Source organism: Heptranchias perlo, chromosome 1 (assembly GCF_035084215.1).
Source record: "Heptranchias perlo isolate sHepPer1 chromosome 1, sHepPer1.hap1, whole genome shotgun sequence".
NCBI classification, from domain to species: domain Eukaryota; kingdom Metazoa; phylum Chordata; class Chondrichthyes; order Hexanchiformes; family Hexanchidae; genus Heptranchias; species Heptranchias perlo.
The window spans coordinates 101,541,114-101,771,896 of record NC_090325.1 but is presented as its reverse complement, the minus strand read 5'-3'; the positions used below and the strand labels follow the sequence as shown (position 1 = coordinate 101,771,896).

General features: G+C 42.9%; 2 protein-coding genes across 5 annotated transcripts; one reads left to right on the top strand and one right to left on the bottom strand.

The window, feature by feature from the left end:
* Window positions 1-27,799: 27,799 nt before the first annotated feature.
* On the bottom strand, window positions 27,800-35,539 carry cckar (cholecystokinin A receptor). Its single transcript, XM_067972313.1, has 5 exons — window positions 35,410-35,539; window positions 35,064-35,315; window positions 30,172-30,433; window positions 29,947-30,074; window positions 27,800-28,320 (listed from the first exon to the last, which is right to left on the bottom strand). Exons 1-5 carry the CDS (start codon window positions 35,537-35,539, stop codon window positions 27,800-27,802), a joined length of 1,293 nt encoding a protein of 430 aa, XP_067828414.1.
* Window positions 35,540-89,665: 54,126 nt separating this feature from the next.
* tbc1d19 (TBC1 domain family, member 19) lies at window positions 89,666-222,469 on the top strand. 4 transcript variants are annotated; one of them, XR_010963675.1, is made up of 22 exons: window positions 89,666-89,854; window positions 101,296-101,368; window positions 104,386-104,431; window positions 116,384-116,459; window positions 120,566-120,640; window positions 120,768-120,831; window positions 122,727-122,773; window positions 127,597-127,707; window positions 135,104-135,176; window positions 139,272-139,310; window positions 147,896-148,008; window positions 169,924-169,998; window positions 175,178-175,240; window positions 198,595-198,679; window positions 199,074-199,118; window positions 199,497-199,529; window positions 208,367-208,476; window positions 216,715-216,806; window positions 218,601-218,716; window positions 219,490-219,560; window positions 220,099-220,210; window positions 222,105-222,469. XR_010963675.1 is itself a non-coding variant. In XM_067989055.1 (21 exons), exons 1-21 carry the CDS (start codon window positions 89,750-89,752, stop codon window positions 222,177-222,179), a joined length of 1,587 nt encoding a protein of 528 aa, XP_067845156.1. In that variant the 5' UTR covers window positions 89,666-89,749; the 3' UTR covers window positions 222,180-222,469. The 4 variants fall into 4 exon arrangements, 3 of the variants coding, with proteins under 3 accessions (XP_067845156.1, XP_067845169.1, XP_067845178.1); XM_067989055.1 differs by lacking the exon at window positions 220,099-220,210; XM_067989068.1 differs by lacking the exons at window positions 175,178-175,240; window positions 220,099-220,210.
* Window positions 222,470-230,783: the final 8,314 nt, after the last annotated feature.

Sequence of the window (230,783 nt, the reverse complement as noted above, 5' to 3'; positions counted from 1 at the left end):
ACTACTGTTTTGATACTATGTGATTCTTGGTTTCATGGGCTTGGTAATTTTGGAAATCAAATTGCTTGGGTTTTTACCACTTCTACTAGAGAATTTTGATCCTGAAATGGTAAGTTTACTTTATTGGTATTTGCTTTTTTTTAATATTCGTTCATGGGATGTGGGCATCGCTGGCAAGGCCAGCATTTATTGCCCATCCCTAATTGCCTTTGAGAAGGTGGTGAGCCGCCTTCTTGAACCACTGCAGTCCGTGTGGTGAAGGTTCTCCCACAGTGCTGTTAGGAAGTGAGTTCCAGGATTTTGACCCAGCGACTATGAAGGAACGGCGATATATTTCCAAGTCGGGATGGTGTGTGACTTGGAAGGGAACGTGCAGGTGGTGTTCCCATGTGCCTGCTGCCCTTGTCCTTCTCGGTGGTGGAGGTCGCGGGTTTAAGAGGTGCTGTCGAAGAAGCCTTGGTGAGTTGCTGCAGTGCATCCTGTGGATGGTGTACACTGCAGCCATGGTGTGCCGGTGGTGAAGGGAGTGAATGTTTAGGGTGGTGGATGGGGTGCCAATCAAGCGGGCTGTTTTGTCCTGGATGGTGTCGAGCTTAATGAGTGTTGGAGCTGCACTCATCCAGGCAAGCGGAGAGTATTCCATCGCACTCCTAACTTGTGCCTTGTAGATGGTGGAAAGGCTTTGGTGAGTAAGGAGGTGAGTCACTGTATTTGACCTGTGCGCAGGAACTGGAACTGCACTAATCCTTGGAAGTGTCCATGCAAGAGAGTGTTCAGTATTTGTGTTTGGGTATATCAAAAAATACAGCACCATATGCTGAAACATACCCGTAACCTGTTTTTCCAATGGGACATGCTTTCTAGCTAATCCTGAGATCAGTCCAGCTAGAGACATCTGATGTCAAATGGTTTACAATGTAAAAATGTTTAACTTTTAATCATGTTCTGGTTACAATTTTTTTTAACGTTACTATCATCTGGTCCAAAATGTCAGGTGGTAGGTGTGCTCCATTCCTCATCACATCTGTCAGTGCCAGAAACTTACCTCAGCTGAGTAGTCCTTTTTCACTTTGACAGTGTGATCTATGTTTGGGGTTGGAAATGAGGTGGTTGTAAAGTATTGTACTTCCTGGCTGCTCAAAATAGGACAGTGGTGATGTGAAGTTCGTCATCCAGGCCATCATGAACCCACCAATGCCCCCTTCCAAATCATCTTTATTTTTTGTTCATTCTTGGAATGTGGGTGTCACTGGCAAGGCTGTCATTTATTGTCCATCCTTAGTTGCCCTGAGAAGGCATTCACACCTGACATCACTTCTGCTTTTGATCTGTCTCACAATTTTGGATTTAGCACTAAACATATTTTAATATTCTCTGGATGTGGGTGTCACTAGCAAGGCCAGCATTTATTGCCTATCCCTAGTTCCCCTGAGAAGGTGGTGGTGGGCTTTCTAATACAACTACTGCACAGTTTGGCACAACTAAATGGCTTGCTAAGTCACTTCAGAGGACAGTTAAGAGTCAACCATGTTGGTGTGGGACTGGAGTCACATAGGCCAGACTGGGTAAGGACGGCAGGTTTTCTTCCCTAAAGGGCATTGACAATCCGACAGCTGCATGATCATTTTTACCAATACCACCTTTTTATTTCCAGAAACTGAATTTGAAATTACCATGGTGTGATTTGAACTCAAATTATCTGGATTACTAGTCCAGGCCTCTGGATTACTAGTCCGGTAACATAACCACTACACTACCGTACCCTAGTGTAATTGTCAGCACTATTGATATACAACAGTCCCACAATGTACTAATACACTAACCTTCCATAAAAATTGTATGCAAGAAGAAGCTTCATAAAACACTGGTTTCATTCATTGTATGATTTTTTAAAAACCGGACACAATAGTGTCATTTCCATTATTAAGGTAAACATTTGGGCATTTAAAACTTGCTTTACTTTCCCAACGGTTAATGTTGAGCCCTGGGTAGATTTTGTAAAATGTTCATTGGAATTTTTGAAAAGTGTATGTAGGTGCACACACTTTGTTGCCAAAAAAGTCTGATTGTTGCACTTTCACACACAGTTAGGTAGAAATGCCCTATAGAGTCTGTTAGGGATTGCCTGTCTTTTAACAGAATTCATCTATTTCTTGTGAGAGGGAGATCCATCCCTTTCCCCTCCCCACCACACAAAGTCTAGGTGAGAAAGGAAATTAATTGCACTTCTGACGGAAGGTCTTTGACTTGAAACGTTAACTCTGTTTCTTTCTCCACAGATGCTGCCAGACTTGCTGAGCTTCTCCAGCATTTTCTGTTTTTATTATTTAAGTACGTGAGGTGGTTAGAAACCAGCACTCCTTACTGCATTGTATTCACCAATATTTTGTGCTACTTGATTAGGTCTTTTTTGTGAACATTTGCCGACGACACCAAATTGGGGGGTGTAGTTAATACAAAAGAAGACTGCGTCAAAATGCATGAGGACATTAATAAACTAGCAGAATGTGTGTGTAATTGGCAAATGAATTTCAATATAGATAAGTGTGATGCGGTGCATTTTGGAAGGAAGACTAAGGAGGCCACATATTGCTTGAATAATAAAAGTTTAAACGGGGAAAGGAGTAAAGAGATCTACGGGTACAGATACACATCACTAAAAGTAGCAACACAGGTTAATACGGTCATTTTTTTTAAAAAGGCAAATCAAGCATTAGGGTCCATTGCTTTTCAATTCTATCGCTCTGGAAAAGAAGTTATTTTAAACTTATATAGAACCTTGATTAGATCACACTTGGAGTATTGTACACCATTCTTGTCTCCATATTATAAAAAGGATAGAGGCATTGGAGAAGAATATGGGGCATTGGTGAAGGTGCAAAAAAGATTCACACGGGTGATGCCAGAACTGAGGATATCCGTATCAGGAAAGGCTGAACAGGCTGAAAAGAAAAGGCTGAGGGGTGACATGATAGAGGCCTTTAAGATTATGAAAGTGCTCGATAGGGTAGACGTAGCAAAAATATTTCCACGTTTAGAGGTTTTATATATAATAGTTGCTGATAAATCCAATAGGGGATTCATGAGAAACTTCTTGCCTCAAATAGGGGCAGAAATGTGGTACGTGCTACCACAAGGAGTAATTGAGGCAAATAGTACAGATGCATTTAAGGGAATAGAAGGGTATGCTGATAGGGTTAGATGAAGTAGGGAGGGAGGAGGCTCGTGTGGAGCATAAATGCTGGCATTGACCATTTGGGCCAAATGGCCTGTTTCTGTGCTGTAGTTGCGATGTAACATTGCTAAATATTTAGAACTACAAAAATGGAACAAAAATATAGAAAATTCTCAAGTTGCATTTTGGGAATAAAAATTTTAGTAAGTTTTTTAAAATTCTGATACAGAAATATAATTGATATTGACTTGAACATACCTACAATCCTGACCAACATCTTTCTCATGGGCCTCTCAGGAATGCTGCATATCGTTGTGGGCAGTTACCAAATGGAGGCCAGGGCCTTTGTCACAGAAAGGGCAACAGAAACCCACCTGGGCATAGTTTCATTAAATAGAACAAGTTAAAAGGATCCTTTCATTTCTATATATGCAAGCTGGAATAACAGCCTTCAAATAGAATACCTTTGCCTTTTGCTAGATGACAATAAAAGGAAAAGTACTGAATCCAATTTCAGTCATGACCCTACACCTAGGTAGGCTGTAAATGCAGTCTGAGGAGGCACAAGACTGCTAAAGGTGACTGCTGCAGAGGCAGTTGGCTGCAAATAATACAAAGACCAATGATGAGTAATTTCCTGATTTCAGGCCATGCCTTTGTTACTCTGGACTTGCCTATTCCAATGATCTCCTGGCTGGCATTCTACCTTCCATAAACTTGAGCTCATCCAAAACTCTGCTGCCAGTGTTCTAACTCTCACCAAATTCTGTTCACCCATCACCCCTGTGCTTGCTGACCTCCATTGGCTCTTGGTCCAGCAATGCCTTGATTTTTTAAAATCCTCATCCTTGTTTTCAAATCTCTTGCCCCTTCCTATCGATGTAACCTTCTACAATCCCCTGAGATCTCTGTGCTCCTCCAATTCTGGCCTCTTGCGTATCCCTGATTTTAATCACTACACTGGTGGCTGTGCCTTCAGCTGCCTAGGCTCTAAGCTCCTGAATTGCCTCCCTGAACCTCTCCGCTTCTCTACATCTCCTCCTTCAAGACGGTCCTTAAAATCTACCTCTTTGAGCAAGCTTTTGGTCACCTGTCCTAACATCTCCTTATGTGGCTTGGTGTCAAATTTTGTTTGGTAATGTGTTTTAGGGCGCTTTACTAGGTTAAAGGAACTACATAGTGGTAGCATAGTGGTTATGTTACTAGGCCTGGACTAGTAATCCAGAGACATGAGTTCAAATCCCACCATGGCAGCTGGGGAATTTAAATTCAGTTTATTAAATAAAATTTGGAATAAAAAAAGCTAGTATCAATAATGCTGACTGTGAAACTACTGTTTTGTCATAAAAACCCATCTGGTTCACTAATACCCTTTAGGGAAAGAAACCTGCTGCCCTTACCCGGTCTGGCCTATATGTGACTCTAGACCCACAGTAATGTGGTTGATTTTTAACTGCCCTCTGAAATAGCTTATCAAGCCACTCAGTTGTACAAATGCGGTTCAAGAAGGCGGCTCAGCACCACCTTCTCAAGGGCAACTGGGGATGGGCAGTAAATGCTGGCCTTGCCAGCGCCCCCCACATCCCATGAATGAATTAAAAAGAAATTCTCCCAAATGTTTATTTTCATTCTGGACTACAGCAAGAATTTAGTAGGTTTACAAACTTGACTGCACACAAAAGGAAAGTACCATATTTAATGGTTGGAGAATGACTTGGCACGGTTTTTGTTACATTAGGCATATAAATTTGGGAAATTTATTACAGCCCAGTTTAGGATGCCTGACTTAAGAACGGCAAGATCATGGATGAGGACAGCCATTCCAGACATCTTAGTTTGTCCATCCAGGAAGAACCTAAAGACCCACCATTGCAGCAGCTAATTGGTTCTTAATTGAATCCAGAATTTTTTGCCTCCAATTCTCCAGCCAGGAGTCCATTCCATATATTGATCGTTTTTGTGTGTGTTTACCAGCATAGACCTTTCTTGTCTAAATGAGTATTATGTTCACCAAACCTTAGTTGTTTTATTGAAACCTTGATTTTTTTTTTCCCCCCTACATTACAACAGTGATTATATTTCAAAAGTACTTATTTGGCTATAAAGCACTTTGGGACATGCCCCTCTACTTCTGTTTTCTGTTCTTGTCCATGACATTTTGACAATCAAAAAGGCTAATGGAATGCTGGCCTTTTTATTTAGAGGACTAGAATAAAAGGGGGTTGGAGTTATGGCTACTGCTATACAAAGGCCTGATTAGACCACACCTGGAGTACTGTGTTCAGTTCTGGGCACCGCACTTTAGGAAGGATATATTGGCCTTGGAGGAAGTGCAATGTAGATTTACTAGAATGATACCAGGACTTCAAGGGTTAAATTATGAGAGATTACACAAACTAGGGTTGTATTTCCTGGAATTTAGAAGATTAAGGGGTGATTTGATTGAAGTTTTCAAGATATTAAGGGGAACTGATCGTTTCTATCTACCTATTTCTGCTGGTTGGGGAGTCTAGGACTAGGACTTTCAGGAGCGAAGTTAGGAAATACATCTACACACAGAGGGTGGCAGAAGTTTGGAACTCTCTTCTGCAAATGGCAGTTGATGCTAGCTCAATTGTTAATTTTACATCTGAGATTGATAGATTTTTGTTAACCAAAGGTATTAAGGGGGCTAAGGCGGGTGTATGGAGTTAGGTCACAGATCAGTCATGATCTCATTGAATGGTGGAACAGGCTTGAGGGACTGAATGGCCTACTCCTGTTCCTATGTTCCTATTGCTGAAGTCAGGAAAGGTGCTATATAAATGCAAGTTTTTTTCTTGAGCTTCAAATCTAGCACTGAGTTAAGATTTTGTTGGGCTTTGTTTGCAGACATCTTGGTTATGCAATCATGCCTAATCAATGGTTCACAATTCCAATAATTTTTCTTAATGAAATTATATCTGTACAGTATAGTGGCTTTATTTTACAGAACCGCTTTAACCTGTAGAATCATCCCATTTGTATTGGAGTAGATTTCAGAATGTCAGTTACAACACAAGAACAATCGCGCATGCACAGTTTCTAAGTTATCACATTTTCAATTTCCTGGTCACAAACCTATCCATTGAGACCAGCAATGCTTTTAAAAAAACACTTTGCTAGCCTGTGTAGCTCGGCTTGTACTTAGCCTAAAAAGGCTGACCTTTGGCTGCACACGGTGGAGAGGTTAGCATTCAAATTTCAAGTTGGAAAACCACCTTGATACATGCCTCTGGAGGCACTAACACTTTTTCACTTGTATAATGGCATGCCGCCGAGGCTTGTTATAATAGTTTCACCCAAGTTGCACAGACATTTCAGTGTTAATATGAAGAAACCTGTTATGAAGTTAGTTTTGCCAGAATTCTAAAACATCTCTTTATAGTCCCATTCCACCTGGACCCCTCCCTCTGGCTTCTTGCGTTCTCTTGATCTTTTCATTGAGAGTAGTAGAGAAATTGAGATGGACGCTGTCACGCCGGCAGTTCTCACTCACTCTAACCTACCTCCCTCTAAACTTGCAGCACTTTGTTCTCTCCGGTCATAAGAAATAGGAGCAACAGTGGACCATATGGCCTCTTGAGCCTGCTCCGCCATTCAGTAAGATCATGGCTGATCTTCAACCTCAACTCCACTTTGCTGCCTAATCCGGATATCTCTTGATTCCCTTAGAGTACTCCAACTCCCTTGCAATAAAGGCCAACATACCATTTGCCTTTGGTGCTTGTACCTGCATATTAACTTTGTGTTTCGTGTATAAAGACTTCCAAATCCCTCTGAACACCAACATATAATAGTTTCTCACCTTTTTAAAAAAAATTCTGTTTTTCTATTCCTACCAAAACCTCACATTTCCCCACATTATAGTCCATCTGCCACCTTCTTGCCCACTCACTTAACCTGGCTATCTCCGTTTACAAGCTCTTTGTATCCTCCTCAGAGCTTACTTTCTTCGGCAGTCCACTCCGGGAGGGTGGGTTCTGCAGTGGCTGAATAGTCCAATCCTGGAGCCACAGACACTGCCACAGGTGGGGCAGGTAGTGTTTAATAAGACGGGGTGGGTGAGACGCTCTGGATTCTGCGCGCTCTTTCCGCTGCTTACGCTTGGCCTCCACATGCTCCACTCGGTGACGCTCGAGGTAATTGGCGCCTTCGCGGATGCTTCTTCAGTTTGGGCGTTCTAGGATAAGTGATTCCCACGTGTTGGTGGGAATGTTGCATTTTTTTTAGGGAGACTTTGAGAGTGTCCTTATAGCGTTTCCTCTGCCCTCCTAGTGATCGCCTGCCATGCGGAGCTCTGAGTAGAGCACTTGTTTAGGGAATCTTGTGTCGGGCATGCGGACAATGTGGCCTGCCCATCGCAGCTGGTTGAGTGTGACCAGTGCCTCAATACTGGGGATGTTAGCCTGGGAGAGAACGCTCACGTTGGTATGCCTATCCTGCCAGTGGATTTGCAGGATTTCGCAGAGGCAACGTTGGTGATATCTCTCTAGGGATTTGAGGTGTTTGCTGTACATTGTCCATGTTTCTGATGTGTACAGGAGGGCGGGGACCACAGCTACACTGGCACATTGGAGTCAATGTTGAATTTCATCGCCGATGTCTGCTCACGCCGAGAGGAGGCTCCCGAGGTACGGAAAATGATCCACGCTGTCCAGAGGCTCACCGTGGATCTTGATGGTCGGGGGCAGTGTTGTGTGGCAGGAGCAGGCTGGTAGAGAACCTTTGTTTTCCAGATGTTTAGCCTGAGGCTCATACACTTCAATGAATGCGTCGACGATGGTTTGTGACTCAGCCTCTGAGTGTCTGCGTCGTCTGCGTACTGCAGCTCGATGACAGAAGTTGGGGTGGTCTTGGTTCTGGCCTGGAGGCGTCGAAGGTTGAACAGTTTCCCGCTTGTCCTGTAGGTTAGCTCCACTCCGGCAGTGAGCTTCATGGTGATGGGGTGGAGTGTTGCAGCGAGGAAGATGGAAAAGAGTGTTGGTGCGATGACGCAGCCCTGCTTGACCTCAGTTTGCACTCGTATTGGGTCTGTGGTGGATCCGTTGGTGAGGATCACGGCTTGCATGTCATTGTGGAGCAGGCAGAGAATGGTGACTAATTGCTGCGGGCACCACTTTCCCACCTACCTTTGTATTGTCAGCAAACTTGGATACATTACACTCAGTCTAAATCATTAATATAGATTGTAAATAGCTGAGGCCCAAGCACTGATCCTTGCGGCATCCCACTAGTTACAACCTGCCAACCTGAAAATGACCCATTAATTCCTACTCTCTGTTTTCTGTCCGTTAACCAATCCTCTATCAATGCTGATATATTATCCCCAACCCCATGAGCCCTTGTGTAACAACCTTTTATGTGGCACCTTATCGATGCCTTTTGAACATCCAAATATACTACGTCTACTGGTTCTCCTTTATCTACCCTGCTAGTTATAGCCTCAAAAAACTCTAATAGATTTGTCAAACACAATTTCTCTTTCGTAAAACCAATCATATTATGATTTTCGAAGTGCGATGTTTAACACGTCCTTTCTCCCTCATTTCTTGAATTACATTCTTGTGTTCCAGTTGATTGCAAGGTAGCAAATGTAACTGTTCTGGAATCTAGGGAATTTTGGAAGATCACAACCAATGTTTCCACTGTCTCTGCAGCCACCTCTTTTAGAACCCTAGGATGTAGGCCATCAGGTCCAGAGGATTTGTTGGCTTTTAGTACCATTAATTTCTCCAGTACTTTTCCTTTACTCATTAATTACTTTAAGTTCCTCACTATCATTAGACCCTTGGTTCCCCTCTATTTCTGGTATGTTTTTTATGTCTTCTGTGAAGACAGATTATAAAATAATTGTTTAATGTCACTGCCATTTCCTAATTCCCCATTATAATTTCTCCTGTCTCAGCCTCTAAGGGACCCACATTTACTTTTGCTACTCTTTCTTTTTATATACTTATAGAAGCTCTTACAATATGTTTCTATATTTCTTGCTAGTTTTCTCCCTCCATCAATTTTTTGGTCATCCTTTGCTGGTTTCTAAAACTCTTTTAACCTAATACTATCCTTAACTTCTTTAGTTAGCCACAGGTGGATCACATTTCCCGTGGAGTTTTTATTCCTCAATGGAATGTATATTCACTGAGAATTATGAAATATTTCTTTAAATGTTTGCCATTGCTTATCTACCGTCACATCTTTTAATCTAATTTCCCAATCTACCTTAGCCACCACCCCCCCCCCCCCAAGCCAATATCTATGTAATTGGCTTAAGACTCTAGTTTCGAACTTAAGTATGTCACACTTGAACTCAATGTGAAATTCATCATATTATGATCACTCTTCCTCAGAGGATCCCTTACTATGAAATTACTAATTAACCTCATTACACAAGCCAAGATCGAAAACCAACCCTGACCTTGTCATTAAACCTGCTGATGAGGGTGGCACTGTTGTTTGGTGAACAGACCTGTACCTTGCAGAGGCTGAAGGCCAACTCTCTGACACCTCCTCCTACCTCCCTCTCGCCCATGATCCCACCGCCGAACATCAAGCCATAGTTTCCCAGACCGTCACTGACCTCATCTCCTTTGGAGATCATCACCCCCCACCAATGATCTCCAACCTCAGCCCTCTGAACCCGCACAGCCTGCTTCTGCCTCCTTCCCAAGATCCACAAACAGGACGGCCCCGGTAGACCCATCGTTTCATCCTGTTCTTGACCCACGGAACTTATTTCTTCATATCTTTTCTTTTCTCTCCTTGTCCAGTCTCTTCCAACCTACATCCGCGACTCTGCCAATGCCCTTTGCCTCTTCAACAGTTTCCAGTTTCCTGGCCCTAACCATCTCCTTTTCACCATGGACGTCCAGTCCCTCTACACCTCCATCCCCCACCAGGACAGTTTGCGGGCCCTCTGCTTCTTCCTTGAACGGAGGTCCAACCAGTCCCCATCCACCACCACTCTCCTCCGCCTGGCTGAACTTGTTTTTATGTTGAACAACTTCTCCTTTGACTCCACTCACTTCATCCAAATAAAAGGTGTCGTTATGGGAACCCGTATAGGTCCTAGTTGTACCAGCCTTTTGTGGCTTATGTGGGTCATTCTTTGTTCCAGTTCTACTCAGGTCCCTTCCCTCACCTCTTTTTCCAGTACATTGACTGTATCAGTGCCGTTTCCTGCTGTCGTCCTGAACTGGAAGATTTCATTAGTTTTGCTTCCAATTTCCACCCTTCCCTTGCCTTCACATGATCCATCTCCGCCTCTTCCCTTCAACTTCTCTATCTCCATTTCTGGTGATAGGCTGTCATCTAATGTCTATTATAAGCCCACCGACTCCCACAGCTACCTTGATTATACTTCAACCCACCCCACTTCCTGTAAGAACTCTCTTCCCTTCTCGCAGTTTCTCCGTCTCCATCGTATCTGTTCTGACGATGCCACCTTCCACACCAGTGCTTCCGATATGTCTTCCTTTTTCCTCAAGCGAGGATTCCCCTCCACTATAGTTGACGGGTCTCAACCATGGCCGTCCCATTTCCCGTACTTCTGCCCTCACCCCTTTCCCTCCCTCCCAGAACCATGATAGGATCCCCCTGGTTGTCACCTTCCACCCTACCAGTCTCCACATTCAACGTATCATCCTCTACCATTTCTGCCACCTCCAGCATGATCCCACCACCAAACACATCTTCCTCTCCCCTCCCCTTTCAGCATTCCGAAGGGACTGCTCCCTCCATGATACCTTGGTCCACTCTTCCATCACCCCCAATACCCGCCCTCCTCCACACGGCACCTTCCCGTGTGAGCGCAGGAGGTGCAATACTTGCCCCTTCACCTCCCCCCTTCCCACCGTCCAGGGCCCCAAACATTCCTTCCAGGTGAAAGTGATTTACTTGTACTTTCAATTTAGTATACTGTATTCGCTGCTCACGATGCGGTCTCCTCTACATTGGGGAGACCAGATGCAGATAGGGTTATTGCTTTGCTGAATGCTTCTGTTCAGTCCGCAAGCATGACCCCGACCTGCTGGTCGCTTGCCATTTTAATTCTTCGTCCCACTCCCACTCTGACCTCTCTGTCCTCGGACTCTTACACTGTTCCAATGAAGCTCAACGGAAGCTCGAGGAACAGCACCTCATCTTTCAATTAGGCACTGTACAACCTTCTGGACTCAACATTGATTTCAATAATTTCAGATTATAACCGCTGCTCCCATTTTTTCGGACAGCAGGTGCTGGTAATAGTTCTGCTGTTGCCATTTACAGCTACTCTGGACCGATGTTTTGTTTCTTAACTTGTCCCATTACCACCATACTTGCCTTGCACCATCATCCCTTTCGTCATTTAATCACTCCTGCCCTCCACCCTATCAAAGACCTTTCCTTTTGTCCTTTCCTCCCATCTCCTTCCTTCCCCCCCCCCCCCCGCCCCCGCATTTCCCTGACTCTGTACTTGCTTAAAACCTGTTAAATCTTTAACTTCTTCCAGTTCTGATGAAAGGTCATTGACCTGAAAAGTTACTTTCTCCACAGATGCTGCCTCACTTGGAGTATTTCCACCATTTTCTGTTTTTATTTCCAATTTCCAGCATCCGCAGTATTTCGCTTTCTATTGATGTGGGTGGTTTTCACTTGCAGCAGGAAAATGATGGCAGCCAAAATATCTGCTCTTTACCAACTGCCCCATGCATTCTGTGCACCAGTATTGCAGAATTTTACTGAGTACCTACACTATAATTTCTCCATAACTTAATTTGTTTTTTGTTACAAAAGACATACTCCATATGTAGTGAGCATTTTTTCAATACTTTTATTCTTCCTCCATTTCCCAAAGTCTTAGATAATTACAAGGAACTACACTGGCTCGGTAAGTGATGGTAAATCTATTGCAGTGATGGTACGGATAGAAGTAGGTGGCAGCGAAAGTGAACTTGCATTTCGCAATTTGCGAAGATGGTGACTTCTCCAAGTTTGTCCTTTTATTGATTCTATAGTGGTAAGTGGAAGCTGAACTATGCATTTGTTTAGCTGCTATTTGCTAATACAATTGGGTTAGAACTACTATAGTAGGGCTAGCTATCACATTCTAGAACAGTAAATATACTATTTGGACAAATGTCATTAAAATCTTATTTTGTAACTTTATTCTAATAATTGAATGAGAATAAACATACTTCTTGATATTTGATGTGGTCTGTCAGGAATGTTGCTGGGCAGTTGCTTTTTATAAGAAGTAATGGTTCTGCACTAATTCAGTAACCAAAATAAACCTTTTTTTCCATAAAGCAAGTGGAAATTAATTTTTTGTTGGACATTGGTTTCTGCATATTTCAAATAGGATGAATGAAAAGTAGTTCTACATAGCATATAAAATTTAATGGGTATTTTTCCGTTAATGTTGAAATGACACTGCAAAGCAATTTGTGCACACAGACTGTAGTGCACAGAGCATAGTGTTTGACACATCTCAGACTTGAGCAAGATGTGTCAACTCGAATACTGCTCATTTTGAAAACTAAATCGAAATGGGGAAAATATTTGTGTGTGAAACCAAATGAGTCACAAGCAACAGACATTGTACAGTAAAAACAAAACTAGAAGAGAAAGAAATGGAATCTTAATCTGGGGCCATATTATATGGTTTGACATCTTTACATTTGCTTAAACTTGTCAATCCAGTATCCTTATAAAGAAAAAACAAACAACTTCCTTTCAGTAAACCAAAGCCTTCTGCAATGAGCAAACATTGTTATTGGTTACATTCAAATCAAATGCTAAGTCATGCGTCAGTTCACTTTCTCTCCACCACCCACCCACCCCCCCCCCCCCTACCAATTTGCTACCCAACCACTAGCAAAGTTGTTTCATGACTATAATGTATATGGAATAGAATTGTTTTCTATCTAATGCTGACTAGAGTTTTTATAAACCTTTCATTTTAGGAAGGACTCCCTAAAGAAAAGCAGAACAAGCATGTTAACAATCACTCTAGATTATTAAAACAAACACACAAACCTTGTAAAGTAGCCATGATGTGGAGATGCTGGTGATGGACTGGGGTTGACAATTGTAAATAATTTTACAACACCAAGTTATAGTTCAGCAATTTTATTTTAAATTCACAAGCTTTCGGAGGCTTCCTCCTTCCTCAGGTGAATGTTGTGGAAATGAAATCCTCGAAATGAAATCTCATTTATAAATCACAGAACAATGCTTGGTGATTACAGACAGTCTTTTCAACTGCCCGTTGCCAAGGCAATCAGTGTGCAGACAGACAGGTGTTACCTACAAGGTCTCCGAATATACAAATCACCAAAAAAAAACAGAGATAGAGAGGTAGAAACATAGAAAAGACAGCAACTGACCCGTTATATTAAAAACAGATAACATTTGTTCGCTGGTGGGCTTACGTGTAGCGTGACATGAACCCAAGATCCCGGTTGAGGCCATCCTCATGGGTGCGGAACTTGGCTATCAATTTCTGCTCGACGATTTTGCGTTGTCGTGTGTCCCGAAGGCCGCCTTGGAGTACGCTTACCCGAAGGCCGCCTTGGAGTACGCTTACCCGAAGGCCGCCTTGGAGTACGCTTACCTGAAGTTCCGCACCCATGAGGACGGCCTCAACCGGGATCTTGGGTTCATGTCACGCTACACGTTACCCCACCAGCGAACAAATGTTATCTGTTTTTAATATAACGGGTCAGTTGCTGTCTTTTCTATGTTTCTACCTCTCTCTTTTTTTTTTGGTGATTTGTATATTCGGAGACCTTGTAGGTAACACCTGTCTGTCTGCATACTGATTGCCTTGGCAACGGGCAGTTGAAAAGACTGTCCGTAATCACCAAGCATTGTTCTGTGATTTATAAATGCGATTTCATTTCGAGGATTTCATTTCCACAACATTCACCTGAGGAAGGAGGAAGCCTCCGAAAGCTTGTGAATTTAAAATAAAATTGCTGGACTATAACTTGGTGTTGTAAAATTGTTTACACTTGTGAAGTAAATACATTCAAATCAAAATTAACGTATGGGTACCCTTGTGGTTTTGTTGGTGAAAGTACTGCACAGTGTGGTACCAGGCCACATAGACCAGAAAATTCCAAGTTAGCTTGTGGATCTGTGTTGAATTGGCTGCTCACCGCTGGAGTTGCAGTCGTGATGTGTAATTCGTCTCACTACTGCTGGGATAGGAAGCGGAGGGAAGGTTCTAGCACTGACCCCTGCTGGAAAGTCAATGTGTAGACATTGTTTTGGCAGACTGGTGATGCCTGTGGAATTGTTCCCCTGGTTTGAGTTGGTGCTTTCAGGACAGGAGGGATGAAACAAAGAGGAAAAATTAGAAGCAGCGCATGATGATGCTTTGAGATTTCTATTTCTCATCTTTGTCGCAAGATTCCTTATCAGCTTTGTCTACTATTGTGCAATAGTATGAAAGATAAATGACATCCTCCTGTATTCTGATGAAGGGCCTAACCCAAACCGTTTAGCCGATCCTACTCTTCAGAATCTGGTGCTCCTGCTGTGTCTTTCCAGCATTTCCTGTTTTGATTTACGCCAGTGGATCGGTCTGGTGGGAGTTCCAAGATCCATCGCTCTCAACTGATGAGACTCACCAGACTGCCTATTACAGTTCCAGCATACATTCTATGTCTGCAACTTGCAGATTTTTTTATGATTGACAGCAAGACTGGCCATTCGCAAAATTTGCTAGGACTTGCTAGTTATAAGCCTGCTCCCTCCTGCACATTGATGAAAAATTACTATAGATGAACTCCAATCCCCTTGCCCCCATCCCGCAACCTGGAAAGCCTTGATCGGAAGAAGCTAAAGATTTGTGTCTGTGTAATGTGAAGTACTTGCAGCATTGCTGATTGGTCCATGCTAACCTTGTGGTTTTATGAGGAATTTGGTCAGCATGCTCCAATCAAATTCCAAAACTAAAAACAGAAAGCTGCTTTGACAGTTCTACACCATTCACTCATCATTTGTACATTTTACATTTTTTTAAAAACTTAAAATCCAGGGAAACCATTTATAGTTTTGCAGACATGCAGGGAGTCATTAAAAATAGTTTCAACTCTTCAAACTACTAACCAGTGCCTTTCGGAAAATGACAAATATAAGTTTTTCTAGATCATTTTGTGCTCAGCATATCATTTAACTAGTTTCAGGCCTCAGTATCTAGAATTTAGAAATGACAGCACTAATTAAGATAATCTTCTGTCTCTTTTGATTCTTAAAGGTTTGTATGTTTTATGTTCTAAAGCTATACAACTTTAATTGTATTTCAGATATTTTAAGTGTTGTAAAAGCTAATACTTAAGACTTTATACTTATAGACACTTTATATTTTACTGTGAACTGTACATTAGTGAATTTTACTTCACTCTCCTATTACCCCAACATCCAGGTGGCCTGTTTGTCGGTGTCTGCCTAGGCTGTTATGTTTCTCACCATTAGAAGGACCTCAAGAATGACATATGGTAGATTGTGCTCGTTTTCCCTCTGTTAATACGTTAGGAATTATAAACCTGAAGCCATGTCCTGCTACAGTATGCTGCTTCAAGAAAAACAAAATACTGCGGATGCTGGAAATCTGAAATAAAAACAGAAAATGTTGGAAATACTCATTAAGTCAGACAGCATCTGTGGAAAAAGAAACAGAGTTAAAGTTTCAGTTTGATTACCTTTCACCAGAACAGTCATCGTCTGATGAAAGGTCATCGACCTGAGACGTTAACTCTGTTTCTTTCTCCGCAGATACCGCCTGACTTACTGCATGCTGCTCTCATTTAGTTTCTCCCCGCCCCCCACCCCCCTCCACTTTCCCCTGCTGAAGTCTGGGGGTATTGTAGGGCATTCCTTATTTTGTGTGATTCTTGGACACTGGATGAATAGTCAAGCAAAGAAAGTCACCCTCACCCACGCTAGTTTTATTAATCAAAAGTAATTATTTAATGATATAATTCATACGGGCATTCATGGAGCAAAATCAAACCATATATATGACTTTCCTCTAAAATCTGGTTATATGTTTAATAATTCTCAGTTATTATGTAATGACTTAACAATTCATACACACATCAAGCAAATCATTAATATATATATAACCTTAAACCAACTCATGGCCACCATGCAGTGCATTTGTCTGAGCCAGTAATAGGGTTAGCTTTTTTTTTTGTCTGTGATTTCTTATTTCAGTATAGCAAATAAAAATCTATTTGGAGTGTGGCAGCTCCTCTTCAGTTACCAATGGTGACAATTGGCTTGTCCAATGGCATAGCTTCAATTCCTGCAGAATATTATTTTTATATGACCAAACAGAGTGGGCTTTTGTAATCTATTAAGCAGCAAAAAGAGTCTGGTCAATTACATAGTTGGGTCAGAATCCCAAACGAGTAATTTCAGTCAAAACACTGTACAGATAAGTTCCTTAGTCCTGGAGGTAAATCTAAAACTTTTTTGAGAAGTCTAAGTAGAAGAACGCAACGGACCAAAAGGGTGTCTTTAACCATACAAAGCTTCAGTACATAGGAGTGAATGCTGCTGCTTAGATTGAAAACAAATATATGAAATGGAGGTTATAAGGATAAATACTGGCATTGGAAGGTGGGCATGTGTGCCTTCTTAGGTGGAGCAGCTAGTCCCTGCCTTACTTGGAGATAGTTCAGGTTCAATGCCAAAACTTGAAGGATAGTGGTCTGCCTGTCTGCATTTGCATTGCATTTAAATCAGCTATTCAAATTTCTCACATTCTACAGAGTTACCTCATTAGTTAATGTTCCCTGGAGCACAGGAAACTCAAATTCTTCTATTTAAAAAGAGGGAAGAAAGAACTTGCATTTATAGTACATTTCATGTCCTTGGGACACCCCAAAATGCCACGGGTAGTCACTACTTTTGAAGAGTAGTCTGTATTACAATGCAAATACAGGTAAGCAGGCTTCCAGCTAACAAGCTCTCACAATGGGCCGGCCTCAAGATGATTGCCTTTGCCTCACTTGGCCTAGGCTTGTTAGTGGAACTTGGTGTTTCACTTATCTGTTTGCAACTAAATAAGCGAATTGCTCCTGGATTGATCCTATCTGTCATCATAGCTCCCCGCCATGTGTGAAATTTGAATCCACAGATAACCTCTGTGTATGCATACTACACCTTAGTCCCTATTCTCCCAATGTTTCTCACAAGCTAGTGTCTATGATGATCGACTACTTTTATGGACGACTATGGGGGTGAAATTGGTCTCTGGCAATAGCATAAAATGGGCAATAGCAAATCAGCAACTCGTTTTACACTCTGCCTGATTTCCTTTTCCATTGAAGTCAAAGGTCTGCCGATTCACTGTCACCCATTTTGCGCTAAGACCCTCGACGAATTTCACCACCATAGTGCTGGAGTAATGATAATGTCATCTGTGGAATTCAACTGACCAATGCTGAGTAGTATAGCAAATTGTAATGTTAAGTTGATACCTTGGAGTTTATTCAGAATTACCTTTGAAGGTTAGGGACAAATTTCACAGGAGTTTTACCTTTTGTAAGTTTTGCCTGTAGTTCTCCACCTGTCTCTGGAGATTAAATAAATTGGTTAGTGTAAATTACACCTGGTTTCTTGAAGAAGCAGGTTCAAAGGACTCAATACTTTTTTATGTTCTTTATGTTTTGATTGAGTAAGATGTATATATTCCTTATAAATGTTTTATCAAAGTTCCTACCTCAGGATATAAATAAACTAACTCAGGTCATTTTGGGTTTGATGAAAAGTAACCCATACTTAGCAATTAGCTACTTAGGGTGTGCAGAACTCACTATTATGTTTCAAGGAGTTACCTTTTTTTGCCTACTTTAGGTATTTTACAATATCATAGCTGTTTTCATTTATGCAGTTTTATTTACATTTTTGAAGCACTTTGTATTTTCTCATTTTAACTTTGAACTAATACCTCTCCCATGTTGTTACTCATATCCTGTGCATATTGCAGCACTGAGAGAGAGAAAACATATCTAAAAATTAATTGAGTATATCTACGTTGAGCTCCCAGGCTTCTGTATTCCAGCCTGCTAGTAAATTGAGTTGTGAGGTAATTTAATTTTAAAACCACAGAAACGCAGCAACCCTGGAGCCATTTTTGCTGGTCGCTGAAATTTGTCTCTTTCTTAAATGGAATATACTTTCTTCATTGAGTATAATATCCGTAAATCCATGCCATTTTCTTTCTTTTGTTCAATTTTTAAGTATGATTTCCCAATTAATTTTCTCTTTAACATTTCACATTAGCTCCAACATTGGTTCTGTCATAGCTTTCTGAATACAATTGTTTTTGCTCTTTGACAAAAATATCAAATCTAACAATGCAATAATCCTAGGCACTCCTCAAACTCCAGGTAACAAGCCTGAATTGCCCAATTCCGACACAGCCTGCCTCATATCTTGTTGTAAGAAACAATCCTCGGCCTCTTCCTTTCATCTATTCTTCAGGCTATTTCTCCTGTCAACTTCTGGGATATTAAAATCCCCAGTGATTAGCAAATTATGATGTTCCACAGCCCTCCTTATCTACTCAAGTAGCTTCCCTTCCACCTGCTCACTTTATTCTGATGATCTAAAGCTGGTACCAATTATCCATTGCTGCCTTCGATCTATTGACTCCTTCCAAAACTGATACATCACTCCTCATCAATAACAACAGCAACTTGCATTTATATAGCACCTTTAATGTAGAAAACAAGCTATTTTAGACCTTGTCTTGTGTAATGAGACAGGGTTAATTAGTAATCTCATAATAAGGGATCCTCTGGGGATGAGTGATAATAATATGATAGAATTTCACATTGAGTTTGAGAGTGACGTACTCAAGTCCGAAACTAGAGTCTTAAACCTAAACAAAGTTAATTACATAGGTGTACGAGGCGAGTTGGCTAAGATTGTTTGGGAAATCAGATTAAAAGATATGACTGAAGATAAGAAATGGCCAACATTTAAAGAAATATTTCATAATCCTCAACAAATATACATTCCATTGAGAAATAAAAACTCCACGGGAAAAGTGATCTATCCATGGCTAACTAAAGAAGTTAAGGATAGTATTAGATTAAAAGAAGAAGCTTATAATGTTGCCAAGAAGAGTAGAAAGGCTGAGGATTAGGAGAGTTTTAAAAACCAGCAAAGGATGACCAAAAAATAGATAAAGGGGGAGAAAATAGAATATGAGAGTAAACTAGCACGAAATAGAAAAACAGATTGTAAGAGCTCCTACAAGTATGTAAAAAGGAAGAGAGCAGTGAAAGTAAATGAACATCCCTTGGAGGCTGAGACAGGAGAAATTATAATGGAGAATAAGGAAATGGCCTAGATGTTGAGCAGATATTTTGTGTCTGACTTCACAGTAGAAGGCACAAAAAACATACCAGAAATAGTGGGGAACCAAGGGTCTAATGAGAGTGAGGAACTTAAAGTAATTAATACTAGTAAAGAGAAAATACTGGATAAATGAATGGTACTAAAAGCCAACAAATCCCCTGGACCTGATGGCCTACATCCTAGGGTTCTAATAGAGGTGGCTGCAGAGACAGTGGATGCATTGGTTGCGATCTTCCAAAATTCCCTAGATTCCAGAACAGTTCCAGCGGATTGGAAGGTAGCAAATGTAACACCACTATTCAAGAAATGAGGGAGAGCGAAAACAGGGAACTGTAGGCCAGTTAGCCTGATATCAGTCATTGGGAAAATGTTTGAATCCATTATTAAGGACATGTTAAACATTGCACTTAGAAAATCATAATATGATTTGGCAGAATCAACATGATTTTATGAAAGAGAAATCGTGTATGACAAATCTGTTAGAGTTTTTTGAGGATGTAACTAGTGGGGTAGATAAAAGGGGAACCAGTGGATGTAGTGTATATGGATTTTCAAAAGGCATTCAATAAGGTGCCACATAAAAGGTTGTTACACAAAATAAGGGCTCATGGGGTTGGGGGTAATATATTAGCATGGATAGACTATTGGTTAACGGATAGAAAACCGAGAATAGGAATAAACAGGTCATTTTCAGGTTGGCAGGCGGTAACTAGTGGGGTGCAGCAAGGATCAGTGCTTGGGCCTCATTTACAATTTATATTAATGACTTAGATGAAGGGACCGAGTGTAATGTATCCAAGTTTGCTGATGATACAAAGCTAGGTGGGAAAGTAAGCTGTGAGGAGGACAGAGTCTGCAAAGAGATATAGACAGGTTAAGTGAGTGGGCAAGATGGAGTATGATGTGGGGAAATGTGAGGTTATTCAGTTTAGTAGGAAGAATAGAAAAACATAGTATTTTTAAATGGTGAGAAATTATTCCTGTGGTAACCAAAAGCTTGGTTAAAGAGGTGGGTTTTAGGAACATAGCTACAGGAGTTGGCCATTCAGCCCCTTGGGCCTGTTCCGCTGTTTAATTAGATCATAGTTGATCTGTATCTTAATTCTATTTATCCGCCTATTATTGATGTAATTGATTTAGTTTCTTTTTGGCTTGTCTCATCCCTCTCCTTACTAATTTAAATCCTCCTCCACTGCCCTACTTCTCTGCAAGGACATTGATACCAGTCCAAAAGAGGAAGGAAAAGCAGAATTGGAGTTCTGGACTTTGTTTCACGTTTTCCAATTCCTAAAATCTAAGGTAGTATACAGGAGGTAAACCCTCGTTCAGCAAGTCAAACATTTTGGGATCTAAATTGGGCCGTGTAGCACCCGTTCTTTCGGCGCTACACGACCTCTCCGACGTCCAAGATAGCGTCTTGGATGCGCGCACACATTTCCTGCCTGACTTGCACCAGATGCCATCTTGGTATAGGAGTTAGCACAGGCGCAGATTATGAACATTGGAATCATGTAAAGTAGGGAGAAAATGGTTTCAATCATTGTGCAACGCTGATTTAAAGTGATAAGTCCCAAAATGGTGTCTAACGCTCAACTCAATGCACAGTCTTAACCCCGACCACCTGAACGTGTCTTAGAGTGTCTGGAGGACCCTCTACCCACGCTATTTAAAGGGACCATGTAGGATTTACAGGTTAGTGGCTGGATTATTGACTCAGGCTGCCGAGACATTTATAACTGTTTTTGGATGTCTCCTAGACTTCAATACTAGGACATGGGGACATAGCCTAACATTTAGAGCCAGGACGTGCAGGAGTGAAGTTAGGAAATGCTTCTACACGCAAAGGGTGGGAGACGTTTGGAACGCTTTTCTGCAGACAGCAGTTGATGCTAGCTCACTTGTGAATGTTAAATCTGAGATTGATAGATTTCTGTGAACCAAGAGTATTAAGAGATATGGGGCTAAGGCGGGTATATGGAGTTAGGTCACAGGTCCACCATGATCTCGTTGAATGGTGGAACAGGCTCAAGGGGCTAAATGCCACTGCCACTTGCTGCCTCTTGATATGCGCCACCTTCTCCTGCAAGAGATCGGGATGTGTGCCTGGGTGATGTGCCTTCATGGTTGAATAGCTACCAGTGTCTGTGGCCTGTGAATTGTGGGTGGGCGGCTTGCAACGGTGGTAATGTGTAAGGGCGGGAGGAAGCATCTGATTGGAAGAGTTGAGTACTGATGGAAAGAGAGAGTTTTTTGGTATGTGGGGGATGGGAGATGTCGTGCGTGGTGCAGTTGGTAGGAGACGCCACTTGAAAGTTGACCTCACTCACCTTGACCACTCGTCAAAGCATTGAACTTCTTCCTGCACTGTATCCATGTTCATGATGCTGTGGGCCTGGCATTGACTTCATCCCCCGCTGCCTCCCACTGTCTTTTGAATATATGTCTGGAGGGCCTCTTGCCCCACACCCGGCCCCTGCGGATATAGGATGTCCCTCCTTCTGTCCTCCTCTTGCACGCAAGGTCTCTAGTGCATCAGCAGAGAACCTTGGTGTACGCACTCTCTCAGGCCTGATACCAACTCAGATTGGAGGATGTGGGATTTAGTAGTGCGCAACCTTTATTCAATGTTTTAACATAACGCATCAGTGTATAAACATAGGGATGGGATCTGCATCTGTGTTTTACATGTGCAATGTCTGATCTCTGTTCAGACTCCGTACAGACAGTAGACAGTTATTTTCAGCAAATAACAGGAAACAGCTACCTTTAAGAGATTTCTAAGAAACATCCTCCCTTTAAGAGATTAAGCTCCCTCTGGTGGTGGAAAGTGCGAATTGCATTGACTCCACATGCAAGGCCTGGAAAGGAAGCTGATTGCAGGTAAGTGCTCCCTTGGGTCCAAACTTGCGTCTTGCTTGCCCAGGGTCCGTCGGGCGCTAACACCGCCCAAAAGGGATCCTTATCGAATTTTTCTCCTTTTTGGTTTTCAATAATGGTAAATACAATGCTTTTCTTTAATTTAGAAGAATCAGGACCTGGGTCATTTATGAAAAACAATCCTTCCAGTTTTCTCCCATTTTTCCCTACTTTCTCAAAGGAAGTGACTCATGCAGCGACAGAGGTCCGTGGATAGTACCTCAGTCAGGTGTTCATTCTTCATGTGTGAATTAGGCACTGAACATTGATCAGCACTGTTGACCCAGCCCTGTTTTCATGTGATGTCCACACTTGCATGCTGTCAGCAGGACTTGCTTAATCGTAACCAGGAGCATGAACCTTTGCTATGTTTTTCATTCCCTAGCCCAGGGTGCTTGAACAAATTGTGCACCACCACCCTGTCATAGATCAACTAAAAAACAATGAACCCAGGACTCTCCTGGCCTGCATGGCTAAAACCCACACCATGCACCATATTTACACATTGAACCATCAGGGAGTTCTGACTCATTTTTAAATGAAAATGAAAAGCAACTATTTTGGGTCAATGAGTCTTGGCAAAGTAGTATAAGGATGTCCAGTTTATTATATTTCTACTTTGGGGTCAAGCATATGCAGGGATTGGCAATATCCTTAAAATATTATACTGCTTAAGATAATAACCTGTCTATTGAGTACCAATGCAATAGAGTGAGCCAACAGATTGTTTGCTTTTACTGATCTACAAAAAGACCTGTTCACATATGTGCAAGCCAATCCAACCTGGTAGTATTACAAATTATTTACATGGAAGATTGGATGAGGATCATGAACATAAAAAATATATATTTCCATATTTCATTCAGGCAAAAGTTTCCAGTTTTTACTTTGGGGACAGTGTTATCAGACTTGTGCATTTTCTTTCAGGATCTTTAAAATACCCTCGGGAATAATAAACGTTTTTCATTGGTGGTCCCTCATCCCAGGGAGCTGCACATCTGTCCTTACATAGATGACAGATTGTTATGATTTCCTATGTGGAAATCCTGTCTTCTGTTGGTTCTGCAGGCTATAATTACTTCCTAAAGATTAAACAAGTTGATGCTTTTATGTGACATTTTAGGTCATTCAATCTCAGTGTATAGTCTACATACGCCTACGGGGCTAAAAATACAGCTGCAGTCCCCCATAATTCCAGCAAATCACAGCATTTCCGCCATTTTCCATGATATTTGTTTCATGGCCCAGCCTTTGTCTACCCAACCGTGGACAGCAGCATCTGAGGGGTTCGCCAGGGAAGTGCACTCCCAGGTCAGGAATGTCCAGTCCCCAACTGAATGCTGGGCTAGTACGTTGAATGAGAGCAGCTGCACCAGCCTGCTGACTAGTTGGTGTGAATCCCACATGGGGGTTGTGGCTTGGACCTCCTGAAGATTTTAATTTGATGATTATTAAAGGGGGCCACTGGGCACACTTTCCATTATCTTTCCAGGGGAGGGGAGGGCAGCACTTTTCATAGCATTTTGCAGCCTTCTCCTAATGGCCCGCATCTGAGTCATGTGGTCACCCGCCTGGATTATTTAAATTCTGGAGATCACTGGCGGACAGAATTCACGCTGAAATTGTTAGCTTACAAATTTGCATAGCCAATATTTCTACATGAATGTAGGTCTGGTGATATTACTAGATGTTTTATTACACACAATGCAGGCATTAATAACCCTCACTGGATGTTGCTGTGCGTGTTCTAGACTGAAAATGTCTGTCCTTCTAATGGATTTTCTTGAAGTGGTTACCTGCAAGGTGGTACTCTTCCAATAGCTTCACAAAATAGCACTTTGGTGGAGACAGAAACATTGATTGCAAAAGAGCATTCCATTCTTTTGCTCAGGCATCATCACACTGGCAAACTGCAAATTACTTATGACTTCTTTATACTACAAAACTTCTTCAAAACAATTCCATATATACAGTTTGGGACAGATTCCATCGCACTGTTGGTAATGGAGAAACAATTGCGTAGGCAGATCGTCTTAAATTTGTAAGTCACCACTTCTATTTCTGCCCACTGATCTTCCACAATGGCTGGGAAAAATCCATAGAAAAAAGATTACAAATCTGGAGAGATAGGCTCACCGATGGCCTCTAGGTCCACATATTACAACAAATTTTACTTTTCAGTGTTTGTGAAGACAAATAACTCTCAAACTTTTACAATGACTGTTATAATGTGAGCACTGTACATTTAGTGGTAGTCATTTAATTCCATTAGTAATGGACTTTTATATTTATTTAGTTAATCTATTCTTAAAGGTGTGCACTTTTGCACAGTGTTACTACTGTTGATAAAATTGCTGAACATGAGAGTGATCAGAGGCAAACCCAGCTCTTAAAACTTTTGTGAACAAAGAGTAAGTATTAGAAACTAAGGAAATGTGAGTAATGTAGTCCACAAGTAAGAATATTGCAATCATTTTAATGTTCTTATCAGATTATACAATATTCTTAACAGATCACAGTTACTTAATTATCAAGTCACTCTTGCACACTTCTGTCAAACCTTTTCCAGAGATTGACATGTTATGATTTGTAAATGTAAAAGCTTAAAACTGGCTCATATGTTTACAAGATGCTTGTTGCATTAAGACACTACAACTGGACACAACTCCTTCTTCAAGTATTAAAATGGTAACTAGAGGCTAACATTTAATCCAAATGGTTTAATAAAAACAAAAGTACAACAAGGTTTTTGCCATTTAGTGTTTCTATGCAATTGATGTTTGATATGTACCCCAGAAAAGTTTCCCTAAGTTTTAAGTGATAGTATTTCCAAAAAGAATTTCAGTTGAAATGGGATTGCCTAAAATCCCATCATAAGGTCAGAAATGGGGATGTTCACTGATGATTGCACAGTGTTCAGTTCCATTCGCAACCCCTCAAATAATGAAGCAGTCCGTGCCCGCATGCAGCAAGACCTGGACAACATCCAGGCTTGGGCTGATAAGTGGCAAATAACGTTCGCGCCAGGCAATGACCATCTCCAACAAGAGAGAGTCTAACCACCTCCGCTTGACATTCAACAGCATTACCATTGCCAAATTCCCCCCACCATCAACATCCTGGGGGTCACCATTGACCAGAAACTTAACTGGACCAGCCACATAAATACTGTGGCTACAAGAGCAGGTCAGAGGCTGGGTATTCTGTGGCGAGTGACTCACCTCCTGACTCCCCAAAGCCTTTCCACCATCTACAAGGCACAAGTTAGGAATGTGATGGAATACTCTCCACTTGCCTGGATGAATGCAGCTCCAACAACACTCAAGAAGCTCGACATCCAGGACAAAGCAGCCCGCTTGATTGGCACCCATCCACCACACTAAAGATTCACTCCCTTCATCACCGGCGCACTGTGGCTGCAGTGTGTACCATCCACAGGATCCACTGCAGCAACTCGCCAAGGCTTCTTCGACAGCACCTCCCAAACCCGCGACCTCTACCACCTAGAAGGACAAGGGCAGCAGGCACATGGGAACAACACCACCTGCATGTTCCCCTCCAAGTCACACACCATCCCGACTTGGAAATATACCGTCGTTGCGTCAAAATCCTGGAGCTCCCTTCCTAACAGCACTCTGGGAGAACCTTCACCACATGGACTGCAGCGGTTCAAGAAGGCAGCTCACCACCACCTTCTCAAGGGCAATTAGGGATGGGCAATAAATGCTGGCCTTGCCAGTGGCGCCCACATCCCATGAACAAATTTAAAAAATATTCATCAGAATTGAGTTTTATATTTTATATATTTGTAACTTTGACATAATTGATAAAAATTACAACAATAAATACAACCAAACTGCATTAATGCTCTAAACAGAGTCAATGAGTTGAGAGTCTTTTTCATTTTAATAATTATATATTCTCCAAAATTGGAGGCACCGTGTTACACAATTTTCATTACATATGGAATGTACATTTATTACTGAATCTGAATGGTGAATTAGCTCTACTTATAACAACCTAACTTTTTACTTTAGTTTGTTTTCCAAAAATATTAGTTTTATTGGCAAGAATAAATTCTCTCTTTTTTGATAAGTGACTCGTAATAGCAGAAATACAATAAATAGAACTGCCCCATAGCTCAACCATTAAGGTAGTTATACAGACTAGGAAGGTTCCAGGTTTGATCCGTGGTCTATGTTGAGTTAGCTAGCTTATCTGAGCTAGAATGGGGTAGGGATACTATAAATGCCCTCAGTGTCCCGGGTTAGGGAGCAGGGAATGGGCCAAGATTTTGTTCCTTATCACTATTTGAACGTGTGCCTACATGGATGTCTGGTGAATTAGGACGGATTGTGATGGCCTGTACAGTCGAATAGCGCAAGGATATTCACCATCTTGGTTCACACGTGAAGAATGTCCACTCTGTAGGGGGTAATGAGATAAAGGAATCGACGTCGTCAGAAGAGGATGGGTTGGGAGAAAGTTGGGAGAAAACGGAGAAAGGAAAAATAGAAACCAAAGTTATTTGGAATGTATTTCAAAATTATGGGAGAGAAAAAACACGGGTCAAACAGGTGTCCAGATCTCACAAACTTCAGAACATTTCGTTACACGAAAATGAAAGATATCACCTCTGTCAAGGACAGGCCATGTAAACTATGACAGGAGTAAAACTGTAGACACATTTATAACAACTTAGTGGCAGACTGTTTGTCCTCGCTGGAGAGAGGCGGGGAACTAGAAAAGTCCACTTACTGTTTCAGTTCCAGCCAACAGAGGTCAATTTGCTAGCAGGGCGACTTCTGTACTATTAAATACACTTATTTAGTTGAGTTAGTTCATCACTTCGGAAATGTACACTGTAGTATACCGATAACTCGCTCCTAACACCCTAACCTCCTAAAATGCTCATTGCAGACAGACAAATGAACTGAATGTTGATTTTCATAGTCAGTCCCGATGAGGTCACCACAGTTTGATGAATGATCTCCTGAAGTAGGCAGTGACAGTGCATTAAAACATCCACAAAGGTTGATCTTAATGGTGAAGTATTATTTCTCGGAGAATTTTTCGCAGATAGCTTTGTCTTTCCTATTATTTTGTCACCTGTTAAAGCGATTTTTTATAGGTTATCTCCCGTATCCATTATTTAGTTACTTTTGGAACCGTTGAATAAATAAATGGGCAATAAACAAAGCAAACATCTCTTACATCACTGGACACTTCCCAGTTAAAATATAAGCATAGCCAATGCAAGAACACGAGACGCATTACATTTGAGCGATGATCTTGTTAGAGGCCATACGGAGCGATGTTGTCTCTGAGTCAGGAGGGGACTGATACACTGACATTGGTGTAGGTACATCTGGAAATGGAACCAGTGGTTGTGCCTCCTTCCTCCTCTGCCTCTCTGATATGTGCACGCCGTTTAGTGCAGCAGCTAAAAGTGGCCAAGAAAGCCATGCGGAAGCGCTTGTTCATGAAACAATAGATGATGGGATTTACACAAGCTGAAGTATAGGAGAGCAAATGGATGAATGAAATCGGGGTCCCGGACAGTAACCTGTCCGCCGAGACTTTATCAAACGCTCGCCAAGCATTCGCACAGAATATAGGAGTCCAGCAGATAAAAAACATGATCACTATCACAATCAACATCCGAATCACTCGCTTCTTTGCCATTAAGTTTGCAGTGGAACTGTTGCTTCTTGCCTTGTTTATTTTAACACTGTTGGTGTTTGATAATTGTTGCAGTTCAATCGTCCTTTTCCGCTTTATATTCTGTATGTAACACCCATCTCCGTCTTCGTATTTGCTGACACTGCCACTGCTATTGACTTTTCTTTCTGGGAATAAAACATCGAAATTAAAGTAGTAGAAAAAATATAATCCAGCTTTCAGATTTCGACATCATCCTTTCAACGAGCGACCAGTGATGGTTCAGCCAGTTTGGCAGAATGTTGTTTGTTGATTCACGTTCCTTCCCCAAACTGAGACTGTGCCAGCTTTGGAAAACTTCTGAACAAAGATATTCATAGGCCAGGTCTGACGAGATAAATATTTTGAAAAATGGGGATAGATGTTGCTCATATTTCAAAGGACCATGTTAGGGTTGTGATTGGGCAGCGTTGTACTATAATTGCCAGAAAACATTACCTATAATGGGCTTAGTGGTTGCAATTAGTTTTGTCTGATTTTGTATTTTGCCGTACTGATCAAACACCAATCATCTCTATACACCAGGCTATTTTATCTGCGATTGAGATACACTAAGAACACCCTTGATCATTTTCTGAGCACTTTTCATCCATTGCAACCTTTTTTAGAGTAAAAATATCCTTACATTAAAACTAGAAATGGACAAGCCCACTGGACAATACATAGATGACACCTCTCTGTCTGAACACGGTGATTGCCTTGGCAACGGGCAGTTGCAGGGGCAGTCTGTAAACACCATGTATTGTTCAATATGTATAAATGCGTAGGCTTCAAGGAGCTCTTGAAACATTTGCCTGAGGAAGGAGAAAATCTCCGAAAGCTTGTGAATTTAAAATAAAATTGCTGGACTATAACTTGGTGTTGTAAAATTGTTTACAATTGTCAACCCCAGTCCATCACCGGCATCTCCACATTATAAATATTAAGGGTTGGCTTAAAAGTCAAGGTGAATGAAAGAGTTAATTCTATAAGAGCGGGGGTGTGGGACTAATTGATTGCTCGTACGAAGAGCCGGCACAGGCTCCACTTTGCTGTTATTTACATCGCTTCATTTACTCAATGGGATAATTCAATTTTTAACGCAAAATACAATTTCGAATTATCGGGATTAGACTAATTCCATAAACACGATGGTAGTTTTTATATCAAAAATCTTTCCCCAATACAAAACCAAGAAAATAACAATATTCATGAAAATGACTGGCATTGAATTCCAGTTATCCGCGAATCTCCAGGCCACGGCTCTGATATTACAGCTTGTTGACTGATCATCCATGCATTTGTTCTATCTTTACCTCTTTAAAGTAGTGGTGCACTGATAGCTTTACCTAAACTGTAGCGATTTGTATTTGAATATATACTGACCCCAGAAACAGTATGCAACCCAATCTGATTTTCAAAAAGAAGATTGTTGTCTCCATGTTTTCACCTATTTGGCAGGCAATGAAATTAGGAAATTACATTTCTTGTAATTTCTCCAAGGTTAGGCAACTAAAGGCAAAACAAAATCAAGAAAGGGAGAACCGTTCTTGTGTGTATAACAGAATAAATCAAGATTGACAATGTGAATTACACGTTTAAGAGATCACAGAACAGGGAGTGCCTAGATTTCCATTCGGCAGTATCAACGGCCTAGTTAGAAACCTTAATGGGGCAGTTAACACTTCAGCTGAGAACAAAAACTGACCACCGCAGTAAGCTACTATCTATCTTTCAGGTCCCATCTGCTCATTGTCATGTGTCATTAACTTTACCTTGGTTCCTCTTTCTCCAACTCATTTCGAACTGGACCCCACTGTATAGTTTGCGGGAAATTAGTCCATATGCTGTCATCATCACTATTCCAGGGACCAGAAAGAGAATCAATAATAGGAAAATATACCTAAGGTGAACAATAATGAAACAAGTTATACAACAGGTAAATCTAGCCCTGCTTTGAATTGATAGGCTTCGAATTTCAACATGAGGATGGCAATTACCAGGACTGTTGCGTGACGTCATTCGGCCAGAGGAGGCGGCACATGTTGCCTGTGCTGTTGTTGGCCCTGGTGAAAGGCACCAAGGTGTTGTAGATGGGATACGGTAACATGACCGTAACTGAGAGCAGCCAAGTGGCTGCGATCACTTTGAAGGCGTGAGACTTGGTTTGCCAGACCCTGGATTTGAGCGGTTTACAGATGGCACTGTATCTCTCCAGAGAAATCGCTACCAAACTGAAAGTGGAAACGCTAACAGAGATACCTAAGAATAACCACAAAATATAACTGAGAAGAAAATAATAGTTTCCTTTACCATGATACACAATTCGAAAAAGATCTGCACAATTTTGGGCTTACTTCTCCCAATGCAAGACTAATCTGTGCCGCATTAACTACATTTAAAGTACATCTTTCAAAGTCTAAATATATTATAAAGTATAGCAGCAATTCACAACTTAATGTTATTTTAAGTTTAATAACAGTTAACCTAAATCTAAGAACCTCAGAAAATACTCCATTAGTTATTCAGAGTTCATATTTAATCTTTTTTTATTTTGCTAACTCTTCAGGGTTCCTACTTTAATGTTCCTACTTTTATTTCCATTATTACATTCCTGTACAAACCATTAGCGATTTGGAATATTATTAGGTTAGTTATCATAGGTTGATGCGGATGAAGGGCACCAGCATTTAACGCAGTCTTTCGAAGCAATGCTCTCTTTAGGACTGGGGAGGGAGAAAAGCTACCTCAATGTTATTTTCGTGACTCGACGAGCAAGTAACACAACGACTCTTTGCAATGTTCCCAAACGATTTACTTCCCATTGCACAAATTGACATCGATTCTGGTTTTAAAAAAAGTTTGGTTTCATCCATTGGCTTCTGATGACCTAATGTTGTATTAACAGTCCAGGGATTTAAATATTCTGGAAAATGTTGGAAGAAGTTATGAACTGAATGTTTTACATAAGTTCCTAAAGGATATTAGAGCATTTCATTCTGCCAAGAACTTTTTTAGGTATATTTTAATAACTTTTTAATGTTAAACTGTTAATTTCAGTGTTAATATGTATAGTATTGTGAGGCAGCAGAGCGTCAGGAAAGGACTTTTGTATTTCATGGGTTTACAAGCATGCACTTAGTTCATGGACTACGGATTGAGCGGGATTGATGGGCTGAATGATGTATCTCCTTCGCATTTTTCTTATGTACTTAATTTTATATTATTGACTAATGTAGTGATTTCTGTCATCAGTAATCTGCCCCAATTAAATCCACACTCGTAAATAACTAAGCAGCGTAGTATTTATGCTATTCCATTATGGCTACTATTTAAATATGGCAGTGCAGTGGGACAGGAGAAATTATAACGGGGAATAAGGAAATGGCTGAAACGTTAAACAAGTATTTTGTATCTGTCTTCACAGTAGAAGACAAAGAAACAACAGGGAACCAAAGGTCTAATGAGAGTGAGGAACTTAAAGTCGTTAATACTAGTAAAGAAAAAATACTGGAGAAATTAATGGGATTAAAAGCCGACAAATCCCGTGGACCTGATGGGCTACATCCTACAGTTCTAAAAGAGGTGGCTGCAGAGATAGTGGATGCATTAGTTGTGATCTTCCAAAATTCCCTAGATTCTAGAATGATCCCAGCGAATTGGAAGGTAGCAAATGTAACTCTGCTATTCAAGAAAGGAGGGAGAGAGAAAACATGGAACTACAGGTCAGTTAACCTGATTGTTGGGAAAATGCAGGAATCCATTATTAAGGAAGTGGTAACAGGGCACTTAGAAAATCATAATATGATTAGGCAGAATCAACATGGTTTTATGAAAGGGAAATCATGTTTGACAAATCTATTCGTGTTTTTTGAGGATGTAACTAGCAGGGAAGATAAAGGAGAACCAGTATATTTGGATTTTCAAAAGGCATTTGATAAGGTCCACACAAAAGGTTGTTACACAAGGTAAGGGCTTATGGGGTTGGGGGTAATATATTAGCATGGATAGAAGATTGGTTAATGGATAGAAAACAGAGAGTAGGAATAAACCGGTCATTTTTAGGTTGGCAGGCTGTAACTAGTGGGGTACCGCAAGGTCTCAGCTTGGGTCTCAGCTATTTACAATCTATATTAATGACTTAGATGAAGGGACCGAGTGTAATGTATCCAAGTTTGCTGATGATACAAAGCTAAGTGGGAAAGTAAGCTGTGAGGAGGACATGAAGAGTCTGCAAAGAGTGACAGGTTAAATGAGTGGGCAAGATGGTGGCAGCTGGAGCATAATGTGGGGAAATGTGAGCTTATTCACCTTGTTGGGAAGAATAGAAAAACAGAACATTTTTAAATGGTGTTGAGAGAGATTTGGGTGTCCTTGTTCATAAAATACAGAAAGTTAATAAGCAGGTACAGCAAGCAATTAGGAAGGCAAATGATATGTTGGCCTTTGTTGCATGGGGATTGGAGTACAAGAGTAAGGAAGTCTTGCTACAATTGGACAGGGCTTTGGTGAGACCACAACTGGAGTACTGTGTATAGCTTTGGTCTCCTTACCTAAGGAAGGATATACATGCCTTAGAGGCGGTGTAACGAAGGTTCACTAGATTGATTCCTGGGATGAGAGGGTTGTCCTATGAGGAGAGATTGAGTAGAATGGGCTTATATTCTCTGGAGTTTAGAAGAATGAGAGGCGATCTAATTGAAATGTATAAAATTCTTAAAGGGCTTGACAGGGTAGATGTGGAAAGGCTGTTTCCCCCGGCTGGAGAGTCTAGAACTAGGGGGCATAGTCTCAGGATAAGGGGTGGGTGATTTAGGACTGAGATGAGGAGGAATTTCTTCACTCAGAGGGTGGTGAATCTTTGGAATTCTCTACCCCAGAGGGCTGTGGATGCTCAGTCATTGAGTATTTTCAAGACTGAGATGGATAGATTTCTGGACTCTAGGGGAATCAAGGGATATGGGGACCGGGCAGGAAAGTGGAGTTGAGGTTGAAGATCAGCCATGATCTGATTGAATGGCGGAGCAGGCTCGAGGGGCCGTATAGCCTAGTTCTTCTTAAGTTGTTATGTTCTTATGTTGAGTGGAGTGTAAGTGTCCTCAGCAGCTCAATTCAGTTCCTAAGCAAAATGTAGCAAAGTGGCATTGTAGGTTACTACAGTTTCCAACTCCAGCTGTCTAATATGGTGGAGAAAAGGAGAAGTACAGAATTAGAAAGACCACAGTGTTAAGTACATATGAAGAGGTATTTGGGCAATCTAACGCATCATTCCATAAAATACTACACCCACTCAGCCTTCAACTGCCACCTTGAGCGATCCTGGAGTTTTTGCCTCCATTTTGCTACCTAGAAAACCATTCCAGCCATTGATTAAGAAATCCATTTTCTAATTTTAAGATTTTTTAAAACAAAAAAATCAGAATTAAAAGGAGTTAATGATACATAAAAATTACATTTATCAACAAATAACTCACAAGTGCTTTGAAGAGGCATTGTCATCTTATTGGGGATTTTCAAATAGGTTCAGTGTCATGAATAGCCAAGAACCATTCAGTTGAAGGTCTCCATGTTGGTCTACAAAGCCTGTAACTGCTTATGTTATGAACTTTTGCATTGTATTGTAATGCCCTCCTCCCCCTTTAGTTTGAAATCTATGTTACCACATTTGTTGAGATAGAGATAATGGTCATCGCCCCACTAATCCGTAACCTTACACCCACCTCTGCCTACAATCCTGGAAATGAATTTGACCAAACAGTGCCACTTTAGCACATCTCACTATGTACTGGAAGTTGTGGTTAGACTTTAGCAATTCGTGGGTCCATCGGGCAGATCAAGGAGGGGAGATTAGGGAACGGGTCAGGCAAACGGGTAAAAGAGGATACGAATGAATGGCTGCGGGGCTCTTTTTATTATGGTTATCACAGCTATCCAGCGACAGTGTTATCAATCCTGGTGCAGTATCAGGTGACAGCAGATTAAAATAAACGTACAATATGCTAGTTTATATCAAATAGTGAGCCTTTACAGCAAGCCTTTACATCTTATCAGTGCACTTTTTTTTGCAAAGTTTTGGGGCAGTACCAACACAATCTAATAGACAATAACAGCATAAGGCAGCTGGACTCTCATCTTTATGTACCTGTTGAAAGCTGCTTTTGAGAATTAATGGATAAATAAACTGAGATTTGGCTGATAATGCAAATTATAAAACAGTCTTAACACTTTGGAGCCGAAGGAGATCTTCAATAACATCGCAATGCTGCAGGTTCCCAATCAGGAACATGATTGAGTTGAAAAACAACTACTGAGGCAACGTTAATAGCGAAGGCAACATCAAATGCAGGTTATATTTAACACAATTTAAACATTAACCTCCAACCAAATTTAATACGTAAATGATGATAACAACTGCTTTATATTAATAAAACTTTCTACCTGCTTCGGCCCAACTGCTAACATATCCAGTTATAATTAGGAACATTCCGTTAACTATATTTTTTTCACAAGTGTATCGAGAGGACTTGGCTTGCTGACCCCTCCCTCAACCAAAAACAAATTGTAAATCGAAATGAACGTATGTATACGGGGAGAGGCAGAGTGAGAGAAAGGATACTCTTGTGAAAATGTTGCTAGTTAACGATGGTCCTAAGGTCCTACCTTAGCTCAATCCCTAACAAATATCCAGTTTTAGTGCGCTTCGCTGACATAATTCCCCAGTCCTAAAATATAGCAGTTACTTAAAAAAATTCTACTAATCAAAATCAACATTATTATTCTCAGTGGAATTTAAAAGAAATGGGGGACTAAGGCGTTGCTGTGGCTATCTACTTATCCCTCGTCTCAGTGGACGGTAGTTGCTCTGGCTTTACACATCGCGCTGGATTTTTACCCATGAAGTAAGCGACAGTTTTGCAGACGGCGCTTCCGAAAATGAAATCCTTGAGCAGGTTTGGGATGAGAGTGAAGGGCATACAGAAGAGGCACAGCATCAGGTCACTGACCGCCAGGGAGAGGAGGAAAGTGTTAGTCACCGTCCGCAGCCGCTTGTTCCTCAGTAAGACAGCGATAATCAGGACATTCCCGAGCACACTCAGGATAAAAAAGAGACAGTATAGGGATATCCGCACAGTCTGATCCAGATCTGGGAGAAAAACAAAGGAGACAAAGTGAAACTGAAGGTTCTTTCATGTGTTCATATCCCTATTTCTGCCCTTACTTATCTCATCGACTCCTACCTTTGGGTGGCCGTGCAGATTGTTCACAACTGTCATTCTTGCAGTTCTCTGCCTTGCTCTTGATCTCAGTTGTACCAATCGGACTTGGCATTTCCGTGAGATTCAGAAGAAGATGAGAAACCGTCTCCATTTCGTTCCCTTTAATCGTTTTCTTGTTTTTTTCACGAACAATGCAGCTGCCGCGACGATCGATCCATCTTAGCTCACTGAAGTTTTTCAGATCCCCTTGCACTTTGCCCTCTTGTATATAACACATATATTTCTTACTTCTGTTAAACTAAATAAAGACTGTGATGCCAAATCACACAACAGAATTGTTTAATATCATAAAAAAACCTATATTTCAACAATTGAGCTTCTTCATTATTAAAGTAATTTTTTTTGTCCTTTCAAAGATAACTAGATTTAACATCAATGCCTCAAGCTGCTTCTCTCTTCTGCAAGACTTCCTAAGCCATGGCTGCCGCTGTACTTAGATGGCCAATTTCTGGCCCGAGCGCTGTGAAATGTTTGTAATGTACATCCTGTAAACTGAAGATCTGGGTGAAAGTAATGGAGTGAAGAACCTGCCAGAGAACTCAGTCCCAGCCCGAATCAGTCATCTAGACCCGCCCCCCAAACATATGACAACCCAGGACTAGCGAGCGAAGCGTTGGGAATGACGTCGTGTGCGGATGAATTTATACTTATTTATTTGGTTTTACATCTTGAGCATAACTAACTGGCCCGCTGGGCACCATACCAAAACAAGGTGGTACATTCCCGTTAGAGGAGCAAGGGAGGTTGCTAGAAAGCAGCGAATCAGCCTTGACCTATTATCCTGAGTGCAGATTGAGCCAGTTTCCCCTTTTCCTTCTATTTTCCTTCCTTTTTGGTTAATTTCCCTTCGGTACGCTTCCCTACGCTTACCTCTCATGGCATTGCTCACAGGTAGTCTGGGGTCTAGAGCATAAATCTGGGAGGGCAATTTCCAGGAGTGGTGGAGGTTTCTCCAGATCTCTCACCCTATCTTTGGCGCAAGATCAGTGAAAGCCCAGGAGAAATGGCGTGTAATGGCTGCTTACGTAATTTCTCCAAGGTTTCCGCTGATCTGCTGAAAGTTAGAGCAAAAGATCAACAACAACTTGTATTTGTATAGTGCTTTTGACATGGAAAAACATCCTAAGCTGCTGCACAGGCCCATAATCAGGCAAAAATGGACAGTGAGCTAAAGAAGGAGGGGGCAGTCCTGTGCTTTGGTTGCACTCAGGGATGGCCATGGACTTTGGTAGCACAAGGGAGTTAGGCAGAAGTAGGATGAGACTGCTGGATTTACTAGGATGCTACCGGGTCTTGATGGTTTGACTTATAGGGAGAGGTTGGATAGACTGAGACTTTTTTGCCTGGAGAGTAGGAGGTTTAGGGGTGATCTTATACAAGTCTATAAAATAATGAGGGGCATAGATAAGGTAGATAGTCAAAATCTTTTCCCAAAGGTGGGGGAGTCTATAATGAGGGGACATAGATTTAAGGTGAGAGGGGAGAGATACAAAAGGGTCCAGAGGGGCAATTTTTTCACTCAAAGGGTGGTGAGTGTCTGGAACGAGCTGCCAGAGGCAGTAGTAGAGGCGGGTACAATTTTGTCTTTTAAAAAGCATTTGGACAGTTACATGGGTAAGATGGGTATAGAGGGATATGGGCCAAGTGCAGGCAATTGGGACTAGCTTAGTGGTATAAACTGGGCGACATGGACATGTTGGGCCGAAGGGCCTGTTTCTATGTTGTAAACTTCTATGATTCTATGATTCTAAGAACACCGAAGGAAAAGCGGCCCAACCATGGCTAACAAAAGAAATTAAGGATAGTATTAGATCCAAAGAGGAGTCATATAAAGTTGCCAGAAAAAGTAGCAGGCCTGAGGATTGGGAGCAGTTTAGAATTCAGCAAAAAAGGACCAAGAGATTGATTTAGAGGGGAAAAATAGAGTATGGGAGTACACAATATATATCAATGATTTGGATGAGGGAACCAAATGTAATATTTCCAAGTTTGCTGATGACACAAAACTAGGTGGGATTGAGAGTCGTGAAGAGGATGCAAAGAGGCTCCAAGGCGATTTAGACAAGTTGAGTGAGTGGGCAAATACATGACAGATGCGGTATAATGTGGATAAATGTGAAGTTATCCACTTCGGAAGGAAAATCGGAAAGGCTGAGTATTATTTAAATGGTGATAGATTGGGAAATGTTGATGTACAAAGGAACCTGAGTGCCCTTGTACACCAGTCACTGAAAGCAAACATGCAGTGCAGCAAGCAGTTAGGAAGGCAAATAGTATGTTGGCCTTCATTGCAAGAGGTTTTGAGTACAGAAGCAAGGATGTCTTACTGCAGTTATACAGGGCCTTGATGAGACCACACCTGGAGTATTGTGTGCAGTTTAGGTCTCCTTACCTAAGAAAGGATATACTTGCCATAGAGGGAGTGCAGCGAAGGTTCACCAGACTGATTCCTGGGATGGCAGGACTGTCGTATGCGAAGAGATTGGGTCGACTCGGCCTGTATTCACTCGAGTTTAGAAGAATGAGAGGGGATTTCATTGAAATGTATAAAATTCTGACAGGGCTAGACAGACTGGATGTAGGGAGGATGTTTCCCCTGGTTGGGGGGTCCAGAACGAGGGGTCACAGTCTCAGGATATGGGGTAGGATATTTAGGACTGAGATGAGGAGACATTTCTTCACTCAGAGGGTGGTGAACCTGTGGAATTCTCTACCACAGAAGGCTGTGGAGGCCAAGTCACTGAATATATTTAAGAAGGAGCTAGATAGATTTCTAGACACAAAAGGCATCAAGGAGTATGGGGAGAGAGCGGGAATATGGTATTGAGATAGAGGATCAGCCATGATCATACTGAATGGCGGAGCAGGCTCGAAGGGCCGAATGGTCTACTCCTGCTCCTATTTTCTATGTTTCTATGAAATTTGGCACAACTGGGGGTTGAATGTGAGGTTTGGCTCACTGGTGGAATCCTGCTGTTTGTTAGCACTGAGAGGAGGAGCAGAGGATCAGCCTGGCAGCACTAGTTGGGGGATTCCAAGTCTAGCAGCACTGGTTTGTGACTTTCTAAAGCATCTCTGTAAACATTGAATTTGGTGTTCTATAATTGGTTTCTGGATGTGTGCCGTGTCTATCTTTTTCTTTCTCACAGTTATAAAAAAATGTAAACATTCTAATTACAAAACACAGGTCGTAATTAAAGTTTTCAAAATTCATTTTTTTTATTAAAAGAAACAAATTAAATGAGGAAAGATACTTTATATGTACAGCAGCTGGCTGGGATAGCAGTGGACTACACTGCACCACTGTGTGCCAACATTCAAGAGGGTTTCAACTCGTTGCAGGGCAGCCTGAAGAAAGTGGCAGCTGCAGGAGTATCTGCAAACATTTCTCTACTTCATGAGAGATCTAGTGAACTCAACATGGAGACATTGAATAAAGGACTTCAGGTCTTGGGGGCCCATTTGGAAAGGGTAATGTCAACCAGATTTCAAAGTTTGCAGATCTGGCTGCAACAATGGACAGAGTCCTCCAAAACTTCATGACTAAAGTGCAGCCTCCTGAGACAGAGCTCCTGGGAACTGGTCTCAGAAAGTGCACCTGGGTGTTCTCTGATGCTGCCTGATTATTCTGGCTTCCTTTACAGCCTTCTGTTGCTTCTGTGCCTCCATCATATAGATCATGTAAAGTGAAATTTCCACTGGGAAGCCTTCAGATATCAGACCTTTAAATTTCTTGAAATACAATGTTTCCCAAGGGTAATGCAGAATTTAGGAAAAGGCTTCATGATTGTAACAGTGAAAAAAAATCCAATACCTGCAGTTAATTCCAAGGATAATCAAAAGTTTCCAGAAGCAATTTCAGTGAGCAGTGTCCCTTTTACCAAGTACTTCCACCTTTAAAAACAGGACCTGGCTAAACTGTGCCTTTTAAAAAGTGATGCACATTCTCAAGGGTGAATGAGAAGACAGGATCAAAAGCCACAAAGCCATTAGAAAACTGCTAATGAGAAATTAATTCTAATAACTATTCAGGAGAACATGCCAATAATAACTAAAAATTTAAAAAATGAACCAACTGAATCACTCAAGCTGCCTTCTAAAAAGATTTGTCCAATTTTTTTCCTCTAACTGAAATTTCTAATCTGCAAAGTAAAGTTGACAAAATAAAAAAATTGAAAAAAACTACATATTTCACAATAACATGATTAAATTTGGCTCAGTTGTAGCTCTGTCACACCTAAGTCAGAAGGTTATGGGTTCATGCCCAATTCCACAGGTTTGAGCACATAATCTAGGCTGACGTCTCATTGCAGTACTGAGGGAGTGCTGCACTGTGGATTGTGGCATGAGATGTTTTGGGCATTCTGAGGTCATGAAAGGTGCCATAGTGCCACATGTTCTCTTTTTCCTTCTAGGAAATATCAGTAGCACTTTGGTAGCATCAGTGCTACAATGTTTTTCAAAATTAAAGAGTCAGAAGATAATTTTGAAAATGTTTATTCAGATAAAATTTATATTGAGTCTTTTTAAAAAAAAATAGAAATGATGTCTGTTTTTGGAAAGTGGAACAGCAAAACAGAAATAGGCAGAAACCTCAAATATGGCAAACTATACACACCTGTGTAGGTTTTTCAAATGACAAACATCCTAGTATTTATTTTTCCCACTGGAAAAGATACATTCTGTGTAAGTATACAAATAATTCACTTTATGTATTTAAGTGATCTGAACACAAACTGTATGGTGAATTTGATTAAGTTTTCAACTAATGCTAAACTTAAAAAAAACCTATTTTTTCCCCCACAGAAAGCATGGCAAATTGAAACAGAGAGAGAAGGATATACATAGAGAGAGATACAATGATAGATAGAAAGACTGTGGCTTTCCTCATCTGAACTTAAGGTCTTTTTTCCTCTGAGGGTGTGAATGTGTGTTTGGGAGAGCTCAGGAACTTTGCCCTTTATGCCTTCTGTAGGCCTCAGCAGGACTCATGCAAACTGAAGCCTGTAAAAAGGTCCAAAATCTTTACTGGGGGATCGATCACCTTTCCCAAGGAGTTTGTTTGCTCTATTGGGAGCAGAAAAACCAAAGATGACAATTTTTTTCAGGGTCTCCTCTCCCCTTCGGAGCAGCATGGTGCCATTCCAATATTCCACCAGCAGTTTAGGCAAGATAAAAATTAAAGATAGTCATCTAGGATTTCCTCACGGGTTCTCCCGATCAAGCGGCAGAATATTGGGGGAAACTCCATTTAAGCGTAAATATTCCACTAAAGTTACAGCGACCGATAGAAGAACTTGTGAGGAAATTTCCAGTGAGAGTATTTAAAAAAAAATCAGATATACAAATACATTCATTATGTTTCCATTGCTGCTTTTAGTCCATATTTGTAATTTTGTGTGCAGTGTTTTGAAGTATAATTGGATGCATGTATGAAACTGCAAAATATTTTTTATCCTTTACTAACAGAATTGAAATGTAATTTTTATTAGCTAGTTTCAGTGTAAGTATGTCACCAACAGTCATCAAAGGTTTCCTTCTGTTATTACCAGGACAAATGTACTAGTCAATAGCATGAAAAATTCAAGGACAGAAATTATTCATTTTGGTAGGAAGCAATTTAGCTTTGATAATTAAAATTTCTTGCAATATGTAGTTATCAAAGTGCAGCAGTGATGATAAATTAATCACTATGTCCATGACTATTTTACAATTGACTGGAAAAGGGATCGCACCAGCTTGTGAAGGCAAACAGATTTGCTAAAACAAAAATATTTGCAGATCTGACATAACAAGTTATGTCTATTTCATGATACAAGTACATTGTTGGAAGGTCTTTGGCTTTCAAATCACTTAAGTAAGTTACTCTAAACATTAAAGATTATATTTTATTACCACTTCAAACACACACACTATTCATCTAATATACAGATAAGAAATGTATCATGATTTTTATACACTGTCATTTGATTTACAACAGGGAAAAGGAAATTTGAAACATTGTTAGGTTTATTTTATTTGCGCTTCCAACTTCTACCATAGGCATACATAGAGCCAAACAACAATACATTAGGATATTGAAAAACATCTAAAAGCACTTTAACACAATAATGTCAACATTCATTTTCATCGTCCCAGACAAAAGTGGGATCTGTTCTGTCTCTAGTATTCAAAGCAAATCCAAAACCAAATGTTCTGACAATGAACATCACAGCCCAGAGTAGAAATTAGTTTGTGCCCAAATTCGGGGGCAACGACTGCTGCACCGACAATGATGTGCAAAAGGACTGCGCGAGATTGGCCCTCTTGCATTATCAGGACACGACAGATGTGTTAGGGCACCAGGAGGCAGTGCAACAGTCCTGAAGAGGGAGAAAATTGTTACAAAGTCACAAACTGGTATTGTAAGAAGGGGACCGAGGTGTAGCAGGGAGCATTGGTGTTTCTCCTGAAGCATTTAAGATACATTCAAAACATTCCAACACATCAAGTTTTTATTCAAAGGAAAGCACAATGTTATAGTTAATAACAGAAATATATTATTTCATCACCGATTGATGATTATTTCTTTAAACTTTTTAATAAAGTTTAATGAAAACTTGAAATAAAAATGTAAAAATAATATTGTAAAACAGCAGACTTATTTGCTACAATAGAAATTTTCCACAAACACCTACCTTGGGTTCATTGAATGAAGTTTTTTAAGGGAGGTATTCTAGGCACTGACCCTTGAAAATATCCCAATATAGTGAAAGTGCCTTTTACTGTCAACAGGGAGAAAAAGCATAACAAAAATGTTTACCTAAAATAACACTTAGAAATGCTCATCCCCAGAACCATGTACTAATGGATACAATGAATGATTCAGCAGTTTTAATGCTGGAATAAAGACCTCAAGCTAATGAAAGCACTCTGATCAGATGGTTGTTTTTTGTTCACCTGCTCTTCTCTATTCCAGGCTCAAACCCTCTGCATCACTGACTATAGCTTCTGTCTGCAATTACTGTGATCTCTTTAGTCCAGTATTAATCTAACTCTGTAGCTTTTAGTGATACTGTTTTTGCAAGCACACTTATATCATTGTTTTTTCCCCCTTGCTTTGATGTTGTTTGACTTTCAATGTTTACCTTGCTAAATGTGGTTCAGTGCATTTCATTGAACAGTGCCGTGCACATGTCAAATGCCTTGGGTTTCTCAGAATCAGATTGCAATATTCCGAAGCTCTTTTAATTGGCACAGGTTCAAATATGCCATATGTTGTGGGAAAAAATCACCACTCGGAGTCAGACTTAAAGATTCAACATGCAGTTTATTGGACAAAGCTTTGGGAGAAGGACTGGACACTCCGTAGTGAACGCAGCTACCTTCTCAACTTTAAAATGGTTGTCATGCTTTTTTATACCTTTGAAATACAGATTTCAGTAGCTTTTACATCATAAATCTTGATTACACACATTAACCAATTAAGTCTGCATAGCAACAACAGACTGCTTACGCATTAACCAATTAAGTCCGAACAACTATTATCACCTTAAGACAGCATGCCTTTGTTTTATGCAGTCTGGTGCTATAGTTTTTATCAGTTCGTTATGAAATGTCCATTGTATTCTCAGACTGCAAGCCAGTTCTGGAATGTACAAGCTCAACACTTTCAACTGTCTTTCCCACAGTCACAGAATCCATTTTATTTAATAGTGTCCCTTTGTTAATAGAATCCATTTTGTTTAATAGTGTCCATTTTATTAGTAGTCAAGCGTTATAGTTAAGCCTTTAATTAAGGTTAGTCTAATCTACACAAAGCGCATTTCAGTGTGGTTATAGGGTAAATACCACTGTCATGTACCCATCAGTCACTTCATTGTTGCCTTTAATTCAACAGTCCAAAATCCACGCTAACACCATAGATATAACTTTATAGGCATAATTTTATCTTAAAGGAAAACCGAAGAAAAATAATGAAAGATATATAAGTCTTCAATCATTTTACATGCAATAGAAAATCAATCTTTTTCCATTTCTATGAATATTTCATTTACTTTCAGTCTTCATTCACCTGGAGAGAATAATGAATAATGAATGGCTTATTATACACCAGTGAACAAGTCACTGTTGACTGAAGTGGAATGCAGTGTGTCCTATTCCTTACCAGAAGCAAGCATTTTATGAGTAACTACAGTATGATTTTATTTGTGATGACTACACTGAACCAGGTCATACTGGAGTCTTTTTCCGTTATCACCTAATGTTAGTTTACAAAAAAAAACATTCTTTTCTCTCTCCCTTTCTCCCTATACACATGATTAAAAAAAAAGATTTACATAGAATCTAGACCACAGAAACAGGCCATTCTACCCAATTGGGCAATGCCAGTGCTTATACTCCATAAGAGCCTCCTCCCACTTTAAGTACCTCTTATCACTCTGCAACTATATCCCTCTAGTCCCTTCTCCCTCATGTGTGCGTCAAGCTTTCCCTTAAAAGTGTCAATGCTATCTGCTTCAACCACTCCACATAGCAGTAAATTGGACGCTCGTACCACTCTCTGTGACTGGTTTAATCTTGTCTATGCTGAAAAAGTTCCATATTTTTACTATTTTTACTATTTTTGAAGTTGATGTTCATTAGGGAATAGCATCAATCAGTTAATGTATTTTGAAAAAATACTCAAGAGACAGGATTTTTGGCTAAAATGGCTAAACCTTACTATTACTTCTCCAAAATCTACGGGCATTTTAAATATACACTACCATAATTGTCATGTAGCAGAAGTCTTTGCTGTGCTGTGGTGCTCATGATGGCTTCTGTCTGGAGGACATCAGAGGAGAGATTTTAAAAAAGTTATTGGCCTAGAAATTCAATAGCGCTGTGTCCATTTATCAAGCGTAAAACAGGCGCCCATGGGTCCAATATGGCAGGCGGTGCATGTGTGCCACTCTCGCATCAGAAGTGCTACATTGGATTGGTCTGCCCTGTAGGGGTTCAGGGCACGCAATGATTCAGGAAGCTCATTATAATATTTAAATAAGGGTCCTACGCTGGTTCTAGGACTCTTTTGTGAAATTGGTCTGCCCCAGCACCTGACTTGCCCCATGATAAACGCGCCCAGCAAATCATGGCGCCAACAGTCAGCAAGGACCCTGCAGGAGCACTATTTAAAGGGCCCATGCTTTCTATACAGGTTGGTTGCCGGTTTGTTCTCAGGCTGCTAGTGAGCTTCTGGTCCATTTTTTGGGGCTATTTTCTGCATTCTACAAGTGAATTCTGACTTCTGGCAACAACTTTGTGCTGATGCTAGGCTGCTTTTATTTGATTTGGGAACAGTTTTATTATAGTCATGAGTGGCCTGGTAGGTCTGCCTTTAGGGCTGGAGGAGGAGAAGGACCAGTGAAGAAGGCAGGAGAGAGCAGGAGCAGCTGGAAGAAGAGGGAGGAGGAGGGCACTGCCCAGGAGGCCCTACTCACAGAGGGTCTTCAGGGAACAATTCTTATACCTCAACTTAACTGAGGAGCAATGTGTGAAGCGTCTGTGCTTCACCAAGGTGGCTGTCACTGAGCTACGTTATCTGCTGCAGCCACAACTTGAGCCCCAGACCAGGACATGGACAGCACTGCCTGTGGCTCTCAAGGTTACTGTGGTCTATATCTTTTATGCCACAGGATCGCTCCATGCTGCAGCAAGTGACATCAGCAACATCTCACAATTTGCTGTGTACCACTGTATCTGGGAGGTCACAGAGGCTCTCTATGTCAGAAGGAACACATATATCACATTCCCTATTGACAGAGCGAAGCAGGATGAGAAATCACTAGGCTTCATCTGCATTGCAGGCTTCCACGGGGTTCAAGGTACATAGACAGCGCCAACATTGCCCTGTGTGCTCCCACTGGCCTGGCATCTTTCTCAATAGGAATAGAGGATATCCCCTCCGGACATGGCTTATAGCTCCTGTCATGAACTTGGCCAAGCTGCAGAGACGGCCTAAAATGAAAGCCATGCCGCCAACAGATACACCCAGACCAATGCCTTCAAAGCAGCATCGGAGAACCTGGGGACCCAATCAGCTTCATAAGCCACAGTGAACCTCCCCTTTAAGAGGTGCTGGCTGCCTTTAAGTGGCGTGAGAGATATCCGATTTCCCAATCCTCCAAATAGGCACGCAGCCAATAAGCAGCGCGGGTAGCATTGGCTGCACGCCTGATCCATGATAATAAGCTGCCGGCACCAATTTTGAATGGACCCTGCACCCATGTTAGCGGGCACGTGCAACCCGCAGAATGCCCTCTGCGCGCCCATTTTCTGGTGCAATTGAAATTCTAGGCCATCATCTTGAACTCCTATCATCTGTTATATTTTGCATATTTGTGGTTAGTGCATTATACTAATGCAAGGTCTCAGCAATCATTTGGCTACTTGGTGAAAATTTGAAGACCATTGCAAGAGGACTGACCAGGCTCTAAGCCAAGTGTCCCAGCCTCCTTGTATAGATGAAATAGTAACTTCTTAAATGCCACTGCTGGAGAATTGAAAATACAGTATGAGACTGTTAAAAACACCCTCCATTTGTTGGGACCAAAATTCCAGTAACACCGCTAAGCCAAGGCACACTTCTGGTCTCTCACCGGTTAAAAAGAAAAAAAGTTGATGCAATGGTGAATTTTCTGCAACTAGATATGACTAGTAATTTTATAAATGCTCCATCATAAAGTATTCTCAATACATGACAGGAGCATATCATGGTAAGAGGAGATAATTTCATACTTGATCTGCATTTATTACACGATTGAAAGGAAAGATTTTCTGTTATTGTGTGATTTAGGCTCTTTTGCCACGTTGCCAGAGCAAAAGCAGTGCAGTGAACTGACTGCCCGAATTGCCATTATTATTCATAGCTGCTTGTGCAGCTTTAGCCTTAGGCAGGAAGTGAGCCTAATGCAGGATGTGGAAAATCTTGCCAGCGGGTCCAAATTTATAAAGCTTCAACATGAATTTTAGCCAACCTTTACAAAGGCTGCCAGGGGAGGGGGTGGTGGAGGCATTGCAGAGGGGGTGAAGAAGATAAGTACCAGGCAGAAATGAAGTGAGAGGAAATCTAATGGCCCTGATTTTAAAGGGGGGGGGGAGGGCGTGGGTCCGGTGCACGTGAGCCCCGAAGCAGCAGTGCACCTGGGGAGTCGGGGACGTGGAGGCTCCGACAATCCTAATGGCCGGGCTTCAGTTGAATAAATTTTCTATGACTCCCGCCCAATTCCAGCCAGATCCACTACCTGGCCGGCGGGCGGGAACGGGAATTTGACTGCTCCTCCACTCAGGCCATCACCTAAAATTGCAAATTAGGTCCTGATGGCATCATTGCACCCAATCTGCATATTTAAAGAAGGACCCTGCTTCCCTCCTGTGGGTGTCCCACTTACCTGCTCAAAAGAGGAGGTTAATATTGGGACATGGCAGGAAGGCAGTGGGATTAGACGGGGTAAGTGACTGGCCTCATTTTAATTGCCCCCCACCCAGTTTCTGGCAGGTGGGAGAAGTTAAAATCGGGGCCAATGTCTCTATCATGAGACATTATGAGGCAATACAAATGAAAGCTGTGTTGTTGTTGCCCTGTATCTTGCCGTGTGTCTTGCATGTTATTCTGCTTCTGATGATTTCTAGCACATATTTCAAATGCTTTCATGCCGGATGAGTGCAATAGTTCTGATGTTTTCCCATGCCTCTCCATCCCCCTTCTCTGTTCATCTAGCAATTTGTTTCTCATATGTTCTTGAAGATCTTGATAAAGTCTGATCTTTTTATTTTTTCCTCTTTTTATCACCTGGCATATCATTGATACCTAGGGCTTCGTGCATTCTCTGTCTCTCGATCACAGATTTAATTTCTCGTCAGTGGCCAGAGATTTCTTCTCTCTTTCTGCAGCCATTAGATTTTCCTGGGATGGAGGACGCAGAGATTCTGGCTGCATACAGGCTCTCAGTATTATCTGTTTTTAATGTCTTCACTCTTACACTTTCATCTTCTATGATATCTTTTGTGTCTGAATCCTTCAGTGAATTCTTTTTCAATGAAGAAAAAACTTGTTTGGTCCTTTGCTTTCACTCCAACTTCCATCAGCTTGCTTCTTCAATTTTTCCTCTTTGTCTTTCCTTATTGATTTTTGAGATCCCCTATTTGCTTCTGTGTAACGAGACTGCAAAGAAAGACCTTGTCTTTTCCTTTCACAACCTCAGGACATTCCCAAAGCACTTCACAGCCAATTAAATATTTTTGAAGTGTAGTCACTGTTACAAATGTAGCGAAATGCACAAGAAAAAACACTATTCTTTTTACTCCAGGTATATACATCTACAGCACTATTTATTGAGAATAAATGATTTTCTACAATTTGTTTGAATAACTTATTTAAGAGGTTTCCATTTTTAATATTTCCTCCCATTCATTAAAGAAACCACATCATTCAGCATAATATTACACACTAACATCATTCTATTTGGATACAATATGTTTTACAATAATAATGTTCTGGATTTGGACTCTGGTCTGCGTTGAGTTCGTTGGGTGGTGAGGAGAGCACTCGGTTGCCCTCGGTGCCCCCAAACTAGGACGGGGCAGTGGTTTGCTTATTGTTCTTGCTCCTGATTGCCATCTGTATATGTGTGCGTGTGCCTGTGTGCATGTCTGTGGGTGTCTGCGTGCCTGTGTCTGTGTGTGCACGCCAGGTGGTAGTGAGATCAGGTTTTGTTAGTTTGGCCAATCAGCATTTTTGACCAGGCTAATGTATGCTGGTTGGTCATTTTGGTGAGGTACTAGACAGGCCCCGGTGCGGCCTTTGGGAGAAAGAACAAAAGGAGATAATTGGAGGGACAACTGGAGTTTGAACAAAATAAATGAAAAGGATGCTTTGAAAGAGGACTTTATTTTTATCTTTTGGGGGGCGGCGGAGTAGTGGAGCACTCAGCTGTGCCCGAGGGCAATGAGATTTCAATTAGCTCATCTTATAATTAAGGGAAATCAAGAAGAGACACTTGCACAGATGAAGATAGAATTATATCTCACATACTATTATATTACTTTGATAGTGGGTTTATTTGACTGAGTGTCAGCAAAGTCATCTATGAAGGTGTGGAATATTTTTAAGAGTGTTTACAGAGTAATCCTACGTCACAAACTAGCAGTCTGCGCTTCTCGGGCCCATAATTTACCCTGGTTACACTCTGTGCTATTGGCTGAATCTATTCGTAGGGATAAGGAAGCCAGGCAAAATTTGGACTTTTGGTTTGGCACACTTTCACCTCTGTTTGATCTAATTCAAATCAAGCTGTTTGTTGGTCAATTTTTGTGCTCGTTAAGGCAAGGGATTTTAGCACTGGGGAATGCAATATTTATTCACTACAGACACCAAGATCTCCCACATCAGCTATGGCATGGCGAGATGAAGAGTCTTAAACAGGCGACTCTTTATTCTGAGACTATGCCCCCTAGTTTTAGATTCCCCCATGAGGGGTAACATCCTCTCAGCATCTACTTTATCGAGTCCCCTCAGAATCTTGTATGTTTCAATAAGAACTCCTCTCATTTTTCTAAATTCCAATGAGTATAGACCCAACCTGTTCAATCTTTCCTCATAAGACAATCCTTCCATACCCAGAATCAATCTAGTGAACCTTCTCTGAACTGCCTCCAATGCAAGTATGTCCTTCCTTAAATAAGGGCACCAGAACTGTACGCAGTACTCCAGGTGTGGTCTCACCAGCACCCTGTACAGTTGTAGCATGACTTCCCTGCTTTTATACTCCATCCCCCTAGAAATAAAGGCCAATATTCTGTTTGCCTTCCGGATTACCTGCTGCATCTGTATGTTGACTTTTTGTGTTTCATGTACAAGGACACCCAGATCCCTCTATACCACAGCATTTTGTAGTATTTCTCCATTCAAATAATATTTTGCTTTTTTATTTTTCCTCCTAAAGTGGATGACTTCACATTTTCCCACATTATATTCCATCTGCCAAATTTTTGCGACTTCGCTTAATCTGTCAATATCCCTTTGCAGACACTTTGGGCCCGATATTAGGAGGGAGGCGGGTTGGCAGCGGGGGGGTCGACTGGGCGTGTGGGTAACGCGGCCAGTGAATTTGGGGTGCTCTACATGCAATCGCAGCTTAATTGAAGGTACTTATCTTGGCTTCCGGGTTTCGCGCTGGAAAGCTGCGCAGCGAGCGGACTGTGCAGCCGCAGCATCGGCTGTCAGCTGGAGGAGCTCTATTTAAAGGGACAGTCCTCCACTGACTGATGCTGCAAAAAATATGCAAAATTACAGCATGGAGCAGCCCAGGGGAAAGGATGCTCCCAGGTTTAATGATGCCTCACTCCAGGTCTTACTGGATGGGGTGAGGAGGAGGGGGCAGGACAGAGATCTTCTCCCCGGCGGATGGGAGGAAGGGGCCTGCCTCTGCCACCAAGAAGGCCTGGCTCGAGGTGGCAGAGGAGGTCACCTGCACCACTAACATATCGCCCACCTGCATACAGTGCAGGAGGCGCTGCAATGACCTAAGTAGGTCAGCCGAAGTGAGTACACTTACTCATTCCCCTACACTCCGTCTGCCACATCACCGCCCCCACCCCACATCTCCTTCTGCACTGCCAACACTACTCTGTCACATCACTCCTCACACCCACTCAAAGCTCATCCTCATCTTACCTGCACTTACTCATCTCGCCAGTACTCATACCACCACTACCACTCAACCCAATCCTCATACAATCTCATGGCTCCATCTCATACTCACTCTCTCATGCATCTCTTTCACGGTCAGCCTCACTCAACCTGCCACTACCTGTGCCGCAGCCACAGGGCATGCATCACATATGTGCAGTAGGAAGCGTAAGGCAAACGTGTCGTGAGCATGAAGGGAATGCACAAGGGTGTTTGAGGGTTTGTCATGGTTTTTACTTATATTTAATTTCTGACCAACTCACATAACATATTATATTGTCACCACTACTGCCACCTCTTTGCAAATCTTGTCTGGTTTGTGCAATAATGCCCTTTCCTGAGGCCACTATGAAGACCCACAACTGATGCCACCCATTGTGTCACTGCAGAGTGGGTGTAGGTGTATTTGCAGGGCTCTTTTGTGCAGACGACTGAGAGACGTCGGCGATGTCCCCGGTGGCACCCTGGAAGGATACGAAGGAGAAGTTGTTGAGGGCAGTGGTGACTTTGACAGCGACAGGTAAGAAGATGGTGCTCGGGCCAGCCGGGAGCAGCTCGGCATCAAGGAGGCTGCAGAGGTCCACGACTACATGTCGAGTGACTCTGAGCCTCCGTGTGCACTGCTCCTCAGAGAGGTCCAGGAAGCTGAGCCTCAGTCTGTAGACCCTGTGGCGAGGGTAGTGCTTTCTGCGACGCATCTCTCTCTGCCGTTGCCCTCCCTCCTACTGTGGAGCTCCATGTGTCAGAGGTGGACGGCGTGGCCGGCGAGGCTGGTGATGCTGTTCGTTCTCCGATGAGGTCGTGACTTAATCCGGAAGATGTACGTTTGAGGGGGTCCGCAAGGTAGGTAAATGTGTCTGCACACTGGGGTTGAAGTTCCAAATTGGTGAGTTTTAGTGTTAGGAGGAGGGTGATGCAGGCCAAACTTTGTCCAAAGTGACAGAGTGGCCTCCTGCAATGAGTGAGGGTCTCCTCCCCACCTGTCAAATGGACCTTTGCAGCTCCCATTGGCTGATGGCTGCAACAAGTCTGTTTCAACTGGGAGTGTTTCCCCCAGTATGGGAAACACGCTCTATTAAGATGAAAATCCCACCCCTCCTAAAATATCATGTCAATCAGGCCTGCAAACGACCTGAACTATCTAAATAATTGCTTTAAGTGGGATCCCGCCGGCTTTAATTGCCGGTGGGAGTCCCGCATGGGGGGGCTGCGCGCGCATCTAAGTGCGTCACTGGGCAACCCGGAAGTGGGCGGGTTAGAGCCGGGCTCCGAACCTGCTCCGGGATTCCCCGATTTTAGCAACCTCCCCCCCACGCCACGAACGCACCCGCTCGGCCATCCTAAAATTGGCCCCCATGTGTTTTTCTTCTAAATGACTTATTTGTTTCTCTGTATCTGTAAAGGTTGTTTACAAAGTTCATCATTAACAGCAACCAATTTCTCAGCATTTGCAGCAAATATCATCCCTTGGTTCAGGCACAATTGGTTTCCAAGTGCTTTATTGGAATTATTTTGTCAATCTTGGCTTTTTGCATGTCTGTGATTCGAGGGAAGACCATGAACAACTTTGAAAATGGTCAATACAAAAAAGTAAAGACATTTAAAACGGAACTCTGATGTTATAAATGTTGAAACAATTGAATTTAATTCAAATTAAAGAGTTGATGTCTGGGGGAAGTGGATGGTGCACTATAATAGCACATTCTTCTTTCAATCTCTGGGCTGTGAGTTCAAATCCGGCATGTACTGTTGGGATAAAAGTATCTCCTCTCTCTCCTGGCTATAAGAGTCCTGTGAAAGTAATATCAACCTAGTCCCTAGTGGGTGTGGACATACAGTACAAAACTGTCCACAAATTGACACTTGAATGGCAGTTTTATTCAGGCAGGTATTAGCATGGGCTTGTGTTGAAATAGAAATGTTCCACTATTAAATGGGAGGGTGTTTTGTTAGGGTGAGGAACATTTTTGGAGTAGAACATTGGAGTAGTACTTTACATCAGGCTCTGCAGTAACTGATCTGGGAAGGCTGGATATTGATACTGGAACTGGAAAGGTGATCCATTCCCTGGCAGTGGTATACCTCGCCTTGATGAGCACCAAAAAAGAAATAGCAAAACAAAAGTCATTTTTGGGAGTTAGATTATCCATTTTATGCTTGTCACCAGCATGGCTTCACTATACATTAATAAAGGAAAGCCAGCACGGATTTGTTAAAACTCAATCAGGTGTTTAACTAACTCGATTGAGTTTTTTGATGAGGTAATAGAGGGGGTTGATGAGGGCAATGCGTTTGATGTGGTATATATGGACTTTCAAAAGGCGTTTGATAAAGTGCCACATAATAGGCTTGTCAGCTAAATTGAAGCCCATGGAATAAAAGGGGCAGCAGCAGCATGGATACGAAATTGGCTAAGGGACAGGAAATAGAAAGTAGTGGTGAACGGTTGTGTTTCGGACTGGATGAAGGTATACAGTGTTGTTCTCCGGGGGTCAGTACTAGAACCACTGCTTTTATTGATATATATTAATGATTTGGACTTGGGTGTACAGGGCACAATTTCAAAATTTGCAGATGACACAAAACTTGGAAGTGTAGTGAGGGGGATAGTAATAGATTTCAAGAGGACAAAGACCAACTGGTGGAATGGACGGACACGTGACAGATGAAATTTAACACAGAGAAGTGCGAAGTGATACATTTTGGCAGGAAGAATGAGAAGAGGCAATATAAACTAAATGGTACAATTCTAAAGGGGGTGCAGGAACAGTGAGACCTGGGGGTATATGTGCACAAATCTTTGAAGGTGGCAGGAGAGGTTGAGAAAGCGTTTAAAAAAGCATACATCATCCTGGGCTTTATAAATAGCAGCATAGAGTAAAAAGCAAGGAAGTTATGTTGAACATTTATAAAACATTAGTTCGACCATAACTAGAGTATTGTGTCCAATTCTGGGTACCGCACTTTATGAAGGATGTGAACGCCTTGGAGAGGGTGCAGAAAAGATTTACTAGAATGATTCCAATGATGAGGGACTTCAGCTACGTGGATAGACTGGAGAAGCTGAGGTTATTCTCCTTGGAACAGAGAAGGTTGAGAGGAGATTTGATAGAATTGTTCAAAATCATGACAGGTTTAGTTAAGGAAATAAAGAGAAACTGTTCCCATTGGCAGAAGGATCGAGGAGCAGAGGACACAGATTTATGATGATTGGCAAAAGAACCATAGGAGAGATGAGGAAAAACTTTTTTAAGCAGCGAGTAGTTATGATTTGGAATACGCTGCCTGAGGGTGGTGGAAGCAGATTCAATCATGGCTTTCAAAAAAGTAATTGGATAAATACTTGAAGGGAAAAAAATTGCAGGGCTATGGGGAAAAAGCAGGGGAATGGTACTAACTGGATTGCTCTTACAAAGAGCCGGCACGGGCTTGATGGGCCGAATGGTCTCCTTCTGTACTGTACCATTCTATGATTCTACAGGCAGAGCCTCAGAAGATCAGAACTCTTAGGTATGAAATGTAGGACCTATATGTCAACAACTACTGCAGGACTGAGCATCAAAAGTACCACTGCTGCCCATATGTCACTACTGTACCATTGGGAACAATTAGTCCATTTCTCTGGTCACCAACATAACTTCCTTTTATGGCAAGCTGCAACCCTTTAAGAGCTGCTGCCTCAGCAAATTCTCTTCTCCGCAACCAAGTGTGCTACAGGCCATGTTCTCTAGACAAGTTTTTCATGTGTCAGTAGCCTATTCAAATTAGGAGGAGGAACTTTCTTTGGAAAATTCTACCCTCTGCCTCTAAGCTGTTCGACCCAATTTTTGCCAAAATTAGGGAATTTCCTATCTAACACCTCCATAGGAACACCATCACCACAAGGACTGCAGCTCGTTAACACCCTCTCAGGGCAACTAGGAATAGGCAATAAATGCAGCCTTGCCAGCATCGCACACACATCACGAGAACAAATAAAAAAAATTGAAAATCGTCCTAAAAGCTCCCAAGATATTATTGATATTTTTGTATGTGTGATTCTATTCAGGCTTCTTGCCACCTTGATTATATCAATTGATAATAATTCTGCTTATAAGAGTAATTGGAATAAATCTGAACCACTTCCAATTCTGTAATATTACTTTTCAGGCTCGCTCTAGACCCTACTTTACCAGGATACCAATAGATTCAGGATAATGGACCTCAACATTTTTAGACAGTTACAGACTCCAATAAACTCCAAGAAGAAAACATAGTGAAGCATCCTACTCCCATTATGTGAGTGGAACACTATAACTGTTAGCTTCTCCCCGGATCAACAGGGTCTCTCTCTCCTCTCCCCTTCAAGAGGGGAACAGACTCCATCCTCGACAGCAGGATATCTTACCACTTCTCGTCTCACCCTCCTCCTTCAACAGGTCTCTCTCTCTTTCTCTCCTTTCCCTGAATAGGGTCTTGTTTAAGTTACCCATTTGTGATGATGCCAATTTCCCTCTAAAATTAGTAAGTTATTTTGGAGTTTCCTCTAGGATAATAGTCACCCATAGCTGTTCATAGCAAAGGTGTAGTGACTTTTGCATCCTTAAAAGTATTTCTCCTTTTATAACTCTAAATCCATAACAACATTGTTACATGCATCTGCTCAACAGGATAAAAACAAGCTAGTTTTTGACAAAGGACGAGTTATGTAAATGGTGAAGCCCTGAAGCCACTTCCTGAAGTATTGTAAGCACACTAAGTCTATTTGTTTGGATTGCAATCTCTGTCTCTGACTGGTAAAATTGTGCTCGCAAAATGAAATTAAACTAATATGAGGTGGCTCCATTAATCTTAAAAGCAAGTGCATGGCAAAATGGGAAGGGGATAAATTTAGATGTTGTTTCTAATTTTCTTGCTTCCTGTTTAATAAACATTATATAGAAAATAATGAATATCAAGACAATAATCTCCCCATGGCATTTGGATTAATACTATAAATTGTGAAAACCCAGGCCAAACAGTTTATAACCATCATCTGAAGTGTGAGGTGAGATTACTGGTTTGACATAATCCCCATAAATCCATTTAACGTATAACTAAACAATCTTCCGTGCATTGCATACGGTAGATGTGAGAATATGGTGATGCTCTTACCTGTCTCTGATGGACCTGGGTTGCTGTTTCTCTCTCTCCACTTCTGTTTCTGTCTCGCTCTTTCTCCTTGCTTCTGCTTCTCTCCCCTTAACTTTTTGCCTCTCTGTCACCTCTTAACTTTTTGCCTCTCTTCTGCTTCTCACTTAGTCTCTTTCTTCTTTCCTTTCAGATGGGAGGTGATAAGTGGAATGGTAGGGGAAGAAGCCACCAAAGGCTGTACACTACATTTGGAAAATGTAGCCCTCAGCGACTTCCTTCCCATTCCCTCCCCAAATCACTCATTCTTCCCATATCTCCTTACTTCCATCATGTCTGCTACACCTTCCCACTATCCTTTCTCCTTCCCACCACCCCTTCAATCCTCCTATCTCTTCCCCTTTGAACTACCACTCCACCCTTGTATGTTCCCCACTCCAATGTCACTCACCTCACCGTTAACCCTCCATTCACTACTCTTACAACCCCACTCAGTAGGTGTGGTAGCATAGTGGTTATGTTACTGGACTAATAATCCAGAGTTATAAGTTCAAATCCTACCATGGCAGCTGGTGAATTCAATTAATTAAATTAATTCTGGAATTAAAAAATATTAGCACCAGTAATGGTGGCCAGGAAACTACTGGATTGTTGTAAAAACCCATCTGGTTCACTAATGCCCTTTAGAGAAGGAAACTTGCCATCCTTACCCAGTCTGACCTATATGTGACTCCAGACCCACAGCAATGTGGGTGATTCTTAATCGCCCTCATGAAATGGCCTAGCAAGCCACTCAATTGTAAAATCTTGCTACGAAAAGTCATAATAAGAATAAAACTGGACCGTCCATCGGACACGACAAAGGCAAACCAAGCCCAGTCGACCCTGCAAAGTCCTCCTCATTAACATCTAGGGACTTGTGCCAAAATTGGGAAAGCTGTCCCACAGACTAGTTCAAGCAACAGCCTGACATAGCCATATCTCACAGAATCATACCTTTCAGCCAACATCCCAGACTCTTCCATTACCATCCCTGGATATGTCCTGACCCACCAGAGGTGGTGGTACAGTGATATACAGTCAGGAGGGAGTGGCCCTGGGAGTCCTCCAACATTGACTCTGGATCTCATGGCATCAGGTCAAAGAACCCTCCTGCTGATTACCACCTACTGCCCTCCCTCAGCTGATGAATCAGTCCTCCTCCATGTTGAGAAGCACTGAGTGTAGCAAGAGCATAGAATGTACTCTGGGTGGGGGAATTCAATCATCAAGAGTGGCTCGGTAGCACCACTACTGACCGAGCTGGCCGAGTCCTGAAGGACATAGCTGCCAGACTGGGCCTGCGGCAGGTGGTGAGCGAACCAACATGAGGGAAAAATCTACTTGACCTCGTCCTCACCAATCTACCTGTCGCAGATACATCTGTCCATGACACTATTGGTAGGAGTGACCACTGCACAGCCCTCATGGGGACGAGGTCCCGTCCTCAAACTGAGGACACCATCCAACGTGTTGTGTGGCACGACGACTATGCTAAATGGGATAGATCTAGCAGCTCAATACTGGGCATCCATGAGGTGCTGTGGGCCAGCAGCAGATTTGTATTCCAGCACAATCTATAACCTCATGGCCTGGCATATTCCTTACTCCACCATTACCAACAAGCCAAGGGAGCAACCCTGTTTCAGTGAGGAGTGTAAAAGAGCATACCAGGCATACCTAAAAATGAAGTGCCAACCTGGTAAAGCTACAACTCAGGACTACATGCATGCTAAACAGTGGAAGCAACATGCGAAAGGCGGACCAAAGCGATTCCACAACCAACGGATCAGATCAAAGCTCTGCAGTCCTGCCACAATCCAGTCGTGAATGGTGGTGAACAATTAACGGGAGGACGACGCTCTGTAAACATCCCCATTCTCACTGAAGGTAGAGTCTAGCACGTGAGTGCAAAAGACAAGTCTGAAGCATTTGCAACCATCTTCAGCCAGAAGTGCCGAGTGGATGATCCATCTCGGCCTCCTCCCAGATAGCCCCACCATCATAGAAGCCAGTCTTCAGCCAATTCGATTCAATCCACGTGATATCAAGAAATGGCTGAGTGCACTGGATACAACAAAGGCTATGGGCCCCGACAACATCAAGGCTGTAGTGCTGAAGACTTGTGCTCCAGAACTAGCCGCGCCTCTAGCCAAACTGTTCCAGTACAGCTGGCATCTACCCGACAATGTGGAAAATTGCCCAGGTATGTCCTGTCCACAAAAAGCAGGACAAATCCAATCCGGCCAATTACCGCCCCATCAGTCTACTCTCGATCATCAGCAAAGTGATGGAAGGTGTCGTCGACAGTGCTATCAAGCAGCACTTACTCACCAATAACCTACTCACCGATGCTCAGTTTGGGTTCCGCCAAGACCACTCGGCTCCAGACCTCATTACAGCCTTGGTCCAAACATGGACAAAAGAGCTGAATTCCAGAGGTGAGGTGAGAGTAACTGCCCTTGATAGCAAGGCAGCATTTGACCAAGTGTGGCACCAAAGAGCCCTAGTAAAATTGAAGTCAATGGGAATCAAGGGGAAAAGTCTCCAGTGTCTGGAGTCATACCTAGCACAAAGGAAGATGGTAGTGGTTGTTGGAGGCCAATCATCTCAGCCCCAGGACATTGCTGCAGGAGCTCCTCAGGGCAGTGTCCTAGGCCCAACCATCTACAGCTGCTTCATCAATGACCTTCCCTCCATCATAAGATCAGAAATGGGGATGTTCTCTGATGATTGCACAGTGTTCAGTTCCATTCGCAACCCCTCAGATAATGAAGCAGTCCGAGCCTGCATGCAGGAAGACCTGGACAACATCCAGGCTTGGGCTGATAAGTGGCAAGTAACATTCGCACCGGACAAGTGCCAGGCAATGACCATCTCCAACAAGAGAGAGTCTAACCACCTCCCCTTGACATTCAACGGCATTACCATCGCCAAATCCCCCACCATCAACATCCTGGGGGTCACCATTGACCAGAAACTTAACTGGACCCCCCATATAAATACTGTGGCTACAAGAGCAGGTCAAAGGTTGGGTATTCTGTGGCGAGTGACTCACCTCCTGATTCCCCAAAGCCTTTCCACCATCTACAAGGCACAAGTCAGGAGTGCGATGGAATACTCTCCACTTGCTTGGGTGAGTGCAGCTCCAACAACACTCAAAAAGCTTGACACCATCCAGGACAAAGCAGCCCGCTTGATTGGCACCCCATCCACCACCCTAAACATTCACTCCCTTCACCACCGGTGCACAGTGGCTGCAGTGCGTACCATCTACAGGATGTACTGCAGCAACTCACCAAGGCTTCTTCGACAGCACCTCCCAAACCCACGACCTCTATCACCTAGAAGGTCAAGGGCAGCAGGCACATGGGAGCAACACCACCTGCACGTTCCCCTCCAAGTCACACACCATCCCGACTTGGAAATATATCGCCGTTCCTTCATCGTCGCTGGGTCAAAATCCTGGAACTCCCTACCTAACAGCACTGTGAGAGAACCTTCACCACATGGACTGCAGCGGTTCAAGAAGGCGACTCACCACCACCTTCTCAAGGGCAATTAGGGATGGGCAATAAATGCTGGCCTTGCCAGCGACGCCCACATCCCATGAACGAATTTTTTAAAAACTCACTCCCATTAAGGGCTGGTGATCAGAGGCCCCCCCCTCCCAGTTTCCTTCTTCCCACCCTTCCCATCTGTTTCCCCAAGAGGCTTTGCTTACTTTCAAAATTCAACTTTTTTAAAATAAAGAAATCAGATTAGAATTCGGAAAGAATCTGCCTTTCTTTCCATTTGAGCCTTTCTGTCTGTCTGTCTGTCTGATGGGTGTTAAAAATCATAATACCTGCCTCACAGCTGCAAATGATTAACATTGACCGTTTCTAACTGTCAACAAAATGCAGGTGAGATAATTAACTGGCTTCAGGATTCAACTGGTGTTTTTATTTGCAAATTGAAGTAATATTAAATGAAGAAAGTTGTGCACTATCTCTCTCTCTAACCCTTCTTTCCCTCTGACCCCACCCTCTCTGTCTCTCCTCCCGCTCTCACTCTGTCTGACTGCAACTCTCTCACACTGTTGTAAATAATAATTAGCATTGACCTTTTCTAACTATCAACAAAACACGAGTAAGACAATCAATTAGCTTCAAAATTCAACTTTTTTTTTGAATATTGAATGAACATTAAGATGAAGACTCTCTCTCTCTCTCCCTCCCTTCATCTTAATGTACTTTATGAATTTTATAACACAAAAAAGAAGCTACAAGTGTGTAACCAGAACACTGTTACTTTTTTCTCCTTCTTTCACACACATACAAAACACTCACTATAATTTTTACCTCAAAGCTTTGAAATTTGTCCTTTTTGTTTCAAAATTATTTGAAGAAAAGCTACTGAGTAAAAGAAAAATATTCATCAGTATTACTGACTAAATGGTCCTGATGCATCCGAGGAAATTAAGCACACTGCACATGCTCAGACTGTGCAATCCAAATTCAGGTCACAGAGTCACAGCTCTGGGCAAAAATAATCAAGTCCAAGCCCAGGCTTTTGGGAGAGGCTGATGCCTAAGTAAAAAATTTAATAAAGGTATTAGAAGGCACAGAAGACAATTCAGTGGATAAATATAATCATGCTCTTGTGAAATATGTATTTTTTGTATTCCTTATTTTATCTAAACCTTTATTTTGGATGTCAGAAATTTCACTTACTGAGGATAAAAAGCCAGATGAAAGAAAAAATTCAGAAAGCTTTTTGAGTAATTTGTGGTAACCTGGTAGTGAGACTGTGCAATCACAGGGTGATATATTCTTACTATAAAATAGCGCCTATTGTGCATCACGCAGCATCTGAACATCCAATCCTGCACCATTAACATGGCCTTTGGCATCCTGACACAGGTTTTCTCCATGGCTGGGTCTAGTAGGAAAACAGGGCAGAAAACTGGATCACAACTGCACACCTCAGAGATCTGCAGAATGGGTTTCACTGCTGGTCTCGAGGCAAAAAAATCAACCTTGGCCCGCAAGGAAACTGCCCATCTATCTTCTGGCCTTGCTACTGGGCCTCCTCAGACTCTCCAGTCTATAAAAGGGGTGCCCAACTGATGGGAGAAGAGGAAATTGAAGTGAGAAGTCCAGGAACACCCCCTCACTCCTCATTGATACAGTATTGTTGGGTTTGTGCCTATTGCAGGTGTAGGCTCTGCTCTACCCTTTGGGGGAAGCCCCAGAAATTCTGAGACGCAGTAAAGAGAGTCTCCTCCTCCCTTTTACATACCTTTGCACCAGGGAATGAGTGTTCCCCAGGGTAAAGATCAGGAAAATCAGCCCCATAGTGTTCACAGATTTTATTAGTCTGTCCAGTATAAAACTAAGAACAACCTTTATATCAAGTTTTCCTTTATCCATCTTAATCTGACAACCTTTAAGGATTTTCAATTTTTTCTCTGCCCTACCAGTAATTAGTATAGCAGTTCTGACATTTTTTGGTTGTTTAATGAGATATGATACAATCTCATAACTGTCCCAAATTCTTTTAAACCTTTTCTAGTTGCTTGCGAGATGATCTGCCATCTCCAGTTTGGTAAATTCAGAGTGAGTTAATTCCAATCTGATCCCATGTAGTGTTTGCTATTAGCATCAGATGGTAACAATCTAGAAAATCCTTTCGAACTTACAAGTGTGTTCTGTATTGCTCTGCAATTTTGATTCAACTACACAGAGCTGTCAATCATACAAAACATTTCCAGGTTGGAGGAAACAGCTAGGAGATCCATGTACCTCACTGTTGATAGAAAGTTACACCAATATTGATATGATGCGCATACTTGGAATTTCATTGGTTATGTCAGTGGTTCTCAAACATTTTCTTGCTAGGGCCCATCAAAGAATTCTCACAGACTCATACACCCGTCTAGATATGGATGCTCATACTGGTTAGTCTTGAAATAAAAATGCTTCTGTCTCACTCTTCATTTTGCCTCTCCATTTCTCAATATAAATTTAATTTCTATTACCTGCGCCTCGGGCCTATCCATTCAGGCACAGGGATCGCTGAAAGAGGGGTCAGGTACTTGGCTATTTTGTCATTTGCCTGCAAATGAATGCCTGCACCTTGGGTTTCTTTTCCCTTTTTTGCTAGTTTCTTAGTCCCTTGTCCCTTGAGCCTCTAGTAAGCCTGCTAATGCTCTGAGATACCTTTTGAGGCTTTCCAAAGCCTTTCAGAATTTTTTGTTGCCCTATTGTGACATTTCCCTTTAATTGTCCCCATCCCTTTAAATTTGACTCTCAGGCAATTTCTGCACCCACCACTGGAATGCTTGCTACACCTGTCTGAATCTGCACCGTTGACAATGTTAATGAATTGTACCTCAGAAAATTGGGTGTCAACAGCTTGCTTTCACTTCAATTTGTCTAAAACATGCCAATAATTATTCTGGTAGAAATAACATCATCATTGAAAAATTTAGGTAAGCAATGAGATGAGTCAACGTACAAATGAGCAAGGCGTGATGAAAGCAGTAAGATAGAACTTGTAAAAACAAATTGTACAGAATTTGAAAAAGCTGCTCAACCTGCCATTTTCACCACACCCCTCAGGTATGTTACCAGAGTAACCCTGTGTGGGCTTATCATTCTCGAAGATGATTTAAAAGAGCAATTACAAAAAAAATTTATACCACAGATGCTGTGAGTTTGGCATCTCGAAGAAATTCTAAATTACACAACTAGGATTTATTGCAAGATCGTGGCAGTTACTTTAATTTCACAAACCAGAAGACTTAGGAATTCCTGAACAGAATTATACTCACTGCAAAGGAACCAAAGCTGCACAGAAATCTCCTGATCATTTTTGTGAATATAAGATTTGCTCTTTTGAAATAATAAGCAATGCTACTGGACAAGTAGCATGCCTCCCCCTGAATTCACTTTTAATCTCTAGTGTAAAGATAGCTCTGTGTGGTGGCTGGCCTATGATGGAGTTTGGATCCAAGCAAGTTGAAGTAAGAGGATTGAGTGATAAATGACAATTTTTTGTTGTTTAGCTTGTGCTTTGACAAGTGATTTTCTGCTTCTTCAGATGCTGTGCCAAGGCAAACACATCCCACCTGTCACTGGGGATGTTTTTCACAACGACAAGTATTAGGTTACCACTGACAGCAAAGAGCATTATATCAACATCATTTTATACTCTCCATCAAGGATGTTAACCCATACAATGTTGCAGCTAAGATAACTTGCTTCAGCAAAATCACTCACCTATCACCAATGAGGGATCTTGTTCTCAACTTCAGCACAAAAATCAATATCACTGGGACTTATCTTATCCAATCAAATCAATATCCAGTAAATTCGCTATTCATTGGCTGTAAGAAATGCTACAAGGTCAGTGCCGCAGCCAATTAACGGGCTGGATTTTGCTGTCAAAATAGCGGCGAGGCTAACAGGCAAATCGTACAGCAACTTCCGGTGACTGCACACGCACAGTTAAACGCGGAAATCGGAAGTTGCTGTACCAGATGCCCTGCTCCTCCGTAAGCTCTGCGAAGACGGCATCTCGCTGTCTGGCTCCCCATTCAAATGAATGGAACAGCGTGAAGTTCCTGCCCTGACGTCGTAGATACAGACTAACCTTGCCAGAAAAAGTTAGGGCTTGTCTGTTCTGATATACGTACCAGTTTAACGGTGTGGTAAGTCTTAGTGACTGCCAAACAACCTCTCTGGCACTGAAAATTTACCTTAACAAGTGTGGAGTCTCATTCATTCAGATTTTAAGTGTTGTTGGACAATTTTTTTTAAAAATATTTTTTTACTTTTTCTTTCTGTCTCTAAATTCAATCTTTCTTTCTCTTTATTTTGCTTTCTGTACCTGATTTGACATTGAATTCATTATCCTAACTTACACATCCTGGTTCAGTCTCTGCGTGGCTTATTAACATGTTTCAATCTGATTGGTTAAGGGGATAGACAGTTGCTTGCCCTGTTCACATGGGTCCCAGATGCCCTGCAGAGGATGCTGTGCTTTTTGAGCCTCTAATTTGGAGGAAGTTGCTGTGCAAAAGCTCATAGAAAGTCTTTGGGCAAGTGAAAGTTTAACCAACGGTGGGCGCCGTTCATTCGCCGCTCACAGCAAAATCGGGCCCATTGTATTTTGTCTGCTCTAAAACACGGACAATAGGTTGATGGATGAAGAATGGACATTCACGGTAAGTTAAGAAGAGGGGCAGAAAGAGAAGAATGGACAGAAACAAAAGAGACTGGAGGAAGACACAGAGGAAATAGAACAGAACTTTTTAAAGAACTGTTTAGTTCTGTTGGGACACTGGGTAAATATGTATGTAATACATTTTATTCATATTACAACAATAAGTTCAGTCTTGACATTCCAGTAGCATAATTACTTCAATAAATAATTCCTGTTCTTCACATATCTGAAGTGTAAAACTAAAACAAGAACCATCCCAAGGCGTATAAAATATTCTAGAGATGCTGGAACCCTAAGGGCTAAGACAAGAGCTTTAAGAAGCATTATCATCTTTCGACCTTTACAGAGTACACACAACTGTGAAATGAGAAAGGTAATGTTTCCTTTGTCAGCTACTGGTATGGTAGCATAGTGGTTATGTTACTGGACTAGTAATCCAGAATAGGCCTGGACTAATAATCTGGAGTCATAAGTTCAAATCCCACCATGGTAGCTGGGGAATTTAAATTCAATTAATTAAATAAAAATCTGGAATTGAAATACTAGTATAAGTAATGGTGGCCATGAAACTACTGGATTGTCGTAAAAACCCATCAGGTTCACTAATGCCCTTTAGGAAAAGAAACCTGCCGTCCTTACCCAGTCTGGCTTATATGTGACTCGACCCACAGCAATGTGGTTGATTCTTAATGGCCTAGCAAGCCACTCAGTTGTAAAATCTCACTTTAAAAAAGTCATAACAAGAATAAAACTGTGACGGACCACTAGGCACCGGACAAGACAACTACAAACCAAGCCCAGTCGACCCTGCAAAGTCCTCCTCACTAACATCTGGGGACTTGTGCCAAAATTGGGAGAGCTGTCCCACAGACTAGTCAAGCAACAGCCTGACATAGCCATACTCACAGAATCATACCTTTCAGCCAATGTCCAGGTTTTTCCATCACCATTCCTGGAGTATGTCCTGTCCCATCAGCAGGACTGACTGACCATAGGTGGCGGTACAGTGATATACAGTCAGGAGGAGGTGGCCCTTAGAGTCCCCAACATTGACTCTGGAACCCATGAAATCTCATGGCATCAGGTCAAACATGAGCAAGGCAACCGACTGCCCTCCCTCAGCTGATGAATCAGTTCTCCACCATGTTGGGCAGCAAGGGCACAGAATGTACTCTGGGTGGGGGACCTCAATGTCCATCACCAAGAGTGGCTCAGTAGCATCACTGCTGGCCGAGTCCTGAAGAACATAGCTGTGAGACTGGGCCTGTGGTAGGTGGTGAGTGAATCAACACAAGGGAAAAACTTACTTGACCTCGTGCTCACCATTCGACCTGTCACAAATGCATCTGTCCATGACAGTATTGGTAGGATTGACCACCGCACAGTCTTCGTGGAGACGAGGTCCTGTCTTCACACTGAGTGATACCATCCAATGTGTTGTGTGGCACTATCACCGTGCTAAATGGGATAGATTCAGAACAGATCAAGCAGCTCAAAACTGGGCCTTCATGAGGTGCTGTGGGCCATCAGCAGCAGCAGAATTATATTCCAGCACAATCTGGAACCTCATGGCCTGGCATATTCCTCACTCTACCATTACCAATCAAGCCAGAGGGACCAACCCTGGTTCAATGAGGAGTGTAGAAGAGCATGCCATAGAGCAGCACCAGGCATATCCAAAAATGAGGTGCCAACCTGGTGAAGCTACAACTCAGGACTACATGCATGCTAAACAGCGGAAGCAGCATGCTATAGATAGAGCTAAGCGATTCCACAACCAACGGATCAGATCAAACCTCTTCTAGTCCTGCCACATCCAGTCGTGAATTGTGGTGGACAATTAAACAATTAACAGGAGGAGGAGGCTCTGTAAACATCCCCGTCCTCAATGATTGCAGAGTCCAGCATGTGAGTGCAAAAGACAAGGCTGAAGCATTTGCAACCATCTTCAGCCAGAAGTGCCGAGTGGATGATTCATCTCAGCCTCCTCCCGATATCCCCACCATCACAGAAGCCAGTCTTCAGCCAATTCTGATTCACTCCATGTGACATCAAGAAATGGCTGAGTGCACTGGATACAGCAAAGGCTATGGGCCTCGACAACATCCCGGCTGTAGTGCTGAAGACTTGTGCTCCAGAACTAAGCCATGCCTCTAGCCAAGCTGTTCCAGTATATCTACAACACTGGCATCTACCCGACAATGTGGAAAATTGCCCAGGTATGTCCTGTCCACAAAAAGCAGGACAAATCCAATATGGCAAATTACCGCCCCATCAGTCTACCCTCAATCATCAGCAAAGTGATGGAAGGTGTTGCCGACAGTGCTATCAAGCAGCACCTGCTCACTGATGCTCAGTTTGGGTTCCACCAAGACCACTCAGCTCCAGACCTCATTACAGCCTTTGTCCAAACATGGACAAAAGAGCTGAATTCCAGAGGTGAGGTGAGAGTGACTGCCCTTGATAGCAAGGCAGCATTTGACCGAGTTAGGCACCAAGGAGCCCTAGTAAAATTGAAGTCAATAGGAATCAGGGGGAAAAGTCTCCAGTGTCTGGAGTCATACCTAGCACAAAGGAAGATGGTAGTGGTTGTTGGAGGCCAATCATCTCAGCCCCAGGACATTGCTGCAGGAGTTCCTCAGGGCAGTGTCCTAGGCCCAACCATCTTCAGCTGCTTCATCAATGACCTTCCCTCCATCATAAGGTCAGAAATGGGGATTTCGCTGATGATTGCACAGTATTCAGTTGCATTTGAAGCAGTCTGTGCCTGCATGCAGCAAGACCTGGACAACGTCCAGGCTTGGGCTGATATGTGGCAAGTAACATTCGCGCCAGACAAGTGCCAGGCAATGACCATCTCCAACAAGAGACAGTTTAACCACCTCCTCTTGACATTCAACGGCATAACCATCGCCGTAGCCCCCACCATCAACATCCTGGGGGTCACCATTGACTAGAAACTTAACTGGACCAGCCACATAAATACTGTGGCTACAAGAGCAGGTCAGAGGCTGGGTATTCTGTGGCGAGTGACTCACCTCCTGACTCCCCGAAGCCTTTCCACCATATAAAAGGCACAAGTCAGGACTGTGATGGAATACTCTCCACTTGCCTGGATGAGTGCATCTCCAACAACACTCAAGAAGCTCGACACCATCTAGGACAAAGCAGCCTGCTTGATTGGCACCCCATCCACCACCCTTAACATTCACTCCCTTCACCACCGGCGCACCGTGGCTGCAGTGTGTACCATCCACAGGATGCACTGCAGCAACTCGCCAAGGCTTCTTCGACAGCACCTCCCAAACCCACGACCTCTACCACCTAGAAGGACAAGAGCAGCAGGCACGTGGGAACAACACCACCTGCACGTTCCCCTCCAAGTCACGCACCATCCCGAATTGGAAATATATCGCCGTTCCTTCATCGTCGCTGGGTCGAAATCCTGGAACTCCTTTCCTAACAGCACTGTGGGAGAACCGTCACCACACGGACTGCAGCGGTTCAAGAAGGCGGCTCACCACCACCTTCTCGAGGGCAATTAGGGATCGGCAATAAAAGCTGGCCTTGCCAGCGACGCCCACATCCCATGAACAAATAAAAAAAAACAAAGTGAACTGCAGAGATTTTTTTTAAATTCATTCATGGGATGTAGGCATCTCTGGCAAGGCCAGCATTTATTGCCCATTCCTAATTGCCCCTTTATTTGTCCCAGATGGAAGCCTGAATAGAGCGCTGAGGAAATTGAAATTTATAAATAAGGGTCCTTCACCTGTAGAATGACCATTTTGCGAGATTCACAGGTTCCTAGGCCCGTCCAATGATTCTTAATGACAACAGTCAGCAGACAGGCTGCATCAGTGATATTGAAAGGGGTCCTCAGCTGCAGACAGGTAAGTCTCTGATTAGTTATTTTAGGCTGCTAGTGGACTTAGATAAGTTTTTTGGGTTCTGTGGTTGAGATATTTATGTGGAAAAGTTATCAGGGGAATGTAGCAAGAGCTAACCATGGGTGACTCAGCTGCACAGGAGTGGAGGAAAAAGAATGGGAGAGCAATAGTGATACTTGATTCCATCGTAAGGGGAACAGATAGGCGTTTCTGCAGCTGCAGACGTGACTCCAGGATGGTATGTTGCTTCACTGGTGCTAGGTTCAAGGATGTCACAGAGCAGCTGCAGGACATTCTGAAGGGGGAGGGTGAACAACCAAAGGTCGTGGTCCATATCGGTACCAACGACATCAGTCAAAAAGGGGATGAGGTCCTGCAAGCAGAATATAGGGAGAATAAATTAAAAAGCAGCACCTCTAAGATAGTAATCTCAGGATTACTCTCAGTGCCACATGCTAGCAAGAGCAGAAATAGAAGAATAGACCAGATGAATGCATGGCTTGAGTGATGGTGTGGGAGGGAGGGGTTCAAATTCTTGAGGCATTGGGACCGATTCTGGGAAAGGCCAGACGTGTACAAGCTGGACAGGTTGCAACCAAGCAGAACCGGGACCAATATCCTCGTGGGGACATTTGCTAGTTCTGTTGGGGAGGGTTTAAACTAGTATGGCAGGGTGATGGGAACCAAAGGGCAGGTACAGATAGGACAAATTCAGACCAGGAAACGATAAGTAGAAAAGCAGTTAGTGACGTAGTTAGCGACTCAGAAAGGCAAAAGAGGCAAAGGTTAAATAGTGTTCAGCACAAGAATGTTGACAGGGTTAAAGGGTTTATACTTCAATGCGAGGAATATTACAAACAAAGCAGATGAGCTAAGGGCACAGATAGACCCATGGCAGCATGATATCATTGCTATAACAGAAACCTAGCTTAAAGAGGGGGATAATTGGCAGCTCAATATCCCTGGATATAGAGTCTTCAGGCCGGATAGAGTGGGTGATAAAAAAGGAGGGGGGGGGGTAGCATCATTGGTTAAAGAATCAATTACAGTTGTGAGAAGGGATGATATGTTAAATGGATCATCAATCGAGGCCGTATAGGTTGAGCTAAGAAATAAAAAAGGGGCAGTCACACTACTAGGAGTGTGCTATAGACCCCCGAATAGTGGAAGGGAGATAGAAGAACAAATATGTAGGCAAATTTCTGAGTGTAAAAATAAGAGGGCAATAATAATAGAGGACTTCCACTACCCTAACATCAACTGGGATTCAAACAGTGTGAGGGGCACAGAGGGCGCAAAATTCTTGATCGGTATCCAGGAAAACTTTTTTAGCCAGAACGTGTCAAGCCCAACAAGAGGGGATGCAATTCTAGATTTAGTCCTGGGAAATGAAAATGGGCAAGTGGGTGAAGTGACATTGGGTGACCATATTGGGGATAGTGACCACAATTCAGTTAGTTTTAGCATTATTATGGAAAAGGACAGAGTTAAATCAGGAGTAAATGTTTTAAATTGGGGGAAGGCAAATTTTAGAGAACTAAGAGGTGATTTGGCAGAAGTGGACTGGACACAACTACTTGAGGAGAAATCAGTGGCAAGCCAGTGGGAGGCACTAAAAAGTGAAATTCTATGGATACAATGCAGACACGTCCCCTCAAAGAAAAAGGGTGGCACTGCCAAATTTAGATCCCCCTCGTTGTCTAGAGGTATACGGGGAGAAATAAAGCAGAAAAAGTCAGCTTATGACTGTCACAGAAAACTAAATACTGTAGAAAGCCTAGAGGAGTATAATTGTAAACAATTTTACAACACCAAGTTATAGTCCAGCAATTTTATTTTAAATTCACAAGCTTTCGGAGGCTTCCTCCTTCCAACAAACGTTCACCTGAGGAAGGAGGAAGCCTCCGAAAGCTTGTGAATTTAAAATAAAATTGCTGGACTATAACTTGGTGTTGTAAAATTGTTTACAATTGTCAACCCCAGTCCATCACCGGCATCTCCACATAGAGGAGTATAGAAAGTACAGGGATGACATAAAAAAGCAAATAAGGAAAGCAAAGAGAGGGCATGAAAAAAATATTAGCTAGTAAGATTAAAGAAAACCCAAAGATGTTTTATCAGTACATTAAGAACAAGAGGATAGCTAAGGAAAAGGTGGGACCTATCAGGGATGATAAGGGTAACTTGTGTGTAGAAGCAGAGGATGTGGGTCGGGTTTTAAATGAATATTTTGTCTCCGTATTCACAAAGGAAAGGGATAATCCGGACGTAGTAGTTAAAGAGGAGAGGTGTGAAATATTGGATAAGGTAAACATTACGAGAGAGGAAGTACTAGAGGGACTGGAATCCTTGAAAATTGATAAGTCACCAGGGCCGGATGGATTGTTTCCTAGGCTATTGAAGGAAGCCAGGGAGGAAATATCAGATGCTCTGAGGATCACTTTCCAATCCTCACTAGATACAGGGGAGGTACCGGAGGACTGGAAGACTGCAAACATAGTTTGAAAAGGGTACGAGGGAAAGGCCGAACAATTATAGGCCGGTCAGTCTTACCTCGGTGGTGGGCAAACTATTAGAATCAATACAGAGAGATAGGATAAACTGTCACTTGGAAAGGCATGATTTAATCAGGGATAGTCAGCATGGATTTGTTCAGGGAAGGTCATGCCTTACAAATCTGATTGATTTCTTTGAGGAAGTGACAAGGAGGATTGATGAGGGTAGTGCATTGGATGTTGTCTACATGGATTTGACAAGGTCCCACATGGCAGACTGGTCAGTAAGATAAAAGCCCATGAGATACAGGGAAATGTGGTGAATTGGATCCAAAATTGGCTCAGTAACAGGAAACAAAGGTAAAAGTCAATGGATGTCTTTGCGAATGGAAATCCGTTTCCAGTGGTGTGCCACAGGGCTCAGTGTTGGGTCCCTTGCTGTTTGTGGTACATATTAATGATTTGGACTTGAATGTAGGGGGCATGATTGGCTAATTTTCAGATGACACAAAAATTGGCCGTGTAGTTGATAGTGAAGAGGATAGCTGTAGACTCCAAGAAGATACCAATGGGTTGGTGGAGTGGGCAGAAAAGTGGCAAATAGAGTTCAACCCGGAGAAGTGTGAGGTAATGCACTTGGGGAGGGCAAACAGTAAAAGGGAATACGCAGAGGGGTAGAGGAAATGAGAGACCTTGGAGTGCATGTGCACAGGTCCCTGAAGGTGGCAGTACAGGCAGGTAATGTTGTGAAGAAGGCATACGGAATGCTCTCCGTTATTAGTCGAGGTATAGAATACAAAAGTAGGGATGTAATGATGGAACTGTATACAACGCTGGTAAGGCCACAGCTGGAGTATTGTGCGCAGTTCTGGTCACCACATTACAGGAAGGACGTAATTGCTCTGGAGAGAGTGCAGAGAAGATTTACAAGAATGTTGCCAGGGCTTGAAAATTGCAGCTTCGAGGTGAGATTGGATAGGTTGGGGTTGTTTTCCTTGGAGCAGAGGAGGCTGAGGGGAGACTTGATTGAGGTGTACAAAATTATGAGGGTCCCAGATAGAGTAGACAGGAAGAATCTGTTTCCCCTAGCGGAGAGTTCAAGAACTAGAGGACATAGATTTAAGCTGATTGGCGAAAGGATTAGAGGGGACATGAGGAAAATCTTTTTTACCCAGAGGGTGGTGGGTGTATGGAATTCACTGCTCAAATTGGTGGTAGAGGCAGGGACCCTGAACTCTTTTAAAAAGTACCTGGGCCTGCAACCAGACTGGGTGCTGGAAGGTGGGATTAGAATGGGCATCTGGTTGTTCTTCGAGCCGGCGCGGACACGATAGTCCGAATGGCCCCCTTCTGTGCTGTATCTGTTCTATGGTTCTATGGTTCTATGGAAAATGACTTTTCGCAGCTTTAGTACTTTGTCTGTGCAGTGGCTTCTGCTGTTTATTGTGGTAAAATGGATGTGTTCCTGGGCCTGCCTTTGGGGCTGGAGGAAGAGACCTGCAGCTGCTGGCACAAGAGGTTGAAGGAGGGCAGGGTGCAGGAGGCCTTACAGCACATGGGACATCCACAACAGGATCTCCTACCTCAACTTTAGTGAGCTGCAATGTGTCCAGCTTTGTCCCTATTGTGTAACAGGTGACTGAGCTAGGTCACCTGTTGCACAACATCTGGAGCCCAGCAGCAGGGCATGCACAGTACTGCATGAGGCTCTTAAGGTGACTTGGCCCTCAAATGCTATGCCTTAGGGTCATTCCAGGCTGAAACAGGCGACATCAGCAACATCAGTCAATTTGCAGTACTGCATAAGGCTAACAGCCGCACTCTTCCACAAGAGGAACAATTTCATCACCGTATGGACACTGCTAAGCAACAGGAGGGAGCTCTGGGATTCGCTTGAATTGCTGGCTCCTCAGAAGTCCAGGAATAATTGACTGCACACTGCGGATAATGCAGATCTGGCAGTTGTCATGATACCTTTGTCCTGCCCAAGTCCTCAATCTCTCTCTCTCTCTTCCACCCAGGCCATCGAGTCAGAAGTTTTCTGCTTAGGGACAAGGGTTATCGCCTGAACATCTGGCTCATGATTCCTGACACAAATCCAAGCACATACACTGAGTAATACTGCAATCAAAGCTATGCTACTACCAGAGCTCTGATAGAGCAAACCATTGATGTTCTGAAACAGAAGTTTCGCTGCCTGGGCAGATCCTGAGTGGTCCTTCAGTACAGCCCCAAGAGGGTCTCCAGAATCGACCTGGTATGTTGCATTCTCCACAACTTCACCCTGCAGAGGGGGCAACCCTTGGAGCCACCTTGTGAAGAATATATGGAGGAGCAAGATGAAGAGGAAGATCAGGCAGCTGAGTACAAAAGGGAAGAGAAAGAGCCAGCAATGCTGCCAGCTGATGCAACTCTGTGTCAATAACTAATCAATGAATGGTTTTGTTGAATCATTCTTCCACCCCTCCGCCCCTATGTGCCAACAGTTCCTTCAACCTTCAGAATCATTCCTTATAATGAGTGCTCATTCTTGAACATGAACATCAGTGCAAAGTAAGTGAAGCACAGCAGCAAACTGTTGATTCAAGTTTGCTCAAGAGGCATTCCTGGATCTGGTTCTGGGGAATGAACTGGGTCAAGTAGCAAGTGTCAGTAGGGGAACATTTAGGGAACAGTGATCATAATGTCATAAGGTTTAGATTAGCTATGGAAAAGGAAAAGGAGCAATCTAGAGTAAAAATATTTAATTGGAAGAGGGCCACTTTCAGTGGGTTGAGTACAGATCTGGCCCGGGTAAATTGGAATCAAAGATTGGCATCAAAACTTTAATCGAACAATGGGCAGCCTTTAAAGAGATGGTTCGGGTACAGTTTAGGTACATTCCCATGAGGGGGGAAAAGGTAGGACAACCAAAGCCAGAGCTCCCTGGATGACGAAAAAGATAGAGAGTAAGATGAAGCAGAAAAAGAGGGCGTATGACAGATGTCAGGTTGATAATACAAGTGAGAACCAGGCTGAATATAAAAAGTTCAGAGGGGAAGTGAAAAAGGAAATAAGAGGGGCTAAGGGAGAGTATGAGAATAGACTGGCAACTAACATAAAAGGGAATCCAAAAGTCTTCTATAGGTATTTAAATAGTAAACAGATAGTAAGAGATGTGGTGGGGGCGATTAGGGACCAAACAGGAGACCTTCACATGGAGGCAGAGGGCATGGCTGAGGCACTAAATGAGTATTTTGCATCTGTCTTTACCAAGGAAGAAGGTACTGCCAAAGTCACAGTAAAAGAGATACTGAATTGATAAAGAGGAGGTACTAGAAAGGCTGGCTGTACTTAAAGTAGATAAGTCACCAGGTCCGGATGGGATGCATCCTAGGTTGTTGAAGGAAGTGAGGGTGGAAATTGTAGATGTACTGACCATTATCTTCCAATCATCCTTAGATATGGGGGTGGTGCCAGAGGACGGGAGAATTGCAAATGTTACACCCTTGTTCAAAAAAGGGTGTGAGGATAAACCCAGCAATTACAGGCCAGTCAGTTTAACCTTAGTGGTGGGGAAACTTTTAGAAACAATAATTCGGGACAAAATTAATAGTCACTTGGACAAGTGTGGACTAATTAAGGAAAGCCAGCACAGATTTGTTAAAGGCAAATCGTGTTTAACTAACCTGATAGAGTTTTTTGATGAGGTAACAGAGAGGGTTGATGAGACCAATGCCGTTGATGTTGAGTATATGGACTTCCAAAAGGCGTTTGATAAAGTGCCACATAATAGGCTTGTCAGCAAAGTTGAAGCCCATGGAATAAAAGGGGCAGTGGCAGCATGGATATGAAATTGGCTAAGTGACAGGAAACAGAGAGTAGTGGTGAATGGTTGTTCTTCAGACTGGAGGGAGATGTACAGTGGTGTTCCCCAGGGGTCGGTACTAGGACCATTGCTTTTCTTGATATATATAATGACTTGGACTTGGGTGTACAGGGCACAAGTTCAAAATTTACAGATGACACAGAACTTGGAAATGTCATGAACAGTGAGGAGGATAGTGATAGACTTCAAGAGGACACAGACAGGCTGGTGGAATGGGCGGACATGCAGCAGATATAATTTAACGCAGAGAAGTGTGAAGTGATACATTTTGGTAGGAAGAACGAGGAGAGGCAATATAAACTAAATGGTACAATTTTAAAAGGGGTGCAGGAACAGAGAGACCTGGGGGTATATGTGCACAAATCTTTGAAGGTGGCAGGGCGGGTTGAGAAAGCAGTTAAAAAAACATACGGGATCCTGGGCTTTATAAATAGAGGCATAGAGTACAAAAGTAAGGAAGTTATGTTGAACCTTTATAAAATATTGGTTCAGTCACAATTGGAGTATTGTGTCCAATTCTGGGCACCGCACTTTAGGAAGAATGTGAAGGCCTTAGAGAGGGTGCAGAAAAGATTTACTAGAATGGTTCCAGGAATGAAGGACTTCAGTTATGTGGATAGACTGGAGAAGCTGGGGTTGTTCTCCTTGGAACAGAGAAGATTTAGAGGAGTTTGATAGAGGTATTCAAAATCATGAAGGGTCTAGACAGAGTAGTTAGAGAGAAACTGTTCCCATTGGCAGAAGGGTCGAGAACCAGAGTTCATAGATTTAAGGTAATTGGCAAAAGAACCAAAGGCGACATGAGGAAAAACTTTTTTACGCGGTGAGTGGTTATGATCTGGAATGCACAGCCTGAAAGGGTGGTGGAGGCGGATTCAATCGTGGCTTTCAAAAGGGAATTGGATAAGTACTTGAAGGAAAATAATTTGCAGGGCTACGGGGAAAGGGCAGCGGAGTGGGACTAGCTGGATTGCTCTTGCAGAGAGCCGGCACAGGTTCGACAGGCTGAATGGCCTCCTTCTGTGCTGTAACCATTCTATGATTCTATGACTCTATGTTTACAGTGATGCTTGAGAATTAATACTCAGCCTAGTGCAAATCTCTAGTGCCTGTCTTCTATGCTTTTTTGTCTACTCTGGTGCTCCTATGGGGTGCTTCCCCAATGGCAACAGCAGGGGATTTGGAAGGCTGCTGAACTTCCACTAAGGGCACTGGAGATGCACGTGGCGGGCAACCTCGAGGAGCTCTGGCCTGAAGACTGAAGCATCTCACAGACGGCCGAGGCAGTCTGGGCCAGCTGACTGTCTTGCACCAAAACTGGCACTGGTTCAAAGGCTAGAAGTGGAGCAGGTGTGCTGTCATCCTGAGAACAGCATCTGCCTCTCCTATGGTTGCCAATGCCATGTCATGGGGTTGCGTTTCAGCACTTGTATTGCTCCACAGAAGAACAGAGTCCAGGAGTGGGATGACGCTTTGAAAGCCTCTTTTACATAGTCTCTGTCATACTTTAAAAGTCAGAACAGATGCTGGAGCCTGGAGCCAAGATGCAGCAGTCCCCTCAAAGCTGCCAGAGCTGTCATCAGAGGCTCCAACCAGATGCTCTGTTGCAGTGTTGATAGAGCTGACCACACGCTCCACTGCATTGTTTCTATGCCCCTCTGTAATACCACACACAAGGTGGAGTTGGACTCCTTCCTGTGTTTCTCCACAGTGTGCGCAAGCTCACTGACAGTGCACTGAGTAGTTTGTTGTGCACGGCTATCAGTCTTCCTCTAAAGGCTGGGCTCTGGAAGTCATCATCTGTGCCCTCTGTAGCAGGCTTAGAATGCAAGCTCGCCCTCCGGCAAGCTGGTTGCTGAGACATCCTATCCCCTTCCTCTTGCTCCTGTGCACTTGTATTGGGTGAATCTCCTAGTGCAGACCGCTCAACCTGACCCTCTAAATTACACAGGGTGCCAGTTTCTGAGCTGGTGCCTACAAGTGTAAGATCGAGTGATGAAGAGCGCTCTAGAAGTTGCCGTGTGTCAGCAAGTAGAAAGGGAATGTGTTAGTGTGTGAGCTGGTGAAAGGTTGTGAAGATATGCCTGTCAGCGTAGAATAATATTGCTGCTGTGTGAAGGATGGCCCACGTGTGAAGAAGTGAGGGGCAGGGGGAGTGATTGTGAGGAGAGTAGCAGGTGCAGAGTATGCCAGTAGCAGTAAAAGGAGGTTGCATGAAGTGTGCTGCTGTGATTGGAAGAAAGTGATGAGAAATGGGGCAGGGAAGGTTTGTGAATGCAGGGGTTACCGGTGGTGCTGGTCTAAGCAGAGAGTAACCGAGAAGCGATTAGGAGTTTTACCTTTGCAGCTCTAGTGAGATAGTTGAATTTCTTCCAGCATTGCAGCCAGATCCTGGGTTCATCTGCTCCAGCACCTCTGACCCCTTTTGCCATGTGACTTGTCTAGGCACCCTTCTTGCAACCAGAAGGGAACAGCAGCTCCCTTGTCCTGGTGAACTCCTGCACCAACATCTCCAGCGCAGCATCAGAAAATCAGCATCACTGCTTGCCATTTTTTACTGTCTAATGGTAAATCAGCTCACAGCAGCCAAAGTGCACCTTCCCTTTAAGAGATGCAGGCGGCCTTTAAATGGCATCACTGACACCCAATTTCCTGTTCCACCAATTGATGAGCTGCCAATCAACAGTGCGTGTTGCGCTGGTAGCTCGCTGTGCATATTAAAATGAACCACGTGCTCCAATTTTGCGTGTGCCTGTTGTTGATGTCCTCAGATACATGATTTCTACTTGTCACCGATATCATGCCGGTTCCTGGTGATAACCAAATTTCTCGGCTAATGTCTTTCCTGCAAAGGGATCACTTCCTTGTACTTTGCATATTTAGTAAGTGAATTTGCACTGCACTTGAATAATAACTGGAATGAGTGATGTATTATTAATTAAAAGTTGCTTAATTCACATTATCTGATAATTACATTTTTGATTCCTACTTCGCTGTGCTATTTATGTTGCTTAATTCAAATTATTTGATAATTCAAATTTTTCGGCGTGAAAATGACTGTTATCTGTATTAATGACTGTATTATCTGAAAATTATCTGTATTAATACTGTGCTGTTTACTGGTCTTTTATTAATAGCAACAAAAAAAATCACAGGAGATAGCCAGTGTTTGAACATTATCAAAATATTTTTATTGCAAAGCTAAGCTGCTTCACAGCATTTATCTCCATTAAAAAATTTTAAAAATAATACCACAGACATTAGTGAAGCTATTGTGATTGTTGCAGCAGATCTTATACTGACATGAGACACAATTATAAAATCAAAAGCAAAATACTGTGGATGCTGGAAATCTGAAATAAAACCAGAAAATGCTGGAAAAGCTCAGCAAGTCAGGCAGCATCTGTGGAGAAAGAAACAGAGTTAACGTTTCAGGTCGAAGACCTTTCGTCAGGACTGGAAGATGTGAAAGAGTTAATAGTTTTTAAGCAACTATAAAACCAGGGAAAGTTGGGGGGGGGGGAAGGAAAGAACAAAAGGGAGGGTCTGTGATAGGGTAGAGGGCAACAGTGATTAAATGACAAAAGGGATGATGGTGCAAGGCAAGGAAGGTGGTAATGGGACAAGTAAAGAAACAAAAGATGGCTCTAGAGGAGCTGTAAATGGCAACATCAGAACCATTACCAGCAGCAATTATAAAAGCCTAACTTCTAACTCAGAATTATTAGCAGTAAATTCACTAAAGTTGTCATTCGATCGTTAACTATCTGCAAATAAAAAAATAATCAGTTTTGCCAAAATTATTTCAAGATATTAATTAAAAGTGCAATAGCGCTTTTTTTGCACTATTAAAGCTGCCATTATCAGTGTTTCCAAATTGATGGAATTCTCAGCCACATGATCTTGGTTTCCCATAGTTTGACCACGTTTCCCAGGCAGCATGTAGTGTTGTATTAAGCAGGTGTCAGCAGTGGCCCAGTGGTAACATTCTCGGCTTTGAGACAGAAGGTTAGAATCATAGAATCATAAAATGGTTACAGTACAGAAGGAGGCCATTCGGCCCATCGAGCCGATGTCGGCTCTTTGTAAGAATAATCCAGTTAGTCCCATTCCCCCGCAGCCCTGCAATTTTTTCCCTTCAAGTATTTATCCAATTCCTTTTTGAAAGCCACGATTGAATCTGGCACCACCCCCATATCGAAGGAGGATTGGAAGATTATGGCCAGCTCCTCTGCAATTTCCACCCTTACTTCCCTCAACAACCTACGAAGCAACCCATTCGGACCGGGTGACTTATCTACTTTAAGTAGAGCCTGCCTTTCTAGTACCTCCTCTTTATCAATTTTTAGCCCATCCAGTATCTCATCTACCTCCTGTTTTACTGTGACTTTGGCAGCATCTTCTTCCTTGGTAAAGACAGATGCAAAGTACTCATTTAGTACCTCAGCCATGCCCTCTGCCTCCATGCGTCGATCTCCCTCTTGGTCCCTACTCGGCCCCACCCCTCCTCTTACTACTCGTTTACTGTTTATATGCCTACAGAGACTTTTGGATTCCCTTTTATGTTCGCTGAGTCTATTCTCATAATCTCTTTGCCACTCTTAGTTCCTTTTTCACTTCTCCTCTGAACTTTCTATATTCAGCCTGGTTCTCTCTTGTATTATCAACCTGACATCTGTCCTAAGCCCCCTTTTTCTGCTTCATCTTACCTTCTATCTCTTTCGTCATCCAGGGAACTCTGGTTTTAGTTGCCCTGCCTTTCTCCCTCATGGGAACGTACCTAGACTGTACCCGAACCATCTCCTCTTTAAAGGCCGCCCATTGTTCAATTACAGTTTTGCCCACCAATCTTTGCTTCCAATTTACCCAGGTCAGATCCATTCTCAACCTACTGAAATTGGCCCTCTTGCATTTAAGCAAATTTACTCTAGATTGCTCCTTGTCCTTTTCCATAACTAATCTAAACCTTATGATACTATGATCACTGTTCCCTAAATGTTCCCCCACTGACACTTGCTCCACTTGACCTACCTCATTCCTCAGAACCAGATCCAGCAATGCCTCCTTCCTCATTGGGCCAGAAACATACTGATCAAGAAAGTTCTCCTGAACACACTTCAGAAATTCCTCCCCCTCTTTGCCCTTTACACTGTTACTATCCCAATTTATATTAGGATAGTTGAAGTCCCCCATTATCACTACTCTATAGTTCTTGCATCTCTCTAATTTCCCTGAAAATTTGCTCCTCTATATCCTTCCCACTAGTTGGTGGCCTATAGAATATATCCAGTAGTGTAATGGCACCTCTATTGTTTCTTAACTCTAACCAATTAGATTCTGTCCTTGACCCCTCAAGGACACCCTCTCTCTCCAGCACTGCAATATTCTCCTTAATCAATGCTGCCACCACCCCACCCCCTCCATTTTTCCTTCCCTATCTTTCCTGAACACCTTGTATCCAGGAATATTTAGTACCCAATCCTGCCCTTTTTTGAGCCAGGTCTCATTTGTGCCTGCAACTCACCAACCTTATTTACCACGCTTCGTGCGTTTACACACAGGCACTCTAAACCTATCTTAGACCTTCTTGTATTCTCTCTTAGTCTGATCCCACCTAATACTGTACTATTTCTTACTCTAGTGCTATCTGTCTCTCCCAATCCTTTGTGCACCTTGTTTCTCCTTTCTAATGCTACATCCCCATCCCCCTGCCAAATTAGTTTAAACCCTCACCTAGAGCACTAGTGAATCTCCCCGCAAGGACATTGCTCCCAGCTGTGTTGAGGTGCAACCCGTCCTGAACAGGTCCCTCCTGCCCTAGAACTGGTCCCAATGCCCCAAGAATCTGAAGCCCTCCCTCTTGCACTATGTCTCTAGCTACACATTAACCTGCCTTATCTTCCTATTTCAGTACTCATTAGTGCGTGGCACTGGGAGTAATCCAGAGATTATTACCTTTTGAGGTCCTGCTTCTTAACTTCCTCCCTAGCTCCTGAAACTCTGAATCTCATCCCTCTTCTTTCCTATGTCGTTGGTACCCGCATGGACCATGACTTCTGGCTGTTCCTCTCCCCCCCACAGAATGTTCTGCGCCCTCTCCGTGATGTCCTTTACCCTGGCACCAGGGAGGCAACATACTATGCGGGACTCACGTCGGTCACAAAAGCGCCTGTCTGTACCCCGGACTATCGAATCTCCTATGACTGCTGCATTTCTACTCTTCACTGTGGCCCCTGTGCAGTCCTTTGCCCCATGTGTCATGCTCAGGACTGCACCCCTGTGAGGTGTCATCACCCTCACTGTTATACCGGTTTGAGAGTGCTACATACCTAGAAGATTCCTGCACTGCCTGCCTCTTCCTACCCTTTCGGATGGCCATCCACTTGCTATCCTGAACTCTCTGTGGCTGCCGGGTGACCACCTCCTGGAACGTACAATCCAGGAAACCTTCAGCCTCCCTTATGCTCTGCAGTGACTCCAGCTGCCCCATAAGCTCAGAAACCCTCAGCTTGAGCTCGAGCAACTGGAGGCATTTCCTGCACATGTGGCCCTCCGGGACACATGGAGCATCCTGAAGTTCCCACATGGCACAGGCATTGCAGGCAATGAATCTCAACTGCCCATCCATTATATTTAGAAACCATATTTTTCTAAACTCTCTTTAGATACTCGATTATTATTAATTTACTTACTGTTTACTTACCCCGATTAACCTACCCTTTTATTCTGGATCTCTCAGAGCTCCTCCTCTCCGTTCATTGTGATGTCGCTGTTATGTTACTCTCTCTGTTCTTAGTGAATGGGGCTCCTCCCCTGGTGCTCAGTGCTGTTTCTCCTGACTAAATAATCTATCTGTTTATAGGTAATCACTTTTTAGTCTGTTTTGTTTTTTTTTGCTTTTAAAAAAAATTTAGCACCTCCTTCCCCCTCTACACCTAATTCCCACTCTCACCAATTTCTCAAGTTCCCACTCGGTTCACAATCCACTCTCTTTGTGATCCACTCTGTGCTTCAGCCCTCCAGGTTGCAGGTTCAAGTCCTGCTCCAGAGACTTGAGTACAAAAATCTAGGCTAACGCTCCAGTGTAGTACCAAGGGAGTGCTGCACTGTTGGAGGTGCCATCTGTTGGATGAAACATTAAACCGAGGCTCCGTCTGGCCTCTCAGATGGATGTAAAAGATCCCATGGCACTATTTCATAAAAACATAGAAAGTTTATGGCACAGTAGGAGGCCATTCAGCCCATCGTGTCTGTGTTGGTCGAAATAGAGCTACCCAGCCTAATCCCACTCACCAGCACTTGGTCCGTAGCCTTGTAGGTTATGGCACTTCAAGTGCATATCCAAGTACTTTTTAATTTAGATGAGGGTTGCTGCCCCTACCACCCTTTCAGTTAGTGAGTTCCAGACTCCTACCACCCTCTGGGTGAAAAAAAATTCCCTCAGCTCCCCTCTAATCCTTCTACCAATTACTTTAAATCTATGCCCCCTGGTTATTGACCTCTCTGCTAAGCGAAATAGATCCTTCCCGTCCACTCTATCTAGGCCCCTCATAATTTTATACACCTCAATTAAATCACCCCTCAGCCTCCTCTGTTCCAAAGAAAAGAACCCCAGCCTATCCAATTTTTCCTCATAGCTAAAGTTGTCCCCACCCTTCCTTGTAAATCTTCGCTGTACCCTCTCTAGCGCAATCACATCTTTCCTGTAATGTGGTGACCAGAACTGTACGCAGTACTCAAGCTGTGGCCTAACTGGTGTTTTATACAGTTCTAGCATAACCTCCTTGCTCTTATATTCTATGCCTTGGCTAATAAAGGAACGTATCCGGTATGCCTTCTTAACCACCTTATCTACCTGTCCTGCTACCTTCAGGGATCTGTCGACATGCACTCCAAGGTCCCTCTCTTCCTCTGCACCTCTCAGAAACCTCCCATTTATTGTGTACTCTCTTGCCTTGTTTGACCTCCCCAAATGCATTACCTCACACTTCTCTGAATTCCATTTGCCACTTTTCTGGCCACCTGACCAGTCCATTGATATCTTCCTCCAGTCTACAACTTTCCTCCTCACTATCAACCACACAGCCAATTTTTGCATAATCTGCTAACTTCTTAATCATGCCCCCTACATTTAACTCTAAATCATTAATATATACCACAAAAAGCAAGGGACCTACTACTGAGCCCTGCGGAACCCCACTGGAAGCAGCCTTCCAGTTACAAAAACACCCGTCGACCATTACCCTCAGCCATACCCTCTGCCTCCACAAGAAGATCTTTTTTGTCCCTAATCGGCCCCACCCTTCCACTATTTATATGTTTATAAAAGACTTTTGGGTTCCCTTTTGTGTTAGCCGCTAATCTATTCTCATACTCTCTCTTTGCCCCTCTTATTCCCTCTTTTAGATCTCCTATGTACATTCTGTATTTAGCTTAGTTTTCTATTATATTATGAACCTTAAATTTGTCATAAGCCTCCTTTATCTCTTTCGTTTTAATCTCTATATCTTTAGTCATCCAGGGAACTCTACCTTCTTTTCCCCTTGTGGAAATGTGTCTACTCTTCACCCGAACCATCTCACCCTTCAAGGCCTCCGATTGTTCAGTTACTGTTTTGTCTCCCAATTTTTGATTCCAATCCACCAGGGCAAGATTTTGAAGAAGAACAGGGGAGTTCTCCCCGGTGTTCTGGCCAATATTTATCCCTCAATCAACATCAATAAAGAACAGATTATCTGGTCATAATCACATTGCTGTTTGTGTGACCTTGCTGTGCGCAAATTGGCTGCCGCGTTTCCTACACTACAAGAGTGGCTACACTTCAAAAGTACTTCTTTGGCTGTAAAGCACTTTGGGAACTCCTGAAGTCGTTAAAAGCGCTATAGAAATGCAAGATCTTTCTTTTGTGGCCTAAATCTTATCTGAAGACAAGATTAAGGGAGGTGAAACCATATCAGTTAGAGCTAAACTAATGCAACTCTTTAAATATATGCTTTTAAAAGGCAATAATACCCTTAATCTAGATGAGGGCACATGAAATGTATTAATAGGACATAACTTTCCTTTAATTACCTCAAGATAATCCTCTGACACAAAATCTACTGCAATATATATCACAATCATTAGTACATGATTCAAGGTAGGTCAGTTTTACTTTTATTTTTATCTAAACAGTTTTACTTTTAGTTTTATCTTAATTTGTTTTTATCCAAGCCATAACAAGTCTACTGAAAAATCAATGCAGAATAATTGTTAAGAATGGCTGCTTTCTTGATGGTAAAGTGGTGGACTAACAAAATTACGCTGGAAAACCACTAATGGAGATTCTGGGAGAGGCATTCTGGTAACCCTTCACAAGTCTCCATGCACAAGTCACACAGGATTCCACGATGGATACAGATGAAGAGATACAATACTCAAGATGTGGTCTAACCAGCGCACTTTATAGTTTAAACAGAATTTTCTGGCTTGTACTCCACTGATTTAGTACTGTTTAGCATTTTGTTTGGTTATGGATTGATGCTGCCCATTATACATCTCTCCTGATTTTCATTGAAGTCAGTGGAAATCAAAATCAGGAGAGATATATAGGGCGGCTGATCCGATATCGTCTGTTTTACACTATTAGCCAAAGTCAAAATTACCCCTGTTGAGTGCTGAGTCAACTAACCCTAGATCTCTTTCACCTTCATCCTTAGCTATTTCAAAACCACTCAAGGAATACTTAAAGTATCTATTTTTTCTTTCTATTTCCAGTACTTTACATTGTATACTTTGTATTAAATTTCATCTGCCACTATTCAGCCCGCTTATATATTTTGTGTAATGCTGTTTCCCAGGCTACCTCCTCAGATTCAATTACCCTTTGTGTTTGGTATCATCTGCAAATTTGACTAGTTTACATTGAGTTTCTAAATCCAAGGAGGAAAGGGGGGATTTTAACTGCCAGTGGGTTTTTGGGAGGTGTAGGTTACATTTTGAACCTAAATGAATGATATCTGAAACATATTGGGAATGGTTTTTACCAAATATCACATGTTGTGAAAGAATTTCATCCATTAGAATAAATATTAATCTAAAGCTTGCAGTAGAATTATTTAACAAATGGTTAAAAACCCTAAAATTGCATATTACAAAGGAAGAAAGGGTGACTCAGCTGTGATGTCACTTGCTGTTGAATAGCCTGCCAACACTCACTGTTTAGACCCACACATGAAGAATGGTCACTTGGGTGAGGTACTGGAGGGTGGGTATAGAACTCAAGCCTGTCTAAGCGTCAAACCTTTCAGGAAAGGAAAATAAATGGTGGATTTAAAAAAATATCAATTTTTAGGAGCGGGAAAGACCATCAGGACCATTGAGCTCATTTCTTTTTCAAAGACCAACCTTACTTTCCTGTTTTCTTACCATAATCCTTCATCTCTTCTCTCTCCAGTAGCACATCTAGTTGTTGCTTGATCCCATATATGATATGATCTGCTTCAATGGCCTTACTTACAACTACTTACTTCTAACCTTCTAATTTTTAACAAGTGTAGGTATTTATAATCTTCAAAATAATGAACAATATGCCTAGCTCAATTCTTTCAATTCACATTGTAATCTTGAAAACATCAATTAGATCACTGTGTGTCCTCTTTTCTAAAGGAAACAAGCACAACATCTCTAACACTTCCTCATAACTTAAATTACTGATATCCAGAATCATCTTTGTTGTTCACCTTTTGTGCAATAATATCCTTCCTATAATTAGGTGACCAGATTGTACACCATAATTCCAGCTGGGGTCTGACCAACGCCGTACGCAGCAACAATGCAATATTTTTTGATTTATACTCTATACCTTTTCTAATGCAACCCAGTAACATATTTGCAACTTTTTTTTACTGTAGCTAAGCACTGGGTTGATGATTTTGTAGATTTAAACACTGGACCTCCAAAATCCTGTTTCTGATCAGCACTCTGTACCACGGTTTCATTTAACACATTTGGTTTCTTGCTCCCATACTAATTATTTTACTCTTACCTATTTTGAAATGCATTTTCTACCTATTGCCCCAATTGGTACCAGGGCACATAGAACATTATAATATGATTAGGCAGAGTCAACATGGTTTTATGAAAGAGAAATCATGTTTGACAAATTTATTAGAGTTTTTGAGGATGTAACTAACAGGGTGGATAAAGGAGAACCAGTAATGTAGCATATTTGGATTTTCAAAAGGCATTTGATAAGGTGCCACATAAAAGGTTGTTATGCAAGATAAGAGCTCATGGGGTTGCGGGTAACATATTAGCATGGAATAGAGGATTGGTTAATGGACAGAAAACAGAGAGTAAGGATAAACAGGTAATTTTCACGTTGGCAGGCTGTAACTAGTGGGGTACCGCAAGGATCGGTGCTTGGTCCTCAGCTATTTACAATCTATATTAATGACTTAGATGAAGGGACCGAGTGTAGTGTATCCAAGTTTGCTGGGTGGGAAAGTAAGCTATGAGGAGGACACAAAGAGTCTGCAAAGGGATATAGACAGGGTAAGTGAGTGGGCATGAGGGTGGCAGATGGAGTATAATGTGGGGAAATGTGAGGTTATTCACTTTGGTAGGAAGAATAGAAAAACAGAATATTTTTGAAATGGTGAGAAACTATTAAATATTGATGTCCAGAGAGACTTGGGTGCCCTGGTACAAGAAACACAAAAGGTTAGCATGCAGGTACAGCAAGCAATTAGGAAGGCAGATGGCATGTTGGCCTTTATTGGGAGGGAGTTGGAGAACAAGAGTAAGGAAGTCTTGCTACAATTGTTCAGGGCTTTATTGACACCTCATTTGGAGTAGTGTGTACAGTTTTGGTCTCCTTATCTAAGGAAGGATATACTTGCCTTAGAGGCGGTGTAATGAAGGTTCAGTCGATTGATCCATGGGATGAGAAGGTTGTCCTATGAGGAGAGGTTGAGTAGAATGGGTCTTTACTCTCTGGAGTTTAGAAGAATGAGAGGTGATCTCATTGAAACATACAATTCTGAAGGGGCTTGACAGGGTAGAGGCTGAGAGGTTGTTTCCTCTGGCTGGAGAGCCTAGAACTAGAGGGCATAGTTGCAGGATAAGGGGTCGGCCATTTAGGACAGAGATGAGGTGGCATTTCTTCACTCAGAGCTTTGTGAATCTTTGGAATTCTCTACCCAGAGGGCTGTGGATGCTGAGTCGTTGAGTATATTCAAGACTGAGATCGATAGATTTCTGGATTCTAGGGGAATCAAGGGATATGGGGACCGGGCAGGAAAGTGGAGTTGAGGTTGAAGATCAGCCATGATCTGATTGAATGGCGGAGCAGGCTCGAGGGGCCGTATGGCCTACTCCTGCTCCTAGTTCTTATGTTCTTATGTTCTTAATTGGCAAAACGATCCAAATTCCTTTAAACATGGTTGTGTTATTTTCTATATTTTCCTGCCTTCTATTTTGGTATCATTTGCAAACTTGGAGGCTTTACTTATTAAATCTTTGTCCAAGGCATTAATATATATATTAAAAAAGCAAAGGTTCCAAAACCGATCCCTGTGGTACCCTGCTCGTAACCATTTTCCTGTCTGAAAAGTTTCCATTTACAGCTTCCCTCTGCTTCCTGTTCTCAAAACTGCTTTCTGTTCAACACCATAATTTGCCCCTTATAGCGTGATTCCTGACCTGAGCCTTTAATTGCGGTTATATCTTGTTATAAGCTTTCTGAAAATCCGATACAATAACAACTGCATTTCCGTTGCCCACTAGTAATGTCTTCAAGAAACTCCAGCAAATGAATTAAACGTGACCTCCCCTTTATGAAACCATGCAAATGACCCTATATGCATTTCAAAGTGTTCACTAGACCTATTAAAATAATTTCAAACCTTCCCTATAACATGATGTTAAACTTACTAGTCTACAATTTTCAGGTATAGCTCTTGAGCCTTTTGTAAATAATGGCGTTATGTTAACCACTACCCTGCCCCCAAGAATCTCTCATTTAGTGAATATACACAAAAATAAATGTAAGGAGTCTTACAACACCAGGTTATAGTCCAACAGCTTTATTTGAAATCACAAGCTTTCGGAGCTTTCCTCCTTCGTCAGGTGAGTGAAGGGTTCCATAAAGGCACCGCATATACAGTCACAGAACAATGCCTGGTGATTACAGATAATCTTTCCAACTGCCCATTATCACACCTCGGCAGGGAGGTAATCACAGCAATCAAAGGAGTGGATGGTGTTCAGACAGGGGAACATTACACCCAAGACTACTGAATACACAAGCGGTCAGATTACAAAGACAGAGAGAGAGAGAGACCCGAAAGGCAGAGAGAGAGAGAGAATGACCAGTTGTATTAAAAATAAACACAGCTCAGTTTGTTTATTTAGAATTTGCAATGTCACCATTAGCATTTCTTTGATGTTGACACCTCTGGCTAGAGCTCATTGTTTTTTTTTCAAAGGATTATTTTGTCTGAATTTTTTAGGATTTAGATTGTTTTACTGTGTCACTCAGCTTTGTGCTTCACTGTTGATTGAAAGTAACATTTGGATTGTTAGTTTATTTACTGCTAACTGTATAAATAAATCATGAAAAGAGAAGCCAGGTGCTTTTGCTTCAGTCCAGATTGGAATGCTGCAAACAACATTTCAAACAAATAAAAACTATCTCTCCTGGTGTTGCTTATGGCTAAATAAAAAAATAAAAACTGCAGCTCTCTTCCTGTAATTACTGTCTCTCTCACAATCTCCCATTCTCTTGACTTTGTCTTTCAGTTTGTCTTCCAATTTTTGTCTCTTTTCTCTTTGGCTTGAGTTCACAACTTTTGGTCATCATCTCTGTAACTCTCTGCATGTCTCACACATTTCCCATCTTTCTGTATCTCTCCCTCTCTGTATGTCTTATTCTCCTTTTTTCTCTTGCCTCCCACTAAGACTTGGAGATAAAATTCCAGAATTTGACCTTCTGATAGCAGCAGAGATGATTTTGTCTCCCTGGGCACAAAGCCACATCTCTCCTCTTGATGATCAGAGCAATGCTAAAACTCTTTTGGAAGAATCTGAACTCAACAAAAAAAAGGAAAACAAGAGATCCTCCCATTACCATCTGTCTATTTCAAGTAAAATCAGTGGCTTTGTTATAAATGAGATGGAAGGCCTAGACAGGCTAATCAGGCTCAAAACATAGATCCCCAAGGATAGATGGTATTTATTCCAAAGTGCTGAATGAGATGAGGCAAGAGATTTGTGAAGCATTGATAATCATTGTGAGGCAGTCATTGGACAGTGGGAAGGTATCTGAAGATTGAAAACAGCCTGATGTCACACCAATATTGAAAAAGAGTGACAAAACAGACACCGGCAACTACAGAAAACATCTTACTTGGTTTACATGTAAAATAATGGAACTGATTATCAGGAGTAAACTTGAGGATCGTCTGTACAATAAAAATTTAGTAAACAACTGTCAATGTGGATCAGACGTGAAGATCCTGCCTGACCAACGTCCTCAACTTCTTTGAGAAAGTGACAACTCAAATGAACTGTGGTAATCCCTATAAACGTGGTGCATCTCGACTTCCAAAAGATTTCAAAGTTCCACAGGAAAGGCTGTTAACTAAACTCAAAGCGGTTGGGATTTAGGGTAAACTCTCGGAATGGGAGACAAACTGGTTGAAGGGTAAGAAACAACAGGTTATGTTAAAGTGGGAGGAAGTAAAGAGTGGGGTACCTCAGGGCTCAGTACTGGGACCACAACTGTTTCTAATTTACATAAATGACCTCAATTAAGAAACACAATGCAAAGTGGTTAAATTTGCAGATGATACCAAACTAGGAGGGGCAGGAGAATCAGAAGAGGTAGCTGAAAAATTACAGAATGAGTTGAACAAGATATGCAAGTTTGTAGAACAATGAGAAATGAACTTTAATGCAGACTAAAGTGCTACACATTGGAAGATAAAAATAGAAAACAATGAATAGTGTTAAAATAGCTAAGGATGAAGCTGAATGAGACCTAGGAATCTTAGTAGACTCAAGTACATGTCCAACCAATACAGAGCAGCAATCAACAAAGATGTTGAACTACTTAGCCAAAACAGGAGAATATAATAATCATAGTGCTCTAGTCATAAGAACATAAGAAATAGCAGCAGGAGTAGGCCAATCGGCCCCTCGAGCCTGTTCCGCCATTCAATAAGATCATGGCTGATCTGATCCTAACCTCAAATCTAAATTCATGTCCAATTTCCTGCCCGCTCCCCGTAACCCCTAATTCCCTTTACTTCTAGTCAGACTACATGTTGAATACTATGTCCAATTCTGGCCTCCAAGAAACAAGAAAAATATTCGAGTGCTGGAGGCAGTACAAAGAGGAGCGACTAGGCTAATCGCCTCTGTTGAAGGCATGGATTATGAGAAAAGACTGGAGAAACTTGGACTTTTCAGTTTAGAAATCATATAGAGGTATATAAGATTGATAAGGATATAGAAAAGACTAATTTGGAACATTACTTTAAATTAAACTGTGGGAATAGAACAAAGGGGCACAGGTTCAAACTAGCAAAAGGCACTCTTAGGACTGATATTAGGGGGAAATCTTCTTTACACAAAGAGTGATCAATGAGGGAATAAACTTCCAAATGGAGTATTTGAGGCAAAACCCCTGGAATAATTTCAGAAAACAATTGGGGGGGGTGGGAGGTCAGTGGTCAGGATCTCTCTGGATGGATGAATCGTGTGAAAGTTGAAATAAAGCAGCAGTGCTATGGGGAGGGGGGATGTAGCTGCAGTTAAATAGCCCGAGAGATTGTCCGCAGGTCCCGCGCTCTGCAGCTCGGAACGTTGCGCGGGTCTGGCGGCTCGCGCGCGCGCGCGCGCTGTGACGCGGCGGACGGTTGGTTGCCCGGTTACGGCGGGCGCGCTGGAGTCGGGCCCGGAGTTCCGCGGGTGGAGGTGCGGGCGGCAGCGCACGATGGAGGCGGATTCGGTGCAGCGGCAGCTCTCGGTCACCATCGCACACATCGTGCAGCGGCTCCGGGGCTCACAGCTACACTCGGAGCTGGAGCGGGAGGCCAGGGTGAGTCCGTGCCCCGTCGGCGGTGAACCGAGGGGGGAGCGGAGCCGAGCCGAGCCCAGCCCAGCCCGGCGGATGGTTTAGGAGGGGTCGGGGATTCAACAATGAGAAGTCCGCTATCGGGCCTGGAGCGAGTCCACTCCGGGCCCGGGCCCGGGCCTGGACCTGGGCGGTGCTGGGTCTGGGTTGACTTCTGATGGGAAGAAAAACAAATGGCATTAACACTGACGGCTCCACGTGCAACATCAACAGAATTCACAGGAGGGAGGGAGGGAGGGAAGTCCACAGCCTGTCAATCGGCATCCGAGAGGATAAGGTTTGGGTGGATGCTGTGGACAGGGGATCCCTCACCCCCATCACTCGTTAAATGCTGCTCCCTGTCAGATTCTGATTCACCTGCTGCGTATTTCCAGCATATCTGTTCTAGCTTCAGACTTGGACTATTCGTTATTTTCTCACCCAAAACTAGTGAGGTGTGGGGAAGCTTCTTATAAAGGAATAATAGACTTTTGGTTGCTACTTTACATTTTGAAAACTTCTGGACTCTCCACTCGCACAGATGGATGTAAACTGCTTTTACGTTGGGTTAAATGATAAGTGTCCCATGGCCTGCAATTCCTGCCACTTTGGCCCTCGAAGCCGAGAAACATGGTCTTGGTTGTAATTGATATTTATTGTTTGGTCCTGTTTGGGTTTTGTGAGCCGGAAGGGTTATTTTTAAATGCTTTTGTCTCATTGGTGGATAAATCCTAAATCAGAACAGCAAGTTCCGTTAGCAACAGAAATCTGATATATGCAAATTAAAGGGAAGATTGATTTTAAACTTTACACGTGCCCCCCTGGGGCTCTATTGTACGCCCTATGCGTGCCACAAAGACGAAAGCTTGGACATCCTTGAAGTCTTCCACCAAATTTTGATTGAGCTGTGATTTTGGAGGCATTTGCTACTCGATCTCAATTATATATTCTGTTTCCAATACTACCTCTCCCATGCAGAAACTTGTCATTTCAAGTTCAAAGTCAGCAGGGAGCTGTCAGTAAGTGACCACGTTAGAAAATAGGACTGTCAGAAATCCCAGATTTGGAAGCTCATCTAGACAATTAGTCCATTTCAAATGTTGGATACTCTGGTGCTAGTATGTTGCATTGTTGATGAAAGGGCAGTGGCACAGTACATAGAAACATAGAAAATAGGAGCAAGAGTAGGCCATTCTGCCCTTCGCGCCTGCTCCGCCATTCAAAATGATCATGGCTGATCGTCTAACTCAGTACCCTGTTCCCGCTTTTTCCCCATATCCCTTGATCCCTCTGGCATTAGGAAATATATCTATCTCCTTTTTGAATACATCTAATGATTTGGCCTCCACTGCCTTCTGTGGTAGAGAATTCCACAGGTTCACCACCCACTGAGTGAAGAAATTTCTCCTCATCTCGGTTATAAATGGCATACCCCGTATCCTGAGACTGTGACCCCTGGTTCTGGACTCCCCAGCCATTGGGAACATTCTCCCTGCATCTAGTCTGTCTAGTCCTGTTAGAATTTTATATGTTTCGATGAGATCACCTCTCATTCTTCTCAACTCTAGTGAATATAGGCCTAGTTGACCCAATCTCTCCTCGTATGTCAGTCCTGCCATCCCAGGAATCAGTCTGGTAAACCTTCGTTGCACTCCTTCCGTGGCAAGGACATCCTTCCTCAGATAAGGAGACCAAAACTGCACACAATACTCCAGATGTGGTCTCACCAAGGCCCTGTACAACTGTATTAGGACATCCATGCTCCTGTACTCAAATCCTCTTGCAATGAACGCCAACATAACATTCGCCTTCCTAACTGCCTGCTGCACCTCAATGCTTGCTTTCAGCGACTGGTGTACAAGGACACCCAGGTCTTGTTGCACCTCCCCTTTTCCCAATCTATCACCATTCAGACAATAATCTGTCTTTCTGTTTTTACAACCAAAGTGGATAACCTCACATTTATCCATGTTGAATAGCTTTACTGGTAATTCATTTTGTGATTATTGACTTAATTATTATGTTTGGAAAACTGTTGCAGGGATTGAAAATAGTCAGATATTGACCCCACTTGCTTGATGGGTTTCGTTAGTCACGCGTGATGAGTTATGAGATTTGCCTTACTTATGCAACGAGCAGTACATACCATGATTTTTTTTATTCGTTCATGGGACGTGGGCATCGCTGGCAGAGCCAGCATTTATTGCCCATCCCTAATTGCCCTTGAGAAGGTGGTGGTGAGTCGCTTTTTTGAATCGCTGCAGTCTGTGAAGTTTCTCCCATGATGCTGTTAGGGAGGGAGTTCCAGGATTTTGACCCATCGACAATAAAGGAACGGCGATTATATTTCAAAGTCAGGATGGTGTGTGATTTGGAGGGAAACGTGCAGGTGGTATTGTTCCCATGTGCCTGCTGCCCTTGGGAGGTGCTGTCGAAGCCTGGGTGAGTTGTTACGGTGCATCCAGTCGATGGTACACACTGCAGCCACTGTGCGCCGGTGGTGAAGGGAGTGAATGTTTAGGGTGGTGGATGGGGTGCCAATCAAGCGAGCTGCTTTGTCCTGGATGGTGTCAAGCTTCTTGGGTGTTGTTGGAGCTGCACTCATCCAGGCAAGTGGAGAGTATTCCATCACACTCCTGACTTGTGCCTTGTAGATGGTGAAAAGGCTTTTGGGGAGTCAGGAGGTGAGTCACATGCCGCAAAATACCCAGCCTCTGACCTGCTCTGTAGCCACAGTATTTATATGGCTGGTCCAGTTATGTTTCTGGTCAATGGTGAGCCCCAGGATGTTGATGGTGGGGCATGTCAAGGGGAGGTGGTTAGATTCTCTCTTGTTGGAGATGGTCATTTCCTGGCACTTGTCTGGCGTGAATGTCACTTGCCACATATCAGCCCAAGCCTGGATGTTGTGCAGGTCTTGCTGTATGCGAGCACGGACTGCTTCATTATCTGAGGGGGGTGTGAATGGAACTGAACACTGTGCAATCATCAGCGAACATCCCCATTTCTGACCTTATGATGGAGGGAAGGTCATTGATGAAGCAGCTGTAGATGGTTGGGCCTAGGACACTGCTCTGAGGAACTCCTGCAGTGATGTCCTGGGGCTGAGATGATTGGCCTCCAACAGCCACTACCATCTTCCTTTGTGCTAGGTATGACTCCAGACACTGGAGACTTTTCCCCTTGATTCCCATTGACTTCAATTTTACTAGGGCTCTTTGGTGCCACACTTGGTCAAATGCTGCCTTGCTATCAAGGGCAGTCACTCTCACCTCACCTCTGGAATTCAGTTCTTTTGTCCATGTTTGGACCAAGGCTGTAATGAGGTCTGGAGCTGAGTGGTCCTGGCAGAACCCAAACTGAGTAATGGTGAGTAACTGCCGCTTGATAGCACTGTCGACGACACCTTCCATCACTTTGCTGATGATTGAGAGTAGGCTGATGGGGCGGTAATTGGCCGGATTGGATTTATCCTGCCTTCTGTGGACAGGACATACCTGGGCAATTTTCCACATTGTCGGGTAGATGCCAGTGTTGTAGCTGTACTAGAACAGCTTGGATAGAGGCATGGCTAGTTCTGGAGCACAAGTCTTCAGCACTACAGCCGGGATGTTGTCGGGGCCCATAGCCTTTGTTGTATACAGTGCACTCAGCTGTTTCTTGATATCATGTGGAGTGAATCGAATTGGCTGAAGTCTGGCTTCTATGATGGTGGGGATCTTGGGAGGAGACCGAGGTGGATCATCCACTCGGCACTTTTGGCTGAAGATGGTTGCAAACGCTTCAGCCTTGTCTTTTGCACTCACTTGCTGGACTCTGCCATCATTGAGGATGGGTATGTTCACGGAGCCTCCTCCTCTCGTTAGTTGTTTAATTGTCCACCACCATTCACGACTGGATGTGGCAGGACTGCAGAGCTTTGATCTGATCTGTTGGTTGTGGAATCGCTTTAGCATGTTGCTTCCACTGTTTAGCATGCATGTAGTCCTGTGTTGTAGCTTCATCAGGTTGGCATCTCATTTTTAGGTACGCCTGGCATGCTCTTCTACACTCCTCATTGAACCAGGGTCGATCCCCTGGCTTGTTGGTAATGGTGGAGTGAGGAATATGCCGGGCCAAGAGGTTACAGATTGTGCTGGAATACAATTCTGCTGCTGCTGATGGCCCCCAACGCCTCATGGATGCCCAGTTTTGAGCTGCTAGATCTGTTCTGAATCTATCCCATTTAGCACGGTGGTAGTGCCACACAGCACGTTGGATGGTGTCCTCAGTGTGAAGACGGGACTTCGTCTCCACAAGGACTGGGTGGTGGTCACTCCTTCCAATGCTGTCATGAACAGATGCATCTGCGAAAGGTAGTTTGGTGAGGACAAGGTCAAGTAGGTTTTTCCCCTCATGTTGGTTCACTCACCACCTGCCGCAGGCCCAATCTGGCAGCTATGTTCTTCAGGACTCTGCCAACTTGGTCAGTAGTGGTGATACCGAGCCACTCTTGGTGATGGGCATTGAAGTCCCCCACCCAGAGTATGTTTTGTGCCCTTGCTACCCTCAGTGCTTCCTCCAAGTGGTGCTCAACATGGAGGAGGACATCAGCTGAGGGAGGGCGGTAGGTGGTAATCAGCAGGAGGCTTCCTTGCCCATGTTTGACCTGATGCCATGAGATTTCATGGGGTCCAGAGTCAGTGTTGAGGACTCCCAGCGCCACTCCCTCCAGACTGTATACCACTGTACCGCCACCTCTGGCGGGTGTGTCCTGCCAGTGGAACAGGATGTACCCAGGGATGGTGATGGAAGAGTCTGGGATGTTGGTTGAAAGGTATGATTCTGTGAATATGGCTACGTCAGGCTGTTGCTTGCCTAGTCTGTGGGACAGCTCTCCCAATTTTGGCACATGTCCCCAGGTGTTAGTGAGGAGGACTTTGCAAGGTCGACTGGGCTTGGTTTGCCTTTGTCGTGTCCGGTGCCGAGTGGTCCGATGCCCGGTGGTCTGTCCGGATTTATTCTTGTGACTTTCTGTAGTGAGATTGTACAACTGAGTGGCTTGCTACGCCATCTCAGAGGGCGATTAAGAATCAACCACATTGCTGTGGGTTTGGAGTCATATATTGGCCAGACCGGGTAAGGACGGCAGGTTTCCTTCCCTAAAGGACATTAGATTTGTCATATTTGATCTTTTTAAAACAGTGATCCTAATTTTTTGTGTAACCTTGGTGTCCTATCTGACCCTGAGCTGAGCTTCCGACCCTATGTCCTTTCCATCACAAAGACTGCCTACTTCCACCTCGTAATATCGCATGTCTCCGCTCCTGCCTCAGCCCATCTGCGGGTGAAACCCTCCGTCCTTTTGTTACTTCCAGACTCGACTATTCCAATGCTCTCCTGGTCAGCCTGTCATCTTCCACCTTGCATAAAATTGAGCTTATCCAAAACTCTCTTGTCCATATACTAACTTGCACTAAGTTCTGTTCACCCACCACCCCGTGCTCGCTAAGTTACATTGGCTCCCAGTCCACCAATGCCTCAATTTTCAAAATTTCATCCTCGTGTTCAAGCCCCTTCATGGCGTTGTCCCTCCCTATCATTGTAGCCTCCTCCAGTCCCTACGACCCCCAGAACTCTGTTCCTCCAACCCTGGTCTCTTGTGCATCTCTATTTTCTTCGCTCCACCATCGTTGGCCTTACCTTCAGCCGTCTAGGTGCCAAGCTCTAGAATTCCCTCCCCAAATCTCTTTGCCTCTGCCCCCTCTCCTCCTTTAAAATGCTGCTTAAAACCCACCTCTTTGATCAAGCATTTGGCTACCTGGTCTCGATGTCAATTTTTATCTGATTGCACTCTGAAGCGTCCTGGGCTGTTTTACTATATTAAAGGTGCTAAATAAATGCAATTTTACTGTGAAATCTGGTTCTTAAATTGTATCTTACATATTTTTATGACCTGCAAACCTGGGGATGTAGCTTATTCACCTCTGTGATATTTTGCTGGTGTTAAAGTTGCTGGTATCTGATTATTTTGGGTGCAGTATTGTGGCAATTATGAGACACTGATAAATCTCTGCTGTGACTGGTAATTTGTAAAGATAGGAGCCAGAAGAACTTGTGGACTATTTTTTTCTGTATTGAGTGCTTGAAGTAAGATGGTTTACTTGCTGTCAGAAATTGAATTTATACTGCACACTTTGGGAACTTGACTCATTGTGAGACCAGCTCTTGGAGGGATCTTGCACCTTGAGGCTTTAGTGCACTGTATATAGTGGTATGGATTATATTACCACTTTTACATTGATGCTTACCTAAAGTACTTACATCAGTTCGAAAGTGTCAGTATAAATACAGCTGGAGTCTTGGGTTTCCATTTTTGCCAATTCTACTCTTCTATAGTGATTGGAAAAATTTTCGCAAAACTAACTTTAAAAAAAATTGTTGCGCTGACTCCTACCTATTTTGAATTAACATCGCATTTATATGTCTCTGAATGGAGTTTTTTTTTTGCATTGGAATGGCTTAAGATCATAGAGTGGGAGTTGTATAATGGCTGCTTTGTGTTGAGCGGTACAAACTTTTTAAAAAATAATTTGGGGATGGGGGGGGTGGGAAATAGTTCCAGTTAAGATTAAGTTTTACCTCCCATTGCACGATACTGTTATTAATTCCTGTAAACAACAATATATGTATCAAATTAGCAAGCATGTTCCAGTTTTTCCCTAGAAATTTTTACGGTTTGATTTTCTCTTTTTCAAGATCACATGTATGGTTTCATATATATCCAATGTTGAAAGGTTTCTTGCAAAAGCCCAGGAGTTGTATTTTTGAATACATTACTTTCAATATGTACAAATTCTGATAACCTTGGAGGAGAATCTCTATGGAGTTCCTCAATGAGGAAACATTGAGATTGGCATTTGTGCTCTCTCAAACACTGCCAAGGACGGAGCACTGCAGAGATACACCTGGTCCAGGCCAGACAGGTCCATCCGTTCCAGGATAGGCTTCCTATTTATGTCCCCAACGCTCAAGGTCAGATCCACCGACGTCCAACTAGTGTTCTTCTCTGACCACTGCCTCCTACTGGACGACTGTCAATCGCAGGAGGACCAGAAGACGGGCAGTTGGGAGACCTGATCCTTTGCCTCCTTCACCGTTAGGTCCGACTACCTGAAGGTGCAGGGCGTCTGGTTCGAGGGGCCCCAGACTTGCACCAAGAACAGGGAGGTGCGTGTCACCAAGGCCATCTAAAGCTTGGTATTTGTGTGTGAAGGTGCTCCCTCTCCATAACAGGCAGGAACCTGGTGATAAGGTGTGAGGTATTTGCGGTGTTGCTCTACATGGCCCAGTTCTGGCCCATTCCCTGCCGCTCAGCTGTCAGTCACCCGAGCTATCTTCCACTTTGTCTGGAGGTCCAAGGTAGAACGCATCCGCAGGGACAACATGTATAAGCCCCCAGACAAAGCGGGGAAGGGCGTCCCCAATGCCGCTCTGATCCTGATGGCCACCTTTGTGTGTGGCTGCCTCAGGATGTGTGAAGAGCTCTAGTACGCAAACACAAAATGTCACTATGTGTTGAGTTTCTACCTGTCCACCACACTGAAGACTGGATCTGGCCACACTGGCTGAGCAGATGCAGGATGTCCTGTCCAGCTGGATCGCATCCCCACCACCTGTCCCAGGTGGAGAAGTGCCTGAGGAGGAACCCCTTCGACCACAAGGCTGTCAGACATTGGTTGGCATGGAACGTTCTGGGAGTCCTGCAGGGAAAGGAGAGGGTGGATCCGATCGGGCAGTCCCCTGACCAGGTGGTCGATGCCATTTGGCAGAATGTCTCGTCGCCAGAACTGACCAACAGGCACCAGGATGTAGTCTAGATGGTGGTGAGAAGGGCCGTACCGGTGTCGTCCTTCCAACACGCTCAATCAGCACCACCACAATCAGGGAGCTGCCCTCGAGGCTGTGGCCTCCCTGGTGGATTGCCCCTTTGCGCAGAAGGTGTGGCGAGAGATGCGTTGGTATCTGTCCCGATTCATCCCAACAGCCTAGTAACACAGGACGCTGTGCTCTATGGGCTGTTCCCCGAGCGCACACCAAGACAGCAACTGTTGCTGGAAGACCATCAACTCTTGGTCCGCTTGAAACCTGTTGGTCTTCCAGCTGAAGGAGCTGTACACGACTGAGTGTTGCCGACTGGCGCACTACAAGGTCCAGGCGTACGTGTTGCGGGACGCACTGAAGCGAGGTGTGGCATACGCAAAGGTTCTGAGGAAAGGCCACCCCACTTTGTATTGTACAGAATGTATTAGAAGATATTGTAGTAATGAGATCATAGTGGGTACGATCTGCTTTGTATTGGTTCGAACTACGTTGCTTGAAATTGTGTCCTTTTACATTGAACTGTGTGTACCTTTAAATTTTATGAAATAAAGTTTATTTTGAAATAAACTTAGTGATCTGATAGCTGACTTCAGCTTTAATCTTGTAGTTTATGGAATCATCAGAACTTCTCAATAATGTTCCAACCTACAGGGCTAATTATTATCTGGAGTAAAGGACACTCCTTGATGTTTGCAAAAGGAAGCATGTTTCACACGCTCCTTCCAGCAGGGGAAACTACTCAACATGTCTCCATACCGCAACTGCTTATCTTGCATTCTTTTATTCTCTGATGCACTTGCAGTATTGCAAGTTTTATTACCTGGTTAATTGTCAGGATTTATTGTCCTTAGTGTATATTCTAGGATAATGGACTGTTACCCATTCATTACCAAAGCGCAGTCATGAGTATGAAAGACCATTAATTGATGTGCTCTTCAGGCATTTGTGAAGAGCATGTGATTGTTATTGGTATAGTGACAAAACATCAATACTGATTGCCATTGGTGCAATATTTTTCACAAGTGATTTCTAAAGAGTGTTGCTGTTGGCATTCCTTTTTGCTTCAAAGAACTAGATTAACCATGATATTTTTGTCCTTGTTTGGAATATTTATGTAAACTAGTTGATTTGTTGTGGCATCGCACACATATTGGAGAATATGGTCAATATCTTACTTGTCTCCGCTCTCTGTTTCCGTCTCTCATTCTCTTTTGCTTCTCTCCCCTTAACTTTTGTTCGTGTTTCAGTCCTCTTCTGCTTTTCTCTTCAGCTTTTTCTTCTTTGTAGGTGGGTGGTATGGCAGAGGAAGGAGCCACTAGTGGCTGCAGCTTGCATTCAGGGTGAAGGTTGTGGGGAAAATGTGGCCATGTGGATATCAGGATGGCATTGTCAAAGAGGTGGGTTTTAAAGTGATGAGAAGGAGGTGGAGAGGGTCTTAGGCAGAAATTCACAGATTGTGGAGCCTAGGTGACTGAAGGCACGGCTACAAATCCCCGCGTGCTCTCTTGTTGACTGTTGAAGTCAGCGAGGAAGGTGATGTATTGCTCAGCCCTGGCGAACAGTGTTTCAGTGACCACCTTAATGCAGTTCTGTACTGCAGACTGGCAGATGTGGCTGATCTACCAGGCTGCTACAGGGAACGAGCCAGTGTCAATGACGTTAAGAGCTGTAGTGACTTTGACACCCAATGGCAAGCAGCAGGTCCTGTTGCAGACCTCTGCAGCAACCTGCAACAGCCTGCCTGGAGAACGCAGCCTCCTGATGCACTGCTCTTTTTATGTAGATCCAAGAAACTAACTCTTGGCCTGTACAGCCTGTGTGGTGGATACAGCTTCCTATGAGCAGCTCCCCCCCCCACCCCCCACCATCCCACCTCTCATGTAGATGTCAGGATGTAGGACCAGGCTGCCCACACACTTGCAGTGGTGATGCAGCCGGCTGAAGAGTCCTCCTGGGACTCTGAAGCCCTGAGACAAGGACGACCTTGGTGCCGAGGCTCATGATATCACAGGCATCCCTGCCCTCAGGTAATACTCTAACTGAGCATTGGAATAGGTTTAAGAACAGCATGGAGAGCCAGTAGGGGTAGGCACGGTGGAAAAAAGAAGCACTTGTTTGTAAATATAAATGTGCACCGCAAAGCCACTTTGTGGTATGAAGTGTATCTGTTATTTGGTTTTTATGTTTGCAAGGATGTTGGAGGACATTTTACAGTAGGCCGCATCATTCCTTCTGTGCCTCCATACTGAAATGTTGTCTCCCTGAGCAGATCTCTTCTGACATATTCTTTAAAGGTGTGGCATGGTCTGTGGACTCTGGTGGAAGTGTACTTTCTAGTTGATTGTTTTCTCTCGTGTAGCCTTATCCTGCATGCTTCTGCAATTTTTTTTTTCCTCCTCTTTCTGGGGTGGGAAGAAAATATCTCTGTGCCTGAAACTGCTGAAAGATAGACTGCTTGTAGAATTCTTTCTTCGTAGCACAGCTGAGAACAGATTTTCCTATTTGCTCCAGCAAAGATGTTGTTGCATAAGTGTGTTGACATTGAGCCTGTGAAATGAACCACTTACTGGTTTGGTAAGTCACGCAAGTAACTTACCCAATTTTTCTACAGGCAGTTGGGTGCAATTCTGGCTTAAATGACAGACAGCAGGTTTTGGCTTAATTATTGTCCTGTCATCAGCATGCATCCACCACTCTTCCACTGGAATTTAGCATGTATTTTTGAATGGGTGCAACCATGACTTGTTTCTGACTTGTGCCCCAAAAATCAGCCCCTATACCAGAAATACCTAATATTTGTCCCAAAAATTGTAGAATTTCTAGCACAGTACCTTTTTATCTAGTTATTCCTATGCTTTAATTTTGTGTGTTAGCTGTTTGGGCTCAGTAACTCCACCAAGCCTGATTCTGCATAATACCAGTATTCATTGTAGGGGAAGAATACCACAAAAAAAATTAAAATTAATCATAATTCTTTGGCATTAAGAGCGAGTCATGATGGTAGAAGTTAGGTGAAGTTTATTTTTAATACAGTGGGTTGTGCAGACATGGAATGTCCTATCAAACAGTAGTAGAAGCAGAATTCATAATAGCTTTTTTAAAAAGTGGATTAATATTAGAAAAAGATAAATTTAAAATAGTATGGGGGAAAGGGCAGCAGAATGAGATTGAGTGAATAGTTCTTTTAGAGAGCCAGCACAGGTGCAATGGAGCCAATTAGCCTCCCTATGCTGTAAAATTCTATGATTGTTTGGTGACACTTAAGTTTTAAAAAATATTTTTCAGTCAAGCCACTAAATGCTAATTCATAGCACATCAGAGTGGAACTTAACATTACATTTGTCATGTTACCCATTGTGATCGTCACTCGTAAACAAGGAATTGAAAAATGCGGTATACTGTATGTTAGAGGGGCACTTTTTTCCCCCCCAAGATCTCATTTATATTTTCTTCAACCTTGATTGAGCTACAAATACAAGAACTGCCTGGTCTCTCTATTGCAGTTTGTCATCTGTTAATATCTACTATCAAAAGTTTTCACACTGTTTCTGTCTTGTTTGCAGTCTAGCCTTCACAAATCAGAGATTCGGATTGAATCTTTGAAGGAGGATCTGAAAGAATTCTTGCGGAAATCAGGTAAATAATTCACCTTGGACTTTTGCTTTGCAAATTGAAATTCTTATAATAAAGTCTAGGCTAGTATTTAACAAAATAATGATAGAAAAATTAAATATTATAAAGGAAACCTAGTTAATGGACCCGACGACGGACATGCAGTATATAATTTGTAATGTTTAAAAGTGTAAGTCTGGGACAGGGTTCTGTATAGATAATAGTTTCATTCTACACTTGATGGTTTTGAAGCCCCATATAGAATTCTGCTGCTGTTCCTCATATTATTCAAGTAAGCATATTGGTGTGATTGGCCACCGTGTTGGTACAGTACTGTAGTCATTTTTTTTGAAGTCCAGGTAGGTTGAGAGGCTCTGAATGGTGCCTCAAAACTTGCTAAAATGTACTCCTTCCACCTCTCTCAATTCCAGTGGTTCTCTGCTTGCTGGATCTGTTTTAAATTTTAAGTGAGTTTTATGTAGTTCAAAAAAAAAATTTACTGCTTTGTATTCTGGTCCAAATTGGTTTGTAAAGGGACCACTTAAGATGAAGAAACATTTTTCCGAGTTTGTCAAGCCAAATACAACAGGATAGCCACACAAATGCAAGGAAAAATAAAAATCCAGCAGACAGAAAGAGCTATAAAAAGCAACCAAGGGATACAAATAAGCTAATGTGGGGTGCAAAAAGGGAATATGAAAAAAAAACTTGCACTGGATATCAAAGCTAATAGCAAAAAATTTTATAAATATATTAAGAGAAAGAGTAGTAAAGGGGAATGTTGACCTGTTAAAGATGAATGCAGACAAGACTATAATGTGAGGGGATACATGGAAGAGGTCAGAGATGGCATTGTCAGAGATTGACACCATGGGAGTAGAGAGGAATGGGAGATAGCAATGTCAAGGGAGTGGCTGTGAAGTTTTATGGAGGGAGAGATTTAGGGAGGCCAGGAGGGCAATGAATTTAGAGGAGCGACGGCAAAGGGAGCTGAGATGGAAATTGAAATTGCAATCATGATGAATCACTCAGTGTAGAAGCTGAGGGTGGAAATCTTGGAGGGGTTGGGGGGGGGGGGGGTGTGGTGGTGCGGGGCAGATGTTGGAAAGTATACCCAGGTGGGGAAGATTTGGCAAAGGGCAAGATGTTGCCTCATCAATGAGGTTCCAGGATGTCCATGCAATCGTTCACAATAAGGTAATGGATAGCAAGGGCATTATTTGTGAGTGAACAGACATTTTGGAGGGAAATCCAGTCATGGGCGGTAATTGTTGATCCGCTGGCAGAGTCCACAAGGAAGTGTCAGGTAGGGTGAGCAGAATGGGAAGGAGGTTGGTGAGATTTGATTGCAGTGGGCATACTGGGCAGGGCAAGAGAGGAGGATGGGGCACTTGGGGTTGCTGTTCTTGAGGTACCTATTGCTGACTCCTTGATGGGCCCTTCGGAGAATGCCAAGAGAGGCATTAAGGATAGCAATGGGCTTATTCAAGTTGGAGCAGGAGTAGGAAGGCAGGGGAGTGGCTAGGGGTGGGGCAAGTACTCGAGGGGAGAAATGAAAGATGACAGAAAGGGAAGGAGAGAAGGGGTGAAGAGGAAAAAAAGATAGTACTATTGTGCTCATGTCTGGAATTCAGAGCCATGTTCTAACCTATCCACAGTCCTAAATGAATATGAGAGTGACTCCAGGTTGGGGGGCTTTAGTTGAATTAAAATGACTAATGTTCCTGTTGGGCAAATTGACCCATTTCAGTTCAGATTGATTCTGTGAAGAATACTTAGTACAGAGATATAATCATATAGCATGTCTTGTTCAAAGTACAATATGAGGCTTCACTGTAGAAGTTTAATTATTTCCCTCCTCCTCCTCTGTACATGCTTACCATTTCCTAGGTAATAAGAAAGACAGGCAGTTTGTAATTAGAGTTCTGCCTCTTTTCTGTGTAACTGATCTCAGAGAAATGAGCAAGAGAAACCCAGATACTTCACATGACAAGTTTTTCTTGTTTTTGCTATGGTGAAGTGACATGACTTTGTTTCAAGCATCCCCACTGAACTGGTTGACATCTGTTCTTTTTCAGTAATCTGTGGGACAAATCTACGTCCCTCTCCGTCATGATGTTGGATAAAACAACTTGTCGCTCCGGGCCTGTTCAATTACTCCTGGTCTATAGCTCTTATAACCTTCAATCCTGTTCCTAAACAGCTATCCATTCAACTCTTTTTTAAAAAAAGTTGTAAACAATTTTACAACACCAAGTTATAGTCCAGCAATTTTATTTTAAATTCACAAGCTTTCGGAGGCTACCTCCTTCCTCAGGTGAACGTTCACCTGAGGAAGGAGGTAGCCTCCGAAAGCTTGTGAATTTAAAATAAAATTGCTGGACTATAACTTGGTGTTGTAAAATTGTTTACAATTGTCAACCCCAGTCCATCACCGGCATCTCCACATCATTAAAAAAAGTTAGTCAGCATAGTATTAACTGTTTTTGCTGAAAAGTTTTCATTCTTATACCCACTATCTTGTGGAAAATATAATTTCCCCAAACCTCTGGTTTTACTAATTTTCTACTCGCTTTCTAATTCTGTGATTATAGTTCAAACTAAATAACTTGTTTGTGTTACGTTCACGGTTCTCAACTTTTTAAATGAGCGAGCCTTTGGCTTAGTGGTAGCATTCCCGCCCCTGAGTTAGAAGGTCCAGACAGTTCCCGGTGAGTGGGGCTCCAGCTTTGAATTCTGGGTTGATATCCAGCAGGATACTCAAGTCTTTCCACTACTTCACACTTTTCACCATGGGAAGAGTGTGAAGATTTGAAAACAACAACCACCTTTTTAAATACTCAAATCTGCTCTTTTTTTTAGAAAAAAAGTTCAGTTCTTTGAGTTTCTCTTTGTAACTTAGAGCTTTAAATCTCAACCATCCTAGTAGTGTTATCTGGATTTTCTTCAGTGTAGTAATGTCCTTTTGAAGGTAGGGAGGGAAAAATTGCACAAATTATTTCTAGATGTGGTTTTACCAACACATCTTGTTTGTTTTACAGGTTGGGAAAAGAAGCTGCAGAATGCTGTCTACCGTGAGCTCAATGTGTAGGTGTTTTAAAGATGTGCATCTCTGTAACAAGTGCTGTAGAACTTTGCATATGTAGGCTTCCTTCCCTTGATTCTTGTATGCTTTAAATATTTTGCAAAGAATTTTTGAACAAAATAACACTTTTTAATTTCTAGTTTTATAGGTTTAATTTTCAATCTGTGCAGTGCAGACTCAGTATCCATGGCCAAGAGAGCAGCTGGGAATCAGCTCCCAAGCTTACAAAAATGCTACTTTTGAGCTAAACAATGGGAGATGAGACCAACCTGGGGATGACACTTTTGATTTTTTTTATCCCACCATCAGAGGCACCTGGTGTTGATTCAACAATCTACCTCAGCAAAGCATTTGAGATCAAGAACTCAGCTGAATGGGAAATTGAGCCTATTTTTTTTTACTCGGTTGGTGCTCAGTTGGAGTGTTCTACAATGCTATCAAAATGAATAAACTTTATAATTCAGAAAATACAGAAATACTTGGAAGTATCTCGAACTATACTTTTACATAATAGATTATGGTGTTGAAAAATAATTGCGGTTTATGGTTTTAGAAACAGTAGCAATTCTGGATTAAGCATCCTCTGCACACTGCAGGAGTATAGCCTAAGCTTGATTTGTTCTGGACAAACCACATGCTTAATATGCACATGACAATGTTGATGGGCAGTGCAGTCAGGAGGTGCCACACATGGTCTCAAACTCCTGTGTGATGTAAAGCCTGGGCCTGTGTTGTGCCAATTTGTTTTCCAGGTTTTTCCCAATAAATTGAAGCATCTGTACAGCTGGCTAGTTAGACTAAAGGCTCAGCAACAAGCAGCGCTCTGGTCAGATCATATGGCAATACCCATCAGCCAACCACATGCTTTTTAGGTGGCCATTTCAAAGAAAGCCAAAAAGCAAACAAATAGAGCACAGAGGGGGGCCAACGCACAAAATTGTTGTTTTTAGTTTTAGGATACTGTGCCCTGCTGGACGGTTGCTGAGCTGGTATGACTGTCGATATGGACCGATGCAATATTTTACATGCATCAAAATAAAATAAGTTCCTTCTCGGGTGCAAAATCAGCCCAGCTTTCTGAGACTGGCAACATTGAGCCTCTGCTCACCCGGGGTGTAACTGTGCTATTAGTGGAGAGGGCCGTCCTAAACACATTTTGGGAAGCCAACTCACCTTCAATGAAATAGGCTCCCTTTTATGTAGAAAATGTATGCAAGGAGTCAGGTCAGGGTGCTACTAGCTGAGAATCAGCAGCTCTTGAAAGGTTGGTTTTGGCCCTTAAAAGGGAGACAACTGTTGACTCTGCAAACAAATCATTTGTTGTGCGAGGATATGGCTGCCAGGAGCAATGTGAGCAAACCGGTTCCCTTCACTGATGATGCCTTGGAGGTGCAGCAAAGGAGGGTGGTACAGAGGGCCACTGCCCTGCATGGAGGGAGATGGCAGAGTAAATGAAGTTCCCTAAGCCCATTGTATTGGGAGCAAATGAGGAAGAAAAGTTCTTGTATCTGTAGAAGTGCCAGGGTAAGTGTACCCTTCTTTGCATACATGCTTGCCCTTCATCCATGGAAGATGTAACTCCAGTGGGTTGTTAATTGCTGCATCATGGTTGCTGCCTAGATAATAAGTATTAGCGTGCAGGATAACATTTCTGAAATGACCATATTTATAGTGGTACCCCAGCCTTTGGAGATATATATATAAAATACGTGGAGCTTCAATGGCCATATGGGTTTTGTCTGTAATGGACTCTTGGGAAGCTTACCAGATGGTGAAAGTTCTGTGTCTCATTTAGTTTCTGCTGTCCATTAGGAAAGTGATAAAAGCATTCCCCTTCGTAAACATCCCATTAGTCACTTACTTTATAAAAGTGTGAACTGTAGACTAGATTATCTGACTCATGTCCCTGTGGGGGCCTGGAAGGATCCTATTACATAGAAGCTTAATGCCTCAGTGATCTTTGACAGCGATAGGAGGAGCCAACCCCGCTTTTGAAGTTGTCTGCAGTAGGTTGCCTCTGCTGTGAAGTGGAGGCATCAAAGACAGATCTCCTATAGCGTATCCAGATAGAAGTGGCGTTGTCAATTAACATGGGTCCTTGCATATAGATAGCAGTGACGTGTTGTTGAATCTCAAAATATTGTGCTGTCCTGAATTGGTTTTCCTCATCTAATTCATGCTGCTTCATGGAATTAGCAAAAGGGATTATCATCCTCCAGAAACGCATGTCTTAGACAGATGTAAATTTTGAGCAAAAAGGCGACAATAGAGGAGGCAGGGGGAAAGAACCATGTAGGCTGCTCAATGCACAAGCAGAGAAATGCTGACTTCAAAACACACAATGTAACAACAACAAACAGCAACATTGCTTTAAGAAGGCAAATTTCTGAGAAGTGCAAAAGCAATAGGGCAGTAAAAGTGTGGGATTTCAACTACCCTAATATTAACTGGTATACCATCAGTGCAAAAGGTATAGAGGGTGCAGAATTCTTAAATTGCATTCAGGAGAACTTTTTTCACCAGTATGTAGCGAGCCCAACAAGAGGAGGGGCAGTTCTGGATTTAGTTTTTGGGAATGAAGCTGGGTAGGTGGAAGGGGTATCGGTGGGAGAGCACTTTGGTGGTCAGGATCATAATTCAGTTAGATTTAGCATGGTTATTGCAAAGGACAAAGATAGAATAGGAGTAAAAGTTCTAAGTTGGGGAAAGGCCAATTTTACTAAGCTGAGAAGTGATTTAGCAAAAATGGACTGGAAACAGCTACTTGAACATAAGAGATAGGAGCAGGAGTAGGTCATTTGGCCCTTCGAGCCTGCTCCGCCATTCAATGTGATCATGGCTGATCTGATTCTGGCCTCAGCTCCACTTTCCCGCCTGTTCCCCATATCCTTTTGACTCCCTTGCTAATCAAAAATTTGTTTAACTCAGCCTTGAATATAGTCAATGACTCAGCCTCCACCGCTCTTTGGGGCAAAGAATTCCAAAGGTTCACAACCCTCAGAGAAGAAATTTCTCCTCATCTCCATCTTAAATGGGCTACCCCTTAATCTGAGACTACATCCCCTAGTTCGAGATTCCCCTATGAGGGGAAACATCCTCTCAGCATTTACCCTGTCAAGCCCCCTTAGAATCTTACATGTTTCAATAAGATCGCCTCTCGTTCTTCTAAACTCCAGTGAGTATAGGCCCAACCTGCTCAATCTTTCCTCGTAAGAAAACCCCTCCATACCCAGAATCAACCTAGTGAACCTTCTCTGAACTGCCTTCAATGCAAGTATATCCTTCCTTAAATAAGGGCACCAGTACTCCAGGTGTGGTCTCACCAGCACCCTGTACAGTTGTAGCAAGACTTCTCGGCTTTTATACTCCATTCCCCCTTGAAATAAAGGCCAATATTCCATTTGCCTTCCCAATTACCTGCTGCACCTGTATGCTAACTTTTTGTGTTTCATGTACGAGAACACCCAAACCCTTCTGTATTGCAGCATTCTGTGGTCTTTCTCCGTTTATATAATATTTTGCTTTGTTTATTCTTCCTCCCAAAGTGGATGACTTCACATTTTCCCACGTTATACTCCATCTGCCAAATTTTTGCCCACTTGCTTAACGTACCTATATCCCTTTGCAGACACTTTGTGTCCTCCTCACAACTTACTTTTCCACTTATCTTTGTATCATCAGCAAATTTGGTCACAGTACATTCGCTTCCTTCATCCGAGTCATTGATATAGATTGTAAATAGTTGAGGCCCCAGCACCGATTCCTGCGGCACCCCACTAGTTACAGATTGCCATCCTGAAAATGACCCCTTTATCCCGACTATCTGTTTTCTGTTAGTTAGCCAATCCTCCAACCATGCCAATGTATTACCCCCAACACCATGAGCTCTTACCTTGTGCAGTAACCTTTTATGTGGCACCTTATCGAATGCCTTTTGGAAATCCAAATACACTACATCTACTGGTTCTCCTTTATCCACCCTGCTCGTTATTTCCTCAAAATAAATTTGTCAAACACTATTTCCCTTTCAGAAAACCATGTTGACTCTCCTTGATTTTATTTTGAGTCTCTAAATGTCTTGCTGCTACATCCTTAATAATTGATTCTAGCATTTTCCCAATGACAGAAGTTCGGCTAATTGGTCTATAGTTACCTGCTTTCTGTCTCCCTCCTTTCCTGAATAGGGGCATTATATTTGTGGTTTCCCAATCTGCTGGGACCTTTCTAGAATCTAGTGAATTTTGGAAGATTACAACCATTGCATCCACTATCTCTGCAGCCACTTCTTTTAAGACCCTCGAATGCAAGCCATTGGGTCCAGGGGACTTGTCAGCCTGCAGACCCATTAGTTTGCCTAGTATTTTTTTAGTGATTGTGATTGTTTTTAGATCCTTCCTCCCCTTTGCCCCTTGATTATCTACTATTATTGGTATGCTTTTAGTGTCTTCTACTGTGAAGATAGATACAAAATATCTGTTCAATGCCTCTGCCATTTCCTTGCTTTCCATTATTATTTCCCCAGTCTCATCCTCTAAGGGACCTATACTTACTTTAGCTACTCTCTTCCTTTTTATATACTTGTAAAAGCTTACTGTCAGTTTTTATATTTCTTGCAAGTTTACTCTCATAATCTATTTTCTCCCTCTTTATTTTTTTAGTCCTCCTTTGCTGGTTTCTAAAGTTTTCCCAATCTTTGGGCTTACCACTAATCTTTGCCACGTTGTATGCCTTTTCTTTTAACTTGATACCATCCTTAACTTCCTTAGTTAGCCATGGTTGGTACACCCTTCTCGTGGAGTCTTTCCTCCTTACTGGGATATATTTTTGTTGAGAGTCATAAAATATCTTTTTAAATCTCTGCCACTGCTTATCCACCATCATACCTTCTAATCTGTTTTCCCAGTCCACTTTAGCCAACTCTGTCCTCATGCCATTGTAATTGTCCTTATTTAGGTTTAATACAGTAGTTTCAGATCCAAGATCCTCACTCTCAAACTGGATGTGAAAGTCTATCATATTACGATCACTGTTTCCTAAGGGATCCTTTACTTTGAGGTCATTAATTAATCCTGTCTCATTACCCATTACCAGATCTAAAATGGCCTATTCCTTGGTTGGTTCCACAGAGTGTATTGATCTAAGCAACAGTCCCGAATACACTCTATGAACTCATCCTCAGGGCTACATTTGCCAATTTGATTTGTCCAATCTGAAAGTTAAAATCGCCTATGATTATTGCATTACCTTTTTTTACAAGTCCCCATTAAGTTAAATCCGTGTCCGAGCAGTGGGAGGTGTTCAAGGGGGCTATTCAAGGGGTTCAGAGTAAACATGTTCCCACAAAGAATAAGAGTGGGACTGCCAAATCTAGAGCCCCCTGGATCACAACGAGCATACAGGGTAAGATAAGGCAAAAAGGGAAGCTTATGTCAGACACTCAGAGTTCAATACTGCAGAAAGCCTAGAGGAGTATAGAAAGTGCAGGGGTGAAATTAGAAAGGAAATTAGGAAAGCAAAGGAGGGCATAAAAAAATACTGGCAAGTAAAATTAAGGAATACCTAAAAATGTTTTATAAATACATAAAGAGCAAGAGGATAACTAAGGAAAGAGTAGGACCGATTAGAGACCAAAAAGATAACCTATGTGTGGAGGTGGAAGATGTGGGTATGGTACTTAATAAATACTTTGTGTGTCTTCACAAAAGAGGGAGATGATGCAGAGAGATTGTAGTTGAGGAGGAGTGTGAAATATTGGATGGGATAAACATAGTGAGAGAGGAAATATTAAGGGGATTAGCATCTTTGAAAGTACGTCATGGAACCAACCAGGGAACAGACTATTTTAGATCTTGTATTATGTAATGAGACGGGGTTAATAAGTATTCTCACAGTAAGAGGTCCTCTCGTGAAGAGTGATCATAATATGATAGAATTTCACATTGAGTATGAGAGTGACGTACTTAAATAAAGCCAATTACATAGGTATGAGGGGTGATTTGGCTAAGGTAGATTGGGAAACCAAATTAATTGATAGAAGGATTAGAGGGGAGCTGAGGAGAAATTTTTTCACCCAGAGGGTGGTGAGGGTCTGGAACTCGCTGCCTGAAAGGATGGTAGAGACAGAAATCCTCAACTCATTTAAAAAGTACTTGGATGAGCACTTGATGTGAGGTAACCTGCAGGGCTACGGACCAAGTGCTTGGAAAGTGGGATTAAGCTGGATAGCTCTTTTTCGGCCGGCACTGACACGATGGGCCGAATGGCCTCCTGTGCCGTAACTTTCTATGATTCCATGTAACACTTCAAAGCAGGCCAACCCTGTTTTCCTGTCATGCTCCCTTTTATGTGGGAGCCTTGCCCGTTGTGAAATATAGTGTGGGAACTTATTTGCTTAAATATTCCATCTAAATAAGGCTCACACGTGCCTGTAAAGCAGGTTTTTTGTTGCCCTTAAAAACAGCCGTTAGAAATTTAGGTCAGCTTCAAATTGGATGCATGAGTTCAGGACCTGGTTTTCTGACCTCCAGCATCATTCAGTGAGGCTGTGCACTGCCAGCGTAACCGATGAAGATTGGAATTAATAGGTCAATACCAAATCCTGACAAGGGTCTTGAACACTGTACAAGTGGCAATAACCTATGCATGATTGCTGTAAATGCATCAAATGTTTGCTGCCAATATCGCTGCATGCCATTGGATCATCGGAATTGCTAGACAAAAAAAGACCCAAGGTCCATCTAATTCATAAGAACATAAGAACATAAGAAATAGGAGCAGGAGTAGGCCAATAGGCCCTTCGAGCCTGCTCCGCCATTTAATAAGATCACGGCTGATCTGATCCTAATCTCAAATCAAAATTCATGTCCAATTTCCTGCCCGCTCCCCGTAACCCCTAATTCCCTTTACTTCTAGGAAACTGTCTGTTTCTGCTTTGAGTTTATTCAATGATGTAGCTTCCACAGCTTCCTGGGGCAGCAAATTCCACAGACCTACCACCCTCTGAGTGAAGAAGTTTCCCCTCATCTCAGTTTTGAAGGAGCAGCCCCCTTATTCTAAGATTATACCCCCTAGTTCTAGTTTCACCCATCCTTGGGAACATCCTCACCGCATCCACCCGATCAAGCCCCTTCACAATCTTATATGTTTCAATAAGATCGCCTCTCATTCTTCTGAACTCCAATGAGTAGAGTCCCAATCTACTCGACCTCTCCTCATATGTCCGCCCCCTCATCCCCGGGATTAACCAAGTGAACCTTCTTTGTACTGCCTTGAGAGCAAGTATGTCTTTTCTTAAGTATGGACACCAAAACTGTATGCAGTATTCCAGGTGCGGTCTCATCAATACCTTATATAACTGCAGCAATACCTCCCTGTTTTTATATTCTATCCCCCGAGCAATAAAAGCCAACATTCCGTTGGCCTTCTTGATCACCTGCTGCACCTGCATACTAACTTTTTGATTTTCTTGCACTAGGACCCCCAGATCCCTTTGTACTGCAGTACTTTCCAGTTTCTCGCCATTAAGATAATAACTTGCTCTCTGATTTTTCCTGCCAAAGTGCATAACCTCACATTTTCCAATATTGTATTGCATCTGCCAAATCTCCGCCCACTCACCCAGCCTGTCTATATCCCCCTGTAGGTTTTTTATGTCCTCCTCACTCTCCACTTTCCCTCCCATAACTGATCCCTGCAAGGAGGACATTTTTGGATCAGCAATACAGGGTAGCTCTGGTGAAAGGCGTCTCCAACAGAAAGGTTCTGGTCACACCAGAAAGTTGTTGCTGAAGCTTAACTCACCATGTGGCTCAGTGTTGGATCCTTTTCAGACAGTACATGCACAGGGATATTTTAAATATAACAAGAAATGGAAGTACCTCTCTATTGTTAATACTATTAATTGTCTACAATACTATTAATTGTCTACTACATTAACAAACAGGGAGGAAGTGATGATCAGTTCCTCTGTCAAGATGCAGTCCAACTGAGCCAGTAGTATCTGACTTATGAGGTAAAACTTTTGCCTAACACTTAACAGGGGAACCTGGAAATCTGATCAACAGCTGATCTATTAGAACATAAGAACATAAGAAATTGGAGCAGGAGTAGGCCAATCGGCCCCTCGAGCCTGCTCCGCCATTCAATAAGATCATGGCTGATCTGATCCCAACCACAAATCTAAAGAACACAAGAAGTCTGAGCAGGACCCGGCCACATAGCCCCTGGGCCCTCTCCGCCACCCACAGGGCATTGACCGATCCGAACTCAGCTTCATGTCCAATTTCCTGCCCGCTCCCCATAACCCCTAATTCCCTTTACTTCTAGGAAACTGTCTATTTCTGTTTTAAATTTATCTAATGATGTAGCTTCCACAGCTTCCTGGGGCAGCAAATTCCACAGACCTACCACCCTCTGAGTGAAGAAGTTTCTCCTCATCTCAGTTTTGAAAGAGCAGCCCCTTATTCTAAGATTATGAAAGTAAACAATTGTTAGAACAGGGTCTCCCACTGTGATATTAAAGACATTGATTAGTTCCCAAAGGTGTCCAGTGGTAGACTTACATAATGCAAAAGTGTAAAAAAGTTTATGCTGTATTCTACAAAGTTGATTTAGTCCTATCCTATGTGATGTCTCTCACATTCTGAAATATAACTTTATAGGAGTTGATTTAAAATCTATTTCTATCCAAGGTCACGTATTTTGGTCTTCCCTGACCGGTTTTTGTTTGATTCATTAAGGGAACATCTGTTGATGTCCCATATAATGTAAGTTATTTGAAAATTGTGCCAAGTTGAGCTTTTCATCTGGGACTTTAATTTTAGCTCTTTATAAATTAACATATCCATTGTTTGAACCTCTTGGATCATATGAGCTGAAGCCCCTTTTTTGGAAAACGGGACTTTATTGTAGATCAGCTGTATTTAATTTGATATTCCTACTGGTACTTAGGACTCACCTGGATTTCCTATCACTAAGGTGATTGGCAAAAGAACCAACGGCAATATGAGGAAAGACGTTTTTACGCAGCGAGTAGTTCTGATCTGGAATGTGCTGCCTGAAAGGGTGGTGGAAGCAGATTCAGTTGTGGCTTTCAAAAATGAAGGGAAAATATTTGCAGGGCTACTGGGAAAGAGCGGAGGGATGAGACTAACTGGATTGTTCTTGCAAAGAGCCAGCATGGACTCGATGGGCCAAATGGCCTCCTTCTGTGCTGTAACCATTCTATGATTCTATGAAAAGTTGCTTCCTTGTTTCATTTGGACAAAAGGTTTGTTGCCTCATCATTTTATCTGCCACCATGCCATTTGTAGATGCTTGTCATTAGGTTACTAGTCTCATATGAAGCAATTTTAGAAATATTGATTGTTATTTGTTTCCTATAATGCACACACCCAGTTCAAACTGATGACCAAACAGTGGTTAGCTAACTGGATGGCTGATTGCATTTTATATTTCTGCTAACTTGTGGTGAAGAAGCCCAAGGGACAGGTTAAAAGCCATTCCATGGCTTTCCCCATAGCATCTCCCAGTCAGATGCAATTGATAATATCTGCAAAGCTGTCACACAGAATAATCAACAACAACTTGCATTTATATAGCACCTTTAATGTAGTAAAACGGCTCAAGGCGCTTCACAGGTGCGTTATCAGACAAAAATTGACCGAGCCAAAGAAGGAGACAGGTGACCAAAAGCTTGGTCAAAGAGGTAGGCTTTAAGGAGGGTCTTAAAGGAGGAGAGAGAGAGAGGCTGAGAGGTTTAGGGAGGGAATTCCAGAGCTTGTGGCCTAGATGGCTAAAGGCAGGACCGCGAATGGTAGAATGAATGAAGGAAGTGGGAGACAGACAAGAGGCCAAAGATGGAGGAACGCAGTGTTCTCAGAGGGTTGTAGGGCTGGAGGAGCTTACACAGGTAGGAAGGAGTGAGGCCATGGAGGGGTTTAAACATGACTGAGATATTTAAAAACAAGGCTTTCGGGGACCGATAGCTGACAAAGGTCAACAAACACAGGGGTGATGTGTGAATGGGACTTCGTGCGATTTAGGAAACGAGCAGCAGAGTTTTGGATGAGCTTAAGTTTATGGAGAGTGGAAGATGGGAGGCTGGCCAGGACAGCATTGGAATAGTCGAGTCTGGAGGTAACAAAAGCAGGGATCAGGGTTTCAGTAGCAGGTGAGTTGAGGCAGGGGTGGAGACAGGCAATATGTTGGTGGATGTAGGCGGTCTTGATGATGGAGAGGATATGGAGTTGGAAGCTCAGCTCAGGGTCAAATAGGACGCCAAGTTTGCAAACATTCTGGTTCAGCCTAAGGCAGTGGCTAGGGAATGGAGATTGTGGCAGGGGCTGAAGAAAATGGCTTCAGTCTTCCCAATATTTAATTGGAGGAAATATCGACTCATCCAGTACTAGATGTCAAACAACACAGAGGCAGAGGAGGGGTCGAGAGAGGGGATGGTGGGTAGAGCTGGGTGTCATCAGCGTATATGTGGAACCTGACGTTATGTTTTCAGATGATGTCGCCATGGGGCAGCATGTAGATGAGAAATAGGAGGGGCCAAGGACAGACCCTTGGGGGACACCAGAGGTAGCTTTGCGGGGGCGGAAAGAGAAGCCATTGCAGGCGATTCTCTGGCTACGACTGAAATAGGTAAGAGTAGAACCAGGCGAGGACTGCCTAGACAACCGAGGAGAGGCATAGAAGGAGGATGGTGTGGTCAACCATGCCAAAGGCGGCAGACAGGTCAAGAAGGATGAGGGATAATGCACCATGATCACAGTCACATAGGATGTCAATTGTGACTGATTAGGGCTGTTTCAGTGCTGCAGCAGGGGTGGAAACCTGATTGGAGAGATTCAAACATGGAGTTGTGGGAAAGATCACACATTTACCTAGCATTATTGTTTAGATATGTTTGCTGCGCATGCTGATGTTTTTGGCAGATCAGTTCTAACAGCTGGTGTTGCGGTTTATCTGAACTGGCCTCCAGCCCCCTAATTTTATTACTGTACTTTATGCTCCTACAGTGTGGGGGTCTTCATAATTCTTGGAATATTCTGCAACCTCCACACACACAATCCTATCCATCCATCCCAATAGACCCTGTAGGGGTGAAAGGTTAGGGGATTAAAAGCCCATTTTGGTGTAGCCTCCGGCTGAAACAAACTGGTGTAATGGCGCAGCTTCTGGGGCTTTGTACAACATAGGTGATGTTGAATATGATCTTCTACACCTATCTGCAATGTCTTAATTACATTTTTATGTGCATGTTAAGCGTGTGGTTTCCCAGAATCAACATAGACTTTACTCCTACAGTGTGTGGAGGATGCAGACCATTTGAAGAATAGAGACAACCATATGAGGTAGGGAAACTTTCATTATTTACTTTGTAATTTTCTGCTACTTTGGCCTTTTAATTAAGTCTTTCTACTTTTTTATATGAAATTTTTTGCCATTGACAGTTTTATGCAATTTTTGTTAACGTGCATTCTAAGTTGAAACCTTTGGGGGGTAATTTACAAAAGATGCCATTTATGAGCTTTTGCTTTTAACATCATTAACTTTTCTGCCTATTTGATAAGCTATTTTCTTTGTTAGGCTTAGGTACAGTGTAATTTCCATGTAGCTGACAGTATAACTGTTGAACCAATCACAAAGAATCATGGGAGCGCAGTGTGTCTGGTTTTATTCATTGCTCCCTTCCTCATCAGCTTTGCGGAGGCAGCTTTCAGTTGGTTGGTTGGCTGAGGTGGAAGCTTGCTACATGCTGAATAGTGGTGTTGAATATAGAGTGACATTAATAATACATGGATTCATAACAGTATTCTCCAGAGCCATCTCAATTTATCTTTTTTGCATTTTAATTCTATTTGTAACTCCTGGAACTGTTCATTGCTGTATTGCTTCAACAACTGAGACTGACTCTTTTTCTAATTGTAAGTCTTTTCCATGTGCAGCCTTCCCCAACCTAGTCATCCATCTGCTCCACCTGAACACATTAAAGAGGGATTGATGTACATGAGACGGGCACAGGTTGGTTCAAGATGTACTGTACAAACTGGATAGTTATTATTTGTTAGCAGAATGTAGTGCATTGTCTTCTAGTTTTTACTATACTGTGGAAAATCGATTGAGTTTGGTGACTTTAAAATTATGAAGAATTTCTAAACTGTTGTTGATCTAGAAATGAGCATACCTAGTAAGGAAACGTGTCTTCTAAGCAAAGGGGCCACCTAAATGCAGTTTGGCAATGACATTTTTTACCACTGTGAATCTTAACCATCTTTGCTTGTACATTGCTGCACAAGAACAATTTGCACTTATATAGCGCCTTTTAACGTAGAAAAACTCCACAGAGACACAAGGGAAAAATGGACACCAAACAAAAAACCTTGGTCTAAGAGGTGGAGAGTCCTAAAGGAGGTGATGATGATGGGAGTGGTTGAGGGGATTAGGGATATTACTAGACTAAGTCCAAGGATGCAATGCTGCTGTCCCCCTATTGGTTCAATGGAATATGGGAATCATTGCTCTAAAAAGGTAATAGGACTCTGGTGTGGCTATACCATAGGAATAGGAGTGGGCCATTCAGCCTGTTCTGCCATTCAGTGAGAGCACGGGTGATCTGTACCTCAACTCTATTTACCTGCCTTTGCTTCTTATCACAATACTCTCGCCCAAACAAAAATCTATTGATCTCAGTCTTGAAAACTACAATTCACCCAACATCCACTGCCTTTTGTGGAAAGAGAATTCCAGATTTCTACTACTCTGTGAAGAAGTGCATCATGATTTCACTCCTGAATGGTCTGGCTCCAATTTTAAGATAATGCCCCCTTTTTCTGGATTTCCCCATCAGAGGAAATAGTTTCTCTTTATCTACCCTATTGAATCCTTTTTTCCATTTTAAACACCTCGATTACATCACCCCTCAATCATCTATACTCCAGGGAATAGAAGCCAAGTCTATGCAATCTGTCCTTATAATTTAACTCTTTTAGCCCCAATATCATTCTGGTGAATCTGCGCTGCCCCCCCCAATATATCCATCCTAAGATGCAGAGCCTGGAAGTGAACCCAGTACTCCAGATGGGATCTGACCAAGTCTCTGTGCAACTGAAGCATAACTTCTTCCCCTGTGTATACCAGCCCCTTTGAGATAAAGACCAACATTCCATTAGCCCTTTTGATCACTTTTGTACCTGTCCACTAGCTTTCAGTGATTTGTATACATTTTTTTGTATTCATTCATGGGATGTGGACGACACTGGCAAGGCCAGCATTTATTGCCCATCCCTAATTGCCCTTGAGAAGGTGGTGGTGAGCCTCATTTTTGAACCGCTGCAGTCCGTGTGGTGAAGTTTCTCCCACAGTGTTGTTAGGTAGGGAGTTCCAGGATTTTGACCCAGCGACGATGAAGGAACGGCGATATATTTCCAAGTCACGATGGTATGTGACTTGGAGGGGAATGTGCAGGTGGTGGTGTTCCCATGCGCTTGCTGCCCTTGTCCTTCTATATGGTAGAGGTTGCGAGTTTGGGAGGTGCTGTCAAAGAAGTGCCCTAGCAAGCCACTCAGTTGGACACCTGAACCTCTCTGCTCCTCCACAGTTCCTAGTTTCTCCCCATTTAGAAAATGCTCCCGATTATCTTTCTTACATCCAAAATGGATGACCTCACATTTCCCCACATTGAACTCCATTTGCCACAGTCTTGCCCACTCACTTTATCTATGTCCCTTCCTGCTTCCATCTGCACTACTTACTGTGCCTCCCAAAGTCAGTCCTTCCTTTAAAATCAATTATCTGGATATAGGTTGCTGGAATGGCCAGAATTTCATAACCTTTCTGTGATTCTATGATTCTATTTGTTGCCCATCTCTAATTTCCATGAGAAGGTGGTGGTGGGCCTCCTTTTTGAACCGCTGCATTCTTTCTAGCAGTTTGATACAATTCAGTAGCTTGCTAGAGCACTTCAGAAGGCAGTTAAGTCATCCAAGTTGGTGTGGGACTGGTGTCACATATAGGCCGGACTGGGTAAAGACAACAGGTTTTCTTCCTGAAAAGATATTAAAGAAAGAACTTACATTTATATTGCGCCTTTCATGACCTCAGGATGTCCAAAAGCACTTCACAGCCAATGAAGTGCTTAATTGTAGTCACTGTTGTAATAAGACTATAAGAGATAGGAGCAGGAGTAGGCCATTCGGCCCTTTGAGCCTGCTCCGCCATTCAATGAGATCATGGCTGATCTGATTTTTACCTCAACTCCACTTTCCTGCCTTTTCTCCATATCCTTTGACTCCCTTGCTGATCAAAAATGTGTCTAACTCAGCCTTGAATGTATTCATGATGTGGAGATGCCGGTGATGGACTGGGGTTGACAATTGTAAACAATTTTACAACACCAAGTTATAGTCTAGCAATTTTATTTTAAATTCACAAGCTTTCGGAGGCTTCCTCCTTCGTCAGGTGAACGATGTGAACATCGTTCACCTGACGAAGGAAGAAGCCTCCGAAAGCTTGTGAATTTAAAATAAAATTGCTGGACTATAACTTGGTGTTGTAAAATTGTTTACAATTGAATGTATTCAATGACTCAGCCTAATGTAGGGAAATGTGACAGCCAAATTACACACAGCAAACAGCAATGAGATAAATGACCAAGTCAACTGTTTTAGTTGTGTTGATTGAGGGATAAATGTTGGCCAGGACACCTGTAGCACTTCCTCAGTACTGCACCGGAGCGTCAGCTGCGATTATATGCTCAAGTCTGGAGTGAAGCTTAAACCCACAATCTACTGACTCAGCCAACAGTGCTATCACTGAGCCGTGGTGGATACCGATAGTGAACTAGTTTGGTTTTTATGACAATCTGACAACTTCATGGTTATTTTTACTGACAACAGCTTTTTGTTTCCAGATTTAAAAAAAAAATTGAATTGGATTTTTCCCAGACGGGTGATGTGTTTTTGAAGATGGGCATTGGTTGATGAAGTCAACAAGCAAGGGCTTAGGAGAAAAAATTAGGCAGACAGGTGTGAGAGGGGATTGAGGGAGCGTTCGGGCTTCTTGACCAAGATGAGTTTGGTGAGGGCTGTGAAGGAGATGGAGAGCAACTGAAGTGAGGAGGCGCTCGATTGCAAGGAGGGAGGAGGCTGTTGGGTGTCATGGAGAAGAAGGGGAGGAAAGGAGTCGGAGGAAGTAGAAGCAGCTATGCAGATAGCCCCAATTTTAGACAAACAGAAGTCGACCAGTTCCTCTCATTTACTGTGCCAGATGAGGATGAAGGGTGACATGGAAGAAGATCAGAGGAGATGAAAAGCAGTTTGGAATTGTTCCTGCTGTCCTGGATGATCTTGGAGCCCTATGTAGATGTGGCCAGCTATTGTATAAAAAAGCAGCATTCAAAGTTAACACCTTTGAAAGCATTCAGATCCTTAGAAATATAATTTTAGGATCCAATTAAAAGAAAGTTATGTAGTTAAGTGGTATGCAGTCTCAGTTTTTAAAAAAAAAGTGAGCATTTAAGTGCCAGCTCTGAGATGTAGATACATTAACAGCAAAAAAGTGGTGAGAAAATGATCGCATCTTGTTTTTGATTAATGAACAATGAATTATGCCTTTATAAAATAACGTACATTTTTAACAATCACTAATGTATACTGGAGGCTACATAAATTACTTGTTTTGAAGAATACCAAAGCAGGTAGTTTGTTTAATAGCTACACAATCCAAGTAGCTTTTTAGATCCTCTCCCCTCACTGCCCAAATAAAAGCCTTGAAGCAATTTAGTTCATTCTTGGTAATAAAAGCATCATAACTAATGATGCAGTTTCATCCAGTTCCAATGAGACTACATGCACACATGTAATTTATTTTTTGTTGAGGATGCATAAAATAACATTCCATAATAGGTATTTTATTTATTATCTGTAAACAATTAAGAGAAAACAAATCATAAAGTTTGAATTACAAAGTTGTGCAATAAGTCTGATGCAAACAATGCAGTTTTATTTTAAGTGTTAAATAAGGAAATATTTATAGGGATTCATAAAGTGAATATAGTGTTTTTATATGCATAAGTATTTCTGATGTTCATGAATATATATCTTCTGAAATCTTAATGTCCTTTTTTGCAGGTGAGCTGGGAAAAGCGTGTTCTGAAAAGTTTGAACAGTATGTGCACAGAGCTGAGTATCCCTCTAGCAAAAAAGGTACAGAACAACTACATTTCTTTACTCTTAAAATATGCTGTTTATGTTGCAGTAATTATTGAAATACTGAAACAAAGATTGAAGCCATTGAATGATAGTTTATTGAATCCCTGTCCTTTCTTCATAGAGGTCAACAGAAGAACAGAAGGAACTTTTGAACAAATGGAATGAGATGGGGACTGATGAACCAGGTATATAATAAATATTTGGATGCCATGAAGTAATTAAGGACAGGTTGCAACATAGGAATTGGGTCATGTGACATATTATTCTGCCATATGCACTGACAGATGCACCTACAGCAGTTTCATCCAGTTCCAATGAGACTGCTGGTCAATGGATGCATTCAACATGATTTAATTTGGATTTTGTAATTGAGTGACTTCTTCAGATTTAAAATTAATTAGGGTAGAGTTTCCGTTTTGGGCGCAAATTGCGCCCGAAAATTGCGCCGGCTGAGTTACAGTTCAAGTTTCCGCTAAAATGCATCAACATAATCACAAATGTAAAATTTTCCATGCATCAGTGCAATCCAGCAGCTTGACAATTTCTTTGCAATAAAAAAATCTGCATTGATATATTGAAGAGTGGTGACCTGGAGCAGTTTTATTAATATAACTGAAAGTGGGTTTATCACACACAATAAGCATTTTAATAAGACTTTCTAGTCCTCCACCTGTGGGTAACTTGATTTTAAATCACTGAAAATGACTTTTAAAAAAAACTGCACTGAACCATTTACTTTCATTGGTGTACACTAGTCAGTTTCTTAGTAAGTTAAATATTTTTTTAATGTTTAAAACATACTAGTGCCTGTGCGCCTAAGAAAACTAGCTTAATTTGAAGTCCCTCATCGAACGGCTGCAAGCGGGCGCAATCGGTGAAAACTCGCCATCCTCGTTATTTTATGCGGGGGGCGTAGCCAGTTTTCTGGACTGGACCGGCTTCAACGTGATGTTTTTTGAACCAGTGCAAAAGATCGTGGAAACTCGAATTACGCATGACGCAGCATACGTTGAAATTCTTCGATCTTTTGCGCTGATCCGGTGACAAAATTGGGATTTCATCTTTGGGTGGGTATTCAGATCCAGTCCAGCATTGAGAACAGCACAAAGTAGTGCCTAATTTGGTGCTAATTGCTGGTGTGGAAAATGGAAAGGGGTCATACCAGGACAGTACGGAATATTCTTCAGAGGTTACGTCTGAGGCACATTGTTTTGGCAGAGTGGAAGGAGCTTCCCTCTGCATCTAACTACACTATAACTGCCCTGGGAGTGTTTGATGCTGACACTGGGCACCCAAAATGTAAAATGTTCCATTCACCGGCATCAACATCTTTTGTGCATAAAGACTGACACAAGCAAAAAAAAAAGTGTTTTAGAATTTATTTCACTCTGTAATTAGTATACCATTGATTTATACTATGTACTATTATTTACTGTATTTATATAATTAGCTTTTAAAAAATTCTTAGCAATTTTTGTCAGATAATCATAATTAAAGACCTTCCAAAAACCCACCTCTGACTAAACTTTTGGTCACCTCTCCTAATATCTCCTTCTTTGACGCGGCATCCATATTTGGCTGATTATGCCTCTGTGAAGCGTGTTGGGACATTTTTCCATGTTAAATGATCTATATAAATGTAAGTTGTTGGTTGCTTCATATACTGACAAATTGAAGTTGTCTTTTAAATAATTCAGACTACCATCTACCACCATTTAAAGAAATTGCAGCAAACTCATCACATACACGTAAATAAATACACATGCAAAGTTAAGTTGGCTTTTCTTTTTAAGTGATGTGTGTAGTATGCAAACTGCTATCAAAGCTGCTTATAGCGCACACCATCTTGCTACTCTATGCAGGGTTGACCATATTAGCTATAAAAGTAATTTAAATACTGTTGCCTGAGGGAATCCTGCATACTGCTACCTCTCCGAGAAGGAGTGTCCTGATGTTGTTGTTTTCCACACTGAATTGATTTGTTGTGACCAGACTCACTAAGTGTTGCTTTTTTTGCTGTGCTAAATTATTGAAACCACTGGATCAAAATTCTTGGACATCATATTGTATATTTTTCTAGATTTGAGCCATTTCCGACCGGTCTATGCCCCTAAAGATTTTCTAGAGGTAAGATTTCCCACCTGATCTGACCATTATCCACAGTTTAAAAATTGTTCCATTAATCAGAATTGTGGAGTGGTTTGTTATTTCAAGTGTGATATCATTGGCTTCTGCATCATTGCTTTTTCAATGTTTTGCCTAAAACCTTAGCAAATAACATAAGTAAAAACGCTGAGAGTAAACAAACTTAGTTATCAGGATAGAGATTTTGTTATTTGCTTAGATTTTGTTATTTGCTTTTTGATATTTCTTTGTTAAATTGTTAACCAACTGGTAGTGAATAATAGAAAACACTCATATATGTAATACTCTGGGGCTGAAAATCTGCAACACTTCCAGTGTAGTCCAGCAGGAGTACGATGGAAGGGTTGGGAATTCCACTCGGCCTTCCCGTCAGTTTCTGTGGGGCGTTGTTTGGCACAGAATCTTCATCCAAACCCAATGTGCTTCCCCCACACCAGACAGGGTACGGCTGGGGGGAGGAAACTCCCAGTTTGGGCATTTCCCTGTCCTTGGTCTGGTAGAACAGCAACAACTGGTACCAACCAGTGAGAGGAGGCATACTGACTGCTGCAGGGGTGCAGGTTAGCTTCCTGGGGATCCAGGTCTGGTTTGTGACCTGGATACCCAAAGACATTTTTTTCCAACAGTTTTTTTTTTAGCTCCCTTATAAAGGGGGCAAATGTACACCCCTTGTGGATTGTGCTTAGAGGGCTCCCAGCACACTTGCCCCCCAACCCCTTGAAGTGGCAGCAGCCCCAGTCAGGTGGGCATCCAATATTAAAAGGCGCCCTCTTTCCAACCCCACATACTCTGGCAGGATTAGGAAAGGAGATCACTGGCAGGTGCAAGATGTCAGCCATACAAATTTGTGACCCTTCTTACTTTGCATATACTCTGTAAAAATTGTTTGAAAGTGCTATTTATATTTCTGTGCTTCCAGACAAACCTTTCTCAATTTAAATATACTAGCAGATCTGCCATGGCATTGCTCATGGTGACTAGGTGATTAAGCTGTAGAAAGGTGGGGGGAGATTCTGGGGTGCGGAAGTGGGGGAGCAGTGCACGTTTCCGGTAAAAGAATTTGTAAAGTAATTTGTAAGAGATCTCCTAAAAAGACAGTGAAGTAAGTGTTTTTTGATTGCTTCCTGGAAAATAAATAGTATTTTCCTACCACCCCATCTCCAACCTTTCGTTCCTCTCCAAAGTCCTTGAACGTGTTGTCGCCTCCCAAATCCATGTCCACCTTTCCCGCAACTCCATGTTTGAATCCCTCTAATCAGGGTTCCACCCTTGCCATAGTACCAAAATGGCCCTTGTCAAAGTCACAAATGACATTGTATGTAACTGTGACCGTGGTAAACTATCCCTCCTCATCCTTCTTGACCTGTCTGTAGCCTTTGACACGGTTGATCACACCTTTCTCCTCCAAAGCCTTTCCTCCGTCATCCAGCTGGGTGGGACTGCGCTCGCCTGATTCCATTCTTGTCTATCCAGTTGTAGCCAGAGAATCATCTGCAATGGCTTCTTCTCCCGCTCCCACACCGTTAACTCTGGAGTCCCCCAAGGATCTATCCTTGGCCCCTCCCCTGTTTCTTATCTACATTCTGCCCCTCGGTGACATCATCCAAAAACACAACATCAGATTCCACATGTACGCTGATGACACCCAGTTCTACCTCACCACCACCTCTCTCGACCCTTCCACTGTCTCATTTGTCACATTGCTTGTCTGACATCTAGTGCTGGATGAGCAAAAATTTTCTCCAACTGAATATTGGGAAGTCCAAAGCCATTGTCTTTGGTCCTCGCCGCAAACTCCGTTCCCTAGGCATCAACTCCATCCCTCTCCCTGGCCACTGTCTGAGGCTGAATTAGACCGTTTGCGACCTTGGTGTCCTATTTGACCCCGAGATGAGCTTCCAACCACATATCTGCTCCATCACCAAGACCGCCTACTTCCACCTCCGTAACATCGCCTGTCTCTGCCCCTGCCTCAGCTCATCTGCTGCTGAAACCCTCATCCATGCCTTTGTTACCTCTAGTCTTGACTATTCCAATGTTCTCCTGGCTGGCTTCCCATCTTCCACCCTTCATAAACCTGAGCTCATCCAAAACTCTGCTGCCCATATCCTAACTCGCACCAAGTCCCGTTTTCCCATCACCCCTGTGCTCGCTGATCTACATTGGCTCCCGGTCCGGGAATGCCTTGATTTTAAAATTCTCATCCATGTTTTCAAAACCCTCCATGGTCTTGCCCCGCCCTATCTATGTAACCTCCTCCAGCTCTACAACCGTCTGAGATCTCTGCGCTCCTTCAGTTCTTGCCTCTTATGCACCCCCGATTTTAATCATTCCACCATTGCTGGCCATGCCTTCAGCTGCCTAGGCCCTAAGCTCTGGAATTCCCCCCCTAAATCTCTCCGCTTCTCTACCTCTCTCAGAGGCAGTAGTGGAGGCGGGTACAATTTTGTCTTTTAAAAAGCATTTGGACAGTTACATGGGTAAGATGGGTATAGAGGGATATGGGCCAAGTGCAGGCAATTGGGACTAGCTTAGTGGTATAAACTGGGCGACATGGACATGTTGGGCCGAAGGGCCTGTTTCCATGTTGTAACTTCTATGATTCTATGATTCTCCTTTAAGACTCCCCTTAAAACCTACCTCTTCGACCAAGCTTTTGGTCACCTGTCTATTCTCTCCAAATGTGGCTTGGTGTCATATTTTGTTTGATAATCGCTCCTGTGAAGTGCCTTGGGACGTTTTACTACCAACTCCATCCCTATATAAATATAAGGTCCTATATAAATGCAAGTTGTTGATACCAACTAGATAAATAAATGTGTTCCTTTGCATAAATAAATAAACTTCTGCACATAATAAGGAGAATCAGCTTTTGCATCTTTACCATCCACCTGTTTAGCATGTGGCTTTTTATAGCAAAGACCAAGATAAATGTAAAACATTAGTTTACACTTTTTAAAGAAGGAAAGATGTAAATATCTCTGCAACAATATTTAGTGAATCTTTCTATAAGCCATCTTAACTTGAAGATTCCTATTCAGGAACTCCCTCTAAACTTGAATAATTGTAGATAGTGGGGCAATTTTTGTGTTACACGTTAATCGGGCGGGCAATTGGGGCATATATGACAGCCGTTCAGAGGAGTTATTGTGGGACCGAATTGAATTTAGTCCTGGGTTATCATGATAAAGCAGTCGGCGAGCTATCAGCACGAAATGTGCTTTCCAGTAGGCAGCTCGCTAATGTGGAGGTGGGAAATCAGGCAGGGTAGTCGCTTGTGAAGGACCTTCAGTAGCATTTTAATGGAGGTATGTTTAGTGTCAGGAATACAAAGAAGCAGAACTTTGGAGCAGCAAGCAAAGTGAACCAAATCTACAGCTGCAAATACATAACATTCAAAGCCTTTTAAGGTGTAAAACCCACAAGCGACTGTCATAAAAATGTCTCCAAAAGCTCCATCCAGCTTTCCCCAACAACATAGGAGGAGGAGGAACATAGGAGCATAGGAACAGGAGTAGGCCATTCAGCCCCTCGTGCCTGCTCCTCCATTTGATAAGATCATGGCTGATCTGTGATCTAACTCCATATACCTGCCTTTGGCCCATATCCCTTAATACCTTTGGTTGCCAAAAAGCTATTTATCTCAGATTTAAATTTAGCAATTGAGCTAGTATCAATTGCCGTTTGCGGAAGAGAGTTCCAAACTTCTACCACCCTTTGTGTGTAGAAATGTTTTCTAATCTCGCTCCTGAAAGGTCTGGCTCTAATTTTTAGACTGTGCCCCCTACTCCTAAAATCCCCAACCAGCGGAAATAGTTTCTCTCCATCCACCCTATCTGTTTCCCTTAATATCTTCTAAACTTCGATCAGATCACCCCTTAACCTTCGAAACTCCAGAGAATACAACCCCAATTTGTGTAATCTCTCCTCGTAACTTAACCCTTGAAGTCCGGGTATCATTCTAGTAAACCTACGCTGCACTCCCTCCAAGGCCAATATGTCCTTCCGAAGGTGCGGCGCCCAGAACTGCTCACAGTACTCCAGGTGCAGTCTAACCAGGATTTTGTATAGTTGCAGCATAACTTCTGCCCCCTTGTACTCCAGTCCTCTAGATATAAAGGCCAACATTCCATTAGCCTTCTTGATTATTTTCTGCACCTGTTCAAAGCCAAGGATCTTTTGAATCGTTGCTGGAAATGGCTGCTTCCCGACTTGTACCACCCATGGTATGATGGGTGGAAGCAGGAACTGGCAATAGACAGGTGAGCAGGGACGAAATGGTGCCAAGGTCTGAACTGCTTCATTTGACCCACGATTTGTGTACAAGTATGAGGCACCCAGCTATTTCCAACGGGACCTTCAGCTGGCTGGATGCAGTTCTGCCTGAAAATCGGGATGGCATCAACGCAGTGGTTAGTGATGCGACTACCCACTGCTTGGTTTTGGTCCTGCTACTTCCCCGTTTTTATGCATAATTGGGGTGGTGGTGACCTGAAAATCACCCCCAGTATGTCCAGCAAAACCAAGGGTATTGCTTATGATTATAGTTACAACATGTGACAATGGTTGGAGGACTGTATAACGTTTGTCTTTATAATTGTATGTCTTCCCTCTGGTCAGCTGGTGGAACTAGAAGTCGTATAGGGTGTGGATAAGTGCAGCGGTTATTCGATCAAACTCCCACTTCAGTGAGGAAGCTTGCAGCAAGAAGCAGTTATTGGAAGAAAATAAATGCAAGGGTAGAAAAATGTACATATTAAAAAAAGCTGTAATTTTTTAATCTTAATTTATTATTGGATTTTCAGGTACTGATTAATCTTCGTAATCCAAATTATGACAGTGGTGATCCTACTAGTCTGCGCAGTAGCTGGGGTTTAATCAGCATTCCCTTGCCAGTAAAAGACCTTTCAGAGCTGGTAAGTGCCATTCGACTTAGAAGTTAAACATCTTGGTGAATGAGTAAGCAGTTTCTGCTTTGTCATTACAAAATGAAAAGTTGGAAAATATTCTTCCACCAATGAATGGGCCACTATTCAGATGATGAAAGCGAATAATGCCATTATGTTGAGAATTTTCGAAATATGTCGTGATCTTTCACACTCTTCCTAGAAAACTTTCCAACTCCCAGCCTCTCCCAGCCTTTTACTTCTTTTGAGCTTTGCCCTTTTATGGTCACCTGGCTAGGGAAAGTCTCCACCCACTCCATTCTGGGCGGAATCGGCCGAACCAGCACAAAAGATCTGAGAATTTTAAACTTAAGTGAGTTATGCTCAAAACCACTTGCATTCATGTTTTCCGTGATCTTTTACGCTGGTTCAAGATTCAATTTGCCCGGATCAGACCCCACCCACAAAACTGGCCATACCCCCAGTTGAAATTGCGAGATACCTCCAACTGCGCTGGTTCGGGAAGGCTCTTGAAATTGCGCTCATTTTCTTAGGCGCACAGGCACTAGTAAGCACATTTTAAATGTTTTCTCACGTCAAAAAATATTTAATTTACTAAGAAACTGACTAGTGTACACCAATGAAACTATGAAATGATTCAGTATCGTTTTTTTTAAGTCATTTTCAGTGATTTTAAATCAGGTTAATCAAATGGAGGACTGGACACCCTTATTAAAAATGCTTTTTTTTGCTGATAAACCCATTTTCAGCTGTATTAATAAAACTGCACCATGTTTCCACTATTAAATACATTAAGGAATACATTTTGATGGAAAGAAGGAAAAAAAAGCTTTTTTTTATTTGTTCATGGGATGTGGGCATCGCTGGCAAGGCCAGCATTTATTGCCCATCCCTAATTGCCCTTGAGAAGATGGTGGTGAGCCGCCTTCTTGAACCGCTGCAGTCCGTGTGGTGAAGGTTCTCCCACAGTGCTGTTAGGTAGGGAGTTCCATGATTTTGACCCAGTGACAACAAAGGAATGGCGATATATTTCCAAGTCAGGATGGTGCGTGACTTGGAGGGGAATGTGCAGGTGGTGATGTTCCCATGTGCCTGCTGCCCTTGTCCTTCTAGGTGGTAGAGGTCGCAGGTTTTGGAGGTGCTGTCGACGAAGCCTTGGCGAGTTGTTGCAGTGCATCCTGTGGATGGTACACACAGCAGCCACGGTGCTTCTTGAGTGTTGTTGGAGCTGCACTCATCCAGGCAAGTGGACAGTATTCCATCACACTCCTGACTTGCACCTTGTAGATGGTGGAAAGGCTTTGGGGAGTCAGGTGAGTCACTCGCCGCGGAATATCCAGCCTCTGACCTGCTCTTGTAGCCACAGTATTTACAACTGCAGTAAGACATCCCTGTTCCTGTACTGAAATCCTCTTGCAATGAACGCCAACATAACATTCGCCTTCCTAACTGCTTGTGGCACCTGAATGCTTGCTTTCAGCGACTGGCGTACAAGGACACCCAGGTCTCGTTGCACCTCCCCTTTTCCCAATCTATCACCATTCAGCTAATAATCTGTCTTTCTGTTTTTACAACCAAAGTGGATAACCTCATATTTATCCACATTATACTGCATCTGCCATGTTCTTGCCCACTCACCCAACTTGTCTAAATCACATTGGAGCCTCTTTGCATCCTCCTCACAGCTCACATTCCACCCCAGCTTTGTGTCATCTGCAAACTTGGAAATGTTACATTCCAAATCATTGATATATATTGTGAATAGCTGGGGCCCAAGCACTGATCCCTGTGGTACCCCACTAGTCACTGCCTGCCACCCGGAAAAAGACCTGTTTATTCCTACTCTCTGTTTCCTGTCTGTCAACCAATTCTCAATCCATGTCAGTATATTCCCCCCAATCCCATGTGCTTTAATTTTGCACACTAACCTCTTGTGTGGGACCTTATCAAAAGCATTCTGAAAATCCAAGTACACCACATCCACTGGTTCTCCCCTATCGATTTTACTAGTTACCTCCTCAAAAAACTCCAGTAAATTTGTTAAGCATGATTTCCCTTTCATAAACCCATGCTGACTTTCTCCAATCCCGTTAATGCCTTCCAAGTGTTCTGTTATCACATCCTTTATAATAGACTCTAGCATTTTCCCCACTACTGATGTTAGGCTAACTGGTCTGTAATTCCCTGTTTTTTTCTCTCCCTCCTTTTTTAAATAGTGGGGTTATATTTGCCACCCTCCAATCACTCCGTGCCCGCATGCAGCAAGACCTGGACAACACCCTGACTTGGGCTGATAAGTGGCAAGTAACATTTACATATGACAAGTGCCAGGCAATGCCCATCTCCAACAAGAAAAAGTCTAACCACCTCCCCATGACATTCAACGGCCTTACCATCGCCGAACCCCCGACCATCAACATCCTGGGGGTCACCATTGACCAGAAACTTAACTGGACCAGACACATAAATACTGTGGTTACAAGAGCTGATCAGAGGCTGGGTATTCTGCAGCGAGTGACTCACCTCCAGACTCCCCAAAGCCTTTCCACCATCTACAAGGCATAAGTCAGGAGTGTGATGGAATACTGTCCACTTGTGTGCAAAATGGCTACTACGTTCACCAAGATAACATTTCAGTAATTAATTCTATATGAAATGCTTTGGGATGTTCAGAGAGATGTGGTAAGACATTATAAATGCTTTTTTCTCCTTTCTCTGTTATGTTCTGCCCCATCATGAACATATGTGTTCTCCATTTCTGTCTGCCTGCCTCTTTCTCTCTCTCTTTTTTGACAGCCTTCTTTTCTATATTGACTTTTTCACTCTTCTCTAACCCCCTCCCCCAAGCAGCCAACACAGAGACATGGGGCTCGATTTTGGGATCGTGTTTCCGGCGGGTTCCCAGCGGGGTGGCCCCGAAAATCCCGATATCCGGTCACGTGACCGGATCGCGACGAAATCCCGGCCACTTCCGGGTACCGCACTGACGTGCGGGGCTGCGCGCGCAAGCCCCGCTGGTGGGAATCCCGCAGGCAATTAAAGCCAGCGGGGTTCCACTTGAGAGTACTTACCTTGCTCGTTGTGGTCAGTTAATGAGCTGAAGCAGCTGTCAAAAGAGGAAGTGTGGGATTTTCGGTTCAAGGCAGTGAGTTTCCCACACTGGCGTGTTGCAGCCAGCAGCCTGTGGCAGGTGCCAAGGTGCGCTCCACGGGGGAGAGCCCTCACCCACGCAGGAGGCCACCGCGTCACATAGGGCAACCTCTGCCCTCCACCACCCCCCGCCAAGCCAGAGGACAGACCGACACGAAACCGCAGCCCCAGTCCGAGGAACCACCCACCTACCCTGCACAACCCCTCAGACCAACACCTGCCAGATGGGTGGTGTGTGGACACCCTCGGAGGACGAAGAGCATGACTAGCCCCAGCAGCCTCGCAGTCCACGCCGTCCGCCGCAGAGACGTGGATCCCCCCAACACGGTGTTGTTGCACGCCCACCTGCACAGCAGGAGGGAGGGCTACCGCAGAGAGAGACGCATCGCAGAGGGCACGACCCTCGCCACAGGGTCCACAGACCGAGGCGCAGCTCCCCGGACCTCTCCGAGCAGCAGTGCACAGGGAGGCGCAGATTCGCTCGACATGTAGTCGTGGAGATCTGCAGCCTCTTTCATGCCGAGCTGCTCCTGGCTGGCCCCAGCACCAACTGCTTACCTGTCGCTGTCAAAGTCACCACTGCCCTCCACACCTTCTCCTCCGCATCCTTCCAGGGTGCAGCCGATGTCTCTCAGTCGTCTGCGCGGACGAGCCCTGCAAATACACCTGCACCTACTCTGCAGTAACACGATGGGTGGCATCAGTGGTGGGTCCTCATAGTGATACCCAGGAGCGGGCATTATTGGACACAACGGACAGGATTCGCGGAGACATGGCAGTGGTGGTGTCAATATAATGTGTGCTGTTTGTTGCTCTGAAATTCAATATAGGTAACACCCATGACAAACCCTCAGACACCCTTGTGCACCCCCTTCATGCTGACGAGACGTTTGCCTTACGCTGCCTACTGCACATATGTGATGCATGCCCTGTGGCTGCAGCACAGGTGGTGGCAGGTTGAGTGAGGCTGGCCGTGAGGGAGATGCACGGGAGGGTGAGTATGGGATGGAGCAATGAGATTGTATGAGGATTGGGTTGCGTGTTAGTGGCAGGATGAGTACTGGCGAGGTGAGTAGGTGGAGGTAAGATGAGGATGGGGTTTGAGTGGGTATGAAGGGTGATGTGACAGAATAGTGTTGGCGGTGCCGAAGGAGATGTGGGGTGGGGGCAGTGTTGTGGCAGACGGAGTGTAGGGGAAAGACTTCATGTTCTCACTGCGGCTGACCTACTGCGGTCATTGCAGCGCCTCCTGCACTGTATGCAGGTGGGCCATATGTTGGTGGCGCAGGTGACCCCCTCTGCCACCTCGAGCCAGGCCTTCTTGGTGGCAGAGGCAGGCCGCTTCCTCCCGCCCGCCGGGTGGAAGATCTGTGTCCTCCCCCTCCTCCTCACCCCATCTGATGATACCTGGGGTGAGGCATCATTAAACTGGGAGCAGCCTTCCCTCTGGGCTGCTCCATGCTGCAATTTGTTCCATTGGTTGCAGCATCTGTCAGTGGAGGACTGCCCCTTTAACTAGAGAGCCTCCAGCTGACAGATCGTACTGCGCATGCGCAGCCCGACCGACGTGCAGGCCAGCGCCGTGGACCCCGGAGGAGCAGGTAATTGATTCCTATTAGTGGGTTGCCTGCTACGATCGCGTGGGCAACCCACTAATTTCGCCGAGGGTGTTGACCACGCTCCCGGAGGACCACCCGCTGGGAACCCGCAGGCCTGCTAAATTCGAGCCCAAGATGCGCATTGTTTCAATTCTTGGTAGCCTCTTGGTAGCCATCTCTTCCTGTGTTGTTACCCAACATATGTTGTACTGGTATGCACGTTGTTCCCAGCAAACCTGTCTAGGGCCCAAATGCACTTAAAGCTTATACGCTGAATTTTGTGGTACTTATTTTGGGAATATTTTTGTATTGTACTTCAGCTGTGCACAAGCAGCCTGATCTTTTTATATTTCTTTAACTGTTTTTGTGGTAGTGCATTGAATAGTCCCAGTGAGATGGTTTTCAAAAAACCTGTTGTTGAACTTGATTTATTGGACTACTCTGCCGTTAGATTTTTGCATAATACTATTAAATAAGCAGTTTTCTTTCATGGCATTTTAATTAAATCCATAACAAAAAAGTGATTAAGGAGAAAGGTAAAACACTAAAGGAGTAATTAAAGACAAAAATGACTCAGCGCTCAATTATTGTAGTACAACGAATATTCTAGATTCTATCCTACGTCAAGTCCCGCTCACCGCCATCACCTCTCTCCTCGCTGATCTACATCGCCTTCTGGTCCCCCAACGCCTCCAATTTAAAATTTTAATTCTTGCGTTTAAATCCCTTCATGGCCTCATCCCTCGCCCCTCCCTATCTAAGTAGCGCCCTGCAACTCTCTGCATTCTCTAGAACTCTGCATTCGACTGATTCTGGCCTTTTCTCCCCGCTATTGGCCGCTGTGCCTTTAGCTATCTAGGCCACAAGCTCTGGAATTCCCTCCATAAATTTCTCTGCCTCTCCATTTCTCTCTCCTCCTTTAAGACTCTTCTTAAAACCCACCTCTTTGACCAAGCTTTTAGTCATCCCTCGTACTATTTCCTTATTTGACTTGTCCATTTTTGTCTTGGGACATTTCTCTAAACTAAAGACACTAAATGAATGCAAATTATTGTTGAAATCTGGGTCCAAATGGCATATTTCCAGGGTGCTAATACAGGAAATTTGTTGGGGACTGGGTGTAGTCATGAAAGTATCATTTGGTACTAGAGAGCTCCCATGGGATTGGAAGCAAGCAGACATAGGTTCTATATTTTTTAAAAAGGACAAATCTGATTCGGACAACTGGAAACCCATTAGCCTACTATCGATAGTGAGTAAGATAATGGAAACCATTCTAAGATGTGAGTTGGAGGAATGCCTATACCTACACATTTATGTATATATATCAACAGCATGGATTTTAAAAAAGGGAAAGTCCTGCTTGACAAAATTCCTTTAAAAGTGAATAGTGGAACTCCGTGATATGATTTATTGAACTTTTTCGAAAGTCTTTGACAAAGCTCCACAGTAGAAATGACTAATAAAACTAAAAACCATGGAATGCAAGGTAGGATAGGTCTAGATAAGCAATAAGAAATGGGGATTACTTGTGCAGGGTATCATGTTGGACTGGGGTAAGATATTGAGTGGAATATCACACGTATCACTGCACCCTTTTCATATCTACATAAGTGAACTTGACACCAAAACCAATTGTAAGTTTATTACATTTGCAGCCAGCACTAAAATAGGGTGTGAAGTAGGGATGGATGATGCAGCTAGTGATTTACGGAGTGATTTAGACCAGTTATATATTTGGGCAGGCAAATGGCAAACCAATTCAATATTGGCAAGTGAAATTTAATACTGACAAATGTAGAATATTTCCTATTTGGGTGAAAAAATTAGTGACCTAAGGATACAACGGAGGGAGTAGAATTAGCACAGGGAGAGTTAGAAAGGGACCTGGGATTAAAAGCAGACTTTGGGAAAGATGTTGAGAAGAAATGGCAGAGTGGATGAGGGAAATTCATTTTTTTTGTTTAAATTCTATTCTATTAAAGTAAAATAATGTTACTTTTAGACAATTAGATTTTACAACATCAAGATTGATAGTTACCATAAGTAATGGCCCTTCTTACTCTTAATTTGTTTAGACTTCCTGGTGGAATTATTATTTGTTAAATGTATATATCTTTTTTGTTATTCAATCAGTTTTCTAATTATTTTAACAATGAATTTGTTTTGGATTTGTCACCTAGGGTTTTACCGTGTTTTGGTTTGATGGTACTTTTCTCTGGTGTATCTCTCGTGTATCCTGATTATCTTGGTCTTTCCTTTTGTGCATCATTTCCCAGCATGAGACTAGCCAGACAACCTGTTCCTAGGACTCTCCCAATGCTGCTCTTGAATTGGCTACGGTAGAGCGAGCAAGATCAGGCTGAGCTAACTTAGCATCTTATTCCTCCACCTATTCTTCTATCAACTGGCTTTTGCTTGGATGTTCTCTTAGCTTGTCTGAAGTCAGGAACTTGCTGTTTGTGGAGTTCTGGAACAGAACTGTGGCCTACCACTCAGTGATGCAGTATGTTGGAGTACAAAAACATTGTGGTGTCTTAAGTTTGCTTCATAATGCACTTGATGCTATTATGTTCTGAAATCCTTTTTATAGAAATAAAATCTACTTCAACATGTACAAGCTTGTTGAATAAATTTTCCCTTTTTATTCTGCAAAGAGGGAACTATTTACTGAACTAGGTTTAAACTACGAACAGCTTGGTATCGATGACTCGATGCAGATCCCTATTGGTGAGTACCTGTAATTGTTAAATGTTTTAGAGCATTAAGGAATGTTTCATATTTGGGGCTCTTTTTTCAGAAGAAATTATAGATGGGATAACTGATCATTCAAACCACTCACCGGCCTTATTTCTCCCCCCCCCCTCCCCCCTTTAATACATATTCTGTGGCTAAAATCACTAAGCAGCTTTATTTGCATAGTCAAGATTGGGAACTCATTTTGTGGGGAATCCTAGGTACAAAGCCACGTCCTAATAATTTGTGGAATGGTGTTTTGGAGCACCATTGGCACCATTCCATAAACAGAAAAATACATTTTAAATGGGGTAGGATTTTACAAAGATTTGTATATGCCTGTTACCAACTGATTTCTATCATCTTCCCTTCTAGGTTTTGGGGGTAATTTTCTAAAATGTGGCTCATAGTTTAAAGCCTCACTGGTAGCAAACGCAGTAGCAGAGAGTGCTACAACATTGTAGCCCTGATTACATGATTGGCACTCGCCGCTACTGAGGCTCTGTGCAAAATTACGCTCTTTTTATTATTTACTTTGTCATATTGTCACAGTATTCTGGTGTTTTACCTCGTGCAGTAACAAGTTTTATTTTTTCTATGTTAAGGATAGAGATCTGTTGATTATTTTTGACTTTGTTGGAATTATAATATTTGTTTCAGTGGAGCATTGTTTAGGTTAAATGAGACCAAGTCTTACCACAAACTTTAAAAAAAAGTCCTTTTACTTCAAATATGCAAGTGCTATTTGTTTCTTGCAGCAATTATGGTTTTATAAAAGTAGGCATAGAGGAAATGATAAATTTGTACAAAATATTGATTAGGGCACAGCTAGAGTAATGTGTGCAGTTTTGGGTACCCCATTTTAGAGAAGGCATTATTGCCATAAGGTGCGTACAGCAATGATTCAGTAAAATAATGCCAGGAATGGGAAACTATAGTTATGAGGAAGGACTTGAGATACTGGGGCCATTTCCATTGGAGGACAGAGATTTAATACAGGTTTTTTTTAATAAATAAACTGTTTTGATAGAGTGAATAGGGAAAAACTATTTTCTTTAGTTGGGGAGTCAGTGATGAGGGGCCATCAATTTTAAATTATCACTAAGAGACTGAGGAACAGCATTAGGAGAAACTCCTTTACCTAAGTTTTTGGAGCATGGCATGCTTTAGAGACCAGAGCAGTGGGATCAATTTTGGATTGTATTAGCAAAGAACGTAGACACGGGCTGAATGGCCTCCTTATGTGGGGAAGTGGAAGGAAGAATGGGGGGGTGGTGGAGTAGCTGCACTAATTAGAGATAACATAATGGCAGTAGAAAAAAGGGACATAACTAGCAGAAGGATAGAAACAGAATCCATATGGATTGAAATAAAAGAGAAGGGATCGATCACGTTAATAGGGATATACTACAGACCAACTAATAGTGGAAAGGAGGTGGTGGAAGAAATACGTAAGCAAATATGTGAAATGAATAAAGGATATAGAGTAATAATCATGGGAGATTTTAACCATTCTCACATAAACTGGCAAACAGAGGTAGGTAAAGGGGTACAGGTAATGGAATTTTTACGATGTGTGCAGGACCTCTTTCTTACTCAGTATGTGAGAAGCCCAACAAGAGAGTAAGCACTGCTAGATCTAGTAATGGGAAATGAACCAGAACAGATAAGAGGAGTAAGTGTAGGGGAACATCTAGGCAATAGTGATAACAACATAATAAGGTTTAAGTTAAAGATTGAGAAGGACATAAATAAGACAAAGACCAAAGTAAGAAATTGGAAAAAAGCTGATTTTTAAGGGGATGAGAATGGAACTAGGGAAAATAAACTGGAAAAATTTACTGACAAAGAAAGAACTAGAACAGCAGTGGGAAACATTTAAAACTGTGATCAATAGAGGCCAGGAGAAATATAGCCCACCTAAAAGCAAGAACAAACTAGCCAGTCATGATGCACCATGGATGAATAAAGAAATAAGTGCAAAATTGAAACTAAAGAAAAAGGCATACTCTAAGTGCATAAACAACAAAGGAGAGGATGACAAAAGGGAATACGAAAAGGTTAGGAAGGAAGTTGTGAAAGAAAACAATTAGGAAGGCAAAGAGAAACTCCTGAATTAAATTATCAAGGAATATAAAAAGAAATAGTAAAGTATTCTACAGACACATAAATAACAAAAGAAAAATCGGGATCGGTTCTGGGACCACCAAGGGATACACACAATAAATTCACTAGTAATGACAGTGAAATGGTAGGAATATTAAATAATTACTTTTCCTCAGTATTTACCAGGGGGACTAACATGGTGGACATGACATTAGAAGAAGAGATCAAAAAAGATAGGGAATAGTGCCAGAGGACTGGCGGACAGCTAATGTGATTCCATATTTAAAAAGGGAGATAGAACCAGTCCAGGGAACTAATGACCAATTAGCTTAAGGTCAGTGATAGGAAAGATAATGGAATCCTTACTTAAAGATGTAATAGAAAAATATCTAGAAACCAAAAATATAATAAAGAATAGTCAGCGTGGATTCCAAAAGGGAAGGCTATGCTTGACGAACCTTATTAAATTCTTTAAAGAAGTAACAGAAAAGGGTAGACAAGGGTATTGTAGGAGATGTAATATATTTGGATTTTCAAAAGGCCTTCGATAAGATAATGCATAGTTGACTCATGACTAAGGTCAGAGCATGTGGAGTCAGGGGATAAGTAGCAGAATGGATAGCAAGTTGGCTACAAAACAGAAAACAGAGAGTAAGGGTCAAAGGTGGTTACTCAGACTGGCAAAAGGTGGGAAGTGGTGTTCCACAAGGATCGGTTCTGGGACCACTATTGTTCACCATTTACATTAATGATTTGGAATCGGAAGTACAGTTTCAAAATTTGCAGACGACATCAAATTGGTGGGTATAGCTAATATCGAGGAGGACTGCAACAAAGTACAGGAAGACATTAATAAACTTATAGAATGGGCATATAATTGGCAAATGAATTTCAATATTGATAAGAGTGAGGTATTACATTTTGGTAGGAAGAGTAAAGGGGCCACGTACTGTGTGAATAATAAGAGTCTAAATAGGGTAGAGGAGCAGAGGGACCTGGGGTTACAGATACACAAATCACTAAAAGTAGCGACGCAGGTTAATAAGGCCATTTTTAAAAAAGCATACCAAGCACTGGGGTTCATTTCGAGAGGGACTGCAGCGGTTCAAGATGGCGGCTCACTACCACCTTCTCAAGGGCAATTAGGAATGGGCAATAAATGCTGGCCTCGCCAGCGACGCCCACATCCCGTGAACGAATAAAAAAAGAAGAAAAGCAGAGACATTACATTAAACTTTTATAGAACCTTGGTTAGACCACACTTGGAGTACTGTGAACAATTCTGGTGTCCATATTATAAAAAGAATATAGAGGCACTGGAGAAGGTGCAAAAAAGATTTACTAGGATGATACCGAAGTGAGAGGTTATACTTATCAGGAAAGATTGAGCAGGCTGGAGCTCTTTTCTTTAGAATAGAGAACACTGAGGCGTGAACTGATAGAGGTCTTTAAGATAATGAAAGGGTTTGGTAGGGTAGACGTAGAAAAGATGTTTCCACTTGCGAGAGAGACCAGAACTATGGGCCATAAGTATAAGATAGTCACTAATAAATCCAATAGGGAATTCAGGAGAAACTTTTTTACCCAGAGAGTGATTAGAATGTGGAACTTGCTACTACAAGGAGTAGTTGAGGCGACTAGCATAGATGCAGTTAAGGGGAAGCTAGATAAACACATGAGGGAGAAAGGAATAGAAGGATATGCTGATAGGGTTAGATGAAGTAGGGAGGAAAGAGGCTCGTGTGGAGCGTAAACATTGGCATGGATCTGTTGGGTCGAATGGTGTGTTTCTGTGCTGTACATTCTATGTAATCTATGTAAACTTCTATGGTTCTAAATACATTAATTTCTGATTTACATATTTGCAAAATGACTCCCGACTTGTAAATATTTGTTAAATGGCCTGAAGGCTTTATGGAAAATGTGAAATTACTTTGTGTTTCTGCCTACTACAATACTGTCATTGAACACTATCTGTTTCAGAACTGTTTGAAAGTGAGTACATACGCCTTGGACAAAAAGGTAAGAACCAACTGGAAACTAATAAGAAGTGCACTATTGACTACATAATGTTTTTTTTACATCATGCCAAGTCCCTCGTGTTAGAAGGGTTTTCAAGAGATGCGAGTAGCTATAGTATATCCCTTGGAGAGAGGTAGTTGCTTATTTGTGCTGATTGGGACTTCTCACACATTTGCACAACACATTTTCATTTCATCAGAAGGTCTGATTAATGTCATCCAAATTTACTTCCATTTGGTGTTTTGGTTGCTATGAGTCCTCGCCTACGGATGCTGCTCCCAGGGAATCAATCTTTGTTTTCCTTAGCTTCTCTTCCATGGCCTAGTTCACTGTTCCTGTGCTTGGGTGACTGTTCCGGCTGTTTATTGCTACCAGGGTTGTTGGGAGATCATTAAATTTTTACACTGTCTTGCTTTTCTATTCCTCTCGTATCCTTCCTTGTTAGCATACTTTTAGTGTCTTATTACTTGTGCATTCTTTGTCAAGTTTTCTTTTCGAAACTCATGCAGCAGTCCAATAGATGTTAAATTGAGAGTCTTCATGGTGGGCCTGTCATGTAAAGTTATGTTGACAAAGGGATCTTGCCCAGGTGGATTGGAATCAAAAGTTGGTAGGTGAGACAGTAATTGAACAATGGGAGGCCTTCAAGGAGGCGATGGTTCGGGTACAGAATAGACACATTCCCACAAGGGGAAAAGGAAGAGCATTCAAAGCTGGAGCACGTTGGATGACTAAAGATATAGAGATTAAAGTGAAACAGAAGAAGGAGGCTTATGACCAATGTAAGGTTCATAATACATTAGACAACCAAGCTGAATACAGAAAGTACAGAGGAGATCTAAAAAAGGAAATAAGAGGGGCAAAGAGAAAGTGTAAGAATAGATTATAGCTAACATAAAAGGGAACCCAAAAGGAGGCTCTGTAAACATCCCCATCCTCAATGATGGCAGAGTCCAGCATGTGAATGCAAAAGACAAGGCTGAAGCGTTCGCAACCACCTTCAGCCAGAAGTGCCGAGTAGATGATCCATTTTGGCCTCCTCCCAATATCCCCACCATCACAGAAGCCAGTCTTCAGCCAATTTGATTCACTCCATGTGATATCAAGAAACAACTGAGTGCACTGGATACAACAAAGGCTATGGGCCCCGACAACATCCCGGCTGTAGTGCTGAAGGCTTGTGCTCCAGAACTGGCCGCGTCTCTAGCCAAACTGTTCCAGTGGAGCTACAACACTGGCATCTGCTCGACAATATGGAAAATTGCCCAGGTATGTCTTGTCCACAAAAAGCAGAACAAATCCAATCCGGCCAATTACCACCCCATCAGCCTACTCTCAATCATCAGCAAAGTGATGGAAGGTGTCGTCGACAGTGCTATCAAGCGGCACTTACTCACCAATAACCTGCTCACCGATGCTCAGTTTGGGTTCCGCCAGGACCACTCGACACCAGACCTCATTACAGCCTTGGTCCAAACATGGACAAAAGAGGTGAATTCCATAGGAGAGGTGAGAGTGACTGCCCTTGACATCAAGGCAGCATTTGACTGAGTGAGGCACCAAGGAGCCCTAGTAAAATTGAAGTCAATGGGAATCAGGGAGAAAACTTTCCAGTGACTGGAGTCATACCTAGCACAAAGGAAGATGGTAGTGGTTGTTGGAGGCCAATCATCTCAGCCCCAGGACATTGCTGCAGGAGTTCCTCAGGGCAGTGTCCTAGGCCCAACCATCTTCAGCTGCTTAAAAATGACTTTCCCTCCATCATAAGATCAGAAATGGGGATGTTCGCTCATGGTTGCACAGTGTTCAGTTCCATTCGCCACCTCTCAGATAATGAAGCAGTCCGTGCCCGCATGCAGCAAGACCGGGACAACATCCAGACTTGGGCTGATAAGTGGCAAGTAACATTCGCATCTGACAAGTGCCAGGCAATAACCATCTCCAACAAGAGAGAGTCTAACCACCTCCCGTTGAGATTCAACGGCATTACCATTGTCGAATCTCCCACCATCAACATCCTGGGGGTCACCATTGACCAGAAACTTAACTGGACCAGCCATATAAATACTGTGGCTACAAGAGCAGGTCAGAGTCTGGGTATTCTGCGGCGAGTGACTCACCTCCTGACTCCCCAAAGCCTTTCCACCATCTACAAGGCAAAAGTCAGGAATTTGTTGGAATACTCTCCACTTGCCTGGATGAGTGTGGCTCCAACAACACTCAAGAAGCTTGACACCATCCAGGACAAAGCAGCCTGCTTGATTGGCACCCCATCCACCACCCTAAACATTCACTCCCTTCACCAACGGTGCACTGTGGCTGTAGTGTGTACCATCCACAGGATGCACGGCAGCAAGGCTTCTTCGTCAGCACCTCCCAAACCTGCGACCTCTACCACCTAGAAGGAGAAGGGCAGCAGGCATATGGGAACAACACCACCTGCACGTTCCCCTCCAAGTCACACACCATCCCGACTTGGAAATATATCATCGTTCCTTAGTCATCGCTGGGTCAAAATTCTCGAACTCCCTACCTAACAGCACTGTGGGAGAACCTTCATCACACAGATCGCAGTGGTTCAAGAAGGTGGCTCACCACCACCTTCTCGAGGGCAATTAGGGATGGGCAATAAATTCTAGCCTTGCCAGCGATGCCCACATCCCATGAACGAATAAAAGAAAAAAGTCTTTTATGAACATATAAATAGTAAAAAGGCAGTCAAAGAAAGGGTGGGGCAGGTTAGGGACAAAAATGATCTCATGGCGCCAAAGGGTATGACTGAGGTACTAAATGAATATTTCACATCGGTCTTTACTAGAGAAGAGGATGCTGCCAATGTAGCAGTAAAGGAGGAGTTAGTAATGATATTGGATAGGATAAAAATAGATAGAGGATGTACTTAAAACATTGGTAGTACTCAAAATAGAAAAGTCACTCAGTCCAGATGGGATACACCCTACGTTACTGAGGGAAGTAAAAGCAGTAATTATGGAGACTCTGGCCACAATATTCCAATCCTCCTCAGATATGAGGGCGGTGCCAGAGGACTGGAGGATTGCAAATGTTACACTCCTGTTCAAAAAAGTGGAGAGTGAACCTGGCAATTAAAGGCCATTCAGCCTAACGTCGGTGGTGAGGAAACTTTTAGAGACAATAATCCAGGTCAAAATTAATTGTCACTTGGAAAAAAAATGGGCTAATAAATGAAAGTTAGTATGGATTTGTTAAAGGAAACTTGAGTTTGACTAACTTGATTGAGTTCTTTGATGAAGTAACAGAGAGGGTTGATGTGTATATTGACTTTCAAAAGGCATTTGATAAAGTACCACATAATAGACTGGGCAAAATTAAAGGGAAAGTGGCAGTGTGGATACAAAATTAGTTAAGAGACAGAAAGCAGAGTAGTGGTGAATGGTTGTTTTTCACACTGGAGGGAAGTATACAGTAGTGTTCCCCAGGAGTCAGTGTTAGAACCATTGCACTTTTTGATATATATTAATGACCTGGACTTGGGTTTAGAAACATAGAAAATAGGAGCAGGAGTTGGCCATTTGGCCCTTCGAGCCTGCTCCGCCATTCAATATGATCATGGCTGATCCTCCATCTCAATACCATATTCCCGCTCTCTCCCCACACCACTTGATGCTTTTTGTGTCTAGAAATCTATCTAGCTCCTTCTTAAATAGATTCACTTGGCCTCCACAGCCTTCTGTGGTAGAGAATTCCACAGGTACACCACCCTCTGAGTGAAGAAATTTCTCCTCATCTCAGTCCTAAATGTCCTACCCCGTATCCTGAGACTGTGACCCCTCGTTCTGGACCCCCCCCCCCCCACAGCCAGGGGAAATATCCTCCCTGCAGCTCCAACAACACTCAAGAAGCTCAACACCATCCAGGACAAAGCAGCCCGCTTGATTGGCACCCCATCCACCACCCTAAACATTCACTCCCTTCACCACCGGCGCACTGTGGCTGCAGTGTGTACCATCCACAGGATGCACTGCAGCAACTCGCTAAGGCTACTTCGACAGCACCTCCCAAACCCGCGACCTCTACCACCTTGAAGGACAAGAGCAGCAGGTACATGGGAACAACACCACCTGCACGTTCCCCTCCAAGTCACACACCATCCCAACTTGGAAATATATCGCCGTTCCTTCATCGTCGCTGGGTCAAAATCCTGGAGCTCCCTTCCTAACAGCACTGTGGGGGAACCTTCACCACACGGACTGCAGCGGTTCAAGAAGGCGGCTCACCACCACCTTCTCAAGGGCAATTAGGGATGGGCAATAAATGCCAGCTTTGCAGCGATGCCCACATCCCATGAACGAATAAAAAAAAAAGTTTGTCTAGCCCTGTTAGAATGTTATAAGTTTCAATAAGATGCCCTCTCAATCTTTAAAACTCGAGTCAATACAGGCTGAGTCGACCCAATCTCTCCTTATATGACAGTCCTGCCATCCCAGGGATCAGTCTGGTGAACCTTCGCTGCACTCCCTCTATGGCAAGTACATCCTTTCTTAGGTAAGGAGACCAAAACTGCACACAATACTCCAGGTGTGGTCTCACCAAGACCCTGTATAACTGCAGTAAGACATCCTTGCTCCTGTACTCAAATCCTCTTGCAATGAAGGCCAACGTACCATTTGCCTTCCTAACTGCTTGCTGCACCTGCATGTTTGCTTTCAGTGACTGGTGTACAAGGACACCCAAGTCCCTTTGTACATCAACATTTCCCAATCTATCACCATTTAAATAATACTCTGCCTTTCTGTTTTTCCTTCCGAAGTGGATAAATTCACATTTATCCACATTATACTGCATCTGCCATGTATTTGCCCACTCACTCAACTTGTCTAAATCGCCTTGAAGCCTCTTTGCATCCTCCTCACAACTCATGATCCCACCTAGTTTTGTGTCGTCAGCAAATTTGGAAATATTACATTTGATTCCCTCATCCAAATCATTGATATATGTTGAGAATAGCTGGGGCCCAAGAACTGATCCCTGCGGTACCCCACTAGTCACTGTCTGCCATCCCAAAAAGACCCATTTATTGCTACTCTCTGTTTCCTGTCTGTTAACCAATTTTCAATCCATGCCAGTATATTACCCCCAATCCCATTTTGCACACTAACCTCTTATGTGGGATTTTATCAAAGACCTTCTGAAAATCCAAATAAACTCTGGAACAGTTCCTACAGATTGGAGGGTGGCAAATGTAACCCCACTATTTAAAAAAGGAGGGAGAGAAAAAACAGAGAATTACAGACCAGTTAGCCTAACATCAGTAGTGGGGAAAATGCTAGAATCTATTATAAAGGATGTGATAACAGAACACTTGGAAGGCATTCATGGGATTGGAGAAAGTCAGCATGGGTTTATGAAAGGGAAATCATGCTTAACAAATCTACTGGGGTTTTTTGAGGAGATAACTAGTAGGATAGGGGCGAACCAGTGGATGTGGTGTGCTTGGATTTTCAGAAGGCTTTTGGTAAGGTCCCACACAAGAGGTTAGTGTGCAAAATTAAAGCACATGGGATTGGGGGGAATATACTGGCATGGATTGAGAATATGTTGACAGACAGGAAACAGAGAATAGGAATAAACAGGTCTTTTTCCAGGTGGCAGGCAGTGACTAATGGGGTATCACAGGGATCAGTGCTTGGGCCCCAGCTATTCACAATATATATCAATGATTTGGATGAGGGAACAGAATGTAACTTTTCCAAGTTTGCAGACGACACAAAGCTGGGGTGGAATGTGAGCTGTGAGGAGGATGCAAAGAGGCTCCAATGTGATTTAGACAAGTTGGGTGAGTGGGCAAGAACATGGCAGATGCAGTACAATGTGGATAAATGTGAAGTTATCCACTTTGGTTGTAAAAACAGAAAGACAGATTATTGTCTGAATGGTGATAGATTGGGAAAAGGGGAGGTGCAATGAGACCTGGGTGTCCTTGTACACCAGTCGTTGAAAGCGAGCATTCAGGTGCAGCAAGCAGTTAGGAAGGTGAATGGTATGTTGGCCTTCATTGCAAGAGGATTTGAGTACAGGAACAGGGATTTCTTACTGCAGTTATACAGGGCCTTGGTGAGACCACATCTGGAGTATTGTGTGCAGTTTTGGTCTCCTTATCTGAGGAAGGATGTCCTTGCCATGGAGGGAGTGCAACAAAGGTTTACCAGATTGATTCCTGGGATGGCAGGACTGACGTATGAGGAGAGATTGGGTCGACTAGGCCTATATTCACTAGAGTTTAGAAGAATGAGAGGTGATCTCATCGAAACATATAAAATTCCACCAGGACTAGACAGACTAGATGCAGGGAGGATGTTCCCGATGGCTGGGGAGTCCAGAACCAGGGTTCACAGTCTCAGGATACGGGGTATGCCATTTATAACTCAGAGGGTGGTGAACCTGTGGAATTCTCTACCACAGAAGGCAGTGGAGGCCAAGTCATTAGATGTATTCAAGAAGGAGATAGATATATTTCTTAATGCCAGAGGGATCAAGGGATATGGGGAAAAAGCGGGAACAGGGTACTGAGTTAGACGATCAGCCATGATCATTTTGAATGGCGGAGCAGGCCCAAAGGGCCGAATGGTGTACTCTTGCTCCTATTTTCTATGTTTCTATGTTTCTACATCCACTGGTTCTCCCTTATCTATTCTACCAGTTACATCCTCAAAAAACTCCAGTAGGTTTGTCAAACATGATTTCCCTTTCATAAATCTGTATTGACTTTGTCTAATCCTGTTGATATTTTCTAAGTGTCCTGTTATCACATCCATTATAATTGACTCTAGCATTTTCCCTTTTACTGATATTAGAACCAGAGATGACATTTGGAAACCTTTTTTTACGCAGTGAGTTGTTATGATCTGGAATGCACTGCCTGAAAGGGTGGTGCAAGCAGATTCAATAGTAACTTTCAAAAGGGAATTGAATAAATACTCTAAGGGAAAAAAATTACAGGGTTGTGGGGATAGAGCAGGGGAATGGGACTGGTTGGATAGCTCTACCAAAGAGGCATGATGGGCCGAATGGCCTTCTGTTCCGATACTATGAATGGCACCTATTGGTGCAGTGCCCTCAGAATATTGCAAATATGCACCATTTTCAATGTATAAAAGATTTAGCCTTTGGGAGAGAGAGACAAGAGAAAACCACCTGACTCGCATCGCATACACTAAAGTATCCAAAGGCAAATGCAACAGGCACTAAACTTGTCCTTTATAATTTTTGATAACTCCTGTATTGTCTATTCACTACTACAATCTACACGTAGCTTGCAATTAACTACTATTTTAATCTTATTAAGATTACGTGCCTCATTTTCTCATTATAAATGAGAAATAGGACAACTAATTGTATCAAATATGTGTACAGTACTATACATGATATTGGTGACTCGTTTATATTTCTGACAGTTGGAATAAAATTAAATACTGCTGCAGGCCAGCATTTGTAATTGCACATAACCCGTATTTTCAGTGTTCGACAAAACCTAGTGATGAAATATTGTAAACCTGTTTGGCAGGTTATAGAAAAATAAAAGTTTTTTGCTCTTGGACTCAATCTATAGTCATTCAAACCAGTGGATTTCATGCAAGAATTAATTCTCTGACACTGGAGAGATGTGGCTGAGCTGTCAATCTGCCACAAGGTCATAACTGCAGCAACATATGAAGGGTTGCTATCCTTGAAGCCTGAGCTTAACATCTATGCGAGAAACATGATACGTGCTGCAATTTCACTTTGACGTTTTGTATCAAAGTCCACACAAAATGCTACTTCACACACCACTCCTCTTGTTTCTGAATGTTATCTCCTGAAACTCCGTCCTTTATAAATACGCAACCAAATTGAATTGCTGAATCATGGTTGCTGGAGTGTGCATTTGTCTGGGAAATATTGACACACATGTTGGAATGCTGCTGTTATTTATCCAAGTCTTTATATGCTCCCTGCAGTCATACGGGGCAAATTTGAGAGGCACCTATCCTTGTTACAGTTCCCTCTGGCTTCACTCTGTATGTGGCCTAACATAATTGGAAAAAAAATAATCTGCATGATGTCGGACATATTAAAGTAACAACATTTTTTGTTTGTATAGAGACCACAAGTAGAATAGAAATGCATTCCACTGATTTCTTTTTTAAAAAATAATTACCTGCAACTCTTAAGAAATTGTTTATAAATTTAAGTTCTTTGCTATGTTTCAAGACCAATTTGGAAATTATTACATAAAACTTATATATATTAGCTTCAAGACTTGCAAAAAGGTGCAAGTGGTTGTCTAAACTAATTCATGAATTAAAAAAATATACAGTGTAAATGTTTACAGATACTATTTGAAAGGTAATGCATATGGAAAAACCAGTACATATTCTATTCTAACCACATAGTGAGTATAGAAGTTGTGTTTCAAGCAAATGTAGTTATAGCCAGCCTTGTTCCAGTTCCTTTTTTAAAAATTTCCTTTACATCTTATTTCATTAGAAAATATTGCAACAGCCTAGATGTGGCTTTTGACGTTCATTCAGTTTGTCATGCTAAACTTATCTTTTGTTTGCCTGTAGTTTTGTCTGAACAAGACAGTGCTGCAGCTCAGCAGTACATTCGACAGGGTTGTCCAACAGGACTGCGTGCGGATATGTGGGCTCTCATTCTGAATATCGACAATCAACTAGAGGTAACGGACCACTAATTATGCTTTTGTGAATCCAGGTAAAATGGTTGATAATTCATACTGACAGATAAGCTCCATTTGCACTTAAATTTTTGTCCCAGCATGAATTTGGGATTTGCATGACATTGCTAGGTACCACTGCATTTTAACATGAGGCATTTCAGGGTTAAATACTTATTTCATCTGGGGGATGCACTTTGAAGAACTTGCTGGAAAATTTTGCAGTTGTGTTGACATTTTGTAAAATCTTAATTTCGATTGTTACAGCATAGAAACAGAGCCTTCATCCATCAGGTGTTTTTCTCCACTTTAACCACTTACTCTAATTCCACTCTCCTGTTTGCTCCCCATACCTTTTAATGTTCCTCTTTTTCAAACAACTAACTAGTTCCCTTTTAAAAGAATTTATGGACTCTGCTTCAGCAGGGGTTTGTGGCAGAAAATTCCACATTCTAAACACTCTGTGAAGACATTTTTCTAACCTTCCCTTAAATTCTTCCTGTGATGGATCTTAAATTTGAGCCTTTTTGTCATTGACCAGTGGAAACAACCTTTCACTATTTACCTTATAAATCGTCATAATCTTGAAGATCTCTCAGATTAACCTGTAACTTCCTACGGTCTAGTTTGAAAAAAAAAATGTAACTTCAAAATTCCCTTCATAACTTTAATCGCTTATCCCTGGGAATGTCCTAGTGTATCTACACTATACCTTTTCCATTGCTTTTATATTCTTCATGTAATGGGATGCCCAAAATGGCATACAATACTCCAACTGCAGCTTAGCACAGGTCTTGTATGAGTTCAACATTACTGTCTTACTTTTGTATCCTGTGCCTCTATTTAAAAAAACCAAGGATTACATTTGCCTTTTTTAATGGTCTGTTCACTTCTACTTCGACCATTCTTGACCTGTGTCTATGCACACCAAGGTCCCTCTATTCCATTACTCATTTAAAATTTAACCATTTAAAAAGTACTTCCTTTCCCTATTCTTTCTTGATGTGGAGATGCCGGTGATGGACTGGGGTTGACAATTGTAAACAATTTTACAACACCAAGTTATAGTCCAGCAATTTTATTTTAAATTCACAAGCTTTCGGAGGCTTCCTCCTTCGTCAGGTGAACGATGTGCAAAATGAAATCCTCGAAATGAAATCGCATTTATAATTCACAGAACAATGCTTGTTGAGTACAGACAGTTTTTTCAACTGCCCGTTGCCAAGGCAATCAGTGTGCAGACAGACAGGTGTTACCTGCCAGGTCTCAGAATATACAAATCACCAAAAAAAAACAACAAACAAAAAAAAAACAGAGATAGAGAGGTAGAAACATAGAAAAGACAGCAACTGACCCGTTATATTAAAAACAGATAACATTTGTTCGCTGGTGGGGTAACGTGTAGCGTGACATGAACCCAAGATCCCGGTTGAGGCCGTCCTCATGGGTGCGGAACTTGGCTATCAATTTCTGCTCGACGATTTTGCGTTGTCGTGTGTCTCGAAGGCCGCCTTGGAGTACGCTTACCCGAAGGTCGGTGGATGAATGTCCATGACTGCTGAAGTGTTCCCCGACTGGGAGAGAACCCTCCTGTTTGGCGATTGTTGCGCGGTGTCCGTTCATCCGTTGTCGCAGCGTCTGCATGGTCTCGCCAATGTACCATGCTCTGGGGCATCCTTTCCTGCAACGTATGAGGTAGGCAACGTTGGCCGAGTCACAGGAGTATGAACCATGCACATGCAGACGCTGCGACAACGGATGAACGGACACCGCGCGACAATCGCCAAACAGGAGGGTTCCCTCCCAGTCGGGGAACACTTCAGCAGTCATGGACATTCATCCACCGACCTTCGGGTAAGCGTACTCCAAGGCGGCCTTCGAGACACACGACAACGCAAAATCGTCGAGCAGAAATTGATAGCCAAGTTCCGCACCCATGAGGACGGCCTCAACCGGGATCTTGGGTTCATGTCACGCTACACGTTACCCCACCAGCGAACAAATGTTATCTGTTTTTAATATAACGGGTCAGTTGCTGTCTTTTCTATGTTTCTACCTCTCTATCTCTGTTTTTGTTTGTTGTTTTTTTTTGGTGATTTGTATATTCTGAGACCTGGCAGGTAACACCTGTCTGTCTGCACACTGATTGCCTTGGCAACGGGCAGTTGAAAAAACTGTCTGTACTCACCAAGCATTGTTCTGTGAATTATAAATGCGATTTCATTTCGAGGATTTCATTTTGCACATCGTTCACCTGACGAAGGAGGAAGCCTCCGAAAGCTTGTGAATTTAAAATAAAATTGCTGGACTATAACTTGGTGTTGTAAAATTGTTTACTATTCTTTCTTCACATTTTCCTGCAATGAACTACTTCTGTCACCTATTTGTCTGTCCTACCAATCGATCCATGTCCTCCTTCAGTCTTTCATAATCTTCATCACAGTTTGCCACACAACCTCCAATTTGGTGTCATTAACAAATTTCGAGATTTTCTCTTAAATCCAGATCGTATACTAGCAGATCTCCTGTGGCATTGCTCATGTCGAGTTGGAGGTTTTATAAAAACAGGGGTGTCATGCCAAGCAGTGATACCAGGGACACATTATTAGCATTGGAGGTGACCCTGAGTTCCAAAGGCTCTGACAAGGGAGCTCAGAGTTAAGCAGTACTAAGATAGGTTCTAAGGGTCTAGCAGTACTTGGAGAGTACTGGTGGTGGGCAAGTTATTGGAATCAATTCTGAGGGACAGGATAAACAGTCACTTAGAAAGGCACGGATTAATCAAGGATAGTCAGCATGGTTTTTTTAAGGGACGGTCATGTCTGACTAACTTGATTGAATTTTTTGAGGAGGTAACAAGGAGGGTCAATGAGGGTAGTGCAGTTGAAGTAGTCTATATGGATTTTAGAAAGGCTTTTGACAAGGTCCCACATGGCAGTCTGGTCAAAAAAGTACAAGCCCGTGGGATCCAAGGCAAAGTGTCAAATTGGATCCAAAATTGGCTCAGTGGCAGGGAGCAAAGGGTAATGGTCGACGGGTGTTTTTGTTACTGGAAGGCTGTTTCCAGTGGGTTCCGCTGGGCTCAGTAGTAGGTCCCTTACTTTTTGTGGTATATATTAATGATTTGGACTTAAATGTAGGGGGCAGGATTAAGAAGTTTGCAGATGATACAAAAATTGGCCGTGTGGCTGATAGTGAGGAGGAAAGCTGTAGATTGCAGGAAGATATCAATGGACGGGTCAGGTGGGCAGAAAAGTGGCAAATGGATTTCAGTCCGGAGAAGTGTGAGGTAATGCATTTGGGGAGGGCAAACAACAAGGGAATACACAATAAATGGGAGGATACTGAGAGGTGTAGCGGAACAGAGGGATCGTGGAGTGCATGTCCACAGATCCCTGAAGTTAGCAGGACAGGTAGATAAGGTGATTAAGAAGGCATACGGGATACTTTCCTTTATTAGCCGAGGCATAGAATATAAGAGTAGGGAGGTTATACTAGAACTGTATAAAACACTAGTTAAGCCACAGCTTGAGTGCTGTGTAAAGTTCTGGTCACCACATTACGGAAAGATGTAATTGCACTAGAGAGAGTACAGAGAAGATTTACAAGGATGTTGCCAGGGCTGGAGAATTTTAGCTATGAGGAAAGATTGGATAGGCTGGGGTTGTATTCCTTGGAACAGAGGAGGCTGAGGGGTGATTTAATTGAGGTGTACAAAATTATGAGGGGCCCAGATAGAGTGGATAGGAAGGATCTATTTCCCTTAGCAGAGAATTGTAAACAATTTTACAACACCAAGTTATAGTCCAGCAATTTTATTTTAAATTCACAAGCTTTCGGAGGCTTCCTCCTTCCTCAGGTGAATGTTGTGGAAATGAAATCCTCGAAATGAAATCGCATTTATAAATCACAGAACAATGCTTGGTGATTACAGACAGTAGAGATAGAGAGGTAGAAACATAGAAAAGACAGCAACTGACCCGTTATATTAAAAACAGATAACATTTGTTCGCTGGTGGGGTAACGTGTAGCGTGACATGAACCCAAAATCCCGGTTGAGGCCGTCCTCATGGGTGCGGAACTTGGCTATCAATTTCTGCTTGATGATTTTGCGTTGTCGTGTGTCTCGAAGGCCACCTTGGAGTACACTTACCTGAAGGTCGGTGGCTGAATGTCCTTGACTGCTGAAGTGTTCCCCGACTGGGAGGGAACCCTCCTGTCTGGCGATTGTTGCGCGGTGTCCGTTCATCCGTTGTCGCAGCGTCTGCATGGTCTCGCCAATGTACCATGCTCTGGGGCATCCTTTCCTGCAACATATGAGGTAGACAACGTTGGCCGAGTCACAGGAGTATGAACCATGCACCTGGTGGGTAGTGTCCTCTCGTGTGATGGTGTTATCTGTGTCGATGATCTGGCATGTCTTGCAGAGGTTACCGTGGCAGGGATGTGTGGTGTCGTGGACGCTGTTCTCCTGAAAGCTAGGTAATTTGCTGCGAGCGATTGTCTGTTTGAGGTTGGGTGGCTGTTTAAAGGCGAGTAGTGGAGGTGTGGGGATGCCCATAGCGAGGTGTTCGTCGTCATTGATGACATGTTGAAGGCTGCGGAGAACATGGCGTAGTTTCTCCGCTCCGGGGAAGTACTGGACGACAAAGGGTACTCTGTTGGTTGCGTCCCGTGTTAGTCTCCTGAGGAGGTCTATGCGATTTTTCGCTGTGGCCCGTCGGAACTGTCGATCGATGAGTCGAGCGTCATATCCCGTTCTTACTAGGGCGTCTTTCAGCGTCTGTAGGTGTCCATCGCATTCCTCCTCGTCTGAGCAGACCCTGTGTATTCGCAGGGCCTGTCCATAGGGGATGGCCTCTTTGACGTGGTTAGGGTGGAAGCTGGAAAAGTGGAGCATCGTGAGGTTGTCCGTGGGCTTGCGGTAGAGTGAGGTGCTGAGGTGCCCGTCTTTGATGGAGATTCGTGTGTCCAAGAAAGAAACTGATTCTGAGGAGTAGTCCATGGTGAGCTTGATGGTGGGATGGAACTTGTTGATGTTATCGTGTAGTCTCTTTAGTGATTCCTCGCCGTGGGTCCATAGAAAGAAAATGTCGTCGATGTATCTGGTGTATAGTGTTGGTTGGAGGTCCTGTGCAGTGAAGAAGTCCTGCTCGAACTTGTGCATGAAAATGTTGGCGTATTGGGGTGCGTATTTGGTCCCCATGGCTGTTCCGTGTGTTTTGGTAAAGAACTGGTTATTGAAGGTGAAGACATTGTGATCCAGGATGAAGCGGATGAGTTGTAGGATGGCGTCTGGAGATTGGCTGTTGTTGGTGTTGAGTATTGATGCTGTCGCAGCGATGCCGTCATCGTGGGGGATACTGGTGTAGAGTGCCGAGACGTCCATCGTGGTGAGAAGTGTTCCTGGTTCAACTGGTCCGTGGGTACTGAGTTTTTGTAGGAAGTCTGTAGTGTCGCGACAGAAGCTGGGGGTTCCCTGTACGATGGGTTTCAGGATGCCCTCGATGTATCCAGAGAGGTTCTCACACAGGGTTCCGTTGCCTGATACGATAGGACGTCTGGGTGTGTTGGCTTTGTGTATCTTTGGGAGGCAGTAGAAGTCTCCCACGCAGGGAGTACGTGGGATGAGAGTGCGTAGGATGTTTTGAAGGTCTGGATCGAAGGTCTGGATCGAAGGTCTGGATCGAAGGTCTGGATCGAAGGTCTGGATCGAAGGTCTGGATCGAAGGTCTGGATCGAAGGTCTGGATCGAAGGTCTTGATCAGTTTGTTGAGCTGGTGGGTGTGTTCTTTGGTCGGATCTGCGGGTAACCGTCTGTAGTGTTCCTGGTTGTCCAGTTGTCGGTATGCTTCTTTGCAATAGTCCGTTCTGTTCTGTATGACGATGGCTCCTCCTTTGTCCGCTGGTTTGATGACGATGTTGCGGTTGGTCTTGAGAGCGTTGATGGCGTTGCGTTGTGCTCGGGTGACATTCTGGACTGTCTTCTGAGTGCGGCTGATGAATCTGGCATTGACGCATTTCCTGACAGCTTGAGCATACATGTCCCAGCTGAGGGCAGCGACCCTCTGGAGGAGTCCTGTAATCACCAAGCTGTCTGTAATCACCAAGCATTGTTCTGTGATTTATAAATGCGATTTCATTTCGAGGATTTCATTTCCACAACATTCACCTGAGGAAGGAGGAAGCCTCCGAAAGCTTGTGAATTTAAAATAAAATTGCTGGACTATAACTTGGTGTTGTAAAATTGTTTACAATTGTCAACCCCAGTCCATCACCGGCATCTCCACACCTTAGCAGAGAGGTCAATAACCTGGGGGCAAAAATTTAAAGTGATTGGTAGAAAGATTAGAAGAGAGCTGAGGAAATTTTTTTTTACCCAGAGGGTAGTAAGGGTCTGGAACTCACTGCCTTAAAGGATGGTAGAGGCAGAAACCCTCATCACATTTAAAAAGTACCTGTATATGCACCTGAAGTGCCATAACCTACAAGGCTACGGACCAAGTGCTGGAAAGTGGGATTAGTCTGGGTGGCTCATTTTCAGCCGGCGCGGACACGATGGGCCGAATGGCCTCCTTCTGTGCTGTAAATTTTCTGTGATTCTATGAGAGAGGTCCCAAGGTCAGGGAGCACCAGAAAAGGGTCCCAAGACTCTAGGGATACTGGAACGGAAATTAATTGAAACACAAGTGTAGGTCCTGGGATTTAGAGTCACTGGGAGAGCGGTTCTGGCAGCATTTGGAAGGGTGGTTTCAGTGCTTGGCTGATTTGGGGCTGTCAGGGGATCAGGTGCACCAGAAACACTCCAGAAATTTGTGAGCACTGATAATGGATGAAGGTCACAAGAATGGTGAGTGGGGGAAGTCTAGGGAAGAGGTCCTGGGATCCTGCAGGACTGGGGAGAGGGTTTTGAAGCATTGAAGGGGGCCAGAGTTTAGAATTATTGGGGGTTGTTGTGAACTGGCAGTGTGTGGGTGAGGGCGGGGGGGGCGGAAGGGACCAGCAACCTTGTGGGGAAGGAGGGCTGAGGACAATGGGACCCAAAATGCCATCGGCTCATTTCAAACCCTCTAACCCATACTCCCCACCAGGTTCATCGCCTATCCGCTTCCTCCCTCAACCTGTCCACAGCTCTTTTTGTGCCCTCAAATCCCCCCACCCACTGCCTTCCTCATTGTCAACAGCTTTCTGCCTTTAATATTCCTGCTTTAAAGCATTTAAGGATAAAATTTCTGCTTCTTAAAATGAATGGATGGATAATCATGGGGTTATGGGGAGCGGGCAGGAAATTGGACATGAAGCTGAGTTCGGATCGGTCAAGGCCCTGTGGGTGGCGGAGCGGGCCCAGGGGCTGAGTGGCCGGGTCCTGCTCCTACTTGTTGTGTTCTTTAGATTTGAAGTTAGGATCAGATCAGCCATGATCTTATTGAATGGCAGAGCAGGCTCGAGGGGCCGATTGGCCTACTCCTGCTCCTATTTCTTATCATGGGCTGAGTGTGCACATTTTCTCGATGTGAGTCCTCAGTGTCTGCCAGGAGCGGAGATGTAGAAAATTTACCCTTCAGTGCACTAATCAGTGAGTTTGTCAACTTATACCGTCCTTAATAAAGATACATTTCTACAAGCAAACAGAAGCTATCTCAGAAAATACTCAAAAGTTTATCATTTACGCATGTTTCTCACTCTATATATAAAATAAAACTGTCGGACTATAACCTGGTGTTGTAAGATTCCTTACATTTATATATAAAAAAGATGGGGGTTAAATTGGATAACCCCCGAACAGGCACTGGGATCGCGATACGCGATTAACCCGCGCCTGTTCATTGTGATGCAGGCAGCATGTAACATTCGTGCTGCCTGCTGTTTTAAATGATTGCTGCATTCAGCCAGTGCTACCTACGCTGTTGATTGGGTGCACGCATCAGTGCTGGTCCCAATATCGTGAGTGGCTAGCACTACTTAAAGGTAACTTGCATCTCTTAAAGAGGAGGTGCACTGTGGCTGCAAGTTGTTTGAAAAGTGATTCCTGGGCTGTGATACTTTGAAAAATGGCTGCGCTTGCGAGAGAGCGTGCACCAAGGTTCTCTGATGATGCACTAGAAGCCTTTGTGCAAGAGGTGGATAGAAGGAGGGGCATCCTGTATCCACAGGAGGGCAAGAGGCCCTCCACACATATGCTGAAGAGGCAGTGGGAGGAAGTAGCAGAGGAGGTAAATGCCAGGAACATAGCACCAAGAACATGGCATATCCTACCAACTGCACCACTAGCCTCATCCACTGCTCAATGCATAACACCCAATCACCCACCTACCAACAATCTCTTCCAATCAGTACTCAACCATTTAAAACAGATGCTTCACCCTCACACATACCACTGTTGCGAGCCTCACAACTCACACATCACACACACTGGCATCTATTCAACCATGACAGCTACATCACCCAAACATCATGCAGGACACTCACTGACACACTTCCCTTTTTCTTGCAGGAGAAGGTGGCGCACAACAGTAGGCAGCAAGAAAGAATAGGAGGAGGACAAGCGTGCCTACATGTCTTAACTCCCATGGAGGACACAGTGCTGGCCATCATTGGAAAGGCTATCGCTGAGGCCGTGGCCACTGGTGGTGCTGGAGGGGTCGATGATGAGGGTCTCTGCATACCTAATCCTCCTTCTCGCTTCCCACTTCTCCCTCATCGCACAATCTTTGCTGACTAACGTGCTGCAGATGGTGTAAGCACGCACGTCTTACTTTCTCCTCTCCCCTCACCACAACTGAACCCATGTCCCTTTGTCATTTTAGATGCCCAAGAACTGGATTTGCTCAGTTAGAAGAGGCAGAGGAAGAAGACAGTGATGATGAAGACACACCGTCACTCGATCTTACACTCACAGCCACCAGCTCAGAGACTGACAATGCATGTATTTTAGAGGCTAGGATAGAGGAGAGATCTGCACATGTGCGCAGGAGCCATGGCGGGGGAAAGGATACTGCAAGTGCCAACTTGCTGGAGGGCGAGATTGCACCCTAGCTCTGCTGCAGAGGAGTCAAATGATGACTTTGATGGGCTAGGCTACAGAAGAAGCCTGATGGGCGTACACAACCAAACGCTTGGTGCACTAGAAAGCCTGCTAGAAACCCTACGCACAATGTCAAGGAGCATGGAGGAGTCGAATTCCAACTTGGCACAGGGCTTTGCGCTGAGCTTGGAGCCCATTCTTTCCCACGTGGAACGGGTGGTCACTTCCATCAGCACACCTGTGGAACCCACCATGATATAGTGTCTGATGACCAATGTAACAGCTTCCATTGCAGCACAACCATCTGCCATCAAAGGTCTGACTGTTGGATTTGAGCTCTGACTGTTGCCTTGGAAGCTCAGACCGCTGCTAAGGTGGCTCTGGGTACCACATTTGAAAGGGGCTTCCAGGGCATCACAGCAGTTCAGCAATCTGTTCTCCAATCACCAGGATTGCTGAGGCGCCGCCCCGGGAGAGTGGCAGTGGCGACATGGAAGACGAACCTGCTGTCCTCTCTCAGGATAACAGCTCTCACTCCGCCAATGCCCTAGCTGTTGTCTGTCAGCCAGCCAACCCAGACTGCTGCAGCCCAGGATGAGATGGTGCAGTCTGAAGTCAGACTCTCTCGGCCCAGAGCTGCTCGAGGTCGTCCTCCAAGGCCATCTGCAGTCTTCTCAATTGAAGGTCAGCAGCCTTCCACCACCCATGGCCATGAAATTACCGATTGTCGTAAAAACCCATCTGGTTCACTAATGTCCTTTAGGGAAGGAAACCTGCCGTCCTTACCCGGTCTGGCCTACATGTGACTCCAGACCCACAGCAATGTGGTTGATTCTAAATTGCCCTCTGAAATGGCCTAGCAAGCCACTCAGTTGTACAATCTAGCTTTAAAAAAAAGTCATAATAAGAATAAAACTGGACGGACCACCCGGCATCGGACCACTAGGCACCGGACACGACAAAGGCAAACCAAGCCCAGTCGACCCTGCAAAGTCCTCCTCACTATCATCTGGGGACTTGTGCCAAAATTGGGAGAGCTGTCCCACAGACTAGTCAAGCAACAGCCTGACATAGCCATACTCACAGAATCATACCTTTCAGCCAACATCCCAGACTCTTCCATCACCATCCCTGGGTATGTCCTGTCCCACCGGCAGAGGTGGCGGTACAGTGATATACAGTCAGCGGGGAGTGGCCCTGGGAATCCTCAACATTGACACTGGACCCCATGAAATCTCATGGCATCAGGACAAACATGGGCAAGGAAACCTCCTGCTGATTACCAACGACCGCCCTCCCTCAGCTGATGAATCAGTCCTCCTCCATGTTCAACACCACTTGGAGGAAATACTGAGGGTAGCAAGGGCACGGAATGTACTCTGGGTGGGGGACTTCAATGTCCATCACCAAGAGTGGCTCGGTAGCACCACTACTGACCGAGCTGGCTGAGTCCTGAAGGACATAGCTGCCAGACTGGGCCTGCGGCAGGTGGTGAGAGAACCAACATGAGGGAAAAACTTACTTGAACTCGTCCTTACCAATCTACCTGTCACAAATGCATCTGTCCATGACAGTATTGGTAGGAGTGACCACCGCACAGTCCTCGTGGAGACGAAGTCCCGTCTTCGCACTGAGGACACCATCCAATGTGTTGTGTGGCACCATCACCGTGCTAAATGGGATAGATTCAGAATAGATCGAGCAGCTCAAAACTGGGCATCCATGAGGCGCTGTGGGCCATCAGCAGCAGCAGAATTGTATTCCAGCACAATCTGGAACCTCATGGCCCGGCATATTCCTCACTCTACCATTACCAACAAGCCAAGGTATCAACCCTGGTTCAATGAGGAGTGTAGAAGAGCATGCCAGGAGCAGCACCAGGCATACCTAAAAATGAGGTGCCAACCTGGTGCTACAACACAGGACTACATGCATGCTAAACAGCGGAAGCAACATGCTATGGACAGATTCCACAACCAACGGATCAGATCAAAGCTCTGCAGTCCTGCCACATCCAGTCGTGAATGGTGGTGGACAATTAAACAACTAACGGGAGGAGGAGGCTCTGCAAACATCCCCATTCTCAATGATGGCGGACTCCAGCACGTGAGTGCAAAAGACAAGGCTGAAGCGTTTGCAACCATCTTCAGCCAGAAGTGCCGAGTGGATAATCCATCTCAGCCTCCTCCCGATATCCCCAACATCACGGAAGCCAGTCTTCAGCCAATTCGATTCACTCCACGTGATATCAAGAAACAGCTGAGTGCACTGGATACAGCAAAGGCTATGGGCCCCGACAACATCCCGGCAGGGGGAAAACTCTCCAGTGGCTGGAGTCATACCTAGCACAAAGGAAGATGGTCGTGGTTGTTGGAGGACAATCATCTCAGCCCCAGGACATTGCTGCAGGAGTTCCTCAGGGCAGTGTCCTAGGCCCAACCATCTTCAGCTGCTTCATCAATGATCTTCCCTCCATCATAAGGTCAGAAATGTGGCTGTTCGCTGATGATTGCACAGTGTTCAGTTCCATTCGCAACACCTCAGATAATTAAGCAGTCCGTGCCCGCTTGCAGCAAGACCTGGACAACATCCAGGCTTGGGCTGATAAGTGGCAAATAACATTCGCGCCAGGCAATGACCATCCCCAATCAGAGAGAGTCTAACCAACCCCCCTTGACATTCAACGGCATTACCATCGCCGAATCCCCCATCAACATCCTGGGGGGTCACCATTGACCAGAAACTTAACTGGACCAGCCACATAAATACTGTGGCTACAAGAGCAGGTCAGAGGCTGGGTATTCTGTGGCGAGTGACTCACCTCCTGACTCCCCAAAGCCTTTCCACCATCTACAAGGCACAAGTCAGGAGTGTGATGGAATACTCTCCACTTGCCTGGATGAGTGCAGCTCCAACAACACTCATGAAGCTCGACACCATTCAGGACAAAGCAGCCCGCTATTTTGGCACCCCATCCACCACCCTAAACTTTCACTCCCTTCACCACCGGCGTACTGTGGCTGCAGTGTGTACCATCCACAGGATGCACTGCAGCAACTCGCCAAGGCTTCTTCGACAGCACCTCCCAAACCCGCGACCTCTACCACCTAGAAGGACAAGAGTAGCAGGCACATGGGAACAACACCACCAGCACGTTCCCCTCCAAGTCACAATCCATCCCGACTTGGAAATATATCGCCGTTCCTTCATCGTCGCTGGGTGAAAATCCTCGAAATCTCTTCCTAACAGCACTGTGGGAGAACCTTCACCACACAGACTGCAGCGGTTCAAGAAGGCAGCTGACCACCACCTTCTCAAGGGCAATTAGGTATGGGCAATAAATGCTGGCCTTGCCAGCGATGCCCACATCCCATGAACGAATAAAAACAAATGCTTGAGCCACTAGGGATGCACCTCGTAGGAGCACTATGATAGATCAAGGCACATAAAAGACAGGCACTAAGGGAATCCATAAAGGTGAATAGTCTCACTGTTTGCATAATTTCATGTGTTAATTTATAAATGTGGATTTGAATTTGCATTTGGTGGTGGGTTTTATTTCTGCGTTGAGCTGAGAGAGGAATCAATATGTAATCATAAGGAGGATGATTTGATGGTCATGTGAGAGAGGAAAGGTAAGGAATGTGGGACTGTTGGTGATTGTGGAGATGTCGTTGAGATTAGTGGTATTGCTCATTAATAATCTGATCACGCAGAGCCCTGGCAGACAGGGCCTGTCTACCTTGTAGCTTCCCTGCCTCTTCCTCCACTTCCTGCTGCACTTCCTCTTCCTTCTCCACTTCCTCTGCCTCCACCTCCGCCTCTTGCTCGGGTTCTCATCTGATAGGCGGTGGCAAGGACTGTTCCCTCAGCTGAGTACTGCACGGCTCCTCCAGAGCGGTTCAGGCAGTGAAAGCGTTGCTTGAGGATGCCTATGGTGTACTCTATGATGTTCTATGTGGCAGCATAGCTCTCATTGTAGGCGTGCGCTCCTGACCGGAACCATTTCATAAGGGGATAAACCTTGTCGCCCAGTAGCCAGCCTTTGATTTGCTGTGTTGCTTGGAATATCGGTGGAACAGAGGACTGCTGCAGAATGAAAGAATCATGACTGCTGCCAGGATAGCGGGCATTGACCTGCATGATACGTTGCATGTGGTTACACACCAGCTGCACATTGAGGGAGTGGAATCCCTTATGATGATGGCTGAGTTCAGATGTGGAGCACGCATGGCAATATGCAGTCAATGGCGCATCCTACACCATGGGGAAGCCTGCAATGCGAGCAAACCCTCACGCTCGCTCCTCTCGCAAGAGGGAATGAGATGAATCTGTTTCTCAATCCATACAGAGCCTCAGTGACCTCCCTTATACAGCAGTGCATTGCAAACTGTGACATATTGCTTATATCTCCAGCAGCAGCCTGAAAGGAGCCAGAGCCATAAAAATTAAGGGCCACGGTCACCTTGACAGCCACAGACGGAGAAACTGGGAGAAAGGTATAGAGTTCTTATGGGAAGCGGTGCGGAAGTGTAATCAAGGTAGATATTGCTTCACACCCTATCCCCGGAAATGTAAATAGAGAGGTTGAGGAAGGGAATAGTCGGAGATGGACGATGTGAAGGGTGGAAATTAGAAATTGGAGCATAAGAAATAGGAGCAGGCTACATACGGCACCTCGAGCTTGCTCCGCCATTCAATAAGATCAGTGGTTGATCTTCGACCTTGACTCCACTCCAGTCACGACCTCCAGTCATCAATGTACCGGAAAAAGAGGTGAGGGAGGGGACCTGAGTAGGACTGGAACAAGGAATGTTCCACGTATCCCACAAAAAGGCAGGCATAGCTAATACCGATACAGGTTCCAATAGCGACACCTTTTATTTGGAGGAAGTGAGTGGAGTCAAAGGAGAAATTGTTCAAGTTGTGGGATACGTTGAACATTCCTTGTTCCAGTCCTACTCTATTCCCCTCCCTCACCTCTTTTTCCAGTACATTGATGACTGTAAAATCTGTTCCAACGATGCCACCTTCTACACCAGTGCTTCCAATGTGTCTTCCTTTTTCGTCATTGAGGATTCCCCTCCACTGTAGTTGACAGGGCCCTTGACCATGTACGTCCTATTTCCCGCACTTCTGCCCTCACCCCTTCCCCTCTCTCCCAGAACAATGATAGGGTCCATCTGGTCCTCACCTTCCATCCCACGAGCCTCCACATTCAACGTATCATCCTCTGCCATTTCCGCCACCTCCAACGCGATGTCACCACCAAATACATCTTACCCTCCCCTCCCCATTCCGAAGGGACCGCTCCCACCACAACAGCCTGGTCCACTCTTCCATCACCCCCAACACCCACTCTCCTCCCCACAGCACCTTCCCGTGCGAGTGCAGGAGATGCAACACCTGCCCTTTCACCTCCTCTCTTCCCACCGTCCACGGCCCCAAACACTCCTTCCAGGTGAAACAGCGATTTACTTGTATTTCTTTCAATTTAGTATACTCTATTCGCTGCTCACATTGCAGTCTCCTCTACATTGGGGAGACCAAATGCAGATTGGGTGATCGTTTTGCTGAACACCTTCATTCAGCCCGCAAGCGTGACCCTGACCTTCCGGTCGCTTGCCCTTTTAATTCCCCATCCCGCTCCCACTCTGACCTCAGTGTCCTCGGCCTCTTAGGACAGAGTTCCAATCTGTCCAATGAAGCTCAACGGAAGCTTGAGGAACAGCACCTTATCTTTCAATTAGGCACATTACTACCTTCTGGACTCAATACTGATTTCAATAACTTCAAATCATAAGCACTGCTCCCATTTTTTCAGACAGTAAGTTCTGGTAATAGTTCTGATATTACAATTTGCAGCTCCTCTAGACCCATCTTTTGTTTCTTTACTTGTCCCATTACCACCCTCCTTGCCTTGCATCATCATCCCTTTTGTCATTTAATCACTCCTGCCCTCCATCCTATCAGAAACCTGCCCCTTTGTCCTTTCTCCTCCCCCCGCCCCCTCCCCTTCCTCCTCTTCCCCCAATTTCCCTGGTTCGGTACTTGCTTAAAAACTGTTTAATCTTCAACTTCTTCCAGTTCTGACGAAGGGTCATTGACCTGAAACATTAACTGTTACTTTCTCCATAGATGCTGCCTGACTTGCTGAGTAATTCCAGCATTTTCTGCTCAATTTGTACTGCAGTATTCTTCTTATTAAATGGGGAGGAATATGCAGATTATGAAACACAGCCACTGTGCTGTCTTACTTCTGTCCTGGCAACTTAATTTACAATATAAAGTAGATTTGAACTTGGTAGAAGATCTAGATTTTATTTTAATTGTCATCTGCCTTGAACAGAACTAATCCTATTTAATGGTTGTTAGCTTTGATCTGACAACCTGAGAAGTAATAATTTTATACTTGAACCATAGCTGTAGATGGACTCCACTAAAATCAACTTCTAAACAGTATTCATTGTGACATTCTAGGTTTGTGTAGCTCCAATGGCTTTGCAGTTAAAATTATTCTATCTTATGTTTGCTTTCTTCCTAACATACTTTTTACAGTACATTAATGGTCTTTATCTTGGCTACTTAAGTATAACTGACAAAATAAATACATTTGTATACGTACAATCTGGCAGAAAACATGATAAAGCTTGATATATTTGCAACAAATAATTGAAGATATTTAAGACATAAAATAAATAAATAAATATAAACCCCTATCTGAGGTGGAAAATATTTTTAGGTTCTGTGGTAAACAGTGGGGCAATATCTCACTTTCTCACTCCTTTTATTGAATATATTGTCATAGCTTCAGTTGTAAGAAGCGACTGTTATCATCAAAAAGCATAACCCATCTGGTCATATTCCCAGGCGCACCTGCCTGTGTTTTGATCTCCTGAAAAATAAATGTTTGACTTAACAGTGGAAAAAATAAAAGAAGTTTAAACAAATTCAAGGTTATGTTAATACTTTTTTTTTGTCTCCATTTAAACTTTGTTGACAAGAAATTGGGCACATTTTAAAAAATACTTCATTGTAGCTTTTACCTACTTGCTTTGGATTTTCGGGCAATCTGACTACAGTTGCACAACATCAATTGCCATATCTTTTTAAATAATGTTTTAAGTATTCAGGAACACAATTTAATTAAACCTGAGACTGTTTTACTTTGCATTCTTTGTTCATTTAGTTTCTGGAACTGAAGAATGTTTTCAAATTAAGAAATTGAACACTGAAATTGATTGTAAAAGTCCATGCAGAGAGTATAGATTTTCTGAATATGGAGTTACTACTATTGATATATCACAGTAGTTAGTTTAGCATAAATTAGTATTTTCAGACCATGCACAGTTTTGTAAAAAAAGAATTAATTGGAATTGCTTTATCAGAGAAGAATGTAGACATAGCCTGAAAAAACAAATTAGAAACCACATATCAAAATTATTGATAGCAAAATATTCTTTATAGTGGTTATTTCCATGTATGAACAATTTAAAATAAAATCCATTAGAATGAAATATTGCCTGTTAAAGACCAACTGAGATGACCCAAGGATGCTTCCATATCAGTTTTTAATTTTTTGCTGCTCTCCAATACTTAGCTACTGCTTGTTTTAAAGTTCCAGTGAGTGGAGTGTATGTTTGATGTACATTAGAGGATGACTGTACAAGCTAGTAGCTTTCTCCAGAGCGTAGGGACACAATTGAATGCTGCAGCATAAGCAAGTGGCTTAGAGGAAACAAAAAGCGCTATTAATGAAATATAAAATAAAGCTAATTTAATAAAAATCTCATATAAAGGCTCTGTAACATTGTGTAACCTGCTTATGAAAATAGTCGTTGTGGCCCAAGAACAACTTGCATTTATATAACGCCTTTAATGTAGAAAAATGTACTGGCGCACTTCACAGAGGCATATGGAAAAAAATCGACCCAAAGGAGAGATTAGATTCAAAATTTAAGAATGTGACTAATTTTTTTTTTTGTGTCCATTCAGACAGCGCATTTGAAGTTTTTTCTGCAGTTAGTTGCAAGCGCCATAAAATTTTAGCTTCATTCCCCTTTTTTTTATAGGTACTTTAATTGGCATGGGTTTTAATCTCATTAGCCTGGATGGGATTCAAAGAATGGAAGAACAGCATATTGTCCAAGTGCACCACAGATCCTTCCCCAGTATACTGACTTTGAAAATCTACCTATTAATATAGAATGATAAAATACATAGAATGCCAAAACTATTGTGTTGGAATTGAATGCTGAATATATGATCCCTGAATGAAAGTCTCCTATCTCTGAAGGATGTGAAATAAGTTTTAGCAGTCTGAAACCAGTCATACCTTACATTTATTCTGAATTCACCTAAACCAATTATAGTATAAAAAATCTCAAAAAAAGATGTATGACAACAAAGTTCTGTGGTGCCCATAATTAATGGCAGAATAAAATTCAAATGCCATGACTGAGCACAAAAAGATCGTTTTTAAATTCTTGAATTTTGTAATATTTATAATTTTCCTTGAAGGAACATATTTGTAGTTTCTTTCTATTTGTCTTGCAGTTTTTTTGCTCTTTAAAAAAAACCCAGTTATGAAAAATAATGCAAGAATTTCATTAAAGTTGGTAGGTTGCAATTTTCTTATGTGGAATTTTCATGGTTTTATTTCCTAGAATAGAATGACGTGAAATATATTCCTTCTTAACACTTAATTCACAAAGGGAGCTGAAGGTCTGTTTAAATCAAGATAAGGTTAAAGTAGAAAAATCTTCAATTTTCATGTGTTGATGACTATTTCATGATTTAAATGAAACTTGCTGTGATGGGGAAGGAGATTTCAGTATAACCATTTCAGTAAATAGGAGGTAACAGAAGTGACCATATGGAATCCTTTTAAGGAGTTGTTGACAGTAGACTTATGCATTGGTAAAGATTGAGGTTTGAGGAAGGTCAGTGAGTCTTTTGAAAATAATTTTTAGTATTTCTGTGCTCCCCCACCTCTCCCTTTTTGATGGGTATAACTGGTAATTGCATCAGTATTGAAAAATAAATCTGCAATGCAGAAATGCTCACTTTAAAAATCTTAATTTAGTTATTGTTGTATTGTAGCAGGTGTTTCTTTTAAAAAGTTTTAAAAAAAACTAAAACTGGTTAATGCCAATGAAGATGATGTTGCACATTTGTATTTAGGAGCTGCATTTGCTGAAATTAAATTGTTTTGCATTATTGGCTTCTGTATTTAATTTTTTCACGTTTTGGTGTTAATTTTTGTTCTGACCTAATTCAGTGATTGAATTTTTTTTGTTGAAGTTCAATGGGGTAAAATTGAGTTGAATAAAATTTCAATTGTAATATTCATCATAATATTGATGAACTTATTTATTGGTTAAAATTCTAAAAGAATAAAGCAGCATCTCATTTAAAATGAATCACTGTTCATAAATCAAACTTGTAATAAAGCATCATGTATATTTTCATATTCTTAAGCAATTTTATAATCAACTTTGTTCCTCTTCACTTTGCTGTAATTATGGTTATGTGGAGCTTACATTTCTTTCCGATTGCTTCACTGAACAAAACTTTTGTGAAAGGGTGCCGCACTATAAGCAGCTTGCCAACTGCTTCAGTAACTGATTACTTATTATTTTCACATGAACTGATATTTAAACAAGACACCTGAGTGAATGACAAAATCAACATTTCAGATCACATTTGTGGACTTAATATCAAGTAAATGACACAAGTCACCAATCAGAAAGGCTTTGAACTCTGGCGTAGATTTTTGTGAGTCAGCAGAAAATTGCTACAAAGGCACACATCTTTTAATTATCCAGCAGTTTCTATATCAGAGTAGCAATGGCCACAGTGTTACCGGACTTCATAACGTCTAGGTTAAGCGTGATGATATATTTGGCCCTTCTACATATTGTTGATGTCAACAGTTCTGGGTACCTGTGCATCTCAAGACATTTCAATTGTCATGGCAAGCTGGACATTGCAAATAAATCTCTGATATATTGGACTTTGGGCTGATATATGTCAGGCGGATATTTTTCATACATTTGGGTAGATTATGGTACCTTCTTGGTACCCGAGCTCTGGTTTGGAAAAAGTGCCGGAAAAGGTCGTCAACGGGATCTGGAAAAGGTTATCAGTGGGATCATAAGTTTAGTTATACTAACTCCAGACTCCATGGCATGTTCAAATTTGTGAGCAACATCTTTTTCATTCTTGCATTTCCTTTCAAATCCAGTTATTGTCTCAAGGGATATGTGTTTTGGTTCTGAAGTCTGGCATTTGTCTGGAATTGCAACTATTCAGGTATTTGGGTTGTTTTAACAAATGATACTGTTATACAGCAATACTTGCATAACAAAACTCATATCTTTACCAGTGAAATCAGGATTATCCCTCAACAACAACTTGTATTTATATAGTGCCTTTAACATAGTAAAACATCCCAAGGCGCTTTACAGGAGAGTTATCAGACAAAATTTGACACCGACCCACATAAGGAAATATTAGGATGGGTGACCAAAAGCTTGGTCAAAGCGATAGGTTGTAAGGAGCATCTTCTATAGTCTTACATAGGCTTCAAGAGTTTTGGATCTGCCTTGAACATAAGAAATAGGAGCAGGCCCCTCGAGCCTGCTTCGCCATTCAATAAGATCATGGCATTAGGGTAGTATCGCTGTACAGAGATTTACGAATTCACAGAACTTTAATGAGCCTGCATGGTGCTGTCAGTGACCAGAAGCAGTGTGCAAGTAATTCACACACTGAAGGGAAAATATGAACATGAAGAATCACTTAGTGATGTGTTTCCTGGTGTGATTATGCAGGCAGCTGTGATGAACTTAGAAATTTCAGAAAAGCAGGAGAGATGAATAACGGGTGGCTAATCCGATATCGTCCACTTTACACTATTGCCAAAAGTCAAAATTACCCCCCTTTGTGAGCAAAGCCGTGCGTGATTGACTTGTATATTTAATATATACTAGTCGATTTCCTCTGGCATTGCTCACGGTAAGACAGAGAATAGGGGAGTTGGCAAGAGGCTTAAGGCCCTTTCATCCTCAATCAGTATCTCTCTTCACCTCCCTAGCCCTCCCTATCCGTATCCTTCAAAGAAGCTATGATTGCTGTCAAACTGCAAATTGTTTTTTCGTCAAAAAAATCAAATGAGAATGAGGCAAGAAAATGCCTGTCTGCCTTTCTTTCAATTTTTAGCACAGTCTCTTCCCCTCCACCTCTCTCTTATCCCCTCCTTCTCTTTCTCCCCCCATACTTGTTAGAAATTAGAATCTGTCTCACAGGCATTAGCATTAACATTTGACCTTTTTTAACTGTCAACAAAACACAGCTGAGGTAATTAATTGGCTTCAGCATTCAACTGGTGTCTTTTTTTTGAAAATTGAAGTAACATTACATGACAAAAGAAATACTCTTTCTTACTTTTCCGCTGCCCCTCCCACTTTCTAAAGTTTATAGAACACAAAATTAAAGTTACACAGGTGTGTAATCAGAACAATAAATTTTTTTCTCTCTCACACAGACACAACATTTATGAATCTTACCTCAGTAAACATTTGAAATTTATCCTCTAGAATTTCTTAAAATAATTTTGAAAAGTTTTTGAGCAAAAATTGCCAAGAAGCTTATTTTGAACATTAGAAATTTCAATAACTCAGAAAAACAATGGAGCATGAAAAAAGATTCCAAAAGAATTATGGGAACCCAGTGGCCAGACTCTGCAATCCGGTAGCCAGATTACATAATCAATGACGAGTTTACATAAGCATTTCCCAGTCTAATTGTGGACATGGGGATTTATAATGGCAAAAGTTGACACAAAAAGTGTGACAAAAGCATGACAATAGGATGGGAATTGTGCGCAGATGGAAGATTTTTTTTCTTGCAGCAAAATTATGTAATGTATCTATCACAAAAGATTAACCTTGTTCGGATGCTGTATGGGTAATCGGCTATGAAAAACAATGTAAAGGAGAATATTTCTGTGTATTAGAGCCTAATTATTATAGTGAGAAAGTATTAAAGAAAGGCACATCCTTTCTGATTTCAAATAAGTGTGATTTTTTCAGATGAATTAATAATTTATATTGTAGTCCATTTATTTTTAAAATGCTGATTTTGGGGTCTTGATCTCTAATAATGTTTTTAAACATTTATTCTGAGAAGGGGCCTTTGTTAAGTCCGTAGGAAATACACTTACGATAAAGAATAATATTAATTACGTGTAGTATGAGCTTATACCAAGTATTGTGAGCAATGCCAAACAAATTGAATTATATGATGTTCTTTCTGGATAGTGGTATTTTTTAATTAGCTTCTGTTACTTTTAGTATTCGAGGAGGATTTCTATGATTGTGATTTATTGGTTTCCTAAATTCATTGAGATTTGCTCTGTAATATACTTCCATGGAGCCACTGTGCAGTGTGATTAGGCCATACAACATGAATTTATAAAGTGGTATCAGTTGTATATAGTATTAAGAGTGCAATGTAAGAAGAAAAGCTGTGTATTGTGTGCACTTAGAAGGCTTGACAAATACTACAAGTATTACAGTCAAATTGCACAGAGTGAGAATTGTTCTTTACATACCATGGTTGTATTGGTTTATTTCTTTTGTTTCCATTGCGTAGGATTTAGGATTATTAAACAGCCATTGTTTCACACCTGTGAAGAATTTTGAACCTGTACTGGTAATAGCAAAGAACACATCTAAGTTTAAAAAAAAGATTTGATTACATACTTGTGAGGAGCTGTCTGTCCAGTTTATATAATAAATACAAGATGTTTTGAACTTAATATTAGTAAAACTTCTAAATGCGTTTCCTTTAGTGACTAAAGCATTGATTACTTTTTTCTATATTCACAGGATTCTTTATATTATGAACAACTGAAATCGAATGTGATTCAACATGATCTTTTAGTTGACAGCCTCATCTACAAGGTATGAAACAAATATTTTTTTTCCTTTTTCCACCAATTGTCTTCTCTTCCTGCCTGCCTGCAACCCCACTCCCAGTACTGCCACACGAAGTAAACCCATCTCCCCATGCTCCCACACCTAGCCACGACATCCCTTTGCTGCCACATCGTAACTTAATTGTTTCACTACTGCTACATCCAGCATGCCTTCCCAGTGGTCCTACACCCTGGGACTCCCCCGCCCTCTTCCCCCCCGCCCACCACTGCTGCCATACACTGGCATCCATTTCCCACTGCAACCAGATCCTGGAACCATCCCTCATTACTCCCAAACATCACGTCTGCCTTGCCCAATTCTGCCTCATCTTAGTTTACTTAGGCTGGAAATTATAGACCAGTTAGCCTAACATCTGTGGTGGGTAAAATTTTGGAATCTATTATTAAGGAGACAGTAGCGGAACATTTGGATAAACATAATTTAATAGGACAAAGTCAGCATGGCTTTACGAAGGGGAAGTCATGTCTGACAAATTTGTTTGAGTTCTTTGAGGACATAACGTACAGGGTGGATAAAGGGGAACCAGTGGACGTAGTGTATTTAGACTTCCAGAAGGCATTTGACAAGGTGCCACATAAAAGATTATTGCTCAAGATAAAGAATCACTGGATTGGGGGTAATATTCTGGCATGGGTGGAGGATTGGTTATCTAACAGGAAGCAGAGTTGGGATAAATGGTTCATTCTCGGACTGGCAACCAGTAGCCAGTGGTGTTCCGCAGGGGTCGGTGCTGGGTCCCCAACTCTTTACAATCTATATTAACGATTTGGAGGAGGGGACCGAGTGTAACATATCAAAGTTTGCAGATGATACAAAGATGGGAGGGAAAGTGGAGAGTGAGGAGGACATAAAAAACCTACAGGGGGATATAGACAGGCTGGGTGAGTGGGCGGAGATTTGGCAGATGCAATACAATATTGGAAAATGTGAGGTTATGCACTTTGGCAGGAAAAATCAGAGAGCAAGTTATTATCTTAATGGTGAGAAACTGGAAAGTACTGCAGTACAAAGGGATCTGGGGGTCCTAGTGCAAGAAAATCAAAAAGTTAGTATGCAGGTGCAGCAGGTGATCAAGAAGGCCAACGGAATGTTGGCTTTTATTGCTCGGGGGATAGAATATAAAAACAGGGAGGTATTGCTGCAGTTATATAAGGTATTGGTGAGACCGCACCTGGAATACTGCATACAGTTTTGGTGTCCATACTTAAGAAAAGACATACTTGCTCTCAAGGCAGTACAAAGAAGGTTCACTTGGTTAATCCCGGGGATGAGGGGGCGGACATATGAGGAGAGGTTGAGTAGATTGGGACTCTACTCATTGGAGTTCAGAAGAATGAGAGGCGATCTTATTGAAACATATAAGATTGTGAAGGGGCTTGATCGGGTGGATGCGGTAAGGATGTTCCCAAGGATGGGTGAAACTAGAACTAGGGGGCATAATCTTAGAATAAGGGGCTGCTCTTTGAAAACTGAGATGAGGAGAAACTTCTTCACTCAGAGGGTAGTAGGTCTGGAATTTGCTGCCCCAGGAAGCTGTGGAAGCTACATCATTAAATAAATTTAAAACAGAAATCGACAGTTTCCTAGAAGTAAAGGGAATTACGGGTTACGGGGAGCGGGCAGGAAATTGGACATGAATTTAGATTTGAGATTAGGATCAGATCAGCCATGATCTTATTGAATGGCGGAGCAGGCTCGAGGGGCCGATTGGCCTACTCCTGCTCCTATTTCATATTTTTAAAATTTTTTTTTATTCGTTCACGGGATGTGGGCGTCGCTGGCAAGGCCGGCATTTATTGTCCATCCCTAGCGAGATTTTTTACAACTGAGTGGCTTGCTAGGCCATTTCAAAGGGCAATTAAGAATCAACCACATTGCTGTGGGTCTGGAGTCACATATAGGCCAGACCGGGTAAGGACGGCAGGTTTCCTTCCCTAAAGGACATTAGTGAACCAGATGGGTTTTTACGACAATCCGGTAGTTTCATGGCTATCATTACTGATACTAGTATTTTAATTCCAGATTTTTATTTAATTAATTGAATTTTTAAATTCGCCAGCCGCCGTGGCGGGATTTGAACTCATGACTCTGGATTACTAGCCCAGTAACATAACCGCTACGCTACCGTACCCATATGTTCATATGTATATCTCACGACCACCCACTTCAGGTTTCCCAGACCCTGACCTTCCCCATACTACAGTAGCTGAGGATTGACTCTCTAGATCCCAACATCACTGCTCGCACTGCTGCAACCCAGAACCTGCATCCCACATCCCAAAACACTACTTCCCTTGCACTTCTTCCATATCCTGGTAGCCCTTCCAAGTGCTCCGAAACAATAAGACTCAATACCACATTCCAGCATCACTCTCCCAAATTGCAGTCAAAGCCAGATATCAATACGATCATCCACAATAAGGTTGTAGATCGCAAGGGTATGGTTCTCATGAATGAATGAACATTCTGGAGAGAAATGTGGCAGGGTCCTAGGGGGGTGGTGGTTGGTGGGGTGAGTGGAAATCAAGGGATGCTGGCGTGTAGTTCTCTTTCCCATATGTTTCCAATCCATTTTGCCAAACTAGTAATGCTGTTATATTTGTAAAAGTTGCACCAATTTATAATTCCATTTTTTTTTAAATTGGAAAATCATCGGAAATTCTGAATGGTTGTTCACAAACACAGTGCTTCCTGTGTGCAGGGCACTAAATGGAAACTCATTCCTTTATAAAAATTTGTGGGATTGAAGAGGCTGTACAGATTATAAATATTGCACCTCATCTGCAGCATGTTCCTGTACAGACTAAACGTTATTTCACTTACAATTTTCGTTGAATTATCCTTGATTAATGAGTGATGGGCACCAGCTGCTGAATCTGTTCTGCAAAATCCAGCGCTTTTCCTAGTTAATTATCCCACCCAAATAATTAAAGAGGCACTGAATGCTGTATCAGAAAGATTCACTTCAACAGTATGTTCACCAAATAAATATGATCCTCTGCGATAGTATAATAATGTTGCTGGGTTGTGCAAAAATCTGATTTTTAATTTGTTTTTCACCACATGCATTTCATTCTTTCTTCAAAACATGCAGTCAGTTGATTTTTAATGCTGTGTTATATGTATTTTCATATAATTGGACATTGATTTCATTAAGAACAAAGTCCCTGAAAATCCACTGTCCTTCTGGAGTACTTCTGCTGGAAGGGTTGGACGCTAGGCCAGAAACTAGGCCAAGACCTGGTTAGGGGCTCCCACATCCTCGGCCCTCAGTGAGATTTGGAGTAGTGTCAGTAAAGGTACGCCTGGTCAGATCAGGCGAGCCTCCCGGATGACTGGTGGTTGTGGGGGACACTTGTGCTGAGGCTTTAACTATGGCCTGGATCCCTGAAGGAAGAGTGCAGCAATTTGAAACAAATTAAAAGCACCCCCTCTCCTCGACAGGGGGTTTGAGGAGGCAACAAACTGTTATTTCCCTCAGGGGTCTCTGGTACCCTCTTGTTCACTCCCCTCCCCTAGAATGGACACTTTGGCCTGATTTTCCAGTGCCTTCAGTGGGCATGCTCCATAGCAGCACTGGCAACTGCCTTTGGCATGCAAATTAGATGTCAAGATGTTCTGATTGCAAGTGTTGACTTTTGCCCTCTGACTGGAGTAGTTTTTGATTTCTTCCCTTGGGAGAGCTAGATATTACTGAGGTTCAGCGCTGTTCACCTCTGGGACCTGGGTTCCAATCTAGCCCAGTTGATGTTGTAGAATCATATATTCGGCCCATCGTGTCTGTGCGCCTCTTTGAAAGAGCCATCCATTTAGTCCCACTCCCCTGCTCTTTCCCCATAGCCCTGCAAATTTCTCCTTTTAAAGTATATATTCATTTCCCTTTTGAAAGTTACTATTAAATCTACTTCCACCAAGTACTGCATTCCAGATCGTAACAACTCGCTGCATACAAACATTTCTCCTCATATCCCCCCTGGATTTTTTGCCAATTATCTTAAATCTATGTCCTCTGGTCACCAACCTTTCTACCAATGGGAACAGTTTCTCCCTATCTACTCTGTCAAAACCCCATCTAATTTTGAACACCTCAATTAAATCACCCCTTAACCTTCTCTGCTCCAAAAACATCCCAGCTTCTCTAGTCTTTCCACATAATTGAAGTCCCCCATTCTTGGTACCTTTCTGGTAAGTCTCCTCTGCAACCCCGCCCCTCCAAGGCCTTGACATCCTTCCTAAAGTGTGATGCTCAGAATTGGACACAGTACTTTAGCTAAGGCCTAACCAGTGATTTATACAGGTATACCATACCCTTGCTTTTGTACTCCATGCCTCTATTTATAAAGCTCAGGATCTCATATGCTTTTTTAACAACTTGTCCTGCCACCTTCGAAGATTTGTGTATGTGCACCCCCAGGTCTCTCTGTTCCTGCACCCAGTTTAAAACTGTACCATTTAATTTATATTGCCTCTCCTCGTTTTTCCTTTCAAAATGCATCACTTCACACTTCTCTGCATTAAATTTCATCTGCCATGTGTCTGACCATTTCACCAGTCTGTTTATGTCCTCCTGAAGTCTGTTATTATCCTCCTTAATGTTTACTACATTTCCAAACTTTGTGTCCTCTGCAAACTTTGAAATTATGCCCCCTATACTCAAGTCCAGGTCATTAATATATGTCAAAAATATCATGGCACATTTCTCTTTCTGTTAACTATAAAGATCTTGTCTGAAAAGAGCTTACACCATTTTAAACCAATTCCTTGTGGGCATTGATCTATAATACAAAAAGGCGTCAAGTTGGCACTAAATTAGGAATTCACTCAGAAAAGCATGCAAAAACATCCGGGACACGCTGCTTTCGGTAGGGTTAAAACATAATGCTGAGGCAGAGGAAAAGGAGTTTAATGCTGCATCTCACTGCTCTCTGCTCAACTTGAGGATGTTTGATGCCAAAAGTGGGAAAATATTCGCTATATTCTCTTTCTCAGCATGGACATTGCTCATTTTGTTGATGGTGGAAGTTCACCTTGTTTCTCTCCCTTCACACACCCCCCCACTCCAGAAAGAATGAACATTTATTTATCAATTGAAAAAAGTTGTGGAGAGATTTTGTTATTTTCTGACAAATTTCCCTTCTTGTAGGATGTGAAGCTAACAGCTAGCAACGATGACTACTATTTTGTGTTTGAAGATTATTTGTATCAGGTCAGTTGAAATGTTTCAGATGAATCCATGTACGAAACCAATATGTGCAGAGGAATAGAGTGCTTAATTTCATTATCGTCATTCTTTTTGGAGGAAATTTTAATGGGAAGTGTTGAGAGATTAAAGAATGCAAATAAGAATTTTTTTTTACACTTTCTGGGGTCAAGATTCCACTTGTTCCCGTTAGTTATATCAGCGGAATCGGCTGAACCAACGCAAAAGATCGGGGAATTTTAAACCGAAGTGAGTTACGCATAAAACCACTTATGTTTGTGTTTTCCGTGATCTTTTACGCTGGGTTCAAGATGTAATTCACCAGAATTAGACCCTGCCCACAAAACTGGCCACGCCCTGAGGTCAAAATTGTGAGATTGCGCTGGTTCAGGAATGCTGTTCAAATTGCGCTAATTTTCTTCGGCGCACAGGCACTAGTAGGCAATTTTAAACATTTTATCATATCAAAAAATAATTAATTACTAAGAAACTGTTATGTTAGGCTGCCCGATTGCGCTGGTTCATGGAAGATTTTAAGTTTGTGATTATGCAAATCAATTTTAGCGGAAACTAACTAATAAGCGCATTTTGAGCGCAATTTCCCGAATGCGCCCAAAGCGAAAACTCTACTCTATTTTTAGGCTCATTGCATAACTTTTTTGTATTCTTCTTCTTTTAAGATTGGGATTTTTTAAAAGTTCTTTTAAGTCTATAATATTTATAAAGATACTTTTTAAAACTGTATTATAAAGTAAAGCTTTTGTGGCATTTATACTGCAGTAACTGGTTGAGACTGATAGCTGCAGTTTGGTTTCTAGTCAGGCAGTTGTTCATACTGTCTTCAGCTCAGGGAAGAGCTCTGCACAGAGCTGCTCTTCCAGTGGTTACAATGTAATTGTTTAGAAAGTGTGGGCTGGAGCATCTGCCTTGTCTAAACATTTAACTCAACTTCAGGTAATCTTATGAAGTGTCCAGGAGGCTCAAATGACCCCTCTGACACCAAACTGGAGTTACATTCCACTTGATGTCAAGCCTAAGCAGTGTGAGACTGTCTGCCCTGGGGCCCTCAGCATTGTGAGCGCCCTGGACCATTCTCGCATGTCTTTTCTTCGGAGCCAGGTCAGGCCCTCACTCTGGATTTATATTGCAATTTTAGCATTGCTACAAAGTAACAAACACTTTACGGCCGTATAAATGCACACTTTATTGCCCATCAAAAAAGACAGATGGAACCTCAGTTAATTGTCTCATCTGACAAATTGTACCAGTGATGCAGTATCCTGGGATGTTAATATTTGTTATATGCTAGGTGGAATTTTAACTCAACTTGATGTTCCAGATTGCTACCAGCTAAGGAAATGATGCCCATAGACATCTAATAACTCTTACAAAAATGTAACTAAACAAATATGCTGGGGAATAATTGTTCATGTTTTGATTTAAGTTCTAGTCTAGATTTTGCAAAGTTTATTACAATAACAAGAATTAACACCTAGCTTAATTTATCCTGCTAATTTTATTGTACCACACTCCCACCTGTGAGTATTCGTGTTGTGATAGGAGCAGTGGTAATTTGTTTAGCAGATGTCTGTGTCTGAAGAAGAATCTCATATAGCGGTGAGAAATAAGCTGTAATAAGCTCATAGATTGAAGATGTGTGCAAGCTGTGAACCGTAGAGCTATGTTGATCAGCACAGCTTGTCTCCTACCTCAACTAAAGTTCAATATCATCGTGAAACATAGATGCGAGTGCTAGCTGTATAATAACAGAAAGCTGGGTTATGTATTCTTGCCTCTGCTGAATATGATGGTTGGAGGAATTTCATATCAGAGCGGGGCCGAAATTGAATACTGGCAGGAAGGGCTGAATGGTCTCAACCTGGGTGAGATCCTGAATGAGTATTTCACATCGGTATTTACGGTTGAGAAAGGCATGGATGTTAGGGAACTTGGGGAAATAAATAGTGATGTCTTGAGGAGTGTACATATTACAGAGAGGGAGGTGCTGGAAGTCTTAACGCGCATCAAGGTAGATAAATCTCCGGGACCTGATGAAATGTATCCCAGGACGTTATGGGAGGTTCGGGAGGAAATTGCGGGTCCCCTAGCAGAGATATTTGAATCATCCACCGCTACAGGTGAGGTGCCTGAAGATTGGAGGGTAGCAAATGTTGTGCCTTTGTTTAAGAAGGGCGGCAGGGAAAAGCCTGGGAACTACAGACCGGTGAGCCTGACATCTGTAGTGGGTAAGTTGTTAGAGGGTATTCTGAGAGACAGGATCTACAGGCATTTGGAGAGGCAGGGACTGATTAGGAACAGTCAGCATGGTTTTGTGAGAGGAAAATCATGTCTCACGAATTTGATTGAGTTTTTTGAAGGGGTAACCAAGAAGATAGATGACGGCTGTGCAGTAGACGTGGTCTACATGGACTTTAGCAAAGCCTTTGACAAGGTACCGCATGGTAGGTTGTTACGTAAGGTTAAATCTCACGGGATCCAAGGTGAGATAGCCAATTGGATACAAAATTGGCTTGACGACAGAAGACAGAGGGTGGTTGTAGAGGGTTGTTTTTCAGACTGGAGGCCTGTGACCAGCGGTGTGCCTCAGGGATCGGTGCTGGGTCCGCTGTTATTTGTTATTTATATTAATGATTTGGATGAGAATTTAGGAGGAATGGTTAGTAACTTTGCAGATGACACCAAGATTGGTGGCATTGTGGACAGTGAAGAAGGTTATCTAGGATTGCAACGGGACCTTGATAAATTGAGCCAGTGGGCCGATGAATGGCAGATGGAGTTTAATTTAGATAAATGTGAGGTGATGCATTTAGATCGAATCAGACCAGGACCTACTCCGTTAATGGTAGGGCGTTGGGGGGAGTTATAGAACAAAGAGATCTAGGAGTACAGGTTCATAGCTCCTTGAAAGTGGAGTCACAGGTGGATAGGGTGGTGAAGAAGGCATTCGGCATGCTTGGTTTCATTGGTCAGAACATTGAATACAGGAGTTGGGATGTCTTGTTGAAGTTGTACAAGACATTAGTAAGGCCACACTTGGAATACTGTGTACAGTTCTGGTCACCCTATTATAGAAAGGATATTATTAAACTAGAAAGAGTGCAGAAAAGATTTACTAGGATGCTGCCGGGACTTGATGGTTTGACTTACAGGGAGAGGTTAGATAGACTGGGACTTTTTTCCCTGGAGAGTAGGAGGTTAAGGGGTGATCTTATAGAAGTCTATAAAATAATGAGGGGCATAGATAAGGTAGATAGTCAAAATCTTTCCCCAAAGGTAGGGGAGTCTATAACGAGGGGACATAGATTTAAGGTGAGAGGGGAGAGGTACAAAAGGGTCCAGAGGGGCAATTTTTTCACTCAAAGGGTGGTGAGTGTCTGGAACAAGCTGCCAGAGGCAGTAGTAGAGGCGGGTACAATTTTGTCTTTTAAAAAGCATTTGGACAGTTACATGGGTAAGATGGGTATAGAGGGATATGGGCCAAGTGCAGGCAATTGGGACTAGCTTAGTGGTATAAACTGGGCGACATGGACATGTTGGGCCGAAGGGCCTGTTTCCATGTTGTAAACTTCTATAATTCTATGATTCTACTAAAACTTTTATGTTTCTATGGCAGCTGGGTTAATAATGTTATTCTATGGATGTTTTCCTAGTGTAAATAGGTCTCGATCAGTTCCCAAGTTGACTGTAATTCATAATCTTGGTTGCAATCAATGGAGCTGCTTCTCATTCGTGACTTCAAGAGTGGTCTAGAGGCAAGAAGTACATTGAATAAAAAGTACTAATCCAGATTCTCCTTCCATTTTAAATATAAAGTAATTGAATAAATTATGAAATGAAAAATAAACTAAAGCAAATAAAATGAGTCAGATAACAAAATAAAAGCTAAAAAGAAAGGATAATTCAAAGCAATAAATATATACACATGTATTATAAAAGAGGATATTCTCAATGCCAATGGCAGGAAGGAGATTAACATGATCTAAATTAGTTTTATACATTTACCTTATCAGAATCAACTAGATTGGCTGGATAGCTTTTTCTGATGCGTACCATCTTGTTTTTTTTAAAACAAATTTTTCAAAAAGTAGCAATTATTTAAAGGTATGAAATCAATAATAGTTTGAATGGAATAAATTATTCCAGTAATACTAAACTACTGTTTAAGACGATTATAATGGTTTGGAGATAGTTATGATGGACACCATGAAGTCCAATGACACCGGACGCTATGAAAATAAAACTCTGCCAATTTTGTAACGTTATAGCAATCTTTAAGATTGAGTTACAGCTTTTTAAAACACTATCCAAGCCAATTTTGTTTTCACTGATACATGTGCATATAGAACCTCTACTTGTGGTGTTTGGATACATTTTTTTTTTCCACTGACATCCAGCTTTGCTGTCAAGATCTACTTAGTATACAACATGGTAGGTGAAGCAGAGTAGATTTTTTTTTTCCCGCATTGCTACTGGTGCTCACTTGCTTTTCTGGTTTATCTTCATCTGTCTATTTGTTTCTCTGCCTACCTAACTTATTTTTCTTATGTCTGTCTTAATGATCAAGCTTTCTGATTTATTGGGGGTAATTTTAACCCCCAAGAAAAGGTGGGCTGGGGGAGGGTGGGTAGTAAAAATTATGAATTCTTCAGCGGGAACACATCCCGGCTCCAACGCGCCCGCTTCTAGGTTTAACCCAGGCGCGTTAGGATGCGCGCGCAACAGAAACTCGGAAGTTCTGTCCCCACTTAAAGCCAACGGGCCAATATTTAAAAAGGGCAATGTATCTCATTGCGATAATTGAGGCATGTAATTTTTTGTGTATTAAAAATGTAAAACGAATTTAATCTTACCTGTTTGGGTTTCCTATCGCTTCTGATTCACGTCAGGTGAAAGCAGGCGAGTAGGGCCGGATCCATGAGGTGAGTTTTTTTTTAATGCGTTAATGAGATGTGGACATCGCTGGCAAGGCCAGCATTTATTGCCCATCCCTAATTGCCCTCGAGAAGGTGGTGGTGAGCTGCCTTCTTGAACCGCTGCAGTCCATGTGGTGAAGGTTCTCCCACAGTGCTGTTAGGGAGTTCCAAGATTTTGACCCAGTGACGATGAAGGAACGGCGATATATTTCCAAGTCGGGATGGTGTGTGACTTGGAGGGGAACATGCAGGTGGTGGCATTCCCATGCACCTGCTGCCTTTGTCCTTCTAGGTGGTAGAGGTCGCGGGTTTGGGCGGTGCTGTCGTAGAAGCCTTGGCAAGTTGCTGCAGTGCTTCCTGTGGATGGTGCACACTGCAGCCACAGTGCGCCAGTGGTGAAGGGAGTGAATGTTTAAGGTGGTGGATTGGGTGTCAATCAAGCGGACTGCTTTGTCCTGGATGGTGTCGAGCTTCTTGAGTGTTGTTGGAGTTGCACTCATCCAGGCAAGTGGAGAGTATTCCATCACACTCCTGACTTGTGCCTTATCGATGGTAGAGAGGCTTTGGGGAGTCAGGAGGTGAGACACTCGTTGCAGAATACCCAGCCTCTGACCTGCTCTTGTAGCCACAGTATTTAAGTTTCTGGTCAATGATAACCCCCAAGATGTTGATGGTGGGGGATTCGACGATGGTATTGCCGTTGACTGTCATGGGGAGGTGGTTAGACTCTCTCTTGTTGGAGATGGTCATTGCCTGGCACTTGTCTGGCGCGAATGTTACTTGCCACTTATCAGCCCAAGCCTGGATGTTGTCCAGGTCTTCCTGCATGCAGGCACGGACTGCTTCATTATCTGAGGGGTTGCGAATGGAACTGTGCAATCATCAGCGAGGATCCCCATTTCTGACCTTATGATGGAGGGAAGGTCATTGATGAAGCAGCTGAAGATGGTTGGGCCTAGGACACTGCCCTGAGGAACTCCTGCAGTGAGGTGAGTGCCTTTATTGCACAGCTTGTGGGTCAGGATGAGCAGAAGTGCTTCATCCAGGCCCAACAGGTTCACCTGGCATGACAGGACCCCTGTGATCAGCCGAATTCCCCTCCCCCTCCGATCTTCTCCAAGGCCCACCTGATGCAGTCCATGCCCATAATTTCTTCCATGGCTCATGATCGATCTCTCCCTCCTTCCCTCCTCCTCGATTTGCAGCTCCTTTCCACCTGACAGGCAGCCAGCCTGTCAATCTGGCTGCTTGACAGGTGAGAAACCCCAAAACACAAATACCTTCAGTTGAGTTGCGATCACAGAATGTGACGCACTCACTTGACTTCTGGGTTCCCCACGCGACTATCAACTCACCCGCTGGGTTCCCAGCTCACAGATAAAATCTTGCCAATTGTTTTTCACAGTAGAAATAATGAACCAATTAGTCTTCTCCTCCATTTCCCCCTTTCCTTACTAAGCTTATTTCTCCGAGAGCGATCACCTGTGCACTCAATCCCCTCCTCACCACAGAACTACTCGTTGGCCCGATGCTTGTCAATATTGTCAATGGCTCCCTTTCCTTAGGCTACGTCCCCCTGCCCTTCACGACTGCAGTCAACAACCCTTCCTCAGCAGGCCAACCCATAATCTCTCTTCGCTCCAACTACAAGCCTATCTTCAACTTCACTTTTCTCTGTGAGATCTTCAAAAATGTCACTGTCATATAACTCCATGCCTAACTCTCCCATCATTCCTTGTTCAAATCTCTTCAGTACAGTTTCCACAGCATCAAGACAGCCTTGGTTAATAACATACTCTTTAACTGTGGTGCACTATTCCTCCTCATCAACCGTGGCTCAGTGGTAGCAATCTTGCCTCTGAGTCAGAGGTCATGTGTTCAAACCTCACTTCAGAGACATGAGCACATAATCTAGGCTGATTCTTTAGTCCAGCACTGAGGGAGTGCTGTCTTTTGGATGAGACGATAATCCAAAGCCCTATCTGCCTCTCAGTTACTCCTGCAAGGTGTACTAGCAGTGCCCAATCTATTGAAATCTCGTGTGCAGGCTCATACCTCTGCTTTCTGATTAATTCAGTGTTTCTGCTGCGGAAAACCAAACCAGGTAATAGGAGAAAAATACTCAGCAGCCTTTCCGCCACCATTACATGGAAAAAAATGAGTAAGCTGTAAATTACCTCTAATTGTGGAGAGACTGGAGAAGCTGGGGCTGTTCTCCTTAGAACAGAGAAGGTTAAGGGGAGATTTGATAGAGGTGTTCAAAATCATGAATGGTTTTGACAGAGTAAATAAGGAGAAACTGTTCTCAGTGGCAGAAGGGTCGGTAACCAGAGGACACAGATTTAAGGTGATCGGCAAAAGAACCAGAGGCGACATGAGGAATCGTTTTTTTATGCAGCGAGTTGTAATGATCTGGAATGCACTGCCTGAAATGGTGGTCATGATGTGGAGATGCCGGTGATGGACTGGGGTTGACAATTGTAAACAATTTTACAACACCAAGTTATAGTCCAGCAATTTTATTTTAAATTCACAAGCTTTCGGAGGCTTCCTCCTTCGTCAGGTGAACGATGTGAAAATGAAATCCTCGAGATGAAATCGCATTTATAATTCACAGAACAATGCTTGGTGAGTACAGACAGTTTTTTCAACTGCCCGTTGCCAAGGCAATCAGTGTGCAGACAGACAGGTGTTACCTGCCAGGTCTAACCACATCAAAGAGGCCATCCCCTATGGACAGGCCCTGCGAATACACAGGGTCTGCTCAGACGAGGAGGAACGCGATGGACACCTACAGACGCTGAAAGACGCCCTAGTAAGAACGGGATATGACGCTCGACTCATCGATCGACAGTTCCGACGGGCCACAGCAAAAAATCACATAGACCTCCTCAGGAGACTAACACGGGACGCAACCAACAGAGTACCCTTTGTCGTCCAGTACTTCCCCGGAGCGGAGAAACTACGCCATGTTCTCCGCAGCCTTCAACATGTCATCAATGAGGACAAACACCTCGCTATGGCCATCCCCACACCTCCACTACTCGCCTTTAAACAGCCACCCAACCTCAAACAGACCATCGTTCGCAGCAAATTACCTAGCTTTCAAGAGAACAGCGTCCACGACACCACACAACCCTGTCACGGTAATCTCTGCAAGACATGCCAGATCATCGACACAGATACCACCATCACACGAGAGGACACCACCCACCAGGTGCATGGTTCATACTCCTGTGACTCGGCCAACGTTGTCTACCTCATACGTTGCAGGAAAGGATGCCCCAGAGCATGGTACATTGGCGAGACCATGCAGACGCTGCGACAACGGATGAACGGACACCGCGCAACAATCGCCAAACAGGAGGGTTCCCTCCCAGTCGGGGAACACTTCAGCAGTCATGGACATTCATCCACCGACCTTCGGGTAAGCGTACTCCAAGGCGGCCTTCGAGACACACGACAACGCAAAATCGTCGAGCAGAAATTGATAGCCAAGTTCCGCACCCATGAGGACGGCCTCAACCGGGATCTTGGGTTCATGTCACGCTACACGTTACCCCACCAGCGAACAAATGTTATCTGTTTTTAATATAACGGGTCAGTTGCTGTCTTTTCTATGTTTCTACCTCTCTATCTCTGTTTTTTTTTGTTTGTTGTTTTTTTTGGTGATTTGTATATTCTGTGAGACCTGGCAGGTAACACCTGTCTGTCTGCACACTGATTGCCTTGGCAACGGGCAGTTGAAAAAACTGTCTGTACTCACCAAGCATTGTTCTGTGAATTATAAATGCGATTTCATCTCGAGGATTTCATTTTCACATCGTTCACCTGACGAGGGAGGAAGCCTCCGAAAGCTTGTGAATTTAAAATAAAATTGCTGGACTATAACTTGGTGTTGTAAAATTGTTTGAAATGGTGGTGGAAGCATTCAATAGTAACTTTCAAAAGGGAATTGGATAAATACTTGAAGGGAAAAATTTACAGGGCTATGGGGAAAGAGTAGGGGAATGGGATTAATTGGATAGCTCTTTCAAAGAGCCGGCACTGACATGATAGGCCATATCGCCTCCTCCTGTGCTGTAACTAGTAGGATATGATGATAATGTGGCTGGCAGATGCATGACCTTGTGATCACCAATACCATGTAACAAATGTTCCCCAGATACACTCCATCTTCCCTATTGTTTGCACTTTGTGCCAGTTTCCCCCGCCCTACCTCCCAAACCTCCATTACTTGCAGCTCCCATTGTCTTACAAGTCACGATGCTTGGCCGTCACACACTCCCCACCTTGTCTCAATCCTGTTGTTCTGCACTCTTGTACTTCAGCTTCTCTGCCCACAAACAATCGATTTGAGTAAGATTGTACTACTGTCTTTTTATGTATGGCAATTTTTCAACTTTATTCCTTCTCTGCTGATCAGCTTTCCCATTGGGAGTTAATTGTGATTTAATACCAACAATTTCCCATAGTGCATTTTCTTACTATCATACGAATATACGAATTAAGAGCAGGAATTGGCCTTTCGAGCCTGCTTTGCCAATTGAAAAGAACATGGCTGATCTGATTATGACCTCAACCCTACTTTCCCGGCTACCTACTATAACCTTTGACTCACTTGTTAATCAGGAATTTATCGAAATCAGCCTTAAAAATATTCATGATGTGGTGATGGACTGGGGTTGACAATTGTAAACAATTTTACAACACCAAGTTTGGCCTCCACCACCCTCGCCCTAACAATAAAATTCATAAACTTGCACACTTACCCTGGTGTGTAGACACATATACCGACCTTGCGGACCCCCTCAAATGTACATCTTCCGGATGGGGGCCGCCGTAGCTGCAGTCATGACCTCCTCGGAGGGCGAACAGCATCGCCGGCCACGCCGTCCACCTCTGACACGTGGAGCCCCACAACACAGTGCTGTATCACATCCACCTGCACAGCAGGAGGGAGGGCAACTGCAGAGAGAGATGCATCGCAGAAGGCACTATCCTCGCCACAGGATCGACAGACCGAGGCTCAGCTTCCTGGACCTCTCTGAGCAGCAGTGCACACGGAGGCTCAGAGTCACTCGACATGTAGTCGTGGACATCTGCAGCCTCCTTGATGCCGAGCTGCTCCCGGCTGGCCCGAGCACCATCTTCTTACCTGTCACTGTCAAAGTCACCACTGCCCTCAACAACTTCTCCGCATCCTTCCGGGGTGCCACCGGGGACATCGCCGACATCTCTCAGTCTTCTGCACAAAAGAGTCCTGCAAATACACCTACACCCACTCTGCAGTGACACAATGGGTGGCATCAGTTGTGGGTCTTCATTGTGATCCTCAGGAAAGGGCATTATTGCACAAACCAGACAAGATTCGCAAAGACATGGCAGTAGTGGTGACAATATAATATGTTATGTGAGTTGATCAGAAATTAAATATAAGTAAAAACCAGGACAAACCCTCAAACACCCTTGTGCATCCCCTTCATGCTCACGACACGTTTGCCTTACGCTTCCTACTGCACATATGTGATGCATGCCCTGTGACTGCAGCACAGGTAGTGGCAGGTTGAGTGAGGCTGACCATGAAAGAGATGCATGAGAGGGTGAGTAGGAGATAGAACCATGAGATTGTATGAGGATTGGGTTGAGTGGTAGTGGCGGGATGAGTACTGGCGAGGTGAGTAAGTGCAGGTAAGATGAGGATGAGCTTTGAGTGGGTATGAGGGGTGATGTGATAGAGTAGTGTTGGCAGTGCAGAAGGAGATGTGGGGTGGGGGTGGTGATGTGGCAGATGGAGTGTAGACTAATGAGTAAGTGTACTCACTTCGGCTGACCTACTTAGGTGATTGAAGCGCCTCCTGCACTATATGCAGGTGCGCAATATGTTGGTGATGCAGGTGACCTCCTCTGCCACCTTGAGCCAGGCTTTCTTGGTGGCAGAGGCAGGCCGCTTCCTCCTGCCCGCTGGGGGGAAGATCTCTGTCCTCCCCCTCCTCCTCACCCCATCCAATAATACCTGGAGTGAGGCATCATTAAACCTGGGAGCAGCCTTCCCCCTGGGCTGCTCCATGCTGTAATTTTTCCTATTTCCTGCAGCATCAGTCAGTGGAGGACGGTCCCTTTAAATAGGGCTCCTCCAGCTGACCGTCTATGCTGCGTTTGCGCAGTCCGCTCGCTGCGCAGCTTTCCAGCGCGAAACCCGGAAGCACAGGTAAATGGATCCAATTAGCCTGTGATTCCATGCGGAGCACCCCGATTTCACTGGATGCGTTACCCACATGCCCAGTCGACCACCCGCCGCAAACCCGCCGCCCTCCTTATATTGGGCCCTATATGTTTCAGTAAGATCACCTCTCATTCTTCTAAACTCCAGTGTATACAGGCCCAACTTGTCCAACCTTTCCTCATAAGATGACTGATTCCTGGGATGAAGGGGTTGAGTGAACCTTCTCTGAACCGCCTCCAAAGCAGTTATGTCCTTTCTTAAATAAGGAGACCCAAAACTGCACACAGTATTCCAGATGTGGCCTCACCAATGCCCTGTACAACTGTAGCAAAACATCTCTACTTTTATATTCCATTCCCCTTGGAATAAATGACAACATTCCATTAGCCTTCCTAATCACTTGCTGTACCTGCATACTAACTTTTTGTGATTCATGTACTAGGGCACCCAGGTCCCTCTGTACCTCAGAGTTCTGCAATCTCTCTCCATTTAAATAATATACTGCTTTTCTATTCTTCCTGCCAAAGTGGACAAGTTCACATTTTCCCACATTATACTCCATCTGCCAAATTTTTGCCCACTCACTTAACCTATCTATATCCCTTTGCAGATTCCTTATGTCCTCTTCACAACTTACTTTCCTACCCACCTTTGTGTCATCAGCAAATTTAGCAACCATACATTCGGTCCCTTCATCCAAGTCATTGATATAGATTGTAAATAATTGAGGCCCAAGCACTGATCCCTGTGGCACTCCACTCGTTACATCTTGCCAACCTGAAAATGACCTACTCTCTGTTTCCTGTTAGCTATCCAATCCTTTATCCATGCCAATGTGTTACCCCCTACACCACGAGCTCTTATTTTGTGTAGTGGCCTTTGATGTGGCACCTTGTCAAAAGCCTTCTGGAAGTCCAAGTACACCACATCCACAGGATCCCCTTTATCCATGTTGTTTGTTACTTCCTCAAAGAACTCTAATAAATTATTCAAACACGATTTCCCTTTCACAAAGCCGTGTTGACTGCCTGATTGCATTGAGATTTTCTAAGTGTCCTGCTATAACCTCCTTAATAATAGATTCTAGCATTTTCCTATGACAGATGTTAAGCTAACTGGTCTAGTTTCCAGCTGTCATTCTTGCTCCTGATTTTTTGCTGAAAAGGAGTGGAGCAAAAGTGTGTACGAGATTATAGGTTTTTTGGAAAACATACTGAAGAATGCGCTTGTGTTTTATTTAGAATGGATGCTCTTTTTTTTAATCGGAGTTATGATACTTTGATGAATATTCTACAATATTACCAGAAAGACAATTTTGGAAATGTTGGTGATTTTGTAGAGTCTTCAATAAAATTAAAACCAATTGGTCAAATTGTACAATAAAATTCAAACTAAAGCCAAGAAAAACTCTGTCATTAAAGTCGCAGACTAATCTGCAGTTTGAACACCATCAGACGTCTGACTGCTGTTCGTCACTAAGTAGAAAGTCATTGAGAGCTAAATTGGGTCGTATAGCGCCCTTTGTTTCGGCGCTACACGGCCTCTCCGACATGCAAGATGGCGTCTTGGCTGCGTGCGCACATTTCCAGCATGACGTGCACCGGACGCCATCTTGGTATAGGAGTTAGCGCAGGCGCAGATAACGAACGCTGGAAGCATGTAAAGTAGGGAGAAAATGGCTTCAATCAGTGTGAAAGGCTGATTTAAGGTGACAGACACCTTTTTGGGACTTAACACTTAACTCAACGCAGTCTTAAGCTCGACCATCTGAACGTGTCTTAGAGTGTCTGGGGGACCCCCACCAGCGCTATTTAAAAGGACCATGCAGGATTTACAGGTTAGTGACTGTATTATTACTTCTGGCTGCCGAGACATTTGTAACTGTTTTTGGAGGTCTCCTGGACTTCAATACTAGGACGTGAGGACATAGCCTAACATTTAGAGTCAGGACGTGCAGGAGCGAAGTTAGGAAATGCTTCTACACGCAAAGGGTGGGAGAAGTTTGGAACGCTCTTCTGCAAACGGCAGTTGATGCTAGCTCACTTGTGAATTCTAAATCTGAGATTGATAGATTTCTGTGAACCAAGGGTATTAAGGGATATGGGGCTAAGACAGGTATATAGAGTTAGGTCATGGGTCCAGCATGATCTCATTGAATGGTGGAACAGGCTCGAGGGGCTAAATGCCACTGCCACTTGCTGCCTCCTGATATGCGCCACCTTCTCCTGCAAGAAAGCAGGATTCGTGTCTGAGTGATATGCCTGTCATGGTTGAATAGCAGCCAGTGTGTGTGGCCTGTGAGTTGTGGGTAGACAGCTTGCAACAGTGGTAATGTGTAAGGGTGAGAGGAAGCATCTGGTTGGAAGAGTTGAGTACTGATGGAAGAGTTTGTTGGTCTATGGGTGATGGGGGGTGTAGTGTGTGGTGCAGTTAGTAGGAGACGCCACTCGACAGGGGACCTCACTCGCCTTGACCATGCGTGTCAAAGCATTGAACTTCTTCCTGTACTGCATTCATGTTCATGATGCTGTGCGTCTGGCATTGACTTCGTCCCCTGCTGCCTCCCACTGCCTTTTGGGTATATGTCTGGAGGGCCTCTTGCCCCTACCCCACCTCTGCGGATATAAAATGTCCCTCCTTCTGTCCACCTCTTCCACCAAGGTCTCTAGTGCATCAGCAGAGAACCTTGGTGTACGCACTCTCGCAGGCCTGGTACCAACTCAGACTTGGTGAGGTCTGGTGTGCAGATTGGAGGATGTGGGATTTAGTAGTGCGCAACCTTTATTCAATGTTTTAACATAACTCATCAGTGTGTAAACATAGAGATGGGACCTGCATCTGTGTTTTACGTGTGCAATGTCTGATCTCCGTTCAGACTCTGTGCAGACAGTAGTCTGTTATTTTCAGCAAATAACAGGTACCAGCTTCATTTAAGAGATTCTAAGCAACATCCTCCCTTTAAGAGATTGGGCTCCACCTGCTGGTGGAAAGTGTGAATTGCATTGATTCCACATGCAAGGCTCGGAATGGAACACTGATTGCAGGTTAGTATTCAGGCCAGTCGAAACTCGCATCCTGCCTGTGCAGGGGTCATTGGGCACAGGTTAATAGCGCATCACACTACCTGCCCCCAAGAACGACCCTCATCCAATTTTTTCCCCCCATTTTGCCAATGGCTACAACACCACTTTTCTTCAATTAGTTACATTACTTAATAATTTAAAAACAAATTGTAATATGATTTAAGAAAGCTATCAATTGGCCATCATATAAAATGAGATAACCTAATGCAACAATTATTCATTGCTTTCTGGATCTGATAATCAGTTGCAAGATTTTACCAATTTAATTTTTAATTTGCTGGGCTGTATTGTTTCTTAAACTATGCACACCTTCCAATATCTCAAGTTTCCATGGTGACTTGATAGTACTCTAAAACATTTTGCAGCTAAGGAGGCAGTAGTAGAGAATCTTATAGGAGCAATAAGTTCTAAGTACATTAATCTATTTATTTCATACTTACTGCTATGTATACTGAGTGAAGTTCAGGAAAACATCAAGAAAACATGGAATATCTGAAACTATAAATTTTACAACACCAAGTTATAGTCCAGCAATTTTATTTTAAATTCACAAGCTTTCGGAGGCTTCCTCCTTCCTCATCCTTTCGACATCGTTCACCTGAGGAAGGAGGAAGCCTCCGAAAGCTTGTGAATTTAAAATAAAATTGCTGGACTATAACTTGGTGTTGTAAAATTGTTTACAATTGAAACTATAAAGCATAGGAAGAATCTAGCCTTGACCAATGAGAGCTGGTTTCTAGCTGAAAAAACCTTCACTTCAAATTATCGACGGCCACCAAATGCCCCATGGCATATATCATAGTGAACATGGGAGCTGTGATAACATTTTAACTCTCTGCTAGAAAAGAAGGACATTGTGCTCTGGAACATTCCAATTTCATCATTGGCTTGTGAATGTCACACCAGAATTGAATATTATAATTTTTATGGTCCTTTAGTACCTTCTCTAATATCTTTAAAGGAAAGCGAGCAGTTTTCCAAGATGTTATGGGCAGAAAGGAGGAGCGAGAAGTCAAAACAAAAAGGCCATACCTCTAAATCATGAACGGTTTTGGCAGAGTAAGGAAGGAGAAACCGTTTCCAGTGGCAGAAGGGTCGGTAACCAGGGGACACAGATTTAAGGTGATCGGCAAAAGAGCCAGAAGCGACAAGAGGAAATTTTTTTTTTTGCAGCGAGTTTTGCCTGAAAGGGTGGTGGAAGTAGATTCAACAGTAACTTTCAAAAGGGAATTGGATAAATATTTGAAGGGAAAAAAATTACAGGGCTATGGGGAAAGAGCAGGGGAATGGGATTAATTGGATAGCTCTTTCAAAAAGCCGGCACAGGCACAATGGGCCGAATGGCCGCCTCCTGTGCTGTAACTACTATGATTAACTCAATCTCAGGTGGGAGAGAGTAGGGGGTAAATTTTAATCCCCAAGAACAGGTGGAATAGGGGTGGGGAGTAAAAATCCTCTGTTTTCGGAGTGGGACCACATCCTGGCTCCAATATGTCTGGGTTTAACCCAGGCAGGTTTGTGTGCATGTGGAGAGCAGATACCAGGAAGTCCTGCTCCCACTTAAAGCAGGTGGGCCAATACTTAAAAGAGCAATGTACCTCACTGAGATACTTAAGGTGGTTAATATTTTGTGTATTGGAATAATAAAACAAATTTAACCGTACTTGTTTGGGTTTCCCATCGCTTCCCATTCACGACAGGTGAAAGCAGGAGGGAAGGGCCGGATCCATGAGGTGAGTGCCTTTATTGCGCTGCTTGTGGGCCTGGAGTAGCAGGATTGCTTCACCCAGGCCCAACAAGTTCACCTGGCCGTCAGGACACCGCGATCGGCCGACACCCCCCCCCCCCCCCCCCCCCCCCAGGATGGTGGACCGCCACCTACCTCCGACTTTTCACCGGACCTCCAGCGACCTCCAATCTTCTTCCTTGGGGCCCCCCCCCCCCCCCGATCCCGTTCCTGGCACCCGCCTCCATGATCCTTCCCTCCCTCCGATCCCTGGCAGCGGCCTGATGCAGCAGGCCTTCCTGCCCGACTGCCAGCCTGTAATTGAGCAGGTCGATAGTTGTAAAAGTATTGGAGGACAAAAGGCTAGGTATGTTGGAGTTTGAAAGTGCCGATGGGATCAACTACTTTAAGGAACAAAAGTTCCTTTCCCTACTTACCTTGGAGAAAAGAAATGAAGCAGTGCCAATAATATCCTTATAACCCTCGAACACCCTTCTCAACACATCAGTTCAGTTTTGTTAAAAAAAAATGTCAGTTGATCCCAAATTAATTACCTTCCCCAGAAGTCTATTCTTTATGTCCACTATCCTTGTGGGGAGCGAGGAATTTTCCAGTCACCAACCTTGTCCCCGGCTTTAAACAGCTTAATTCCACTGGGGTGATTCCACATACCCGTGTTTCCAGTGGGAAGCTGCACCCAAATGGAATGCAACCAACCTACAGTTTTTGTAGCCCTGTCTCCAGCCCTCGCTCTGCAAGCATGGTTTCCCCACTGGGCTTGTGGGATCACTTCTTGTAACAACGCTCATTTAAAGAGCACTGAGACTACAAGGATCACTCAGAATAAATGTAGAAGTAATAGGTCACACCTTTAAGGAATTCTTTAAGGAGGTAAGTATAATGTTGAAGGGCTGTCCAATTGATACAGTTAATTTGGCTGTGCTTGCAACAAATATAACGTCATTTTGGGTTTTATCTTTGGGCTTAAATTAGAATCATAGAAGTTTACAACATGGAAACAGGCCCTTCGGCCCAACATGTCCATGTTGCCCAGTTTATACCACTAAGCTAGTCCCAATTGCCTGCACTTGGTCCATATCCCTCTATACCCATCTTACCCATGTAACTGTCCAAATGCTTTTTAAAAGACAAAATTGTACCCGCCTCTACTACTGCCTCTGGCAGCTCGTTCCAGACACTCACCACCCTTTGAGTGAAAAAATTGCCCCTCTGGACCCTTTTGTATCTCTCCCCTCTCACCTTAAATCTATGCCCCCTCGTTATAGACTCCCCCACCTTTGGGAAAAGATTTTGACTATCTACCTTATCTATGCCCCTCATTATTATAAGATCACCCCTAAAACTCCTACTCTCCAGGGAAAAAAGTCACAGTCTATCCAACCTCTCCCTATAAGTCAAACCATCAAGTCCCGGTAGCATCCTAGTAAATCTTTTCTGCACTCTTTCTAGTTTAATAATATCCTTTCTATAATAGGGTGACCAGAACTGTACACAGTATTCCAAGTGTGGCCTTACTAATGTCTTGTACAACTTCAACAAGACATCCCAACTCCTTTATTCAATGTTCTGACCAATGAAACCAAGCATGCTGAATGCCTTCTTCACCACCCTATCCACCTGTGACTCCACTTTCAAGGAGCTATGAACCTGTACTCCTAGATCTCTTTGTTCTATAACTCTCCCCAACGCCCTACCATTAACGGAGTAGCTCCTGGCCCGATTCGATCTACCAAAATGCATCACCTCACATTTATCTAAATTAAACTCCATCTGCCATTCATCGGCCCACTGGCCCAATTTATCAAGATCCCGTTGTAATTCTAGATAACCTTCTTCACTGTCCACAATGCCACCAATCTTGGTGTTATCTGCAAACTTACTAACCATGCCTCCTAAATTCTCATCCAAATCATTAATATAAATAACAAATAACAGCGGACCCAGCACCGATCCCTGAGGCGCACCGATCCCTGAGGCACACCGCTGGTCACGGGCCTCCAGTTTGAAAAACAACCCTCTACAACCACCCTCTGTCTTCTGTCGTCAATCCAATTTTGTATCCAATTGGCTACCTCACCTTGGATCCTGTGAGATTTACGGGATTGGTTAATTGAAACTAACATATTTAGGAAAAATATAGGAAAATAGAATTGTTTTTAGACTAAAATAGTTTACTTACAAATTAGGTGCATTTTATCACATTATTCCACGTTTGTCAAGAAAAAAACAATAATTACCATATCTGATTATTACTGTTAGTTTTTACATTTATTGTAATAACTTTGATCAGTGGATCCCAGAAAGTGCAGGCAGTAAGCATGTGGAGGCATCAAAAAGATAAGTACTTTTTTCCCCCAGGTGCAATTCTGGCATCTTCAGGGGTGGAGGATTTCTGAATGCTGTTTTTGGACAGCAGCCAAAGGCCCAGAAGCTGATGGTTATTACCGCTGTTGCAGGCCTGAGAGGTCTGCCACAATAGTAGACTTTTCTCCCCCACTTCAGGGTGCAAGCAAGAGGCAGTACTTCCCTGGGGAAACACCAAGCCAATGCGCATGACCTGAATCTGGAAATATGGGCAGGTTCAAGTCAGGCATTTCAGGTGTGCTGCGCCCAACTAGCCCGGGGTAGGAGAAGGAAATTACACCTCCATTAAATGTATTGAATTGCAAGTCATGACATTTACTTATAACTAGAATTTGTCAGCTGATATTAAAAATAAGCTTGAATGCTTTTGTAGCTTGCAAACAAAGTTTGCAACTTTTTATGATGTTTGATAATTGTGACATTATAATCAACGATTTATCTTTTTGACTTCCTTTGGGATTTCTGCATATAAATATTAAAAATGGAAAATTGAATTGGCAATTCCCTAGGTACAGTATGTACCCAGTAGCTAGATATAACCAAATAACAAGTACTAAAATTGTGAGTGTGTGGGAATAAACTTTTCAGCTTGGATTAGTTTAGGAAGCAAGATGGACTTAATACTGTTTAAGGTGTTATGGTGTATAATTATGCCTCTGTTGTAACTGAAAGGAAGACTGGCTTTTAACACAATCTGGGCAAATTCAGTGCAAGTATGGACAGGCTTGGGCTGGGAACACAGAGAAATGGTGTCATCATATCGTGCGAGGTTAGCCCTTCCTACTGATTTTAATACACTCCTTGCGCAAGTGCAACTCGTACAGGGAGGCACATGATCAGACAGTGAATGGGAAATGCAGCATGGCTGTAGTTCTTAAAGGACTGCTGCCTGTAATTGGAAAGGAGGATTTTTTTTTCTTGGCCAAATAACTAGCTTTATTAACTGTATTGGACAAAATAATATCTGGAAACAGAAATGTAGGGGAACTTCACCTTTTGATAATGACCCTTAGAGGTCCTGATGCAAGAGGTACAGTAAAGGAGGAGCTGAAGGACACCTTCCTATGAAAGTAAAAGTGTAAGCTGTATAGCTTGAGGTTTTTGAGAGAGTGAATATAGTCTTCTATGTCTTCATATCATGAAGTGCGCAAAGGTAATAGTTCAGTTGTACAGCTTGCCCCCAAATTTCTTTGGGGTTGTGTTGTACCTGCAGGAATTCCCGGCAGGTTGAGGCTGGAAATGGCGTAGAATCCAGCAACACAAGGGGCTCAATTTTCCTGGGAAATTGCGGGTGCGTTGGGGCTGGGGGGCTGGGGGGGGGGCTCCGAAAATCGGGGAAATTCCGTTCGGGTTCTGAACCCGGCTCCAAACCGCAGATTTCCAGGTTCCCCACTGATGCGGAAGTCCCACTGGCAATTAAAGCCGGTGGGATGATACTTGACACAGTTGTTTAGATAGTTTAAGTGGTTGAACTACTTAATTTTTTCCACATTGAGGCCGGGGTGCAGTTTTGAAGCATCCTCAGTGTGTTTTCCGTGCTGTGGGAAACACTCCATTTTGCAACAGACGTGTTTCAGCCAGCAGTCAGTGGGAGATTCAAATGCTTTGACAGATGGGGAGAAAAGGTCACTTATTGCAGCAGGGCACTCAGTTCTTTCAGACAAAGTTTTGGCTGTGAGATCTTTGTTGTTTTCACTGAAAATTCTTACTTTCCATTCAAAATTCTTCTGTTCACACATAAGTAACTACTTTGCAGACCCCCTCAAACTCACACCGTCAGGATGGGGGGGGGGGGTGCCATGGCTGCATTCACCACTACATCCGAGGACGAGCAATATCACCAGCCTCGCCGGGCATGGCATCCACCTCTGCCACTTGGAGCTCCAACACAGTGCTGTGCCAGAGGCACCTGCACAAGAGCACAGAGGGTAACAACAGAAAGGGGTGCCGCTTGAGGAGGCCCCATCCACATCTGCCACCCACATGGAGGAGGAGGAACCCATGGGCAGAGCAGCGGCTCACCTGGCTGCTTGTGAGGCCAGGGAGTCACTGATATGTGAACGGTTCTCCTAACATCAGAAAGTGTGAAGAGTCCAGTCCTCACACCACCTGGAAAGAGCAGCGCCCACACCAGGCCACCCACCCCTCCCTGCACAAAACAGTCCTTCAACTACACATACACCCACTGTAAAGTGACCCAATGAGTGGCATCAAGTGTCACTGTTCATGGTGAACCTCATGAAAGGACCCTATCACAAAAGCCAGTCAAGAATGGGCAAGACGTGGCAGCAGTGGTGACAATCATAAAATTTAATGTCACTTTAACAAAAAATAAATATAAATGAAAAACATGACAGTCTGTCAAACACCCTTGTGCATACCCTTCGTGCTCACAAAACCTTCGCCTTTCTCTTCCGACTACTTCTACGTGGTGCATCCCCTGTGGCTGCAACAGATGTAGTGGCAGGTTGCTCATGTTCGTGCCCTGACTGCTTAGATGCTTTGGGCCTACGCCCTCTTGGTTTTGGAGCCCGTGAGGGTCCCTCCAAAGACTGCTCCACCTGCACCTGTGCAGGGGCAGACTCGGCCACCTGGAAAAGAGGCAGCATTGCGGGTACTGGTTGAGAGGGGGGGCAACGGGTGAGACGTGGAAGCGCTTTGAGTGGCGTCTCCACTTCCATGTCCCCTTTCGCCATCATCCCTCTCCTGGGCCAGGGCCATAGCACTCCTACCACTCTGTTGGACAACAATTTGGAGGACATGTGTGATGCCTTGTAAGGCCAGTGCTAGTGTATCTGTCCGCCTATTTAAGGCGGCAGAATGTTGTTCAGCCTGAGTCCGAACGACCGTTGTCAGGGCCTGAATAGATTCATTTGTGAGCCGTGTTTGAAGCTCAATGGAGGCTAGCCTTCTCTCCATTGCAGACATTCCCGCACTTACCTGTGACAGTATCTCAGAGAGTTGCTCACGTCCCTGTGGCACTATCTCAGAGATTCCCTCCCGTACCTGTGTCACCATTCCACTCATGCAGGAGTTGGACTCCTCCATCCTCTGCACTATTGTGGAGAGTGTGCGTGGCACCTGTTCCAGTACCTCGCAAATGTGCTGCTGTCCCACGATCATTCTCCTTTTAAAGGATGGCCCCCGGGGTTCAGCATCTGCGTCCAGCTGAGCAGAGCCTGGAGAGGAGTGCTCTCACCAACGTGGACTCTCTGCAGCTGCCCTGCCACCGGTGTCTGCTCGTGCTCACGTGTGTGGTACTCACCAGGTGCCAACCCAACTAATTGAGGACTAGGGCCCACCGAGGTGTGAGTATCTGCGCTGATGGATAGCTCGCTAAGGATGTGGCGGTTCACCCTCAGAGGCCAGCAGGTCCTCTGAGAAATCGCCCTCTTCCGTCACAGCAGTCGCTGAAGGCCCTGTTAGAGAACAGAAGGCATTATTAAGCATCACCACAGATGTGTCTGTTGCAATGAGCATACTAAGGTGCTGAAGATGGCAAGGCATGTTAACGTCAATTCATGTTGTGTGTGATGAATGTTAAAATTGTGTCATCAGACGTTTGTGGCTTGCCAGTCTCGGCATCCCTGATGGACAGGCGCTCGAGGGCTCGGCTGAGCTCCAGCGCCTCCTGCTCCGCATCTGTAAAGGTGACGATTTGTTGCAGCCCCCCTCTGGTCCTCGCCCTCTCCCGTGCATTTTGCGCTCTCTTCTCCTAGTGGGGAGAAAGTACAAACATGTGAGTGACTGATGGTAAAATGGCCAACCGATGAATGCATTGGTTTGGGTGAGGCTGACCGTGAAAGAGATGCATCAGAGGGTGAGTATGAGACAGAGCCATGACATTGTATGAAGATTGGGTTGACTGGTAGTGGTGGGGTGACTAATGGGGAGGTGAGGAAGTGCAGGTAAGTTGAGGATGAGTCTTAAGTGGGTGTGAGGAGTGATGTGATAGAGTAGTGTTGGCAGTGCAGAATGAGTTGTGGGGTGGGGGCGGTGATGTGGAAGACGGAATGTAGGAGAATGAGTAAGTGTACTTACTTTGGCTGACCTAGTTGGGTCATTGAAGCGTTTCCTGCCCAAGTGCGCGAGAGGTTGCTGTTGCTCGTGACCTCCTCTGCCATCTCGAGCCAGGCCTTCTCGGTGGCAGAGGGAGGTCACTGCCTCCCGTCCGCCGGGTAAAACAGATCCCTCCTCCTCCTCGCCTCATCCAGTAGCACCTGGAGTGTGGCATCGTTGAATCTTGGAGCAGTCTTGCCCCTGTGCTGCTCCATTGTGGTGTGTGGGTGTTTGCTGCAGGAAAAGTCATTGGAGGTATGTCCCTTTAAATAGAGCTCCTCCAGCTGACAGCCTGTGATGCGGGTGCGCAGTCTGCCCACTGCGCAGCTTTCAGACGGCAAACCTGGAAGCCACATTAAGTGGCACCAATTGAATCGCGATCGCGTGGGGAACAGAATTTTTTTATTGGGCAGGTTACCCACGCGCCGATTCACCCCCCACCCACTGCCATTCCGCCTCCACTCGAATATCCAAGGTCCCTGTTCTGAAGAGCAGGCCCAGGAATTTCCTCTTTCTTAGTGTTAGTGCAACTCATGTCCTGACACTCCATCTGATAAAGTGCAGTTAATGAAGAAAAACTTGGAAGGTCACAATTTATGGCAGTAAAGCGATTATGCTAACAGCACGAAATGAATCTGTGCCACTTAGTTTTGTAAGAGCTGAGCCACCTATAGAAAGAGCTGCAGTTTACCAGATCTGCAAATTGATCCTGCATGAGTAGAAGTGATAGTACTCCAATTCTCCAGAGATTTCAGAGCGAGAAACACTTACCTTTTCATAGTTAGATGATGTGACTTTCCCAGGAAATTACATTCAATGAATGAGGAACATTACATTGAAGGTAGGTAATCGTTTTCTCCCCTACAGTAAGAAATCAGTATTTCTATCCCTGTAGTTTATTGTTATTACAAAATTCAAGGTTTACATGCTCCCCTGTTGATTCCTAGGTGCTACTATGCTTTTCTCGAGACACACTAGTTCTTGATCATTTCAGCTACAGCAGTGCTTCTCCCCCCAAGTCATATATCAGAGGTAAGAAAATCTGCTTGCCATTGTATTCTGCATCACCTTTATATCCACTGAAAAGCTTAGCTAGACTAGAATCAGTCCTATGTTCCAGTTTGTATAATGGAGCTTTCAATTAGGTTTCAAAAGGAAGTGTCTCACTATGCAGAATTTAGTTGCTATCTATATACCAAAGTACCTCCAAACAATAAGCAAAGTTAAAATCATTTAAAACTCAACTATAATCAGGATCTGTTACAAGCCCGTTCAGATGTTTGTATCTGAAATTGGTTTAATTTTTACATGGTGAATAAGATTGTTATTTGTGACTGACTAAGGAGTGTAACTTTAAAAAAGAACCACTCTGACATAACAAAAGCATATTTTCTATTCACATCCTTGCACTTGTGATTTTTGATAGGGAAACTTGCATTAGAAGATTATGCTGTTGTGTACCCTCCAAATGGTAAGTGTGATGGAAGGGTTTCCTCTAATGGCAGTTGTGATATTTACTGATCACAATACGTGGATTTTGGAGTATCCATTTTTCTTTCATGCGTGTGTTTTTCTGTGGATATTAGTGTTGAGAAATTCAACGTTTAAATTGATGTCTACAAGTCACTGCTTTTAATGGTTAGGCTATACCTGCACAATCTTTAACATAGTTGAGTAGATGTCAATTGTTTACTAATTCTTTATTACCGATATATCTAAACTGAAAATGACAGTTAATGCCAATATACTCACTTCTTGAGCTTAATAAGTAATTTGATAGCCAAAAAGCAATTAGAAAACAAAGATCCATTGTTTGTCATATTAAACTGAATATACTTGTTCTGCACAGGGGTAATTCCATTCCATGGATTTGCAATGTACGGTAAGTAATGTTTTTCCTCTAAATATAAAAAAAGCAAGTCGAGGTTGGAATAAGTGTTTAACACAGCGTTTGATTATTTGCAATCCGCAATATTTATGATTCTATCCTACCCCTTTCCTCAATATGCTTTGAGCTCGGCTTCTGCGATTCATCTGTTGCCTCAATTTCCCTATATATTGTATTTTTGTTAAGGGACATCCTATGATTGTTATTTTCACAATCTGTGCCCTGTGGGAAGTCACTTAATGTTACATGTCTATGTTTATATATTGTGATCAATTTTCATCATTGACAGTCTTCGAAATGGGAGAGGGTTAGAACAAAAAGAACCTCAAATCAAAACTCATTAGGAGGTCAGTCTCCTAATTAAAGCCAGGGTTCGTTAGGAATGAATAGCGAATGACTGTTTTCTCTGGTTGGGGAAGTCATCAATTTAAAATTGTCATTGAGAGTGAGGTGAGAGGTTAGAAGAATTTTCTTCACACGGAGGGTTGCTGGAGCATGGAATGCTTTGCTGCAGGGAGTGGTTGAGGCAGAGACTATTGCATCTTTAAGGGAAAATTAAATAAACATGTGAAGCAGAAGAAAATACAGGTCTGTGGGGAGAACATAGGTCAGTAGGATTAGTTTTGGATTGCTCTAGCAAAGAACCAGAACAAACTCAATGGGCTGCTGTGATGTGAACTTTTGTGGTTTTATGATTCAGGGTAGGACAATAAAGGGGCATCATCACTGATCTAATATGGAAAGCTAATATGACGCAATGACAAAATTTATAGCTCCACATACAATTAGGCAAGCCCTTTCACCCCCTAGAATTAATGTCTAACCCTCTCCCATTCCAAAGACTGCCCCTTTTAAATTGTTCACACTTCCAGTCAGATGATATTTCCCTCCAGCTTTACTGGCTCACAGCTTCAGTTTGATTTGGATCCTCAACAGCAACAACGTGCACTTCTTCAATGTAGAAAACACTGCTTCATAAGAAATAGGAGTTGGCCATAAGGCCCCTCGAGTCAGTTCCACCATTCAATAAGATTATGAGTGATCTTTGACCTCAACTCCACTTTTCTGCCCGATCCCCATATCCCTTGATTCCCCTAGAATCCAAAAATCTATCAATCTCAGCCTGGATAGATTTTTGGACTCTAGGGGAATCAAGTGACATGGGGATCGGACGGGAAAGTGGAGTTGAGGTCGAAGATCAGCCATGATATAGAATCATAGACACAGCACGGAAGGAGGCCATTCGGCCCATTGAGTCTGTTCCGGCTCTTTGCAAGTGCAATCCAGCTAGTCCCGCTCCCCGCCCTATCCCCGTAGTCTTGCATATTTTTTCCCTTCAAGTACTTATCCAATTCCCCTTTGAAAGCCATGATTGAATCAGCCTCCACCACCCCCACAGGCAGTGCATTCCAGATCACAACCACTCTGTGCAAAAAAGTTTTTTCTCATGTTGCCTTTGATTTTTTTTGTCAATCACCTTAAATCTATGACCTCTGGTTCTTGACCACTCCGCCAATGGGAACAGCTTCTCTCTATCTACTCTGTCCAGACCCTTCATGATTTTGAATACCTCTATCAAATCTCCTCTGTCAATGAATGGCGGAGCTGGCTCACGGGGCCTTATGGCCTACTCCTGTTCCTATTTCTTATGTTCTTATGAAGCAGTGTTTTCTACGTTGAAGAAGTGCACGCTGTTATTGTTGAGGATCCAAATCAAACTGAAGCTGTGAGCCAGTAAAGCTGGAGGGAAATATCATCTGACCGGAAGTGTGAACCATTTAAAAGAGTCAGTCTTTGGAATGGGAGAGGGTTAGAAATTCATTCCTAGGGGGTGAAAGGGCTTGCCTAATTCATGGAGGCGTTGGGAAAAACCGACACCTAGCCAGAAAGAAAGAGATTTAGAGATGGTGGTCAAAGAGGTGGGCTTAAGGAGAGTCTTAAAGGAGGAGACAGATGTGGAAAGGTAGAGAGATTTGGGGAGGGAATTTCAGAGTATGAGAAACCTTAGCGACTGGGCGCCAGTTGTTGAGTGAAGGGAGGAGAGAATGTACAAGAGGCCAGAATCCAAGGAACTCGCAGTTCGGTGGGTGGGGGTTGTAAGCATGGGGGAAGTTATAGAGACCATTGAGGATTTTAAACACAAAGAGCCAATGCAGATCAGCAAGAACAGGGGTAATTGGTGATCAGGACTTAGTACGGGACAGGATATTTGTGGCAGAGTTTTAGATGAGCTGATGTTTATGGAGGGTGGTAACTGGGAGACTGGCCAGGAGAGCATTAAAGTATTTGAGTCTGGAGGTGAAAAAGGCACGTATAAGGGTTTCAACAGCAAATGGGCTGAAGTGGGGGCTGATGCTGGCGATGTTAGCGTTGAAAGTAGGTGGTCATTGAAGTGGAGATGGACACTTCGGGTTGAACAGGACTCCAAAGCTGCTGGTTCAGCTTGAGGCAGTTACCGGGGAGATTGATGGAGTTAGTGGCAAGGGAACGAGTCTGTGGTGGGGGCCAAAGATGATAGTTTTAGTGTTCCTAAAGTTTAGCTGAAGAAAACTGGGGCTCATCCAAGACTACGTGTCAGATTAGCAGTTTGACAGTACAGAAGCAATGTGGGATCAAGAGAGGTGGTGGAGAGGTAGAGCTGGGTTTTATTGAAATACATCTGGATGCTGACCCAGTGTCTGGACGATGACCTCAAGGGGCAGCATTACAGATGAGGAAGAGATGGGGCTGAGGATGGATCCTTGAAGGACTCCTGAGGTTACAGTGTTGAGTGGGAAGAAAAGCCTTAGTTACAGATGCTCTGGTTGCGAACAGATAGAGTAGAAACCAGGTATGTGTAGTCCCACCCAGATGGACAGCAGAGGAAAGGCATTGGAGGAGGATGTTGTGGTCAACGATGTTGAAGGCTGCAGCGAGATCAAGGAGAATGAGGAGAGAAAATGCACTGTGGTCACAGTCACAGAAAATATCATTCATCATTTTGGTGCTGTGGGAGGGATGCAGACAGAGTTGCAGGAGAGAGGCACAGAATTGGGAGGTACAATGCATTCAAGGAGCTTGGATAGGACAGGCAAGTTGGAGATGGTTAACAAGGAGAGAGGGGTCAAGGGTGGGATTTTTGAGGAAGGGAAGATTTGAAAGAGAGGGGTCAGTGCCAGGTAAGAGGATGTGGAGATGCCGGTGATGGACTGGGGTGGACAAATGTAAGGAATCTTACAACACCAGCTGATAGTCCAACAGTTTTATTTGAAAATCACAAGCTTTTGGAGGCTTTCTCCTTCGTCAGGTGAGTGTGAGTTTCCATGGAAGGTACCGCATATATAGTCAGAGAACAATGCCTGGTGATTACAGATAATCTTTCCAACTGCCTGTTGTCAAGGCAATCAAAGGAGTCGAATAGTGTTCACACACAGATACATTACATACAGGACTACTGAATATACAAACGGTCAGAACCCAAAGTCAGAGGGGGAGAGAGAGAGAGAGAGAGAGAAACATCCGAAAGGAAGAGAAAGAGAGAGAATGATCAGTTGTATTAAAAACAGATAACTCTTTTTTCGCTGGTGGGGTTACGTGTAGCGTGACATGAACCCAAGATCCCGGTTGAGGCCGTCCTCATGGGTGCGGAACTTGGCTATCAATTTCTGCTCGACGATTTTGCGTTGTCGTGTGTCTCAAAGGCCACCTTGGAGAACGCTTACCCGAGGATAATCCTAAAATAATGGACTGATTTCGCAGCAGAGAGCCAGACTCAGTGGAGTTAGATGTGTGGTGAAGCCACATCTGACAGTGAATGGCTAAGCCTGTTGAATACCAGGTTCACTCAAGTTTGAACCCTGTGATTTGAGGGAGTAGGGATGGGAGCCATTAAACGAGGAATGTGATGGATAGGAGAGAGTGAAGGTTTTGTTGGGGTCAAGGGCATTAACAGCAGAGGTGAGGGAGTGGTTGAGGAAATCAACAATAGCAGGGACTCTAATAGATAGCTAAGGCTGGGCAGTTGAGAGTTAGAAAGTGTGGTTGTAAGCAAGGTCACAATTTGAACCTTCCATGTAAATATGCACAATGTTATGGAATTGGACCTGAAAATACCAGTTCTGCTCCCACAATAATGGCCTAGAAATTGCTTGAAAAATAATGCAAATTCATTGCACCTGCCATTATTAGTGCATAAAAAAAACTGTAATTTGTGGCGAAGATGAGATACGCTATGAGTTCCGATTCGCCACAAATTGCTCCGTCGTTAGCCTTACCATAACTGAAAAATTACTCTCTCATCAAGACCTCCCCATTGTTTGTCATGAAATTGCTGGATTTACGCCATTTATAAGAATTAATCTTGCCGCAGCCATTTAGAGCTGGTAACTCATGTCGTAAGGACCCTGTTAATGACGTGATTTATGGTCCTGACTTGCCACTCAGCTTTGGAGACTCAGAAAGAGAACAATGAAACTGTGGACTCTCACTCCCGCAGGCAGTAATTTGTTCCTAGAGGTTTTTAAAATTTGAAATGTAAATTTAAAAAAAATCTCACTTTTCCTTTCTGTCTATTTTCTCTCTCTCTTAATTCACTCTTTCTTTCCCTCCCTATTTCTCTTTTTGTATCTAATTTGACTCTAATTAACCCTATTTCTTTCTCCGTCGTTTGTTCGGTTTCTTTCTCTATCCTTAAATTTAATTGGTTAAGAAGATAGATCATTGGACCTGACGTTCATGAGGTCACAGATGGACCGTTGAAGTCACTGCGCCATTATCAATTCACATTTCCAGCAAAAATAATACGATCTCAAGGGTGAGGTAAAAATATCGAATTTACAGTGCGCCGCTCCAGCAATTTCTGGACTAATGTGTAATAAAAAGCAAATTTAACTTATTCAATCATCGTAAATCAGTGACCCTGACAATATATTGTGTGTTACATGGGATAAAACAGCATGTCCTCCAAATCACCATGATCAGCTCCTTGGGTGATCTGCAGGGTTTTATTATTTTTATTTGGCCGTTGTTGGAGAGTATATGAAAATTCTCACTGACCACACAATTACTTCACATAGGGAGGAAAAAAAAAAATTGGATATGGCCTATTATTGGGCGCGGGTAGCACGATCCGCTATTACCCTGCACGCAATGGCCCTTGCGCAGGCAGGACGAGACTTTAGTGAGGCCTGAGGACTTACCTTCAAGCGGCGTTCCGAATCACGTTCCGTTGACACGAGGATTCAATGCAATTCGCACTTTCCACCAGCAAGGGAGCTCCAATCTCTTAAAGGCAGGCTGTCTCTTAAAAATCTCTTAAAGGTATCTGGTACCTGTTATTTGCTGAAAATAACAGACTGCTGTCTGAACGGAAATCAGACATCGCACATGCAAAACTCAGATGCAGCTCCCGTCCCTATGTTTACAAACTGATGAGTTATGTTAAAACATTGAATAAAAGTTGCGCACTACTACATCCCACATCCACCAATCTGCATGCAAGACCTCATCAATCTGCTGATCTGAGTTTGTACCAGATCTGTGAGAATGTGTGCACCAAGGTTCTCTGCTGATGCACTAGAGGCCTTGGTGCAAGAGGTGGACAGAAGGAGGGACATCCTATATCCGGAGTGGGGGGGTGGGGGGTGGGGGGTGGTGGCAAGACATATACCCAAAAAGCAGTGGGAGGCAACGGGGGACGAAGTCAATGCCAGGCGCACAGCATCATGAACATGAATGCAGTGCAGGAAGAAGTTCAATTCTTTGACATGAGTGGTCAAGGTGAGTGAGGTCAACTGTCAAGTGGCGTCTCCTACCAACTACACACTAACCGCATCCACTGCTCCATGAACTAAACCCCACCATCACCCACCTACCAACAAACTCTTTCCATCAGTACTCAACTCTTCCAATCAGATGCTTCCTCTCACCCTTACACATTACCACTGTTGCAAGCCGCCCACCCACAACTCACAGGTCACACACACTGGCAACTATTCAATCATGACAGGCACATCACCCAGACACAGGTCCCGCTTTCTTGCAGGAGAAGGTGGCGCATATCAGGAGGCAGCAAGTGGCAGTGGCATTTAGCCCCTCGAGCCTGTTCCACCATTCAATGAGATCATGGTGGACCTGTGACCTAACTCCATATCCTTGTCTTAGCCCATTCGAGACTGGAAAGTACTGCAGTACAAAGGGATCTGGGGGTCCTAGTGCAAGAAAATCAAAAAGTTGGTATGCAGGTGCAGCAGGTGATCAAGAAAGCCAACGGAATGTTGGCTTTTATTGCTAGGGGGATAGAATATAAAAACAAGGAGGTATTGCTGCAGTTATATAAGGTATTGGTGAGACCGCACCTGGAATACTGCATACAGTTTTGGTGTCCATACTTAAGAAAAGACATACTTGCTCTCGAGGCAGTACAAAGAAGGTTCACTCGGTTAATCCCGGGGATGAGGGGGCGGACATATGAGGAGAGGTTGAGTAGATTGGGTCTCTACTCATTGGAGTTCAGAAGAATGAGAGGCGATCTTATTGAAACATATAAGATTGTGAAGGGTCTTGATCGGGTGGATGCAGTAAGGATGTTCCCAAAGATGGGTGAAACTAGAACTAGGGGGCATAATCTTAGAATAAGGGGCTGCTCTTTCAAAACTGAGATGAGGAGAAACTTCTTCACTCAGAGGTTGGTAGGTCTGTGGAATTTGCTGCCCCAGGAAGCTGTGGAAGCTACATCATTAGATAAATTTAAAACAGAAATAGACAGTTTCCTAGAAGTAAAGGGAATTAGGGGTTATGGGGAGCGGGCAGGAAATTGGACATGAAGCTGAGTTCGGATCGGTCAATGCCCTGTGGGTGGCGGAGAGGGCCCAGGGGCTATGTGGCCGGGTCCTGCTCCGACTTCTTGTGTTCTTTAGATTTGTGGTTGGGATCAGATCAGCCATGATCTTATTGAATGGCGGAGCAGGCTCGAGGGGCCGATTGGCCTACTCCTGCTCCAATTTCTTATGTTCTTATGTTCTTATCCCATAATACACTTAGTTCACAGAAATCTATCAATCTCAGATTTAGAATTCACAATTGAGCTAACATCAACTGCCGTTTGCAGAAGTGTTCCAAACTTCTCCCACCCTTTGTATTTAGAAGCGTTTCCTAACTTCATTCCTGCACCTCCTGGCTCTAAATGTTAGGCTATGTCCCCACATCCTAGTATTCAAGTATAGGAGACCTCTAAAAACAGTTACAAATGTCTCGGCAACCAGAAGCGATAATCTAGCCGCTGACCTGTAAATCCTGCATGGTCTCTTTAAATAGTGCTGGTGGGGGTGGTCCTCCCGGCACTCTAACGTTCAGATGGTCGGGGTTAATTCTGTGCGTTGATTTGAACGTTAAGTCCCAAAATGGTGTCTATCACTTTAAATCAGCGTTTCACACTGATTGTATCCATTTTCTCCTTACTTTACATGCTTCCAGCATTTGGTATTTGCACCTGTGCTAACTCCTATACCAAGATGGCGACCGGCGCTACGGAACAATGGACATTACACAGTCCAAATTAGCGCCCATAGTTTCTTGAATTAATGGACTGCTGGGTTGCCAGGAAGTTGGGCAACAATATATTACAATATTTTATATTTAGATAATGCTTTGCCTGTTTCTTCTTTTCCAGCATAAAATGTAATGGTCATTTGCAACAGCCATATTATAAATCATATATTTTAACACTGGATCCAGCTGTAAAAATGTTAATGGCATGGTTGGTTCCTCTGGAAAAACGGCAACAGTTGAAAAGGATATGTTAGTTTTAGTGTAGCTGGTTCTAGTGTTACAGATAATTGATTTTCTAAAGACCTACCACTAGGCAATTCCATCATACTGGTCAGAGATTGACAATTGAGTATCCAAGTAGTGATTAGGCGTTGATTGGAGTATACCCCAAAACTTTGATGAATGGACTTTTGCACCTTTTTGATGCAACTTTTATTTCGACCCCTCCACTGTCTCTCATTTGTCACACTGCTTATCCAACATACAGTACTGAATGAGCAAAAATTTCCACCAACTAAATATTGGGAAGACCGAAGCGATTGTCTTTGATTCCCACCGCAAACTCCGTTCCCTAGCCACTGACTCCATCCCTCTCCTGGGCCACTGTCTGAGGTTGAACCAGACTGTTTGCAACCTTGGTGTCCTATTTGACCCTGAGATGAGCTTCCGACCACATATCTGCTCCATCACCAAGACTGCCTACTTCCACCTCTGTAACATAGCCCGTCATCCATGCCTTTGTTACCTCTAGACTCGACTATTCTAATGCTGTCCTGGCTGGCCTCCCATCTTCCACCATCCATAAACTTGAGCTCATCCAAAAGTCTGCTGCCCATATCCTAACTCGCACCAAGTCCCGTTCTTTCATCACCCATGTGCCTGTTGACCTACATTGGCTCCTGGTCCGAGAATGCCTCGATTTTTAAAATTCTCTTCCTTGTTTTTAAATCCTTCCATGGCCTCGCCCCTCCCTATCTCTGTAACCTCCTCCAATTCTTGCTTCTTGCGCATCTCCGATTTTTAATTGCTCCACCATTGGCCGCAGTGTCTTCATGTCCTTATGTGGCTCGGTGTCAACCTTTGTTTGATAATGCACCTGTGAAGTGCCTTGGGATGTTTTACTACATTAAAGGTGCTATATAAATGCAAATTGTTGTTGTTTATTATTCTGGTGTCTCCTATAATAGATTAAGGACATAGTTAAGAATTGTTGTGAGAACACTGGCCCTGGTCACAAAGATCCAGGGTCTGATTAATGCTGTGCAACCTTGCATTTTACTTGTATTGTTTCTCGTTTCTTGTAGTTGCTCCACTCTGTTTTCTCTACCATGAACCATCCAAACTCTACCAAGTTTTCCGTGAGATGTACGTGCGATATTTCTTCAGGCTTCATTGCATCTCATCCCATTCCTCGGTAAGTTCAGTGGAGGCCTGAAAATTCAGCAAGAAACAATTACTCATTTACTTAAAAGGTTATGCACCCTTTCTGGGGAACATGATTTCTACCAGTCAAGATAGATTAAATTAAAATGTATTTGTACTCACCCAAATATAAAGCTACCTAACAGAAGGGAAACCAAAGTAACGTATTGTTTCTTTGTTCTCCTCTTGTGTGTTTTTTTTAATAATAGTAGTGCCTGCTGCTTGTACTCTTACATCTTCAGTCAGGCATTAAATGAAGAGAGAAATAAAAATACAAGTGCAAAAACTGTGGGGTGATTGGTCTAGTCTGATGACTGACTGCATCTATCTAGGAATCTGAAACCACCATCTCAATTGAAGAAAGATGACTTAACTGACCACCAGTGAGCAAGTTTCATTGCTAGCCTGAATACTAAAAAAATTATCTGCAGAATCAGTTTTTTAAAATTCAGATAAAGAAACCCTGAATTCAGATCTTGAGAATGAAAGGATAGCCAGCATTTCTGGCATAATGTGGAAACGAGGAACACCATCTGATCTTCCACCCCTCACCAAAAGAAGCCAAAAAAATACTTTCATAACTGCTTTGTGCCAAAAAAAAGTGTTCTGTATTTTTCAAAAATAATTAAATGGAATGTGAAATTGAAAGTTTGAACTTGTGCCCATCTTTTCTTGACCGTAGCTTTGGTTTTAGGTTCAGGACTGAAATTGTCACTTACATCGGATAACTCAATGAAATGTATTCATTGCAAGTTTTGGGTCTGCTCTTTTGGGCACAGCTGTGCTGGTCACTTCCTTAAGCAGTCCAAGCGCTGTACATTCACGACTGGCCCACAGAGCCCAATATCTAATTATAGTGTAATCCGAGAGTGTAACAATAGGACCCCCTTGTGATCTGTACTAGATATTGTGTCTTTCACATGTGCTCTCACATGTGTCTCTTATCTTCTGATGGCAAACTGAAACATTTTAGTGTGAGGAATAGTTAAATTGCTTTAATTTGCAGACAGCAAATGAATAGAGAGCTTAATAGATGTAATAAAATCTCCCCTTGATTCAGCTAACTACAGAACCCTCCTCAGGAACAAGTAAGTAATAGAAATATGCAACACTATCCCTGGTCAGCCTTCTGATCCTGATTGGCTCTGGACTTGAAGAGTGAGTATCCCCTGGTTAGATCAGGCTTTCTCTCCACACTTAATTAGTCAACCGACTGCCCTGGTGTCTCTTTGTCCTTTTTGTCACTTTGTTCTAAGCAAGTGGGAGAGCTGTCCCTCTACTTCTTCCCCATTCAGGAATTCACCAGTAGACCTGTCAACCAAACCAATTACTTCTCCTCCTTGGGGCATGAGTCTCTACACAATCTCCTGCTATTCTCAAAATAAATAGGAACTACTGGGGTTTAATAAGCCTGGATAAGCCAACTGACTCATAGAAGTAGATGGTGAGCTGAGATATTCTAATGTTAATACACATCTTCAATGATTGCAATGTGTGGTGTATTTATTTTAAAACTTGTACAAATTCATTTTGTTTTAAAACACACTAAGAAAACACATTACCACATCCTTTCTGTGAAGACAAAAAAAATCTAAAATGTGACTTATTTTATGTTTAATTGATATTCATCTCAGACTCTTTTATAAAAAAAATTATAATTCTTGCAGTATAATTATTTAAAGCTGTGCTACCAGTATGTAACAACCAGTGCCAGACACAGACTTTCAATAATTTCAGATTAGATTTGGCAAAACAAAATTATTGCCTTAACTGGAGCAGTGGCATTGTGGCAGTCTTTCAGTATATTTATATGTTGTGTTCTTTTCTCAGAATGATACTGGTTTAATCTTGTTTACATCTCCATATATTGAGATTAACAAAACAAACTAAATTATTAAGTCCAAGATTCTGAGCGGTCAAGTGACCTGAAAAATGAAGCCAGGAAGTCTCTCGATTACCACATTATTCCCTTGATGCTTCAGCAATTAAATTAATGTATTCTGTTTTGTTAATCTTCATGCATCATAATTCAAGCTGCAATCCTGCTTGGGTGGTTGAAATGCAATCAGCATATGAACTATCCATAACCTTTCAAAGATGTAATAATTCGATTAACATAGCTGGACAAAAAAAAGACCACGGTCCAACTAGTTTGCCATGTACTATTCTGGTAGTCACATGATACAACAATAATGAAGTTGTTGACTATTCATGGAAATGAATCTCATCAATTGGTCTACAACAGACCCAGCCTTGAGGTAAGGAAAACCTTAGTGATGAAAAGCTTTTGGAACCAAAGGTCCAAAGTCACCTGTTCCTCCCAAACATATATCCTGTCTCAAATTACTCATATACTGTATCCCAAAATGTTATTTTTGGTAAGAAATCTATCTAATTTGCACTAACACTATCTGCTTCCACCATCTCCCTAGAGCGCCTCTTTCATAAATTTACCCCTCTCACTGAAATAATGTTTCCATAGAATAGTTTTGCATTTACCCACCTTTTAAGCACAGGCCATGTCCCTGGCTCTACTGTTCTGGACAAGGTGAAACAGCTTATTGTGGTCCACATTATCTAGTCTCTTTAGAATCCTAAAAACAGCAATCAGCCTTCTCTTTTCCAATTTACGTAATCGCTCGCCATAATCCGATCTCTCCATCCCCTCATTCATTGTGATTGCCCTCTTTAGCCTTTCAATAGCTGCAATATCCTTTTTGTACTGCAGCGACCAGAACTGTACACAGTATTTTAAGTGCAGTCACACCAATGATTTCTAAAGTGGCAGGAATGTCTTTGACTCAATATTGACCTATTAATACATCGCAACATCTGATTTGCTTCACTCACTGCCAACGAACATTGTTGCGATAGCTTCAATTTATTGACAATCAATTAATTTGTGGAGCAAAGGCTTCTGACACTTCAGCCCATTCCCACCATCTGCTGTTTCCATTGCTAGTTCCAAGGAAACACCCGGATTCCATTTTTAATCCTTAAAATTATATCTCTTATGAAAAAAATTATGAAATCTCTGCTTTCCTCACAGAAACTATGGGCCAATTTATCATGGAATCGTTGGCTCCATGGACTATGGAAATCCAACAGTAATAGTTTGCGGCACTGACAGTCTTGAGGGGCCTAAGGATAGATTATAGGTTTGTAGAATCATAGAATGTTACGGTACAGAACCGGGCCATTCAGCCTATAACTCTGTGCTGGTGTTTTTTTTCCACATGAACCACCTCCTCTAATCCCACTCTCCTACTTGCGTCCCTTTAATTTTCTATGCAGGGTTTACTTGATGTTCTGAAACATTGCGCAGCATCATTTATAGAACACATCAGTGTATATTTTGAACTAGAATGCAATTTTATGTAAAATTAATATACTCTTTTTTTAAAAAATAAACTTATGTGATGTGTTGGAATGCTATTGATATAAAAGCTTGCCAAACTACTGTTTGAACTTTGGCCTCTACATTTATCCGCCACAGTTTGAAGCTGTATGTTTGTTTGGTAATATGGCTTTGCATCACAATTACATGGTACAATTTTAGTTAGAATAATAAATATTGAATAATTGCATTAAATTTTACTGATGGGGATTATACCAGACGTTGTTACTAGGTGGAACAAAAACAATTGTAGATCAGTCAGCAAAAATAAATGACGTTAACCCTTTATCAGTTACAAATGCTGCCTGTATATTTGTCATTTCCTGTTTTGGTTTGATTTCCAGCAGTTGCATTTTTTTCTTTTTACAAAGAGCAAAATTGTTTTAAATAGAGATAGCTGCTCTTCAGTAAGTTTTTTCACTTTTTGAAATGAAATACGCCTGTAATTTTTGTGCCTGCTCTAATTAGAAAGAAAGGACGTGTATAGGCTATTATGTTGCAAAATAGGAGGCAGAAACCTATTTCACTTAAATCATACCAGAAATACTGGTTGCCATCTTTCAAGAGCTCTTGAGTTTAGGTTTCCTTTATTTGAATTAAAATAATTGACGCAAATTAATTTTCTAGAATTCAGTCTAGTTAATAAACCAGAATGGCAGTTTTCTGGTGGTCAGTAGTCACCTTATTTTCTTTCACTGAGCGGGATGTATCAGACTCCAAATTAGATAGTCAGTCATCAGGCCAGACCTGTAACCCAACTTGACTGGGACTGGGATGTTTAGTTTTCTTCCTGTTTTTTTCGTCTTTCACTTTCTCTTGATTCCTTGGCCCCAAGATGAGACACAGAACAATTGTCACAGCCAAAATCATAATCCTCACAGAATTAGTAACAAAGTAATATTTTCGGAAGAAGAAAACCATTGGTCCATCTAGCCTACCCATGCAAATCTACTTACCTAATTCTAGAACTAATAACTCTGCATCCGCTTTCCTAACAGGAATTCATCTGACCTTTTTAAAACCCTGTCATGGTTTTCAGTTTCATTGCCCATCCTGGTAAGTTGTTTCACTTCTTCACTTTTAAAAACAAAACTGCTCAAATTTTCTATTTTCAATTGACACAATTAGCTTTTTAAACTATATTGTCTAGTTCCTGGAATCTGTCCCAGACAGAAGTTGTTTCCTGGATCAAATTTCTCCATAACCAAAAATCTTAAAGATCTCTAACACGTCCTCCCTTGTCATCCTCTTTTCAAGAGAGTAAAGGGTAAATGATGTTTCTTCATAACTCAGCCCTCCTCAAATTCAGGGATGAGCCTAGCAGACCTCCTTTGCATTCCTTCCAATAACTCTAAATCCTTTCTGAACCAAACTGAATACAGTACTCTAAATGCAGTCTGACCAAGGCCCGACATAACTTCAGCTTCTTTTCGTTTGAATTATAAATCACACCCCTAGCTATACATTGTAAAATTTTATTAGCTTTCAAGATCACCTGAACCAACAGTTTTAATGACCACGACACCAAAACCTTCAGATCTTTTTGCTGCTCTGTTATCTCAAGCAATACGTGTACTCCAAATTCTCGCATCTTTGACCTAATCTCATAACTTTACACTTACTGAATTCCATCGGCCACCATTCTGCTTTGGGTTATGATCATTGGCCACTGTACACAATTTGGTGTCATCTTCAAATTTAGACAGCTTGCTAAGTTCCATCTTCTAAGTCATTTAAAAAAAAATTATAGGCAACAGTGGCCTGAACATTGATCCCTGTTGGACTCCACTAGCAATCAGTTTCCACTCTGACAGTTTCCTACGCACCACACCTTTGCTGTCGACCTTTCAGCTAGTCTAATCTCTTTTCACCATCCCAAAGCCATGCATTTTATGAATAAATGGGCTCGATTTTAAAACTGAGCCGGGAAGGGAGCGGGGTGGGGGAGTCAAATTGAGGACAGGAAACCCGTTAGTACGGGTTTCCCGGACGTCCTTACGATTTTGACGTAAGGACGTCTTTTATTTTTTTTGTCAGTTTCCTGTCCGACTGACTGGCCTGATTGACGGGCTGGTCTCAGTCGAACAAGAGACCAGCCAGGGAAAGGACAAGTTCAGGTGAGTCTGCAGGTAAGTCTTTGTTTGTATGGATTGGGGGGGAGGGGGCATGGGGTGGGGGAGTGGATGGGTGGGCACAGGTGGGCATAGATTGGCATGGGGGCCGTGAGTCATGGGGGGAGGGATCAGAGGTGGGAGGATCGGGATCGGGGGAACGTGATCGGGAGGGGGGGGGGTCTGTGATCTGGGGTCGGGTGTCCGCGATCGGGGGGAGCTCGGGAGGTCTGTGATTGAGGGGGGGGTCCGCGGTCGTTTGGAGGTCGGCGCAGGTAGGCTTGTTGGGCCTGGGGGAAGCACTCCTGCTCCTCCGGGCCCACAAGCTGTGCCTTTCTAGGCACCTACCTGTTAGTCTTGGGCCTTCTCGCCTCCTTTCATGAGATGTAAAACAGAAACCCCATGGAATCCCGGCCCCCGGGGTTGAAATCGGGAAGTCCAGAGAAATTGAGGCTCGAAGCCTCCTTGAAAGGTTTTAAGGCCCGACCCGCCTCCTGAGAGCAGGTTGGTCGCCCACCCCTCTTCCTGCCCCGACAAAAACCGAAAATGGGCGGGTTAGAACATACACGATGGGCCGAAGGGCCTCTATCCGTGCTGTATAACTCTATGACATAAGAACATAAGAAATAGGAGCAGTAGCAGGCCATCCGGCCCCTCGAGCCTGCTCCACCATTCAACAAGATCATGGCTGATCTTCTACCTCAATGCCATTTTCCTGCACTATCCCCATATCCCTTGATGCCTTTAATATCTAGAAATCTATCGATCTCTGTTTTGAATGTATTCAATGACTGAGCCCTCTGGGGTAGAGAATTCCAAACATTCACCACCTTCTGAGTGAAGAAATTTCTCCTCATCTCAGTCCTAAATGGCCTACGCTTTATTCTGAGACTGTGACCCTTGGTTCTAGACTCCCCAGCCAGGGGAAACATCCTCCCTGCATCTACCCTGTGGAGCCCTGTAAGAATTTTGTATGTTTCAATGAGCTCACCTCTCATTCTTCTAAACTCTAGGGAATACAGGCCTAGTCTACTCAATTGGGGTTGGGGGCGGGTCTGAAATGGTGGCAGTTTTCAATGCCCTCCTGCCCCCAACTCACCCGTTTTTCACTCTTAAAATTGAGCGTATTATGTAGGACAGTGTCAAATGTCTTCCTGAAATCCAGGTCAGTAACACCCACTGCCTCTCCCTCCACCAGATAAGTAACCTCCTCAAAGAAATTGGTCAGACACGACCTGCCCCTTTTGAACCCATGCTGGCCCTTTCCAGTCAGATCTGGTCTCTTCAGATGATCCTTTATGCCAACCCTCATCAAAGTCTCCCAACACATCCCCCAAAATTGAGGCAGATTTCCTAGGTCTGAAATTTGAGGATTAAAGGAACTCTTTTTAAATTTCCGATGTTTAAAGGTACATTTTGTTGTAGGATTTGATACAATGGACCTCCTTCATTGTCTCTCCTGCATTGTCCATCTCCATAGGACTACGCTTGTGTGACTCCACTCTTATTCATCGAAACACAAACAGCATATCCAACAATGGCTTCTTTTCCAGCCCCCACACTGTCACATCTTGAGTGCCCCAAGTTCTAAATTTGGCAACATCATCTCCAGGCATGGGGTCAACTTTCATATAAATGCTAATGAAACCCAGCTCTACCTCTCTGCCACCTCTTTGATTCCCATGACCACTTTCATGCAGTCAGACCATCTATCCAACATGAAGTTGTAGTGATCCACAACTTATACAACTTAACACTGGGAAGATTGAACATTCCACCATAAACTCTGCTCCCTTCCCGTTGATTTCATCACCTTCCCAAGCCTCTGGCTCCGATTGAACCAGACTGTGCAAAACCTTAGCATCCTGTTCAAGCCTAACCTGAGCATCAAACTCCTCATGCTATCCATCACCATGGCCGTTAATTTCCAGCTGTGCAACATCACTCAATTCTGCCCCCCTCAAACCTTTATTCATGCTTTTGTCCTCTGTAGGCTCAATTATTCTAATGCCTACTTTCTGGCCTGTCATCCTCCACCTCCATAAACTCCATCTTGTTAAAAACACAGCTGCCTATATCCAGTCCTGCTCACCCATCATCCATGCCCTTGCTACTCCACACTGACTTTCTGCCCCCAATGTATTAACTTTAAGCTCCTTGCCTTCATCTTTAAATCCCTTCATGGCCTCACCCCTCCCTATCTCTACAATCTCCTCTAGCCTTGTATTCCCCTCACTCCACCATTAGATGGCAGAGCCTTAAATCATTTTCTGGTACTTCCTCCCTAAAGTCCTTTGCCTCTCCTCTCTCTTCCTTTAAAAGCTATCTTTAACCTATCTTTTTGAACAAGCTCTTGGTCACCTCATCTAATCTGCAGCTTATCATCTATTTTGGTTTTTGAAGTATCTTGGGATGTTTTGTATGTTAAAGGTGCTATATAAATGCACGTTGTTATGTAGGTAAATATAAAGCCAAGTTGCACAAAGTCCCACAAACAGTAAGTTAGATGAATGACAAATTAATTTGGTTTTGGTGGTGTTGGCTGAGGGAAGAATGTTGGCCAGGAACTGGGAGAACTTCCTGCTCTTCATTGAATTGTGCCAAGAGATTAATGTTCACCTTAATGGGCAGATGGAGTTTAATGTCTGACATGAAAGACACATCTGTTTTTATTGGAATCACTATGGATGTTATAAGAACACCTTTAATTGTTTGTTTTTAGGGAATTGTATCACTTTGTCTGGTATTTGAGACACTCGTTCAGACCTACCTCCCTCAACTCTTTTACCATTTGCGTGAAATTGGAGCACAACCGTAAGTACTGTAATCCTCTATTGCAGGTTCTATCCATAATGGTTAAATTTTTGGCAAATCTTTCTGGAAAAATCTTTGAGTATTTCTAGCAATTAATCTCAATCTTTTTAACAATTATGTGCAGGCCAACACAGATCTGCAAGCTCTCACTGATTTGGGTTGGGTCTCCATTTTGATGCAATTCTCACAATTTTTTTTTCAAACCTATAAACTAGGATATTTATTCATCCCTTTTATTGCCTTGTTACAAAATAATTTGGCTAAACCTTGAAGCAGGGCTTCTCCCTACCCTCAAGACCAATGAATGATGAATGGCTGGGGTACCTAAGAGGAAACATAACTTGAAAATGGGGAGAGGAACACATTTTCTAAAAGTATTATTTTGTAGCTAAATGGCAAACTGTCCAGTCAGGTGAGAGAAAGTTAAGGCTTGTGATTAAATGTAGAGTGGGGGATGGGGGGGTCTGATTGTACAATGAGAAACAGAGGTGAAAAATCATATAGATTTGTCATTTGTGAGTTCCTTTATTCTCCCCATATATTTTAAACCTTTTAGCTCCTGAAAGCATTGACATGCTGGAGTAGAGTTCTACAAGTGACAGCAGCCCATCAGAGTGGGCATTCTTCATGTGTGACGATAGATAATGAGGGGTACAATTTCAGCAGTGTTTCCCCTATCTCCCACCACAACTTCGACAGAAGACCGGCCAAAAACCCAGAGAAACCATGTGAATGGCCATTTACACCATTTCTCTGGAGTTGCCACTGATCTTCCGCCAAAGTTACAGAAAGAACACTCGCCGAAATTCCAGGTGTGAGTGTCACAGGTTATTCGACATGGAGAGACCATCACAGCCATGCCTGATGCTGTCGTCACCCAAAATCTGCACATGCACACGTTGCAGGAATCTGGATAGCAAGCAGAAATGTGAACCCTAGCAGATGTTTTTCCCAGCTGCTCAAAATAAAAACATCAGCCTATGTAAAGAGAATAGGATAGGTTAATGTTCTGGATTTAGGCCCTTCATCAGAACCCAGATCCAGAATCAAACCTGAAACCTTCTGGTCTATTGCTGAATAATGCTCTGGTGCCTTTTCCCGTTAGGTCATTGTGGAAACCTGCCTGGACAAATGTTTGGAGAAAATATAAGTGTAAAGGTATTTGGTTTGTGGTGTCAATTCTCAGTACAGTTCTCTCCCACGTGAGCATATGCTTCACTGTGGACCTCGTGTGGTGGAAAATGGACACTGCAATATTTCAGTGCTAGAAATACCACTGCAAACACTGAAATATTGTGAGCCACGCCAGTTAATGTTGATCGGCTATTGGGGACGTTGCAGTTTGACCCCATACTGTCTCCATCCAACAGCCACACGTACACTAAGAGAAAGCGATCAAAATAAGGAACCCCAGACGATTTGCTTTTCAAACACCCCTGCCCTCCAAACCAAGGGGCACTGAGGCCAATAGTAGTGCCCAGCAATCGCCGACACCGAAATCAGCTAACTCAGCACAGACCAGAGATAATCTGGAACCTTCCTGGTCTGTGTAGCTTGCAGACAAATTTGCTGAGTCATCGGGGAAGCTTCATTTTAATGTTCATCAAGTGTTTGATTATACAAATATGTTTTTTTCTATCCTGCTATGTTGGCCTGAATGTCATAAGCTATTTTAATAACTAAGAGAGACACAGAATTAATCTTACACCCCTCTGTTCTGGTTACAGTCTGATGCTAGTTTAGCTCGTCTTATGTGGCAATCTGTGTTCAATGTTTCACCCATATTTTTTCCAGACTTCGGATATCGTTTAAATGGATGGTGCGGGCATTCTCTGGGTACTTAGCAACCGATCAACTCTTGTTTCTTTGGGATAGGATTCTGGGATACAACTCGTTGGAAATTCTTGCTGGTATGAGTACAAAAAAACTGCACAAAGAAACTGCGACATATTCTTCACATTCCTTTTGCAATTCTACACCAGAGTTCCTGCATAAGTTTGTTGTAGTTCCGGTTATCTGACACTAGAGGGAGTTACAATCTTTACATGGCTCAAGGATTGCCTCTGGTCGGAACAACCAGTTTCTGCAACTGTACTTCATGAACCATTGTAAATTGCTGAAACGCCTGAATATTTTGAAAAATGATCATAATTGGACTACCATGTCTACTAATTGACTTTCCAGTCCAGCCCATTACTATTCCTTGGTTCATTTGCTAAGCTACTTTTTTTTCTTCCACTTAAAATTGGCAAATTAATTCATTTGAGGAACTGTAGGGCACAAATTGGTTTTACAAAACAAAGTACCTAACTGATACAATGATGACCAAGGCAATGAAACTTTTCATGTTGATAATTTCAATGAAAAAAATTTGGTGTGAGTATGAAACAGGAAGTCCCATTTCTACTTGTGCCAACTTTACTGCCCCAGGAATGCAAATCTATATCAGAAATTAGTTGAGCAGTCTGAACCATTGCTACTCTGCTGACTCAACTTCTTTTTGATTGGCATGCATATGTGAAAATAGCTTTGATATTTATTTATGGTTGTGCTATTGGTTACGTTCAGGGACAACAAAATACACCAATCAGTAGGCCACCCAGGTACTTGGTTGGCTTAAACATTTTTAGTTACTGACCTAGAGAAACGTTACCTCTGTTTAATGCAGTTTGTTTTATTTCAGTGCTGGCAGCTGCTGTATTTGCTTTCAGAGCAGAGAATTTAATGGAGGCAACATCACTTGCTGCAGCTGAAGTAAGGAGTTCTAAACGTAATTTTGAAATGGGGGAGATACTGTCTTGTTGGGGTCGGATCGTGTGTGGGGAGGGGGGGCACGGGGGGGGAACAGCTGTTACTTCTCCAGCACTGATTGCCAATCTCAGCCGTGTAGTTGTGAAGATGTGCTAATTGGAAGCAAGGTGTCTCCTTCCAAAGGGGAGGAGAGTCACATTAGGGCAGCTGTTGAGCACTTTCTAGCTCTGAGGGCAGTGGTAATGGCCATGTTGCAGGTGGTGCACAGTCTGAGGAATCCAGGGGGACTAGAGAGAAAATAGAGATTTATAGATATTTACAAAAAACAACCAAAAACATAAATACAGCAATGAATTTAGATGATTGGTTAGTTGATGTTTAGTAATACCTTTTTCTTAGCTCCAGGGTTAGAATATTGCATATCTTATTTTAAATTAGCGTAATTAAAACATACTTAATTATTGACATTAAGCAAAAATGATCGTGTATGAGGGATAATAATCTAGACCATAGGCATCTGATCTTCTTTTACTTTCCACAGATCTTGGGATACTCCCATTTTGCAAGTAAAGGGAGAAAAATTGCTAGGAGCATATAGGGAAGCTTTTCCTGGGTCTGGATTGCCTGAGCACAGCAAAGATCGGAAAACCCAGGTGGGTCAGAATGCACGCCTGTAAAGGAGCCACACGATCTTCCTATATTTAAATGAATGGAGGAAAATCAGGCAGGGACTTTCACAGATGTGCACTCCGACCCGCCCGTTGTGCCAATATTCACTGTGCCCAGGTGATCCAGTGCACCTGGGCGTGGACCCAGAAAAATGATCCCTACTGTGTCTCCAGGTGTTTGATCCTCTTTGAAGTTGTGATCTTCTCTACTCCCATCTATAATATATTTAAAGTGTGTGCTTATAGTACATACTTCCCATTATACATTAACCATCATACCTAAGATGCCCCATTTTAGCATCTCCTCTGATTCACTGTGAGCAGCGTAACGGTAAATATGCTTGTGCGATATAAGAGCCTCATCCGTAGACTGGTTCTTTTTCTCCTGTTGTTGGCACCTGTGTACAATTGATGCTTTCCCAGTAGAAATAGTTCTCAAGAAAGGAAAAAGAAACTTTTCTTCTGAGAATTGGTAGATCATAGCTTGTGAGGCTTTTCTGTTGTGTCTAACTTAGCCAAAGAAGTTGTAACATCCAGTTGTACAATTTCTTCATGGAAGTGTTTTATTATTTTTATTGAAATTAAAGGTAGATACCTGCAGTGAGCTTCAAAGTTCATTAAATCCTTGAAGTCAGGATAACTGCTTAAAGTGCCACAGGGTTATAATCTGTGGTATGCAGAGTAGAATGTTAGATTAGCTGCTTCTAGTTTCCTTTATATATAAAACGAGAACATTATCTTTTCTATGTTTTTTTTTCATTTATTTAGTAACTTTTACTATTGGCCTCTACTTCCATAGCGGGAAAGAGCTGGGGAAGACGACTGTGACAAGAGTTTATATAGGGCACAGGATGGGGACTAGAATCATGCAGTAAATCATTAGGATACAGTTCCAAAAAGCAGCACTGTTCCTGTGATTTCTGACATTGGACAGTTCAGCTAATTGGGATACGGGAAAAAAAACGAATTTCAAGCCTGAAGAAGACATTACTAAAGTAAAAGCCCTGAAGTTGCACTGTCCTGGGCCCGTGAATGGAGTACTTTCCTGGTGGATAGGGGCAGAATTTGTGGTGGGACCCAAGTACTCTGCCTTTTTTCCACCTGTCAGAAATCCAGTCCCATTTGGGGCTGCTCTGTATGTAAATGAGGGAATACAAGGTACTGCAGCAAGTTTCTTCCTCCGCTGAGGCCAGTGTCCCAGTTCTCTAAATGGTGCGAGTGCCTATCAACAGCGTTTAAATGTCCCTGACCTCTGGATTTGGGTCGGATCAGGGGCATATCCATGGGGCAGGCAGAGGTTTTACCCCACCCCCAGATTCGCCCTCGGAAACCTTCCAGAGGAATTTCAGAGCTAAGGAATGTAACTAGTGTAATGTATCTCAACTGATCATGTGTTCAGCCTGCTAACAGTGCCCCAACCTGTAAATGTTCCTGTTTTTGCTGCTAAAGATGTTCATTTTCATGTTCATTGCTGTTCATGCACTATTTTCTGCTGGATGAGTGCAGTGCCAGGGTAGTTCTGAGGAGTAAGTTGTTGAAAGCTCAAATGACTTATTGCAGTGTTGCTATACTCATCAGTAAGACATGCACATCAGACACTAACTATCGCGAAGAGAGGCTGTGGTTTCAATAATTTATAAATTTACTGTAGTATAAGTTTTATACCACTGACTGTTCAGGAAGTTTGACACAAGTTTAGATTTTTATATTTGGTACAGGAATCTCAATATTAACAACAGTTTTCTATCAAGATTGTGTATGAGACTATGAAACCCACATAAAAGAGCATCAGTTTGTTGTTTATCTAATTTCTGAGCATACTGTTTGCAGCAGTGAGTTTATATATATTTTTGTAATCAGCATTTTTTTGTTGTTTCAGGCTGTACTTGCTGATCTTTCCACACTAAAAGTCATGCCTCTTCTGCAGCTTTTCCTGTTTGCTACTTCCAGTTGAAGCATACATGACCTGCAGAGGTCAGAAGTCAATATATAATCACCTTGCCAATCCTTTATCACAACATAACAGTATGATGATGAGCCATTTGGTGCCTGCATGAGAAAGTGAAAGAAAATGTGTGCATGTGGATCATGGACTGCCTTCTATTTAAATTGATAAGTCAAAATTAATGATGATAAAAGTCATGTATGATGATCCTTGTATAGCTTAACACAGCAACATACATACCTGATGTATAATTGAGAATAACATATTTGCTTGTAATAAAATAAATTAATTAAAGTAAAGCTCCTTTTCCTGTTTTTTTATATATATATTGACCAAATCATAGTTTAGAGCAGAAAGTATTTTATATCATTGGTTAGTGTTTATTCTATTGGAGGCCTAAATATTTGCTATACCATTGTTATCATCATCCATATCATACATTCTTGCTATTTAATGAAGTTATGTTGGTTCATTCTATAATTTATCATTCTACGTTGCTAAACAAATTATGTCTTAAAATGCCATTTTTAGTTTATATTCATTCTTTTATAATGAGTAAAATCCAATATAATTACATGGGAATAATTTAACGTTTTTAAAGGAGTTGGCATGTACTACAAATGTGGCTTGAGTACAGCCATTTTAATGAAAAGGAAATAGCTGTAGTACTTACCCTTAACATTTTTCAACAGCAGAAACCAATAAATCATTTTTTACATGAACATTTAAAAAATATTTTAAATTTATTTTCACAGGAAAAACAAAATATGAACTTCACATAAAATACCCAAACATGAACGCACCTTCACATACCAGGGTCAATAAATTTTCATTATGTCTAAATGGCATTTCATGAATTGATAGCTAGATCATGTGCACTAAGTTTCCTTGCAAGACTGTATGTGCTTAGGAGGCATTGTGCTAGTTGGCGAATGTTGTTATGTGTGGCTCTTTAGGTGGGGAGAAGTACTGGAGTAGGTAAACAGGTATCTTGTGCTTCATTGCCCCCTACAGTGGGTAGTTATGCCAAGAAGATCTCTAGAAAGTGGTTGCAGGTTATTAGAGAATAGATGTCACTTGATGGCACTATTGATGACTCGTATCACTGTACTGATAATTGAGAGAAGGTAGAAAGAACGATAATTGGCAGGGTTAGATCTATCTCGTATTATTAATGGCATGAAAGCCTTTCCTGTTCATGAAATTGAGGAGGTTGTCATATGGGGCTTTGAGTGCCACATGCTTTCCATAAATTCCTGCTTCATCTGTCAGTCTGGAGAACTGAATGGTTATCTCTCTTTGTCTCGCTCAATCCATTGGGAAGTAAATGAACTGTGCAGCCTGCCTGAAGAGAGCATCATTAACCTTCTTAATACAATGTTGAGCTGTCTGAAAAATGTAGTACAGGTTTCCACATGCTGCCTGGAAGGAACCAGTGGCAAAGCGATTTGAAGCAGTGACTATCTTGACTGGTACAGACAACGCTGTTCTCCTGGTAGAAGTAGGCTGAAGGTCTTCAGCTAGCAATTGGCATATCTCCCCAACAGCCTTGAGAGGGAAGAGCAGCCTTTGGAGGCAGTGATGTTCAGAGAAGTCTAAGTAAAACCTTCCGGGTCTGTAAACCATGTTGAATGGATATGTACATGCAGGGAACAAATGTTTTCTGTGCAGCATCACTTTTAAGTGTCTCCAATCTATCTAGCCTCTTCTATTACCTTATATTCCTACTCTTCTTCATAATTGAATAATGGGATTCCCATTAGGAAATGCATGTCTCCAGTACTTTTTTTACTGAGTTGACTAAAACTAGTGGCAGAAGTCCTCAAAGAACTTCCAAAGTACCAAACAATTCAATAAACAGGCAAATTAACACCAACCTTCAATTGCAGCAAACAAAATGGCCTTCTTCAACCAGTATCCACCTCGGATACCTCCTACAGTCACTTATATTGTAATGATTTAGATAAGGAGCGGAAGTTGGGGAAAACAGGTTGGGGGGGGCTAGCTACACTCATTTGACCCCATTTAAGTTTGGTAGGGGAAGCCTTAAAGGGAACTGGCAATTTATTGGCAGGACATTTACTGTCCAGTGTTAGACTGACGGTTTTGAGAGTAGCATTTTTACTTCATTTTACTTAATTTACAGACCCAAATCTGCCCTAAAACAGGCAGTAATTCAGAGGAGAATCCAACCAAGTGAGTCGCTAAAGGATTCTCTCAAACTGGCTCATTATTAATTGATTGACTAATCAAGGCAACAAAATAAAATCCAGATTATACTAGATCTGTTTTAGATCTGTAAAAATTAAAATTCCTTTAATGTTTAAAATTAATACTGCACATAGCCAGCTTTTCCTACTGAGGTTTAGTGCCTTCCAATGCTCAAGGATAGTGGATGTCAGATTCCCCCCTCACTGTTAGATTCCAATGCTTATGGTAATGACAATTACCTTCCTGCGAGAATGAAGAACACAACTGAAGAATGAAGTGGCCCAAGACTGTTGGTCATCAGCTTCTTACTGTATGAAAAGAGTTTATAACTTCAAATTCAGTCTTCAATGCAAAATTATTATCTGAATGAACAACATGCTAATTATATTGTACTTGAATACAATGGAAAGAAACAGAAGTACCATAGAACCATAGAAAAAATACAGCACAGAAGTGGGCCATTCGGACCATCATGTCCGCGCTGGCTCGAAGAACAACCAGGTGCCCATTCTAATCCCACCTTCCAGCACCCGGTCCGTAGCCCTGCAGCTTCCAGCACTTTAGGTGCAGGTCCAGATACTTTTTAAAAGAGTTGAGGGTCCCTGCCTCTACCACCAATTCGGGCAGTGAATTCCATACACCCAGCACCCTCTGGGTAAAAAGGTTTTTCCTCATGTCCCCTCTAATCCTTCCGCCAATCAGCTTAAATCTATGTCCTCTAGTTCATGAACTCTCTGGTAGGGGAAACAGGTACTCCCTGTCTACTCTATCTGGGACCCTCATAATTTTGTTCACCTCAATAAAGTCTCCCCTCAGCCTCCTCTGCTCCAAGGAAAACAACCCCAGCCTATCCAATCTCTCCTCGAAGCTTGTAAATCTTCTCTGCACTCCCTCTAGAGCAATTACATCCTTCCTGTAATGTGGTGACCAGAACTGCACACAATACTCGAGCTGTGGCCTTACCAGCGTTTTATACAGTTCCATCATTACATCCCTGCTTTTGTATTCTATACCTCGGCTAATAACGGAGAGCATTCCGTATGCCTTCTTCACAACATTACCTACCTGTACTGCCACCTTCAGGGACCTGTGCACATGCACTCCAAGGTCTCTCACTTCCTCTACCCCTCTCAATATATTCCCGTTTACTGCGTATTCCCTTTTACTGTTTGCCCTCCCTAAGTGCATTACCTCACACTTCTCCGGGTTGAACTCTATTTGCCACTTTTCTGCCCACTCCACCAACCCATTGATATCTTCTTGGAGTCTACAGCTATCCTCTTCACTGTCAACTACACGGCCAATTTTTGTTCTGCAAATTAGCCAATCATGCCCCCTATATTCAAGTCCAAATCATTAATATGTACCACAAACAGCAAGGGACCCAACACTGAGCCCTGTGACACACCACTGGAAACGGATTTCCATTCGCAAAGACATCCATTGACTTTTACCCTTTGTTTCCTGTTACTGAGCCAGTTTTGGATCCAATTTGCCACATTTCCCTGTATCCCATGGGCTTTTACCTTTCTGACCAGTCTGCCATGTGGGACCTTGTCAAATGCCTTACTAAAATCCATGTAGACAACATCCAATGCACTACCCTCATCAATCCTCCTTGTTACTTCTTCAAAGAATTTAATCAGATTTGTAAGGCATGGCCTTCCCTGAACAAATCCATGCTGACTATCCCTGATTAAACCATGCCTCTCCAAGTGACAGTTTATCCTATCTCTCAGTATTGATTCTAATAGTTTGCCCACCACCGAGGTAAGACTGACTTGCCTATAATTGTTTGGCCTTTCCCTCGTACCCTTTTTAAACAATGGTACTACATTTGCAGTCTTCCAATCCTCCGGTACCTCCCCTGTATCTAGTGAGGATTGGAAAATGATCCTCAGAGCATCCGCTATTTCCTCCCTGGCTTCCTTAAATAGCCTAGGAAACAATCCATCCGGCCCTGGTGACTTAGCAACTTCCAAGGATTCCAGTCCCTCTAGTACTTCCTCTCTCGTAATGTTTACCTTATCCAATATTTCACACCACTCCTCTTTAACTACTACGTCCGGATCACCCCTTTCCTTTGTGAATACGGAGACAAAATATTCATTTAAAACCCTACTCTCATCCTCTGCTCTACACACAAGTTACCCTCATCATCCCTGATAGGTCCCACCTTTTCCTTAGCTAACCTCTTGTTCTTAATGTACTGATAAAACATCTTTGGGTTTTCCTTAATCTTACTGGCTAATATTTTTTTCATGCCCTCTCTTTGCTTTCCTTATTTCCTTTTTTACTTCATCCCTGTACTTTCTATACTCCTCTAGGCTTTCTGCAGTATTTAGTTTTCTGTGACAGTCATAAGCTTTCTCTTTCTGCTTTATTTTGCCCCGTATGCTTCTAAACAACCAGGGGCTCTAAAGTTGGCAGTGCCACCCTTTTTCTTTGAGGGGATGTGTCTGCATTGTACCCGTAGAATTTCACTTTTTAGAGCCTCCCACTGGCTTGCCACTGATTTCTCCTCAAGTAATTGTGTCCAGTCCACTTCTGCCGAATCACCTCTTAGTTCTGTAAAATTTGCCTTCCCCCAATTTAAAACGTTTACTCCTGATTTAACTCTGTCCTTTTCCATAATAATGCTAAAATTAACTGAATTGTGGTCACTATCCCCAATATGGTCACCCACTGTCACTTCACCCACTTGCCCATTTTCATTTCCCAGGACTAAATCTAGAATTGCATCCCCTCTTGTTGGGCTTGTCACGTACTGGCTAAAAAAGTTCTCCTGGACACCGATCAAGAATTTTGTGCCCTCTGTGCCCCTTACATTGTTTGAATCCCAGTTGATGTTAGGGTAGTTGAAGTCCCCTACTATTTTTGCCCTCTTATTTTTGCACTCCAAAATTTGCCTACATATTTGTTCTTCTATCTCCCTTTTGCTATTCAGGGGTCTATAGTACACTCCTAGTAGTGTGACTGCCCCTTTTTTATTTCTTAGCTCAACCTATATGGCTTCGATTGATGATCCATTTAGCATATCATCCCTCCTCACAGCTGTAATTGATTCTTTAACCAATGATGCTACCCCCCCTCCTTTTTTATCACCCACTCTATCCTGCCTGAAGACTCTATATCCAAGGATATTGAGCTGCCAATTATCCCCCTCTTTAAGCCAGGTTTCCGTTATAGCAATGATATCATGCTGCCATGGGTCTATCTGTGCCCTTAGCTCACCTGCTTTGTTTGTAATACTCCTTGAATTGAAGTATATATCCTTTAACCCCGTCAAATTCCTGAGCTGAACACTATTTAACCTTTGCTTCTTTTGCCTTTCTGAGTCGCTAACTACGTCACTAACTGCTTTTCTACTTCCCGTTTCCTGGTCTGAATTTGTCCTATCTGTACCTGCCCTTTGGTTTGTAGACCTTTGTAGATGTACAATGAGGATTCTTCACATGGGCTTTTAGGGAAATGTAACAGTATCAGCTAGCCATTTAGCATATCTTAGTAGTTGTCCTCAGGAAACTATTGGTCATGCTCATGAGTTGTGCCTCTACCAGTGAATTATCTCATGAATATTCCAGATGTTCAGATATCTATGGATCTCTTTATCTCATCAAAGGATGCAAGCATCATAATTTTTTGATGTTCTGCACCTAACTCCAGAGGAAAAAATAAACTAGTGGTTTCATTTTAGGGTGACAATAGTGAAGCTAGGGTTTAGATCATTGCTATGCATGGGAAAAAGCTTTAGTGGAAGTTTGAGTGGTAAATTGGTCCCTTAACTCAATTCTTTCCCTAGTGTTCTGTTATACTTTAAGGTTCTTCATTGCTGAATTGAAAGCTGGTTCCATCAATTTGTATCGAGCTATTTACTTTTCTGTAGACTTTAATCAAATCAACATGGTGTTCAGCCCATTGCTCAGTTCCAAAGAAGATAAAATAGAACACCGCAATATTAACCATTGTTTCTGACAGAGAATTACAAAGTGCATCATCTCTGGCTGGTAAATGTTGTACATCTCGTAGTGGACGTCACTCTGGCACATTATTTTTACTTGTAGTCGCAACTGCGGTTCCACTGATTAGATATGTAAGACTGCTACCTGGTCTTCCGTGTACACATTTCCAAACAAAAGCTTAACTTTGCTAATCACACTGGGAAAGGTCATCTTTGCTACTTGTAACTTTCTCCCAAATGCTTTATAGCTTACAGGGTTACCTTGGTTCTCATTTATAGGTATTTTGTCTGTATTTTTCACACCTCTTCCACTTAATACTGCTTTGTGTTTGAAAAGGTTTTTTTTGAGAAATTGGGTCTACAAAGGTGATAACGTGCTGTGTCAGTATCAAATTACCAAATTAGTTCAATGGTCATGAATTGTTCTTAAAGAGGTATTATGTCATGCTGTGAATCTGTCATATGTATATGGTTCTTTGTTCCTTAATGATATGCTTGTCTTTTTCTTGGAAGCATGCAATAGTCAGAGTCACGTCACTCTCCACCATGTTATTCCCATCCACTGTTTTTCAGTTCAGTTTCTGCCAAAAGTAATAAGCTTCCGCTGCAGTTTCAATTGTGACATTCAAAATTATTTTCATTGCAATATAATAAAACAATACAGGAATGATGTAATAATAGATTAGTGCCCAGCTCAATCATATCAGCAGCATGGGGCTGGTGGTCTTCATTAGTTTACTTGCTATTTGAATATATGTTGATGGAAGATAACATTAATACATCACATCATGTGCTAAAATATGACTGAATTCCTAATCTTTTCAGTGGCATTTTGGCTATGTTTCTTAAAAGTACAATAGTAAGTAACCAATACTATAATACATGTTTCAACTGAGTTGTAATATACATGATATACTTTCATCCAGATACATTTGGTAGACTTGATCAAGTAGATGAATGCAGTGATTTAAAAGATAACTTTTTCCTACTTCTTTATCCTTGCATCTCTGCATTTGCATTAACATTCACTTTTAATCTGTAACTCGATGTGCTACAGCAATGGTGACTAACCTGCAGCCCATGTGCCACATGGGACCTGGCATTCTGGCCGTCAAAGCCCAGGCATCTCAGGCCTATGCATATTTCTATTCCTTATTCCCTGTTTTGTTCTGCTTAATTTTTGTTGTCCTGGAAGTTTGGAAAGGATTATTTTTAGTGCTGTTGCCTCATTGGTGGATAAATCCTAAATCGGAACACCAAGATCTGTTAATGTCCACAGCTTGAGATTTATGCAAATCAATGGAAATATGGTGGTAAATTTTCACCTTGTGTTCCTTGCACAGAGATTCATATGCTGGATCACATTTCGGGAATTTGGGTGTTCATTGAAATCCTGCACTAAAGATGAAAAATTGCCTCTTGGGTTGAAACTTCATATGTAGTCCCCAAGGCTCCATGGTAAGTACATGTGTAGCCCATAAAGCCAAATACGTTGACATCTCTGTATTACAGAATTGTAGAGAGGAGTGCCTTGTTTTATATTAATTTTGGCTGAGAATCTTTTTGATTTAGTAGATAAAGTTGCACCGAATAAAATCACCACTATTACAATGCATTGCATTTCTGCAAGACCACATTCACTTAGACAATCTCCAGCCGAACAAGTATAAGTTGAGGGTGATTTCCCTTCCCAGAATCAATAAATGACCAGCCTCTTTCCTTTGACCTGATATAAATAATAACAAATCAGAGTAATTACAAATTAATTTGATATCAACCCAATCCATCAACTAATTAATACTAGACCTCAAGCATTTTTTAACTCTTGAGATAAATTATTGCTAACAATAAACAAATAAATAAAGAGTAGAAATGGTGTTGAGTCGGGACTGCAGTATGTGGGTGTTTGTGGACAGCGAGACTGTCCCGGACTGTCACATCTGCAGGAAGTGTCTCTACCTTTGAGTCACTCCAGCTCAGAGTCGTTGAGTGGGAGTATGAGTTAGAGACACTCTGACACATAAGGGAGGGGGAGTAATTTCTGGATAGTTTACTCTAGAGTACAGTCACACCTCAGAGGAAAGCACATGTGCAGGAAGGGGTGGGTGTGACTGTCAGTCAGCAGCGTAGGGCGAACCTAGGGGAGGTAGCAAAGGAGGTCCCGCAGACACTAGTCCTATCCAACAGGTACAATGTACTTGATACCTGTGAGGATAAGGAGAAAGACTGCGGGGAAGACATCCACAATGCTGACCTAGGCACCATGGAGCAGAAGGCTGTCCAAAGGGTGGAGGAGCAGAATACAAACGTCGTAGTTATAGGAGATTCAATAATTAGGGGGATTGATAACATCCTCTGCAGTATGATCGAGAGTCCTGAAAGGTGTGTTGCCTACCTGGTGCCAGGGTAAGGGATATCTCGATGCGGCTAGAAAGGAATTT

Coding starts and splice junctions, on each gene's coding strand:
- cckar (XM_067972313.1), bottom strand. CDS start 35,539: ATGGAGACGGTTTCTCATCTTCTTCTGAATCTCACGGAAATGCCAAGT. Junction 30,434..35,063: donor AACTGTCGCTTACTTCATGG/GTAAAAATCCAG, acceptor GGTTATTCTTAG/GTATCTCTGTTAGCGTTTCC. Junction 30,075..30,171: donor GACGTCACGCAACAGTCCTG/GTAATTGCCATC, acceptor TGTTCACCTTAG/GTATATTTTCCTATTATTGA.
- tbc1d19 (XM_067989055.1), top strand. CDS start 89,750: ATGGAGGCGGATTCGGTGCAGCGGCAGCTCTCGGTCACCATCGCACAC. Junction 127,708..135,103: donor TAAAAGACCTTTCAGAGCTG/GTAAGTGCCATT, acceptor TATTCTGCAAAG/AGGGAACTATTTACTGAACT. Junction 218,717..219,489: donor CTCGTTGGAAATTCTTGCTG/GTATGAGTACAA, acceptor GTTTTATTTCAG/TGCTGGCAGCTGCTGTATTT.